The 288,358-nt window shown below is 46.6% G+C and overlaps 2 protein-coding genes across 2 annotated transcripts; one reads left to right on the top strand and one right to left on the bottom strand.

The window, feature by feature from the left end:
• The first annotated feature begins 76,651 nt into the window (after positions 1–76,651).
• GLS2 (glutaminase 2) lies at positions 76,652–233,249 on the top strand. The gene is made up of 18 exons (XM_075337011.1): positions 76,652–77,216; positions 136,925–137,021; positions 148,086–148,207; positions 152,273–152,402; positions 157,346–157,425; positions 163,874–164,037; positions 172,652–172,710; positions 186,754–186,786; positions 189,984–190,042; positions 193,499–193,565; positions 195,596–195,646; positions 197,541–197,717; positions 215,249–215,380; positions 215,814–215,906; positions 218,559–218,620; positions 221,222–221,298; positions 221,385–221,448; positions 225,905–233,249. The coding sequence occupies exons 1-18, from the start codon at positions 77,065–77,067 to the stop codon at positions 226,059–226,061; spliced, it is 1,776 nt and encodes a 591-aa protein (XP_075193126.1). The 5' UTR covers positions 76,652–77,064; the 3' UTR covers positions 226,062–233,249.
• Positions 233,250–248,911: 15,662 nt separating this feature from the next.
• SPRYD4 (SPRY domain containing 4) lies at positions 248,912–254,399 on the bottom strand. The gene is made up of 2 exons (XM_075334440.1): positions 254,250–254,399; positions 248,912–250,540 (listed from the first exon to the last, which is right to left on the bottom strand). Exons 1-2 carry the CDS (start codon positions 254,350–254,352, stop codon positions 250,002–250,004), a joined length of 642 nt encoding a protein of 213 aa, XP_075190555.1. The 5' UTR covers positions 254,353–254,399; the 3' UTR covers positions 248,912–250,001.
• Between the last annotated feature and the right edge of the window lie 33,959 nt (positions 254,400–288,358).

Raw genomic sequence — 288,358 nt, 5'->3', positions numbered from 1 at the left:
AGCTGCATCCCCGCCGTGCCTCAGCCGAGGCCCGGGGTCAGGGAGCGGTTGATGGGACTTGCGGTGGTGGCCTCTGGTTGAGGATCGCCTCCGCTTCAGCTGGATGGACTGCTGGGGCCGTCGTCATCTCCGTCGCAGTTGGGATGGAAGCCGGGACGGGTGCCAGGGCGGTGACAAAGGTAAGGCCCAGGGGTCGCAGGTCTGGGCCCTCTCCCTCAGACGCTGCGGGCTCCGCTACCAGTGACAGGGGTAATGGGTCGGTCGGGGCGTTGGCTGCGGGCATGGGCAGTGAGATAGGTAGCGTGGTGGACGGCAGCAGGCCGGGCCCCTCAGCCGTATCGACTGATCCCTCAGGGACATAGGGGCGTGGGTCACTTACCCACTCCTCTGAGACCACCTCCACTTCGGGTGCCCAAACGGTTGCGGCCAGGCTCTTCAGCTCCGACGTCCACTTTGCCAGCATGAAGTGGACTTAGGCCTGGAGCTCCAGGCACATCTTGCGGCTGGATCCAGGAACGTGTTTCAGCAGAGTCCTGGCGTCCCTGCACGCTGCAGCGCTAGTTACATGCCGCCGCGGCTGCGACCACAGCTCCTCCAACAGCTCCGTCGGGCGCAGACATCTTTTTCCCGTCCCCCCTTGGTTCCCTTCAGCACTTCCTTCTGTTGGGGGCGAGGCTTCGCTTTCGCGCCTTCCCTGCTCGGAGAAGATGCTCGAGCGGGAGATTTTCGCGCCAAGATGGCGGCGCTTCAAATTTTTCGGCCGGACACCGCCGGCGGAGATTACAAGGCGCACTTCTACTGGTAAGTAGAGGGGTTCAATCCTGTTCGTGACGCCAAGTTGTCGCGGGCGGGGAGGACGCCGCCGCTGCTGCGTGCTCATTAACGTTCGGGTCCGGCGCTGCTGCTCGATGGCTCGAGCGGTGGGCCGGATCTGGGGACTCGAGCGGCGCTCCTCGCCCGTGAGTGAAAAGGGTGGTTGGTTTGGGGGATTTAGTCCGTGACGCCACCCACGGGTCGTGGTGAAGATGGGCACCACCGCTGCTGGTGACGGGGATCCCGGGAGCGATGGTAGGGAGCAGCTGGGATGTTGTTTTCCCCCTCCGTGGGTAGGGGGTCGGTGGTCCCGGGGCCCGGTGATGTGACGAGGAGGCTGGGTTGGTGAGGTGCAGGGTTGCAGGGACAGTGCAGCACGGGTGTACTCACTCAGTAAGAGATGCACAAAGTCCTCGGTAAACCAAACGGCTGGATGGACGGGTCCCGCAGCCGGCTGCAGTGTCTCTCCCCAGACAGGTGATGGCAGTTGTCTTTCCCTGCACCTTGATGTACTTAGTTGACTACTATGGATCCCCAACGGTAGTCCGCTCCCCGGTGTATGGATGCCGGAGGAGCCTGTTTGCGCGCAGGCGCTGGCCCTTGGGTCTCTAGCCGTAGGCGGTAGCTGTATACCCTCACGGTGTGGGCGGTTGCCTTCTATCGGGTCTTTGGTTGTTAGGAAACCCCTGGGGTTCCGGTCACACTCGGATTTGACTATTGTCGGCGGCTCCAAGCCTGGTCGGGGTCCAATGGCCCTGCCTGTGTGTGCTGGCTTCACTTCGCTCCCCGGTCGGTACCAGCGAGCCAACGCCCGACCTCGGTCCTACGGTTCCGCGTTGCTTCACCACTCCTGCAGACGGCCACCACCGTCTGCCAATCTTGCTGTCAGTGTCTGGGCCACAAACCCAGACACCCAAGTGTTCACTCCTCACTCCTCAAACTCCAAAACTACTCTCTCCCACTTTTCCCGCCTCCAGGCCTGTGAACTCCTCAGTGGGTGGGGCCAACCGCTTGGCTCCGCCCCATCTGGTGTGGACATCAGACTCTGGAGGGAGGCAACAAGGGTTTTTGTTTGGCTGGTGTCCCTGTCTAATGGGGGTGGGGGTGTTTGAGTGTTATCTGTGACGACCTGGCTAGTCTAGGGCGCCACACACTCTGCTTGCCGGTCATGGCATACAAATCAAGGATAGTGCAAATTTACTTTCTGAACATCTGCAGGGCATCGGGCTTCCTGTCATACTGGGGTAGCCAGGCAGCACCGGGCACATATGGCAAGGAGATCAGCATTACCTGAGTGACCGCTGGGACCACGGCTCCCCCCGCTCCTGCGACTGGAGCGAGAGCCGCCACATTTCCATCATCTGCCCCATCCGCGGGCGCCGCCACTCCAGCGGCTGGCGCCACACCGCCATCGGGGTTAGGCGCAGACATCTTCCCGCTTCTCCCCCTTGGTATTTTTCTGGCACTCCACTTTCAGGCCTGTAAGTTTCGTTTTTTGACTTCCGGCCTCGCTTTCTGGCTGCGTTCCCAGGGGGCGGGGCTTCAGTTTTCACGCCATTTTCGCGGGGAAGAAGACGCTGAGCTGTAGTTTTTCCGCACCAAAATGGCGACAAAAATGGCGACTTCTGAAATTTCGGCAACGTATCTCCGCTGACTGTCCAATACAAGGCGCACTTCCACAAGGTAAGTGGATGGGTAAGTATCCTGTTCGTGACGCCGCTGCTGCTCGAATCCGGACCTTCAGGGGTGGTGGCTAAGGGTCTCCGGACCCGGGGGTCTAGCGGACACGCCAAATAAAATGGGAGACGAAGATGTACGGGCTAGGCCATAATAGGTTTGTGACGCCACCCACGGTGTGTGGTGAGGTGGGACACCACCGCTGATGCTAAGGGGCACACGGGGGAGATGTTGTGCAGCAAGATGTTAACCCCTCCGTGGGCAGGGATGGTGGTCCTGGGACCCGATGGCTCTGGTGCAGGGGGAATGACGACCGCAGGGTGTATTGGTGTAATCACAGTTAGGAAAACACGCAAGTCTCTGGTAAACCAAGGTGGTGGTGGCCGATGCTGCGGCCGGTTACGTTCAGGATCCCCCACCCGGCTGGTGGTCTCTATCCTTTTCCTGCACTGTTTTAGTAGAGAAGACTTCCTTGTATGAAACGTTGGAGTCCACTCCCGGCTGGATGTGGCCTAAGGAGCCGTGCCCGTAGACGCTGGCCCGTGGGATCTATGGGCCTTGACGGTGACCTCTTATCCCTAATCGGTGGGCTGTTGTCTTCTATGAGGGACTTTGGGTGGGACAGAACCTCTAGTCCAAGCCTCAATCGAAAATCAATCAAACCTTAATTAACCAGTTCCAGTAGGTTCTAGTTCCTGGCTTCAGGGTCCGAGTACCCCCCTTTGTGCTACGGTTTCCGGGTCGGTTTCCCAGGTCGGTACCGGCGGGCTACAACCCTGGCCCGTTCCATCTCGGTTCCACCGAGCCGTCTTCCCGTCTCCTGTCGATGGAGACCACCGTCTGCCTCCTAGCCAGTGGCACCAGGGCTCCTACCCTTTTACCTGTCAGTTTATTTCAGGCCTGACACACAGGCCTGACCTACAGTACTCAACTCTCAGACCAACTAACTACTTTTCCCGCCCCGGGCAGTCTAAACCCCTGGGTGGGCGTGCACCAACCGCCTGGCCATGCCCACTGGTGTGTCTAACTGTCCCTAAGGGGGGTGACTAGGGTTTAATGGTTGGCTGTGTGTTTCCTAATGAGGGAAAGGTGTAATGCTGGGGCCTAACTGTGACTACCTGGTTTTGCCAGGGCGTCACACTCTCATCCAAAAGCTCCATCTGCGCACGCGCGGTCTCCCGGCGCCATCATTTGAAACTGGGACCACTGCCGCACAGCCACCCCTCCCGCACAGAGAGGCAGCCGGCACCAACAGGCACCCAGCTGCTGCCCACACGTAGCCACAGGCACCCAGCTGCCGCCCCCATGCAGGTACAGGCACCCGGCTGCCACCCGCACACAGGTACCCGGCTGCCACCCGTACACAGGCACACGGCTGCCATCTGCACGCAGCCACAGGCACTCGGCCGCCCGAACGCACCAGATCGCCGCACAGACAGGCTCCCCAGGTAAAGCTATATTCGGATTTTAAGACGCACCCCTCATTTTCCTCCCAAATTTTTTGGGGGAAAAGTGCGTCTTATAATCCAAAAAATACGGTAACAGTGGACGAGTTGCTGGAAAATCCTTTGCTTGTGTTCTGAACTATTACCAAGTCTTCACTCAAGCCACAGGTGGTGAGATAGGCTAAACGCTGGTTGGTAACAAACAAGGGCAGCCCCAGGGGATCACGGTATCTCGGTAGCTGGTGCTAAAAGTATGGGCACAAACAGCCTCATATAGTTGCAGCAGTGGCAGCCGGTATCGTAGGTTCGACCTGAAGGAGCATATGTGACGCCCTGGCCTATCAGGTCGTCACAGGGTATTGTGCAATCTGCCGTTCTGTGCAATATCCACCTCCTACTTGGTTATGGGTCCCTAACCAATGGTGTTGCCAAAACCAGCTAATCAAAATCCTAGGAACACTCTGCACCACACCCACCAGACACACCAGTGGACGGCCTGAGTGGAATAGGGTCGCCCTCTTGGGGGGTTGGTTAAGGGGAGGTCAGGAGTGTCAAGAGTAGGCCAGTGTAGTGTTGGAAGTGAAGGAGAGAGGAGGTCAGGAGCCAGGCTCCTTGGAAGAACTAGGTAGCAGATGGTGGTCTGGGCTTAGTAGGATTTGGACCCCCGGTCGCAAGGGATCGTGACAAGGGGCACGGTATTGTCAAGGAGGACAGCCGGTGGCCTTGTACCATCACCGGGCTGGGACCAGGGCACGATAGGGTACGTGGACCCTAGGTCAGGGAGTAGCTTCAGGCAACCTGACAAGTCACCTGACGAGAACGGAGCCTTTAAGATCTGCTCTCCACCCGCTCCAAAATCGGGGTACTAGCACAACGAGGGGTATAGGACTTTCCACTAAAGCGGTCCAGCAAATCCCAAGCATGAACCCTGAGAGCAAGCTCCCTCAGTTAGCCACACTGGGGAGAGGGACCCGACTAGTTTCAAGCTATAGGGGCCAACTAAGAAGAGAACAAGGTGCCAAGAGAAAGGTCACAGATCATCAGGAAACACCAGAAACAGGACCCAAACGTGCTCCCCCTCAGCGGCAGCGGTGTCCAGAATTTTGGTTTACTAAGTTGTTGGTGTCAGCATTATTGGACTGAGTGAATACGCAAGTGACCCTTACCTCCCCAAGGGCACATCCCTGTCACTATCACTGAGTCCTGGGGCATTCCCTCCTACCCGTGGAGGGGTTAACCCTAGAACGCATACCTGGGGCCTCGTAGGCCTGCTAGGTTACTTGTTTTCTATGGTAGATTTCTATGGTTGCGCGTTCTAGGGTTAAACACCTGGCTGTCCACTCCATCGCCACCGGGTACTCCCCAGCTGCAGCGGCGGTACTCCACCTTACCACAGACCACAGGTCGCATCACGAACTGTAAATACACCATCCCCTGTAAATACCCCCCTTAATTCGAGTGGCCGCATGACCCCCGGGTCCGGACGCCCCTCGAGCCACCGCGGAGGTGGGGGCGGCACATATACCTGAACTGTTACCAAGTCTTCACTCAAGTCACAGGTGTTGAGATACGCTAAACGCTGGTTGGTAACAGACAAGGGCAGCCCCAGGGGAAAACGGTATCTCGGTAGCTGGTACCAAAAGTATGGGCAGAAACTGTCTCAAATAGTAGGAGCAGCAGCAGGCGGTATCGTAGGTTCGATCGGGATGAATGGATGCAGCAACAGCTGCTGATCCGGATAGTTGCAGCAGTAGTTGGTATCATAGGAGCGGCCGGTGTGAGTAGTTGCTGCAGGCGGTGTAGTCACGCACTGGAACACAAATAAGAATCAGCAATACAGGAATCTCTTATGGAGAAGAGAGGCATCAATGTTCGCCCTGGGTTCCCAAAACCTCTCCTCAGGGCCAAACCCTTTTCAGTTCATCAAGAAGAGGGTTTTACTTCGTACCATTTTCACAGTTAAGATAGTTTTTACCTCAAAGATGTCTTCATCACTGATCGAAGAAGGCGAGGTACCTGGATCCCTGTAGTAACAGCTCAGGATGATGGGTTTGAGGAGGGACATATGGAAAGAGTTTGGAATTCATAAGGATGCCAGTAGTTTTAACATGCAGTATACCTCATTAATCTAGTGGAGCACCTCGAATGTACCAGTAAAGTGGGGACCCAACTTGCAGGATGGCAACTTGAGACAGACATATCTGGAAGAGAGCTGGAGAGAAGGAGGGTCAAGGCGTCTCCTGTCCACATGCCTCTTCATACGGATGGAGGACTGCTCCTTGGAGGACCTTGTCTCCGCCCAAATATCGTAGAGATTCCTAATGAGGGTATCGGCAGCAGGATATGTGAAATGGAGACTTAAGCCTGATTTACACGCTGCAATTAATCGTGCGATCGCATTTTCGATCGCACCCGCCCCCATCGTTTGTGCGGCACGGGCAATTTGTTGCCTGTGTCGCACAATGTTGTAACCCCCCGTCACACGTACTTACGTTCCAAACTACCTCGCTGTGAGCGGCGAACATCCACTTCCTGAAAGGAAGGGACGTTTGGCGTCACAGCGACGTCACACAGAGGCCGGCCAATAGAAGCGGAGGGGCGGAGATGAGAGGGACGTAAACATCCCGCCCACCTCCTTCCTTCCATATTGCCGGCGGGACGCAGGTAAGCTGCAGTTCATCGTTCCCGGGGTGTCACACGGAGCTGCCTTAGGAACGATGAATAACCGGAGCACAGAAGGACGTTCGATATTTTGAAAATGAGCGACGTGTCAACGAGCAACGATAAGGTGAGTATTTTTGCTCATTCACACTCCCTCGTAGCTGTCACACGCTACGATATGTCAAATGATGCCGGATGTGCGTCACTTACGACGTGACCCCGACGATATATCATATGACATATCGTAGCGTGTAAAGTCCGCTTTAACGGAGGATTCGTTCACATGATTATTATATGAGAACTTCGCCTGTGGAAGGGACTTGACACAGTTTCTATGGTGCTTGTTGATGACGTGCCGCTGGAAGTTCATCACGATCTGATTCACCTGTTCCACTTGACTACAAAAAGAGGGGGAGCCAGCACTGATGAGAGTGGAATGCAAACAATTAAAAGTGAAAATTCACATATTATTCCAACTGTACTATAATGCAAAATGAGATTTTTAGGAAATAATTGATCAATTTTTTGAGCCGCCCCTGCCACGTCACGGCAAATCTCAATGGGGGGGGTCCTACTCTATATTTAATTGATTTAAATGATTGACGTGGCAGGGGCGGCTCAAAAAATTGATCAATTATTTGCTAAAAATCTCATTTTGCATTATAGTACAGTTGGAATATTATGTGAATTTTCACTTTTAATTGTTTGCATGCCATTCTCAAGCAGTGATAGCTCCCCTCTTTTCTGTTGTTCCACTTGGCTGTTGGACTGCATGTGGTAGACCATAGAGAAGTCAAAGGTGACATCCAGCAGTTTACAGGTGGCCCTCCAGAAGGTATTGTGGCGCCCTGGACAAGCCAGGTCGTCACAGGTACTACACCAACACACCCTACACCCCAGCTAGGCACACCTAAGTCAAACACAAATCCTTGTTGCCTTCCTCCAGGGGCTGATGTCCACACCAGGGGGTGGGCCAGGCGGTTGGTCCCGCCCACCGAGGAGTTCACAGTCCTGGAGGCGGGAAAAGGAGTCAGTTTAGTGCAGATCAGTTTTAGAGAGTGAAGTGGTAGCAGAGGAGACTGACCGTGTCCGGGTGTGTGGCCCGGGCACTCAGCAAGGTTAGCAGACGGTGGTGACCGTCTGCAGGAGAGGCTGATTGGAGTGAACCGTACGGACCGGGGATGGGCGGTGGCCCGCCGGTACCAGATTGGGGAGTGAAGAGAAGCCAGCACCATCCGGCAGGGCCTACGGACCCCGACCAGGCTAGGAGTCGCCGTAAAACTGGTCAAATCCTTTAGCGAAGGGAACCTCCGGGGTTTCCCAGCAGCCAAGACCCGATTGAAGGCAACAGCTCACACCATAGAGGGAAACACAGTCACCGCCAAGGCTACAGTTCCCAGGGCCAGAGCCTGCGGGCAAAAAGGGGCTCCTTCAGCATCCATCCAAGCTGGGGAGCGGGTTACCGGTGGGAAGCCATTGGAACCGTAAACACAACACAAGTGCAGGGAAAGGCAGTCACCATCAACCTACCGGGAGGAGAACAACCGCAGCCGCCTGTGGGACCGGTCCATCCAGCCGTTTGTTTGACCAGAGACTCTGTGTGAATTACTGGCTGAGTGAGTACCACCGTGTCGTGCAGCACAGCGCTGCCCCCGCGACCCTGCACCTCACCAGGCCCCGTAACCCAGCTGCCATCCCTAAACCCTCACCAGGGCCCCGGGACAACCAACCCCCAACCCACGGAAGGGAGAACCAACATCTAAGCTGCTCCCTGTCATCGCTCCCGGGATCCCCGTCCAGAGTAGCGGTGGTGTCACTGTCGCGGGCGGAGGAGGGGACGCCGCGCTCTCCCACTGCTGCTCGGGTCCGGCTGCCGCGGCTGCTGCGGCCTGCTGCTGCTCGGTGGCTCGAGCGATGGGCCGGATCCCGGGGACTCTAGCGGCGCTCCTCGCCCGTGAGTGAAAGGGGATTTTGGGTGTGGGGATTGGTTATTGTCCGTGACGCCACCCACGGTTGTGGTGATTTGTTGACACCACCGCTGCTCTGTGTGGGGATCCCGGGAAGGATGGTATGGAGCAGCCAGTTGTTGTGTTGCCCCTCCGTGGGTAGGGGTTGGTGATCCCGGGGCCCAGTGATGAGGTGGGGGATGCAGGGCTTGGTGGGTGCAGGGACGCGGGGGCAGCGCTGTGCCTTGCGGCACTGTGGTACTCACTCAGCCTGAGACGTTGACACAGTTTTCGGTAAAACACATGGCTGGAAAGACGGTTCCCACGGACGGCTGCACTTGCTTTCCCCAGTAGGTGACGGTCCCTCTGTCCTGCACCTAAATTGATGATGGTTGCGATGGGTTCCCACCGGTAACCCGCTCCCCGGCTTGGATATGGGCCGGAGGAGCCCTACTTTGCCCGCAGGCGCTGGCCCTGAGAAACTGGTGCCCTGGCGGTGGCGGTGTCTCTCCGTTACGGTTGGACTGTTGCCTTCAATCGGGACTTGGTTGTTTGGAGACAGACGTCCCCTTCACTGACAGATTTGGCAAATTATGGCGACTCCTAGCTTTGCCGGGATCCGAGAGGCCCCTGCCCTGGTGCTGACTGTTCTTCGTATACTGCTCCAGACCGCCGGGCCACTACCCGTCCGCGGTCCTTCCAGCAACCTCCGAGCAGTCCCCCTCCAGACTATCACCGCCGTCTGCTGACCTTGCTGTCACTGTCCTGGCACACAGCCGGACCAACTTCAGGCTTTACTACTGTCACTTCAGCTTCTCTCTTCAGCTCCACTACTACTTCACGTCTACTTTCAACTCTAACTTGAACTTCACTGTTTACTCCTTCCACTTCCTCCTCCAAACTCTATCTTTGCTCCACACTCAAGCTCTCCCTGAGCTAACTCTGTTTACTCTTCACTCTCCTAAACTCAACTCTGTTCTGCCTGGTTCCTCCCGCCTCCAGGGCTGTGTACTCCTCGGTGGGCGGAGCCAACCGCCTGGCCCACCCCCTGGTGTGAACATCAGCCCCTGGAGGAAGGCAACAAGGATTTTGGTAGCCTTGGTGTTCCTAACTGGGGTGTAGGGTGTGGTGGTGTGATGACCTGTGACCCCTGGCTTGCCCAGGGCATCACATCACAACTTCACCACAACCGTGGGTGGCGTCACGGACAATATCCCCAAACCACACACCAACCCCCCTTTCACTCACGGGCGAGGAACGCCGCTCGAGATCCGGGATCTGGCCCACCGCTCGAGCCACCACCGAGCAGCAGCAACAGCAGCAGCAGTAGCCGGACCCGAGCAGTGGGTGAGCGCAGCGTCCCCTCCTCCGCCCGCGACAACTTGGCGTCACAAACAGGATCTCACCGCTCTGCCGTCTGGTAGAGGTGCGCCTTGTGACTGCCGGAGGTGTCCGGCCGAAAATCTTGAGAAGCCGCCATTTTGGGCGCGAAAAGTCCCCGCTCGAGCGTCTTCCCGAGCAGTGGAGGCACGAAAGCCAAAACCCCGCCCCTATAGAGGAGGAGCTGGAAAAAGACTAAGGGGGACGCGGATGGAGAGATGGTGGCGTCCTCGAATTGGAGCACCCGCCACCGGGGCGTCCAAGCTCTGGGGGAACCGAGGAGGAGTAGCCTTTGAAGACTGTGGCCAGGGTGAGCTCCCCGCCGGGACCGCTGCGTGGCTGGAGCGGGAGCTAGAACCGGCCGTTGCCGGCAACTGTTGTCCCCGTAGGGACTGTCTGCAAACCGTTGCGTAAGAAACTGCTTACGGACAAGCCCGAGAACTTGCAGGGCAACCACAAACTTAGTGGCATGTAAATAAAAGTGTTGTTGGCTTGAAACCATTACCGCCTCCGGAGAGGCTGATTTGGGAGGATGGGCCTGGAGGAAAGAGATGGCCCAGGCCCGCCACTACCGTAACCGGTGGAAGTCCTCCGGGGGTTCAGGGGTCCCCTTGGACGCGGGTCCCCTGAAAGAGACAGAACCCGCTCGGGCAACTTGGTGCTGGACTGGGGTCAAGGAGTGCTGCCCGCTTCTTAGGGGCAGCATCAGGGCCAGGTTGTTTGGGTGGGAGAAGAGCGGAAGCCGCACCGTTGTAAAATGTTTTATAAAGCTTTTACATGTTTTACCGTTTTACTCTTTTTCAGTTGTGAAAATAAAACCGGTGATGGATGGGCAGCCCGCGGACGGTCTGCATTTTACTAAGGGGGAATGTGGCGCCCTGGACAAGCCAGGTCATCACAGGTACTACACCAACACACCCTACACCCCGGCTAGGCACACCTAAGTCAAACACAAATCCTTGTTGCCTTCCTCCAGGGGCTGATGTCCACACCAGGGGGTGGGCCAGGCGGTTGGTCCCGCCCACCGAGGAGTTCACAGTCCTGGAGGCGGGAAAAGGAGTCAGTTTAGTGCAGATCAGTTTTAGAGAGTGAAGTGGTAGCAGAGGAGACTGACCGTGTCCGGGTGTGTGGCCCGGGCACTCAGCAAGGTTGGCAGACGGTGGTGACCGTCTGCAGGAGAGGCTGATTGGAGTGAACCGTATGGACCGGGGACGGGCGGTGGCCCGCCAGAACCGGATCGGGGAGTGAAGAGAAGCCAGCAGCATCCGACAGGGCCTACGGACCCCGACCAGGCTAGGAGTCGCCGTAAAACCGGTCAAATCCGTTAGCGAAGGGAACCTCCGGGGTTTCCCAGCAGCCAAGACCTGATTGAAGGCAACAGCTCACACCATAGAGGGAAACACAGTCACCGCCAAGGCTACAGTTCCCAGGGCCAGAGCCTGCGGGCAAAAAGGGGCTCAGCATCCATCCAAGCTGGGGAGCGGGTTACCGGTGGGAAGCCATTGGAACCGTAAACACAACACAGGTGCAGGGAAAGGCAGTCACCATCAACCTACCGGGAGGAGAACAACCGCAGCCGCCTGTGGGACCCGTCCATCCAGCCGTTTGTTTGACCAGAGACTCTGTGTGAATTACTGGCTGAGTGAGTACCACCGTGCCGTGCGGCACAGCGCTGCCCCCGCGACCCTGCACCTCACCAGGCCCCGTAACCCGCCTGCCATCCCTAAACCCTCACCGGGGCCCCGGGACAACCAACCCTCTACCCACGGAGGGGAGAACCAACATCTAAGCTGCTCCCTGTCATCGCTCCCGGGATCCCCGTCCAGAGCAGCGGTGGTGTCACAACTTCACCACAACCGTGGGTGGCGTCACGGACAATATCCCCAAACCACACACCAACCCCCCTTTCACTCATGGGCGAGGAACGCCGCTCGAGACCCCGGGATCCGGCCCACTGCTCGAGCCACCACCGAGCAGCAATAACAGCAGCAGCAGTAGCCAGACCCGAGCAGTGGGTGAGCGCAGCGTCCCCTCCTCCGCCCGCGACAGTATCACCACTCCTCCAGAGTCATCTTGACTGCCAACAGTTCTTGGTCGCCAATCGAGTGGTTGCGCTCACCAGGATAGAAAGCCCTAGAAAAGAATCCGCAAGTTTCATCTTACCACAGCCGACTACCAGGATAATTTGTTTACTAGTCTCTGGTCTATACAGCGCCAGAGCGAAGAGAAGGCCTGCTTGAGGGCAATAAATGTGTCTTTTGCTTCTGGGGTCCACACCCTTGGATTAATCCCCTTGCGGGTCAAGGCTAGATGGGGAGAATCCGGGACGAAGATTGCGGAATGAGCTGTTGATAATAATTGGTGAAACCGAGGAACCGCTGGATAGCTTTCAAAGCCAAGGCCACTTTAGCACTGCCGATATCTTCTCCAGGTCCATAATCAAGCCGATGTTTGAGATTATGTAGCCAAGGAAAGGCAGGAAGGACCGTTCCAAAGAGGCACTTCTCAAATTTGGCATTGCAACAATTCTCCCTTAAGGGGGCTTTACACGCAGTGATATTGCTAGCGAGCGTACCCGCCCCCCGTCGTTTGTGCATCACGGGCAAATCGCTGCTTGTGGCACACAATATCGTTATGAGCCGTCACACGGACTTACCTGCCTAGCTACGTCGCTGTGGCCAGCGAACCGCCTCCTTTCTTAGGGGGCGGTTCATGCGGCGTCACAGCGGCGTCACTAAGCGGCCGCCCAATAGAAGCGGAGGGGCGGAGATGAGTGGCCGTAACATCCCGCCCACCTCCTTCCTTCCTCATTGCCGGCGGCCACAGGTAAGCTGTAGTTCGTCGTTCCCGAGGTGTCACACATAGCGATGTGTGCTGCCTCGGGAACGACGAACAACCTGCGTCCTCAACAAGCAACGATTTTTTGAAAATGAACGACGTGTCAACGATGGAGGTTTTGGTGAGTATTTTCCATCGTTAACAGCCGCTCATTGGGGTCACAAGCAATGACATCGCTAACGATGCCGGATGTGCGTCACGGAATCTATGAACACGGCGATATATCGTTAGATATGTCGTTGCGTGTAACGGGGCCTTTAGTCGCTGCAACACATGGCAGATATTCCTCCTGTGTGTAGGCAGTTCAGGAGAAAACACCAGAATGTCATCCAAGTAGACCATGAGTAGAGCATATCTCGGAATATATAGTTGATGAATTTCTGGAAGACCAATAGAACATTGCTGAGCCTGAATGGCATTACTCGATACTCATAGTGGCTGTCATGGGCATTGAAGGTTGTCTTCCATTCATCACGCGCCCAAATCTGGACAAGGTTGTATGCACCACGGAGGTTAAGCTTTGAGAATATCTTAGAAGCTCAGAGCCGGTCGAATAATTCTGGAATGAGCTGCAGCGGGTATTTGTTATAAACCGTGATTAGATTGAGACCTCGATAGTTGATATATGGCTGAAGTGACCTGTTCTTTTTCTTCACAAAGAAGAATTGTTGAGGAGAACGTTTGAATGAATCCTCTTACCAGATTCTACTTAATGTACTCAGACATGGCTTGAGTCTCGGCCTTAAGCGGACTTTACACGCTGCAATATCGTTAATGAATTATCGTCGGGGTCACGTTGTTTGTGACGCATATCCGGCGTCATTAACGATATCGTAGCGTGTAACAGTTCTGTGCGACCTAAAACAATCGCAAAAGCGGCAAAAATCGTTTGCCGCGGAGAGGTCATCCTAAAACAAAAAATCGTTTACCTCTCATTAGCGATGTTGTTCCTCGTTCCTGCGGCAGCACACATTGCTATGTGTGACATCGCAGGAGCGATGAACATCTCCTTACCTGTCTCCACCGGCTATGCGGAAGGAAGGAGGTGGGCGGGATGTTTACGTCCTGCTCATCTCCGCCCCTCCGCTTCTATTGGACAGCTGCCGTGTGACGTCGCTGTGACGCTGCACGACCCGCCCCCTTAGAAAGGAGGCGGATCGCCGGCCAGAGCGACGTCGCAGGACAGGTAAGTTGACGGGTGTAAGCGAGGTTGTGCGCGACGGACAGCGATTTGCCCATGTTTCACAACCGACGGGGGCAGGTACAATCGCTTGTGATCTCGCTAGCGAGATTGCAGCGTGTAAAGCCTGCTCTAGACAGAGAGTAAATTAGACCACGGGGAGGAGTGTAACAGGGAAGAAGGTCGATAGAGCAGTCATACTGCCTATGAGGCAATAGGGTCTCAGCCTCCTTCTTGTCGAAGACGTCCGTCTTGACCTAGTAGTCAGACGACAGCCACGGAAAATTAGAGGGTCTCAAAGACAGCCGATACGGTTGCACTGAAACGAGACACTTTCATGGCAAGAGTGTCCCCACCTAAGCACTTCTCCAGATCTCCAATCCAAAACCGGTTCATGCTTCTGAAGCCATAACAGGCCCAGTAACAGTGGATGCGACATTCCCAGTAACACATGAAAGGCGATTCTTTCCGTATGCAGCATTTCCACCAAGAGGTCAACTTTCTCGATGATGAACTGGATAGCCTTTGACAGGGGCTTTCCGTCTATGAATAACACAACAATGGGAGTTTGCAGCTGAAGGACAGGAATCCGATACCGATCCCCTATGGCCAACTGTATGAAATTCCCAGCGGTACCAAAATCGGAGAATCAGGTGTCTCCACTTGTTACAGACAAGGTCATTTGAATGGGCAAAGAGGACTTGGTCTCACCTAGGGTAGCCTCTTGTACCGACCCTAGGCTGGGCAGTTTCCCTGCTTCGTAGGACTAAAGTGAATCAGGTGCGTAGGACTTTTGCAATAGAAGCACCCTTCTTCGGTGCAACAGACCTCACGGATACATTTGATCCACCTCCATAAGCGCCATGGTCATGCCCTGGAACACAAATAAGAATCAGCAATGCAGCACACAGCACAGTATCAGCAGAAGCACAAAGGTATCTGAGAACTAGCAACGTAAGACAACGTTGCCCAGGCACCTTTCTTAAGGGGAGGGTGCCTTAAATATCTCATGCCTCTCAGCAATAATCTGAGAGGTACTTCTGGGTTAGGGCGTACTGACCCTTTCAAAAAGGGGCGGGTTTACATGAGCGTGTGTCCGAAGGACACTTCCAGGAGGTCTGTGTGACATGCGCAGGACCCGAGAGACAGCAGCTTGACCGCGGACAGAGCAACACAACTGGAAAGGTGAGAGTGTCAGCGTCCCCACCAGGATAGAGTAATGCGGGCTTTACACAAGACGATATATTGTGCGATATGTCGTTGAGGTCACGGTTTTCGTGACGCACATCCGGCATAGCGCACGACGTCGTCTCGTGTGACACCTCTGAGCGACGCAGTATCGCTCACAAATCGTGAGTCGTGTACTCGTCGTTAACTTTCATAATATCGTTTATTTTCATGGGTGCAGGTTGTTCATCGTTTCCGTGGCATCATACGTTGCTCCGTGTGACACCACGGGAACGATGAACACAGCGTACCTGCGTCCCACGGCACCCGCCGGCTTAATGGAAGGAAGGAGGTGGGCGGGATGTTTACATCCCGCTCATCTCCGCCCCTCCGCTTCTATTGGCCGGCTGCCGTGTGACGTCGCTGTGACGCCGAACGTCCCTCCCACTTCAGGAAGTGGACGTTCGTCGCCCACAGCGAGGTTGTCAGGAAGGTAAGTGCGTGTGATGGGTGTTAAACGAGTTTGTGCGCCACGGGCAGCGATTTGCCTGTGACGCAAAAACGACGGGGGCGGGTACGATCGCTCGTGCTATCGCACGATAGATCGACTCGTGTAAAGCAGGCTTTACAAGACAGTGCGGGGATGCCAGTAAGGGTGTTGCAGACTGCACTTTTCTGCAAGGTTTCTAAGAAGGTTTACGCTGCCAAAAATGAGGTCAGACAGAGCACAAAGTGACTCCATCAAAAAGTCAATAAAGACCGAAGCCCTGATGGAGCCACAAATGTAAAGTTCCCCAATGTGGCACTCCCATGGAAGGTCCAGGAAAAGGATGCAATGGTTGTAGAAGATCAAGTACAGTTTATTGATTAAAAATATGTATCCAATGGCCCTTGGTTGGACCCGATGGCCTTTGAGGGCCCTTCCAACTCTACCATTCTATGATTCTATATGGACCTTCCGTGGGAGTGCCACATTGGGGTATTTTACGTTTGTTTCTTTACTATTTTTTTCCTATGATATGAGCTAAATAAAATACTTAAACAATTGCTGGAAGTAGTTTTTTACATTGGTGGTGATGTTTAATTGGTAAGTGTCTCCTCCTAGTGTAGACTGAAGGTAGTGAACTTAGAATATCAGTTAACATCACTATATTTAAGGCTAGTTTCAAGCCAATACTTCCCATACCTATATTGTAAAAGAAATTAGTTAAACAGATACGTTTGTATTTACTATAATGGGTAAAACAGATGTCAAATGGGTACCTGTGTGACATACATTTGTGCACATAGCTCAGGCTGCTAACCATTTTCATCCTGTAAACGAAAGAAGAAGCAGATGGAAACATAACAATGCTGTCCTATTTGTATCCATATTTTTATCTGTTTCTTACATATTTTGTTTGTACAGAAAACAACTCATATGGTCTAATAATCACCTTCTTTAAAGCACCCATCCAACGTTTTTCTTTATTTCACCACCTTAGCGGTATCAGCTGCACCTATGTATATGGATAGGATTTCTTTCAAATGCATCCATTTGCATCAGTTTTGTGATGGAATCTAAAAATGTGTAGATGCTGAAAATTACAAAAAAGTGGTGCGAACAGACCTCAGACATACTCTATATGTGCAAGGGGAATACAGAAGACAGAAGACATCAAAAGTCAAAGTCCAGTGCACAGTATATAAACAGCACAGACCGAAAGTTAGTTTAATTCCAGGAACAGAGTCTAAAGTTTAACGCTCCTTACACATACAGCTTGGTATAGTTTTTCAGTGGAAGAGAAGGTCCATGAGGATTCGATTCCCTTACCAATGAAAAAAATGTTAAAACATAATTTGTACTGTGCAATTAAAAGCATGATGAAAAAAAAAACCAGGAGAATAAAAAAAAATTAAGGACTCATAAGCTTACGCGTTTCAGGTTAAGAATCTTTATCATGTAGCTGTTGAGTTGTTATCCCGAAACACGTAAGCTTATGGATCCTTATGCTTTTTTATCCTTCTGGGATTTTTTTACCTGTTATGAACATAAATCACTCACATGCATGCATACACATGAGTAAAGGAAAAGGGTAAGATGAGGCTGTACCCAACTGGTCCCAGACTAAAAGACCCTAGATGCACAACTAACAACACCACCTCGGACCTGGCACCCTAAAAGGCCATTTATAGGCTTCTCATGCCTCCTGAAGTACACTTCCTAAAAGGAGAGAGAAAAAGGTGTGCAGCAACAAAAAGGTACCCATTGTGAGAAAACTGAAACAAGTTCAAATAAGATTAAAGGATTAGAGGCTGGGAAGGAAAACACACCGACTCACAGCAGACACTAAACTGGTGTAAACTCCTAATATTAAGGGCTCATTCAGACGACTGTTCCGTCTGTCCTGTTCAGTTCCTCTTTTTATGTGGACCTACTGACAGGACCATCTTTTCAATGTCTTTTGTGTAGGATCGGATGGCACATGGAAGCACTTCCGTGTACATCAGTTCCTACAAAAAAACACATTGGATGCCGTATGTCCATTCCGTTATTATGGAACATGTTCTTTTCTGTTCCGTAATAACGGACCGTGACTCAATACAAGTCAATGGGTCCGCAAAATCCCCGGTATCCGCCCGGAAGCACTTCCGTGTGACTTCCGTTGGGTGCCCCTGCAGTCTCTGTCTGGCTCTCGCACCAGCTTCACAGCTGCTTGCACTGCAGCGTGTCAGCATCTGATCGCACATCAGTTTCAGCAGCTTCGGGGATGGCGAGCGCCTACATTAGGAGGTTAGCAAAGTTCATTACCTGCGGTGATGAAGTCCTGCACTCCTGCTGTCAGCGCTCATCACTGACTTCCATGCCCGCCCCGTTTTCATATCAAGTCTCACGGGTGGCCAGAGACTGTGACTAGCGGTGATGTCACAGGCTGCTCGCGATACTTTGCTTGTGAACGTGTTGGACAATGGAAGTCAGTGACTAGAACTGACGTCAGGTAATGCACCTACCTAATCTCATGAAGTCAGCGCTCGTCATCCCCTGCCGTGACCTGGGCTGACCTATTGATGTTAGCTCAGGTCACTGTACTGCTCTCCCAGCCAATGGGGAACATTACGCCGGACCCAGATTTGTTTTTTCTTTCCAATAAATTGGTGAAAGAGGGAATGTGTTGGGGAGTGTTTTTTCAAATAAAAATTTGTTTGACGTTTATTTTTTATCATTACTAACTGGGTTAGTGATGTCGGGTATCTGATAGACGCCGTGACATCAATAACCCCAGGGTTTGATGCCAGGTGACATTACACAGCTGGTGTCAACTCCATATATTACCCCGTTTGCCATCGCACCAGGGCATTCAGGATGAGCTGGGTAAAGTCCCGGAACTGTCGCATCTAATGGTTGCAGCAATTCCTGCCAGCTGCTAGCTGATATTTTTAGGCTCGGGGGCTCCCAATAACGTGGCTCTCCCCAGCCTGACAATACCAGCCAACAGCTGTGAGGCTTTATCTTTGCTGGTATCAAAATTGAGTGGTAACACACGCCAGTTTTTAAAATTATTTATTTATTGTACTATACGATATAGATCTGGCGACTGTGATTGGTTGCAGTCAGACAGCTGTCACTCAGCGTGGTGGCATGTCTGACTGACTGCAACCAATCACAGATGCCAGTGAGCAGGGAAGCAGTGAATATGAAATGAGCCTAATCAGCGACCGGCTTGGGAAGAACAAAGAGCTGCCGCGGGAACAGTGTGGCAGCCGTGTCGGTGATCGTTGAGTATGTAGCGCTTGCTCCTACTCCTTTGAGCCAGATTCTGTTCCCCATAGACCTTATATGGGGACCAGGAACTGGCCAGATACCCTGGATTGTACGTAACTCTCCTTCCATTTTTTTGCAGTCCGCAAAAAAATTGAAGTCACACAGATGACACGCGGACCGTATACGGAACGGAACGGGATGGATGCGGTTGTCACACGGATGCCACACGGATTCATCCGTGAAAAAACAGGGCCGCTTTTTACGGACTGCAAAAATGGAATGGTCGTGGGAATGTAGCCTAAGGGCTTGAACGCCCAGGAACAAGTCAGGAAGGAAATGCAATGAGGGGTGAATATATATATATCACCCAATCCAGGATGTCATAGGGCAAACAATTTGAGAAGGGAAAATGAGAAACACCTGGAAAGGAGTAAATCAGAAAGGAAAACAAAGACAAAAGGAACCATCAGCACTAGTACAGGGAAGAAAACGCAATAGCCTAGCAGACAGAGAAACTGACCACAAAACCACAGGTCATCAGATCCAATCCCCAAGACATGACATCACCCTGTTTTTATTGTACAGTAAAAATTATGTTTTAACACTATTTAATTGGTGCTGGAGTCCAGTTCTCTTGGACTTTCTCTTCCATTTTTGATCTGGATACCCAGCTGCTGTGTTTCTACATACCTTGACCAAACAAGGTCTACCAGAGTTCCTATGTGAATTCAAGTGGTTTTCATACAGAATTGTCCTTACTACAAGGTATCTGATTAACATTTTTTTTCTGTTTCCTATAGTTTTTTAATGCCCATTTTTATATCCTGTAAGATGGCAACCGGCCTCATTGTAAATAGGCGGTATGTATCACAAAAATGGCGTGATCCTGGAAGTCCGTGCTGGTAGTGCCACACTTTTTATTATAGTATTCACAGGGTCCAGGATCACGGGTGGCTGGAGACATAAGTGGGTCTGGCCACCTACATACCCCGCCCATAGGTGTATGACATGTCACTGACAGGTCACATGATGTAAAATGGAGATTGTCTGTTTGGCACATGGTCAGAGGAGTCTGAGGAGGCTGTGTGTGAGGAGCCTCTGTGAGAAGTACTGGACTCAGGATAGAAGTGAGGAAGCCTCTTCAAAGGGAACCCCTGAGAGAGGGTTTGCTTCAGCTGACCGGGATCAGTGGGATACTCCTGAGGAAAGTGGTATCCAAACCTGTGGGGATGTACCGAGTGTGATACAGACTGTCATGCGTGTGTGAGATGGACTAAAAATGCAGTTTACGCTGTGTCTTTTAATAAACTGCTAAACTTTCACAAGAACTGTGTTCCTGTGTGCTACCTCTGAAACGCAGCCGAGTGAGTGACCACCGTCAGGTGAGCAGGCAAAGTCTCATAATCAATTATATTATAATAAGATACATGGAACACATCTTCTTTTAGAGTAAACAAGAAGCTAAAACTCCAAGCTACTGCCAACGTGCAAACAAAAGGTTTCCCAAATAACCTTATTAGGTTTTATCGATAATTTGTCTTCCATGTGCAATGACAAGAAATATTGCAATTAAATTACTATTGGACATGCCCGTGATCTATATAGATGGAAAGTGCACGATCAGAATTATTTCCCTTGGTGGTCTGTTCTATTAATCTTAGAAAATAGTACACAGGATGAGAGATCTAGGCTGATGGGCATGTTACAGTGGCTCGGTGGTTAGTACCATTACTTTGCAGCGCTGGGCTCATGCATTTGAAGTTCACCAAGGACATCTGCAAGGAGTTGTATGTTCTCCCTGTGTTTGCGTGGGTTTCCTCCACATTCTCCAGTTTCCTCCCACCCTCCAAAGACATACTGATAGGGAATTTAGATTTTGAGCCCCATATGGACAGTGATAATAATGTCTCTAAAGCGCAGTGGAATATGATGTTGCAATATAAATATAGGCTGATTTTTTTTACATTATTCTCCACCAAAGATATAGTGTACATCATTAATATATTAAGGAAAGGAGGACATGCGAGTTTTTAACGTGCAAAAATACATGATTTATTAGAAAATATAGTGACACAAAACTTGTAAAAGTTGGTGTGAATAATTAAAAAGGACACCAGACCAATCAGGATGTTACATATGCATAGAACATTAGTTCCAAGTTGCAAAAGAGGCACTCATTTCAATGTGTACTCAATCAATGGGTCTCTACTATGAAGCATCTCCATTATGTATTCAAGAGCAATAATAGCATCTATACACAGTAAGGCATATGTAAATTCAATGCAACAAAGAAGGCAGTGATTGATATAAACATGTAACAGATATGTGGGCCTGTCGGCTCTAATACAGGGTATATACCCAAATAATGGTATGTAAAGCTATGAAGCCACAAGTCGTGGCAAATCCAAGGTTTTTTAGGGCCATAGAATATAGAGTCCCTTCAAGGCACAAATCATACCCTTAGATGCCTGCACAAGATTCAATTGGCATGTGCCAGAATACGAGATTGGTCCGGAGAGAAGACCCCAAGGCTGCCCGACGTACGTTTCGATGAAGGGGTTAAATCTTCTTCAGGGGTTGGGATGCTATGAGGTACGTACCACAAAAGCCGGTGTTTAAATAATGGCGTTAATCTCCAAACCCAGAAGTCACGTAGTGGCGCATGCGCAGGTCCATCCGGAAAGTCTCACACAAAGTCCCGCCGTCACGCTATCCCGCGCATGCGCGGGAGCGGGGGACGCGTCACCATAGCTCCCGCGCATGCGCGAAGCACCAGACAGCGAAAACCAATGCGGAGAGAAAGCAGAGGACCCGGCCATGCGCACATGAAGACCGGGGACGGTTACACTATTACAGATACAGGTATATTGCAATGATATAAACGCCACACATAAGATTTTTTTCTCAAAAAGGTCCAGGTAACATGAAATAGTAAATGTGCCTATAAGAGAAAAACAAATAAGACCAGCATTAAGAACGGGACCAGGGAAATATTTAAAGGATTAAAAATCACAAGACAAAAACAAGGATTACAGTGAGGCGGGTGGTGGTCACCCGAAGGAGGTCAAGGTTAAAGAAGGTTAAAAATGAATGAAATTGCCAAATCACAAGAATGGGGCATAAATAATAGACTCATTAAGTCCCATGGGGACCATGGTATTCAATGTAAGAATCCATTTTGTTTCACATTGTGCCAAGTGCTTTTTAAGGTCACCACCTCTGATTCCCCCTTCTATCATATCAATACCTCTGATTTTAAGTTTTGAGGGGTCACAGGAGTGGTGAATCTTAAAATGCCTTGGCAAGGTCTTCAAAAGTGTGGTATCCGTTATTGCTTTGGCTGCAGCAATGTCCCTCACATGTTCCCTGACTTTTATGCGGAGCTCACGTGAGGTGAGCCCCACATATGTCAGGGGGCAGGTGCAAGTAGCAAAATACACCACGTGTGTGCTACCACAAGTGATGTATTGCTTAATGTTGTAGTTTTTCTTACCATCAGAGGAACAGAATTGCGTACTGCGAAGGACATTGCTGCAAGCCAAGCAATGTCCACAGGGGAAGCATCCCTGTAAAGGACCACACGAGCCAAAAAAGTTAATCTTAGGAGAAACAAAATGGCTTCTTACTAAAAGATCTTTCAAGTTTTTGGCTCGCCTCGATGTCATTGATGGACGATGTGTAAGGTTCTTAGCCAGCACTGGATCGGTCAATAAGACCGACCAGTGTTTCATCATGATGTTCCGCATAGCGTCCCATTTCTCGTTATAGGTCCCAATGAATCTTACCACTGAGTCAAAAGTTTCCCGTTGTTTGGGAGCATAGGCCAACAGTTGTGCTCTTGGGGTTTTCCTAGCCCTATTATACCCGTGTTTGATGTTCCTGTTGCTGTAACCCCTGTTTAAAAATCGGGCCCTGAGATCGGATGATTGGGTTTCAAATTTACTGTCAGAAGAGCATATCCGCTTCATTCCTAGGAATTGGCCGGTGGGGATGGCGTGGATGGTGGAAGGGTGATGGGCAGAGGAGGCATGCAGTAACGCGTTGACGGACGTATTCTTGTGAAAAACGTCCGTCTGGATTGACCCCCTGTCACCAACTGTAATGTTGATGTCCAGGAAGTCAATCATGCGATTACTGCTTTTGTATGTAAGTTTGATGTTAAATTTGTTCCTATTCAACTGCCCCATAAATCGATCTAGCTACTCCGCCAGGCCCTGCCACACAAAAATAATATCATCAATATAACGATACCAACACTGCACATGGGCCGATGCCCCCACGCCCCCGTCACCGAAAACCAGCCTCTCCCAAAATCCAAGGAAGAGGCCGGCATACGAAGGCGCGCAGGCCGCGCCCATGGCAGTGCCGCGTCTCGGTAAATAAAAAAAGTCATTAAAGACAAAAAAGTTGTGTGTCAGGACGAAGCAGAGCAGCTCTAAGATCAATTCGCCCATTGCGTCACCCCGACCGGACGCTTCCAAGGAGAAGCGGACAGCTCTTAGCCCGTGCTCATGTTCTATACAGGTATACAGACCTTCTACATCAGCAGTGACAATGATCATGTCGTCATCAAGAAAAATGCCGTCAATGCGCCTAAGGACGTCCGTCGTGTCACGAACATATGAGGGTAGTGTTTCCACCATTGGTTACTTATTAACATATTAATATAGTTTACAACTTTTCGTAGATGCTTTCAGAAATTTTGAGAAAGGCATAAAAGTGTCTAAGATCCATAATAATCATGTATGTTCTTATCCTGGCCAGAACTGGACCTAGAAGATAACAATCATCACCAATTTACACAAAGCAATTCTATTTATTCCAAGTATTGTCCAGTGTAAATGCACAACTCCATTAACAGAGAAAGCATTGTTTATTATTGCGATCGTCCAAAGATATGTTATAGTTTATTGAACATGGAAATATGTGGTCGTAATGGTGTGAACATCCATTTCAGGGTCTTAAATTCCTAGATATTGGTAATTGATGGTGAAAATTATTACGTGTAATAGTTATCTGTCACCACCTACTGGTCAAAAGTGGTATTACTGGCTCTCCGAATATTCTTTGCCCAGCAACTCCTCCTTGTGTAATAGGGGTTTACAATATTCCATGCTAAATGGACCCTGTTAGTTTTCAATCAAAGCCTTTTCAGTTACAACAAAGGGGATGTTACTAAGCATGACAATTCTGTCACAAATTTCCCTTAAAAAATAAAGTACATAGCATGTTATTTTATATAATCTTTAACCTTAACAGTTTTGAAAGGGATGTACAAAAAAGTGGCACAATAAACCCCTTCAATTTTACAATTCTGACTAGTGTCACTTTATAAGGTAACAATTCTGGACCGGATCCCAGTGAATCTAAGATTGTTTTTTTTGTGACACATTGTACTTTATGATAGTGGTAAATTTTTTGCGTTTATTAATGAATATATTGGAATTTTGGTGAAAATGTTCCAATTACACTGGAACCTTGGTTTACGAGAACAATTCATTCTGGTAGTGTGCTTGTAAACCAATTTACTCATCTAGGAAAGCAAAATTTCCCATAGGAAATAATGCAAGCCTCTAATTGGTCAGAGACTGCCTTTGAGAAGCGGCTGACCACGGAAGTTCCTCCATTGTCACGATGGTTACCCAATACACATCCTGTACCGGGGAGCTACAAGAACCGGGAGGCTGGCGATGGAACGGAAGGTAAGGTGAGCATAATATGTGTGCGTGCGTGCGTGCGTGTGTGTTTGTTTGTATGGACTGCAAGAGCGGGTTAGTGCGCGGTGAAAGTACGGAACCGGAAGTGTGTGCGGTGAGTATTTGCTCGTACAGCAAAGCTTGCTCGTAAACTGAGTTACAAATTTACAGCAAGCTCTGCTCGTATAGCGAAATACTCCCGGTCCCGGCTCCCTGGTTCTGGACACTCATGGGGCAGCCTCTTGCAAAATGTCCCGCTTTACCACAACAGCGACAGCTGGGCTGCCCATCAGCAGTATACCGACCAGGAACTTGAGACAACGGGTCATTACCGCGTCATCGCCATGGAAGTTAATCAGCACTGGACGCCAGTTCAATGGATACCGGTAGCTGTTTCACCTGCTTGGACTGCACTGCATGGGTTAAGGCAGACACACACTTGATCAGTTCCTGAATCTGGAGTCACCAATCATCGGGGGGATCTCTCTCCACGGCTTGCTCTTTGGCATCCACCTTTAACTTGGTAGTGGACACAGGATACAGCCAGGCCCCTTTTTGTTAGGCCTTGCTATCAGAGTTTCTGTCCCTATGTAGTGCGCAGTGGGGGTACGGCTTGGCAGCCCGCCTGATCTAATAGTATGGGCGTCACCTAATAGGCTGCGGGTTTGTGACTGTGCATCTGCTAGTGTGAACAGTGCTCTATGCAAGCCACTAGTGTGCAGTTTTACCATCCAGCAATCCCCTTCTCCATATTTGGAAGTGAGTGTGATTTGCTCCTCCTGCACCTGTGATGCCTTCACCTAGTGGGGGTTTAGCTGTATCCTGCTGGAGTAGTAGTAGTCATTTGGCCTGAGCAATATACAGCTGCAATTTCATCTTGCTGTAAGTTATAATACTGTTTGAGCTCTAGATTTTTTATTGTCACAAAGATAAATGGCTAAAAAAGGTGCATATTTTGTTATACAATATTGTTTTTGCATCGCTATATTCTAAGAGCTATGCCTTTTGTTCTTTTGCTGCTGATGGACCTATCTGATTGCTTGCTTTTTGCGGGGCAAGATAGCATTTCTAGCGATACCATTTTTATTTACATTTGCCTTTATGATCGTGATTTATTCCACTTTTGGTTTGGGTGTTTTATGAAAAAGCATAACTTCATGCCATTTTTTTATAGTGTTCACTGAAGGGGTTAAATAGTCTGATCTTTGTTTAAGTCTGATTTTTCTGGACATGGTGATACCAAATATGTTTGCTTTTTTTGTTTTTAATTTTTTTTCTTTAATTTGTGATTTATTTATTTTTTAAATACAGTTACAATTTTTTTTTACTTTTTTAAATTTTTTTTTACTTAGTCCCTCTATGGGACGTTAAGCTTCATTACTCTGATCATTGTTATAATGTAGATAGAAGAGGGAGGAGGTGGAGTTCTGCCTCTAGCTCCTCCCCTTGCCTCTAGCTCCTCCCTTTTCTATCTACATGGAATCTCATCAGCACCAGCTGCCATCTCCTATCTCAGTAATGGGAAAGTCTTCACTGAATACAGATTTTACCTCAGAATTGAGAATTTTGAGAATGACTGATCAAATCTGGAGGAGAAAGAAGAAAATTTGTCTGATAAGATATATTACAAAGTTGCTTATTTTCATGTGCACTATTGAGTTATGAAATCAAATTTGATGGTTACACTTTACGTTGTAAAGGGCACTAAACTCATTAAACAAATCAATGTATAATAACTCGCACACACTGTGCACTGTGAGGATTCTCCGGTGTCAGAAATGGGAACAGCGATCACATGGCTACATAGCGCGAACTCGCTCAATGCATTGAACAAGGCTATACCCAATGGCGTACCGTCAATAGAGGCAGACCACGCCACTGTTATGGGGCCCCTGACCTGAAGAGGGACCAGCCCCGGCTGCCCGCTGTGTGTGCGCTTTCACTTTCATAATTCCCAGCATGGGCGGGCTACCCACCGGGGAGGTCACCAAGCAGCTGATTAAGGCAGCTGGGGGCCCGCACTGTTCGTATAGCTGCACGCTGGCTGCAACACCGATATGCAGACACTGCACATGGCGCAGCCTCTGCTGAAGAGGAGGGAGTCCCCGAGCAGGAGAGCTGTGAGAGATGCCAGGAGGAGAATAGCCAATCAGGAGAGGGGGCGGAGATTGTTCAGCACAGTACGGGAAATAGAAAGATAAAAAATACAGTGCAGGAGAAGCAAAGAAGGAGCATAACGAGCAGAGACCAGAGAAAACATAGCAGAGCAATAAGGCAGAAGGAGTAGAATCAGCACAGCAAACAGAGCGGAGCACACAAAGAGAAGCGAAGAGCAGAAGGACCAGAAAGAAAAAGCAGAGGACAGGATCTGAACACAGCCAGAAGGACACACAGGAAATGCAGCAGAGAGGCCGCAGCCACTAACATCTCTCACAGCACAGGAGCAGGTGAGTATTATAATGTACAAATGTCTGCTTGTAACACCACAGAAAGAAAGTGCCCTGTACTGTGACATTCCTGTGTGTTACCCCTGTACTGTAACATCCCTGTGTATTAACCCTGTACTGTAACATCACTGTGTATTATCCCTGTACTGTAACATCCCTGTGTATTATCCAGGTACAGTGACATCACTGTGTATTATCCCTTTACTGTAACATAACTGTGTGTTTTACCTCTGTACTGTGACATCCCTGTGTGTTACTCCTGTACTGTGACATCACTGTGTACATTATCCCTGTACTGTAACATCCCTGTGTAATACCCCTGTACTGTGACATCACTGTGTGCATTATCTCAGTAATGTGACATCCCTATTTGTTACCCCTGTTCTGTGACATCTCTGTGTGTTACCCCTGTATTGTGACATCCCTGTGTGTTACTCCTGTACTGTGACATCACTGTGTGCATTATCCCTGTACTGTAACATCCCTGTGTATTACCCCTGCACTGTGACATCACTGTGTGTATTATTCCTGTACTGTAACATCCCTGTGTATTACCCCTGTACTGTGACATCACTGTGTGTATTATCCCTGTACTGTAACATCCCTGTGTAATACCCCTGTACTGTGACATCACTGTGTGCATTATCTCAGTAATGTGACATCCCTGTTTGTTACCCCTGTACTGTGACATCTCTGTGTGTTACCCCTGTACTGTAACATCCCTGTGTGTTACCCCTGCACTGTGACATCACTGTGTGTATTATCCCTGCACTGTGACATCACTGTGTGTATTATCCCTGTATTGTGACATCACTGTGTGTATTATCCCTGTACTGTTTCATCACCGTGTATTATTCCTGTACTGTGACATCACTGTGTGCATTATCTCAGTAATGTGACATCCCTGTTTGTTACCCCTGTACTGTGACATCTCTGTGTGTTACCCCTGTATTGTGACATCCCTGGGTGTTACCCCTGTACTGTGACATCACTGTGTGCATTATCTCTGTACTGTGACATACCTGTGTGTTACCCCTGTACTGTGACATCCCTGTGTATTACCCCTGTACTGTGACATCCCTGTGTGTTACCCCTCTACTGTGACATCACTGTGTATTACCCCTGTACTGTGACATCCCTGTGTGTTACCCCTGCACTGTGACATCACTGTGTGTATTATCCCTGCACTGTGACATCACTGTGTGTATTATCCCTGTATTGTGACATCACTGTGTGTATTATCCCTGTACTATGTCATCACCGTGTATTATTCCTGTACTGTGACATCACTGTGTGTTACCCCTGTACTGTGACATCACTGTGTATATTATCCCTGTATTGTGACATCACTGTGTGAGTTACCCCTGTACTGTGACATCACTGTGTGTTACCCCTGTACTGTGACATCACTGTGTGTATTATCTCTGTACTGTGACATCCCTGTGTGTATTCTCCCTGCACTGGGACATCCATGTGTGTTACCCCTGTACTGTGACATCACTGTGTGTATTACCCCTGTACTGTGCAGAGATTTACTAGAGATCCTAAGGCTATAAAGAGGGTCATAATCATTACCATTATATGGGGGAGACAGATGTGAACATTTATATTGTGTGTGGTGAGGGGCACGAAGGAGGACATGGCCAAGTTCACACCCTGCAGACTTGGTGGGGGGTGGATTTGAGGTGTGATCCCACTGGTCTTGGTGCAGTGGACTTTGCTCAGTAACAGGATGATGATTATATTCAGACTCTATGTGGTGATAATATTTGGTCAAGGGGTGGCGGCATTATTTTGCAATGTATAGTAGTATTATTGGTTTTGATATGGTGGGTGTTGTTCAGTAACACTATATAGTATCTGATATTTGGTAATTGTATGACTATTTTGTTGATGCGTTACTAAAAAGAAATGCAGATATTTATAGATTTGTATAATTGAATTATTTTTATGGCGGCAGTAAATGTATTTTTTATTACTGTTTACTGTGGAGTTCTTTGGTTTGTTGGCTACGGCTCATTCCACTGTTTGCAGACACTTGCTTGCCCAGCAAGCGTCAGGCACTGCGGTGCTCAGAGAGCGTCAGGCACTGCAGTGTCAGCAAGGGTCGGGCACTGCGGTGCTCAGCAGATGGCAGGCCCTGCAGTGTCAGCAAGGGTCGGGCACTGCGGTGCTCAGCAGATGGCAGGCCCTGCAGTGTCAGCAAGGGTCGGGCACTGCGGTGCTCAGCAGATGGCAGGCAGTGCGGTGCTCAGCAAGGGTCAGGCAGTGCGGTGCTCAGCAAGGGTCAAGCAGTGTAGTGCTGAGCGAGCATCGGGCACTGTTACTTTGGCTGCTGCTGGTTTGTACTTTTTTTAAGAGGTTCTTGAAGGTATTCCAGGGTTTTTCTATTCACATCAATGGTACAATGCGGTAATACTGCTATATATAGTCGGCCAATAGATGGATCTCTAGATGTGATAATGGCCTGTCCAAAGCATAAGACCTGAAACTGTAAAGGTTAGAACATGCACTTGATGTTGTGCAGTGGACTACTCTGAAATGAAATTTAATTTTACTCATAAATATCTGTCTATCTAAATTTGCAATTTAATATTTTTTCTAATATACAGTACTGTAATTAGAAATTCCCTATCCCTCCCTCACGTCTCTAACTGCTTTATTTTTTAGATTTCCTCTTTTATGTCGCTGCCTGAAATTAATTGTCATCAGTGACGTCCATTTCAGGGGGTGGGCTCATCCCTGCTCTATTGAGTATATGCCAGCTGTCAATTACCACAGATGCTCAGTAGAATCTTGGAACTGTGCAGAATTCTTCTCAGTGCACAATGGCAGTGCACTCCCTCGCCGGCTCTGATTACAAGTGACAAACTGGCAGAAGACCGCACTGTCAGTGCACATGGTAAGTAAAGAACGAGCAAGTAGAGACCAACACCATTCCCACAAGTGACGTCACTTCTGAACAGAGCTGGCGCAGGAGTGCACTTTCATTGTAAACTGAGAAGAATAGGGCACAGTGACAAGATTCTACTGAGCATCTGTTGGAATTGACAGCTGGTGCATGCTAAGCAGAACAGGGATTAGCCCGACCCCTGAAATGGAGGTCACTGATGATGCTTTGTTTCAGCAAGAGGGCAGAGGCTGCAGATTGACCAGAGTCTCTGCCCCTTAATGACGTTTGAGTATCCCAGGGTGAATTGGGGATTTTCAAACAAAGTGTCATCATAGAGGAAGTAGTAAAACAATAAAGCAGAGTAGTGAGGGAATTTTTCATTAAGGTATTTTAGAAAAAAGATTGGATTATAACAGAGATTTAGAAGTAAAGTAAAATTTAGTTTTGGACCACCTTTTTAATGAATCAGAGCCAATAAATATAGGCCGCTTATCAGGGGCCACTGCTTTGTGCTTGCCTCTAGGCAAAAATTCGCCATCCAACCCCTGATTCCCAGCCAGGCTGTGTCAGGCAATCAGCGTCTGCAGCTCAGCGCCGGCACGTCTGTGCTGCCCCTGCAGCGGTCGAACCACTCGGATCCGGGGGCTGATTACTCGTGGCTCAAGGGTCTCCGGACCCAGGGTTTAGGGGCCACCCTCAAATGAAGAAGGGGGCTATTTACAGGGGAGATATAGTTTGTGACGCCACCCGTGGTGTGCGGTAATAGGGAGTACCGCCGCTGCCGTTGGGAGTACCCGGGATGATGGAGTGGGGCAGCCAGATGACATTACCCTCCACGGGTAGGGGAAGGCCCCCGGACTGTGGATAGTGGTCTGGGGTTAGGGCGAGCGCAAGCTCGCTGGTTGCAGGGGTTAATCAGGTACTCACTCAGAAGAAAGCAGACACTGACAACGTAGTAAACCAAGTCTCTGAATGCCGCTGTCTTTCGAAGGGAGCTCATCCGGATCCCGTCCCCCGCAGCACTGCTGGATGGTCTGTGCTCTACCTCCTGGCACAGTACTTTAGAGTGTCCTTTGTGGCCCGTCAGCTTGGAGCTTTCCGGGCCACGCTCCCTGCTATGAGTAGCAAGAGAAGCTTGCTCTCAGAAGCTCATGCTTAGGATTTCAGTGGGCTGCTTTGCTTGGAAAGCCCTATCCCCCTCGTTGCGCTAGTGCCCCTGATCTCTGAGCTTCGTGGTAACAGTCCATATAGGCCCTGTCCTCCGCAGGTTAATTGCCGGGTTGCCGGAAGCTTCTCCCCGACCTAGGGTCCGTGTACCCCGTCGTGCCTTCGATCCCAGCCCAGCTATTGAACTGCGGCTGCTGGCTATCCTCCAAGACTATCCAAGCACCCAATCACTATCTCCTGCGACCGGGTCTCTGACTTCTCCGGGTCCAGACCACCGTCTGCGACCTAGGCTGCTTCTCCTCTGGGAGCTCCAACTCCCAGCTTCCTCGAGCTCCTCACAGCTCGAGGGCTACCACTGTACTGACTTGTCACCTCTCACCTCACTGCCTGACCCCTAGGTGGGCGGCCCTATTCCAGTTTAAGCAGCCCACTGGTGTGCCTGACAGGTGTGGTGTGAGGTGTAACTAGGATTTGTGAATGCTGGTGGAGGCAATACCGCAAGATGGGGACCCAGAACCATGGGGGGTTGAGCCTTGCACGGGGAGAGATAGATTGTGCAGAATCCTGTGACGACCTGACTAGTCCAGGGGCGTCACATGTCATGTACACTGCAGTGTCCTAGAAGCTGCTCCTGCTCTGTTGATCCTCTCTCTGGCTCAAATTCCATGTCCCCCTGGCTAATGTAGCTTTACAGCCAGAGAGAGGAGCTTTGGAGGCAGGCGGGCGGGCAGCAGCTATTGGTGGTTGTACTGCTCACGGGCAGCTCAGCACAGTATCTGCACCCGACAGAGACTCAAACGGATGCATTGAACACAATCACAAAACAGAAGCACAGCACTGCCTAGACTGGTGCTCTGCAGACAGAGCCGGGCCTGGTAATAGTCTACTTACTGGACTGGTAGATGTAGAGCCTGGCTAGGATAAAGATTAATTCATAATGTGTATATACGCCCATAGTAACTTGTATGCCGGCGCCCAGTAACTTATACATCCCCCCCAGTAACTTGTATGTTCCGCCCCCAGACGTGCGCTGTTTATTATGTTAATTTATTGTATTTTTTTATCGCATGGGGGGCCCCATTCAGACTTTTGCTATGGAGCCCCATGATTTCTATGTACGCCAATGGCTGTACCCATCAAGTCGGATTTTGGCTGTGAGTATACATATCACATACTCATGGTCACGTGATCACTGTTTCTGGTTCTGACTGTTCTGACTCAGGAAAATCCTCATAGCGTGCAGTGAGGTCTCATGCTGTTCACAAGTGGAGTTATTGTCTTGAGGCATGGCATCCCACTGTTCTTGAAGGGTGTCCCTCAGGTAATTGAGGTTCTGGGGTACTGAGTTACGAGCCTCTACACAGTGACTCCACTGATCCCATTGGTTTTATATGGGATTCAAGTCCGGAGAAAGTGCAACCACTCTATTTGAGGTACCCCAGTCTCCAGCAGCCGTTCCCTAATGATGCGACCTCGAGTAGCTGTAGCATTGTTGTCCATAAAGATGAAACTTGGCCTGGGTTGTTCATGCAGAGGCACAATGACAGGATTAATTATGCTATTCAAGTGGTACGGTCTTGTTACTTTAACCTTCACCTTCAAAGTGTAGGGCAGTTCTGTATTGAGTAGACACACTTCAGTACACTGTTACACTACCACTAAATGTTAGTCTGGTGACAACAGTGGCTAATACATAGCACTCTCCTTGAGTTGGCAGCCATTATTTCTGCTCAGCGTGAATCGATTTTCATCAGTGAACTGAACTGAGGCCCATTGATCTCTTGTCCAGGGTAAATGCTTCCTGGCTCATGCAAGACAATGACTCCTGTGTGCATGGTTGTGTGGTGGCCCTTGCAGGTCGTCCAACACGCAGACCTGCTGTAAATGGTTTTGAATGGTCTAAGGTGACACTTGGGTGTCTCTCAGCTCCCTTACATGTGACTGTAGTTGTGTGGCATTCATCATCTGATTCCAAATGGCATTGTTCACATTGAAGCAGTCGTCAATGTGGAATGTTGCCAAAGGACATCCACTTCTATGCCTTTCTGTGACTCTTCCACTCACTCTGTATCTCTGTTGCGAATGTGTCACCCAGCCGCAGCGGTCGCCTCAGGGACTTCACACCACCTTCGGGGACACCACAGGGGCTCCACTTAATTACCGCTGGCAACAGGTATGTCAGTTTTGTCCAAATAGGAGTCGTGACGCCACTCACGGTTTGCGGTCAGAGTATGGGTGACCGCCACTGCAAGTTTAGCGAGTGTCTGGGGCTGATGGAATCTGCAGCTGAATGGTGTGGCCTCCCGTGAGTGAGGCTGGCCCCAGGGGCTCGGGTGTGTAGAACAACAGGTCGCAGAATAACTCAGTCTCAGTCCAGAAAGTCTTTCAACTTGTTTACTCACTTTTAGTTGGTTTGTGAGGTGCTGTGATTAAACCAGGTGGAACCAAGAACTTCTTCAGGCCGAACTGAGGGTAGCCATTAACTCGCCTTCCTAGCACTTCTTTTGTTTCGGATAACCCCTGACTTGCAGTATCGTGGGATTCATCCAGGGAAGTCGCTGCTGCCTTTTCTCCCCTTTTTGGCCCGTTTGCCGGCAGCGTGGACCAGGTGAGATGGCTTCTGGCTCCATCTCCTTATGGGTCCCCATGTTGCTGCTGAGGCTCGAACTCTGTATATTTGGTGAGGAACCTCTAGTCCCCTCACCGGCAGGTTTAGCAAATCAGTAAATGGACCTCTGCTCTAGGGACCTGTTCCCTGTGCGTGCTTAGTCACCAGCAGTCCCCTTACTCGACTGCCTCTCTTCAGGTGTCTTTCAGACTGACTTTCTGGTCACTGTTCTCCCCGCTAGCAGCTACCACACGTGCAGGGTCTGACTAGCGTGGCTGTATGTCTGTCTCTCTCTGTAACTTCTTTACACTGCTCTCAGACTGGCTTGCTCCTCCTCTTTCCTTACAGCCTCTGCAACTTAGCTTCCTGGCCCTCCACTACACCCCTTGTTGAGAATTGAAAGCTAGCCTCTTTCAAAGGCTACCCAAGGGTCCCCTCTAATGGTGTGGGAGACCTGGTTGCTATGTGTCTGTGTGTACACACCTCATTCTGGCCTTTGGAATTACCTGGAAGCACTGTCCCAGCAGTGGTGCCTGACCAGGTCAGGGGCGCCACACAACCTGCTGATGACACTCTGTGATACTCTTAGCTTAGTGGCCACTTCTGTCTGAGAACATCCTGCTTTATGCCTCGCAATGGTGAAGTACTTTTGACCAACTGTTGTCAACAAGGACATCACCTTTGTCTCATGATGTCAAAATGTCAATAGCATGATGAGAAGAACTCCTTAAATACCAATTCTAATACAACCCTCACATTTATTAAGAAATTCATGGTTCAAACACCTGTTTTGAATTTTGACATTAAGCTCCTTGTAAAAGCAAGTTCTGAAAAAAGTACTGAAACATTGAATAGTTGGAGATGTGCATTCAAAAGTTTGGAGACGGTCAGATGGAGGTCACCTGAAATGGTTAGAGTACATTTTAGGATCATCCTAAAATTTCACCCTAAAGCCAAATATCCCTAACTTTTGGGGAGTAGTATATATGTATAAGCCAAGCCATGAGATAATAATAATAATATTTATTCTTTTATATAGCACTATTGATTCCACAGCGCTTTACATACATTGGACACACTGTCACCATTGGGGCTCACAATCTAAATTTCCTATCTATATGTTTTTGGAATGTGGGAGGAAACCAGAGACCCCAGAGGAAACCCACGCAAACACAGGGAGAACATACAAACTCCTTGCAGATGTTGTCCTTGGTGGGAATTGAACCCAGGACCCCAGCGCTGCAAGACTGCAGTGCTAACCACTGAGCCACCATGCCACCTGTGATGAGTAAAACTGGTCAACACAATGCCTGAAAATACGTTCAGCTGAATGTAGCTTTAGGCATAACTAACATAATGTTATATAAAACTATGTGCAGCTGGTGATATGTACTGGTAATCACAGTGATTTGTTGGTTAGAACTTGTCACCACTTTTTCGGCCTATAAGCTGCAGCCACCACCAATGGGCTCTTATATACAGCATTCTAACATGCTGTATATAAGAGCCCAGGCTGTGCTGTATAACATAAAAAAACAGTTTATAATACTCACCTAGAAGGTCGCTCCGCTGCACAACAGTCGGATGGGTGGCGCCGTTTTCCGGGACCGGTGCCTCCCCTTGCGGCTATCTTATCTTGGTTTTCCTTATTCTGAAGCCGCGGTGCATGACGCGTCTACGTCATACACACGCGCCGGCGTGGTCCTGAGCAGGCGTACTTTGATGGCCCTGGTGGTGGCCGCAGCTTATAGGGCAAAAAACTGGTCACAGGTTCCCTTTAAAGGGGTTTTCTCATTTTCAAAACCCCTGTCCTCCGTCTGCAGATTTTTTTTATTTTTTTTTTTTAAAACAAGTTGTGCCTTCCTCACCCTCCTTGGGTCCAGCGCTGAGTCTCCACTGTTCCACACCATAGCAGCTGTGCTTGGAATTACAGCTTTCTACCATTCCATTTGAGACAAAGCTGTAACACAAATGTTACAAAGTTGATACTGTGTGCAATAGGAACCAGTATGAAACCTGATGCAAACAATAAAGGAGCAGCAGTGCTTGTTCACATCCTGAGCCCACCTCAATCAGTGATGGTCCTGAGAGTCAGACCTGCCATTAATCTAATATTGATGGCCTGTCCAGAAAGCCAGGATACCCCTCTTAGAATCCCTGTCCTATAAAGTGACATTGGGTTGGAATGAGTAGAATCATGTGACTAGCTTGAGGTGTTATGGAGTAAAGGTCACCTGGTGTCACCAGCTTGATATACAGGTACACAGGCTTGCAATATGGTGCTGTAGTAAATAATTAACAGTTTTTCCACTTACTGTGACAAAAGCGCGAAAAGCAGAAAAGCAGCAGGATGCCAAGTAACGATCGCTAGAGAAACAAATGTCCCTGGAGTTATTTTAAACACTGTGTACACAAGTCTGATCCGAAGTGGTCACCGGCAAGTATGAGGGTGCGACATGTGGGCAGCTTGCTCCCTAACAGCTTCATAAGTTACCTCATTCATGACTCTTCAGTAAATCACTCTATTGCTCTGATGGATGGTGATTGACCAGTAATTGTAAGCCATAAAATTCAATATGACTGACTTTTAGGATTGCTACTTCCAATCGGTGGCACTAGAGTTCCTGTCCTCTTCCCCTCTGAGGAGTAGGGATGGGGCTCTTTTTGGTGATCAGGTTCCCATGGCTCCCCTCACCAAAAAGAGACGGCTCGTTATTAAATATGATCCCTATTAAATATGTGTTCACAGCAGGTAAACACATATTTAAGATTGTGTTAACGCAGCCGAAACCCTGCCCACCCGTGGCTAAACCCCGCCCACTCACAACGGGCCAATTAAATTGCTGAGTGGGTGGTGTTTTGTTTAGGTGGCAGAGGTTTCACCCACCGAACACCAAAATTTGACTCCCAGTAAGAGCCGTTAAGAGCATTAAGTGGCTCTCACTGGGGATCCGGATTGTGTCAGTCACAGCAGGGAGCCGGATCTTTGTGTTGGATCGTTTGCGACTGGCACATCACTACTGAGGAAGCTATTTGCATATTTAAGTTGCCAAAAGAACATTGCATGTCCTATAAGTCTCACTATGCTATTGTGACGCCCTGGACTAACCAGGTAGTCACAGACATAACACCACACACACCCCCCCTAGACAGTTACACCAGTAAAACAAAAACCCTTGTTGCCTCCCTCCAGGGTCTGATGTCCACACAGGTGGGGCGGAGCCAGGCAGTTAGCCCCACCCACCGAGGAGTTCACAGGCCTGGAGGCGGGAAAAGAGACAGATGAGTTTTGGAGGTGAAAGTCAGAGGACACAAACTGTCGGTGTCTGGGTAGGGGCCCAGACACGAACAACAAGGTTGGCAGACGGCGGTGGCCGTCTGCAGGAGTTAGTGGACCTCTGCAGAGCCGTAGGACCGGGGTCGGGCTGTGGCCCGCCGGTACCGAACCGGGGACCGGAGTGAAGCTAAGCACACAGGCAGGGCCATCGGACCCCGACCAGGCTTGGAGGCGCCGACAATAGTCAAATCCGAGTGTGACAGGAACCCCAGGGGTTTCCCAACAACCAAGACCCGACAGAAGGCAACAGTCCACACCGTGAGGATATACAGCCATCGCCACAGGCTAGAGATCCAAGGGCCAGAGCCTGCGGGCAAAACGGGCTCCTACGGCACCTATACGCCGGGGAGCGGACTACCGGTGGGCAACCACAGGAGTCAGAACATTCTAACAGGTGCAGGGAAAGACAGCCACCATCAGCCGTCCGGGGAGAGCACAACAACAGTGCAGCCAGCTGCGGGACCCGTCCATCCGGCCGTTTGGTTTACCAGAGACTCTGTCATTGATTGTCTGAGTGAGTACACCAGTGCCATCCGGCACCGCGCTGTCCCTGCAACCCTGCACCTCCAGCCATCCAGCCTCCCCGTTACACCACCGGGCCCCGGGATCACCAACCCCTACCCACGGAGGGGACAACATCCTAGCTGCTCCCTACCATCCTTCCCGGGATCCCCGTCACCAGCAGCGGTGGTGCTAATAATCACCACGACCCGTGGGTGGCGTCACGAACCATCTCCCCAAACAGACCATCCCTTTTCGCTCATGGGTGAGGAGCGCTGCTCGAGTCCCCGGGTCCGGCCCATCGTTCGAGCCACCGAGCAGCAGCAGCAGCAGAAGCCCCGGCCCCGAGCGTGGCGAGCGCGTCCCCTCCGCTCGCGACACTATCTTTTCTCTCTCCACAAGAAGAAATCTTACCTCTTACAACCCCTGTCAGAGGCCTCCCATGCAGCCAAATCAAACCTCCTGCTTTGCTCTGATGAGGGACAAACATCTCAAACAGCAGTTTGCAAATAAAGTTTCTGGTTTGGCTTCAAATCTTATCAAGGACATCTTCCATGAGTTTTTATGTTCTCCCTCTTTTTTTTGTGGGTTTCCTTCAGGTTCTCTGATTTCTTCCTACTCTCCAAAGAGACTGATAGGGAATTTATATTGTGAGCCCCAATGAGGACAGTAATTATGATGTCTGTAAAGCGTTGCGAAATATGATGGCACTATATAAGCAAGTAAAATAAATTATAAAATAAAATTGTCCTGTCCTCATGTGGCAAGGCCCTCTAAAAGGTAATATTTATTTTTTAGGATTGTGACCTACAATAGGTGGCACACAGATCCGGTCTAATTTCTGAAGAGGCGTTTTGGATATGAAATTCCTAAATGCAAACTAATACAGGGTAGAAAGTGCTCTTTTTTCTCATTTATGGCTACTGTTGGCCTCTTCACCTTTAGGGTATGTGCGCACGTTGCTTTTTACCTGCTTTTTACCTGCTTTTTTGCTGCTTTTTCTTCTGCGCTGTTTAATGCCAAAATGGATGTGTTCTTCTATTCAAGCAAAGTCTATGGGAATTTGGGTTTCTTGTTCACACTATGTTGTTCAAAATGCTGCCTTTTTGTGGCAGAACTTTGGTCAAAAACTCAGCTTTTCAAAGAAGCAACATGTCAATTGTTTTTGCCATTTGGGTTTTGCACTGCAAAGCAGAGTTTTTGACCAGAGTTCTGCCACAAAAAGGCAGCATTTTGAACAACATAGTGTGAACAAGAAACCCAAATTCCCATAGACTTTGCTTGAATAGAAGAACACATCCATTTTGGCATTAAACAGCGCAGAAGAAAAAGCAGCAAAAAAGCAGGTAAAAAGCAGGTAAAAAGCAACGTGCGCACATACCCTTATGCTACGTGCACATTGAGTATTCGGTGAGTTTTTTACCTCAGTGTTTGTAAGCCAAAACCAGGAGTGGGTAAATAATTCAGGAGTGGTGACGTGTTTCTATTCTACTTTCCTCTGATTGTTCCACTCCTGGTTTTGACTTACAAATACTGAGGTAAAAAACTGAGGTTGCACATAAAGTGTTTCCACTCCAGTCTCTGCTAGCTGTCAATTAGGCCACGTTCACATCCAGCATATTTTGCTGCTTTTTTTTTTTGTATCAGGAATCTCATGCACACATTTTGTTTTCTTATCTGACTAAATTTAAAAATTGCAGCTTGTTGGAAATCTGCAGCATGTGAATTCTTTTAGATTTTTTGCAGCATTTTTTCACCCATAGAAAGCAGTTAAAAAATGTAAAAAAATGCTGCAAAAAAACCCGTCCCGACTTATGACGTACCGACTCCCTAATTTCGATGTAAGCCGAGCCCGTATTTTAGCCAGCAGCATCACTGTGATATCAGCCATCTGCAAGGAGTATCTATGTTCTTAGTGTGCCACCCCCGTGCCAGCAGCGGGGCTGCTCGGATCCGGATCCGCGGTGGCTCGAGGGGTCTACGGACCCGGGGGTCATGTGGCCACTCAAATGAAGGGGATATTTACAGGGGATTGTGTCAGTGTTCGCGACGCCACCCGTGGTATGTGGTAATTTGGAGTACCACCGCTGCAGTTGGAAGTACCCGGGGGTGATGGAATGGGGCAGCCAGGTGTTAGAACCCTCCACGGGTAGGGGGAATGCCCCGGGACTCGGTGATGGTGAGGGGGTAGTGCCGTTGGGTGCGAAGGGGGGTCACTTGCGTACTCACTCAATCCATTAAGCTGACACCGACAACTGGATAAACCAAAGTTCTGGATACCGCTGCCACTGAGGGGAGCTAGTATGGGTCCCATCCCCAATGGTGCTGCCTGGTGATCAATGACCTACCTCCTGGCACTAAGTTTACTTCTCTGTTGGTCCCGGTAGTATGGAACTTGCCGGGTCCTGCTCCCCACTATGGCTAAGTGTGGGAGCTTGCTCTCAGGGTTCACGCTTGGGATTTTCTGGACTGTTTGAGTGGAAAGTCCTATCCCCCTCTTTGCGCTAGTACCCCGATTTTGGAGCGGGTGGAGAGCGGATCTTGAAGGCTCCGTTCTCATCGGATAAATTGTCAGGCTGCCTGAAGCTACTCCCTGACCTAGGGTCCACATACCCCGTCGTGCCCTAGTCCCAGCCCGGTGATGGTGCAAAGCCGTCGGCTGTCCTCCTCGACAGATCCGTGCCCCTTGCGGTGATCCCCTGCGACCGGGGGTCCAGCTCCTCTAGGCCCAGACCACCGTCTGCCACCTAGATAGCTTCCTAGGGGCCCTGCTCCTGACCTCCTCTCTCCTTGACTTCCAACGCAACGCTCTCTACTCCTGACCTCCCCTAACCAACACCCCAAGTGGGCGACCCTATTTCACTCAGGCCGTCCACTAGTGTGTCTGGTGGGTGTGGTGCAGAGTGTACCTAGGATGTTGATTAACTGATGTAGGCAACACCATGTAGTTGGGGACCCATAACCAAGAAGGAGGTGGATATTGCACGGGAGAGCAGATTGTGCAATACCCTGTGACAACCTGATAGTCCAGGGGCATCACATTAGCAGTTTTTGAGAGTTTCCTCTAGGTACCCTGATTTCTCCCGACAATCCAAATATATGGTATATTAGGTATAGATGGTTTGCAGATGTAACAGTAGCAGTGTTAGTAGTGTTAGTTAGTGACATAGTTGGTAAGGTATTGCTATGTAGGGTTCTTGCACAGGTTGCCCTGACTGTAAAAGTAGTTCAGGGGCATTAATACCTGATAATAGAATTAGCTTCTATAGTAGGGACTAGTGAGAGGCTAGAGAAAGCTTTCTGATAGGTTAGATAGGGAAGGATAGGTAGTTCTGCTGGGGAGGTTATGTCCTCATGCAGAACGAGCTGTTGCCCTGGTAACAGCTTGAGCAGAGGGAGGCTTGTGGAGAGTGGCAGTTGACAGTTGGGAGGCCGGCCTTTGAGAGAGAGAGAGGATAGACATGTAGTTGCGGCAGGGATAGCAAGAATATCCCAGAGGATTTCACGGTCCTAGGACTGAAGGATCTGGCTACTGTAGTGTTCAGTGGGTGCAGCAGTCCAGGAGGATGTGAAGGATTACCCTGAAGTGTAACATACCATGTAAATACCTGCTAACAAGGTGATGTCAAGTAAAGAAGTGCTGTTATCTACTACAATCGAGTGCCGCCTAATTTGTATGCGACAGACCCGCAACCTTAATTTATGTAAGAGTGCCCCTCTGCGCTATAGAGGACCACACTCGGCATTGACTACCGCACCCTCAGGCACCACTTACATTTTGGGGTTGACCCCAGCATGCTGAAATCAGTTAAGAGGCGGGGGAGATCTTAAAAAGATAGAAGATAAAGGCTAATGTGACAGCAGAAACCCTTACTCAGTTAAAATTGGTGGGCTGTTGCGCAGTGTGCAGGAAGAAAATGGAATATCATGTGAGACATTACCAGAGAGAGGTGTAAGGTCTTGGTCTACATCAAGCCCGGGAACGAAGAGATGCCCTCTGGTGAAAAATAGTTACCTCCCACAGGTGCGACAAAGGACAAGGTCCTGCCTGCCACAACAATCTGAACTAGAATGGGTGGCAGCGATGAAGAAAAGGGCAGAGTCCCTGTCCTTGGAGGTATGTGGAGTGAAGAAGCTGATCCCACAGTAGAGCAGGCCACCGCCATTTTTGGTGCAGCAAGAGAGTGAAATGGAGTGACGGAGTAAAGTTTGAAGGGAAAAGAGCATTAGCTTCGGTCCCCAATCCGCGGAGGTCCTGGACGTGTGTCCTGGAAACTTCAGGCACCCCTTACATATGTGACGCTCCTGAGTCTATCAGGGTGTCACAGGGAACTGCACCCCTGTCTCTCATGGTGCAGAACTCACCCTCCATGGTTCTGGGTTCCTACAGACTGGTATTGCTTCCATCAGCACTCAAATCCTAACCACACCTCACACGACCCCCGTCAGGCACACCAGTGGGTGGTCTAGCTGGAATAGGGCCACTCATCTAGGGGTCAGGCAGACTAGTGGGAGGGAGGAAGTCAGATGAGTAGTAGCCATCAGAGAGTGAGGAGCTGAGGGAGTAGTAGCTCCCTGTGTGACCTTGGTTGGGTCGCAGACGGTGGTCTGGGACCAGAGGAGTCGGAGACCCGGTCACAGGGTATTGGAAAAGGGTGTACTGACTTAGTTTTAGAGAACGGTCGGCACCGGAAAGTCCTGTAACCGGACCGGTACCGAGCACGGCGGGGTACAGGACCCTAGATCAGGGAGTAGCATCACGCAACCTGATAATTCACTTGTGGAGGATAGTCTCTTTATGAACTTTCCCCAGGAGCTCAGAGATCGAAGGCACCAACACACGAGGGGGGTAGGGATTTCCAGCTTATCCGGCCCACTGAAATCCCAAGTGTCAGCCATCGAGAGCACAGCTCCACTATTTCAACATAGGGAGCGGGACCCTGACAGCTTCAGGCCGAAGGGTCACTCAGGAACATCTACACAATTGTGCATGGAGGCAGGCTCCGGACCACTAAGCAGTACCAGTGGGGATGGATACCCGGACGAGCTCCCCAGGGTGGCAGCGGCATCCAGAGACTTGGTTTACTTCTGTGTCAGAGTCTGCTTAATGATTGCACCAACATCCACACAGCCTGAGTGAGTACACTGCACACCCTGCGTCCTGCCTGCCCACATAGCCTGCACATCGCTATCCGCCACCTATCTCCAGAGTCTTGGGGTCTCCCCTACCCATGGAGGGATCAACCACCTAATTGCCCCACTCCATCTCCCCCGGGTACTCCCACCGGCAGCGGCGGTAATCCCCTTACTGCGAACCACGGGTGGCGTCACGAACTATCCCTTGTAAATAATTCCCCCCTTTTACATTTGAAGTGACCGCAAGCCCCGAGTCCGGAGACCCTCGAGCCACGGCATCCCCGGATCAGAGCAGTTCGTCTGCTCCAGGGGTGGCACACCTCCTGATAGGGAACTTAGATTGTACAAGCCCCAATGATTAACACTAATGATAATGTCTGTAAAGTGCTGAGAAAAATGATGGTGGTATAAAAACAAGTAAAATAAATTAGCGTCAGGGACTACCATTGTATCGTGTCCCAGATGTACCCTGTGTGTTGTGGCGCTCGGCAGAAACCCGATAGCCACTGTGTGACTGATATCATATGTCACCAAATGTGATGTCTAATGGACCCAGCACTATCCTTTCTATACGCAGCGGGGGTGGGAAATGGGTAAATACATTAATTTATCATGATCAGCTCATTACAGAGCATTGGTGGGGTTTTTTTAGCTGCTGGAAACCCCCTATAATGTGACTTCACCTCTCTCATCGTAACATAACTTTTGGTTTGAATATTACCCACAATGACTAAAAATGTGTGAGCTCACATATAACGGGGCATACAATGCCGAGCATTCAGTGTCGGAGGGAAAACCAGGCGCTGACCCTGAAGATATGAGAAATTCAGAGTATAAATGAAAGCTTTATGTGCTTCCTTTACTTCTTTTTTTATAATAATAAAATGCAGGCAATGCTATGACAGCACAGCACTGTAACTTCTTTCACTTTCTCATTTTAACTCCTACTTTGTTTATTAGAAAAGTTTTGAAATGCGCCATGTGAGAGGGAGAGAAACGTTAAAAGGAGACCGGATGACAATCTGGTTAGCTAATTTATGCCATTTCTATGGGTTTTCCATTTCTGCCTAGAAACTGAAGAAACAGTTGAAAAACATGCTTGTCTGGATGAGCTCTAATAATCACACAACAGTGACGACATACGGATAATCTGACGTCTTCCAATACTTCTAGCCTAAACCTGTCACACAAGTCTCTATTACTGTCCCATCTATTTTTTCAGTCTGTGATAAAGGGCTAATATTACTAATCTATGAGTCATTTAGCACTGGCCATATATACAGTGCTGGCCAAAAGTATTGGCACCCCTGCAATTCTGTCAGAGAATACTCAGTTTCTTCCTGAAAATGATTGCAATCACAAATTCTTTGGTATTATTATCTTCATTTAATTTGTCTTCAATAGAGAAAAAAAATTGTCATAAAGCCAAATTGGATATTATTCCACACCAAACATAAAAAAGGGGGTGAACAAAAGTATTGGCACTGTTTGAAAAATCATGTGATGCTTCTCTAATTTGTGTAATTAACAGCACCTGTAACTTACCTGTGGCACCTAACAGGTGTTGGCAAAAACTAAATCACACTTGCAGCCAGTTGACATGGATTAAAGTTGACTCAACCTCTGTCCTGTGTCCTTGTGTGTACCACATTGAGCATGGAGAAAAGAAAGAAGACCAAAGAACTGTCTGAGGACTTGAGAATCCAAATTGTGAGGAAGCATAAGCAATCTCAAGGCTACAAGTCCATCTCCATCTCCTGTGTCTACGGTGCGCAGTGTCATCAAGAAGTTTAAAGCCCATGGCACTGTGGCTAACCTCCCTAGATGTGTAAGGAAAAGAAAACTTGACGAGAGATTTCAACGCAAGATTGTGCCGATGGTGGATAAAGAACCTCGACTAACATCCAAACAAGTTCATGCTGCCCTGCAGTCCGAGGGTACAACAGTGTCAACCCGTACTATCCGTCGGCATCTGAATGAAAAGGGACTGTATGGTAGGATACCCAGGAAGACCCCACTTCTTACCCCGAGACATAAAAAAGCCAGGCTGGAGTTTGCCAAAACTTACCTGAGAAAGCCTAAAACGTTTTGGAAGAATGTTCTCTGGTCAGATGAGACAAAAGTAGAGCTTTTTGGGAAAAGCCATCAACATAGAGTTTACAGGAAAAAAAAAAGAGGCATTCAAAGAAAAGAACATGGTCCCTACAGTCAAACATGGCGGAGGTTCCCTGATGTTTTGGGGTTGCTTTGCTGCCTCTGCCACTGGACTGCTTGACTGTGTGCATGGCATTATGAAGTCTGAAGACTACCAACAAATTTTAATAATCAAAATTTCCGTATAAATATCACCATTAAATTTCAATAAATATCAAAAATACCTTCAGATAAAAAATTCGTTAGAATTAAATAAATAAAGGGGATGATGGTGCAAATATCATTAAAATTATTATTTTTATTCAACAATTAAAATAAATATTTTACAAATCCATATAAATATTAGGCAGGAAAAAATGTCCCATAAATTATAGCAGCGGTTTTACTAGGAAAATAAAGTGCATAATGCCAAGATCACTTAAAAAGTCAATCCCTAATATATGACAAAGTGCACAGTGCAAAATTGTATCTAAATCCTATGTCATATATAAATAAGGTTGTGGTATAATGATCCTATGTAAAAAGATTATAACAATTATTTAAATTGCAAGGAAAATGATACCTTAAGTGATCTGTAAAAGCTCCAAAGTGTACCGCAAAGCCCCGACACGTGTTTCAGCGATCCTTTCCTCAGGGGGTGCTATGCATAGCACCCCCTGAGGAAAGGATCGCTGAAACACGTGTCGGGGCTTTGCGGTACACTTTGGAGCTTTTACAGATCACTTAAGGTATCATTTTCCTTGCAATTTAAATAATTGTTATAATCTTTTTACATAGGATCATTATACCACAACCTTATTTATATATGACATAGGATTTAGATACAATTTTGCACTGTGCACTTTGTCATATATTAGGGATTGACTTTTTAAGTGATCTTGGCATTATGCACTTTATTTTCCTAGTAAAACCGCTGCTATAATTTATGGGACATTTTTTCCTGCCTAATATTTATATGGATTTGTAAAATATTTATTTTAATTGTTGAATAAAAATAATAATTTTAATGATATTTGCACCATCTGTCAGGGCCAGGTGGACGGGCAGACCCAGGAGGTGGATCCACTGGGCCGAACTCCTAGATGGGGGTAAGGGGTCCGGTAGCTGGAGCACTATAGGCAGCAGAACAGTCCGTGCACAGGAGTATAACGGAGAAGTCCCTGGGACTACGGAGTCACTGGTGGTAGTCCGGGTGACGCAGCTCAGGTTCGGAAGCCGAGAAGATGTCAGGCGGGGTCCGGAACCTTTGGAGCGAGATGACAGGTCACCGCAGGGATCCGAGATGGTACGGACTGTCAGGATGGCAGATGGACTGCGTTCGGGGTTCGGGATTTGGTCTGGACCGGATGGCGAGGCAGGCACGGCTCTACAAGAGAGATAGGTGAGTATATACACATATACACCAGGAGACCTGACTCCTAGCTTAAGAAACACGAAGATCAGGCCCCGCCCCCTTGGACATAAACCCCCTTTATACCCTGTACCTGTTTTGCATCATTTCCTGTTAATGGACGCTGGCCCTTTAAGAAAGGGTCAATGACCGCGCGCGCGCCCTAATGCGCATGCGCGCTGCCCGAGTGCCAGAAGCCAGAGCAGGAAGCTGCGAGGAGGAAGCAGCAGGGCCAGGATGGGGCTGTGAAGCCGACGGACGCCGGGTGCGGGGACCAGGACGCTGGGGACGCGCTGGCAAGGGGTGCTGGAGAGCGGGGAGCGTGACAGGTGAGCCGGGGAGCAGCACAGGGGACACGGGGAGCGTGACAGTACCCCCCCCCCACGCCCCCCTCCCCGCAACCGGGACAGGAAGGCACGGATCAGCGGAGTACCCACATTCTCCCGGGGCTCCCAGGACCTATCCTCAGGACCATACCCTGCCCAGTCCACCAGGAAGAACTGTCGACCCCGTACGGTCTTCATGGCCACGATATCCCTTACCGCATAGGTCGTCATCGGCAATAGGTGGAGGAGCCGAACTGGCAGCAGCGGAGAAGGGACCCAGGACAACCGGCTTGAGCAGGGAGACGTGGAATGAGTTGGGTATCCTCATCGTGGCCGGGAGCTGTAGCTTGTAGGAGACCTCATTGATCTTGTTGAGGACTTTAAACGGCCCGATGTAGCGAGGACCCAGCTTGTAGGATGGTATCTTCAATCGGACGTACTTGGATGCAAGCCAGACTAGATCACCAGGAGAGAAACACGGAGGGTCCAGACGTCTCTTGTCTGCGTGTCTTTTCATCCGCAGGGAAGCACGCCCAAGGGACGCCTTGACAGAGTCCCAAATGGTTGCAAAGTCACGGGCTACAGTATCAGCAGCAGGGACATCCGAAGAAGGGGATACAGGCAATGGGACGGAGGGCTGAAGTCCGTAAACGACATGGAAGGGAGAGCTGGAGGACGACTCACTGACGTGGTGGTTATGGGAGAATTCAGCCCAAGGAAGAAGCGTGGACCAGTCGTCGTGATGGGCGTTGACATAGTGACGTAAGAAAGAGGTCAATATTTGGTTGACCCTCTCCACTTGGCCATTAGACTGAGGATGGTATGCAGATGAAAAGTCCAGAGTCACTCCCAGATGGTTGCAGAGAGCCCTCCAGAAGCGGGAGGTGAACTGAGTTCCTCTATCGGATACGATGTGAGATGGAAAGCCATGCAAGCGGAAGATGTGATGTATGTAGGCGTCCGCGAGTTCCTGAGCAGAGGGCAATCCAGCCATAGGGACGAAATGGGCCATTTTAGAGAATCGATCCACCACGACCCATATGACTGTGTGTCCGGAGGACAATGGCAAGTCTGTAATAAAGTCCATCGCTATGTGTTGCCACGGAACTGAAGGTATCGGCAGAGGCAGAAGACGGCCATATGGCAGGTGTTTGGGCGTCTTGTTCCTGGCACAAGAGGAGCAGGCAGAGACAAAAGCAGCGACATCCGTGCGAAGGGATGGCCACCAGTAATGGCGTACAATCGCACCCCATGTTCTCTTCTGACCAGCATGACCGGCTGTTTTCGAGGCATGACCCCAGTGTAACACTTTTTGCCTGTCTGTCTCAGAGACATAGGTCTTCCCGGGCGGTATCTGGGCCAGGGTGACAGGGGCCACCGGAATGATTTTGCTAGGACAGATGATGGGTTGGGTAGTCTCCTCCTCCTGCTCTATGGGCATGAAAGACCTGGACAAGGCATCAGCGCGTACATTCTTGTCCGCGGGTCGGAAATGGAGCTGGAAATCAAACCTGGCAAAGAATAAGGACCACCTGGCTTGCCGTGGGTTCAGTCGCTGAGCAGACCGCAGGTATTCCAGGTTCTTGTGGTCCGTGTAGATGATAATGGGGTACACTGCTCCTTCCAGAAGGTAGCGCCATTCCTCCAGAGCCAGTTTGACTGCCAAGAGCTCTCGGTCACCGATGGTGTAGTTGCGTTCAGGCGCTGAGAAGCTCTTGGAGAAGAATCCGCAAGTCACCATCTTCCCGGAGGAGGATTTCTGCATGAGCACTGCTCCGGCTCCTGAGGAGGAGGCATCCACCTCCAAGGTGAACTGGCGGTTTAACTCCGGACGGTGAAGTACAGGAGAGGAGGCAAATGCCCGCTTCAGCGAGCCAAACGCGGCGTCGGCCGCAGGTGACCAGTCCTTTGGATTAGCCTCTTTCTTGGTCAAAGCGGAGAGAGGAGCAGTCAGAGCCGAGAAGTGAGGGATGAACTGGCAGTAGTAGTTGGCGAATCCCAGGAAACGTTGGATTGCCTTCAGTCCAGAAGGAGGAGGCCAGTTGAGAATGGAGGATCCATCTGCAGTCCGGTATCAGAGATGATGTACCCCAGGAAGGGGAGAGAAGACTGCTCAAAGACACACTTCTCATACTTCGCGTACAGACGATTCTCTCTCAGTCTTTGTAGAACCAGCTGCACGTTCTCTCTGTGGGTCTGGAGGTCCGGAGAGAAGACAAGGATGTCATCCAGATATACTACCACACAGACGTAAAGAAGGTCCCGGAAGACGTCGTTCACCAGTTCTTGAAAGACGGCTGGGGCGTTACACAGGCCGAAGGGCATCACGCAGTATTCATAGTGCCCATCGCGAGTGTTGAACGCGGTCTTCCATTCGTCCCCAGAGCGGATGCGGACCAGATTGTAAGCACCCCGAAGATCCAGCTTGGTGAACACACGAGCTCCTCTAAGGCGGTCAAACAATTCAGGGATGAGCGGCAGAGGGTACTTGTTTTTTACGGTGATTTGATTCAAACCCCGGTAGTCTATGCATGGGCGTAAGTCGCCCTCTTTCTTCTTGACAAAGAAGAAACCTGCTCCAGCAGGAGAGGAGGATCTCCGGATGAATCCCCTTGCCAGGCTCTCTGTGATGTAAGTAGACATGGCCCTTGTTTCGGCTGGAGACAATGGATATATCCGTCCTCGAGGTGGTGTAGTTCCAGGGAGCAGGTCGATGGCACAATCGTAGGGACGATGTGGCGGAAGTACCTCGGATTCCTTTTTATCAAAGACGCCTGCAAAGGACCAATAGGCCGAGGGCAGCCCCGGTAGGTTCTCTGGAACCGGAGGTCGTCGGATGGGTTGTATGGTCTTCTGGCACTTCTCATGGCACGAAGAGCCCCATCGGGTGATTTCGCCAGTGCCCCAGCTGACTGATGGTTCGTGTGTCCGCAACCAGGGAAGTCCCAGCAGGATTTGATGGGACATGTGTGGGAGGACGTAGAAAGCGATGTTCTTGGTGTGCAGGGCACCGATACGCAGTTCCACCGGCTTGGTGATCCAGGAGATGGTGTCAGAGAGGGGTCTCCCATCCACAGAGGCAATCACGAGGGGCTTGTCAAGTGGAGTAACAGGCACCTGGTACTTGTCCACCGTGGCCTGCTGGATGAAATTGCCTGCTGCCCCGGAATCGAGGTATGCCTCAGCCGTGAACCGCGTCTCTCCCGTTGTCACTTGCACAGTCCATGTAACCGGGTCTGAGAGAGTCCCAGCACCTAGGGTGGCCTCTCCTACCAACCCTAGGCTTTGGAGTTTCCCGGCCTCTCAGGACAGGAGCGTAGCAGGTGTGTGTCCTCTCCGCAGTAAAAGCAGAGGCCCTTGGGGAGCCGCTCAGCTCTACGTTGTTCAGACTGCCGCACTCTGTCAATCTGCATGGGCTCGTGGACGGGGACCCCAGCTGTTGATGACTGAAGTACGGAGGGCTTCTGCGGAGGAGAGGAATGCCGTACCGGACGTCTCTCACGGGACACTTCCTTGGATCGCTCCTGAAAGCGGATGTCCACTCGAGTCGCTAGGGTAATCAGGGCATCCAGGGTGGTCGGTACATCACGACCCGCCAGCTCATCTTTAATTCGCCCCGAGAGTCCTTCCCAGAAGGCGGCGGTTAAGGCCTCGTTGTTCCACCCGAGTTCCGAAGCCAAGGTGCGAAACCGGATTGCGTATTGGCCCACCGTCAGAGACCCCTGACGCAACCGGAGAAGAGACGAAGCAGACGCGGAGGCGCGTCCGGGCTCATCAAAGGTGCCACGGAATGCCTGCAGGAAGTCCTGGATGTTCGTGGTCACAGGATCCCCCTTCTCCCACAAGGGGTTCATCCACGCCAGTGCCTCACCCTCTAGATGGGACATGATGAAGGCGACCTTGGCTTGATCAGAGGCAAACAAATGCGGCAGCTGCGTGAAATGGAGGGAGCATTGGTTTAAGAATCCCCTGCAGGTCTTGGGGTCTCCGGCGTACCGGGGTGGTGAGGCCAAACGAAGTCCGGAAGTATCTGACGAAGTCGCCACGGGAGCTGGAGCCATGGCTTGACTAGTGGAGGCCCGGGATGCTGAAGTCGTGACTGCCGCTTGTAGCGTGTTCAGGCGGGCGTCCACAGAAGACATAAATTGCAGCATGCGGGTCTGAGTCTCTCGCTGGCGTTGGAGTTCCTCCTGTACGGCTGCTAGTGCTGCAGCGGGATCCATGGCCTGATCTTACTGTCAGGGCCAGGTGGACGGGCAGACCCAGGAGGTGGATCCACTGGGCCGAACTCCTAGATGGGGGTAAGGGGTCCGGTAGCTGGAGCACTATAGGCAGCAGAACAGTCCGTGCACAGGAGTATAACGGAGAAGTCCCTGGGACTACGGAGTCACTGGTGGTAGTCCGGGTGACGCAGCTCAGGTTCGGAAGCCGAGAAGATGTCAGGCGGGGTCCGGAACCTTTGGAGCGAGATGACAGGTCACCGCAGGGATCCGAGATGGTACGGACTGTCAGGATGGCAGATGGACTGCGTTCGGGGTTCGGGATTCGGTCTGGACCGGATGGCGAGGCAGGCACGGCTCTACAAGAGAGATAGGTGAGTATATACACATATACACCAGGAGACCTGACTCCTAGCTTAAGAAACACGAAGATCAGGCCCCGCCCCCTTGGACATAAACCCCCTTTATACCCTGTACCTGTTTTGCATCATTTCCTGTTAATGGACGCTGGCCCTTTAAGAAAGGGTCAATGACCGCGCGCGCGCCCTAATGCGCATGCGCGCTGCCCGAGTGCCAGAAGCCAGAGCAGGAAGCTGCGAGGAGGAAGCAGCAGGGCCAGGATGGGGCTGTGAAGCCGACGGACGCCGGGTGCGGGGACCAGGACGCTGGGGACGCGCTGGCAAGGGGTGCTGGAGAGCGGGGAGCGTGACAGGTGAGCCGGGGGGCAGCACAGGGGACCCGGGGAGCGTGACACCATCATTCCCTTTATTTATTTAATTCTAACGAATTTTTTATCTGAAGGTATTTTTGATATTTATTACCAACAAATTTTGCAGCATAATGTAGGGCCCAGTGTGAGAAAGCTGGGTCTCCCTCAGAGGTCATGGGTCTTCCAGCAGGACAATGACCCAAAACACACTTCAAAAACCACTAGAAAATGGTTTGATAGAAAGCACTGGAGACTACCTAAAGTTGCCAGCAATGAGTCCAGACCTGAATCCCATAGAACACCTGTGGAGAGATCTCAAAATGGCAGTTTGGAAAAGGCACCCTTCAAATCTCAGGGACCTGGAGCAGTTTGCCAAAGAAGAATGGTCTAAAATTCCAGCAGAGCATTGTAAGAAACTCATTGATGGTTACCGGAAGCGGTTGTTCACAGTTATTTTGGATAAAGGTTGTGCAACCAAGTATTAGGCTAAGGGTGCCAATACTTTTGTCCGGGCCATTTTTGGAGTTTTGTGTGAAATGATCAATGATTTGATTTTTGTTTCATTTTCTTTTGTGTTTTTTCATTGCAAGCAAAATAAATGAAGATAATAATACCAAAGAATTTGTGATTGCAATCATTTTCAGGAAGAAACCGAGTATTCTCTGACAGAATTGCAGGGGTGCCAATACTTTTGGCCAGCACTGCAGGTTGTATGTTAAAGCGGATCAGTCACCAGTTTTCACAATAGAAACTACATTGGTTTTGAGCGAGTAGTTGACTGTTCGTACTCGCTATGCTGTTAGCGAGTACTGTCCGCTATTCGCATATTCGTTACGAGTAGCGGACAATACAATGTAAGTTAATGGTAAATATTCGCAAATTAGCAAGTAACCCGAAAGCCGTACTTTTCATGCGAGTAGCAAATAGTACGGCTTTCGGGTTACTCACTACTTAGCGAGTATTTACCATTGACATACATTGCGCCTGCTACTCGTAACGAATATACGAGTAGCGGACAGTACTCGCTAACAGCATAGCGAGTACGAATAGTTAACTACTCGCTCAACAGTAAACTGCATACGTTAATAAATACATTTCTGATGCCTAATGAAGCTGGTGTACTCACTTTGTTAATTTATGTAAAAATGGCTGTATAAGTGTAGCGCCCCTGAAACCATCAGGGAGCTACAAGGTTCTGCATCCTCACCAGTATGCAGGGCCTACCCCCTAGGGACTTAGAAGCCCAGTGCCGGTAACACACAAACACTTCACAAAATCCCAGTTTTCCTCAACAATTCCCCATAGAATTGTACAAGGCTAGGGTCGGACCAATGGATGGCCGCCTAGAGGTGGAGCCAGTCCAGTCCACTAGTTGACCAGGTGGAGGGGCAGATGGTGGACAGTCAGTTTGAGGAGTCAGATTGAGTCGAGCAGTGAAGGTGGACAGGACGAGACACACTGACAAGGAGTTGCAAGCAACCATGTGCCCAGGAGGCTAGTTGCTGGTGGAGTACGTTGGAGTACTCCCAGAACTACGCACCAACGGGGTACAGGACCCTAGGACAGGCGGAAGCTCCAGGCAGGCCGGTTAACATCTGCACAGCGAGGGGACCATCAAGGAACTCGCTGACCCTAAAAAAATCCGAGACTCAGTAGGAAAGAAAGAATCGGAGACAGGACCAGAGACTCCAACCCCACAGGGTTCACGCTCTTGTCAGGTGGACAGCAGGGGAAAAACCACCGGACGGGGACCCCCAGTTGCTCTACGCCATGGGGACCCACCAACCGGAGACAGGTGCAGGGGAAGAAGGTACCAGATTACTAAACTAGCACTGGGACTAAGGGAACCTGAAGGTGAAACCAGTCGGCCTCAGGTAACCAGTTAACACCAGCAAAAGTGAGTAAAAAACCCCAGTTGCACTGCACTCTTGTGTGGACTACCTTCTTCCGACACCCGTCACATCACCTACTCTCTGTGGCCCGGCCCTGCTTGCGGTGGGCCTACCATCCAGGCTGCCATTAACACCAGCCCCAGTAGTGGACATTGTGCAGCGGCAGCTCCATCCACATAGCCGCAACCCGCAAATGGTGTCATGTGTGAACTTTATTCTAATCGCCTGTAAATATTTCCCCTTTACAAAAAGGGCCCAGGGCACGGAACTGGGCAACGGCCACCAAAGTGACGTTCCCCAGATATACAGCGCCCGGGAGCGAGTACCCCATAGCCCTGGGTGACACATAAGAGTATGTCAACATGTTGACTATTTGGTTGCAGAAATGTCTGCAGTAATTTCTGCGTCTCTTGGCAGGAAAACGGCAGCTCAAAAAAATGCACTTTTTTGCATGTGTTTTTCAATTGAATTCAATAAGTTAAAAACAGTCAAAGAGTTGACATGCTGCAGATTATTTTCTGAACCAAATCTGCAAGGAAAAAATCCTAAATGTGTGCACAGCACTTCAAGATTCTCATTGACTTTGGTGTTATCAGGAATTGTTTGCAACTTTGTGACAAATTTGCACTCAAAACTGCATAAGGCCTAAAACACACTTCCGCAAAAAAAACGTACGTGTCTTACGGTCCGTTTTTCGGGTCCGTGTTCCGTTTTTTAGGGGCGTTTCTCCGGTACGTATGGCATCCGTGTGATGGCGTATGCGAGCCGTGTGTGCGTGTGGAATGTCCGTATTGACATAAAATACGTACGTGTGCAGTCCGTGTGCCGTCCGTTTTTACAGATAAGTATTTTCACACAAATAACCTTGTTAGCCCATCATAATGTGCTCCTGGTGTGTTTAATTGGTCAATTAACTACCCAATTTGGTTAGCTTGCTTAAAAAACCTTTAAAAACATGGCTTCTGAGCTCATTCTCACATTATACACACTCCAAAATGTCTCTCTCCAATGAAGCAACCATGTATTTGCTCTGGTTGATATCTAGGAGATTTGGGGTTAGGCGACTTATGATTGAAGAAGAGCCACCACTGGAGAGAAGGATGTGGATTCACCCCCTTGTGAAGCTCAGGAAAACACATGGGCATTTTAATATTCTCTATGGCGAAATGCGGAAATTTCCACCAAAATTCCAAGCCTACTGCCATCTCACCATGAATTCATTTGACAACATCCTTGGCCTTGTGTACCATCGCTTGAAGCATCAGGACACCTGTATGCGCCAGCATCTCCCCTGAGGAACGACTGTTGGTGACTTTACGGTAGGTGTTGTCATGTATACTAATGCTTTATCTGGTATTTTGAAATACATGTTAAATCTCAAAGGCATCATTTTGTAGAAATTATGTAATTTTAAATTTAGGTATTTGTTGAAAATTTATATAGATCAAATAACCTCATTGTAATCTTAAAATATGATCTGAGTGCTCACATCTACCATTCTAACTCTACCAAAATTAAAGAAACAAGAGTCATAAATCAAACAATCTTGTTTATTAAACAGAAAAGTAATTATTTTTCCAATATGGAAAGTAAATATCAACACATATGTTATTCCAACAAAAGCAATAAAACAATAGTCATACACAGCATCTCGCCAGTCATTGGATGACACAAATATTTGTTTTCAAAAACAACTTTCAAGAATAGTCAAAGTAATGTCATGTTTTTTCTCTATTACAGTTACCTTGCAACTGGGCAATCCATCAGCAGTCTACATTTTGAATTCTTATTGGGAAGGTCTACAATTGGCAAGATTATCCTGCATACCTGCACTGTGCTATGGGAGACCCTTAGGGCGGCTTTGCACACTACGACATCGCAGGTGCAATGTCGGTGGGGTCAAATTGAAAGTGACGCACATCCGGCATCGCATGCGATATCGTAGTGTGTAAAGCCTTGATGATACGATTAACAAGCGCAAAATCGTCTTAATCGTATCATCGTTGCAGCATCGACGTAATCCATAATTACGCTGACGCGACGGTCCGATGTTGTTCCTCGTTCCTGCGGCAGCACACATCGCTGTGTGTGAAGCCGCAGGAGCGAGGAACATCTCCTACCGGCGTCACTGCGGCTTCTGTAGGATATGCGGAAGGAAGGAGCTGGGCAGGATGTTTACATCCTGCTCATCTACGCCCCTCCAGCGCTATTGGCCGCCTGCCGTGTGACGTCGCTATGACGCCGCACGACCCGCCCCCTTAGGAAGGAGGCGGGTCACCGGCCAGAGCGACGGTCGCAGGGTGGGTGAGTACGTGTGAAGCTGGCGTAGCGATAATTTTTTCTACGCCAGCTATCACACGATATCGTACCTGCGACGGGGGCGGGCACTATCGCGTGCGACATCGCAGCATCGGTCTGCTATGTCGCAACGTGCAAAGCCCGCCTTAGGCATCATGTCATGCAGCTGCCTTCAACACAGGAATGGATGCACATTTCAGATGAATTTTTGGAGAAAACAGCTTTCCCTAATTGTATTGGCGCCATTGATGGAAAGCACATTAGAGTGAAGAAACCACTGAACTCTGCATCAAGATATTTTAATTATCATAAGTTTTTTTCTGTAGTTATTTTGGCCATGGTAGATACAAACTACTGCTTTTTATTTGCTGATATTGGGGCCTATGGCAGTGCCTCAGATGCACGCATTTTCAGAAGCTCACGTTTAGCAAGACGATTAATGTCTGATAGTTTAAGTTTGCCTGCACCAAGACCATTGCCTGGTAATAGGGGCCCTATTGTTCCTTTTGTCATGGTTGCAGATCAGGGGTTTGCATTGTCTAGGCATTTGATGCGTCCATATCCCAGAAGGGGGGCTGGACAGATCAAAAGCTCTATTTAATAGCAAATTGGCCAGAGCATGTTGCTATGTTGAATGTGCCTTTGGCATTTTGGCCTCAAGATGGCGCATTTATCAAACCACCATCCAACTCCAACCAACCACCGTCAAGGCTGTCATTAAGGGTATGTGCACACGTTGCTTTTTTTTCCGCGCGGAAAAAAACGCACCCTCTGGCAGAGGGGAGAATTGTAAACAATGCTTTTTGAGAAACAACGCATCGAAAACGCATGCGTTTTTCATGCGTTTTTCATGCGTTTTTCATGCGTTTTTTTAGGTGCGTTTTTTAAGACTTGTCAGTGATAATAAAGTTGGTTGAACACAGACCTTTGGAAAAAAAAACCTGTGATGTCATTTCCTTCTCCACATTCTGTTTGGATAAATGGGAGGGCTTGGAATGGAAGGAGCACCATTTGAATTTTGGAAAAGTTGAAATAAACTTCGCGCACCAAGCCCCTTAGGTACCTATACGTCAGAAAACCCCCACAAGTGACCCCATTTTGGAATCTGCACCCATCAAGGATTTTATTCAGGAGTATATTAAGCATTTTGAATCCACAGCTACTTCACCCAAAATGTTGCTGTAGCAACAATATTCTCACTTTTAGGCCCGCTTCACATGTCAGTGAAAAACACTGACGTTTTTCACTGGCGTGTAAAACACGCACATGTCCCTCCGTGTGCCGTGAATCACGGCACACGTGGGTTGTCTAAGTGCAATCCGGGCTCCGTTCTCCGTGGCCCGTGATTGCACTTAGAGATTAACTCACCTGCACCCGCTCCCGCTCTCCATGGTGCTGATCGCTCCCGCGGTGCAGCATCCGGCCGGCGCTGACCCCCGCAGCAGCTGCTTCCGGGTCGGCTGTGTCGTGCATCATGAATATGCGCGACAATAATGAGCCGGCACAGAAGGAACAGGGAGGACGGGCTGCAGAGGACATCGCTGGAGCCGGGTGAGTTAAAATGTTTTTTATTTTAAAAGCACGTTTTTTTCTGGCACGTGTTTCACGGATCACACCACTGCGTGGTCCGTGGGACATCAGTGATGCCAGAAAAAAATGGACATGTCTCCGTGCGGCAATCACGCACACGCGGGTACGCCGCATGGAGACACGTGCAGTGAAAAATCACTGACGTGTGAGCAGACCCATTCATTATAATGGGTCTGCGTATGTCAGTGATCCTGGTACGTTTAAAACAAAGCACAAACGTCCCAGAATCACTGACGTGTGAAAGGGGCCTAAGGCTATGTGGCCATGATCCAGCGACACGGCGTCTAGTACACAGTGCCAGCCTTCCTGCAGCTGCCCATGCCCACGATTTGGGTTCAGGCTGCTGTGGAGCTCTATGCTACCTGCAGAGAACACTCTCGTCTCCGCAGCATAAATTGACATGCTGAGGCTCGGGAAGCCACGCTACCGGTCAGTTTATGCTGCGGAGAAAAGAAGCACAGTGGGCATGGGATCTCCAAAAATCCTTCTACTGTGCTTCTACTGCACAACGCAGCGTTATGGACGCAGGGAAAACACTCAGCGCCCATAACGCTGCAAACCCTGATTGTGGACACACAGCCTAAAAAGCGTCAATGGATGAAGGGATGTCAAATATATAGAACGTCCTACCCCCGCCTGCATATTCTAAGCTGGCACCTTTAGTACCTTTCATGTGGCACTAAAGGGTGCCTAGCTTAGTATTTATCCAATAAAAAAAAAAAAAATGAAAAAAATGGCGTGGGGTCCCCCCTATTTTTGATAGCCAGTCAGGGTAAAGCAGACAGCTGTAGCCTGCAAACCACAGCTGGCAGCTTCATCTTGGCTGGTGATCAATTTGGAGGGCTCCCCATGTTTTTTTTTTTATTTATAAATAAAGAATAAAAAAAAAAAATAACGTGGGGTCCCCCCAAATTAGATCACCAGCCAAGGTGAAGCTGACAGCTGGGGTCTGGTATTCTCAGGGTGGGAAGAGCCATGGTTATTGGACTCTTCCCAGCCTAAAAATAGCAGGCCGCAGCCGCCCCAGAAGTGGCGCATCCATTAGATGCGCCTTTCCTGGCGCTTCGCCCCAACTCATCCCGCGCCCTGGTGCGTTGGCTAACGGGGTAATAAATGGGGTTGATACCAGATGTGTAATGTCACCTGGCATCAAGCCCAGCAATTAGTGATGTCACGGCGTCTATCAGACACCCGACATAACTAATTGACAGTAAACAAAAGCAAAAAAAGACAACAAAAAATGTTTTATTAGAAAAAACACTCCCCAAATCATTCCCTTGTTCTCCAATTTAATAAAAAAAAATGGGTCCGCAGAAATCCATATGGATGTCCCACGTCGCCTCTGGACCTTCTAGAATATGGGGGCACGTTCAGGAAACGTATCCCCCATTTTCTAGGAGGGCAGACCCTCCATTTGAGGAGAGTGGGTGCAAAAATCTGCACCCACTCTCCCCGGGTCACAGCTGCAGACTGCCGAGCAGCCAGCACAGCTCACACTGAACACTGTGCTGGCTGTCAGCTGCTCTGCACATGTGACCGGCCGGCGTCTGCTGTGAAGGAGGAGGGAGCCGCGGGGGATCAGCGCTGCGACCGGACAGGTATGTATGACACCGGGGGGAATTGGGGGTGAACGGGCAGGGCCTGGGGAACAGTTTTCTGTCGCATGTGTTATTGCACATGCGACAGAAATCATAGGAGCAGGGCGGCCGGTGCGCTACTGTGCGCGCGGCCATGTTGGATTTTCGGGAGGGGGGGGGTCGGGGGTCGGGGCGGGCACTTTGGCGACACCGGGGGCTTTGCCAGGAAGTGAGGTCAACAGGAAGCCTCTTGACCTCTCTTCCAGGTAAATGCCTGCGTTCTGGCGTGCCGACAAAGGCCGCGGACCGCAACAAAAAAGCAGGTCCATGCGTTGTGGCTGCGTTCTGACCCCACATCATTGATTTCAATGGGGGAGAGAACGCAGCCACAACGCACAAAAGAAGTGACATGCTGCTTTTCTTTCCGCACCGATTTTTGGCATCCAAAACGCTGCGGAAAGAAACGCAGCATGTGCACTGATTTTTCAGCTTTCCCATACACTTTGCTGGGAAAGCTGAACGCATGCAATTTGCCACTGAAACGCTGCGGTTCAAAACGCAGCGTTTCCGCGGTAAAAAACGCATCGTGTGCACACAGCCTAAAGCTACAGTAGTGTTACATAATTACTGTAGGTTACATGAAAGTAATGACGAAGACATTGAGGAGTTGCCAGCTTTAAATGCACCATTTGTAGAGAATGGTAGTGTTAGAACCAATGTGTCCACTTCTGGTCTACAAGTGAGGAATCAGTTTAAAGATTATTTTAGTTTAAATCGCCATAGTCATGTATAAATTTGACATTGTTATAGTTTTTTATCACTTGGTTACATAATCTCAAACACATATGTAATACAAAAGAGAAAATGACCATACATAGGTATAATTTGTGGGTTTTTTTGTTGGTTGGTTGTGTTTGTGGTCCCAATAAGCTATTGTGATTTAACTTTAATGATATAAAATCAGGAATTTTTGTTTTGCAAGTAACAGTACTACTGAATGTACATCAATAGTTAGAAGATGAAATCCATACCACACAAAACCATCAATAAATATTAGATATTAGATATAAAAAATCAATAAATATTTTCTCAAAGTGTGGGGATAAGGGATCAATAGGACCATTCGGAATTTAAAGTACTATACCAAAAAAGAAGAAAACCGAACAAAGTAGTCACTGAATATTAAATCTTTATTAATACATAATTAAAATGCACACATAATAAAACACAGCTATTGACTGGAAAAGAGGCGTCAAAAACCTTGCATAGTATGTATATATTAGGTACAAAAAATATATATATATATGAGGCAAAGGGGTTAGTGTAAAAGGATTCAAAAGGATGAATAAATAAGTAAACACTATACACAACTAAAGTGTCAAGTGCTGAAAAGTTGTGGCCAGAGGTCATGCCATTACAAATAGAGTGAGATCAGCTGATGATTATTCGGCTGATAGTAGCCAACAAGGTAACCATCACACAGATTCCACAGGACACAAAACCAAAAAAGCCTCAAATGCAGGTAGAATTCAGAGTAGACGGCTCAAGACAGTGTCAAGGAGAAAAACATATGTAGTTAAAAAGGTGTCAGAATCGGCACACAGTAACACTAAATAGTAGTATGATAAATTCACCTAATAGATAAGAGAGCACGGCCTCCTCAAGGTAACACGACGCCTTCCCCGACGCGAGCACGTTTCGTTGCGTCTTCTTCAGGGGGTGGAGTCATTAGGGATTGCCTGGAATTAAGTATACACTAGCAACCAATCAGCATAGAATCTGTGCGCATGCGTTGCTAGTTATGCACGTAATAGATCACGTGGGGAAAATGTGTCAGAAAGCGTCATAAACAAACCACTGAAACACTGGACAGAAGCAGTGGAGTAGGCGTGGAAATGTCACATGGAAAGAAAAATTACACCAGCTAAATGTGTTTCATATATTGCAGCGAATTTGTATGTATAGGGTTTAAACATATATGGGAATCAAGCGCGCATTTAAATATAAATATAAAAGTGTTACTTCAGAAGAAGTCATGTGACAAATGCTACGTGTCATAGAGGGGGCGGATAACCCAGTGGGTTACCCAGTGGGTACGTGACACATGATTTCCACGCCTACTCCACTGCTTCTGTCCAGTGTTTCAGTGGTTTGTTTATGACGCTTTCTGACACATTTTCCCCACGTGATCTATTACGTGCATAACTAGCAACGCATGCGCACAGATTCTATGCTGATTGGTTGCTAGTGTATACTTAATTCCAGGCAATCCCTAATGACTCCACCCCCTGAAGAAGACGCAACGAAACGTGCTGGCGTCGGGGAAGGCATCGTGTTACCTTGAGGAGGCCGTGCTCTCTTATCTATTAGGTGAATTTATCATACTACTATTTAGTGTTACTGTGTGCCGATTCTGACACCTTTTTAACTACGTATGTTTTTCTCCTTGACACTGTCTTGAGCCATCTCCTCTGAATTCTACCTGCATTTGAGGCTTTTTTGGTTTTGTGTCCTGTGGATTCTGTGTGATGGTTACCTTGTTGGCTACTATCAGCCGAATAATCATCAGCTGATCTCACTCTATTTGTAATGGCATGACCTTTGGCCACAACTTTTCAGCACTTGACACTTTAGTTGTGTATAGTGTTTACTTATTTATTCATCCTTTTGAATCCTTTTACACTTACCCCTTTGCCTCATATATATATATATTTTTTGTACCTAATATATACATACTATGCAAGGTTTTTGACGCCTCTTTTCCAGTCAATTTTTTTTTTTTTTTATGTGTGCATTTTAATTATGTATTAATAAAGATTTAATATTCAGTGACTACTTTGTTCGGTTTTCTTCTTTTTTGGTATAGTACTGAATGTACATGACTAATAAAAATATGGCAAATTGTATTTCAAAAAATTAGTCCAGAATTTTTATTGAACCTATGTATGTCTGTTATCTTTTGCAAAACACCCTGTATTCTAATAAATTTTTTACATAATTTTGTCAGGGACATTAGCCCATACAAAACACCATACTTTATTATGCAATAATGTCACGCAAACATAATTTGTTTGACACTATTGAAATACAAGTATGGGACCAGACCATATGCAGATACTGCATAGTGGCTGGATTTTTAATAATAAAGGTGTCTGAATGTTAGTGTAGTAGTTTATGTGCAGGCATTTTTTCCCTAAACCCAGATTTTTCTAATGGATGGTCCAAACATGTCCAGAGCTAGGCAACATTCTAACAGGCAGGTAATGTTTTTGAAGTGATAGAGTAATTTCTATTGAATCTTTGGAAAGGAAAACACAAATATGACCCCATGCATATAGAATAAGTAATGTGTTACATTTTGAAATGTTTTCCGACCAGCAATACCCTAGAAAACATACCAAAATGTAAAATAATACATACAATATCACATTATGATTCAACTAAATCCTCTAGGCTAGTGATGTTTTCCTGTGTAGTCTCCATTGCATTGACACCTACAGAATATGTTTGCTGCACAACACTAGATGTTGTAGTGAGTGACTGATCAGTGTTTCCACTAGTAACAGTTGTTGTACTTGGAACAAATAATGATGCAGTTGTTTGAGCAGATGGAAGACCAAGTGTAGGTGGTACATAGTGATGTGTTGGAAGAGGCTGAGTATGTGTGTATGTGAAGTTAGTTGGGTAAGTCTGATGTTGAAAGTACTGTTGTGGTGGATTATTAGGAACATGGTAGGATGTTGGTTGTTGAAACATTTGAGGTAGTCTATGAACATTACTAACAATACTAGGATAGTTCAAAGAGGTTTGCATTGGTGTCTGTTGGAGTATTTGTGGGACAAATGATGGCTGTTGAGATGGCCTTTGTGTCATTATTGTACCTGTTTGGTGTGGGACAATTGTTGGCCTAATTTGTACATCACTTCCCATAGAAGAAGATGGACACTGTATATGTGTTTGTTGCACTACATGATTTAGTTGAAAATTAGAGTAATGTTCATCAGTTTGGGTTTCCACAGTTTGTTGGGTTGTGTTTGTGTGTGGACCACGTGGATTAGCTCTCCATTGCTATATCACTTCAAAACAATATATGGGTTCTGGCTCACGTTGGGTAGCAGATATTAGTGTTATTAAGGACGCCCTCAATTTGTCCTGCCTATCAGCATGAACCAATGCAAGAGAGGGAGAAAGGGAGCGGCAAAATCTCTCTCCATCACTCTCTGGTATCAGTGAATTCATCATGTGTATTATTCTGGTATCAATGATATCTGGCAGGGAACGTAAATCTTCATAATGCCTATGTCTGCGACCACGGATAGATTGGGCTACTGTGCGCATGGTATTAGTTGTTATTCTTGGCTGTGTGCCTGCATGTTGCTGTGGACTACTCTCCGCAAGAACTGGTGAAGGACCACTTTGGTGCCCTGTAGACTGGCCTGCAATTACATTAGTGGATTGACTTGTTCCCAAACCCAAATCAGAGGACATTTCTTCTGCGTCTGGCTGGCTGGTGTTGGGGATTGTTGGTGGTTGATATGAGGTAGGCTCCATCTCGGAAGCAGAGGTCGCTGTTAATACTGCTGACTGGGCTTCCTCACTATCTTCTAGATTATCCTCTGTACTTTGAAGAAAGTAAAAAAAAAACAATTAATGTGTGCATTTCAAAAAAACCCGCCATGTGATGTAATGGTTTAAACTTACTTTGGTACTTCCATAATGGGCATGAGGAAGCTGAGTCTTTCATAATGGACATATTTTCTCTTTTTGGCTGCGGCAGCTGTGGTGGCCACAGGGTTATACTCTCTGCGGAACTGGTCACGGGCTGAGCGCCATCGCCGTTTAACAAGATCCACTGTTTAAAAAGAAAAAATTGTATAATAAGGTCACAAATTATAACAATTGAACAATAAAATTGGAACACACATCCGTGTGTATGAAAACAACAACCCATAACACTCATATAGTGACATAATAACACAATAAGCATGACAAAGTAAACAAGATCTCCAGTAAAAAGATTAAACCACTGTATAATCATTTATCTCCTTTTTTACTTACAAAAAAAACCAAAAAAAAAAACCTTCAGTAAGCCATGAGAAACAAAATGTCTATAAACCCATGAAGTGCCATATGTTCCTCAAAGATTTTCCATTATACACTACACATTACTGTTACCATTCCAGACATGGTGACACCAAGGGACATGCATAATAAACCAAACATAGAAATACAACTCAAAATGTATAGACAATTCACAGCACTTTTACAATAGAAATAGCACAAAATTGAACACAAAAATATAAATCAAACATGTTTAATTATTGCTTGACCACCCTGAAATGCCTTTTGTACATGCATAAAATGCTTTGCAGCCCATATATACACATGCTCACATTACTATAAAACTGCAATGAATAGTTCAAAAGGCCAAAAAACTACACTCTCCTGTTTGTGAGTCTCCAGTGTATCTCATAATGAGTCAGGCCCATTAATACATGCAAAACAAACTATACAAATATGGATATACTCTGCCTACAGAATGTGCACATGTAGGTAAAGACAGAGGCAATGCAAATATCTGTACTCACCATATCTATTTTTCCTTCCAGGGGTACATTGAGACCATCCATTCCTAGGGTAGACTAGCTCTGCCACAGACATCCATGCTCGTTCCACCATTAGCCTGTCATTGATAGCCATCAACACGTGTGTCCCACAGCTCTGGATGCCTCTCCACTTCTCCAATCAGCCTCTCTGTATCGATTCTGGGCGCCATGCTCAGTACCTGTGTTGTTCTCTGTGCTCAAAGTTCCCCTGCAGTGAGAGGACAGGTGCCCAGCTGCTGTCTGGCGTGCAAATGAGACAGGAAATGTATGTTTGGCGCCAGAATTAATGGCCATCAATTGACCTGATAGATTGGTAACAAGTGTTTCAGATTTTGTGATGAAAAACGGACACGGACGATACGTGCTGAACACAGACATACTCCGTGTGCGGTCCGTGCAGGCACGGACCCATAGACTAAAGCGGGTCCGTGCCTGCGTGCTGCCGGCCAAAAACGGACATGTCGTCCGTGTAGAAAAGCGCTCACACGTACTTACGACCCGGACACGCGTTCCGTGTGATTTTACGTGTGTGTGCCATCTACCATTGAATAACATGGGTCTCCGTGTCTCCGTGTCTCCGGTACGTGCAAATACGTACCGCACACGTACAAAATAAACGGATGTGTGTTGCGGGTCTCAAAAAATGCGATGTGTGAACACAGACTAATAGTCTAACTGGACTTATAAAATAATCATATTATTTTGAGTATTATACAGATATTTTTCATGTGGATTTTCAAAGTAAGTACAACAGCACCATCTGGTCTAAGAGATATATCTGATAATATATACAGTTTGTATATTAGGAAATTTGGTAACAGATCTGCTTTAAAAATGCAGCATGCACTCTGTATATCTGCCTTGGGATGGAAATGGCCCTGTATCTAGCATCCATTGTATAGCCGGGTTCACACAACCGTATTTTCAGCCCTAGTTCTATCTGTTAAACACACGGACAGCATTCAGACCAATATTATTCGATCAGGCCATGCTGATGACCAATTTTTATCACTGACAAAATCTGTGTGAAAAAAAATCTCATCGTGCTACTGCCACTTTAGGGCTCATGCACACGTTGCGTACTGACATGCATTTACGCTGCATATTGCACTGCAGCGTAAATGCATGCGTCCTGCGTCCCCTGCAAAATCTATGAAGATTGTGCATGATACGTGCGCACGTTGCTTTGTAGAATGCAGCGATTTGGGTGCTAAAATTTTGCCCCAAATCCATGCGTTCATAAAAGCAGCATGTCAATTAATTTGTGCGTTCTGGATGCAGCTCCCACCCTGTCTATGGTGGGGGCAGCATCCCAAGCACATTAAATCGGCTTTTTTTTAACAAAAATACTGCATTCATTAAGCAGTGTTTCTGCAGCGATACGAAGTGCACATGTGCTGTTAAATCGCTCCAGAATATTATGCAGTTACTTGCGCATGAGCCCTTACTCTAAAATCAGATGAGACTCACCCATTCAAGTCTATGGGTGCGAGAAAAAAAATGGATGTAACAGTAGAAACATCGGATTTTTATAGATACATTGCAATTCTGTAATATGGGAAACTGTAAATGGTGGCGGAAATTATTAATAACTGCTGCTTTAAAAAAACGGATTACATATGGATGACAAGTGAGGAAAAAATGGTCCCACTTTTTCCAGATGAAAATGGGACCAATCTTGTTATGTTGTCGTGTGACCCCAGGCTGTTAGTAAGTCATCAGTATTTCATCTTTACAATGCGGTTGTTTTATGTAATTTAGTCTCCTACCAGCAAGGAGGGTTCACACAGTCGGATTGTGGATGTATTTTCATAGAAGCATTTGCCAGCCTGTGAATCTCTTGGCCTGAACTAATATCATTATTGATGCCTATGATCTGCTATGCGTGGTCACAAGACCACCAGAAGTGTGGCCGGGAACTGCAGGCAATTTATTCTGGAAGGCCTCGGTTCCACCTGCACCCAGCTTCCCATACGAGAGCATCAGGTACGATATGCTAATGACTCTCTGCTGCGAGTGCAACCCAAGGGCAGGCCCGGACTGATCATAGGTCAATTCTGGCAAATGCCAGATGGGCCGGTCCTTGTAGTGGGCCGCTGTATCTGCAGCCATTACCGCGCTCCTCAGCAGTGTGTTCATGCCGGGCACACTAGCTGCAGCAGGAGGCAGCGCTGCGCTGTGCCGGCTCTGCTGTGTGACAGTGTGCCCGGCATGCACACACTGCTGAGGAGCGCGGCGGTGGCAGTGCCTGTGACCGCAGCTTCCTCCTTCCTATGCAAATGTATTTGCATCTTTCAGACGTAAATACATTTGAACAGCGCACCGGGACTGGGCCCCGCCTGCGACGTGCAGCAACGTGATGAGATCAGCACCTTGCTGACGTCATCACACTGCTGTGGGCGCCCCACAGGAGACATCAGGAAGCGGTAAGCGCTCCATGGAGGAGCCGAAGATGGCAGGTGTAATTAATGGGGATGAGTGGGGAGGGGCTGAGGACACAAAACGGGGAACATTTGTGAAGGAACACAGCTTTGTGGAAGACAGGGGTGGTTATTGTATTCCGAGGGAGGGAATCAGGAGTGTGTAGTGATGGGGTAGTATAATTTGTGTGTGTAGGGGGTGATGGGGGGTGCATTGTATTATCTGTGTGTGTGTGTGTGTAGAGGGTGATGTGGGGGGCATATTGTATTGTGTGTGAGTGAGGGTAATGGGGGTGCATTGTAGTGTGTGTGTGTGTGTGTGTGTGTGTGTGTGTGTGTGTGTGTGTGTAATGGGGTGCATTGTATTGTGTGTGAGGGTAATGGGGGTGCATTGTATTGTGTGTGGGGGGGGGGTAATGGGGGTGCATTGTATTGTGTGTGTGGGGGGAGGGGCACGCAGTCATTAATCGAGGACTAATTAAAGTGATATCAGTGATATTAGTTTTGGACCTGTCCACACAGGTACAATCCCCTGTAGTGACTGCAGCACTTGTAGAGTGATTAGGACACAGGTATGTGGCGGAACAATCCACAAATCAGGGAAGCAAAGAGCAGAAAATACATCAAGGTCTGCTACACACTGCAAAAATGTGTCACATAGTGCTATACAGTACTCGCATAATGCCATACAGTCAGGGCCAGATTAAGGTTGGTGGGGGCCCCTGGGCAGAAAATCTGGTGGGGGCCCCATAACGTTAACATTTTTAGCCATAACAGTAGAGCGCGAATTGTAGCATTTAGATATAAATCCAATGAACATTTATCTTATCCTGTTCTGCCACATTCAGATTTACAGTACTACAATACAGATACAGTCCAGGATCACTCACAGCAGTCACATATACACAGAAAGTAGAGTAAGGCTGCTTTACACGTTTCAATTACATATGCGATCTCGTATGCGATCGCACACGCTCCCATCGTATTTGCAGAACGGGCAATTTGTTGCCCGTGTCGCACAAACGATTAACCCCCGTCACACTTACTTACCTTCCAAACGACCTCGCTGTGGGCGGCGAACAGACACTTCCTGAAGGGGGAGGGACGTTCGGCGTCACAGCGACGTCACACAGCGGCCGGCCAATAGAAGCGGAGGGACGGAGATGAGCGGGACGTAAACATCCCGCCCACCTCCTTCCTTCTGCATTGCTGGCGGGACGCAGGTAAGCTGTGTTCATCGTTCCCGGGGTGTCACACGGAGTGATGTGTGCTGCTTCATGAACATTGAACAACCGGACGTTCAATTTTTAGAAATTGAACGACATGTATGCGATCAACGTTTTAACGCACAATCAGGGTCGCACGTAGCTGTCACACACTACAATATCACTAACGATGCCGGATGTGCGTCACTTACGACATGACCCCGCTGACACATCGTTAAGATATATTGTAGCGTGTAAAGCCCGCTTTACTCACATATTTTTTATTGATCCCAATGTTAAGGCAGCCAGAGCCGGCTCCAGGTTTTTGTGGCCTCCGGGTGAAAGAGTCTCAGTGGACCCCATCCACACACAGACACGCACACACACATACAGGCATACGTACATGTACAGTCATATGAAAAAGTTTGGGCACCCCTATTAATGTTAACCTTTTTTCTTTAGAACAAATTGGGGTTTTGCAACACCTATTTCAGTTTCATATATCTAATAACTGATGGACTGAGTAATATTTCTGGATTGAAATGAGGTTTATTGTACTAACAGAAAATGTGCAATCCGCATTTAAACAAAATTTGACCAGTGCAAAAGTATGGGCACCTCAACATAAAAGTGGCATTAATATTTTGTAGATCCTCCTTTTGCAAAAATAACAGCCTCTAGTCGCTTTCTGTAGCTTTTATTGAGTTCCTGGATCCTGGATGAAGGTATATTTGACCATTCCTGTTTACAAAATAATTCCAGTTCAGTTAAGTTTGATGGTCGCCGGGCATGGACAGCACGCTTCAAATCATCCCACAGATTTTCAATGATATTCAGGTCTGGGGACTGGGATGGCCATTCCAGAACATTGTAATTGTTCCTCTGCATGAATGCCTGAGTAGATTTGGAGCGGTGTTTTGGATCATTGTCTTGCTGAAATATCCATCCCCTGCGTAACTTCAACTTCGTCACTGATTCTTGCACATTATTGTCAAGAATCTGCTGATACTGAGTTGAATGCATGCGACCCTCAACTTAAGGCTGGACTCACACGAGCGTATGGCATCCGATGCGAGAGCATCGGATGCGATATGCTAATGTCCCCCGGCTCAGGCTCTGCTGCGAGCATGAGCCGGGTGTCATGCGACTGTAACCCGATCTTGCGATCGGGTCACAGCTGTGAAGCTGAGTGCAGGCGCTGCGGAGGAGAGGGAAGGGTTAATCCTCCCATCTCCTCCACTGTCAGCCTGTGCGTATATCGCACTGCACTGGGATAACATCCGAGTGCAGTCCGATGTATCTCTTGCATCCATTCACTTGAATGGGTGCGAGCATCCATTCACTTGAATGGGTGCGAGAGATACGGCGGTAGCAGCAAAACGCAGCATGCTGCCGCTTTTCTCGCATCCAGAATCTGGATGCGAGAAAAGCTGACCAACAGCTCAACCTCATTGCCTAACATTGGTCAGAGTGCAATGCGAGAATTTCTCGCATTGCACTCGTCCGATTTTCACGCTCGTGTGACCGTACCCTTAACAAGATTCCCGGTGCTGACATTGGCCACACAGCCCCAAAGCATGATGGAACCTCCACCAAATTTTACTGTGGGTAGCAAGTGCTTTTCTTTTCGTGTTTTTTTGCCTCCATGCATAATGCCTTTTTGTATGACCAAACAACTCAATCTTTGTTTCATCAGTCCACAGGACCTTGTTCCAAAATGTAACTGGCTTGTCCAAATGTGCTTTTGCATACCTCAGGCGACTCTGTTTGTGGCGTGCTTGCAGAAACGGCTTCTTTCGCATCACTCTCCCATACAACTTCTCCTTGTGCAACGTGCGCTGTATTGTTGACCGATGCACATTGACACCATCTGCAGCAAGATAATGCTGCAGGTCTTTGGAGGTGGTCTGTGGATTGTCCTTGACTGTTCTCACCATTCTTCTGCTCTACCTTTCTGATATTTTTCTTGGCCTGCCACTTCTGGGCTTAACAAGAACTGTACCTGTGTTCTTCCATTTCCTTACTATGTTCCTCACAGTGGAAACTGACAGTTTAAATCTCTGAGACAACTTTTTGTATCCTTCTCCTGAACAACTATGTTGAATAATCTTTGTTTTCAGATCATTTGAGAGTTGTTTTGAGGAGCCCATGATGCCACTCTTCATAGGAGATTGAAATAGGAGAACAACTTGCAAGTGGCCACCTTAAATACCTTTTCTCATGATTGGATACACCTGCCTATGAAGTTCAAAGCTCAATGAGGTTACAAAACCAATTTAGTGCTTTAGTAAGTCAGTAAAAAGTAGTTACGAGTGTTCAAATCAAGAAATTGATAAGGGTGCCCATACTTTTGCACCAGTCAAATTTTGTTTAAGTGCGGATTGCACATTTTCTGTTAGTACAATAAACCTCATTTCAATCCAGAAATATTACTCAGTCCATCAGTTATTAGATATATGAAACTGAAATAGCTGTTGCAAAAACCCAAATTGTTATAAAGAAAAAAGGTTAACATTAATAGGGGTGCCCAAACTTTTTCATATGACTGTACATATTTGAAGACAAATTAAGAAAAATACATATAAACAGACAAATATATGCACAGTCATATACACTGACATACATGCAGACACAGACGCATTAGGGCTCGTGCGCACGTTGCGTAATTCCATGCATTTACGCTGCAGTGTAAATGCATGCGTCCTGTGTCCCCTGCACAATCTATGTAGTTTGTGCATGATACGTGCGCACGTTGCTTTTATGAACGCAGCAATTTGGGTGCTAAAATGTTGACCCAAATCTGTGCGTTCATAAATTGAGCATGTCAATTATTCCGTGCGCTATGGATGCAGCTCCCACTCTGTCTATGGTGGGGGCAGCAGCCATAGCACATGAAATCGGCTTTTATTTGTACAGAAAAACTGAATCCATTATGCAGTGTTTCTGCAGCGATTTGACGCGCACATGTGCTGTCAAATCGCTACAGAATATTCAGCAGTTACGTGCGCATGAGCCCTTACAGGTATTAATATGGGGAAGTCGCCAGCAGCCTCACTCACCTCTCCCGCTTGTTTCCGTCCAGCTCCTTCAGGACATGTGGCTGTGTTTCACGATGGCTGTCACTAACAGACATGACTGCACACTGACAGCACTGCTGTATATACATCACAGGAGGGGCTGGGGGCTACAATATATACATTACAGGAGGGGCAGGGGGCATAGACGTTACTGGAGTGGCAAACAGCTCTGGTGGTGTACTCATTACTGGGATGGGTGACATAGCTCTCTGGGGGACCCATATAGTTCTGGGGGGGCCGCACAGACTGCTCTAATTCATATATATACACACACACACACACACACACACACACAGTACTGCTTCTTACACACACAGCTCTGACACACACACACAGATCTCTGACACACACACAAATACAATGCACCCCCATCACCCCCTACACACACACACACAATGCGCCGACCCATCACCCCCCACACACACACACACAATGCACCCCCCATTACCCCTCCCCCCACACACACACAATGCACCCCCCCAACAACACCACACAATGCACCCCCATTACCCCTCCCCACACACAATACAATGCACCCCCCATTTCCCCTCCCCCCACACAATACAATGCACCCCATTACCCCTTCCCCCCACACACAATACAATGCACCCCCCATTACCCCTCCCCCCCCACACACACAATACAATGCTCCCCCCATTACCCCTCCCCCCACACACAATACAATGCACCCCCCATTACCCCTCCCCCCACACACAATACAATGCACCCCCCATTACCCCTCCCCCCCACACACACACAATACAATGCTCCCCCCATTACCCCTCCCCCCCACACACACACACAATACAATGCATCCTCCATTACCCCTCCCCCCACACACAATACAATGCACCCCCCCATTACCCCTCTCCACCCACACACAATACAATGCACCCCCCATTACCCCTCCCCCCACACACACAATACAATGCACCCCCCCATTACCCCTCCCCCCCACACACACACAATGCACCCCCCCATTACCCCTTCCCCACACACAACACAATGCACCCCCATTACCCCTCCCCCCACACAACACAATGCACCCTCATTACCCCTCCCCCCCACACACAATACAATGCATCCCCCATTACCCCTCCCCCCACACACAATACAATGCTCCCCCCATTACCCCTCCCCCCCACACACACAATACAATGCATCCCCCATTACCCCTCCCCCCACACACAATACAATGCACCCCCCCCATTACCCCTCTCCACCCACACACAATACAATGCACCCCCCACTACCCTTCCCCCCACACACAATACAATGCACCCCCCATTACCCCTCCCCCCACACACAATACAATGCACCCCCATTACCCCTCCCCCCACACACAATACAATGCACCCCCCATTATCCCTCTCCCCACACACACACAATACAATGCACCCCCCATTACCCCTCCCCCCCACACACAATACAATGCACCCTCCATTACCCCTCCCCCCACACACAATACAATGCACCCCCCATTACCCCTCCCCCCACACACAATACAATGCACCCCCCATTACCCCTCCCCCACACACAATACAATGCACCCCCCATTACCCCTCCCCCCACACACAATACAATGCACCCCCCATTACCCCTCCCCCACACACACACACAATATAATGCTCCCCCCATTACCCCTCCCCCCCACACACACACAATACAATGCATCTCCCATTACCCCTCCCCCCACACACAATACAATGCACCCCCCCATTACCCCTCTCCACCCACACACAATACAATGCACCCCCCATTACCCCTCCCCCCCACACACACAATACCCCCCCATTACCCCTTCCCCACACACAACACAATGCACCCCCATTACCCCTCCCCCCACACAACACAATGCACCCTCATTACCCCTCCCCCCACACACAATACAATGCATCCCCCATTACCCCTCCACCCACACACAATACAATGCTCCCCCCATTACCCCTCCCCCCCACACACAATACAATGCATCCCCCATTACCCCCTCCCCCCACACACAATACAATGCACCCCCCATTACCCCTCTCCACCCACACACAATACAATGCACCCCCACTACCATTCCCCCCACACACACACAATACAATGCACCCCCCATTACCCCTCCCCCCACATACAATACAATGCACCCCCATTACCCCTCCCCCCACACACAATACAATGCACCCCCCATTATCCCTCCCCCCACACACACACACACAATACAATGCACCCCCCATTACTCCTCCCCCCCACACATACACACACAATACAATGCACCCTCCATTACCCCTCCCCCCACACACAATACAATGCACCCCCCATTACCCCTCCCCCCACACACAATACAATGCACCCCCCCATTAACCCCTCCCCCCAGACACAACACAATGCACCCCCCATTACCCCTCCCCCCACACACAACACAATGCACCCCCCATTACCCCTCCCCCCACACAACACAATGCACCCTCATTACCCCTCCCCCCCACACACAATACAATGCACCCCCATTACCCCTCCCCCCACACACAATACAATGCACCCCCATTACCCCTCCCCCCACACACAATACAATGCACCCCCATTTCCCCTCCCCCACACACAATACAATGCACCCCCCATTACCCCTCCCCCACACACAATACAATGCACTCCCCATTACCCCTCCCCCCACACAACACAATGCACCCCCATTACCCCCCCACACAATACAATGCATCCCCCATTACCCCTCCCCCCCACACAATACAATGCACCGCACATTACCCCTCCCCCCCCACACACAATACAATGCACCCCCATTACCTCTCCCCCCCACACAATACAATGCACTCTCCATTACCACTCCCCCCACACACAATACAATGCACCCCCCATTACCCCTCCCCCCACACACAATATAATGCACCCCCCCCATGACCCCTCCCCACACACACACAATACAACCCTCATCACCCCCTACACACACAAATTACACTGCCCCATTCCTACACACTCCTCCCCCCCTCCCTCGGAATACAGTACTCCTCCATTGCCTGTCACAAAGCTGTGTTCCTTCACAAATGTTCCCCATTATGTGTCCTCAGCCCCTCCCCACTCATCCCCATTAATTTAAACCTGTCTCTTCAGCTCCTTCATGGAGCGCTCGCTTCCTGATGTCTCCTGTGTGGCGCCCGCAGCACTATGATGACGTCAGCAAGGTGCTGATCTCATCACGTTGTTGCACGTCGGGGGCGGGGCCCAGTCCCAGCGCGCTGTTCAAATGTATTTACGTCTGAAAGACGCAAATACATTTGAATAGGAAGGACGAACCTGCGGTCACCGGCGCCGGCGCGCTCCTCTGCACTGTGTACATGCCTGGCACACAGCACCCAGCAGAGCCGGCACAGCACAGCGCGCTGCCTCCTGCTGCAGCTAGTGTGCCTGGTATGCACACACTGATGAGGAGCGCGGCGGGGACAGCAGATGCAGCGGCCCACTACACCGTGCCCCCCCCGCCCCTCGCTGGGTACGGCTGCAGCACATAGCAGGGAGCTCATTGGCAGTGTACACCTCTGACCCCGGAAGTGCAAGCTGACAGGTGCCTAGTGGCAAGTATGGCCCTGGTGGTGGGGGCCCCCTTGGAAGCTCTTTTGGTGGGGGCCCCGGGGCTGAAGCCCCGCCTATAATCTGGCCCTGCATACAGTACTCACATAATGCCATACAGTGTCACATAATGCCATACAGTGCTCACTTAGTGCCATACATTACTCACATAGTGCCATACAGTACTCACATAGTGCCATACAGTGTCACATAATGCCATACAGTGCTCACTTAGTGCCATACAGTACTCACATAGTGCCATACAGTACTCACATAATGCCATACAGTACTCACATAATGCCATAGTGTCACATAATGCCATACAGTGCTCACATGCCATACAGTACTCACATAGTGGCATACAGTGTCACATAATGCCATACAGTGTCACATAGTGCCATACAGTGCTCACAGAATGCCATATAGTACTCACATATACAAGTGCAGAAAATATATTACACATTCACCATGCGAAAAGAGGGCCTGTGTACCCCCAAATGCCAGGGCTGAATTTTAGTCCCAGTCCGGCCCTGCCCGTGGGTCATGTCACTGTAATCCAATCTTGCCATCGGATCACAGCCGCGTAAAACAGGGATGGAGCACTTTCTCACTTTCCGCAGCGGCCTGCCTCTGCGTACATCGCACTGCGGTCGGATGTCATGCGAGTGCAATGCGATGTTTCACACGCACCCATAGATTTGGCATGAGAAATCATTCGCAGATGGACACTGCCCCATAGTTTTACACTGGTGCGAGTGCAATCTGATGTTTTATCGGATTGCACTCGCCCCTGCAAAACGCAAGTGGAACCGAGGCCGAAGAGAAACTACGTCCACAATGCAGGGGCAGACATATCAGGGGCCCAGGAGGTAAGAAGACCACCTCCAAAGCAGGAGGATTTGTGCATTTTGATGAGTTATGTGACTGAAAAGGCCCCCATACTGATCTTGCACAGGGGCCCTTTTTGTCGCTGTCCACCAGTGCTCCACTGTGGATGTAGTATTAGGGTACGCTCACACGAGCGACAAAAACGGACGAGAGCAATGCGAGGAATTCTCGCATTGCACTCGGACCAATACTAGTCAATGAGGGAGAGCTGTTGGTCAGCTTTTCTTGCATCCAGATTCTGGATGCGAGAAAAGCGGCAGCATGCTGCGATTTGATCCAGAATACGTCCGAGGCTCGCCAATACAAGTCAATGGGTGCGAGGAAAAATCGGATGTCACACGGACGGCACACGGACCATCCTAGTGACATCCGTTTTTCTAAATACAATCCTATCATGTAGTACAGAACACTGTAAATTCTCCTGTACATGACTGTAAATGAGTAACAGCTGCTGTGCAAAAAAAACGGATTGCATACTGACAGCACACTGAGTGCACACTGATGACAAGTGAGAAAAATTCGTCCGACTCTCGCAAACGAGAATGGGACCGTTTTTTAATACGTTCGTGTGAGTCCAGCCTTAATGTTTGTATTGTGGATCCGGATTGCGGACAATTACCACCTGATATAATAGAGTGTGACATTCACTTAACTCCTTGTGCCAATGTGAGAGCTGAATTTCCTATTATAAGACACGTGTACAGTCATATCCTTCCTATGAGTCATTCCAGGAATATTAGTGGAATGATTCATCGCTGTGGGGTCCGCTTGCTGTTATAGGGGCGATACTTGGCACTTTAGAGAATCGTCGCCCAGACTGATCTATGTGGTGGGCTGATAGAGCAGAAGCTGTGGGCTGTCTGGGCTTATATAGAGGCAGATGATGGTGGAAGCAAACGATAAAAACACATCCAGTGCGTGTGTGAGCTTCAGAAATAAGATAACAGTTTCCCTTTCCGCCCTTTGGCTGTGGAGGAGGTTTTGTGGCTGAGTCCCACCTCTGGGCCTGTATGATTGGGTGCAGGGGCCGCCTTTATAGGAGGCTTGACATTTATCTTGAAATAGCTACTATGTAGCAACCGGAGGTTCCTTAAAGGGACTGTGACTTGTGCGCTGTTACAGCTCCTCTGCAGGAGAGGACACATGGCAAAAGGGCAGAGCTACTGGAAAGGATCTGTGTGGTGAGGCATGGCTGCTGAGAACATGTCTAATGAAGCTTCTCAGACGTCTCCGCCAGTAGCTCCAGTCATTAGCTCAGCATTACTCAGACTGTGCTTCCCTGGGATGAATCTGTGAGAGACTGTGGAGAGTTTTGCACAAATACTTCTCTGACCAACTAGATCAGTTTTGTGGACATTTGACACTGGGACGTCTTTTGTGGACATTTGACACTGGGAACGTCGGTTCATTTAGTCGATTTGTACCCGATATTTTGTCTAAATTTAATTGACCAATTTCTCATCCGTCACCTGTAAACCTGAAGCCGGATCTGTACGCGTCAGAGAGCAATGTTCGTTCTCAGATGGAGACTGCGGAGCGACCCCAGAGTTTTGTCATGGATGTTCACCTTCCCTGCTGTAAAAAAGCATCTCCCATGCCGTCACTTTGGGGAATACAAGCCGGGCACATCTGACGGGGCCCTCCAACTCAACAAGGAGACGTAAGTGGCAATACATGGGGGAGGGGGGTATCATTCATTATTTTCACTTTTGTTGGTACTTTTTGTGTGAACCTCAATCGATACTAGGACATCATACACCTGGCAAATGTTCACATAGGCCACATTCAGTTTTTAGGGTTCAGTCTACTAATACCAAGAATGTCTATTTAATTTGATGGGGTTTTTTTCACTTATAAGAAAAACCGACTGCTTTTTAGGGCTCTTTTCCACTTGCCATTTTCATGTGCGAATGCGATCCGATAAAACATTGGGTCGCACTAGTGTTAATCAATGAGGCAGTGTCCTCTTGCCCTTTATTTCTCAACACGAATGGTGCTTTTGTTGAAATAGCAGCATGCTATTGCTACAGCTATGCTATGGCTGTGTAAGTCGCACCGGGCTTGCTAATGAAAGTCTATGGGTGCGAGAAAAATATTGCACTACATACGCGTGGCATACAGAAGGCATACTAATGCATGTCACACAGATGCTAGGTGAGAAAAACATACACACTCGCATATCACTCGCACAGCACAGCACTTGCATGGCACTCACATGGCACTCACATGGCATACGGACGCTAAGTGAGAAAAAAAACACACACTTACAAGACAATTGTCCACATTTTCGGGACGAGTATCGCAGTGATTATTTTATCGCAAGTGGAAAAGAACCCTTATGGTCAGCATTTACTCCGAGTCATCAGTCTTTCTCGCACATGAAAAAAATAATTCTCCTTTTTTTTTTTCTGATCTAAAAGTCCATGAAAATCCACCACACGAAGATAGCACCAAAGTACTTATGATTTTCTTCATGGACCCATAGACTTGCATTGTTGAATTTTGTAAGTCAGATCTTTAGAACTTAAGCCCATCCATTCATATTATCGTTGTCCACAGTGTTTCTTCAAAATGTCTTGTCTTTTTTTTTATGTCTCAAGGAGTTCTCAATGACTTTCAATTTTAACATCCATCACATGATTTGTTAGTCGATCCCACTGTCACAGCTTAGATGGAAATACACTGTGTGCAGAATTATTAGGCAAATGAGTACAGTGGAACCTTAGTTAACGAGTAACCCAGTTAGCGAGTATTCCGCTTAACGAGCAAAGCTTGTTGTAAATTTGTAACTCACTTTACGAGCAAGCTTTGCCGTACGAGCAAAATACTCACCACACACACTTCTGATTCCGTACATCCACCTCCCTCTGACCCGTTCTTACAGTCTACACAAACACGCACGCGCGCACACACATATTATGCTCACCTTACCTTCCGTTCCATCACAGGCCTCACGGTTCTTGTAGTTCGCCGCTACAAGATGTAGCGACGACCATCACGACGAGGGAGGAACTTCCACTGTCAGCCGCTACTCAAAGGCAGCGCGCTGACCAATCAGAGGCAAGCAGTTCTTGCCTTTTGAAGGTCCTCCCTCATTGTGATGGTTACCCAATACACATCCTGTACCGGCCAACTGCAAGATCCAGGAGGTCGGCGATGGAACGGAAGGTAAGCTGAGCATAATATTTGCATGTTTGTGCGTGTTTGTACGTGTGTGAAATGGCACAATAAGGGACCAGGATGGGACATTTAACAAGTTGTGGAACGAATTGTCTGCATTGCAATGATTTCCTATGGGAAATCTTGCTTTGCTAGACAAGTAACTTGGTTAACAAGCACACTCCCAGAATGGATTGTTCTCGTTAACCAAGGTTCCACTGTATTTTGATCGCATGATAATTTTTATACATGTTGTCCTACTCCAAGCTGTATAGGCTTGAGAGCCAACTACCAATTAAGTAAATCACGTGATGTGCATCTCTGTAATGAGGAGGGGTGTGGTGTAATGACATCAACACCCTATATAAGGTTTGCTTAATTATTAGGCAGCTTCCTTTCCTTTGGCAAAATGGGTCAGAAGAGAGATTTGACGGGCTCTGAAAAGTCCAAAATTGTGAGATGTCTTGCAGAGGGATGCAGCAGTCTTGAAATTGCCAAACTTTTGAAGCGTGATCACCGAGCAATCAAGCGTTTCATGGCAAATAGCCAACAGGGTCGCAAGAAGCGTTTTGGGAAAAGAAGGCGCAAAATAACTGCCCATGAATTGAGGAAAAGAAAGTGTGAAGCTGCCAAGATGCCATTTGCCATCAGTTTGGCCATTTTTCAGAGTTGCAGCCTTACTGGAGTATTAAAAAGACAAGGTGTGCCATACTCAGGGACATGGCCAAGGTAAGGAAGGCTGAAAAAACGACCACCTTTGAACAAGAAACATAAGATAAAATGTAAAAACTGGGCTAAGAAATATCTTAGGACTGATTTTTCAAAGGCTTTATGGACTGATGAAATGAGAGTGACTCTTGATGGGCAAGAGGCTGGATAAGTAAAGGGCAGAGAGCTCCACTCCGACTCAGACGCCAGCAAGGTGGAGGTGGAGTACTGGTATGGGCTACTATCATCAAAGATGAACTTGTGGGACCTTTTCGGGTTGAGGATGGAGTGAAGCTCAACTCCCAGACCTACTGCCAGTTTCTGGAAAAAAACTTCAAGCAGTGGTACAGGAAGAAGTCAGTATCGTTCAAGAAAAACATGATTTTCATGCAGGACAATGCTCCATCACATGCATCCACCTACTCCACAGCGTGGCTGGCCAGTAAAGGTCTAAAACAGGGGTGGGGAACCTTTTTACTGCCGGGGGCCATTTGGAATTTCCTACTAACCTTTGGGGGCCGCACAACATTATCAACCTGAAAAATAACCCTGCTATATTTGGTCAAACGATTAACTCACCCCTATTGTGGTGGCCGGAGCTGCTTCTCTTTGGTGCGATTGTAATGTTCGGTGATATTGATCATCTTGTTTCTCACAGCTGCTTTTCCAGGTTTGTCTCTGTCTGGAGATGCTGGGGGCATACACATCACAGGAGGGGCCAGGGCGCATAAATTACAGGAGACACTGGGAGTACACGTCACAGGAGGGGCTGGGGCATATACATCACAGGAGGGGCTGGGGCATATACATCACAGGAGGGGCTGGGGCATATACATCACAGGAGGGGCTGGGGCATATACATCACAGGAGGGGCTGAGGCATATACATCACAGAAGGGGCTGGGGCATATACATCACAGGAGGGGCTGGGGCATATACATCACAGGAGGGGCTGGGGCATATACATCACAGGAGGAGCTGGGGCATATACATCACAGGAGGGGCTGGGGCATATACATCAGTAGGGGGCATGGACAGCCCTGGCGGTGGCACAGACATGACTGGGGACACGCACAGCACTGGGTGGCAGCACGCACAGCACTGGGTGGCAGCACGCACTGCACTGGGTGGCAGCACGCACTGCACTGGGTGGCAGCACGCACTGCACTGGGTGGCAGCACGGACTGCACTGGGTGGCAGCATTAGGGAGACAGACAGGTCTGGGGGAACATAGACATCAATAGGAGAGCACGGACTGGGGAGCATAGAAAGCAGTGGGAGGGTACAGACAGCAGTAGCGAGTTAAGAGCACTGAGGGGTGGCACACAGCACTGGGGAGCATGGACAGCATAAGGGGGACACAGGCAGCACTCACCGTGGCATGGACAGCACTGGTGGCAGCATGGACAGCATTAGGTGGTGCGGACAGCACTGGTGGGGGGGCATAGACATCACCCAGGGGGTACAGACAGCACTAGGGGGGGCACGGACAGCAGTGAGGGGTTACACCGCGCTGAGGGGGTACACAGCACTGGGGTGTACACAGCATTAGGGGGTACACACAGCACTAGGGGGTACACACAGCACCTGGGGGTACACAGCACTGGGGGGTACACACTGTACTAGGAGGTACACAGCACGAGGGGGTACACACAGCACGAGGGGGTACACAGCACGAGGGGGTACACAGCACGAGGGGGTACACACAGCATTAAGGGGTACACAGCATTAGGGGGTACACACAGCATTAAGGGGTACACACAGCATTAGGGGGTACTCACTGTACTAGGGGGTACTCGCTGCACTAGGTGGTACACACTGCACTAGGGGGCACATAGCACGAGGGGGTACACACAGCACTGGGGTGTACACAGCACTAGGGGGTACACACAGCACTAGGGGGTACACACAGCACCTGGGGGTACACAGCACTGGGGGGTACACACTGTACTAGGAGGTACACAGCATGAGGGGGTACACACAGCACGAGGGGGTACACACAGCACGAGGGGGTACACACAGCACGAGGGGGTACACAGCACGAGGGGGTACACAGCATGAGGGGGTACACAGCATGAGGGGGTACACAGCATGAGGGGGTACACAGCATTAAGGGGTACACACAGCATTAAGGGGTACACACAGCATTAGGGGGTACACACAGCATTAGGGGGTACACACAGCATTAGGGGGTACACACTGTACTAGGGGGTACACACTGTACTAGGGGGTACACACTGCACTAGGGGGTACATACAGCACAAGGGGGTACACACAGCATTGGGGGGTACATACAGCACGAGGGGGTACACAGCACGAGGGGGTACACACAGCATTGGGGGGTACATACAGCATTGGGGGGTACACACAGTACGAGGGTGTACACAGCACTGAGCGGGGGGGGGGGGCAGCGATGGGTTGAGTACTCGCAGTGAGGGGGAGGGAGAGTCACACACACACACAGCACAGTTTCGGGAGGCTGGTAAACCTGCTGCAGCTCTTCTGTGTGACTTTATCGCAGCTTGCTGCTTACCCGCCCACCAGAGCACACAGGCCGGGGATAAGCCTAGAATGTATGGGCTGCAGTCAGGTCCTGGAAGTCAGGATCTGGAGAGAGCCCGTACATTCTAGCATCTACCCACAGGGCATCAGGCAGTGGGATTTAAAGGGCCGGCAGCCGGGAAAAGCGCGGCTGCCACCAAAGCACAATGGTCCCCGGGAATGTGCCCGGGGGCCGCATAAAAAGTCGTCACGGGCCGTATACGGCCCGCGGGCCGGAGGTTCCCCACCCCTGGTCTAAAAGATGAAAAAATAATGACATGGCCCCCTTGTTCACCTGATCTGAACCCCATGGTCCCTCATAAAATGTGAGATCTACAGGGAGGGAAAACAGTACACCTCTCGGAACAGTGTCTGGGAGGCTGTGGTGGCTGCTGCACGCAATGTTGATCGTAAACAGATCAAGCAACTGACAGAATCTATGGATGGTAGGCTGTTGAATGTCATCATAAAGAAAGGTGGCTATATTGGTCACTAATATTTTTGGGTTTTGTTTTTGTATGTCAGAAATGTTTATTGCTAAATTTTGTGCAGTTATATTGGTTTACCTGGTGAAAATAAACAAGTGAGATGGGAATATATTGGTTTTTTATTATGTTGCCTAATAATTCTGCACAGTAATAGAACATAGTTGTTGATCAAAAATAAAAAAAAAATCCTCTAAAATACAACTTACCTAATAATTCTTCACACAGTGTATTATTTATAGAAAATAATGGCATATCGCTAGAGGTTTGTGTTCCGACACCCACAAATGGAGTGATGTGTTCTGCACCGCGGCAAAACACCCATCGTGATCCAATGTACCCCTATGTAACTGGTTAGGGCTATAACAGTCGTTCCCTGTAGTGATGAGTGAGCCCTGCCATGCTCGGGTGCTTGGTACTCGTAATGAACGAGCACTAGCATGCTCTGGTGCTCGGTGCTCGTAATGAGCAGTTGGACACTCAAATGGGCTTGAGTACCTAAGTATAATGGGGGATTTCTTAAAAAAATGCTTTAGCCCCATTGACATCCATTATACTTGGTACTCGAGTCGCACACATTCGAGCATCTACTGCTCGTTAGGAATACCAAGCACACGAGCATGGTAGTGCTCGCTCATCACTAGTTCCCTGTGCAAAATGACCATGTACAAAGAAACACTGTAAAATAGTTATTATAAGGATTGTAAGTGACGCACCCACGGGGTCTTGGGGATGACACATCACTGAGCCGGTGTATGGGGTTTGGGATGTCACAGCGGCCAGGCCCGGTTCCGTGACCCCGGCGGTGTCAATAAAGACAGAGGGGCTATTTACAAGGGAGGATATAGTTTGTATTCGTGACGCCACCTGTGGTTCGCGACTAACATAGGAGCCACCGCTGCGAGACATGTCCTCTGGGGCAGATGGTAGCGCAGCTGAGTTGGTGCAGCTCTCCACAGGCAGAGTTCAGGCCCCAGGGACGTTGTGAGTAGTAGTCTCCTGCTGCTGTGCAGCTAAGGCGCAGGAAGGATTGGACGATACAGGGGTTGCATTTAAAGTTCTTTACTCACTGAGATGTCACCGCCTTTGGACTGCCGGACTCCGCTGTCAGGGCTCCAACCGATCCCGGATAGTTCGGAGGTCAGAACCGGTGTTTCTTTATGTGAGTCTGTGTCGCCCTGGGCAAGCCAGGGGACACAGGTCACACACCACCACACCCTACATCCCAGGTAGGAACACCACAGCTAACCAAAAATCCTTGTTGCCTTCCTCCAGAGGCTGATGATTCACACCAGGGGGTGGGCCAGGCAGTTGGCTCCGCCCACCGAGGAGGATACAGCTCTGGAGGCGGGAAAACCAGGCAGATAGCTCAGGGAGGAGCAGGAGTGAGGAGCTAAGGGCTGCTTCTCACTTGCGAGTTTCTCGCAGTAGAGCAATGCGAGAAAAACTCGCATTGGAATCGGACACATGTTAGTGAATGATTCAGCTCTCATCTGCGATTTTTTTTCTCAGTCCAAATCGGACCGAGAAAAAAATCGCAGCATGCTGCTTTTTTGCGAGTTTCTACTGCGAGTTTCTCCAATGCAAGTCTATGGGAGCGTGTAAAAAATCGGATGTCACGGGACGGCATTCACACCATCTTAGTGACATCCGATTTTCTAAATACATTTCTCGCATGTTTCCTAAAACACTAGAAACGAGCGATGTCTCCCAATGTCTGTCAATCACTATTCCCTGTCAGTCGGTCTCTCCCTCTCGCTCTCTATTCTCTCTCTGTCGGTCCGTCACTATCTCTGTCCCTCTCTCACAGTCTGTCGGTCAGTTTCCACCCCTCTCTCATACTCACCGTTCCCCGATCCCCCGGTGCGGCGCTGCACGGCTTTCTCACTGCTCCGGCGGCTTTTACTATTTTGAAAAAGCCGGCCGCTCATTAAAGAATCTCGTATTCCCTGCTTTCCCCGCCCACAGGCGCCTATGATTGGTTGCAGTGAGACACGCCCCCACGCTGAGTGACAGGTGTCTCACTGCACCCAATCACAGCAGCCGGTGGGCGAGTCTATACTGTGCAGTGAAATAAATAAATAAATAACTAAAAAAAATGGCGTGCGGTCCCCCCCAATTTTAATACCAGCCAGATAAAGCCATACGGCTGAAGGCTGGTATTCTCAGGATGGGGAGCTCCACGTTATGGGGAGCCCCCCACCCTAACAATATCAGCCAACAGCCGCCCAGAATTGCCGCATACATTATATGCGACAGTTCTGGGACTGTACCCGGCTCTTCCCGATTTACCCTGGTGCGTTGGCAAATCGGGGTAATAAGGAGTTATTGGCAGCCCATAGCTGCCAATAAGTCCTAGATTAATCATGTCAGGCGTCTATGAGACACCCTCCATGATTAATCTGTAAGTTACAGTAAATAAACACACACACATGAAAAAATCCTTTATTGGAAATAAAAAACACAAACACATTCCCTCATTACCAATTTATTAACCCCGACAAACCCTCCATGTCCGGCGTAATCCACGGACTCCAGCGTCGCTTCCAGCATGCAGGTGACAGGAGCTGCAGAAGACACCGCCGCTCCGGTCACCTCCAAGCAGCAACTGAGGTGAGTAGCGCGATCTGCTGAGCTGTCACTGAGGTTACCCGCTGTCACTGGATCCAGCGGTGACAGCGGGTAACCTCAGTGACACCTCAGCAGATCGCGCTACTCACCTCAGTTGCTGCTTGGAGGTGACCGGAGCGGCGGTGTCTTCTGCAGCTCCTGTCACCTGCATGCTGGAAGCGACGCTGGAGTCCGTGGATTACGCCGGACATGGAGGGTTTGTCGGGGTTAATAAATTGGTAATGAGGGAATGTGTTTGTGTTTTTTATTTCCAATAAAGGATTTTTTCATGTGTGTGTGTTTTATTTACTGTAACTTACAGATTAATCATGGAGGGTGTCTCATAGACGCCTGACATGATTAATCTAGGACTTATTGGCAGCTATGGGCTGCCAATAACTCCTTATTACCCCGATTTGCCAACGCACCAGGGTAAATCGGGAAGAGCCGGGTACAGTCCCAGAACTGTCGCATATAATGTATGCGGCAATTCTGGGCGGCTGTTGGCTGATATTGTTAGGGTGGGGGGCTCCCCATAACGTGGAGCTCCCCATCCTGAGAATACCAGCCTTCAGCCGTATGGCTTTATCTGGCTGGTATTAAAATTGGGGGGGACCGCACGCCATTTTTTTTAATTATTTATTTATTTATTTCACTGCACAGTATAGACCCGCCCACCGGCTGCTGTGATTGGGTGCAGTGTGACACCTGTCACTCAGAGTGGGGGCGTGTCTCACTGTAACCAATCATAGGCGCTGGTGGGCGGGGAAAGCAGGGAATACGAAATTGTTTAATGGGCGGCCGCCTTTTTCAAAACAGTAAAAGCCGCCGGAGCAGTGTGAATGCCGTGCAGCGCCGGGGATCGGGGATTGGTGAGTATATGAGAGAGGGCTGCTAACTTCAGTTACTCAGGAGATTAGCGGTCACCGGTGAGTCTTCACTGGTGACCGCTAATCAGGGCGCGACACAGACAGAGCCGCAGCATGACAATGAAGTCGGGTGAAGTTCACCCGAGTTCATTCTGACAGTGCGGCTCTGTCTGTGTCTGCTGTCATCTGCCATTCAGCTCTGCTACATGGCTGTCTGTGTCTGCTGTCAGCGGCCATGTAGCAGCGCTGAATGGCAGATGACATAGTAAAAAATACGCATTACACACGCATTACACACGCATTACACACGCTAGTAAAATCTCAGAAATAGCATCGCACTTGCGTTGCACTCGCACCTAACGTGAACTAAAATCAGCCGAGTTTTTTTCAGCCCAGTCGGACCGATTTTACTCGCATAGATGTGTTTCCACCCTAAGAGAGAGATTAGCCCAAGCAGGGCTTGAGTAAACAGCTAAGTGAAAGTAGGAAAGTGGTAAAGGAGGAAAGCAAGTGAGGTGACAAGAAAGAAGGAAAGCCTGAAGGGTCCAGCTTTGTGTAGGACCAGGTCAGCAAGGTCAGCAACGGCGGTGACTGTCTGGAGGGGGACCGTTTGGAAGTTCCTGGAAGGACCCCGTAGGCTGTGTGCCCGGCGGTCTGGAGCAGTGTTCCGAAGGACAGTCAGCACCAGGGCAGGGGCCTCTCTGACCCCGGCAAGGCTAGGAGTCGCCATAATTTGCCGAATCCGTCAGTGAAGGGGACGTAGATCCCCCAACAACAAAGTCCCGATTGAAGGCAACCGCCCAGCCAGTATAGAAGAGACACCGCCGCCGCCAAGGCACCAGTTTCTTAGGGCCAGCGCCTGCGGGCAAAGAGTAGAGCTCCCCCGGTCCAGCTTGAAGCCGGGGAGCGGGTTACTGGTGGGGACCCATCGCAACCAACAAGTACACCAAGGTTCAAGGAAAAGGGACATCACCGTCACCTACTGGGAGAGCAAGTGCAGCCATCCGTGGGACCGTCTATCCAGCCGTTTGGTTTACCGTAAAAACTGTGTCACGTCTCAGGCTGAGTGAGTACCACAGTGCCGCAAGGCACAGCGCTGCCCTCGCGTCCCTGCGCCCACCAGGCCCTGCACCTCCATCACCGGGCCCCAGGATCACCAACCCCTACCCACGGAGGGGCAACACAACACCTGGCTGCTCCGCATCACCATCCCCGGGAGCCCCGTATAGAGCAGCGGTGGTGAAATCACCACAACCGTGGGTGGCGTCACGGACAATAATCATCCCCACACCCAACAAATCCCCTTTCACTCACGGGCGAGGAGTGCCGCTCGAGAAACCCCCGGGATCCGGCCCACTGCTCGAGCCACCACTGAGCAGCAGCCGCCGGACCCGAGCAGAAGGGGGTGAGCGTAGTGTGCTGACACCCTCCTCGCCGCCCGCGACAAGTCCTTCTTACTTGCGCCGTATTGTGTGGGTCCCTGCAACTTGAAGCTACGCTGGATGGGCTCCGTTCCTGTCCCGTATGGCAGGCACCGTGAGTCCGTTACCGCTCTTTTGTCACGACTTCTGGCTCTATGTGCTGCTGTGCCTTGGGTGCTTTGTGTGGGCCAGAAGAATTGAAATCTGCTGCCCGACGGAATCTGCTGGCGGGATGTGCTTTGCACCTTGTTTTGTGTGCTCAGTCCTGAGGGAGCTATGGCGCAGATCTCCCCTCAGCGACTGTGTTCTCCCCATGCCTCACTTGTTCCCTTGTTGCTGACTAACCGTCACTGACTGCCTGTCTGTATGCGTGTGTCGCCTTCCTCCCCGTTGTCTAGCTCAACCCTGCTGGAATCCAGAACTAGTGGGTGGGAGGTCCCATACCATGTGGTGACCATCTAAATGTCCCTACCCTAACCCAGTGCCGGTGAAAGAGAGGCTAGCTGTGTGTTTCGATGGATTGTGGTGGTTTACCGGCAATGACCTTTTCTGTACCCAGGATAAATACTACAACTCTGGTGAGGTGCAGTACCCTGTGGCGACTGAAGCTTCAGGGGCGCCACAGGAGGATGAGAACCCAATTGATCAGAAAGTCATGGCAGATCCTAACCTTGTACACCTATTATACTGTGAAAGCCTTTCTGAGCATGAAGTTTAGCACCGAGGAATATGGGGTACTCTGTTCCAGGCAGTACAGGTTTTGGGGAAGTGACGGTGGTAGCCGTTACCCGGTTCCGTGCCCCAAACCCTATTTGTAATGGGGATATTTACAATTGATATTAAGATAATGTTCACATGTGACGCCACTTACGGTGTTGCGGCTAACTGTAGGGAGCCGCCGCTGCAGAATGTGTCTACTGGGGCTGGTGGTATTGGCAGCTAGAATAGTAGTCCCTCCACAAGTAGGGTTTTTCCCTAGAGGGTGTATGGTGTATGGTGCAGTGGGCGTCAGAAGAAGGTAGTCCCCACAGGTGATCAGTGCAACTGATTTACTCACTTCTGGTAGATGTTGACTGGTTGCCCGAGGCCAGCTGGTTTCACTTCCAGGTCCCCTTCGTCCCAGTGCCAGTTTGGTTCTCTGGTACCTTCTTCCCCTGCACCTGTCTCTGGTAAGTGGGTCCCTGTGCTATGGAACAACTGGGGGTCCCCGTTCTGTGGTTTGTCCACTTCTGTCCGCCTGACAGTAGCGTGAACCCTGTGGGGTTGAAGTCTCTGGTCCTGTCCCCGGTTGTCCTGTTGCTACTGAGTCTACGGATACTTTAGGGTCAGCAAGGTCCTTGAAGATTCCCTTGCTGTGCAGGTGTTAACAGGTTGGCCTAGAGCTCTTTCCTGTCCTAGGGTCCTGTAACCCGTCGGTGCGTAGTTCCAGGAGTACTCCACCAGCAACCACTTCTCCTGGGTACGAGGTCACCGTTAACCCGCGACAGACCGTCTTCTCTGTCAACTCTCTCACTGTCTTTGTCTGCTCCCTTTCACTGGAGACTCCCTTCTCACTACTGTCTCTCTCCACAGTCCGCTCCTCCCACCTGGTCAACTAGTGGACTGGATTGGCTCCACCTCTAGGCGGCCATCCATTGGTCCCACTCTAGCTGGGTACCATTGTATGGGGGATTGTTGGGGAAAACTGGGATTACCTGGGTTTTTGTTCGTATCGGCACTGGGATTCTGGGTCCCTGCAGAACCTTGTAGCACCCTAATGGTTTCAGGGGCGCTACAAAAGCACAATATATTACAAAATATACCATCTAAGGTCTAATACATACAGTATGTCCGAGTATTGTCTACATGTTCTCTCCATTTAATTTTTTTGAGGATAGAACACATCTATGACAGCCTATTGCCCCTTTTGTAGATGATCCTCAAGACAAGGACACCTGTATGAGTTTGGTGAGATCTACTGAACAAACACATACATGTCAATGATGGTAATGATGTAACAGACCCTGCATGGGTGCCATCTGTGTTACTTCTGTGTGCTGTTCATTAAAAACACAGACGTCTATATTAAGCACTAATTGGATATTAGAATTTTAACCTGTGGTTGCCTGGATTGTGGGTTACAAGCAATTTCTGGACTTGTGCGTTTATATCTTTACAATGATGGTGCTTCAGTGTAAAGCTAAATATTTCTGTTAGCCAAAATAATACCAGGCATCTAGGTTTCACAAATTGTTCATTAATTGTATATATTGGGACAGTGCAGGACTGGGGTGCCCAGGCCCCACCAGTGACATTGATGCTGGGGACCCTCTGTTCTGCTACTTTCATATTATCTGACCTTCGTTCACAAAGTCGCCTGTGCTTCTATATAACAAAACGAGTAGTTTTTAAATGAATGGTGAGATGATGCCCCTGTCTGTACATGTTGCATTAAGTGTACCGGCGCTTATATATTAGGGTGGGGGTCCACTCCTACACAGCGGCCCATCCGGGGATCCACCTGCTCCTGTGGGCCAGTCTGAGCCTGCTCTGGGAAGTTGATGGAAACACCCGAGATACTGTAAATATCTAGAAAGCAAAACAGACTCGTAATTTGATGTGCACCCGAATTCTTGGATTTTGCTGGCACTGACATGTAATAGCAAGTCCTTCTACAATAGATCATTTGTGGGATGGCACGTGAGCAGTTCTTGTCATCTTCCATCCGTGTTTGGGATAAAAAGGCTGAGAACTAATAGTGTGGATACTCCTGTTTGTGTTTTCCCAAAATGGCCCCTTTTTCCTGCACTTTTTTTTTGCTTTATAGCCCCCCTTTTCCATGCTCCTCATGGCCCAATTCCTGTCATGTGGGCCTCTGCTAACCTGTCAGGCTTCGGCCCCCTATCATTAATTCCACTTTTTAACACCATATCATACTTTAAATCAGGTAACATTATTTATATTTTGATCTAACAATTTTTAATTGGGCTATAATTTTGTACGATTTCCATCGAAGGAAGCGATGAGTTGAAAACAGCAATTTTATGAATTTGTTTTTTACTTTTTTTTTTTTTTTTTTTTTTTATTGGATTCATTGTGTGATAAATACTGTAATAGTTTTATTTTTTGGTTCTCTTTGAATGAAGCTACATTATTCCCTCAAATGCAATGTAAAACCATCAGTGTTCTTCAAAGCGCATAGTGCGTGCTGATTTGTGTGGCACAGGAAGGCCCGTTCTTCTGTAGAGCCACCTAGATGTCACAGTCCATGGTGACCATAGCCAGGGTGGGAGTATTTCTAATTCTGGTCATTATAGTAGGTCAGCAATAATATACCACACTCTACATGTACGACAACTTGAATTAATGCCTTGGTAGTATCACTATATGTATATTTTGCCAATTGGTTACCACAGAGGTTGCCGTATATCTACACACAGGTTTAAGGGGAAGATGACATTCTGGGCATATGTCTATAAAATGTGGCACAAATTCATCAAAACTGGTGATCTTCATGCTGACCTTGATAAAGGGACATGGAGTCAAAACGTTATAATTTATTATGAGTAGCATCCCTGCGTCATGCCACAAATCGTATGACTGGAGTAAGATATCTGGCATAATGAATGACAGCTTCTCGTAAATTAGACGAGCTGAGGCATCACACCCCTGTCACGCTCATTGTGGCAAAGCTCGGCAAAACTGGTGTGAAAAGCCAAAACGCAACAATTTTATGACCTTTCAAAGCTTTTTAACTGGCATAAAACATTTGACAAATTAGACTTGTGTCCCTTAGGGCTACATACAATGCGTAAGCAAGATCAGGAAAATTGTGGCGGGGAACCTAACTTTTTTGGGATCTCATAAGAAGACATCCTCTATAGCGAAATTTCCCACCTTATTGCATAGTCAGGTAACCTCCCTGTCCTTTATTGTTAAACTAAACCTGCATTATTCCCCCTCTTCCTCTGGAGAACTGCTCCTGGCATTAGTACAGCATGGACCTCCAAACTATGGCCCAGGAGCCACATGTGGTTTGCGGGATCATGATGTGTGGCTCATGGCTGTCTGCTAACTTGCTGGATTAGTACCAGGTCTATCAAACCGCTATGAAGAGTAGGTCTCCAGATGATGACTTTTATGAGCAGTGCCGATCTGGATGCAGATTTACTGGTCCTGCAATTGGAGACATAAGTTAAGTAAGTGTTAAACTGGATATAGGATGATACTGCCAAATAGAGAGGCTGCTTGAAGCTGGATCCCATAACCCCGGTGGGGATCCTTGATACAACAAAACCGATTGAGGGTAGGAGTGAACCCGTGGATGCGAGTATACTGGTTCTGGTGTGACTTCTGTGGGAATCGTTCTGTCATTAAACCGATAATAGGGGGCTTTGAGTGTCACTACTGTAGGGGAGGCAGGAGCTGAAAGTCACTACAAAACATCTTGCTTTATTTAGTATCAAGTATAAACCCCAAGTACAGAAATGCATGCACTTGCATGCCTTGTATCATTGAAGTTATTAATGGTTGTCTAAGCAATGTTCTGCCACACTGAATGCAGTTGGGCACGCAAATCATCAAAATCTGCTGCTGGCAGCTGCCTTTGCAATAGTAGACCAATGACGTCTTATGCGGGCTTTACATGAGACGACTGATCGTGCGATGCATTGTCGGGGTCACGGTTTTCGTGACGCACATCCGGCATCGTACCCAATGTCGTCTCGTGTGACACTTCCTAGCGACGCAGTATCGCTCACAAATCATGAGTCGTGTACTCGTCGCTAGGTTTCATGAAATTGTTTAATTAAAATGGCGCCGGTTGTTTATCGGTTCCGTGGCATCACACATTGCTCTGTGACACCACGGGAATGATGAACACAGCTTACCTGCGTCCCGCGGCACCCGCCGGCTATGTGGAAGGAAGGAGGTGGGCGGGATGTTTACATCCCGCTCATCTCCGCCCCTCCGCTTCTATTGGCCGGCAGCTGTGTGACGTCGCTGTGACGCCGAACGTCCCTCCCACTTCAGGAAGTGGACGTTCGTCGCCCACAGCGAGGTTGTCCGGAAGGTAAGTGCATGTGACGGGGGTTAAACGAGTTTGTGCGCCACGGGCAGCGATTTGCCCGTGACGCAAAAATGACAGGGGCGGGTATGATCGCTGGTGCTATCGCACGATAGATCGACTTGTGTAAAGCAGGCTTTAGATGCGCTCAATGGGAAACAAGTCCGGAGACACTGCAGTATGTTGTATGTGTATGTTGTATGTGTAGGATATGTCCAAAGTGTGTGGTGTGTGAGTGGCCAATGTCTGAGTTTCAATTCCCTAAAATTGGTGTCATATCTGCTTGCTGTCACTAAATATTCTTGAGCTGAAAATCCAGCCTGACATAATACAATTAGCATGTGTTCAATTTACAAGCAACTTGTGAGTGGCATATGACCAATGAGTGAGTGGTATGTGTCCTTCAAGACAGAAGGGTGAGATCTAGAGTTTTTGATTTAAAATGTATTTTCATATTTACATTATGTAATAATTAAAATGTGTCTAAATTTATAGCAGCAATATAAGCCATACATATTTAGGCCAATTATTAAATGACCTAGGTAAGGATTTCTGTGCACTGAAAAATCGCCTGAGGGTCACGCAGCTATTTCTATAATGGGAGCTGAAATTCCAGCCAGGCTGTGTGAAAATTCCTTGAGCCATGTGTTTTTCGTTTTGATTTACAAGTCAGTTAATGTAGCTTACAAGCGCTGTAATCCTACGGACTATACTAATCATGCAGAAAATGATGATGAGAATCAAGTTCTCCCCTCCCACCTCTTAAAAAAATATATAAATGGCTGAGTGCTTAGGGTCATGGCACGTAAGTACAGTCACAGAAGGGTCACTCTCCCAACTTGTAAAGACAGGGAGAGGGACATGTATTTCAGCATATACAGCAATAGTTCCCCTACTGAAGCCCCTTACCTTCATGATACCAAAAATGCTCCCAAAACAGTATGATTGTCACAATGTGACTGCAGGATAGCAAGGGAGAAGGGGCTCCTATTCTGTCCCTTATTCTAGGGTACCCTAGGCTATCCCTAAGCTCCAGATTACCCCTGAAGGTGGAGACACCGGAGTCCTGTGCCTAAAGCGGGCTTTACACACTATGATATATCTAACGAGATGTCGGCGGGGTCACGTCGTAAGTGACGCACATCCGGCATCGTTAGTGATATCATAGCGTGTGACAGCTATGAACAAGCAGAAATACTCACCTTCTCGTTCATCGTTGACATTTTCTAAAAATCGAATGTCCTGTTGTTCATTGTTCCCGAGGCAGCACACATCGCTCCGTGTGACACCCCGGGAACGATGAACTGCAGCTTAACTGCGTCCCGCCGGCAATGCGGAAGGAAGGAGGTGGACGGGATATTTACGTCCCGCTCATCTCCGCCACTCCGCTTCTATTGGCCAGCCGCTGTGTGACGTTGCGGTGACGCCGAACGTCCCTCCCCCTTCAGGAAGTGGATGTTCGCCGCCCACAGCGAGGTCGTTTGGAAGGTAAGTACGTGTGACGGGGGGGTTACAACATTGTGCGCACAAACGATGGGGGCGGGTGCGATCACAAATGCGATCGCACGATAAATTGTAACGTGTAAAGCAGGCTTTACTGTTCTCCTGACCAGACCTGTTACACCCCCCCCCCCCTCCATCTGGGAAGATAAGGGCAGAAATTATGGAAACACAGATTAAGATGGACAGGGGAAAACCAAAGCTCAGACACACTGCAAAATCGCAGGCACAAACAATAAGAAACTAAGGAGAAAAGCAAGAGGAGAAAGGCAGCAACAAAAAAAAGACAACAAGAGTTGACACAACAGCTCACAGCAATAAAGCACAACAACCATCAGTAAGTCTGGATCACAAACCTCACCAGACATGTATAGGTAAGCTATAGCTGACACTAAAGGAATAGCCCAACTATTAGCAAGCAGACCAGCAGAGATTAAAGTGAACCTACACGAGCAGTTCTGGGTGCATATTTCTAATGACTGCCTAACAGCCCCTGTATCTAGTAACATACATGAAGAGATCTTTGGAAAAAGTATTTCTAAAAATTCTTTATGAAATGTTAATGAGGCCAGCGACTAGTCACAAGGGTGTTAGCTCCTGTGCTCATTCTGCCCTCTTAAGAGGGCTTTACATGCTGCGATATCGTTAATGAATTATCGTCGGGGTCACGTTGTTTGTGACGCACATCCTGCGTCATTAACGAGATCGCAGCGTGTAACACTTAAGAGCGATCTTAAACGATTGTAAAAGAGGGCAAAATCGTTTGCCGTGGAGAGGTCGTCCTGAAACAAAAAAACGTTTTCAGGATGTTAGCGATGTTGTTCCTCGTTCCTGTGGCAGCACACATCGCTATGTGTGACATCACAGGAGCAACGAACATCTCCTTACCTGCCTCCACCAGCAATGAGGAAGGAAGGAGGTGGGTGGGATGTTTACGTCCCGCTCATCTCCGCCCCTCCGCTTCTATTGGCCGACTGCTGTGTGACATCGCTGTGACGCCGCACGACCCGCCCCCTTAGGAAGGAGGCGGGTCGCCAGCCAGAGCGACGTCGCAGGGCAGGTAAGTGCGTGTGATGGGGGTAAGCGAGGTTGTGCGCGACGGGCAGCGATATGCCCCTGTTGCAGAACCGACGGGGGCGGGTACTATCACTTGCGATCTCGCAAGCGAGATCGCAGCGTGTAAAGCCCGCTTTAGCATGTTAGTTCTCCTTATAGCAGGAACTGTGGATGTGCTATCAATATTATAGGCCCGGAAAGACCCCTTTAAAGGGTTTATCCACTACTCTGACAACCCCTTCTCAATTCATATGTTTCCCCTTTTTAAAATAACAACACTTATACTCATCTCCAGTGCTGTCACCGTTACAGCGCTGTTGGCACTTGCTCTCTCTCAAATCCTGTGGCTAATCAATGGCCCATTCACTCTCCTTGCCTTTGGACAAATCACTTACATCCAGAGATGTATGTCATACGTACAATATGTAATACGTTTTTATGACTGAAAATAATATCATGTCATCACGTGAATATTATTTTTTATATTATAGTTATAAAAAGATCACTAACCCTGTCGAATGTCAGCAGGGACCTTGTTTTAGAATAATCCTTAACACATCAAGGTTATATTTGAAAAGTAGGAATGCATTTCCACTTAAAAGACAAGAAAAACCAGACCCAATGAAGCTGTTTACTTTACACATTCTTTGAAGTACGTGAACGTATTCGTCAGACTTGATCCAAAGCATATAATTTTTAAGAGTTGTAGAAAGAAAAATGTTCCTGTTGTGTAAGGAGGAGAACTTGTTGCGTTCCTTCCCTGAAGACTCCATTCGCGTTATGTAATGTGAATTATGTCTTGTCATGAACTGTTATATGCAGTAATGTGTTGAAATGTTTTCATGCATAATGTTGTAAACTGTCCTGTAAGTGAGTTGAGTTTTACCCAGTAACCGACAGTGAACAGGGTCAGAGACAGTTAAAAGTTGGGACTAGTGGCAGAGGTTAGCATGTAGGGAAAGAGACAGGTAGGACCCAGCGTATGACTAGAACAGACCTATGGTCCTAAAGGTTGTCAAGGCTGCATGCAGTGGGTGACCTGTGGCAAACAGGAGAAAGGAGACCAAGACAAGATACTGTAGCAGATCTGAAAAGATTGACCGAGACACAAAGTAAGGGACTGCGACAGGTCCAGGCACCGACCTTCAAATCGGTTTTCCCTAGTCAGAAGGGTGCGGCTAGAAGGATGACAAGCAGGCAGGCCCCAAATGACCTACAGCTCTTAAAAGTAATGGACCAAAGATGGAATAGTACTAGGTACTGCCTAGCCATCTGAAAGCTTGAAGCTTGACTCCTGCCATAGTGCCGAATCCGCTGCTCTAGGAAAAGAATCAGACGTGGAACCTCAGGAAAGATAGAATGTCTTTCGTATGCTATACATTGAAGGTTGTGTTGTGCTGAAACTAGCTAGACCTATGAGAACATGAACATCCCAGATGTATTTGAAGAATGTGTGCTTGAAGATACTCTGTTACTGAACGTACAATAAGTTGTGTACTGGCTATCTGATGTATGTATTTGTCATTAAAGGACAGTAAAATCTGCTGTTTAAAAGGAAAGGGTTGTCTCCTTGCCGAAATGGGTTAATGTAGCGCCCCACGGGGCAGGTGTTTTAACCTATTCTTTGCTGGGCTGGGGGTGCAGATCCTCTGCGTCGTAACTGGGTGGACTGGCCCCGAGGCGTACAGAATGGAGGGTTGGAGGGTGGTAGGGAGGCAGGACGGAGGATGGGGGTGGTAGTGATGGTTAGGAAAGTCTATTAAATGATCGTGACTCCACCTGTGGTACGTGGCCAGGGATGGGGGCAGTCGCTGCAGGGTCTCTCTCTCCAGGGCAGATGTTGGGTGCAGCCGGGATGGTGTCCAGGGCCGGCTCCAAGTTTTTGTGGGCCGTAGGCGAAAGAGTCTCAGTGGGCCCCATCCACACATAGACATGCACAGATACATACACATACAGGCATACATACAAAACATATTTAAACAGAAAAGCACAAAAAAACACACATTATATATATATATATATATATATATATATATATATATATATTTTTATTATGTAAACATAAATCTAGACACAGTCATATACACTGACATACATAGATACTCATCATACATGCGCACACACAGACACATTAGAGATATTTCTAATATTGGGAAGCCGGCAACAGCCTCACTCACCTCCCCACTTGTGTCCATCCAACTCCTCCTGGGCATATGTCGGTGCTACGCTGATTGGTGGCAGTCACTAACAGACATGGCTGCACATATAAAACACTAACACTGTTGTATATATGTCGCGGGCGGGGAGGGGACGCTGCGCTCACCACGCTCGGGTCCGGCGCTGCTGCTGCTCGGTGGCTCGAGCGGTGGGCCGGATCCGGGGACTCGAGCGGCGCTCCTCGCCCGTGAGCGAAAGGGGATGATTTCTGGGTTTGGTAAGTCAGTCCGTGACGCCACCCACGGTTTGTGGTGATAATGGGACACCACCGCTGCTCTGGACGGGGATCCCGGGAGCGATGACAGGGAGCAGCTGAGGTGTTTCTCTCCCCTCTGTGGGTAGGGGGGTTTGGTGGTCCCGGTGATAGCGACTGGAGGGTGGATGGCAGGAGTTGGGGAGGTGCAGGGTCGCGGAGGCAGCACAGTGCCAGACGGCACGGTGGTACTCACTCAGCCAGTAACGTACACGGAGTCTCTGGTAAAACAAACGGCTGGATGGACGGGTCCCACAGACGGCTGCGGTGGTCACTCCCGGTAGGTTGGCGGTGACTGTCTCTCCCTGCACCTTTGATGTGTTTTCGGCCCCGATGGCTTCCCACCGGTGACCCGCTCCCCAGCGGTTTAGTTGCCAGAGGAGCCCCCTTTGCCTGCAGGCTCTGGCCCCGGGAACCCCAGCCGTGGCGGTAGCTGTATTTCCCTTCACGGTTGAGCGGTTGCCTTCAGTCGGGTCTTTGCTGCTGGGAAACCCCAGAGGTTTCCGTCGCTGACGGATTTGACCGGTTTAACGGCGACTCCAAGCCTGATCGGGGTCCGTAGGCCCTGCCGAATGGTGCTGGCTTCTCTTCGCTCCCTGGTCCGCTACCGGTCCTTACGGTTGTGCGTCAATCGGCCTCGCTGTTTGTGCCCGGGCCACATACTCGGACACGGCCAGTCTGCTCCACTACCACTTCCCTCGACTCTCAAACTCAACTCTCCCCTGTTCTCCTTTTCTTTTCCCACCTCCAGGACTGTGAACTCCTCGGTGGGTGGGGCCAACCGCCTGGCTCCACCCCACCTGGTGTGGACATCAGCCCCTGGAGGGAGGCAACAAGGATTTGTGTGTGTGGCTGATGTGCCTAACCGGGGTGTGGGGTGTGTTGTTGTAGTACCTGTGACGTCCTGGCTTGTCCAGGGCGCCACATATACATCACAAGAGAGGTTTGGGACATACACATTACTGGGGGGCATACATATTACTGAGGAAAGGGGTATACAGCAATGGGGGGTATACAGCTTTAGAGGGGGGCAGTGGCTCTGGGGTGGGGGTACATAAATCTCTGAGGTGGGGGGTTACATGCAGCTCTGGGGTCGGGGGGACATACAGCTCTGGGGGGTATACAGAACCAGGGTGGGGGGACATACAGCTCTGAGGGGGTATACAGCACCAGGGTGGAGGGGACATACAACGCTTAAGTTATAGTAGTATGTAGCCCCCATATAGTGTTATGAAGCCCCCATAGTCATCCATATAGTATTATGTAGCCCCATGTAGCATTATCCAGCCTCCATATGGCACTATGCAGCTCCCATATGGCACTATGCAGCTCCCATATGGCACTATACAACCCCCATATAACATTAAGTAGTCCCCATATAGCACAATGCAGACCCATATAGCATTAGGCACCCTCATGTAGTGTACAGCCCCCATATAGCACAATGCAGACCCATATAGCATTAGGCACCCTCATGTAGTGTACAGCCCCCATATAGCACAATGCAGACCCATCTAGCATTAGGCACACTCATGTAGTGCACAGCCCCTATATAGCACAATGCAGACCCAAATAGCATTAGGCACCTTCATGTAGTATACAGCCCCATATAGCATTAGGCACCTTCATGTAGTATACAGCCATATCTAGCACAGTACGGACCCATATAGCATTAGGAACCTTCATGTAGTGCACAGCCTGTATATAGCACAGTGCAGATCCAGATAGCATTAGGCACCCTCATGTAGTATACAGCCCCGTATAGCACAGTACAGACCCAGATAGCATTAGGCACCTTCATGTAGTATATAGCCCCATATAGCACAGTACACACCCAGATAGTATTAGGCTCCTTCATGTAGTATATAGCCCCCATGGTCGTCTGGCCACAGTGACTAGTACATACTCACTTTTCCTCATTCCCCCGCTGCTCCAGGTCTCCTCGGCGTGTCGACTGCTGTCACTCTGACCTCACTGCAGGCGCGCGATGGTGATGTCACCACGCTCCGCTGCAGAACTGTCAGAGGCTCAGAGCGCCGACAGTCACAGCAGGGAGAATGATAAGAGAGGGAGCATGCCGCTCCTTCTCTCATCATTGCTGTCAAGCTTTCAATTGTATCGGCACCCACGATGCCGATGCAATTGAAAGCGCAATCCTCGGCGGGGGAGGGCTGGTGACAGCGCGGGCACCGGCCACCCTAAGTAGCGGTACGCCACTCCTGCCACCGCGAGTGGGCCCCCTGGCAGTACAGGACCCCCGCATTTGACCGGGTTTGCCGCATACTGACGCCGGCCCTGATGGTGTCGCTCCCCACAGGCGGAGCGGGATTACCCCGGGAGGATGGCGAGGATGGTAGTAGTCCCCGTTGGCGCCACAGCGGTGGGCGATGGCGCCGGTAAAGGAGAGGCAGGGGCTGCGGTTCCAAGTCTTTTTACTCACAGGTAGTTCAGGAGCTGCCCCAGAGTACTGATCCCTGCCACGATTGGCTCCAGCTGATCCCAGATAGTCGGTGGTTACAGCCGGTGCCCGTGAAAGTCTTTTAGTGAAGTGTCCCTCGATTGCTATCCGAAACCCGGGCTGAGCCTCCTGCTCCAAGGCACAGGCCCACGAAGAGAGAGAAACACTAACTCCAGTTGTCAGTGCTAGATGTTATCCCAAGCTGTGCCGAGGAAGGTTATGTCTAAAGTTTGATGGTTGCGCCTACTTCTACCCCATGTGGTGCCCGCCCCCAGTGGTTGTCCTAGCGACTGGGGAAGTCCCATGCTTCGTGATGGCTGGTTTCCCCTGTCTGCCCTAGTCCAACCCCCTGTGAGTCAGCACCTGCGGTACAGTACCGAGCAGTGTAGCTTTGAATCCAGCTCTGGTGTGAAATACACTTACCAGTAAGCAGTGCCAGGAGTATTTGTGCAATTCTTTTTTACTTTCCTCACTCTGTTACTCCCTCCTCCACTCAGTTCAATAAGCGGTTCTATTCGTATCCCTCAGGGAGATTGCAGTTTTTCCTACATAGTTACATACTGTAGGTTTAAAAAAGACATGGGTCAATCAACTTTAACCTTTCTCCACCAGTTATCCATTTTCTAGATTATTTATAACCGAAAATTTGTTGTGAGAAAAGCATTCAGCCCCTTTTTTTAAAAAAAAAAACTGATATAGCATCGGCCATTGCAGCATATTGTGGTCGGGCATTCCACAGTCTGACTGCTCTAACTGTAAAGAAACCTTTCCTATTTAAATGCCGGATTTGCCTTTCGTCAACATGTAATGAATGCCCCCTGGTTCTTTGTAAGGTCCTTGGAAGGAATAAATGTGCCAGTCCTTAGTATTGACTATATTTATACATGTAAATTAAATCTTTGAGGTATCATTAGTCTAAAGAAGCCATACTTTTCTGACCTCTAATTATATTCCAGATGTGGCCTTTCAAGTAATTTATAGACCTGTAAAAATACATTGGGATCACAGTTTTTTATCTTTCTTCTTATACACCCTAAAATCTCTTTTGCTTTTGCAGCTGCTGCTTAATATTGAGTACTGCTGCTTTAGTTTACTTGTACCCAGAATACCCAAGTCCTTCTCCTGTTCTGCAGTCCTAGTATATTTCCATTTAATGTATATGCAGCAATAGGATTACGCCAGCCCAGGTGCATTACTGGCTCTTGTGGTTTCCCACTGCTGACTTTAGCCTATTTTGCTGGCACAGGTAGTCCATTGGTGAACACAGATGAAAAGTACATGTCTAATATCTCAGCCTTTTCTTTGTCCTGTATTAAAAAATAAAAAAAATCTTTATTTTTGTATAGCGCTAACATATTCCGCAGTGCTTTACATACATCAGGAACACTGTCCCCATTGGGGCTCACAATCTAAATTCCCTATCTGTATGTTTTTGGAGTGTGGGAGGAAACTGGAGAACCGGAGGAAACCCACGCAAACACGAGGAGAACATACAAACTCCTTGCAGATGTTGTCCTTGGTGGGATTTGAACCCAGGATTCCAGCTCTGCAAGACTGCAGTGCTAACCACTGAGCCACCGTGACACCCTGTATTATGAGTTTACTATAGTCCTCTTTTAAAGGGGCCAATGCCTTTTGGATTTTTGGGATTTATTTTAATGTCGTTGGTGATTTTGTATTTATTTAGCTAGCTTCACTAACTTAGATTCTTTTTCAGATTTCCTATTGAGATCTTTATGTTCCTGAAATGCTATTTATGACTTCTTATACTTCATTAAAAAAATTGTTTAAATGAACTGAAGTCCTTAGTGTTTGATACCTTTTTAATGGCTAACTGAAAAGATGGTAATAATAGCAAGCTTTCGAGACTACTCAGGTCTCTTCATCAGGCTCAGTATAATACAAAATCTAAAGAGTCACATATTTATACACAACAGGACATAGAATGGGGCAGTAAATAAAACAAGTTATGTGAAGCAGAACTATCAGTATGGCAAGCGGACAAACTGTTGTAGCCATAAATATTGCAGCAGTTCATAGATTATCAGTGTGAACGTTTTATTGTCCTCTGATTGGGGTCTGGTCTGGGCTGTAATGCCCCCAGATGGTCTGAGGAGCACATTTCTTAATTGATGTAAAAAGACATAAATCCATGTGACACATTCATTCCTGCTCTGACTGGGTCAAAGGTCATCATAAGTTTGTATTCCCAAAGTCTCCTGTCTCGCTGGGACATCGCTAGCGATTTCGCAGCATGTAAAGCACCCTTTACCATCCCAATGTCTATCATCTACCTATACTGAATCCATAATGGCAGCGGTGGTGGTGGCAGCATAACTATTATTGCATAGAATTATTGGAGTGCTATCATTAAGGGTACCGAGGATATATATATTCCATTAGCGGAAATCGTGATATATACATTTACCCTTGCTGTGAGACCTCCAATATTTGGCATTATTAGCTCAGCAGCCTCATCTTATGCATTGTCCTGCAGTTCCAAAAGTGGCCTGCAGACAAGGGAGGCGCTAGCGAGTAGTCATGTTTGTGACAAATCAGTGAACAGCTGCGGATTTCTGAGTGACTTCCCCGGCTGTTCATGACAAATTGTCCTTATCTATTGTACCATCACCCATTCCCTATAGACTGTGAGCCCTCACGGGCAGGGTCCTCTCTCCTCCTATACCAGTCTGTTTTGTACTGTTAATGATTGTTGTATGTATACCCTCCCTCACTGTAAAGCGCCATGGAATAAATGGCGCTATAAAAATAAATAATAATAATAATAATGTTGCAGCGCCCCTCAATGTCATCACTGAGCACAGGTTTTTAAGGGAACCTGTCACCAGATTTGGCAACTATTAGCTACGGACACCACCCACTGGTGGCCGTAGAATACTGCATATAAGAGCCCAGGCAACGCTGTTGAACGTATAAATCACATTTATAATACTCACGTTGGGGGCAGTCCTGTCCGATGTGTATCGCTGATCTCTGGTTCAGTGCCTCCTCTCTGTGGCAATCGCCGTCCTTCTTCTACCCAGCCGAGAATGGATGACATGTCCTACGTCATCCACATAGGCCGGCATTGCGGTCCAGCAGGGCAGATCAAAGTATTGTAGTGTGCATGCGAGGACGGTCTGTAACCTTTCCTTGCGCCTACGCATTACAGTACTTTGATCTGCCCTGAGCAGGGAAGATCAAACTGCACCTATGCAGGACCGGAATGCCGGCTAGTGTGGATGACGTAGAACACATCATCCACTTGGCTGGGTAGAAGGAGGATGGCGATCACCACAGAGAGGTGGTGCCGGACCGGAGAGCAGTGATACCCGTCGTACTGGGCAGCCCCCTAGGTGAGTATAATAAGTGATTTTTATTTTTTTATTTTTTTTTTACGTTCTACACAGCGGCCTGGGCTCTTATACAGTATTCTGGAATGCTGTATATAAGGGCTCACTGGTGGTGGCCGCAGCTTATAGTTGCCAAATCTGGTAACAGGTTCACTTTAAAGTGAATCTATCATCTGATACATGTGTGACGCCCCTGGACTATCAGGTCGTCACAGGGTATTGCACAATCTGCCCTCCCGTGCAATATCCAACTCCTTCTTGGTTATGGGCCCCCAACTATATGGTGTTGCCTACATCAGCTAATCAAAATCCTGGGTACACTCTGCACCACACCCACCAGACACACCAGTGGACGACCTGAGTGGAATAGGGTCGCCCACTTGGGGGGTCGGTAAGGGGGGGTTAGGAGTGTCAGGAGAGTCAGTCAAGAGAGTTGTCTTGGAAGTGGAGAGAGGAGGTCAGGAGCAAGGCTCCTAAGTAGTTACCTAGGTGGCAGACGGTGGTCTGGGCCTAGAGGAGCTGGACCCCCGGTCACAGGGGATCGTGGCAAGGGGCACGGAACTGTCGAGGAGGACAGCCAGCGGCCTTGCACCATCACTGGGCTGGGACCAAGGCATGACGGGGTACGTGGACCCTAAGTCAGGGAGTAGCTTCAGACAACCTGACAATTTACCCGACGAGAACGGAGCCTTCAAGATCCGCTCTCCACCCGCTCCATAATCTGGGTACTAGCACAACGAGGGGGATAGGACTTTCCACTCAAACGGTCCAGAAAATCCCAAGCGTGAACCCTGAGAGCAAGCTCCCACACAAGTTCCCGGCAAGTTCTATACTACCGGGACCAACAGAGAAGTAAAGTTAGTGCCAGAAGGAAGGTCACGGATCACCAGGAAGTACCATTGGGGATGGGCCCCGAACTAGCTCCCCTCAGCGGCAGTGGTATCCAGAACTTTGGTTTATCCAGTTGTCGGTGTCCGCTTAATGGACCGAGTGAGTACAAAAGTGACCCCTTCGCACCCAACGGCACTCCCCAAACACCATCACCGAGTCCTGGGGCATTCCCCCTACCCGTGGAGGGTCCTAACACCTGGATGCTCCACTCCATCGCCCCCGGGTACTCCCAACTGCAGCGGTGGTACTCCACCTTACCACACACCACGGGTGGCGTCACGAACTCTAAACACAATCCCCTGTAAATACCCCCTTCATTTGAGGGCCGCACGACCCCGGGATCCGGACACCCCTCGAGCCACCACGGATCCAGATCCGAGCAGCCAGGCTGCTGGCACGGGGGCGGCACACATGCTGCCTAATCCATAAGCAGAGTATATCATGCACTGGCTGTATGATTTCAGCCAGGTATGTTTGACTCTGAAATGCTGCAACGTTTCAGAGAAAGACATGCTTTAAGAGCTTCTGGAGGTCGAGACCGCGCTGTAGACTAGTCAGACGGAGAAATAGGCAGAGATCTGTCAATTCAGAGCCGCAGGTGGGGAAAAGCCACTGGGGACCCCCTGTCCGACTAGTCTAAAGCACAGTCTCTGTCCCTGGCATCTCTAATATATGTTTTTCTCTCAAACACCGCAGCGTTTTAGTGTTGTGCCGCCCAGTGCCCCGTTACCTTCAGGTCGTCTCAGGGTCTTCAGGGACGGCGCGTCCTGGGTCCTTCTGGTCACAGGTAGGTTGACTTCTATAGGATTCGTGACGCCACTCTCGGTATTGCGGTCAGGGTGAACGCCACTGCAGTTTAGGGGACACCTGGGGCTGATGGTGGGTGCAGTTAGATGTGCTGGCCTCCCGAGAGTGAGGCTGGCCCCAGGGCCCGGTGAAGGTGTGTAGTACCACAGGTCGCAGAAGAACTCTCACGCACAGCAGGGATGTCTTTCAGGGTTTTTACTCACTTCAGGTGGCAGGGGTGAGTAACCCGGGCAATGCTGTGATGTTCCAAGAGGGGAACCAGGCTCCTTCAGGCTGACTTAGGGGGTGGCTGCTGACTCGCCTTCCTAGCCCTCGTGTTTTTGTGGTGACCCAGACTTGTCCTACGGGGTCACCCAGGGAAGTTGCTTCTGCCTGTTCTCCCCTTTTTTGGCCCATTTGCTTATAGCCTGGACCAGGTCACTCCGGCTGCTTGCCTCTTCTGATCTATGGGCCCTCTCGCTGCTACATGGCTGCGGACTATGTGGTGTTTTGGTGGAGGGTATGAAGTACCCCCACATGCAGGTTGAGCAGGCCAACTGAATGGGCCCCTGCTCTGGGGACCTGTAACCCCGTGCGGGCCTGGTCCTCCCTGGCTCTCCCTGGCTGTCCCCGTACTCAGCCACCCCTTTGCACTCCAGCCTTGGGTGGATTTCGGGCGGCACTACCAGGTGACCGTTCTCCCCCGTCAGCAACCACTGCACCTGCGGTGTCTGACTAGTGACGGTACTGGGTGCGGTACTCAGTGGTGCCTGACCAGGTCAGGGGCGCCACATTGTCAAACATACATGTCTGAGATCATACATCCAGTGCCTGATATGTGCTTGTATCAGCTGTCAGGTTCACGTTTCCTATCCTTTTTGAATGTAACATAACCCTCTACGTTTGTCATTCAGTCTTGGCTCTTGTCCAGCCATGTTTCTGTAATGCCCACTACATCGTAATCTGTGGCTGACATTAGTGTCTCTCTTTATGAACAATGCAGTTTTTAGCTGTATTTCCGAGATGGATTTAGGGGGACTGGGGAAAGGAGAAGTGGCTCATAAATGGAGTAACACACATTTCTCTGATAAACATACATGACAAAAGTTCTTACATTTGCTTGTTGTATGAAAATGTGCAATATTTGTTGTAAGACAGTGACCCTTTAAAGGGAATATCTATTTTCAAATTGTTATTGTCCACAGACTTGCAAAGGTATACATTTGTTTATAGATTGAAGCTGTGATGTCACAACTATACCACTGCAGCCAATCACACTGGGCCCAATGAAACATGATGTCTACATAGGGAGACCCATTGACCCCAGAGATTATCTGTATCTACTGTAAACAGACACTGGAGCACTGGCGGAGAGGCATCACTGGACCCAAGTAGAGGCATTGCCGACCCAAAAATGTGAAAACTGATACTCTTTTAAGATACCTATTTCTACAGAAAGATATTGTATCAAGCCCCCTTCTTTAATATCGATATAGTAATGTCTACACAGCCTGGGAATAAATGAAGCCAATAAACAACAAGTAGTACTTCTTTATCTAGATTCAAAATATGTATTTACACACAGTGAGGGATATCCTAAATGGAGATACCGTAGTGTACACCATATTCAACAACTCAGCCCAATGTGTTTAATGAATATGTCCCGGACGCGTCCCGCCCCAGCAGCGGTCGAACCGCTCGAATCCGGACGTCGCTACTCGTGGCTCGAGGGTCTCTGGACCCGGGGGCTCGGGGTTCGTGCCGAAACATGATGGGGGGGGGTTATTTACAGGGGAGTTAGGTAGTTTGTAACGCTACCCATGGTGTGCGGTAATAGGGAGTACCGCCACTGCCGTTGGGAGTACTCGGGGTGATGGAGTCTGGCAGCCAGATGACATTATCCTCCATGGGTAGGGGAAGGCCCCGGGATTCTGGATGGTTGAATGAGGTGTAGGGGGAGCACAGGCTTGCTGGTTGCAGGGGTTAATCAGGTACTCACTCAGCAAGAAAGCAGATGCTGACAACGTGGTAAACCAAGTCTCTGGATGCTGCTGTCCTCTCGGGGGAGCTCGTCCAGGTCCCGTCCCCTGCAGCACTGTTTGGTGGACTGTGGCCTGCCTCCTGGCACAGTATTTTTAGAGTGTCTAAGAGGCCCGTCAGCTTGGAGCTTTCCGGGTCCCGTTCCCTACTAGGAGTAGTAGAGGAGCTTGCTCTCAGGAGCTCACGCTTGGGATTTCAGTGGGCTGCTTTGCTTGGAAAGCCCTATCCCCCTCGTTGCGCTAGTGCTCCCGATCTCTGAGCTTCGTGGGAACAGTCCATATAGGCCCTGTCCTCCGCAGGTTAATTGCCGGTTGCTTGAAGCTTCTCCCCGACCTAGGGTCCATGTACCCCGACGTGCCTTCGGTCCCAGCCCGGCTATTGGCCTAGGGGGGGGGGGGGGAGGATGCACCACAAAAGCCGATTATATTAATCAAAAAGGGGTGCTGAATGCAATGGAAATACATGAATTTTAAAGGAGAAAAGACATTGCATATATCGCACAACCCATAATATCATGTGAAAAAAGAACCTTTATTAACAGTGCACAATATAGATTAAAACCAATTAAAACATATGATATAGACCGGATCATGTACCCACAGGTGAGCAATAGTAAGAAATAGTACAATATAACAATAATACAATCACATAGCCCCGCCACAGAGGGAGAGTCTAATACAGCCTAGTACACCCTAACCAAGGCACAATTGCAGATGTCATATATAGAGAGTATATAGCCAATAACAATGATGGAGGCTAAAGGGTAGTAACCAGGCACGACACCATGAAGGAGGCTCTATAGGAGGACCAACAAGCACATGGTAATCACCCCAACCGCATGATGTAAATAGTCAAATGCCCCTAAAACCATCATCACCTTGCTGGACAACAAGGAGTGGAACCTCCATTAAATGCCTGGCAATCCAGGGATGTAATAAATTCGGAGTAAGAGGCAGCACACCAAGAATAGGGTGCAGCAAAAGCGGTTGTAAGGAAGCAGTGTAAGTCCCATAGGGCGATATAAATATATCAGAAGGACAACGCTGCAAGATCCAAAACAGAGCCAATACCAGGAGAAAAGACATTGCATATATCGCACAACCCATAATATCATGTGAAAAAAGAACCTTTATTAACAGTGCACAATATAGATTAAAACCAATTAAAACATATGATATAGACCGGATCATGTACCCACAGGTGAGCAATAGTAAGAAATAGTACAATATAACAATAATACAATCACATAGCCCCGCCACAGAGGGAGAGTCTAATACAGCCTAGTACACCCTAACCAAGGCACAATTGCAGATGTCATATATAGAGAGTATATAGCCAATAACAATGATGGAGGCTAAAGGGTAGTAACCAGGCACGACACCATGAAGGAGGCTCTATAGGAGGACCAACAAGCACATGGTAATCACCCCAACCGCATGATGTAAATAGTCAAATGCCCCTAAAACCATCATCACCTTGCTGGACAACAAGGAGTGGAACCTCCATTAAATGCCTGGCAATCCAGGGATGTAATAAATTCGGAGTAAGAGGCAGCACACCAAGAATAGGGTGCAGCAAAAGCGGTTGTAAGGAAGCAGTGTAAGTCCCATAGGGCAGCCCGGCTATTGAACTGCAGCTGCTGGCTATCCTCCAAGACTAGCCAAGCACCCAGTCCCAATCTCCCGCGACCGGGTCTCCGACTCCTCCGGGTCCACACCACCGTCTGCGACCTAGGCTGCTTCTCTCCTGGGAGCTCCAACTCCCACCTTCCTCTCACTTTGCTCCCCTGGAGCCGACTCCTCGTCACCTCCCACCTCCCTGCCTGACCCCTAGGTGGGCGGCCCTATTCCAGCTTAGCAGCTCACCGGTGTGCCTGACAGAATGTGGTGCAAGGTGCCACTAGGATTTTTAGATGCTGGTGGAGGCAGTACTGCAGCTGGGAACCCAAAACCAAGAGGGGTTGAGTCCTGCACTAAGAGTAAAGAGCGTGCAGTACCCTGTGACGACCTGACTAGTCCAGGGGCGCCACAAATACAGCGCAGCTATTGAGCAACACCAGATTGTACCAAGCAGAAAAAGATGGCTAAAGTTGGTAAACCAGTCGCAGGGAACATGCAAGCCATGTTCCCTTTTTCCCGATATTTCATAAGTGCAAGAAAAATAGGTAGAGCTCTTAATAATAAAAAAAAAATGATAAAAATGACTCAAAGGGAATCTGTCACCTTTTTTGCATTTTTTTTTTTTTAGTTATTAATATGGGCATACAGGTGAAATTAGCCATACCTGTATATCTCCTGGATGAGGGGTCATTTGGCAAAAATGCGCTTTTATTTCTTCTATCTTCCAGGCTATGAGGTGTGTACTGCCCAGAAGATAAGCCTGCCTCCGGTCTTTATTATACAGGATTCCTCCTCCCCTTCTCTTCAGTGTCCATGTGACGTCAGGTGCACGACCGGAAATCCCACGTCTGCGCATTATGCCTGACGTCCCTCCCTTGCACTATGAAGCAGCAGGCACCAATGTGGAGCCCTGGACAAGCCAGGTCGTCACAGAACTACACCAACACACCCCACACCCCGGTTAGGCACACCGAAGCCAAACACAAAAATCCTTGTTGCCTTCCTCCAGGGGCTGATGTCCACACCAGGGGGTGGGCCAGGCGGTTGGTCCCTCCCACCGAGGAGTTCACAGTCCTGGAGGCGGGAAAAGGAGTCAGTTAGATCAGAGTTGAGTTCTGAAGTGTGAGGAGTAAAGTGGTAGGGGAGCAGCCTGACGGCGTCCGGGTGTGTGGCCCGGACGGTAGAGCAAGGTTGGCAGACGGTGGTGACTGTAGGAGAGGCTAATTGGAGCAAACCGTATGGACCGTGGACGGGCGGTGGCCCGGCGGTACCGGATCGGAGAGTAAAGAGAAGCCAGCACCATCCGGCAGGGCTTACGGACCCCGACCAGGCTAGGAGTCGCCGTAAAACTGGTCAAATCCGTTAGCGAAGGGAACCTCCGGGGTTTCCCAGCAGTTAAGACCCGATTCAACCTACAATAATTGTACAGGAATCCATAATTTTTTAATCAAAAGTGAAATTGATTTTTATTTTTACTCATAATGCATATCATCATATAATTCAAAATTAGACATAGGACAACAGTTTCGTGAACGACAGGGAAGGATAGTATAGCCGCACATATATTAATAAGGTGACGATTTCCAAGCAGATGGTGACCAACACTCATGTATCATATATCAGACTCCAGTATTTATAGATATTAATGCAGGAGTTGGTATATATCTAATTCTGTTATCATACCAGTATATCTTCACATGAAAAATCCAATGTGATCCTTTTTATCTAGAAAAACACATGATGATTTTGTAAATATGATAACTATAGATCACACTGGGACCACAGATGGATACCATATACTATATGGACCTGCAAAGTCAAAGTAACTGACCCAAATTCACTTCAATTAATAGTGCCAAGCAATGCATAGGTCCTAGTGCATTAACATGTATACATGTATGCATCCATATATGGACCACCAGTAATATTCATGTATCTCGAATGGGACCCATGGTGATAAGATGGTATATTTAATCCAAGATAATGCACATACCCTCAATGGATATCAAACAGTCCACACTCTGGCATATACCCCTCTACCTTCATATACAAGTACTGCCTGTCTCTAGTCCATACCTGAAGTCATTTCAGTAGTCATATGATGGTCACCACGTGGCCGGAAGCCGTCACCTATACCTCTACGCGCGTTTCACCGCTCTGGTTTCGTCAGGAGGCTTGTGTGAAGTATTGTAAACGCACCTTTTATAGAGCCCATGATAAGGCACAGCTGCGCGCTCCCTGGTAGATGTTGTGGGCGCGCCCCGCCCCATGATGCACCTCACGCGAGCCCGTCGCCTGTCGAGCGCGTCATCCGCCACCTGACCGCACATGTGCGGTCAGCGGTCACATGACACGGAGCCAGCAGGGAGACCGGATGTATTATCCGGTCGCCATGCCAACCCTCTCTGTCGGCGACTTGCTCGCTGTGATGCGCAGCGCATGCAGGCGGGCGCGTCCCTTTCTTGGCGTGCGCACGCCGGGCCAAATCACTATGGGCAACATAAACGCTCCATCACTAATTATATGAATGAGCCCCTATGATGGGAGGTAACCTATACCTGCTTTTGATATTCATCACAGCCATAACAATGCACATGAACACCCGTTATATACCAATATATATATATCAATATTCGCTGTAGTCTCACACGTGAATTACATTTACATACAATATATGAAACAGCTGATCTGTATATATTATAAACTTAATCACAACATGATCATTCTCATATATAGCGATATCATGTACTTCAACTGTTGATTTTTTTCTATATTCTTTATTAGGGCTGTGGGCCGGGTAACGTTCTTCAATATTTATCATCCCCAGGGGTCATCATTCAGTTCATGGTGAGTATAACAAAGGGCCATAACAATCATGGGAAACTAAAAAGGAGACAAAATATCTACAATTAAAAAAACATAAGTGAAAACATAAACAAAGTTAAAATTCGCGCTACCCTGACAGAAAGGACTTGAAGCTTGGGGACTCATTGAGTCCCTTAGGTGTCATTGTATCTAAGACTACAATCCATTTCGTTTCTTTTTTCAACAATTCATTTTTATAGTCTCCACCTCTAGCACCCAGGCTGACATGGTCGATGCCTTTTATCTTGAACCCATTGGGGTTGCAATTATGGTGAAGAAAAAAATGTCGTGGGATAGATTTTAACCCCACTACCTCCTTGCAACCTTTGGCATTAATTATGTCCCTCACATGCTCGAGTGTTCTCACTCTCAGTTGTCTTGTGGTCATGCCTATGTAGATTTTGTTACACGGGCACCATGCATAATATATAACCATGTCAGTCCTACAGGTGATATTATGAGTGATGGAATAATTTTTAGAGGCTGAACTGTTTTCAAACGACATACTTCTCTGTATGTATTTACAGGCGGTACAATTTCCGCACTGGAAACACCCCCATTTTGGGCCTTTTTGACCTAACAAATTTCGCTGTGGTGGAATATAATGACTCCGCGTGAGCAGATCCCTTAGGTTTTTTGACCTACGCCAGGTCATTGCAGGATATGATGTTAGATGTTTGGCGAGATCTTTATCAGCCAATAGGATCTGCCAATATTTTTTAAAAATCCCCCCAATTTCATTCCACTTATCGTTAAAGTTGGTAATAAATCTTACAGGTTGGAGATTCTGATTTTTTTTTTTTTTTTATTACTTGTCACTAACAGATGCTCTCGCTCACTTCTTGCCGCTCTAATAAACCCGTCTGATGTTCCTTGGTTTATATCCTCGTTCTTCCAAATTTGCTCTTAGTCGTTGGGCCTGAGTGCCAAAATCTTTGTCACTCGTACATATTCTTCTCATACGCAAAAAAAAAATATCAAAAGCGGGTATAAGTTACCTCCCATCATAGGGGCTCATTCATATAATTAGTGATGGAGCGTTTATGTTGCCCATAGTGATTTGGCCCGGCGTGCGCACGCCAAGAAAGGGACGCGCCCGCCCGCATGCGCTGCGCATCACGGCGAGCAAGTCGCCGACAGAGAGGGTTGGCATGGCGACCGGATAATACATCCGGTCTCCCTGCTGGCTCCGTGTCATGTGACCGCTGACCGCACATGTGCGGTCAGGTGGCGGATGACGCGCTCGACAGGCGACGGGCTCGCGTGAGGTGCATCATGGGGCGGGGCGCGCCCACAACATCTACCGGGGAGCGCGCAGCTGTGCCTTATCATGGGCTCTATAAAAGGTGCGTTTACAATACTTCACACAAGCCTCCTGACGAAACCAGAGCGGTGAAACGCGCGTAGAGGTATAGGTGACGGCTTCCGGCCACGTGGTGACCATCATATGACTACTGAAATGACTTCAGGTATGGACTAGAGACAGGCAGTACTTGTATATGAAGGTAGAGGGGTATATGCCAGAGTGTGGACTGTTTGATATCCATTGAGGGTATGTGCATTATCTTGGATTAAATATACCATCTTATCACCATGGGTCCCATTCGAGATACATGAATATTACTGGTGGTCCATATATGGATGCATACATGTATACATGTTAATGCACTAGGACCTATGCATTGCTTGGCACTATTAATTGAAGTGAATTTGGGTCAGTTACTTTGACTTTGCAGGTCCATATAGTATATGGTATCCATCTGTGGTCCCAGTGTGATCTATAGTTATCATATTTACAAAATCATCATGTGTTTTTCTAGATAAAAAGGATCACATTGGATTTTTCATGTGAAGATATACTGGTATGATAACAGAATTAGATATATACCAACTCCTGCATTAATATCTATAAATACTGGAGTCTGATATATGATACATGAGTGTTGGTCACCATCTGCTTGGAAATCGTCACCTTATTAATATATGTGCGACTATACTATCCTTCCCTGTCGTTCACGAAATTGTTGTCCTATGTCTAATTTTGAATTATATGATTATATGCATTATGAGTAAAAATAAAAATCAATTTCACTTTTGATTAAGAAATTATGGATTCCTGTACAATTATTGTAGGTTGAATTAGGTTCTATATGGAATCGTCTTTTTGAATTAAGGGGCTCTTTATTGGTGGGTTAAGACCCGATTGAAGGCAACAGCTCACACCGTAGAGGGAAACACAGTCACCGCCAAGGCTACAGTTCCCAGGGCCAGAGCCTGTGGGCAAAAGGGGCTGCTTCAGCACCCATCCAAGCTGGGGAGCGGGTTACCGGTGGGAAGCCATTGGAACCGTAACGCAACACAGGTGCAGGGAAAGCAAGTCACCATCAACCTGCCGGGAGGAGAAACACCGCAGCCATCTGTGGGACCCGTTCATCCAGCCGTTTGTTTTACCGGGGACTTTGCATTCGTCATTGGCTGAGTGAGTACCACCGTGCCGTGCGGCACAGCGCTGCCCCCGCGACCCTGCACCTCACCAGGCCCCGTAACCCGCCTGTCATACATCCCTACCTCCTTCACCGGGCCCCGGGACAACCAACCCCCTACCCACGGAGGGAAGAACCAACATCCAAGCTGCTCCTTGTCATTGCTCCCGGGATCCCCGTCCAGAGCAGCGGTGGTGTCACCAATCTCACCACAAACCGTGGGTGGCGTCACGGACAATATCCCTAAACCCAAACCACCCCCTTTCACTCACGGTGAGGAACGCCGCTCGAGTCCCCGGGATCCAGCCCACCGCTCGAGCCACCACCGAGCAGCAGCAGCCGGACCCGAGCAGTGGGTGAGTACAGCGTCCCCTCCTCCGCCCGCGACACCTGCACACAGCAAAATTGAAGCCTGTGCCCACAGAATGGTGGGACAGTGCAGGAGCATGATGGCAGGCAGAACATGCAGGCACGAGATTTCCGGCCACGGACCCGACGTCATAGCGACACCAGGAAAGAGAAATGGAGGAATCCTGTATAATTAAAACCAGAGGCAGGCTGACAGTGGACGCCCCATAGCCCGGATGACAGAAGATATAAAAGAGGATTTTTGACAAACGACCCCTCATCCAGGAGGCATACAGGTATGGCTAATTTCACCTCTATGCGACATGTATGTCCATATTAATAACTAAAAAGCAACGCAAAAGGGTGACAGATTCCCTTTAAAGCTCTAAGAGCTGCCTGTGGCTACACAGTTATCTGCCAGAACTCCCTTTCAGCTGCGCACCACGTCCTCATGTACCAAGTACTTATTTTCCAATTCCTTAGACTTCTATTAAAGAATATACTGATTTTAGCTGTGCCCTAATGGAGCCAAGCTAAAGAGTTCCTGTGGATACTTGATAAATTGCTAAGGTAGGAAAATCCCTTTAAGGCCTGCGACAAACATCCGTGCCGCCGGTACGTGTTTACCATTTTTTGCACGTACCGGCGGCACGGAGACACGTTCAGCAATGCTACCCTATTGTAGCAGGCACACACACGTAAAACCACACGGAACGTGTGTCCGTGTGCGTTTGTACGTGTGCGTTTTTTCTAAACGCTGACATGTCAGTGTTTTCTCCGGCAGCACGGGTGTCACACGGCCCGCACCCGTACCACACGGGTGTAGTGTGGATGCGGTCCCGTGTGACACGCGCCGGAAAAAACACACGTGTCAGTGAAAAAAAAACGTTTACTTACCTTCTCCAGCCCTCCTGTCTCTGCCGCTGCTGTCACTTTCTGCCGACCGCTGCTCATTATTCTCATTTAATATTCACTTCACTGCCTGGCAGCAGCGGGGAGGCAGCAGGGCTGGAGACCAAAGATCAGCACCACGGACAGCAGCGCGGACAGCAGGAAGGACCACGTGAGTATGTAAATTACCGGTTCTACGTGTGCTATCGCGGATAGCACACGTAGAACACACGTGGCCCGCACGTACCAGAGACATGTACTTACCTGCATGCAACACGCAGGCGAAATACGTGTCTCTCGGCACGTGCGTGATTTTTACGTGAGTGTGGCAGAGGCCTAAGGCTGAGTTCACATGTCCTGTAATCATCCGATAGAATGGATCCTGCAGCAATCCGTTAGGAAAAAGTGGTGCAAACACAATTTTTTTTGTCCATTGTTAAATAACTGATGTTTGCCGGATCAGTTTTTTAAATTGGAGTCTATGGAGAGTGGATCCGTTAACGGATTGCTATTTATTCACCCGTTTTTTTTACATTTTCTTACAGCATCTTTTTCAAATGGAAGATAACTATCAATCTGTTTACTAATGTGTTCTCTGTGGACTACGAAGTTAAAAAAACTGATTCGGGAGAAATTATTTTGCCAACAGATCTCTACAGGATCCGTTCTAACGGATGATTACCGGACATGTGAACTTCGCCTAAGGGGTACTTTGCACGCTGCGACATCGCAAGCCGATGCTGCGATGTCGAGCGCGATAGTCCCCGCCCCTGTCGCAGCAGCGATATCTTGTGATTGCTGGCATAGCGAACATTATCGCTACGCCAGCTTCACATGCACTGACCTGGCCGGCGATCCGCCTCCTTCCTAAGGGGGCGGGTCGTGCGGCGTCACAGCGATGTCACACGGCAGGCGGCCAATAGCAGCGGAGGGGTGGAGATGTGTGGGACGTAAACATCCCGCCCACCTCCGTCCTTCCGCATTGCAGCCGGGACGCAGGTAGGAGATGTTCCTCGCTCCTGCGGCTTCATACACAGCGATGTGTGCTGCCGCAGGAACGAGGAACTACATCGTACTGTCGCTGCACCGGCATTATGGAAATGTCGGACCCTACACCGATGATACGATAACGACGCTTTTGCGCTCGTTAATCATATCAAAAAGGATTTGCACACTACGATATCGACTGCGACGCCGGATGTGCGTAACTTTCGATTTGACCCCACCGACATCGCATCTCCGATGTCTTAGTGTGCAAAGCCCACCTAAGACTGGAGTTGAGCATCTATTTTAACTTTATGGTGTTTAATATGTAGTATTCATATTAATATTACGAATTTAATATTCTCTTGGCAGGGACCTCAAGGGCCATGGATTCCAACCCCCTGCTAGTGCAGGTTTTCTTTAATCATCCCAGCTATACAGTGCTGTCCAAAAGTATTGGCACCCCTCCAATTCTGTCAAAGAATGCTCAGTTTATTCCTGAAAATGATTGCAATCACAAATTCTTTGGTATTATCTATATTTAATTTGCTTGCAATGAAAAAACACAAAAGAGAATGGAACAAATCAAATCATTGATCATTTCACACAAAACTCAAAAAATGGGCCAGACAAAAGTATTGGCACCCTTAGCCTAAGGCGAGCTTTGCACGTTGCGATATCGGTAACAATGTGTTACCGACGCTGCAGCGATAGTCTCCGTCCCCGTCGCAGGTACGATATCTTGTGATTGCTGCCGTAGCGAACATTATCGCTACGCCAGCTTCACATGCACTTACCTGCCCTGCGACATCGCTCTGGCCGGCGAACCGCCTCCTTACTAAGGGGGCGGGTCGTGCGGCGTCATAGTGACGTCACATGGCAGGCAGCCAATAAAAGCGGAGGGGCGGAGATGAGCGTGACGTAAACATCCCGCCCACCTCCTTCATCCGCATAGCCGGCCGGGACACAGGTAGGAGATGTTCCTCTCTCCAGCGGCTTCACACACAGCGATGTGTGCTGCCTGCTGGAACGAGGAACAACATCGTACCATCGCAGAAGCGGCATTATGGAAATGTCGGACCCTACACCGATCATACGATAACGACGCTTTTGCGCTCGTTAATCGTATTTAAAAGGCTTTACACACTATGTTGTCGACAGCGACGCCGGATGTGCGTCACTTTCGATTTGACCCCACCGACATTGCACCTGCGATATCGTAGTGGGCAAAGCCCGCCTAATACTTGGTTGCACAACCTTTAGCCAAAATAAATGCGAACAACCGCTTCCGGTAACCATCAATGAGTTTCTTACAATGCTCTGCTGGAATTTTAGACCATTCTTCTTTGGCAAACTGCTCCAGGTCCCTGAGATTTGAAGGGTGCCTTCTCCAAACTGCCATTTTGAGATCTCTCCACAGGTGTTCTATGGGATTCAGGTCTGGACTCATTGCTGGCCACTTTAGTAGTCTCCAGTGCTTTCTCTCAAACCATTTTGTAGTGCTTTTTGAAGCGTGTTTTGGGTCATTGTCCTGCTGGAAGACCCATGACCTCTGAGGGAGACCCAGCTTTCTCACACTGGGCCCTACATTATGCTGCAAAATTTGTTGGTAGTCTTCAGACTTCATAATGCCATGCACACAGTCAAGCAGTCCAGTGGCAGAGGCAGCAAAGCAACCCCAAAACATCAGGGAACCTCCGCCATGTTTGACTGTAGGGACCATATTCTTTTCTTTAAATACCTCCTTTTTTTTTTTTTTTTTTCCTGTTAACTCTATGTTGATGGCTTTTCCCAAAAAGCTCTACTTTTGTCTCATCTGACCAGAGAACATTCTTCCAAAACGTTTTAGGCTTTCTCAGGTAAGTTTTGGCGAACTCCAGCCTGGCTTTTTTATGTCTCGGGGTAAGAAGTGGGGTCTTCCAAGGTATCCTACCATACAGTCCCTTTTCATTCAGACGCCGACGGATAGTACGGGTTGACACTGTTGTACCCTCGGACTGCAGGGCACCTTGAACTTGTTTGGATGTTAGTCGAGGTTCTTTATCCACCATCCGTACAATCTTGCGTTGAAATCTCTCGTCAAATTTTCTTTTCCTTCCACATCTAGAGAGGTTAGCCACAGTGCCATGGGCTTTAACCCCTTCAGCCCCAAGCCTATTTTGACCCTAAAGACCAGGCCATTTTTTGCAATTCTGACCAGTGTCACTTTATGAGGTTATAACTCTGGAACGCTTCAGCGGATCCCGGTGATTCTGAGATTGTTTTTTCGTGACATATTGGGCTTCATGTTAGTGGTAAATTTAGGCCGATATTTTTTGCATTTCTTTGTGAAAAAAAAACGGAAATTTCGCGAAAATTTTGACAATTTTGTAATTTTCAAACTTTGAATTTTTATGCTCTAAAACCAACGAGACATATGACACAAAATAATTAATAAATAACATTTCCCACATGTCTACTTTACATCAGAACAATTTTGGGAAAAAAAAAAAAATTTAAGGAAGTTATAGGGGTTCAAAGTTTATGAGCAATTTCTCATTTTTACAACAAAATTTACAAAGCCACTTTTTTTAGGGACCACATCACATTTGAAGCGATTTTGAAAGGTCTACATGACACAGAACACCCAAAAGTGACACCATTCCAAAAACGGCACCCCTCAGGCTACTCAAAACCACATTCAAGAAGGTTATTAACCCTTCAGGTGCTTCACAGTAACTAAAGCAATGTGGAAGGAAAAAATGAACATTTTACTTTTTGCAACAAAAATGTTAATTTAGCCTCAAATATTGCATATTCACAAGGGTAGCAGGATTAAATGAACCCCCAAAATTTGTTGGGCAATTTCTACTGAACACGCAGATACCTCATATATGGCGAAAAACCACTGTTTGGACGCACGGCAGGACTCGGAAGGGAAGGAGCGCCATTTGACTTTTTTGAACAGAAAATTAGCTGGAATCGTTAGCCGCACCATGTTGCGTTTGGAGACCCCCTGAGGTGCCGAAACAGTGGAGCTCCCCCACATGTGACCCCATTTTGGAAACTAGACCCCTCATGGAATTTATCTAGATGTTTATTGAGCACTTTGAGCCTCTGGGGGCTTCACAAAAGTTAATAGAGTTGAGCTGTGAAAATAAAAAAATTTTTTTTTACCACAAAATTGTTACTTCAACCAGGTAGCTTTTTTTTTCACAAGGGTATCAGGAAAAATTGCACCATAAAATGTATTGTGAAATTTCTCCTGAGTACACAGACACCTCATATGTGGTGGAAATAAAATGTTTGGGCGCACAGCAGGGCTCGGAAGGCAAGGAGCGTCATTTGACGTTTCAAACGCAAAATTGTCTGGGATAATTAGCGTATTCCATGTTGCGTTTGGAGACCCCCTGAGGTGCAGAAACAGTGGAGCTCCCCCACATGTGACCCCATTTTGGAAACTAGACCCCCATGGCATAGAAAAAAAAAACAGCGGCAGATGGGGGGGGGGGGGCGGCAGATGGAGCGGCAGCAGATGGGGGGGCAGCGGCATATAAAGGGAGCATCTGTGATTGTGAGACGGCGGCTGGGATAGGGTGGGGGCGGATGGGAGAGGGTGCAGTGGATGCAGGAGCGGCAGAGGATGGGGGGAGGGAGGGATGGGGGGGATGGGTGGGAAGGGGAGTGGGAGGTGAGATTGGGGATAGTTACCCTACAGGATGGATCTAGGCAGCTGGATCACAGGAGATGAAGGAGGCAGCAGATCGGGGAGGGTGAGAGGTGGGGGAGGGAGCGCAGCGCAGATCACGGAGGAGACAGGTGAGCAGAGCACAGATCACGGGGGTGAGAGGTGAGGGAGAGCAGACAGCAGATCACGGGGGTGACAGGTGAGGGAGCACAGATCACGGGGGTGACAGGTGAGGGAGCACAGATCACGGGGTGACAGGTGAGGGAGCACAGATCACGGGGTGACAGGTGAGGGAGCACAGATCACGGGGTGACAGGTGAGGGAGCACAGATCACGGGGTGACAGGGGAGGGAGTGCACATCACGGCGGTGACAGGGGAGGGAGCGCACATCACGGCGGTGACAGGGGAGGGAGCGCACATCACGGCGGTGACAGGGGAGGGAGCGCACATCACGGCGGTGACAGGGGAGGGAGCGCACATCACATCGGTGACAGGGGAGGGAGCGCACATCACGGCGGTGACAGGGGAGGGAGCGCACATCACGGCGGTGACAGGGGAGGGAGCGCACATCACGGCGGTGAGGGAACGAGCAGCCGATCACGAGGGAAAGGGGCCGGGCAGCAGATCGGGGGGCCCGGTGGCACTGTGGCAGATGGAGGGCGGCAGCGGATCGGGAGGTGTGGGGGTGAGTATGCGGGCAGCAGATACGAGGGGTGGGGGCGCGGGTGGCAGATCGCAGCGGAGGGCAGCGGCGGCGGATCGGGAGGTGTGGGGGTGAGGGTGCGGGCAGCAGATACGAGGGGTGGGGGTGCGGGTGGCAGATCGCGGCGGCGGATCGGGAGGCCGGTTTCATACAGTGCAATGGCAGCGCGGCAACTTCCGGGTCCCATGCTCCGGTCTCATAACAGCATGGGACCGGAGCTTGTCGCCCTGCCATTGCACTGTGTACACTCACTGTGCTGGCGTGCTGCAGGGACGATGACGGGGGCGGTCACCGGCAACAGGTCCACTGTGATTAGAGAGATCGGTCACAAGGCCGATCTCTCCAATCAGAGCTACTAAAGCTGGGGGAGGGTGATCCAGTGAGGTCACCCAGCTCCAGCCAATGGCCAGTGCTATAGCTGCACTGGCCAGGGCTGGATTTCAATGTTTCAGTCACTTTAAGTGGCTGGAACATTACAGTGGCTGTGATTGGTTGAGCGACGTTCGTCAGCCAATCACAGCCTCCGTAGGTCCGGGGAGGAGGCACCACCCCTCCTGAGGTCAGGTACAGGTCCCCTCCTCCCCGAATCTGCGGTTTATTCTAACTTTTCGCAGTCACCGGAGGCTCCGGTGCCGCGATTACGCCATGACGGAAAGATCCGTCCTTGGTCGTTAAGGCCCAGGGCACCATGACGGATCTTTCCGTCCATGGTCGTGAAGGGGTTAAAGTTCTTGATGACACTGCGCACCGTGGACACAGGAACTTTCAGGTCTTTGGAGATGGACTTGTGGCCTTGAGATTGCTCATGCTTCCTCACAATTTGGATTCTCAAGTCCTCAGACAGTTCTTTGGTCTTCTTTCTTTTCTCCATGCTCAATGTGGTACACACAAGGACACAGGACAGAGGTTGAGTCAACTTTAATCCATGTCAACTGGCTGCAAGTGGGATTTAGTTATTGCCAACGCCTGTTAGGTGCCACAGGTAAGCTACAGGTGCTGTTAATTACACAAATTAGAGAAGCATCACATGATTTTTCAAACAGTGCCAATACTTATGGCCACTCCCTTTTTTTATGTTTGGTGTGGAATTAAATTCAATTTGGCTTTATGACAATATTTTTGTTTTTTTCATTGAAGACAAATTAAATGAAGATAATAATACCAAAAAAATTGTGATTGCAATCATTTTCAAGAAGAAACTGAGTATTATCTGACAGAATTGCAGGGGTGCCAATACTTTTGGCCAGCACTGTATGTTACTGGATAAACATATAGCTGGGATGATTTAGGAAAACCTGCACTCGTAGGGTTTTGGACTCGATGGCTCTTGAGATTCCTTCTAAGGCTAGGTTCACATTTCCGTCAATTTGTATCAGTCACAATCCGCGGCTCTGGTAAACAACGGAATCCGTTTGGCGGATTCCGTTGTTCCCATGGACTTGTATGAGTGGCGGATTGTGACTGATGACGCTGCGTTGCATCTTCCGCCCGACTGATCAGTCGTGGAACGACTGACCGTTGGGCGGCAGGAACGCAGCATGTAGCATTTTTTGAGCAGCGGAATCCTTTTGATTCCGCTGCACATGCTCTCTCTCGGAGGCCGAACGATTAGCTGATCGCCCCGCAGCCGCCTTCTGTGAGCGATCAGCTGATCACCCGGCGGCCGGCTAATGAGAGCGATCAGCTGATCGTTCTCTCTCACGTTTTACAACGGAGTCCGACAATGAATTCTGTTCTGTCATCCGTTGTACAACGCATCAGTCACAAGCGTCAAGCAACGCATGTGACCGTTGGAAAACAACGGAAATGTGAACCTAGCCTAACTCTACCATTCTATGATTCTTTTCTGCAGATGTATAAATATAGCAGACGGGTTACATTTTAGGTTTGGAGCATTAGGCAGCAGCCAGTTTTTTAGCCACATCAGCTGCACAGCTCTTGGAATTTGTTCATCCATAGTCTAATTGTAATGAATGTCTAGATTCCTAAAACCGACCATCTGGTCTAGTCTTTAACACACAAACCAGGAATAAGGAACATTTGCTGTAAATAAAGGAATACATCAACTAATCTTAATTGATTTAATTATTAACTTTTAGAACCATATGGGGAGATGAATGGATTATTGTGTAATATTCGCCAGGTACAGATATAACCCAGCCAAGAGCACTAAAAACAGGATGTGTGATATCTGCTCTAGGGAACAGGTGAACCTGTGCCAGACCCAAAGCCAACCAAAAGACTATAGCTGTTCTGTGAGGACAACGAGGACAACTCCTTATGTGCTTTGTCTCATGATACCCAGTTTTGTTTTTATAATGGTACATTTAGGTCTCCATGTTTTGCATTTATTTTTCAAAATATCAGAAATTTTACAAAAATGTCTAAAAATTATCCATTGTCAAACTTTGAACAATTATCCCTTAATCTAGAGAGTTACACAACACAAAATAGGTAAACCTTTACATGTCTGCTTTACATCAGCACCATCTGTAAAATCTTCTTTTATTTTGTTAGGACGTTAGAAGCTTTAACATTAGCAGTAATTTTTCAAGGAAATTTACAAAACTTTTTTGAGGGACATTTTCAATTATATATTGGAAAACTCCAAAAAGTGATAACACTTTAAAAACAGCAACCCTCGGGTAGTTTATTAATAGTGATGGGCGAGCGCTAAAAGGTTGAAATGATCGTTACTCGATTCGAGCAAGTCAGACGCTTGGACGAGCGTGACGCGAGCATTATGGAAAGTCAATGATTGGCCTGTTCGGATGTCAGCCCACATACAGCTAGCCAAAAACAGAGCTTCTCCAATGGGAAAGAGGGTTTTTTATTTTATTTTTTTTTTTTAAGTCACACTACATCCAAGAGCATTGTTTTATCCCCATGGAAAGCCATTCAGAGATTTGCGAATGGCTCTCCCTGGGGGTCTGGATACATCATGCAGTGAGCAAGACTGTGCGTTGTGGTCATTGTTTCATGGACTGTGATACTCGGCCGAGCTCCGTGAGTACCCGAGCACCCCGATGCTTGATCAAGTAACGATCAGTGCCGAGCACGCTTACTCATCACTATTTATTAACCCTCTGGATGCTTTTTGGGAATTAATGCAAGTGGCTTGACTGGAAAGAAATATGCTATTTTAACCACCTAAATTTTGCCTACTTCTGAACAGGTCCCTATAGGTAGCCATAAATTGCCATGGCAACCATCAGGACCCCACAATCATGATCTCAGGATGCTGATGGGGTAAAACAGGAGACTCCACACTCTGTTAACCATCTAGATGACAGCAGCATCTAAGGGGTTAAATGGCCATGGTCATTGTGTCAACAACAGATGCATCAGGGTGTCAGCTATAGTGTACAGCTGATAGCTGCTGCATTTTCACCTATGGGGGGATGCTATTCACTGATATCTCGGATTGTTTTTAAGTCGTTTTGGTGGTCACTAAATGGTTAAAAGTGTTACCATTATTATCAGATGGCAGGGTTAATGACTGGATCACAGATCCATTAGGCTAGGATCATATTTTCACTTCTGCAGATTTTTAATGTTTGCGTTAGATGTACACGTTTAAAAATGGCTGAAAATGTGTGACATGTGTTGACCCATAGCTGCTTAAATTTAATCATTAGAGGAAAGAAAACACATCAAAGGCAGGGAATAGATGAAATATAAATATTTATTGAAATATAAATATATCAATTAAATCAGTAAATATATATGTGCTTCTCCACCGGACTGTGTGTTCTATGAGACCTTTGGCAATTAGCATCAAACCAATAGAAAAAGCAACCAAAAAAAGGTGCACACTGCAAATGTGACCTGGAAAATCTAAACGTACTGTATTTGTCATCATTTAGGATTATAGAACAAGATAAAACAGGCAGACATCCTGGTTAATGTGTATCGACAGAAGCTGCTGAATGCATATGACAGACATGTATATGTGTAAATATAAATGTTTTCTATGCTGGGTAACATTGCTTGTGAAAAGTAAATTGTAGCAATACAATGCTTAATATGGCCATATTAGGTAAACATATGTACATGACATAGATATATAAAGTGCAAATGTAAGGAGTATTATATATAAATACCTAATAGGAAAGAGTGACAGTGAACCTGGAGATACGCCTATCCTGACGCGCGTTTCAGGGTGACCCGAACTAAACAAAATCAGCAATACAGAGGTCTATGTGTCTGTGAAAAAAATCAGATTGCAGTTGAATACCATCCATGAGGTGTCCATTTTTCATAGACTGTTAGGAGAAGCTGGAGGAACTTTTTCTCTGCCGGGAAAAAAAACCAAAACTGATAAAACTCTTAAACTGTGATGAAACTCAGATGACACTGATGATGAGGCTTGGTGAGCTTTTCTTGCACATGAAAAAAAACCTGAATTCTGAATGAGGCTTTAAGGTGGGACTCGAAAGTTAAAACACATTCTTGATGAATAGTCATTTTTTTAGATAGGGGTTAACTTTTAAGACAAGCCCTTAACCCCTTATTGCAAAATCAGAAAATGGGAGATACAGTGTGTAGAGAGAACTCAGTCCACATGCAGTTAATGCCTTTGAGTAACCAACCTGAGCTGAGCTCTGATCTTTGCTGTTAACCATTTAGACACCACTGTCAATCTTTGACAGAGGCGTTTAAATGGAATGTGCCTGTGCTCACCGGCTCCCATCAATGCCGAGCCGGTGCACTACGATCACGTCAATTTCATTGCAGCTGAGGCCTGCTCAAGGTGCCTTACTGCTGTCATCTTGGCTCTTCTGTGAAGTTCAGCTACATATCCTTAGGCTGTGTTACCACAAGGTGCTTTTAGTGAGTTGTTGATACTGCATATTTTCTCTACTTCAAAAACGGATTTATAGAAACCTCCAGCCCACTGTACTTCTTTTTTACTCAGAGTAATCTGACCTCCGGTGTGGGTTTCAAATCCACAGCAAGTCAATTTCTCCTGCGGGTGGGCTGAGTTTTATGTGCAGATTTTCCCCATAGACTTGCATTAGATGATATAACTCTACAAGTAAAACATGCACATGCATTTTTAATGCGATTCTACAGTGAAATCTCATCAAAAACGCATGTAATCCGCACTTAATATCAATAAAGTTTTTATCCAAGCATAATACCAAGAAGTATCAAAAGCAAAGCCTCTTTTTTTTAAAATTACATACTAAAAAAAGACAAAAGTGTCCAAAACGTGATAAAAACGCATGTTAAAAAAATACAAACAAAAAATGCAATGAAAAAACGCAAATAACCTCAGAGATGCAGAACTGAAGCAGAAATTGTGCAATACCAAAAACTCATCAAAACCTCATTGTGAAAACGTAGCCTAATAGTTTGAATCACATAACTAGAGATGAGCGAACCCAAGGTTCTGTGTTCAGACCAAACACAACAGAGTTCAGGTTCGGAGTTCGGGTACTTTACATATGAACACCTCTCTGTCTAGCATCGCTGTGCTCGGGTACACTTGGCGCTCAGCCCAGGGCGAGCCGCTTGCAGTGGTTGAACGGCTCGCACTGGGGGTAACGAGCATTATCTTGTTACCGGAAATGATCTGTTTATGGTTGGCTATATGTGGGTGCAGACCTGAACTGCCCAATTAGTAACAGCCAATGGGGTTCAGGTCAGGTCCCAAACTTTATCTAACGTCCAGATGAACCCGCCGAAGTAACCATCCACGGGTCCGCTCATCTCTACACATAACACTTCCTTAAAACCTGGGGGGAGAGTTCATTTTTTTGATTTTCTGCTTTCATGTTTTAATATACTCTCATATAATATCACTTGTTTTTACCGAGGGATTTTTCTATGAGTGCTGGAGCAAACAACTGCATCATCACACTACTACCACAAGATAGAAGCAGCAGATCATTACAATTCATCTCACTACTGCCATCACGAAGAAGCACGTAATTTTTTAGAAATGTTAATGAAGTGCAAATGATGAAAAGTGTGAAACTAAATCTTCAAAATATCTTGATTTATCCTATATAAAGTATGAACACCATGATATGCTATCAATGAGGTTATTAATGCTTGTCTGCGTAATATTTTGCCATGCTAAATGCATTTGAGCTGTAAATCATCAAGATCCACTACTGGCAGCTCCATTTGCGATTGATGACTAATGTCATCCCAGAAGGATGTCCAATGGTAAACTAGCACAGCGATGCTTCAGAAAATGGTAGAACATTTAGGCTACAAAGGCTGCTCACAGTGGCACGAGCAACATGCGGCCTGCTGTTACTGTGTTCAAAAACAACTTTTGGTACACTGGAAAAATTGCCGCACCACTGGTTCCATGACCAAATCAATATAACGTCAAGCTATTCCAGTATACTTGGAATGAAGACTAGAGGGGTTCAGCTATTGTACTTTAGGCTACATCACACCATAATATTGGGAATAGGACTGGAGTGACTTTTTCCCTTGTGAAGGCCTTTGCATGGCATTGCCCACGTGGTCTGCAGACCAATATCCAGCCAACATAGCATCTAAGACAAAAGTGGAACTCATTGCTGAAGAGGACAGACCTCCATTACAGCCTCCATTGCCATGTACCTCTGCACCATGATAGCCTTTAAGAAACGTGGTGTGAGGTCAATGGAACCCATTGTAGCTGGATGTCTGAACAGTATTTCAGTGTTGTTTAAATGTCTTCTGATGGTTTGTGTAGACTCTGATGCTTAAAGGGGTATTGTTATCTCCAAGGTCCAATCCCAATATGTAGTAGGCATAATAATAATAGTAGCAAATGCCTCCAATTAGAAATGTAGTATAGTTCTCCTGATATAGCCATGTCTTTTACTTCATGTGCAGGGCATTGCAGCTTAGGTATCGATGGTTACAACCACGAGCAACTAACTACTACAGTTAGGTCCAGAAATATTTGGACAGTGACACAATTTTCGCGAGTTGGGCTCTGCATGCCACCACATTGGATTTGAAATGAAACCTCTACAACAGAATTCAAGTGCAGATTGTAACGTTTAATTTGAAGGTTTGAACAAAAATATCTGATAGAAATTGTAGGAATTGTACACATTTCTTTACAAACACTCCACATTTTAGGAGGTCAAAAGTAATTGGACAAATAAACCAAACCCAAACAAAATATTTTTATTTTCAATATTTTGTTGCGAATCCTTTGGAGGCAATCACTGCCTTAAGTCTGGAACCCATGGACATCACCAAACGCTGGGTTTCCTCCTTCTTAATGCTTTGCCAGGCCTTTACAGCCGCAGCCTTCAGGTCTTGCTTGTTTGTGGGTCTTTCCGTCTTAAGTCTGGATTTGAGCAAGTGAAATGCATGCTCAATTGGGTTAAGATCTGGTGATTGACTTGGCCATTGCAGAATGTTCCACTTTTTTGCACTCATGAACTCCTGGGTAGCTTTGGCTGTATGCTTGGGGTCATTGTCCATCTGTACTATGAAGCGCCGTCCGATCAACTTTGCGGCATTTGGCTGAATCTGGGCTGAAAGTATATCCCGGTACACTTCAGAATTCATCCGGCTACTCTTGTCTGCTGTTATGTCATCAATAAACACAAGTGACCCAGTGCCATTGAAAGCCATGCATGCCCATGCCATCACGTTGCCTCCACCATGTTTTACAGAGGATGTGGTGTGCCTTGGATCATGTGCCATTACCTTTCTTCTCCAAACTTTTTTCTTCCCATCATTCTGGTACAGGTTGATCTTTGTCTCATCTGTCCATAGAATACTTTTCCAGAACTGAGCTGGCTTCATGAGGTGTTTTTCAGCAAATTTAACTCTGGCCTATCTATTTTTGGAATTGATGAATGGTTTGCATCTAGATGTGAACCCTTTGTATTTACTTTCATGGAGTCTTCTCTTTACTGTTGACAGATACACCTACTTCACTAAGAGTGTTCTGGACTTCAGTTGATGTTGTGAACGGGTTCTTCTTCACCAAAGAAAGTATGCGGCGATCATCCACCACTGTTGTCATCCGTGGACGCCCAGGCCTTTTTGAGTTCCCAAGCTCACCAGTCAATTCCTTTTTTCTCAGAATGTACCCGACTGTTGATTTTGCTACTCCAAGCATGTCTGCTATCTCTCTGATGGATTTTTTCTTTTTTTTCAGCCTCAGGATGTTCTGCTTCACCTCAATTGAGAGTTCTTTAGACCGCATGTTGTCTGGTCACAGCAACAGCTTCCAAATGCAAAACCACACACCTGTAATCAACCCCAGACCTTTTAACTACTTCATTGATTACAGGTTAACGAGGGAGACGCCTTCAGAGTTAATTGCAGCCCTTAGAGTCCCTTGTCCAATTACTTTTGGTCCCTTGAAAAAGAGGAGGCTATGCATTACAGAGCTATGATTCCTAAACCCTTTCTCCGATTTGGATGTGAAAACTCTCATATTGCAGCTGGGAGTGTGCACTTTCAACCCATATTATATATATAATTGTATTTCTGAACATGTTTTTGTAAACAGCTAAAATAACAAAACTTGTGTCACTGTCCAAATATTTCTGGACCTAACTGTATATGTAACTAACTAAAGGGTGCTTTACACGCTGCGACATCGCTAGCGATAGCGTGCGCGATAGCACCCTCCCCCGTCGTTCGAGCGACATTTGGTGCTCGCTGCCATTGCGAACATTATCCCTACGGCAGCGTCACACGCACATACCTTGTTAGCGACGTTGCTGTGACCGCCGAACAATCCCTCCCTCAAGGGGGAGCTGCGTTCGGCGTCACTGCGGCGTCACTAAGCGGCCGGCCAATAGAAGCGGAGGGGCGGAGATGAGCGGGACGTAACATCCCGCCCACCTCCTTCCTTCCGCATCGCCGGTGGACGCAGGTAAGGAGATGTTCGTCGTTCCTGCGGTGTCACACATAGCGATGTGTGATGCCACAGGAACGACGAACAACATCGTACCTGTGGCAGCAGCGATATTAAGGAAAAGAGCGACGTGTCAACGATCACCGTTTTTGAACGATTTTGCGATCATTGATCGTCGCTCCTTGGTGTCACACGCTGCGATGTCGCTACCGGCGCCGGATGTGCGTCACTAACGACGTGACTCCAACTATATATCGGTAGCGATGTCGCAGCGTGTAAAGCACCCTTAACTCTCACTACCTGAGTGGACATAACTATGGATACCTAACTGCAAATGAGGTAAGAGACATGGCTATATTAGTAGAACTATACTACATTTCTAATTGGAGGTATTTGCTAATATTATTATTATTATTATTATTATTATTATTATTATTATTATTATTATTATTATTAATAATATTATTACTATTACACCTATTACATATTGAGAGAGGATCTTGGAGATGAGAATAACCCTTTAAAGCTTGGTATGTAATGTCCAATTTCATTTTCAGTACAGAATGGTATTGTCTTGGAACCAGTGGTACGGCCATTTTTCCAGTGTCCCAGAAAACATTTTTCAACACGGCGACACCAGGCTGGATATTACTTGTGCTACTTGAGCAACTTGCATGCCCTAAACGTGGCCATGTCCTGTAGCGTCTCCCATCCAGCACATCTGGGAGTCAATGGTTGACTATTGCAAAGAAAGCTGCCAGCAGTGGATCTTGATGATTTGCGTTCTCAAGTGCATTCAGTGTGGCAGCACATTCCTCAAACAACTATATATACCCAAGCCATGGTAGTACAGGTATTTATGGGCGTAGCGCTCATATATGACACTGAAGAAATCGAGGGCCCCAATTCGTTAAAACAATTTGCCAGTATTCAGGAGTTAATTGCTTTGAAACTTTGCTCAGTTTTGCAGAAATCACAGTTGCATAAAACGTTTGCGACTTTTGTCATTTTCACACCAGTTTATCCCAGCTACACCAAAATAGGCGGATTTGTGAAGCGATATGACATTCCCTGCACCAGAAATCTTACTCCAATTGCTGACTTCTTGGTACGGGTCAAGGACTGAAGTAAGATCTCTGGCAGAATACACTGAAGTGCATCCCCTCATCAGAAGCCCCCTCATAAAAAAAAAATTACTGACTCTTGAGTCGGGGCCGAGATGTGTTGAAAACTTTGATTCCATGTTTTATTATTACCATATCATTAACATGTCTGTCGATTTTGTGATTTTATTAATTCCACATCATCAAACTATCACTGCAATGTAGAAGCAGCAGAGCTCCTCCACATCATCATAATACTGCGACCATGTGGAAACAAAAGAGCTCCTCCACATCATCATGACCTGGCCACCATGCAGAAGAAGCTGAGCAATTCAATTCATTATACTACCGCCACCACATAGAAATTGCAGAGCACGCTACATTATAACAATATGGCCATCAAATAGAAGCAGCACACCACGCCATTACCATATCATAACAAAACCTCACAAAGTAGAAGCAGCAGAGCTCCTCCACATCATCACAATTGTCACCACATAGAAACAGTAGAGTTCCTCCACATCATCACACAATTGCCACCATGTAGAAGCAGCAGAGCTCCTAGAAATTATCACACTACTGCCACCATATACAAACCGCAGAGCTCCTCCACATCATCACACTACCGCCACCATGTAGAAGCAGCAGAGCTCCTCCACATGATCATACAACAGCCACCATATACAAACAGCAGAGCTCCTACACATCATCATACAACAGCCACCACATAGAAGCAGCAGAGCACCTGTCGCGGGCGGAGGAGGGGACGCTGCGCTCTCCACACTCAGGTCCGGCGCTGCTGTTGCTTCGCTTGCTGCTTGGTGGCTCGAGCGGTGGGCCGGATCCGGGGACTCAAGCGGCGCTCCTCGCCCGTGAGTGAAAAGGGGAATGGGTTTGGGGATTTATGGTCCGTGACGCCACCCACGGTTGTGGTGAGGTTGTGACACCACCGCTGCTCTGGACGGGGATCCCGGGTGCGATGACGGAGCAGCTTGGATGTTGTTTTTCCCCTCGGTGGGTAGGGGGGTTGGTTGTCCCGGGGCCTGATGAGGGAGGAATGGCAGGCGGGTTACGGGGCCTGGTGAGGTGCAGGGTCGCGGGGGCAGCGCGGTGCCGCACGGCACGGTGGTACTCACTCAGCCAATGATGAATGCAAAGTCCCCGGTAAAACAAACTGCTTGATGGACGGGTCCCACAGACGGCTGCGGTGGTTCTTCTTCCGGTAGGTTGGCGGTGACTGCCTTTCCCTGCACCTGTGTTATGTTCTCGGTTCTGGTGGCTTCCCACCGGTAACCCGCTCCCCAGCTTGGATGGATGCTGAGGGAGCCCCTTTTGCCCGCAGGCTCTGGCCCTGGGAACTGTAGCCTTGGCGGTGACTGTATTTCCCTTCACGGTTTGAGCGGTTGCCTTCAATCGGGTCTTGACTGCTGGGAAACCCCGGAGGTTCCCTTCGCTAACGGATTTGACCGGTTTTACGGCGACTCCAAGCCTGGTCGGGGTCCGTAGGCCCTGCCGAATGGTGCTGGCTTCTCTTCGCTCCCCGATTCCGGTACCGGCGGGCCACCGCCCGTCCCCGGTCCTTACGGTTCACGTCAATCAGCCCCTCCTGCAGACGGTCACCACCGTCTGCCAACCTTGCTGTATGTGCCCGGGCCACGCACCCGAACACGGTCAGTCTGCTCCGCTACCACTTCACTCCTCAACTTCAAACTGAACTCTCCTCTCTCCCTTCCTTTTCCCACCTCCAGGACTGTGAACTCCTCGGTGGGTGGGGCCAACCACCTGGCTCCACCCCCTGGTGTGGACATCAGCCCCTGGAGGGAGGCAACAAGGATTTTTGTCTGACCTTGATGTGCCTTATCCGGGGTGTGGGGTGTGTTGTTGCAGTATCTGTGACGTCCTGGCTTGTCCAGGGTGCCACACACCTCTACGTCATAACACTACCACCACCATGTAGAAGCAGCAGAGCTCCTCCACATCATCACAATATTGTCACCACATAGAAACAGTAGAGTTCCTCCACATCATCACACAATTGCTACCAAACATAAGCAGCAGAGCTCCTCCATATGATCATACAATTGCCACCATGTTGAAGCAGCAGCGGACCTCTAAATCATCACACTTCCCCCAACATGTAGAAGCAGCAGACACCACATCACACATCTGCCAGCACCTAGAAGCAGCAGAGCGCCTCTTCATTCTACATCCAAAACATGAAGATTTGATTTTGTTACTGTAAAATCAGGTTTATACCAGACATGAGAGAACAATATGAAGACATGAGCACTGACCTTCCCTGAGGCATAAGAGGCCTGCATTTTTTAAGGTATTTTGTGACTTTTTGACTGCGTTATTGATGCAAGCTTGAAGTCATAAGATGACTGAATATTTTTCCTGATTGCCACACATTAATTATTAATATTCTTTTGTGCAAGTGAGCATTAACCGATTAATAACTGATAGGCCATCAGCGGAAATGTTTATCTACTGTGTTTATAGTATGATCCCCCAACAATCGCATGTTATAATGCACATCCTTTGTTTGTGACATTGAGTTTATTTCGATGCGCACGTTGCTAAAATTACCATCATAAAAACCAGTTCCATTTATCTGAATGTACCGTAGTAGTTCCTGCAAGCTTCATTTACATGAATAGGACAAAAAATGCAAAAAATGTAAAATATTTTAATAATTTTCACACTTGCTTTGGACCCACACATTGCAGCCTTGGGAAGCCTGGCAGCCTTGGGAAGGAATACTAGGAAGGAGTGGTAAGGAAAAAAATGGGATTTTAATTAAAGGGGTTGTCTGGCCACAAGATATTGCGAGCTTTACACGCTGTGACATTGCTAGTGTACCGCCCTGAGAGGGGCTCGGCTGCTCCGCTGCTCGGGCCGAGCCGCTTGAAGTCCGGGCTCGGGTTGTCGGTGGCTCGAGCGCCTCCGGACCGGGGGCCACGTCGCTCTGTTGGAGGGAGGCGGTGGGGCTGGCGGTGTCGAATGGGGTTTGCAGCCGGGAAGCCGCGTGGTTGCTGGGTGAGTCGTGACGCCACCCACGGGTCGTGGTGATATGGAACACTACCGCTGCAGATTATTTACAGGGCTCCCGTGGGACGGTGTTGTAGCGCAGCCTTGGTGTTAGCCCCTCCGTGGGCAGGGGCGGTGTGTCCCGGGGCCCGGTGGTTGGGACAGGTGGTGTTGGGGGTCGCGGTGCAAGGGGCCGTGCTGCGGTGCCGTGCCGTGCCCAGGTGGCACTGTTGTACTCACGATTAATTTGCACTCAGAGTCACTGGTAAACCAAAGTTCAGGGATGGTCGGGTCCCGCAGCCGGCTGCCTGTGTCCCTTGTGAGGTTGATGGTGGTCCCTTTCCCTTGCACCTTTTGTTCTGTTTGGCTCCCCTGCCTGAACAGTGGTAGCCCGCTCCCCAGCGTTGAGCTGCCGGAGGAGCCCTCGGTTGCCCGCAGGCGCTGGCTCGTTGGGTGTATGGCCCTTGGCGGTGGCACTCACTCGGTATCGGTGGGCTCTTGCCTTTTTTCGGGACTTTGGGTGTGGGTGAACCCGTGAGGTCCAGCCAGCAATCAGTCAATTTGCCTAAACTCAGTGGCTTCTAAGCTAGGACAGGGTCTGAGTACCCAGTTGCTGGTGGTCCGGTAAACGGTTGACTCCCCGGTTCAGGTCCAGCGGGCTCCAACCCTGACCCGGTCCCTATGGTACCGCCGGTCGTGTACCGGTACTCCTGCAGGTGGCCACCACCGTCTGCCTGCCTGACATTTCGGGGATCCCAGGCTCCAACCCGGGTCCCTGACAGCTCTGCTCCTCTACACCTCCTGTCACTTTCACTAGCTGAAACTGTTCTCCTTTGAACTTTCTGCCTCAGGACAGTAGTCTCCTCGGTGGGCGTGCCTTTCTGCCTGGCTCCGCCCACCTGGTGTGCCCTACTTGCCCTGAGGAAGGCATCAGGTCTCCCTTTCGGGTGACGGGTATGTCCTCACAAGGGGTGGGGGAGTGTGTGTGTGGTGTTACCTGTGACCCCTGGGGGCCAGGGTATCACACTAGCATTTGCTGGCGATGTCGAGCGCCATAGCACCCGCCCCCGTTGTACGACCGATATGTGGTGATCGCTGCCGTAGCGAACATTATCGCTACGGCAGCGTCACATGCACATACCTGCTCTGCGACGTCGCTCTGGCCGGCGAACCGCCTCCTTTCTAAGGGGGGGGCGGTTTGTGCGGCGTCACAACGACGTCACACGGCAGGTGTCCAATAGAAGCGGAGGGGCGGAGATGAGCGGGACGTAACATCCCGCCCACCTCCTTCCTTACGCATTGCCGGTGGAGGCGGGTAAGGAGATGTTCGTCGCTCCTGCAGTGTCACACACAGCGATGTGTGGTGCCGCATGAACCCCGACGATAATTCGTTAACGATATAGTAGCGTGTAAAGCTCGCTTTAGAATAGGAGCTGTTAAGCAATGACCGACAGCGACTGGGACACATTGAATGGAGCTGCGCATTGCATCTTTGTTGAATGCGTTTACATCTGCCAGCGCCTGGAGCTTATAACAACTGATCGGTGGAACCCCCACTGATTTAATATACAGCGGCATGCAAAGGTTTGGGCATCCCTGGTCAAAATTACGGTTATTGAGAACAGTTAAGCAAGTGGAAGATGAACTGATCTCTAAAAGACATAAAATTAAAGATGACACATTTCCTTTGTATTTTAGGCAAAAACAATTACAATTACAAAAAAGAAACTGGGTCTATGCAAAAGTTTGGACACCCTTGAATATTTCCATGCTCAGCTAACTTTGACTAAGGTTTCGTACCTTAATTAGCTTGTTAGGGTTATAGATTGTTCACTGTCATTATTAAGAAAGGCCACGGGATGCAAATTTCCCAGCTTTATAAAAATCCAGCCTCCTCTAACCTTGTGCCAAAAAACAGCCATGGGTTCTTCTAAGCAGCTGCCTAGCACTCTGAAAGTAAAAATTGTGGAGGCTCATAAAGCAGGAGAAGGCTATAAGAAGATGGCAAAGTGTTTTCAAGGTGCCCTTTCCTCAGTCCGAAATGTAATTAAGAAATGGCAGTTAATGGGAACAGTGGAGGTCAAGATAAGGTCTGGAAGACCAAACAAAATTTCTGTGAGAGCTGCTCATAGGATTGATAGAGAGGCAAAACAGAACCCCCGCTTGTCTGCAAAAGACCTTCAGGAAGATTATGAACCCGAAAAGTGAAAAGCAGTGTACAAGGAGAGAAGAGGTTAATTCCGTGTTGCCAGGGGAAGACACCAGGAGAGATGAATCAGTAGTTTATTACTCTATACATTTCAAAGCAAAGGCTTCTTCTTCAGGACATAAAGACCATTGTTCTGTCCTTCTGTCACATGCTCACACAAGATGCCAAGTCAAGAAATATATTATTTTTACTTGGCATCTTGTGTGAGCATGTGACAGAAGGACAGAACAATTATTTTTATGTCCTGAAGATGAAGCCTTTGCTTTGAAATGAGTAGACTTATGCATCTATCCTGGTCTCCTCCACTGGCAGAGCGGAATTAACCTCTTATCTCTCCTGATACACTGCTCCATATTATTACTATATAGCCTTTTAGGTTTTTGTGGCTGCCGGCTCATGGTGTGCACAGAGCAGTAATAACAGCCGTGTACATATGACGTTAGGTATGACTAATATGTGTTCTCTGAACTTATAATAACTGGTTGTCCTATCTTACATCACTTGACTTGACCCCTCGCCTTACTGCAGTCTCTACCCTGCCAACTAGAAAAATGTTTTTACAATGAGAACATCAATCCTCCAAGGTGAGGTTTCTGTTGTGTCGCAAGTTATTGCAAAATGATATGATAAAATAAATTTGACGCTGTAATATAAATACTAGGGGCAAAAATCAAACAGTAGGCAATAGATGACAATGATCCATAACTTTGGTCGCTCCTTCACCTAATGCAAAAGGTGAATGAAACCCACACTGAGGACTATTGTGTAAGGACACAATGTTTCATGTAAACATTCTATTAAAAGATTTTGCTGTAAATTAGAGAAATAACGGAAACAACAACATTTTTGCCAATTTCCAGTTAGATAACAGTTTGCAAAAGCTGGCATTTTTTGCTTTTACGAGAATACGGTGCTCCAATCATAAAGAGGTTATAAAAGCTTGTTTTACTCCACTACTGCTGGTGTTTGTAGCCTTTGTATTGTATTTTAGAGATGTCACATTGTGTCCCCGTGTTTATATTTTTATAGGTGTGTTTGTTTGTAACAGAACTGTGTAGCGTGCCAAGATCCTTAGTGTAAAATGGACATTGTCCTCCAATTTCATCCAACGCTTATTGTCTTCAGAGTAGGTAGAACACAGACACTATTTTATTACATGTTATGTCCTTGATGCTGTGGAGCTGTGTATATTAGAATCGTTAAATAAGTTGTTTTTTTTTTCTCTTTTCATTTCAGAATTACAAGCAACTCTGTGATCCATCGCTTGACTAACCTTCTCTTCTACACAATTTCTGAAGGCCACGAACAACTTCCGGTCAACAAGTTTATTAATGTAAGACAAGATTCTCATACAACTCCTAGACTAAAGCCCGCTTTACACGCTGCAATGTATCTTACAATGGTCGGCGGGGTCACGTCGTAAGTGACGCACATCCGGCATCGTAAGGTACATTGCAGTGTGTGACAGGTACGTGCGATTGCGATTGAACGTTAAAACGTTCATCGCATACACATTATTCATTTCTCTAGAATTGCACGTCAGATTGTTAATCGTACCCGGGGTAGCACACATTGCAGTGTGTGATACCCCGGGAATGATGAACAGATCTTACCTGCGTCCTGCGGCTCCCGGCCAGCAATGCAGAAGGAAGAAGGTGGGCGAGATGTTTGCGTCCCGCTCAGCTCCGCCCCTCCGCTTCTATTGGCCGGCTGCCGCATGACGTCGATGTGACGCCAAACGTCCCTCCCACTCCAGGAAGTGGACATTCGCCGCCCACATCGAGGTCGTATGGACGGGTAAGTACATGTGACGGGGGTTAATCGTTTGTGGGGCACGTTCAACAAATTGAACATGCCGCACATACGATGGGGGCGGTTACGATCGCATACGATATCGTATGCTGGATCGTAAGGTGTAAAGCAGGCTTAACAAGTCTGAAAAAAATGGAACCTATTAAAAATCTACAAACCTCTGAACAAGTCTATGGGGTGGAGCTCATAAATTTGTTCTGGGAAGGTTTGACCAATTTTTCTCACAATTGGTCTCGTAATAGACAAATCATCTGTCAAAATTTAGAAGAAATGGCTAAATTTAAAAGTTATTTTTTCGTAGTATAAATATTTGATATATTGGAAATTTACCATCGGCACACCAACAATCACTATATGAGGGGTCCAGTATCTTTGGTTATACACATTATTGTTAAGAGGAGAGTTAAAGGAGTTGTCTCATAAAAAATATATGTTACATATCTACAGGATGGATGATAAATAACTAATGGGTGGTCCAACCAATGGGACCCCCACAGTCACAGGACGTCAGTTCCAAAGTCCCCTTTTTGGAATAAAGTGTTAGCGAGCATGTGTGACCACTGCTGCATAAATTGTTTATAGAAGTTATACAGTAAATACTTAATAGAGTAGAGGTTGTACGTGCTCTTTACAGCTTCGTTCAACCAACCCCCTATTTGGAATTAGTGGGGATCTCAGTAGACAAATCCTAGCAATCATTCATTTGTCATCTATCCCATGGATAGGTTATAAATGTTGTGTAAGGAACAACTCCTTCAGGGAAAGTGCTAGAATTAGCACTATAAACTATGTACTAAGGAAGATATGGAAAAGGTCAGCTAATTTCTATAACTCTGACATGGGTGGAAAAATATGGAGGTCCTCTCCTATGTAGATAAGGGGGACTTAAGAGACTTCAACTATTGATTGTTGGAGTCCCACTATATAAACTGTGGTTGAGCAATCAATTATTGCATATCCACAAAAAAAGAAGCCAGGCACCGCTACTCCCAATTCATATCGCTGCTTAGCAATCTCCCAATAGGTATATACCGGGTGCACGAATCTACATAGTAAAACAGTTCATGAACAGCGTCCAAGAATAAGAGCAGAAGAGCCAGCACTCACCGGTATTTCAATGCGATTTTTTTTTTTTTTTTATTCTTTCATGTGTGGCTCAGGTACAAAATTTGTCTTTAGTTTTAAATATAGTCCTCTATATGATACAATAAAATCTAGTATCCGAGAAAATTGGCATTTAATAGAAAGTGACAATGACCTTATGGAAAAAACTGAGTGGCCCCCTGATTTTATACACCATATTTTTCGGACTATAAGGCGCACTCTTTCCCCCCCCCCCAAATGTTGGGGTAAAGTGGGGGGTGCGTCTTATAGTCTGAATGTAGGGCATGGCTGCAGGGAATGAGGGTGCTGCGGTGGAGTGGGTCATCGGCGGCATGCACAGGCTGTAGCAGCGCCTGCCGTGACCATGTGCGCCCGCTCATTTCATATGCATCCTCCCGCTCATCATCTTTCAACGCTGAAGCCAGCGCTGACAGGTGGGCGGGATGATGGGCGGGGGATGCGCCCATAGTAAAGAGCCAGTCGCGTGATCACCCCTGGCAACTACAGCCTGGAGTGATCATGTGCGGCTGTATTCACTGCTCCCCGCGTATCATCATCAGCACGGGCGGCAGTGAATAAGTATACTCACCCGTCACCGTTGAATGCAGCATCGCGATGTTCTCCTGTCTGCCGGCTGCTGCTATGTGTGAAGCGTAGCGGTGCGCACAGCGATGACGAAGATGGCAGTATATAGCAGGATGAGGGCATATACCAGGAAAGCAGTATGTAGCAGGATAGGGGTATATACCAGGATGGCAGTATATAGCAGGATGGGGGTATATAGCAGGATGAGCACACATACCAGGATGATGCTATGTAGCAGGATGGGGGCTATACCAGGATGAGGGATGTATGTATATGTATATGTGTATATATATATATATATATATATATATATATATATATATATATATATATATATATATATATATATATATATATATATATATATATATATATATATATATATATATATATATATATATATATATATATATATATATATATATATATATATATATATATATATATATATATATATATATATATATACACATACATACATACATACATACATACATACATACATACATACATACATACATACATACATACAGTACAGCCCAAAAGTTTGGACACACCTTCTCATCTCTAGAACAATTATTAAGAGGAGACTTTGTGCAGCAGGCCTTCATGGTAAAATAGCTGCTAGGAAACTACTTCTAAGGACAGGCAACAAGCAGAAGTGGCTTGTTTGGGCTAAAGAACACAAGGAATGGACATTAAACCAGTGGAAATCTGTGCTTTGGTCTGATGAGTCCAAATTTGAGATCTTTGGATCCAACCACTGTGTCTTTGTAGAAAAGGTGAACGGATGGACTCTACATGCCTGGTTCCCACAGTGAAGCATGGAGGAGTAGGTGTGATGGTGTGGGGGTGCTTTGCTGGTGACACTGTTGGGGATTTATTCAAAATTGAAGGCATACTAAACCAGCATGGCTACCACAGCATCTTGCAGCGGCATGTTATTCCATCCGGTTTGCGTTTAGTTGGACCATCATTTATTTTTCAACAGGACAATGACCCCAAGCACACCTCCAGGCTGTGTAAGGGCTATTTGACTAAGAAGGAGAGTGATGGGATGCTACGCCAGATGACCTGGCCTCCACAGTCACCAGACCTGAACCCAATCAAGGTGGTTTGGGGTGAGCTGGACCGCAGAGTGAAGGAAAAAGGTTCAACAAGTGCTAAGCATCTCTGGGAACTCCTTCAAGACTGTTGGAAAACCATTTCCGGTGACTACCTCTTGAAGCTCATCAAGAGAATGCCAAGAGTGTGCAAAGTAGTAATCAAAGCAAAAGGTGGCTACTTTGAAGAACCTAGAATATAAGACATATTTTCAGTTGTTTCACACTTTTTTTAAGTATTTCACTCCACATGTTTTCATTCATAGTTTTGATCTCTTCAATGTGAATCTACATTTTTAGAGTCATGAAAATAAAGAAAACTCTTTGAATGAGAAGGTGTGTCCAAACGTTTGGTCTGTACATTATATATATATATATATATATATATATATATATATATATATATAATATAAGGTTGGAGATTATATATAAGGCAGGAGGATCATTACCAGGGTACCTTAGTAGAGAATTTGGGGACACAACAGATATCGAGCAGAAAAACAAAAAACCTGGCTAGATCACAATAGAGTCACAGGTAATTATAAATGTGGCAATTGCCCCTTTTGTGCATATCATCTTACAGGTGGATCTTTAAAAATTGGAGACAAATATTTTGTGGTGAGAGATTTTATCTCCTGCAAAACCAAATTTCTTGATATGTTATTTTCTGCCCATCCACCGCATGGATCAGGACTCATCCCAGTGAACACCGGCACTCCTTCCTGTGAGCAGAACACTACTCAGACAACACAGGGTGAGGGAACAACACATTGGTAAGACTTTATTGGTTCACCAACAGGCAAAAACATATCTTGCATTGCCATCAAGAACACAACACGGTACAAGTGGCAGAGTCTCACCGCTCCACTGGCTCACCAGGGATTAGAATCTTCATGACTTCGGAGCTTCCACGGCCAACTACTCAGTCAACAGCACCCTGTTTTTGGTGGGGACCCACTGAGAGGAGGTAGCAGCAGCTTAGGAAGCTGACTGAGTACAGCAAGATATGTAGCCAGGTGACTGAATTGTTCCAGCCTGGGTTCTCTAAGCAAATTTGTGGACTCGGCATTGAGCAGTGAAGAAATTCTGTAATCTTCCAGCTGCAACTGTGGATCGTAGGCTGAAGTCCTGTAGAATGAATGTGGTGACAGGAGCAGGACCCTTTTCATACCCCTCATTTTTCATTTCAGGGCATTGTGTCTTACAGGATTGGTGGTAGATTGGTGTTCTCTGATTGGTCACTAGTTCAATTTGACTGCATAACTTTACTCTGATTTGATGTAGTCAAATGGGTTGAGGCAATCCAACTTAACAGACAATAGGGCTCCAGTCAGTCTGACATGAAACTATTTCTAACTTCTCTTGATTTACCAAACAAAGGAACAATATGTCTGGCCTAATTAAGAACAGTTCACCTCTCACAAGTGGCCAGATGCTGAGTCGTCATAATATAGATAAGCCATTTTGTTTATGGTTGAGTGTCCCTTTCACAAAATGAAATGCTGATAATTTATGAAAAAAGTAAATGGAGTTATTTGCAGCTTAGGTCAAGTAGTTCTTTACACTTCTTTTTCTAGGACTAGTGCTGGATTTTAACCAGAAGAAAGAGATAAATTAATGTGATACATCATTCATTTAATATACCTTTTTAGCATCTTACTCTTTCTTACTATAATTTTAGAATCAGTATTACTAAGTATGGTCAGGTTTATTGCTTTATTGTTGGCCCTTGTCCATTGCATTGAATATAAAGTAATGAAAGTGATTTATGTTGTCATTTCTTCTTCTATGCCCACTTTGATAGATGGTATCAGGAGAAGCAGAATTCCACTCTGAGATCACTGCTGGAGCGGAACTCATGGGAATGGATCAGATGGGGGTGACTGAGCAGCTTGTCTCTATTGCAACATTCACTGTGTAACAATGTATTTTGACATTTTTCCAGAGACATCCGTAAACTCTATGCAGCTTCTTGACTGCAGCTGTATAAAGTGAAAGGCTTTGGCACCTTTGAATTCTGTTGTTAGCCCTGTTTGGCATTCAGTAGCAACTGGAATCATATTCAATGCTATAAGACATAAGACAACAATATAGAGCAGTGCAGAAGTCTATATAACTGTAACTAAAGCCTGCTTTACACGCTGCAATTTCGCATATGATATCGTATGCGATTTGCAACGCACCCATCGTATGTGCAGCACGTTCAATTTGTTGAACGTGCTGCACAAACTATTAACCCCCGTCACACGTACTTACCTTCCATATGACCTCGATGTGGGCGGTGAACGTCCACTTTCTGGAGTGGGAGGGACGTTCGGCATCACATCGACGTCACGCGGTAGCCGGCCAATAGAAGCGGAGGGGCGGAGCTGAGCGGGACGCAAATATCCCGCCCACCTCCTTCCTTCTGCATTGTGGGCCGGGAGCCGAAGGACGTAGGTAAGATCTGTTCATCGTTCCCGGGGCGTCACACACTGCGATGTGTGCTACCCGGGTACAATGAACAATCTGACGTGCAATTCTAGAGAAAAGTACAATGTGTATGCTTTATGTTTTTATGTTTTAACGTTCAATCGCAATCGCACGTACCTGTCACACACTGCAATGTACCTTACAATGCCGGATGTGCGTCACTTACGGCGTGACCCCGCCGACATATTGTAAGATACATTGCAGCGTGTAAAGCAGGCTTTAGGCTGTGTGCACACGTTCCGTTTTATAGCATTTTTTTTTTATGCACTTGAGCGCAGATTTGTCACAAAACGTCAACCGAATCCTGATGCCAGCAAATTCATTGAGAATCCTGAAGTCTAATGCACATGTTGAGCATTTTCCCCTTGCAGAATTGGAGCAGAAATAAATCTGCCATATGTCAATTCTTTCAGCAGTTTTTGCTGCAGATTGCACCCATTCTAACGAATGGGAAAAATCTGCACCAAAAATGTGTCACGCATGGACTTGGGGAAGGTCCAGTGCACGACGAGACACACAATAAATGGGTTTCTCCACAACAAATAAGGGGTACACCAGAGACACTTTAACAATGTTGGGCTCTGGTGCTAGGGAAGGGGATGATGGGACACCTCCTGCAGTCACCTGCAGCTGCACTGCTAGCAAGCCCTGTACAGGGTCTGCATCGGTCACAGAACAGAATACCTGAAGCCCTGAGAGACCCTGTAATAAACCTGGCTAGTGAGCTGGAAGGTGAGTATCGCTAGCTCCATTGCTGCACTAATACAACAAGAAGGGAAAGTACAGTAGACAGGGGAAACCACAAAGGATAAAGCCCAACTTCACTGCTGCAGTCAGACACCAGGACTGCAGCCTACTCTGCTTCACACAACAAGGGCTCCAGCAGCTCCTTTCACGTCGATGCCTAGCTTTAGAATAACTCAGAATACTGGGAGATGGGGCCATATATAGGGAAGGGAATGGTCACCAATCAGAAGCACCTGAGGCCAGGAATCAAAAGCTGCTGGAAAGATGCTGGCAACAAAACTGATATTAACCCTTAGAGCACCAAAGGAAAAGAAATTACGTTTAATGTGAGGAGTCTCAGATGACAAAGAGAAACTCTGGGCCAGGTCCTGTCAGAAGCCTCTAAAAACGCAGAGAGACGGCCGTGACAAAATGAGTGTCAAAAATGCACCAAACAACTCAAGAAAAAAAAAAAAGCGCATTGTTCCCTCTGTGTTTTTTCTGCCAAGAGATGCCGAAATGGTGCAGAAATTTCTGCACAAAATCCCAAACGTGTGCACATACCCTTACAGAGATATCCAAGGGTTTGCATTTGCAGACCAAAGTGCAATTATTTCCTAAAAAAATTATATAATCTACAAACTTGGAAGCATAGAACAAGCTATAGATTTTAAGATGTTGTATAGTAATTTTTCAAAGGTGAACATAAACTGTTGCTAACCGCACTTTTGTGCATGTCTAAAAAGACGCATAAAAATATGGACCCCGCCGGACAACCGAAGTGACTCCCTCTGCCTCATTACAGTGAATCTTCTGTTGGGAATTGTTTCTGAATCACGTTTTTTCAAAAATGTACTCATAATCCCGTTGCAAGCGCCAGATCAATATGAGCCGCGCCGTACTGCGAGCTTTTAGAGGTAGAATGAACATTCAAGAGTTGAACAGTTGAAGTATTGGCTTTATTTATCTATTTTTTACTCCATTCACCTTGTGGTATAAATGATTAGGTGGCTTTACCGCATTGTATATTTTTTTTTATTTTTCTTTTGACAGTCATGTAAGGGCTTGTTTTTTGCTGGATGAGTTGAAGTTTTTATTCGCACCATTTTGGGGCACATAATATTTTTTGATCACTGTATATTCCACTTTTTGTGAGGCAGATTCACGAAGAAACAAATTCAGGAATTGTTTTTTGTGGTTTTTTTTTTTGGTTTTTGTTTTTTTTTTACACCATTCACTGTGCAGTAAAAGTGATAACACATTTTTATTCTTCAGGTCAGCGATACTACATTTATATTTTTTCTATGTTTTGCCGCTTTTACACCCAAAAAACTATTTTATAGAAAAAAAATAGTTTTTGCATAGCTGTATGCTGAGAGCTATAGTTTTTTATATTTTTTTCACTGACGTAGCTCTATTATGGCTTGTTTTTTGCGGGACAAGATGATTTTTTCAGCGGTACTATTTCTATTTATATGACTTTTTGATTTGTGTTTTATTCCACTGAAGGGGTTAACTAGTGTGACAGTTTTATAGCTTGGGTTGTTATGGATACAGCAATACCAAATATGTTTAGATTTTTGTTTGTTTGGGTTTTTTTTACATATATATACATATTTATTGGAATATTTTTTTATTCTTTGTTTATTTTTCCCATATATTTTTTAATACTTTTGAACATTTATTTTTTTTTTAACTTTATTCTTACTTTTTTACTTAGACCCTTTATGGGACACTAACTTTCAGTGATCTGATCACTAATATAATCCACTGCGGAGCTTGATCACCGCAGTGGATTATAAGTGACATGGCTGCAGGGATCCAATCGCCAGGGAGAGGTAAGTGATTCCTCTCCCTGCCTCCTGAATGCTGCGATCGTATTGATCACAGCATTCAGGGGGTTAAATTGCTGGCTGTGGCGCTGGCACCATTCCTGGCAGTGAGAGCTCGGTCCCGGCTACAAGATATGCCGGTGACCCGGCGGTGATCGTGGTAGTACAGTGCAGGAACCCCCATAATCGCCAGGACGTACCCAGTATGTCCAATATCGGTAAGAGGTTAATATGGTATTATATGTTATAGGTCTGCAGGTCTTCAGTGCTGGAGAGGAGAAGCAGGGTTAATGCCGCACTGTCGCCAAATAGGAGTAAAAATGTTGATTTATTAAATAAGTGTTAATAAATTTTTATTTAATAAATCAACATTTTTACTCCGATTTGGTGAAAGCACGGCATTGACCCTGCTTCTCCTCTCCAGCACTGAAGATCTCTCCACGTGGGTTTGTGGCAGCCGCCATTATCTTAATGCCTGCATAGGGTTTGTGACTTTCACAACCTTATAAGGTGAGTGTAATCTCCTGCACACTGCGCTTTTCATATCTGGTAAGACCCTATTTTGCGCTCTTTCTCCTCAGCTTTTACATTTGATCGGTCTGCAGGTGAAAGGTTAAATCTGCCCGGCAACAGACAGTTGGGATTAGACTCTAGGGGAGGAGCTACTGCTGAGGGAAAGAAACAGTTTCTGGGGAAACATCAGTTAGGGCCCAGCCTGTGACAGAGACAGACCTCAGGTCTGAGGAGCAGCAGAGTCGCATGATGTGGGTGCCCTGAAGAGAGGGGGCAACGTTTATGTTCAGGAGAACTGTTTTTTGTGAACTTGTGGTCTCCCTCAATGAGCTGTGTGCCATCTGGTACCTCCAAAGTGCAACACCACACACTCAGCCAGGACTTCTATTTTCATGTAGCGTGCCGGGATGTGGCAGATGAGCGTTATATGACAGGGGGTGCTAACATGCTATTCAATGCAGCGTCACCAACGGTGACATGCATACCTTTGTTCGCTGTCAACGCTCTTCTGAATGCTGTAAATGACCGGAAGTGCATTCAGAAGCGCGGTGACAGCAAACACAGGTATGCGCATCACCGCTGCTGATGCTGAATTAAATAGCATGTTAGTATGCCCCTGTGGGTGTGCTAACATGCTAAGAGGGCGGTTAGTCGGGGGATATAACGCCCTTGGGAGTAACATTTATGTTCAGTAAAACTATGGGGTTTTTTTATGAACTTGTGGACTTCCTCAATGAACTGTGAGCCATCTGCTCCTGGCCGGCCAAAACCTATCGGCAACATGCGGCCTGCAAAGACTTATCGCCTCCGGAGTGCAACACCACACGCCCAACCAAGACCTCCATTTTCATGTAGTGTGCGGTAGATGATTATCTCAGCCATGACTACCACCCCATGCTATGTTACACAGGGATGCAGGAATGAAGAACAACTGACGGTCAGCCGATCAGCACATGATCAAACTAATAATTGATCTAATATATATTGATTGAACTTTTTAATCTTAACACTGAGGATTTCCAGTATAAATGGCGCAGGAGGGTGGGGGAGGGGTGACACATGTGAAAGAATAAGAGATAAGAGGACAGTACCAGGCAATAGCCCTGTAAGACAATTTTGGTTGTTGCTCATTACTCATCTTTATTAAAAACAATGGAGCAGATTGGTCAAAGCTGTCTAACAGTTAAGCGGGCTTTAAACGCTGCGACATCGCTAGCATCGGCTAGCGATGTCGAGCGCGATAGCACCCGGCCCCGTCGTACGTGCGAAATTATGTGATCGCTGCCGTAGCGAACATTATCGCTACGGCAGCGTCACACACACATACCTGGTCAGCGACGTCGCTCTGGCCGCCGATCCGCCTCCTTTCTAAGGGGGCGGGTCCTGCGGCATCACAGTGACGTCACACGGCAGCCGTCCAATAGCAGAGGAGGGGTGGAGATGAGCGGCCGTAACATGCCGCCCACCTCCTTCCTTCCTCATTACCGGTGGACGGAGGTAAGGAGATGTTTGTCGCTCCTGAGGTGTCACACATAGCGATGTGTGATGCCGCAGGAACGAGGAACAACATAGCTAATAAACAGGCAACGATATTTGGTTTTAGGACGACCTCTCCAAAACCAACGATTTTTGCCTGTTTTGAGATCGTTTAAGATCGCTTGTACGTGTCACACGATGCGATGTCGCTAAGGATGCCGGATGTGCGTCACTAACGACGTGACCCCGACGATAAATCATTAGCGATATCGCAGCGTGTAAAGCCCCCTTTAGACTATCCTTGTTGCCCTTAGCAACCAATTACACTGCAGCTTTCATTTCTAAAACTGCTTTGGAAAAATGAGTTTTGTAGGAATTTGTTGCTATTGGCAAATTGGCAACAAAGATAGTCTAAAGGCCCTGTCACACACAGAGATAAATCTGTGGCAGATCTGTGGTTGCAGTGAAATTGTGGACAATCAGTGCCAGGTTTGTGGCTGTGTACAAATGGAACAATATGTCCATGATTTCACTGCAACCACAGATCTGCCAAAGATTTATCTGTGTGTGACGGGGCCTTTACTGTTAGCTTTGATCATTCTCCCCTGATTATATCCATTGTTACAGAAATTATTCCTTTGCATAGGTCAACTTTTGTTTTAATGTCTAAATTTAATTCAATCATTGTTCCAATTACCCCCAAAATGTAAAACGTATAAGAACATGACTAATGCAGTGTTCATTACATTTTTTATTTGATTTTAACCATTATAGACACTGAAAGCCAATGGATTGCTGGCAACAGACCCCAGGCTGAAGGACTGTATGGACAAGTTGAATCATACGGTGCAAGAGTCAATGTTAGGAGCATCGATGGACTTGGAAATCTTTCGAATGTAATTTTTTTTTTACTTTTTAATAATTACAACACATAAACTAACCAGATCATAGGTTTCATGTTTTGGCCTTGATATATAAAGAAATTCTAGAGGAAAAATGGACTGTGAGTTGTAGCGATGAGCCTGAAGCTGACCATGGACATATGATTTGTACCAAATGATGTAATGAATATTAATGATAGTTGTTATGTGTGTGTGTATGTATAATATATATATATATATATATATATATATATATATATCTCTATCTATATATATATATATATATCTTATATAAAAATATGATTTCTAATTCTTTTATTGACTAAAATCTGCCCAATAAATCAAATACATAAATACATCATGCTTCAAGTTTCCACTCGCTTAAAGGGACTCATGTGAAAACAAGCGGTTGAGAAGGTGCATTGAACTGTTTGGCCCCACCCGCCATGATACACCAAGCACCTGTTCTTGGTTTGAACAGTCATTTTGTGCTGACAGACTTCCTGTAAGATAGCCGACTTCCCCATACACATGAGTACTTGGGAAGAAAGCTGTTACCAGACACTGGAAAACAAAAGGATGGAGGGTGTTTAAATTTAAGAGAAATTGTTGTATTACTTTTTTTCATGAATTATAGAAATATAACTTTGTAATATATCTTATTAGAGACATCTGCTTCTTTCTCATCCCTAACTGATCATTCATTCTCAATTCACAGGAAAAATCTGTCACAGATTTTTCCATTACTGAAATAGCAGATGAAAGTTGGTGCTCATAAAGTTCTATAGAAAACTGTAAGGGTATGTTCATACATTGCATTTTTACCGAGTTTTCCTGTGTGTTTTGGTGCATTTTACTGTACTAGCAAAGTGAATGAAATGTCTGCATTCTCTTTGACACGCTGCCTATTTCTTCCTTGCAGATTTGAAGTATTTTCAGATCTGCATCATGTCTATTCTTTCAGCGTTTTCAAAGCTTTTTTGAACATATTCAAATGGGTCAGGAAACACATATGCATAAAAAATGCACGCAAACATGCAGATTTCACAGAGCATTTTCCTGCCAATGCTCCAGTATTTGCAGAATTTTCTGCTGAAAATACGGAGCGTGTTCACATAAGTCTACACTCACATCAGCCGGATCCGGTACAAATGCGTTTCAGCTCAATTCACATCCAATGGAGTCACGATGGGATGTGGTCACTTGCACACAACTGCATGTGACCACATGTTGCCGCGATTCCATAGGAAATGAATGGAGCTAAAACGCATTTGTGGCGGATTCAGTTTTGTGGCAAAATACCGCTGATGTGAGCGTTGCCTAACCTAAATGTCACTTCAGGAGAACTTGTCTGTATCTGCCTCTAGTTCATCCCCCCTCCCTTCCTTCATAGAATTTTAAAAGCACCAACTGCCATCTCCTATCTAAGTAATGGGAAAATCTGTCTTCACTGAATACAGATTTTACCCATGAAGTGAGAATGAAAGACTTGTCCAGAAGAAAAAAAAAAATGACTTATCTGATAAAATATATTACAAAGTCATTTATTTTCATATTTATTGTATAAAAATTAAAACAACATTACTCTTTAAAGTGGACCTATAACTTAGTTTGAAAAATTGAGTGAAATACCTTGTAAAAATCCCTGAAACGCATTATGTGAAATCTGTGCTGGACTTTCATCAGTGGCTTCTCTGGGGCATGTGCTTTTCTCTGCTCCTTCCCAAATGTTGCTGATCACAGCATGACAGCATCTGATACTGCCAACCGGCAGCTGATCTAGCAGTATCTGGGAGGTATGGGTGAAAACGCACGCCCCAGAGAAGCCTCTGAAGAAGGTCCAGCAGAAATTTCACGCTCCAGAATATCAGAAGTGATACAACACAAAACAAAAAGCCTTAACGGAACGTCTGGGGAACTGACACGATTGGTGTTGTTGGACAACGTAAATATATCCTGTATACACTTCATATCTACCGTATTTTTCGGACTATAAGACGCACCGGACTATAAGACACACCCTGGTTTTAGAGGAGGAAAATAGGAAAATAAAACTTTAAGCAAAAAAATGTGGTCATGACACACTGTTATGGGGCGAGGATCTGCTGCTGACACTGTTATGGGGGTAATGTCCCCAAATTCTCTACTAAGGTACCCCATCCTGGTAATGATCCTCCTGCCTTGTATATGATCCTGCTATAAACCCCCATACTGCTTATATACCAGCATCCTGCTCATATTCCCCCATCCTATTCATATACCCCATCCTGTTCATATACCTCCATCCTGTTCATATACCCCCATCCTGTTCATATAGCCCCCATCCATCCTGTTCATATAGCCCCCATCCATCCTGTTCATATAGCCCCCATCCTGTTCATATACCCCCATCCTGTTCATATACCCCCATCCTGTTCATATAGCCCCCATACATCCTGTTCATATAGCCCCCATCCATCCTGTTCATATAGCCCCCATCCATCCTGTTCATATAGCCCCCATCCATCCTGTTCATATAGCCCCCATCCTGTTCATATACCCCCCATCCTGTTCATATACCCCCCATCCTGTTCATATACCCCCCATCCTGTTCATATACCCCCCCATTCTGTTCATATACCCCCCATCCGTCCTGCTCATATACTCCCATCCTGTTCATATACCCCCATCCTGTTCATATACCCCCCATCCATCCTGCTCATATACTCCCATCCTGTTCATATACCCCCATCCTGTTCATATACCCCCATCCTGTTCATATACCCCCCATCCATCCTGTTCATATACTTCCATCCTGTTCATATACCCCCCATCCATCCTGTTCATATACCCCCCATCCCTCCTGCTCATATACTCCCATCCTGTTATATGCCCCCATCGTGCTCATATACCATCCTGGTATATGGCCTGTATCCTATAGCACAGAGAAAAAAAAACAAACGTTTATACTCACCTTTTCCTCACTCCCTCCAGCACCGATCATCTTCCTCTCTGCGCCGCTGACCTGCGTGTGTGGAGCCGTTCCCCTGCAGCACGCGATGTCTTCCTGTCTGTGCCGATCAGCTGATCAGCACAGATCAGCTGACCGGCACAGACAGGAAGACATCGCGTGCTGCGGGGGAACGGCTCCACACACGGGGACGGGTGAGTGTACTGATTCACTGCACCCCGCGCTGATAATGATGTGCGGGGGGCAGTGAATACAGCCGCACATGATCACTCCAGGCTGTAATTGCCAGGGGTGATCATGTGGACCGGCTCTTTACTATGCGCGCGTCCCCGCTCGTCCTCCCGCCCACCTGTCAGCGGCGGCTTCTGCGCTGAGAAATGGACACTTCCCAGCTTCATTAGGTGCTATGTGCATGACCAGAAAGTCAGACGACATGTACATGAGCAGTCTTCTGAACTTACGGTCATGTACAGTGCACCTAATTAAGCCATGAAGAGTCCACTATGCTTCTGAGGCACACTGATGCAGCTGAAATGAGCCATGAGCATGCGTGAGATTTCCATTAGGTCGCGGTGACGCTGGCTTGTGGAAATCATGTTATCACACCCACAGGTGCGTGATAACATGGACAGAGGGCCGACTAGTGTAGGGAACTAACGCCCCTGCGACTAGTGAAGGTCTTAATTAGCATAGGGAAAGTGAGGTTTACACAACGGTTTTTTTTTTAAACCTTCATATTAGTGAATAGTATTATATGAGGCTGGTTAGGCAGGGAATTTGGGCATACAGACAAGAATGCTGCTGGGTTGGAGGGCCTAGGGAACCTGACAGGTTCCTTTTAACCCAAGTGACAGGTCCAATTTACACATCCATATCATTCTCTTCTCCAACATCATTTACTAGGGGAGAGTCAGGAGCCCCTTATATATACATCAGATGGCCGTCTGGTCTTGCAAAATTCAGCCGATTTAATGACTTTAGTTTAATGTGTATGGGAGCCCTTAGGTTTTAGCAGTAGGAACAACTCAATCATCCAAACGGCTGCAATATAATGTTTAGTTGAGTGCACTGTATTAATGTGAAACTAGCCTTACAGGTACATGTTCATAATTCTAGAATGTTTCTTCCAGGTGTGTTCAGAGTACCATCGTTCTCCTGACTCAGATTGTGTGCAAGAAGTGTGTGATTCCAGATTTTGAGCAGTTCACATTAAATATAAACCGGCTGTATGAGAATTCCCGCAGTATAAAGGAAGGGGAGGTGAGCACATCTTATATTTTTAAAAGGTATGAAGTATGATGTTATACAATGGCAAATCTACAATATATTAGAATATATATATATATATATATATATATATATATATATATATATATATATATATATATATATATATATATATATATATATATATATATGTATATATAAACATTCTTTTAATGTTGTTACAGACTTTGAAAGACCTTAAAAATTAGACATAATGTTTAAACTATTGGCAGGCATATTATAATATTTCTAGATTTAAAGTAAAGATTATATAATTGAATGCTGCAGTGAAAATACAACTAATCTACATGATGTGATGTTAAATTATGTGTGTACATTAAACGATCTCTGTCAGTAAAACTCCTTTAATCCAGCATCCATAAACCAGAATCAGGGGACTGACAAGTGACAAGTAACCAAGCGCGTTTTACACTGGCTGACAGCCGGTTGGCTACGTGTGCCTTGTTTAGACAGGCCGATCACACTTCTATATGCACAGAACAATTTTTAATATGATCAGTCAGTGCACATAGTATATTATTGTTCTCGGCAGCATGTCCTGTTTAGAGAGGAGTGAACCTGTTCAGTTTGTTTTTGCCAATTTGACATTTGGTACGAGCCTTGGCCGGTTCGTTCAGCTCGGCTCGGCTTACCGAACACTTTGCTCAAAAGTTGGCAATGTTCGGTAAGTGTTCGTTTGCAGAAAACCCACTCCCGAATCCATCACAGCCATGTCAAGTATTGGCATGGCTGTGATTGGCCAAGGAAATCACTGTAAAAAAAAAAGGAAGCAAAAGGGTTAAAGCACAACATACTTACCGAGTCTCCCCGCAGCTGTAATTGCTCCCGCGGCTGTACTTTCCCCACCCACCGGTGTCTCTGGCTGACCCCACCCCAGCGTCTGTAATTGGTTGGAATCACAGACCATGTTTGCACGTCTATATCGTGGTATAAAATAAATAAAATTGGCGTAGGGTTCCACCATCTATTGATACCAGCACAGATAAAGCCAATGGCTACAGGCTGCAGCCTCCAGCTGTGCGCTTATCTTGGCTGTGTATTAAAATTGGAGGAACCACATGCGGTTTTTTTAAATTGTTTAAATAAATAATTTTTAAAAAATGGCTTGTGGTCCCCCCAATTTTGATACCCAGTTAAGATAAAACCCGAGAGCTGGTATTCGCAGGCTGGGGAGACTCAAGCTTATTGGGCCTTCCCAGCCTAAAAATAGCAGCTGGCAGCCTCCAAGGATTGTCACATCCATTAGATGTGACAATTTCAGTGCTTTAGCCGGCTCACAGTCAAGATAAGCGCACGGCTGGGGGCTGCAGTAGATGGGGGGACCCTACGCCAATTTTATTTATTTTATACCACGATAAACCCTCAGACAGGGTCTGTGATTAGAACAAGTCACAGACCCTGTCTGGTTGCAGTCAGACCCCACCCCCAATCAGAAACACCAGTGGGTGGGGAAAGCAGTGAATATGTATGAGGGATAATCAGCGGCCTTGGAAATACAGCTGCGGGACCAGTTACAGCCGCGCCAGAAACTTGGTATGTCCTGCTTTATTTTCTCTCTTTTACAGCCCCCCTACACCATTTTACAACACATAAGTTTGTCCTCCCATTGAGCTCAATGGGTTTGGTATATTCGCCTAACTGTTTGGCGAACACTAGGAATCTCGGTAAGGATTGGCGAATTGAACTTTGAAAGGATCGCTCATCTCTAGTCCTGTTTACCCAGGCTGAAGTGAATATGATCGGTCAGTGCACAAAGAATGTTATTGTTCTCGGCAGCACAAGTCCTGTTTACCCATGTTGAAAACGATTTTTAAGCAGGCTTAAAATTAATTTCACCTGACAATTGTTTTGTTTGTTTGTCAGGTGATCAACGTCCAGTTTAGATGAACCATTAATCGGGAAATGAGCATTCCCGATTATCGGCCAGAATAAATGCACCCTAACAATCTCTTGATAACCCCCCCCCCACACACACACATATTTTAATTATTGCTGCCATATTGGTAGTTTTCTCTACACGTACATGAGTAACTTTCCATGACGTTCCATTAATCCAGAATATTTTTTAATTTGGCATGCCTTATTGCTGGATTAGGGAATATTCACTGTATTTTTCCAGACTGATAAACTCAGAAATGTTCATGGTCACAAGTATTTAGGACTCTATTGCTATCTCCTACAATTAAAGAGAAAACATTTACTTATGGATTACATGGTGCCAAACAAGGTTATCAGCTGATAAGATTACATGCCTTCATTGATTAAAATATGAACAAAAATAATGTACATTTCTCATATCTTAAGAGGTTGTTTGTTTTTATGGATTTGGTCATTATCTAGCTAGCATAATGAGGAATACTCATTAAATGTCTGTATTAATCCCTGAAATGTAAGTGTTTACACATTGTACTATTGGCAGATCCCACTGTAAATACTGCTGTATAATATCCAACTAATGAACACATCTCATGTACAGTTACTATTATGGAAAGCAAGAAAAATGTACTATACATGTAATAGGGGTAATATAGTTTGATTGTGAGGCTCAACACCTCCCCTCCCCCTTATAAAGTACGTTGTAGGATAGTATACACTATTAAGTAGAATGGTATGTAATGGCCCTTGGCACCAGAGTGGTTCTCTACTTAGGAATGGCAGAAATCTGCATGCATATAGAAATGTCATTTGAAAAATATATTACTCACAAGGAGGCAGCAATCTTAAAAGGTATCCAGTCTTACATGAGGCAACTAGGTTTATGATTTCAACAGTCTCACATGAGGCAACGGGTTAATGTGATCAGAGGTAAACAGTTGGTATTTGCTATAATGGTTTACTGTCTGCTTGCACTTCTCTTCAGCAGCACTTCCTTCACTCGGCAACAATCTCTGTTTGACTAGCTCTGCACACACTCAGTCTTGGTCACAACATTTTGACATTTTCTATCATAACCCTCTCTTGTGCCTGTATGTGCCATTTGTGAGTCTGTCCCCCTACTGTATGGAGGACTATGCAGGGCCCATAATTCTATATGGAGGACTGTTTGGGCCCATAATTCTGTATGTAGGGCCCATAATTCTGTACGGAAGACTATGTGAGGCCCTTTATTCTGTATAGAGGACAATGTGGGGCACATTATTATAACACTAGGTACAGGGAAGTACCAAGCGAGCAGCAAAAAGTAAGGGAAGGGGACCCCTGTGTCCAGGGAAGGGGGATATGGTGACCCACAGACCAAACCTACTGCTGGTCCCTGGGGTCCCTCACCACTCTAGATAGGTTCTGCACTGAGCCGGATACCTGACCCTAGGTATCCCTAGAGCTGGACCCTAAATAGGGAAGGGGTGGGATAAGCTCTTCATCAACCCCACTAAATGCTAAAGGAAGACACAAGAAGGACATACGGGGGGGAAATGCATGAACTACTTATCTACAGATGACTCAAGCAGAAGTTCAGCAAAGCTTCAGCAACGATACTACAGATGAGAGTGTGACGCCCCTGAGGCTTCAGTCGCCACAAGGTAGTGCATCTCATTAAAGGTGCAGTACTTATCCCGGGTAATGAAGAGCTTAATCGCTGGTGTTTAGCACTTATAAAACATTCACACAAACACCCAGTTAGTGAGCCAGTCATTTACACAACTCAGGAAGTCAGCCAGCCTGGGAAATTCACGGTTACCGGGGCAACGGCCTGGGAGGTGGGGCAGCACTGGGGAAGTTACAGAACACACAGAAAAATTACTTCAGAATAGTCTGGGACACAGAACAACATGGTTGCTGGAGAGAGTGCTTAAGGGCTTCTCCAGCTAGGACCAGCGCAACTGGAAGAGGCAGGAGACGACCGGGGTGAGCTGGAGAGACAGAGGAGAAACACGGTTGCTGAGGGGAGAGCTTCATTGCTCCCTCGCTGAGCAGAATGCAGAGCCCTAGGGTGGAACATACTCCATGTTGGACTACCAGAATCTGCAGGACAGGGGGACTGTACGTGCCTCTTGCCACCACTAATTCCCGAAGCACAGTGGCACATAAGGTCCGGGGTCGGTATTACGGTCAGGCCCCACAACGGACCCACGTCCCCTGCATCCGAGATGGTAGCTGAGTTACAAGAATCGGGGTCCCCAAGTAGCTTCAGGCCATGGGGATCCAACACCAAGCACAAGTAGGAGGGTCTCTCAGTTCACAGCACTGGCGTTGACCTTGAACTTACCTGGGATCGACTGGAGCCCATCACGGCAGAGACCAGTAACCTGGGTGCAGCACCAGAACTGTGAGTAAATAGATCTTGACCCACACCTGCTGCCTCAGTCTATCATTACCGGCGCCCCGCGCTTCGGCGCCAGCCATCACTACAACCCTCATCATCCTCCCTGGAGCCAGCTCCACCTGTGGGGAGCAGGACCATCCTTGCTGCGACACCATCAGCCCCAAAAGACATCACCCGCAGCGGCGGCTAATCCCTGCCCGTGTACCACAAGTGGTGTCACGAGACAAATCATCCACCATCATCTTCCCTTTGTTTTATTGTATGCCTCGGGGCCACGAAGCTGGGCATGGCCACCCGTGACATCCCCGGATCCGCCATCAACAGGCCCGACGACGAGTAAACGGTTAACCCCTTGCCCCATGAATGCTACAAGAGCAAGCCACCTACTTGTAACCAGAGCTTGAATTAACTGGATAATATCACCAGCACAAGTCCAGGGAAAATGGGAGTATTTAAACACAAGGGGAATCAGCAGCTGGATGGAAGTTTAGCTCCCCTGGGCCCTAAAGAGGAATAGATGAAAACCCAGCAGGAAAGCTAGTACAATGAATACTAACAGCAGGAACAAAAAAAAGTTGTACATGTACAATGCAGTTATCACCACTACTAAGATATTGTTGAACCTTTTTTTTTATTTCAAAATTATTTTTAGGTGGCAAACTATATTCCACAACTTGCCAAAGTGAACCCTAACCTCTGGGGTGTATCCCTCTGCACAGTGGACGGCCAGAGGTAAGAGCCTAACAGCTGAACGGAGATTAATATTAGCAATGGATAGAGAATTTCTTTAAACACTGACATTTGACTATTCTGCTTGAAGACCTGCATTTTGGCTTGTGATTGCAGGTAGAACACGATAAAAGTACCGTAAGTATAGCACCTGTTCAAACCACTTGTCTTCATCTGCATTGTGAAGCTGGAGTAATTTAACCTGCGCACAGAAAGCCATGGAACCCATAGGGTGTAGGGGCGACATGACAGCCCGGAGGGTAGGGAGTTGATGGGGTTAAACAGTGTTGGTTCGTTTAGGAATGAGGAAAAGAAGGTGATTGGTTAGGGGGTGGAGTGTGGTGGAAGGAAAGGAGGGAGCTTCATGGTGTATATAATAGGAGGTGGGAGTCAATTACCTCCTTTTGCACTTCCTGGATGACAGCTTCCCACCCACCCTCCCTTCTATTGTGTATTGTTATTATTGGTGTGTTTATATGCATGGATAATTATTCAATTTTAAGAGCCATTACAACAAAAAAAAAAAAAAAAAAAAGAGAAAAGAAAGGATTGGAGAAAGTGTCGTTTATAAAGTAAAACAAAAAAAAAAAAAACAAAAACGAAAGAAAGGAGATTTCTTTGTGGATTGTGATGTATATTGTCATTTGGGATTCTTGTAAGTGGGGTAATGTGGGAATATATGTATATGTATATGATGTGTATGATGTATATGTGTATGATCAGCATAAATAATGGGGATTATGTCCTTTGTCACAGCAGCGGGGGTAGGTCTGGTCCAGAGGAGCTCTAATTAATTGTTACTGGTGTTTGGATGGAGAGCCACTGGGGAAGGTACAGTGGCTCCGGTTACTGGTGACCTGCAGGTACAAGGTTGTCTGCAGGGAGGAGGTATTGCTCCGTTGGTGATCAATGCCTTATATGCCTTATATATGGGTCAGGGTTGTTGCCAAGGATTATATATTAAGGAGTTGATGGTTGCCAGGGAGTCACAGGTGGCTATAGTGCCCCAGGTGATAGGTAATTAAAAGTACGGGAGTTTTTGGTTTGGGTAAGGATATTACTCCTTTGGTGACTTTTACCTCATTTAAATATGAGACCATTGTTATGGTCAGTGATCCATTTTGGTGAAATGGTAATCGCAGGAGGAGTCACTGGTTGGGGTCATGGTTCTGGATCCAAGTGCAGTGCAAGCACGTGGTTCTGCAAGGCATAGGGGTTTTGAACCGTAGGTGATTAATACCTCTTATCTCTGGGCTAGTTGCAGCCAGGGATGTTGTCGGATTAAAGTCGCTAACGGGCTTTAAGGTTTTTGAGGTCACAGTTACTGTCATGCACATGGGGGATTGATCCGTAGGTGATTGATGCCTCATATCTCTGGACTGGAGGTTGCAGCCGGGGATAATATTGAGTTGGAGGTAAAGAGGAATGTAAGGGTTTGAGACACGGTTGATACTTGATGCTTCTTGGGGGGGGGTTTAATCCGTAGGTGATTAATGCCCCCATCTCTGGGTCGGTGTGTTGCGGCCAGGGATCGTGTTTCTGACGGTTGTGTGATTTGAAGGGTCACTTGCGGAATACAGTGGCTTTGGTTACAGGGATCTTGCAGGCATGGGGTCCTGCAAGGTTGGGGTATTGATCCGTAGGTGATTAATGCCTCGTATCTCTGGGTCGGTGTGTTGCGGCCAGGGATTGTGTTCTGGTGGTGGAGTATGGCTTCTGGACCGGACTTATGGCGGGGGTAGGTCTGGTCCAGAGGCGGTTTAACGGATAATGTTGTTTGATTGGAGAGTCACTTGTAGGATATAGTGGCTCCGGTTACAAGGATCTTGCAGGCATGGGTCCTGCAAGGTGGGGGGTATTGATCCGTAGGTGATTCATACCTCATCTCCGGCCGGGTGTGTGTTACGGCCAGGGATCATGTTTTGGTGGTGGAAGGTGGTTTCTGGACCGGGCCTACCCAGGGTTACGTATTGTATTACGTACTGTATTATTATTATTATTATTATTATTATTATGGTATTACCTATTGCTAAATGTTGGGGACGCCCGTTGGACGGCGCCCCCTTGTGTTAGTGTGTAAACAATAGGCAATAAAGGGCTGCTGTGGCCATATTTTACCAAGTCGCAAGCAGTGTCCGTGTATTATTGATACCGGGTAAGGGTAATTGGGAATAATATAGGAATCAACGACCGGAAAATCCCTCCTGGAAATGTCAAGTCTTACCACATGGTTTTTGACTGTTCTGCACAGTAAGTGCCCAGTGAAAACACCCTGCTTCACACAAATTTAGCATCTTTAATTGCTTGTGAAAACACCTTTTTTGTAATATAGAGAGCCTTACAGAGAAAATGTCAGAAGAACTGCAGGCTGTGGTTTCAATAAAAAAAACACCTTTTGACTCAACAAAGTTTAGAAAAACACCACAAACAAAAAAAGCATTGTATATATTGTGGTTTAAATTGTAGACTTCAAACTAACGTTCGGCTGCACAAAATATTCACAAAACAGGAGTGCCTTAAATAGAGAATAAAAACGTTCATTTTTTCTAAAATGCTGTGTTGGTATCCAATTTCAGGCTTTGCATTTCTGGTGACTGTCATGTGTCATATTGTGACCACATTGATCATTAGATTTGGTTACAATGTGAAATTGAGATCCCAATGTTGCCTGATCAAAGTGTAGGCCTATGATAACTGAGCAGCACTAAATCTACCATATACCAGTGCTCTGCCCTTAAGGGCACTTTAAACGCTGCGATATCGATATCGCTATCGAGCGTACCAGCCCCCGTCAGTTGTGCGTCATGGGCAAATCGCTGCCCATGGCGCACAACATCGCTTACACCCGTCACACGGACTTGCCTTCCCTGCGACATCGCTGTGGCCGGCGAACTGCCTCCTTTCTAAGGAGGCGGTTCGTGCGGCGTCACAGTGACGTCCCTAAGCGGCCGTACAATAGAAGCGGAGGGGCGGAGATGAGCGGGACGAACATCCCGCCCACCTCCTTCCTTCCTCATTGCCGGTGGACACAGGTAAGGAGATGTTCGTCGTTCCTGCGGTGTCACACATACGTAGAGATGTGTGATGCCGCAGGAACGACGAACAACCAGCGGCATGCACCACCAACAATATTATGAAAAGGAGCGATGTGTCAACGATCAACAATTTTTGACGTTTTTGCGATCGTTGATCGTCGCTCCTAGCTGTCACACGCTGCGATGTCCCTAACGACGCCGGATGTGCATCACAAACACCGTGACCCTGACGATATATCGTTAGCGATGTGGCAGCATGTAAAGCACCCTTTAGGGTAAGAACACATGGAGTGGCCGGGTCACAGACTTGCTGCAGACATGATGAGGCCAAAAAGGTGTACTTAATTTTTGTTTAACAAGCAATCACTTGATTTTGCCAGGGAATAGTTGATTATGCTCCAAAACCACTTGGTTGATCCTAAGGGCTGCGTGGTTTTCAGGTAAAACTGTTATCCCCTGAAGTGAAGTGACTATTGTCCTTTCCCTTTGACCTTACACGTATGATGATGGGCTTAACAAGTATTTGTGTGTAAATGTATTTGGGTCTGTTCACATGAGCGTATATAAAAAATATGTTTCATCGAGAAAGATCAGATGATTTTTTTCTTATTTGTCACCGGTTTGTCCATCCGTTTTTATACACTAGCGGTTATAAAAACTTCACAAGCTTCCAATGTTAAAGAACTGCAATGTATCTGTAAATATTGGATGCTATATGGTGGCTACGTATGGTATCCCCTTTTTTTTTTCTTGCGGACCCATAGATTTGAATGGGCACGTATCATCTGACACGAAAGAAACTAGTGCATGTCGCTGTTTTTTTCCACACGCCGATTAAGTCTGCAATGATTTTGTCCAAATTGTTCTTTTAAGTGATGCTACATCAGCACCTTTAGTAGCGAGAAGACAATATCATGCATCTGATGTTTTCTAGGTGAAACAGCAGCTGTCCTGCAGGATCATTCACCCCTTAAAGGGAACCCGTTACCAGATTTGTCCCCTATAAGCTGCGGCCACCACCAGTAAGCCCTTATATATAGTATTTTAGAATGCTGTATATAAGAGCCCGGAACGCTCTGTATAACGTAAAAAAACAGCTTTTATTATTCTCACCTGCGGAGTGGTCCAAATGGCCATAGCTGATCTTGACTTGGCACCTTCTCTATTCTTGTGATCAACATCATCCACACAGAGTCCTCCATTGTGCTCCTGTGCACTTCTCTCTGCCCTGCTGAGGGCAGATCAATGTATTGTAGTGCGCATGTGTGGCGCCCCTGAGGCTTCAGGCGCCACAGGATACTGCACCTGACTTGCAGTATTCATCCCGGGTTCGGAGGAGGTCAGTGCTGGTTCCACACCACTCATCCACACATACACACCATTGCTCTTTTCCAACTGGGGACCAGGCTAAGGACGGGTCACATGGATGGCTGCCTAATGGTAAGGGCCTTCCCACCCACTAGTCTAGGGACCCAGGAGGGGGAGGGGTGATGTCCGGGGGAAGTCAGGAGAGAGAGGAGTTAGTTGAGAGCCGGCCTGTGACACAGACAGGCTGGGGGGAGTGCAGTTGCAGACAGAAGAACCGCAACACCGGTGGATCTGGTCTAACACAGGAGAACACGGTCGCTGAGGGGGGATACAGAGTCAGTTCCCCCAGGACCAGCGCAGACTGGGTGCAGAGACCTAGATTAAGGGGAACATCAAGTCCTTTAAATAATTCTGCCGGGTGAGGAGATTTCAAATTTCCTTCGCCCACCTCAAGTGCCCGGGGGACAGCAGCACATAGTGCTGGTGTTGAGACCATGGTCCAGCCCCACAAAAGGACTTGCACTGCCTGCTAGACGGGACGGTACATAAAAACCACAGAGAGGGAACCCTGTGTAGCTACAGGCCACGAGGACCCATTACAAACCGCGCAAGGAGGAATGGCCCACCATCCACAACACCAGTACTGGCTTCCGAATTATCCGGGATCGGCTGGAGCCCATTTTGGTGAAAACCGGCACTCCAAGGGTGATAATCTGACAGTGAGTAAAGAACTTGAACCGCAGACCCTGTGTCGTCCCTTCCATTGCCCCCACCGGCGCCCCTACGCTCCGGCGCTAGAAACTACCACCCTCCTCATCCTCCCTGGCGCGAACTCTACCTGTGGAGAGCTGAAACACCCGAGCTGCATCACACCATCAGCCCCAGAAGTGAGCAACCTTCCTGCAGCGGCGGCTCCCTTTATAGCCGCATACCACAAGTGGCGTCACGAAAGACAACTTCTCCCAACCTCCCCATCCCCATCTTTTATAGACACCTCGGTGCCACAAAGCCGAGAAATGCCGCTGTGACATCCCCAACCACCATCACCGGCCTTGTGACGAATACAACCCCTTGGCCCCATCGGTGCATCACATGCGCTGGCAGTCTTTAACCTTTACCCGTGCCTGTGCATTACAGTACTTTGATCTGTCTGCAGCAGGGCAGAGAGAAGTGCGCAGTAGCGCAATGGAGGACTCTGTGTATGACATAGGACGTATCATCAAGACGGAGCAGGTAAAGAGGATGGCGATCACAAGAAGACAGAAGGTGCCAGACCGAGACCAGCTATTTTTTGTTATACAGAGCGGTTTGGAATTCTAGAATGCTGTATATAAGGACATACAGGTGGTGGTCGCAGTTTATAAGGGACAAATCTGGTGACAGGTTCCGTTTAAACTTTCCATTTAAAAACCTCATTTGATGCACACTGTTGATTCATTTGGCCTCCAACAAATACTGTGTCCTTTGGATATTGCATAATAAGTTGAAATAAATAATTTGGAATTAGTGTTTGGAGCAACTTTGTGCTGTGATTCACTGTAGGGTCAGTATCTTTTTTTTTTTTTTTTCATTTAAACATTTGAATACTTTTTACTATTACTATGCTCATTCACATTATGTGTTTGTACCATAATTTGGTCCCGGTGAACAACTAGATACATCCTGGTGCCATGTGCACTGTCCGTGAGCTTCATGTACCCATAGACTTGTATGGGTAATTTGGATCCATGACTCGGATTTAAAATAGACATGTCGCCAGGATGCAGAATACTCAGTCTGCAAGAGAATATGGACAGGTGAACAGCCCCGTAGACTATAATGGGTACGTGTTCTATCCATGAAAAACACAGATCAGACTTGTACATGACTCTTGTGTTTTTCTTGCCCACAAACATTGCTGCCAGACGTCATATGAAAGCCTACAGGGAAATATGAAATGCACAAACAAAGTCTCAGGGTTTTGGCTGTTTATTTTGGTCTGTTCCAATGTGTCAAAATGTTGCATGCTCTATGTCTGGCTATGGTTTATTAATAGATATACAGTATATTCCATGCAGTTACATTATAACATTTTTTTTTATTTATGAAACTATGTTCTCTGCTTTAAGGTATTCAGTAGGAGATACTGAGATCCCATTATGTTTGCAGTCATGTGTGAAGCCATTAAAGTATGCCATCGCTGTGAATGACCTGGGAACAGGCTATGTGCATCAGCATGTTGGCAAAGAGCCCAGTGGTCTTCGATTTAACAAGCTTTCACTTAACCAACAAGGTAAGAGGTCTGCTTTGTATGGAATTCATGATGAGTCTAGGCAATATGTATTGTAATTTACAAATCTAAAACGCATCTTAATAAATAGATGTATATGTGACTGGTCTGAATTTAACTAGTTGTCCACAATTGTCCAGTCTGGCCAAGGTGCCTGACTAGTAGGAAAAAAAAGTAGATTTGAGTATGAACGGCGGCGCATGCGCTGATAACAAATTTACGCATGCGCTGTCGCCACTCAGTGTCTTCAATAAAATGCCACCGAAATCTCGGTGCACGCATGTGCTGATTCCTGTGCAAATTTATTGAAGAGTTAAAGAAAAACATGAAAATAATACTGCGCATGCGCCGGCTATAGTGTTAATCGCAATGGCAGAGGGGATAAATTTAAATACAGGGGACGCAGGCAGCCAGGGGAGGGACCATTACTGAAGACCCAGCCCACAAAGTCTCATCACCATGCACATGCCACTCATTTCAGTATGGCACTGCCCTTACTTTAGATGTGGAAATCCTGCTGGTTGGTTCCCTTTAAACTGTATTTGCCTGGTAGGATTTTTATAGGGATTACTTCCCCTATATTAATGTTTATTCAGTTCAGTTGGTATTTGGGGGTTTCAGGCTCCCTTTAAGGCTTTTATTTGCTCATTAATAAAGGTATTTAATGTTTTGGAATGTACTACAGCATTGTTAAAGAGTTAAAATGTAAAGTATTAACTTGTACTAAAACATGTTTTACAGCAGTGATTAATTGATGTGTCTGCTTGCACAAATAGTAGTTTAGAAGAAATATTACCCATCTGTAATTATGGGGTAATTATAAGGAGTATTCCGCAATGCCTGTATTAGACATAGTAGTATATTTGTTTTGATGTTGTGAACCCAGTGGCATCATCATCGTTATAGATGGTTGATTGCAAAACTCATGAGGCTCCATTTACAAGTCCACGTTTCATGTACATGTACAAACTATCAGTTTTGTTTAACAAATGGCAGATAGACAAACAGGAAATAACTGACGGTCCATAAGAGGAGCTGAGACATGTCCAATTTTGGTATGTTTTGAAAATAAAATTTGCCTCTTATTGAAATGAATGGGTCCTTGAAAAAAATGACAACACACAGATGCTGCACCCTAATGCTGTCCATTTTTCAATAACTGGCTGCTAGACTAAAGGGTGCGTTAAACGCTGCGACATCGCTACCGATGTATTGTCGGGGTCACGTTGTTAGTGACGCACATCCGGCGCCGGTAGCGACATCGCAGCGTGTAACAGTAATGAGCGACGATCGAGCACAAAATCGTTCAAAAACGGTGATCGTTGACTTGTCGTTCATTTCCTTAATATCGTTGCTGCTGCCACATGTACGATGTTGTTCGTCATTCCTGCGGCATCACACATCGCTATGTGTGACACCGCAGGAACGAGGAACCTCTCCTTACCTGCGTCCACCGGCAATGCGTAAGGAAGGAGGTGGGCGGGATGTTACGTCCCGCTCATCTCCGCCCCTCCGCTTATATTGGCTGACCAATTAGTGACGCCGCAGTGACATCGCTATGACGCCGAACACACCTCCCCCTTGAGGGAGGGATTGTTCGGCGGTCACAGAGACGTCGCTGACAAGGTATGTGCGTGTGACGCTGCCGTAGCGATAATGTTCGCTACGGCAGCAATCACCACATATCGCTGGAACGACGGGGCGGGTGCTATTGCTCGCAACATCGCTAGCAATCGCTAGCGATGTGGCAACCTGTAAAGCACCCTTTAGTTTGCGAAACCTTCATCTTTCCTTAGAAAAGAAAACCGCTAAACATATTGATAGAAATGAACACACAAACCAAAAATGGATAAAAATCTGTGGTTTTGTAAACAAAAAAATAATTGACGTGTAAATTCAGCATTATCTACAGTATATATAGTGGTAGGTACCACAGTCCTGCAGAATATACAAGTGACTATAGTACAGTTATAGATAATGACTTACAGCTGACGTTCTTTCTTATGGAGTCGTTCACTTTTCCCATCTTTTCCATTTGGCCCAGACCAACATGACAACTTCTTCCAGTCACGTCTCTGAGATTACAACAAAGACAGATTTCACTTCTCACATTCCCAGCACCGTCACCATGTATTCCAAACATGCACAAACTCCTAATCCTGCTGAAAGTCTAATGCTGAGCTGGTCCTATATGTGTTCCTATTATTGCACCTGCTGCTGGTACAATAACAGTGCCCCCTTACTGCCCCACATAATAATGCCACAACTGTGTCCCTTACATAATAATAATAATAATAATGCCTCCTTTCTGCCCTCTAGATAGTAAATTTGTCCCCTAGAAAACATTAATTCCCTGTGCAAGTGCCCTAGAAAACAGTGCCCTCATTTTGTACCTTTGGCTGTCACAATTCTTTGAGTGCTTCTAAAACAATAATGCTTCTTAAGTGCCTACTTACCATTTAAGAATGGGGGACTCAGACAATGTACAGATCCTCTATACACAGTATGGTGTGCCCACAACTCCCTTATACAGAGTATGATGTCCCCACAGCTCCCTTAGACACAGAATGATGGGCCCACAGCCCCCCTAGACACAGTATGATGAGCCTACCATTCTGATACACACAGTATAATGCCCCCATATCTCCCCTATACCCAGTATAATGACCTTCACAGTAAAACTAATACTGTATAATGGCCACCACTCTATATAATGGCCCCCATAGTTGTCTCCACATTTTAAGATGGCCCCCACATTAGCCCTCAAACTGTATGATGGCCCCACAGTAGACCCAAAACTTAATAATGATCTCTACATTATCTCCCACACTGTGTAATGGCTCCCACAGTTCATGAGGATCCCTGCAGATGTCCATAGATTGTATGATGGCCCCCACAGTAGGCCTTAAACTGTTTAATGACCGTACGATAGCTCCCTAACTGTATAATGTCCCTTACATTGGCCCCCAAACTGTATTATAGCTCCAGTGTTATCACTTAAACTTTATAATGGCCCCCACACTTTATGAGGGCGCCCACAAAAGTCCCTACAATGTATGAGAGCCCCCACACTATATGAAGGTCTCCCATTGTTTATGATGCCCCCACAGTCAAGGTGCTGTCATAGCACTAATGCAGGCACAGGACATCCGGGTCACAGCATGATGATGTCATCGCACTGCAACCCTGATGTCCTGTGTGTGCGCTGGCATCTTGGTCAGTGCATAACAATATAGTCTCCTCCCTTCGTAGCATGCAGTCCTCTGGGCATAACTTCACCCTTCACCATGCATGTAACATCAGTCCTGCAGCATGTAGCGCCAGCCAAGTAACATCAACCTACTTCCTATGGTGCTCTATGGGAGCAACATCGCCTGCTTTCCTGTACAGCTCCCCAGCATGCAGCCCCACACATTCAAAATCACCTCTTTCCCCAAGCAGCTCCACTAATGCAAAATCCCCCCCTTCCATGTTCAACCTTCCCAGTATGCAGCACCTTTCCTGTCTATTCATTCAACTTGAAGCCCCATTTGGGAACATCCATTTATCTGTGCCCTGAAAACACTGGCTCAGATCACTCACACTTAGCCCTATGTATTAAAAGAACATGGCTCCATTATACAGCAGTTCAGCCCTCTAGTTTAGGAGTTGGTCCTGTGAGTGGATGATGTCACAGGAAGGGGCAGAGCCTCCTCCCGCAAAGCTGATGGCAGTGCACAGCATTGTGCTGTGGCTGCTGGTGTGGTGAGGCTGTGGAGAGTTTAACCTCTCCACAGCCTCACCACACCAGCAGCCACAGCACAACGCTGCGCACTGCCATTAGCTTTGCGGGAGGAGGCTCCGCCCCTTCCTGTGACATCATCCACTCACAGGACCAACTCCTTTCTAGACGCAACCCTGCTGTTCTATAGACCACAGGTTCCAGGAGAGTGGAGTGCTCTACCACAGAGCTTAACTACAGTATATCAGTATTGGCAGCACCCCATTTATAGTTCAGAGTAGTGGTAGGCCCCCCACTTCCGGCTACGCTACTGGCTGAAACACATTGTATTGTTCTACTGCAGAGCCTTAGAAGGAGGTGAATGGCTTGGAAATACAAAAGCGGCCAGGAGAGTTTTCTTATATTATGCCCCACACCAAAAACGCAGTGTCTTCGAGTTCCAGCAAAGTGGATGGGATTTCTAGTCATCTCCTGCACACTGGGCTTCTTTTGTACTCAGCGTAAACTGAGCTGCGGGGCGGGTTTGAAATCCACAATATCTCCATTTCTTCTGCAGGTACACTGAGTTTTCTGTGCAGATTTTTCTCATAGATTCACATTAGATGCTGAAAATATAATGCACACTTGTTTTTAGTGCGTTCTGCTGCTGGAGAAGTTCAAAAACGCATGTAATCCGCACTAGGCTGTATCAGTAAAGTTTTGTCAAAGCCAAATACGAGAAAGTATCAAAAACAAAGCTCAACGAGAGAAAAACCGCAGCGTCAAATAAGCATGTTAAAAAAAACGGAAGCAACCTAATTTATGTACTGGGTGCAGACATTCTCACTATTAATCGTGAGAACGTAGTATCATAAATAGATACAAGCCTGTACATATGGGCGCTAATGGCAGACACCGCCCCAGCATGTTATACTACACATCAATTACAACATTTACTTAGCTCAAACTAGCTGCGGGGAGCTTAAACCAAATGTGGCTGCCGATCAAAACCGGCTCAGTGTGAGAAGCGCAGATATTTATGATATATGGCTCTTTCACGTGTTTTTAATGACAAGGTGTAACCTGGTAATCCAAGGTACTAACATTGTAGCATGGCTGTAATGAAAAATAATGTCTGCTGGTCTATAATAGATCTATGGAGCTATAGTTATTGTCACTGACTGAAACAAGCTTGTATGTAGTGTTATATACATTATATAGGTAAATATATGCACTCACAGCAAATATGTATAACAAAGGCTGGACACTGCACTCTCCGAGGCAGCTAAACTGGCTTATCTATCTATTATCTATCTATATACAGTTGAAACCAAAAGTTAGCATACACTATCTAAAAAGACACATATGAATGTTTTTTCTCTCTATCTGACATGGAATCAGAATAAACCTTTCCCGCTTTTGGTCATGTTTTAAGGCATTTTTATTACATTTCTGCAGATTAAAAAGTTTACATACACTAAGGGTACTATGCCTTTAACCCCTTCACGACCGGACGATTTTTCGCTTTCCGTTTTGTTTTTTTCGCCACTCTTCTTCCGAGAGACGTAACTTTTTTATTTTTCAGTCAATATGGTCATATGAGGGCTTGTTTTTTGCGGAACGAGCTGTACTTTTAAATGAAACCATAAGTTTTACCATATAGTGTACTGGAAAATGGTAAAAAAAATTCCAAATGCAGAAAAATTGCAAAAAAAGTGCGATAGCACTATCGTTTTTGAGATTTTATTCACTGTGTTTACTATATGGTAAAACCGATGTGTGGGTGTGATGCCTGAGGTCAGTGCGAGTTCGTAGACAACAAACATGATAGGTTTACTTTTATATAAAGGGTTAAAAAAAAATCGGACATTTGTCCAAAAAAAAGTGGCGCACGTTTTATGCCATATTCCGTGACCCGTAGCGTTCTCATTTTTCGGGATCTATGGCTCAGTGATGGCTTATTATTTTGTGTCTCGAGCTGACTTTGTAACGGTACCATTTTTGCGCAGATGCTACGTTTTGATACCCTGTTATTGCATTTTGTGCAAAAGTTGTGGCGACAAAAAAACTTAATTTTGGCGTTTGGAATTTTTTTGCTCCTACGCAGTTTACTGATTGGGTTAATTGATTTTATATTTTGATAGATCGGGCATTTCTGAATGCGGTGATACCAAATGTGTGTATATTTTTTCTTTTTTTTTTTAATCCTTTCATTTTCAATAGGGCGAAAGGGGGGTGATTTGAACTTTTAGGTTTTTTTTTTTTAAACTTTTTTTTTACTTTTTTTTTAAATTTTACTAGTCCCCTTAGGGGGCTATATGGGTCAACAATCCGATCGCTCTGCCCTATCTGATGATCACAGCTATACAACTGTAAGCCGCAGATACACTCACTTTCTGCTTCATTCGGCTCCGGGCCGAGTGAAACCGAAAGTAATTCATGTGTGGTACAGGAGTCATCACATGACCCTGTGCTACCATGACAACCACCGGAAGTCACGTGATCACATCACACCCAGTACTTTTTTGTCACCAATCCTTCCTCCCGCTATTCCTTTTCCCCGAATATTTGACTACCTTAGAGTGACCTTGAGAATGACAATCTTGTTGGTTAGAAGAAGCTGCTCCTGCTCTGTAGTGCCACTGTCGCGGGCGGAGGAGGGGACGCCGCGCTCTCCCACTGCTCGGGTCCGGCTGCCGCTGCTGCTGCGGCCGCTGCTGCTCGGTGGCTCGAGCGATGGGCCGGATCCCGGGGACTCGAGCGGCGCTCCTCACCCGTGAGTGAAAAGGGGGTTGGTTTTGGGGATTTATTGTTGTCCGTGACGCCACCCACGGTTGTGGTGATTGTGTGGACACCACCGCTGCTCTGTATAGGGATCCCGGTAGCGGTGACAGGGAGCAGCTTTGTTGTTATTCCTCCCCTCCGTGGGTAGGGGGGTTGGTTGTCCCGGGGCCCGGTGATGGGGTAGGGATGGATGGCAGGCCAGGTGTGGGGCCTGGTGAGGTGCAGGGTCGCGGGGGTAGCGCTGTGCCGCACGGCACGGTGGTACTCACTCAGCCTGAGACGTTGACACAGTTCTCGGTAAAACACACGGCTGGAAAGACAGTTCCCACGGACGGCTGCTGTTGCTTTTCCCCGGTAGATGGCGGTGACGGTCTCTGTCCCTGCACCTAGTGTAATGTTGGTAGCGATGGGTTCCCACCGGTAACCCGCTCCCCGACTTGGATATGGGCCGGAGGAGCCCCTCTGTGCCCGCAGGCGCTGGCCCTGAGAAACTTGTGCCTTGGCGGTGGCGGTGTCTCTCTCCTACGGTTGGACTGTTGCCTTCAATCGGGACTTAGTTGTTGGGAGACCCGGAGGTCCCCTTCACTGACGGATTTGGCAAATTCACGGCGACTCCTAGCCTTGCCGGGATCCGAAAGGCCCCTGCCAATAGTGCTGGCTTCTCCTTGTATACCGGTCCGGTACCGCCGGGCCACCACCCGTCCACGGTCCTTTCGGCAACCTCCGATCAGCCTCTCCTGCAGATGGTCACCACCGTCTGCTAACCTTGCTGTCTCAGTCCGGGGCACACACCCGGACCAACTTCAGGCTTTCCAAACTGTCACTTTCTCCTTCACTTCAACTCCTCTCACTTGCTCCTCTACCACTTCAAACTCTTTCTCCCTTCAACTCCTGGTTTTCCCGCCTCCAGGACTGTGAACTCCTCGGTGGGCGGAGCCAACCGCCTGGCCCACCCCCTGGTGTGGACATCAGCCCCTAGAGGAAGGCAACAAAAGGTTTCTGGTTTAGCTTTGGTGTACCTATCCGGGGTGTAGGGTGTGGTGGTGTCATTACCTGTGACCCCTGGCTTGCCCAGGGCGTCACACCACCCTGCTGGACTCAAACATGAATGTAATGAAATGTAAAAGATTATCCTTAAAGATGTCTTAAGCTGGGTTCACACATAGCAACAGCGAGAACGACATCGCTGTTACGTCACCATTTTCTGTGACGCAACAGCGACCTTGTATGTCGCTGTTATGATCGCTGCTTAGCTGTCAAACACAGCGACGCAGCAGCGATCATAACGTCACTACATGTGCAAAGAGCAGGGAGCCGCGCACACTGCTTAGCGCTGGCTCCCTGCTCTCCTCGCTACAGTACACATCGGGTTAATTAACCCGATGTGTACTGCAGCTACATGTGCAGAGAGCAGGGGCCGGCAGCACAGGCAGCGTGAGAGCGGCGGAGGCTGGTAACGAAGGTAAATATCGGGTAACCACCTTGGTTACCCGATGTTTACCCTGGTTACAGCTTACCGCAGCTGCCAGATGCCGGCTCCTGCTCTCTGCTCACTTAATTTCGTCGCTCTCTCGCTGTCACACACAGCGATGTGTGCTTATCAGCGGGAGAGCAACAATAAAAAAACGAACCAGGGCTGTGTGTAACGAGCAGCGATCTCACAGCAGGGGCCAGATCGCTGCTCAGTGACACACACAGCGAGATCGCTAATGAGGTCACTGCTGCGTCACAAAAAACGTGACTCAGCAGCGATCTCAGCAGCGATCTCGCTGTGTGTGAAGCACCCCTTAAGCCTTGTTTCCTTATCTGGCCATCAGGCTTTTTTCTTTACAGTGTGATACAGAAACACTTGAGAATGACTGACTGATGTGGGAACTGCTTTGGTACTTTTTTATGAGCTCATTCCCTTTCAGTTGACGCATCAGTTTTAGCGCTAGGTTGGTTTTCAGTCCGATACTTGATAAATGCAGCTCTCTAATCTGGCTATGGGCACCAGGCGGCTGCACAAAGAACACAACTTTGCATTAGTTGTGTTTATCTCAAGTTTAAAAATCAGACCGGACACGACTGAATAATGGAAACTTATTCTAACATTTACTCTAACCACAAATTTATATGTATTCTTTTTATTAGGAAAACCACACAACCCTATGGTGAATGCGGGAGCGATTGTTAATTGTTCCTTGATCAAAGTGAGTATAAAAGTTTTTCTTATGTAGATTATAGAATATGGGAATCTGTCAGCAGGTTTTTATTATGTCATTTGAGAGGAGCATGATGTAGGGTCAGAGACCCTGATTCTGGCATTGTATCACTTATTTTGTGTTTTGCTGTTTAAATAAAATCAGTGTTTTAACAGCAGGAGATTATCACTGGAGAACTAAAGCCTGCTTTTACATGGGACGACCGATTCCGCGATTTCACAATCGATCGTACCCGCCCCCGTCGTTTTTGCGTCACGGGCAAATCGCTGCCCATGGCGCACAAACTCGTTTAACCCCCGTCACACGTACTTACCTTCTGGACGACCTCGCTGTGGGCGGCGAACGTCCACTTCCTGAAGTGGGAGGGACGTTCGGCGTCACAGCGACGTCACACAGCCGCCGGCCAATAGAAGCGGAGGGGCGGAGATGAGCGAGACTTTAACATCCCACCCACCTCCTTCCTTCCGCTTAGCCGGTGGGTGCCGCGGGACAGAGGTTAGCTGCTGTTCATCGTTCCCGGGGTGTCACACGGAGCTGCGTGTGCTACCCCGGGAACGATGAGCAACCGGCGCCATTTTAATTAAACGAGATTATGAAATCAAGCGACGAGTACACGACTCACGATTTGTGAGCGATACTGCGTCGCTCGGAGGGGGTCACACAGCCCGATATCGGATGTGCGTCACAAAAACCGTGACCCCGACGATCTATCGCATGATAGATTGTCTCGTATAAAGCACCCTTAAGGCTAGGTTCACACACTGCGTTTTTTTGACGCTGCGTTTTTGTGCGTTTTTTGCGGCAAAAACCGCAAAAAAACGCACCCGCGGAAAAAAAACGCGGAAAAAAATGTGCGTTTTCTGCGTTTTGCTGCGTTTTTGCTCACTGCGTCTTTATGCGTTTTTTATCAGTGAACAAAAAAAAAAAAAAGGTCTGATGTCATTTCCTTCTTCAATATGTTCTTCATTCTCCACTAGTGTATGCAGGAGAGCAGACAGCTGCAGAACTACAAGGCTCAGCATACTCCATCCAATAGTGTATGCAGGAGAGCAGACAGCAGCTGCAGAACTAAAAGGCTCAGCATGCTCCATCCAGGACTGTATGCTGGAGGGAGAGTCAGGGGGAGCAGACCTACAAGGCTCAGCATCCTCCTTCCAGGACTGTATGCAGGATTTCTTTGCCCCCCCCAAACAAAAAAAAATGACGTGGGCTTCGCCATATTTTTGTATGCCAGCCGGGTACAGCAGGCAGGTACGGGCTGCCCCCAACCCCCAGCTGCCTATTTGTACCCGGCTGGGAACCAAAAATATAGAGAAGCCCTTTTTTTTTTTAATTATTTCATGAATTTCATGAAATAATAATAAAAAAAATGACGTGAGCTTCGCCTAATTTTTGTGTCCAGCCGGGTACAACTAGGCAGCTGGAGATTGGAATCCACAGTGCAGGGTGCCCATGCTTTCTGGGCACCCTCGCTGCGAATTGCAGTCCGCAGCCACCCCAGAAAATGGTGCTTTCATAGAAGCGCCATCTTCTGGCGCTGTATCCAACTCTTCCAGCTGCCCTGATGCCGGGTGGCTCACTGGGTAATAATGGGGTTAGGGCTAGCTGTATATTATCAGCTGGCCCTAAGCCCGAAATTCATGGTGTCACGCCAATATTAGGCATGGCCACCATGAATTTCTAGTAAAGATAAAAAAACCACAACACACAGAAAAATATTTTTATTAGAAATAAAACACAACACAATTAGTGACTCCATCTTTATTGAAATAAAGCACCCCCCTCTGCAGTAATCCTGGGTCAGGGTCCCGCGCCGTCCAATCCGGATCCAATATCATCTGATCGGTTTGCTGGAAGGCAAAGCGATCAGATGATGTGTCAGGATCAAGTGCCTGAATCACATCACACATCAGCTGATTGCATAAAAGCCATTTATACAATCAGCAGATGCATCGGTGCAAAAAAAAAAAAAAAATAAAATACTCACTTATGTGCTGATTTACCGGCAGCTCCTGGAGGAGTCTGATCCCGTCCGATCGCTGCAGGATCTGCCGGTAATCAGGGATGAAGTCTCCTGACGCATTCGCTGATAGGTTAAACCGGCCGGCCGCTGGCGTCAGCCCGAGACTTACGATCAGCTGACGCGTCAGGTGACTGCATCAGGTGATCCATCGCCAGGTCCTGCATCTTGCAGGCATATGTACCCAGGGAGACTGCACACACCCGGAGCAGCGGTACCGAGAGGAGGATCTGGGATCGGGCATGGCACCGGGAGTCTGCAGACAGGTGAGTATGACTTTTTTTTTTTCTACTGTTCACTTTTGATTTCGCAGCCGCTTCCACCTCCTGCCCGAACATGGCGCCGCATGGCAGCATACATGCACAGGATGGGAGGTGGAAGCGGCGGTGACGGTACCGGGAGGATTCACGCTTCTGTGTTTACTGACAGAAGGAATCCTCTTGCTGTACATGTCACCTTACTACCCACCTCCTGCGTTTTATAGCTGCGTTTTTGGTCTTAGAAACGCACCAAAACGCAGCTATTTGCGTTTCTCATTGCGTTTTTCAACATCCCATTGCACTCAATGGATGAAAAGCGCAGTGAAAAACGCGGGAATAATTGACATGCTGCGTTTTTGTGGCACCACAAAAACGCAGCTGAAAAAAAACGCTGTGTGCAGACAGCAAAAATGAAAACTCATAGACTTTGCTGGGGAAGCAAAGTCATGCAGTTTTCTGAGCAAAAACACACCCGAAAACTGCGCAAAAAAACGTCGTGAGAAACGCACTGTGTGAACTTACCCTAAGTGTGCCTCCCGATCCAACCACGTCCCTCCCACTGATTGGGTGGGGTTATACACAGTTCAGTACTGTGCTAGATCTGTACTAGAGAAAACTGTGATTCTATCACAGCTACAGCACCCAGTAAACTAAGTGATATATCGCTGGAATCAGGGTCTCTGTCTCAACATCAAGTTTTTGCTATGCAATCTGATAGCAGCATGATGACAGATTCCCTTTAAGCCACACACTATTTTTACAACATCTTTTGTTGATTTTTTTTCCCCCCAAATTTTCTAGAAAGACCATTAAAAAAGTGCCTAAAATACGATAAATCGGACTCCTCGAATGTACGGTATGTTAGTTATTTTGCCACACATTTTAGTAAAGATTTTAGATTTAGTACATCTTAGTAAAGCTCCCCCAAAACATTTTAAATTATAAGTGTGTATGTTTATATATAAATATATGCAGATGAACTGCTGTATATTATGAGATCACTGCATATAATCTATATAACATGAACTCCCTGTCAAGTATAAATTTCAAGCCATGTTACAAAGGGTACAGCGTACCAGTCACCAACTTTAGAGTAATTAATGTTAGTTAATGATACAAAAAATTACCCCAAAAATGACCCATAAAAGTTTTTTGGGATACTTAAAAACAAAGAAACGAAATAAATAAACATATTTGGTATCGCTACCACCGCAAAGTCCATTCTATTAAAATGTGTGTTTTTATTTTAATCCATACAGTAAGTGAAGCAAAATCCAAACAAAACTGCCATTTTTTCCTGTTGCCACTCCACCCCAAAAAATGTAATAGAAAGTGCTAAAAACATTTTTCTGAAAATAAAAATCGCCAATAAAAATGTCAGTTCGCCATGCAAAAAAAAAAGTAAGAAAACAGCCCTCACACAGCTCCATCGATGGAAAATAAAATAATTCTACTGATCTGGAAATTAATAATCCCATGTGACTTTAAGGCACCATGGATGTAGTAAAAAGGCTTCTTTTTTCCCACAATTTCACCACAATTGGAATTTTTTTCATTTTCCAGTGCATTGTATGGTAAAATGACATTCAAAACTATAACTCATCCTGCAAAAAGCAAACACACGTATCACTATGCCAATGAGAAAAATGTTATGGCCCTTGGAGAAAGGGGAGGAACAATTGGCCTCAGGATCAGGACTTACAGGGCTGGCAGTGATCTACAGCTGTAGGCTGTAATTAAGGACACCCATTAATTTTTGTTTGACATTTATTTTTTTGCCTTTCATGCCGAGCCTTGAGCTGGTGCCTAAACCTGCCCAGGGTTCTCCTAGAGGAATTCACTCCAGTTGAAACACAGCAAATCCTAATTTTAACAAAAAATGACAATGTAAATTGCAGTTACTGAAGCCCATTAATTTTTGTTCGTTTGTTTTGTGGGGGGGGGGGGGGGGGTTTGTGCCCAATTTTGTCCAATTCTTCACTGAGTTCCACCAAGGTATTCACACCGATCAAAGAAAAAAAATCTTAATTTTTATAAAATATTACAATGATGGTAACAAAAGTTTCAGTCGTGGAAGCTCATGAATTTTTGTTTGAAAAAATGTTTTTCCTTTTGTGCATAGGCCTGCTCAGGGGCCCAATCCTACACAGGGTCTTGCACCACTTGATGCATATAAAATACTAAAAAAATGAGGATGAAAATTGTAGTTATGGAAGTCTGTCAGTGAATTTTATTTTGAGAAAAACAAACAGCTTTTAAGAGCTGGGGAACTAAAACCAATGGATCCCAAGACACTTCTTGTATTCACTAAAAATGAGGATGATGGTAATGAAAATTGTCATTGAAGTCCATGATTTTTTTGTTTGAAAATATGGAGGGGCTATCGTACCAACAGAAATTGAGAACATTCGCAAAGGACCAAGCCTAGATACATGGCAGCTGAGATATTTCTGGCATTGTTACTTACTAAGTTGCCCAGCTGTAGTTGACAATGACCCATCCAGTGTGACATTTGATAATGTTCTTCTGCCCTTTTTGCTGTTGGGGACGTGGAGATGTCCATTGAGAAGGATGTTGGGGAGTTGCGTAATCATCGCCTAGTGCGGAGGAGTCACCAGTAAATACCTGGCCTGTTTATGGTAGTGCCTTGGCACCAATTAAAACATTGACACAATGGACCATAAAAGACATGTAAAGTCCCTGGCCATAATTGCTGCCTTCAATGGTGCCCAATGTCAATTTCAAGCAGAGGCCAATGGTTTATGTTATGTGAGAGTACAAAGCAGGGATATCTTTATTAAAGAAATAATGGTAGCTATGTATTTTTTAATCAAGCTGAGGGCACACCACCATTTTGCAAAAGGCCATAAAATCCTCGTGTTATGTCAGCTATTGTGATGGCCTTGGACATCTGGGAGTTGAATTTACAAAAACATACGACTGGACACATGCTTCCTGGGGCTCACGTATGGTTAACTATTGACGCAAGGAAGCAACGGGAGAAAGAAGATGGAAAGATGATGGTGATGGTGATGGTGATGTGATGTGATGATGATGAAGAAGAATCACTAGTTGGGGATACGGACTGACTACAAGAGAGTCACAATAAGGACTCGCTCACACCCCCGTATAACTTGGATGAGTGCTGTTCAATGTTTTATCTGATAGCACTTTCTCCAATATTATACTATGGAGCAGTGTTGATTAGTGACATTTCTTCTCATGCCAATTCGGCATGAGAAGAAAAATTGCTGCATGCTGCGATTGGCAGCGTATGGTGGATCACGCGCACCCATACAAGTCTATGGATGTGTATGAAACATCGTACTGCACTCGTATGTCATCTGATATACGCGGTGACAAACAATGGAGAAGATGGAGAAATTAAGTTCGCCATCTTCTCCTCAGCTGTGATTCGATTTTCAAATGTGAGAGAATTGCATCACATTAAAGTGACACCCAGCTCATGCTCGTAGTAGAGTTTTTGCAAAGTATAATTTAGCATATACAGTGGGGGAAATAATTATTTGATCCCTGAACGCTGATTTTGTAAGTGCCCACTGACAAAGACATGAACAGTCTATAATTTGAAGGGTGGGTTAATTTTAAAAGTGAGAGATAGAAAATCCAAAACAAAATCCAGGAAATCACATTGTATAAATTATTTAAATTTGCATTTTGCAGAGAGAAATGAGTATTTGATCCCCTACCAACCATTAAGAGTTCTGGCTCCTACAGACCAGTTAGAAGTTACTAATCAACCGATGTTCGGTGTTCGAGAGACTCGCCCAAACGTTTTGTAAAGTTCGGGTTCTGATATAACGCGAGCTTGCATTCGAACACCGAACTTGGACTTTACCGTTATGGGATGGGGCGGGGGGGCTGTAAAATAAAGAATACAGTTAATAATATACATTGTCATTATACTTACAGGTCCCGCGATGCGTCCTGCAGACTCTGTGTCCCACCGCTTCTCCTTCCGATCATCGCTCTGCCCTCCCGGTAACCAGCACTGATGATAGGACCTTCCGTGACGTCATAGCATGTGACCAGTCACAAGTGTATTATCTCATTGGCTACAGACTGGTCACATGGCTATGACGTCATGCCAGCTCCTTTCAGTGTATCTCTCCAGTACGCGGTGCTCGTCTGAGCATCTCCGTACTCAGTATACTCGGCGAGTGCCGTTTACCGGCGAGATGCTCTGGCACATGGTCGGCTTCCCGTCCCTGCATGTCGGCACTCTTTACAGAGTCAGCCCACATGCAGGGACCGGCTGCCACAGCTGGTGAATCGCGGCTCTGGGAATCAGGTGATCGGAGATCACCATTGCCATAGTAACCCGCCTGTCAGGTTACTATTGCAACAGTGGCAGCGGTGACATCACCACTTACCAAGCCGCAGCCTCTACTCACTCACTGAGTGATTAGACTGCACGGGAGCAGCAGCGTTCTTCCTCCCATGCAGTGCTGTCTGATGTAACAGAGCTGCAAGGGTTGAAGAAGAAAAAAGACAGAAGACCAGGATTGTGGAGGGGTAGAGGGAGTAGTAAACATGGAGTCTCTAAGTGTGTCTGTGTATTTATTTCTATTAAAGTATTTTTTCTCTGTGTGGTGTCTTTTTTTTAACCCTTTATTGAATTCTTAATGGCCGGGTCAAACTTGCCTGACATTAAGAATCTCTGGCTTAATACTAGCTAGTAAAACAAAGCTAGTATTAATCCCTTATTACTCAGCGTGCCACCCATCACCAAGGCCACTGGAAGAGTTGGATACATGATTGATTCTATGAAAGCGCCATTTTCTGGGGCGGTTGCGGACTACAATTATCAGCGGAGGGGCCCAGAAAGCTTGGCCCAACCTACGCTGCGGATTCCAATCTCCAGCTGCCTAGTTGTACCTGGCTGGACACAAAAATGGGGCGAAGTCCATGTCATTTTTTTGTTTTTTTTTAATTATTTCATGAAATTCATTAAGTTAAAAAAAGGGCTTCCCTATATTTTTAATTCCCAACCGGGTACAAATAAGCAGCTGGGGGTTGGGGGCAGCTCGTACCTGCTTGCTGTACCTGGCTAGCATGCAAAAATGTGGCAAAGCCCACATCATTTTTTTTTTTTAGTTTTTTGGCAAAAAACTTAAAAAAAAATTAAAAAAATGCTTCCCTGGATATCCCATTGCCAGTGAAGGTAACAGCAAGCAGTGGGGGTTAACAGCCAGTAGCTGCTTGGATTACCCTTAGCTAGCAATACTAAAAATGCAGCGGGAGCCCACATTTTTTTTTTATTATTATTTATTTAAATAACTAAAAAAAATGGGCTTCCCTGTATTTTGATTGCCTGACATCACAATACTGTAAAAATAAATAAATCATTAAAAAAATGACGTAGCGCTCAGCGGTATTTTTGATTTTCAGTGCAGATAAAGCAGACGGCTACGGGCTGCCACCCCCATGTGCCTGGTGTTTCCTTGGCTGGCGATCAAAATACAGGCAAGCCCATTCAATTTTTTTATTTAAAAAAATAATTAAAAAAAAAAAAATGCGTGGGCTCCCACTGTATTTTGATCGCCAATCAGGTAAACCCAGACAGCTGGGGGCTGGAATTCTCTGCAGCCCGCAGCCGCCCCTGGAAATGGCGCATTGTTTATTAGCACCATTTCCAGGCGCTTTACCCGGCTCGTCCAGCGGCCGTGATAGCGGTGGCTCGCTGGGTAATAAAGGGGTTAATACCATCTTTGTATTCTCCGATGGTACTAAGCCCGAAATTCATGGTGTCACGCCAAATTAGACATGGCCACCGTGAATTTCTAGGAAACAGTAAAAAAAATACAACACAGAGAATTTTTTTTTTATTAGAAATAAAACAAAAAACATTTAGAGACTCTACCTTTATTATAAAAAAAATCCTTAGTCCAACATAATCCACAGGGACAGCTATGTCAGCTTCATCACTGTGCACAAACAGTCTATACACAGTGAGAAGCAAAGAGCAAAGTCAACTCTGCTTCATCAATGTGCACAGACACAGTTTATACACAGTGAGAAGAACATTGAGCCATGTCAGCCTGCTACATCCTTCTGGTGAAAGCGATGCAGCAGGCTGACAGTGAGGGGATGACTTGTGCAGTCTCGCAGTGCATCACCCCACTCTCCCGACAGCAGCGCCTCAGCTGTGGAAATACATGCAGCTGACCCGCTGCTGTTGGGAGATTGTGCGCGGTGATGCGATGACACTCGCGTCACTGGGTGCCAGGACCTGTGATGACGTCATACTCACGTGACCAGTCTGTAGCCAATGAGGTAATACAACATTCACACGTGACTGGTCACATAGATATGACGTCACGGTCACGGCAGGTCCTTTTAGCAAGAGGTGCTTATCGGGGGGGAAAAGCAATAATCGGATGGACGCGTTAGCAGAAGCGCTGGGAGACAGAGTCTGCAGGACGTGGTGGGACCTGTAAGTATGATCAGAATGTTTTTTTTAATAACAGGCTTTTTTTTTTAACAGCTCCTGGACCCGAATGGTTACACGAACTGTAACACGAACGTCCCAGAAAGCTCGTGTTCGTGTGCACGAACACCATGTGTTTGGTACGGACACTGAACTTTACAGTTCGGGTTCGCCTATCAATAATTATAAATTGTCACCTGTATAAAAGACTCCTGTCCACAGACTCAATTAATCAGTCAGACTCTAACCTCTACAACATGTGTGACGCCCTGGCCTATCAGGTCGTCATAGGGGTACTGTGCAGTCTGCCCTTATGCATGGTTTCCCACTCCTCCTTGGTTACGGGTCCTGTCACCTTGGTGTTGCTAAGACCAGTTAAACACAAATCCTGAGGAACACTCTGCACCACACCCACCAAACACCCATTGGGCAGTTTGACAGTTTGAGGGGAATAGAGCCACCTAGATGGAGGGGAGGTAGAAGGAGGACCAGAAGTGTCAGTTGAGTAGGGAGAGTGCCAGTGAGCAGTGACAAGCAAGGTCACGTTGCGGAGCTGGGTTCCTGTACCTGTCCTGGTGCCAGACGTTGGCCTGGCCTGGAAGGAGCTGGAACCCCGGTCGCAGGGGATAGTGACAGGGGGCATGGTGCTGCCACAGAGGGCAGGCCGGCGGCCCTGTGCTATAACCGGGCAGGGGCCAGGGCACGACTGGGTATGCGGACCCTAGGCTGGTAAGGAGCTTTATGCAGCCCAGCAATTCACCTGACGAGGACAGAATCTTTATGAACCGCTCTCCACCCGCTCCAAAATCGGGGGTACTAGCGCAATGAGGGGGATAGGACTTCCCAACATTGGCCAGAAAATCCCAAGCGTGAACCCTGAGAGCAGGCTCACCTTGCTAGCCACGCAGGTGAGTGGGACCCTAGTAGTCACAGGCGAAAGGGATCCACCAAGTTACACACAGTGCCAAAGGGAAGGCTTCAGGTCAACAAGCAACACCACAGGGGCACGAACCCAGCGTGCTCAACTACTGGCCACGGGCCATTCAGGACTTTGGTTTACCCGGTGTCAGTGTCAGCTTTCCTGGATTGTGTGAGGACACTGTGACTCTTCACCTCCAACGAGTCCCCAGCCAGCCCAGAACTCAGCCCCGGGACACCTTCCCCTGCCCACGGAGGGGTTAACATCCTCAGCTGCCGCTTCATCGTCCCCGGGTGCTCCCCTAATGGCAGCGGTGGTCTCTCCCTTTTACCACAACCCGTGGGTGGTGTCACGAACACTATCTAAATCCACCCTTCAAATCCCCTTTTCACTTTCAAGTGGCCATACGATCCCACCTCGGATCCGGAGACCCCTCAAGCCACTGTGGCTCCAGATCCGAGCAGCCCCTCGGCTATTGCGGGGGCGGCACACATGGGCAAGTCCAAAGAGCTTTCTAAGGATGTCAGGGACAAGATCATAGACCTGCACAAGTCTGGAATGGGGTACGAAACCATAAGTAAGATTCTGGGTGAGGAGACAACTATTGGTGAAATAGTAAGAAAATGAAAGAAATACAAAATGAGTTTTAATCAATCTGGGGCTCCATGCAAAATCTCACCTCGTGAGGTATCCAGGATCATGTGGAAGGTGAGAGATAAGCCTAAAACTACACAGGGGGAACTTGATAATGATCTCTAGGCAGCTGGGACCACTGTCACCAAGAAATCCATTGGTAACACATTACGCCACAATGGATTAATATCCTGCAGTGCCCGCAAAGTCCCACTGCTCAAAAAGGCACATGTGCAGGCCCATCTGGAGTTTGCCATGAACACCTGGATGATTCTGAGAGTGATTGGGAGAAGGTGATGTGGTGAGATGAGACAAAAATTGAGCTCTTTGGCATTAACTCAACTCGCTGTGATTGGAGGAAGATAAATACTGCCTATGACTCAAAGAACACTATCCCCACTGTCAAGCATGGAGGTTGGAAACTTTTTTTTTGTGTGAGTGTTTCACTGCCAAGTGTACAGGAGTACTTAACCACATTCATGGGACAATGGATGGAGCCATGTACCATAAAATCCTGAGTGACAACCTCCTTCCCTCCACCAGGACATTAAAAATGTGTCATGGCTGGGTCTTCCAGCACAACAATGACCCAAAACATACAGTCAAGGCAACAAAGAGTGGCTCAAACAGACCTTAATCCCATAAAAAACATAGTGGGAGCTGAAGCTCCAAAATGCCAAGCGACAGCCTCAAAATCTTAATGATTTAAAGATGATCTGCAAAGAGGAGTGGACCAAAATTCCTCCTGACGTGCGGAAACTCATCATCAACTAGTAAAAACGTCTGACTGCTGTGCTTTCCAACAAGGGTTTTGCCACCAATTATTGTCTTGTTTGCCAGAGGGATCAAATACTTATTTCTCTCTGCAAAATGCAAATGAATGTATATAATTTATATACATATAAAACTATACAAAGATTCTCATAAGCCAGATCAGTTACCCACACTTTGCACTGACGTGGGGCAATCACCCCGAAACACCGTGTCTGCAAATTGGGATTCTGATCTGGCATATATCCTAGGTCATATGAAAAGGCTTGTTGAAAGGCCACTTGTGACTTTTAGGATTGCTACTTCCAATAGGTGGCGCTAGAGTTTGTCTCCTTTCCTGGAGAGACAATTTGAATAATTCCCAGGAGGGCATTGCAGCTATAAGTCTCCTCACCACTGACAGCCAGACTGGTTTGTCAGGTCTACGTAAGGAGAATAGTCTTACCCCGTGATCCCCACAAAGCTTCTTATAAGCCAGATCAGTTACCAACACTTTGCACTGATGAGGGGCAATCACCGCGAAACACCGTGTCTGCAAATTGGGATTCTGAATTGGCATATATCCTAGGTCATATGAAAATGCTTGTTGAAAGGCCACTTGTGACTTTTAGGATTGCTACTTCCAATAGGTTGCGCTAGAGTTTGTCTCCTTTCCTGGAGAGACAATTTGTATAATTTATACAATGTGATTTGCTGGATTTCATTTTGGATATTCTATCTCACTGTTCAAATTAACCTACCCTTAAAATTATAGACTGTTCATGTCCTTTACTGTTGCATTGGATGTGTGACCCCGGCCAAAGGAGGAGGACAGCTTGAGCCTTTCATTGCTGGCCAGTTCCCTTTTGATTGGTCCTTTGATAACATAGAAATTTTTTTCTATACCTAAGATGCCCAAGCGTAAAACCCGTTGCCACCTCTACTTTGACCAGAGCTTTCAGCCCCTGTCGAGCCTCCTCTACCCACACCAATTGCAGCTTCACCTGTTTCTGATCTAACCGCAGAAGAAACAATCCTACCCTTGGAAGAGTTTTATATGCACGTCAGCTACCTCATAATCACAAACCATAACTCCCTCTTCCTCTGATGATGTCACTTCCTCCATCTGATTCTTAGGTTTGTCCACCACACAGTAATCATCGTCAGCATCACTATAAGACCATGTGCTCACGGGAGAATGTGCCTGCCGAATTTTCTGCAGGTATTTCCGCAGGTTCACGCAGTAGCTCCCCGGAATCTGCAGCTATCTGTTATTATGGATTTCTGGCGGAATTGTTGTGGTAAACCTGTGGAAACAGTGCGGAATTCCTGCGGATTTCCCATCCTGTATCTCCATAGTGGAAAGGCAGGAATTCTGTAGATAACTCCGCATGAATAATTGACATGCAGTTACGTGCGGCTTCGGGAAATCCACAGCATTTTCTGCAGCCGAAAATACTGCAGTATTAATACAGCACTCCCCAAATCCCATAGGACACCTTGGGGAGTGTCTGTACTTGCGTAAAACTGCGGATATATCTGGAAAATCTAGAAAATCCGCAGTTTTCCGTGGCAAAACTCGCAGGTATTTTCTCCCGTGGGCACTTGGCCTTACTTAGGGTCAACAATTGTCTATTGTCTGGTCCCAGGGGCTGTTTCTGCCACACAACATATATCATCATCACTGATTTGGCTGAATGTTGTCTCAGTGCAGAAAATGCCCTAAAGGGCACTTTACACGCTCCGATATCGATATTGATATCGCTAGCGAGCGTACCCGCCCCAATCGGTTGTGCGTCACGGACAAATCACTGCTTGTGGCGCACAACATCGCTAACACCCGTCGCACATACTTACCTGCCTAGCGATGTCGCTGTGGCCGGCGAACTGCCTCCTTTCTAAGGGGGCGGTTCGTTTGGCGTCACAGCGACGTCACTAAGCGGCCGCCCAATAGAAGCGGAGGGGCGGAGATGAGCGGGACGAACATCCCGCCTACCTCCTTCCTTCATTATTGCGGGCGGCCGCAGGTACGAGGTTGTTCCTCGTTCCTGCGGTGTCACACGTAGCCATGTGTGCTGCCGCAGGAACGACGAACAACCTTCGTCCTGCAACAGCAACGATAACTGTGAATGGAACGACGCGTCAACGATCAACGATAAGTAATTTTGATAATTAACGGTCGTTCCTGCATTTCACACGCAACAACGTCGCTAACGAGGCCGGATGTGCGTCACAAATTCCGTTACCCCAACGACATCTCTTTAGCGATGTTGTTGCGTGTAAAGCGGCTTTTAGCCCCCCCATTCTTTAGATTTGCCCTTACTCGGAGTGCCACTACCACCTTGGCTGCCAGTGCCCTGATCACCACAGCTGACAAAGTCACCAACCCATCTAGGTATTTCATTCTTGTCCTCCCTCTTCTGAGATCAATGTGTTTTTAGCTCATACAAGCTTGGATAGTGTATACAGAATCACTCTACAATGGCTGCAGCATTCCTTGCCTTGGCTTTTATACAGGCTCTGATAGCCCCTCCTGATTAGCTGCATAATGACATGCGATGGCTCCAAGGTATTATGAGGAAGATTGTACTGTCTCGCCTTAGGTCATGGGACCCTTTTCTGGCTGATGTAATCTTTTACTTTACATACAATATCGGTGGGCATTTTTTTGGTCGATTTACACAAATCTAATCATATATTGTTCAAATTCATTAGCTCCAATAGCTCCAATGAATTTCCTAAAATGCAATACAAATACAATTTTTGATTCTATCAAATCAAATTGATTTGCTAATTGCTAATCTGTGGTAAAACTACATAGTTACATTTCATGTAGAACATATTTGTTATATGATTCTTTATATACAGTATATTATATAGTATTCGTTACATATTGCTCCAAAAACAAAGAAAAAATACACTTTTAACAAAGGTAGTGCTGACGTGACATTTTCTACTTTGATAATGTGTTTTTTTGTTGTTTTTTTTTTTTTTATAGCAAGGGTCTAACAAGGCTGAAAAGTTTGATTATGTAAGTATTTGCATTATTCATCAGTCAATATAATATCTGGTCACTTTCTCGTTGCTATAGACACAAATTTCAATTAACGTTTCTAACACATGAACAAGGCAAAGATATTGATTTCCACATGAGACGTATCCATTATTGACTAATATATGAGAATAAGCTCATGTCAGAGCAACGTGCTGCCGAGTTCAATGACAAATGCCATGATCAAAAGGGTTGTATGGGATTAAAAATAATGTGCTAATAGCAGAAAAGGGAATAAAATATAAAACAAGTTAATATTGACCTGTTTAACGTAAATCACAAAGGTCTCATGGCCACTCCCTGGTGGTCTCTGGCGTTTTCGAGGAGCAGTGTCTTTACATGTTGTCGTATTCTTCATGTTTCTTGCACTTTCTCGTAAGGAGTTTACAGTCTTGATTCAGAAACGTCTCCATACAAGGAGAAGATGAATGCTCCCATCCATTAGATTATACGAAAAGTAATCGTGTCCTTATAGCACCCAGCCCTCAGAATACCAGACAGCTTCCAGCTCGGCACCATTAGACACAAGGGTTGACAGTAGCCGGTTGCCTGCAGTATTTCTCAATTCTTGACACATACCAGAACATCACTATTTTTAAAGCGTGGTTTTTCTTTTTGTTGTTGTTTTTTTTTAAATTTCAAGCATGTGTTAACTTGAGTTATAACTTTTAGTGCTCAATGCAAAATCTGTAGCATAGCCCAAATGCCAAGTGCCATTTATTATTTAGACTGTAAGTTCATTGGGGACATACTGTATCAATACATTTGCTTTTTCCCACTTTTTGCCATCCTCGTTCCACTCCTTTAACATTGATGGCCTATCCTTAGAATAGGTCATTAATATCTCATCGGTCAGGGTCCGACACCCCCGTCCCCGCCAATCAGCTGTATTCGGTTATGGCGACAGCAGCAAGCAGCCAGAAATGCTCAGTTTTGGAGCTCCCTCGTCTTCTGATAGCGTCCGTGGCCGGGTATTACACTAACGTCCCCCATCCTGGGCACCTTCCAGGTATATACTGTACGTCCTCCATCCAGTCCATCCAGGTAAATATTTCCCCCATCCTGGTATATATGATCCGCCATACTGGTACATATGGGGGTAATAGCCCTCAATTCGGTACTAACGTCTCCCATCCTGGGCACCTTCCAGGTGTATATTGTATGTCCTCCATCCTAGTTTATATATCTCCCATCCTGGTATATATGATCCCCATCCTAATACATATATCCCCATCCTGGTATATATGACGTTATACTAGTACACATGTCCCCCATCCTGGTATATAGGGGGTAATATCCCTCAATTCAGTACTAACGTCCCCCCATCCTGGTCACCTTCCAGGTATATACTGTATGTCCTTCATCCTTGTATATATGATCCACCTCCTAGGACATCTGGCCCCCATCGTGGTACATTTGGCCCCTATCCTGGTACATGTGTCTCCCATCCTGGTATAAATGATCCCCATCCTGGTATATACGATCCCCATCCTGGTATATGTGTTCCCAATCATGGACCCACCCAGGTATGCCTCCCATTATGCCGCAAACATAAAAAAGTAAACAATTCTACTCACCTTCCATCCACTCCTCCAGTCCTCTTCTGATGTCTGCAACTGCCTCCTGTGACCTTGCTGCACTGCCGCCCCTCACCAACAAGCCAGAATGATCTGGACTATAAGACGCACCCCCTACCTTCTTCCCAAATGTTTTGGCAAAAAGTGTGTCTTAGGCTATGTGCGCATGCTGCAGAAAATTTTTTCACAAAAAAAGGCACCTTGTGCCAGAAAATGCATAAAAAAAGCATGCGTTTTTTGCACTTTTTCCCATTCAAATCAATGGCTGGAAAGGCTAAGGGCGGCTTTGCACGTTGCGACATTGCACGTGCGATGTCGATGGGGTCAAATCGAAAGTGACGCACATCCGGCGTCGCAGTCGATATCGCAACGTGTAAAACCTTTTTGATACGATGAACGAGCGCAAAAGCGTCGTTATCATAACATCGCTGCAGCCTCCGACATTTCCATAATGCCGGTGCAGCGACAGGTGCGATGTTGTTCCTCGCTCCTGCGGCAGCACACATCGCTGTGTGTGAAGCCGCAGGAGCGAGGAACTTCACCTTACCTGCCGCCGGCTGCAATGAGAAGGACGGAGGTGGGCGGGATGTTTACATCCTGCTCATCTCCGCCCCTCCACTTCAATTGGCCGCCTGCCGTGTGACGTCGCTGTGACGCCGCACGACCCGCCCCCTTAGGAAGGAGGCGGGTCGCCAGCCAGAGGGACGTCGCACGGCAGGTATGTGCGTGTGAAACTGCCGTAGCGATAATAATCGCTACGGCAGCTTTCACTAGATATTGCACGTGCGACGGGGGCGGGACTATCGCTGCAGCATCGGTAACACATTGTTACCGATGTCGCAGCATGCAAAGCCCGCCTAAGAAATGCAGAACAAAAACCCACAAAGAATTGACATCCTTCAGCTTTATTGTCAACCCAAAACTGCAGGCAAAAAAAAAAGCAAGGTGCGCACAGCATTTCTGAATTGTCATAGACCTTGATGGGAGAAGGAAAAACATGCAGTTTTGGGCAACAAACTGCACCAAAAAAGCAACAAAAAAGTGGCAAAAAACACAGCATGCGCACACAGCCTTATAGTCCGAAAATTACAGTATTTTAATATTTTTTTTTAGCCACTTAATGTCATCCACTCTTCTTAATAAGCATGATCTCTGCATGGATTGGAATTTTTTATTCAATCCACCTAAATAATCTGTAAGGTTTTGGTCATTTCGAGACAGGAATCACATGCCTGACTCCAGTGCTTCAGCTCTTCCCACCTATACTTTTCACAGCAATACTATATACCGTAATACAGTGGATTAAAACTGCTTGGGGAATTTTGAAAACAAAAAAAATATTGCTGCTTTCTGAGTGAGACTGTAAATGCAAATGTGAACACAGCCTTACATTAAAAAAAATGAATGCATAACTTATACACATGCCCAGTCCCCTCAGTTTGATATAACTTTCCCTAATGATTCTGCAGATGAAAATACAAATGAAATTAACTTTGAAAGTTTGCTCCTATTCTGTACAAGAATAGAATAAAGTGATGTTCCCTTTGTGTCAGGATACATATACAGATTCCATTTAAGCTCTTTCTTTCTATTCTCAAGGTCATGCAGTTTTTGAAAAGGATGGCAGGAAACGAGTTCATTGGCTTCAGCAATGCAACGTAAGGACAACTGATGTATCAGTCTGGGCGCCAAAGTCAAGTGTGGAGGGCTCGCATGTCCTACTGTAATTATCCTGTCTATACAAAAACACATTGCCACATTGCTGTTTTTCTTACCTAACTATGGTTATGTGCCTTTGTGTGTTTACTAGTATGTCTGGCTCTATAACTTCCAACTTTTAGACAGTAGGTTATCCCTACAATTTAAAGTTATAACCGATCCAAAGATGCATGTTATGTTATCTCGAGAACAGGACTCTGAAATGTTGCTGCTCCATTTATTCCCTTTGGGAGCCCCGGACGTAGTGGAGCACAGCGCTCCTCTGTCTCAGGAGGGTATGTGAGGCCTCACCTCTGCTCTGACATGGCATTTCAGAGCTCTGTTTTTGAAATCATTGAGACAACCAGCAAATGGATCCCCACAAATTTGCAAGTAATCACCTTTTCTCACTCTTAGCTTTAAAACAATACTTACTGTTCACTTAAAGGGAACCTGGGACTACGTTTTTCGCATATAAATTGCAGCCACCACCAGTAAGCCCTTATATACAGCATTCTAGAATACTGTATATAGGTCTCCAAGCCGATCTGTATACCATAAAAAAGACCTTTCTAGACTCTCCTAAGGGGCGGTCTGGTCCTCTGGGCGATGTTGGTCTTGACCCGGTGCCTCCTCTCTTCTTGCGATCACTGTCCTCTATCCCTGCTTCATGTGGATGACACATCCTATGCCATCCACACAGTGTCCTCCATTGCGCTCCTGTGCTCACTCACTTCTCTCTTTCCTTTAGAGGGAAGAGCAAAGTACTGTAATGTGCAAGTGTGGCGAAAGGTCACAAAGCACATTACAGTACTTTGCTCTGCCCTCAGCAGGGTAGAGAGAAATGCGCGTGCCTTGCAGTTTATATGGGAAAAACCTAGTGACAGGTTCCCTTTTAAAAAGCGGTGCAGCTCTACACTGAGGATTGCTTAGACAAAAAGTATGATTAGACATTGGTGAACCCATAGATTTTGTTGGGATTGGGGATTGGTGATTGGGTCTAGCTGGACTTAAAAAAAAAAAAAGTTGGTTCGGGATCGGATTTGAACTCGAACATGATTCCAGACGCCGAACCCAATATAAATCTACAGGACCCGAACGTAAATGTTATAAAATGGAGTTAGTAAGGGCTAGTGGGCTGCAAAAGGAAGCCGAATGGGGAATAAACTAGGACAATTCTACATACCAAGTCTCCCGAGTGGCTGTCACACTGCTTCCAGGTCCACTCATTAAACCTAATGCATATTCACTGCTTCCCCCACCCATGCTGTCTGACAGCGTTTGTGATTTGTTGCAGTCAGACTGCCAGGATCTCTTATTGATTGCTCTCACACTAGCTGTCTAAGTCCCTAAAGTGGAGATCAAAAATAAATGAGAAAATGGCATAGGTTCTGCCATATTTTTGATACCCAGCATAAATAAAGCAGACAACTGGAGGCTGCATCCCGGAGCTGTCTGTGTTATCTTGGCTGTGTATCAAAATACGAGGAATCCTATGGAGCTTTTTCAAATTATTTAAATAAATAATTTAAAAAAAAAAAAAAGCGGCGTGTGGTCACCCCAATTTTGATACCCCGCTAAGGTAAAGAAGACAGCTGGGGGCTGGCATTTATTTTGAGTTGCATGATTAGTAATGGGGGGTTCTCAGATAGACGGGTGTGCCCATCACTACTTATGATGCAACAACATGAGCCAAACTGAACCAAAGTTTAGGTGCAAAAAGTGGCAAAAGTGTACCAATAAAAAGAGTCTATACATGCATGAAATATATCACCTGTCTCAACATATTAATGTCTGGGAATCACTATGGAATGTGATGGTGCTGCATTAATAAGTATAATAAATAAACTGAATCCACTGTACTCCAATAATACATTTGTCTCTATACCTTACATACTTACATGTGAGCAGCCAATTGGCTATAACTTCATGTGCTGAGTTATAATAAGAGATCAGTATTATTGGTTTATCCTTAGATAGGTGTCAATTTAGGACGGTCCTGGAAACTGAATCTTGTGCATTTGTTTGCCGTATCACTTAGCCATGAGTTGCACAAAAGTGGCTTTTAGGGGAAACTATATGATTATAGATAAATATATAGTAAAATCTTAGCAGTTGTTTTTGCCATTTTGGCAGCGTTTTGCTAATATTAGAGTCAATGAGAAGTTGCAAAACGCATTCAACATCAAAATCCTAGCGTTTTACATGCTTTCTTGATGCAGAAAACATGCGTTTTTGACAAATTAAATGCATGCGTTTTTGTCATTATATTAAGGGCATGATATGTCCCTTTACACACACACATAGTCCGACAATTAAATTTATGAAAATCAAGAAATTAACGTTATTTTATGCATAAATATTAGCACACAGTTATCATTTTAATAAAATAAGCCATTGTGTGTATGATTTTAAGCATGATATTTGTTATAATTTTTTTCCCTTTTTTTCATAGTGTTTGACTGTTTAAACTTTACTTAGTACTGTATTTGTCTTCAAAACGCATCTGACCTTTAAGCAATGATAAAGCATGTAAAACGCAGCAAAAATGCAAGCGTATTTATAGCGTTTTTGTGGTCAAAACCAAATTTGGAAAAATCCATTTCTGCCAGAGGATGCGTTTACAACTGCAAGAAACTCAATGCAAAGTGCGCACATAGCCGAACCTTGTACATTGGTGAACCTTGTACCATATCATCAGACCTTGATGATATGGTACAGTGGTGGTCAGTACCTGGGTCATCAGAGATCAGCGGTTCCCAGTGGAGCACAGTTGGGCACAGGACTGGCAATGTATACGGCATAGTTGCTTTCTATTTCCAGATTCAACTGGATAAGTGAAATTCTACATTTTATCTCTCCATTTTCCAGTACTAAGGTAGGTGCTAATTTATTAAGCCAAAATCTAATTTTGGGGAGAATCCGAATTTCAAAACATCTGCTCACCTCTACTATACTTTTACATGGTGCAGGGCTACTCGAACTTTTACTTCTGAGTTAGATCATAGAGGTGCCTGCGTCCTACCAACTGCAATCAAAGTCTATGCCAAATTTAAAATTATTGCTGATTTTTTTTTTTTTTAATCACTTCTTTAACTTGTGCTTCTCTTTAGGGGAGGCTCACTAGTAACTAGTGTGCACTCCACTAGTGAGATCTAGCTCAAGGTTTCTGAAGCACTATCTTAAAAGCATGATGTAATAAACTTCAAGACAGGGCCAATTTTAGGAAGATTACACTAAAACCATACAGATGCGCCACAGCCAGAAACATTCAGTAAATACTACTTTAATCACCCAAACATACGAGGTGACATTTACCGTAGTCTCAAATGCTGAAACCTTTCTAAATGAATTATATGCAAATTGTAAATGGCTTCCAAAATTTTAGTAAATGCAATTTATTCCATATTCTGCAGCTTTCAATCAGAAAAGGAGACCGGAGATCGAAACTATGCTATTGGATATTACCTCAAAGAGAAAAAGGTAAAAATTGTCATTCAAGCCTTGGTATACTCTTAATATGAATTGTCATAGGGAAAAATTGTACAATCCATAAGACATCTCTAGATAGTGGACACATCTGCCCCCACATTGAACATATTGGATTCATTATAACTGGTGAAGTGATAAACTAATTAAAACCGAAGAAGAAAAAGGGCTAACACAATATCCAGGACGCCTGGTGTGTACAGGTAATTTCATTGGTTATTTGCTGTGAAGCAGACACAAGGTCTGGGGTCTGTGCATACAGAGCTGGAGAAACCTCAAGTGTATCACCTCAGGAGATAACCATTCAGAGCTTCAAAAGATTGTCTCAGACTTTTTGGGGCCAGTTGTCAGTCATGAATATTGATCCGATATTTATGGGAGATATATTTTCACCATCATGATCCCGAAAGGAAGAACAGGCGTATTTGTTCATAAGTGTGAGGCCTGCCTATTACCAAATTAATATCAGTTGGTTAGGTGTAGGATGCTATCCATGCCATGTTTCAAATCTATAGAAAAGTAAAATCATGATAAGAAACATGACCATGATATGTTCCACCTGGGACCTCCAGGGGCAAAAATATCCTTAAAGTTGGGGATCTCTTTCTAGAGACTGAAGCCACATTTCATGATCAGCCTTGTTATGAGTCACCAGAGGTGGAGGTATGTGAGTGTAACTTGTGTTAATAAAATCAAATGCCAAATTGTGATCATTGTTCACTGCTAGCAAGATACTGTTGTGTAGGATTGTTCCACTTTCAGTGGAGTCCTTTCCTCCATAGATCTGAGCCATTTCTGTGACAGTTTTAGTAATTTTTCTTTTGATATTGTTATAACTAAACCCTAATACTCTCACTCTACAAACTGCATCCCTGAAGCCATTTGCTACCTTTAATGGGTGTCCAATCAACCTGTAAACGAATGGTGGAAGCAGCTAGTAGTTTTCTTGGGTTACTGAGGAGTTTGGCAGTGACCATATCAAGGTGTGTGTGTGTGTGTGTATCTATATCATATATGATATAGATATATACACAAACACACACACACCTTGATATGGTCATATATACATATATATAATATATTCCATGCGTTGGAATCGGTTGTATATATACTATGCCCTCACTGTGAGCTACCCTAGTAGTGAAAGCACCAGTCACCTCATCCAATTGTTGGTCAATTGTATATTGTACTGATGATTGGAGGCAGCGGAGTGCTGTTTGTGACAATGACTGTGAGCCCTCGCGGGCAGGGTCCTCTCTCCTCCTATACCAGTCTGTTTTGTACTGTTAATGATTGTTGTACGTATACCCTCTTTCACTTGTAAAGCACCATGGAATAAATGGCGCTATAATAATAAATAATAATAATAATAATAATGACAGTGGTGGGCTATCTGTGTGATCACCCAGGTTGTCTCCGTGACATGAATCATCAAATAAAACCTATTTACTGCATAAGAAGATATACTAGTTTGTAACCGTGAATTTACTTTGATTTGTAAAACCTGTGTTTGCATTTTTCTAGAATTAGGGCATTAATCTAGATCCCAGGGATTGACCCTGATTGTGCAAAGGAAATTGCAATCATTGTTCAAGGGAAAACTATAAGGCTATGTGCGCACGTTGCGTACAGTCACTGCAGAAAATGTCCGTAGTGAAAAAAAAAAAAGCCGATTTTCATGCGCTCTGACTGCAGCCCCTCCCATAGACAGAGCAGGGGCTGCAGGCAGAGCGCACGGAAGAAGTGACATGTCACTTCTTAGAACGCGCGCTTCGGGCAGCAGCCGAAGCGCTGCGCTCTACGACGCCACGTGCGCACGGCTCCTGCATAATCTCCATAGATTATGCAGGGGACGCAGGACGCATGCAGTTACGCTGTGCTACAAAGCGCAGCGTAACTGCATGTAATTACACAACGTGCGCACATAGCATAAGTGTTCAAAAACTCTTAAAAACTCTACTACTTAATCTACATCCATGTACTTCCTTTCTAAGTTTTAAAACTATTGCATTTTGTCCTTCTAGTGTTTTCCAGAAGGAGCTGACATGGTCTCTGCTTTAGACCTTTACTTCCAGGTAAGAAATGATCAACCTCATCATAAATTTGGTGCTTGGCACCTTTCACAAATAGGTCTAAGTTATTTCAAATCTTTGATCATTACTTTAGCGAGGATCTTTTAACCCCTTCACAGTATATGATGGAATTATCTATCATGAGCACCTCCGTTAGTGCTTTATGATGAGTAAATCTGTCATTCTGATTGCATGATATCACCACTGCAGTTAAGAATTTATTTTTTGATGCATATGTGGCGCCCTGGACAAGCCAGGGGCCACAGGTAACAACACACACACACCCCCACCCCCAGCAGTTCACAGCAGACATCCCCAGGAGACCTGATTTCTTCCCTCGGGTTCAGACAGACACACCAGGTGGGCGGAGTCAGGCAGATAGGCACGCCCTCCGAGGAGTTTAGCTGGCCTGAGTCAAAAACCAGCTCAGACAAGTCCAGGCAGAGGAAGAGAGAGGAGGTCTGCAGAGAGGCAGACGCGGACTGGGGCCTAGGTTGGAGCATAGGTCCCTCGTGTAGCCAGTGAGGCAGACGGTAGTGGCCGTCTGCAGGAGCCGGGAAGACAGTCTTGGTGGAACCGTAGGTAGCCGGGACAGGGTAGTGGCCCGTCCGGTACCGAACCAGGGAGCCAGCTGGAAACCGGAGCACAGGAGGAGCGTACACGAAGGTGAAGGAAAGGACTTACACTACCAACCTGGGGTCAGGGGAAAAACACCGCAGCCGTCTGTGGGACCCATCCATCCAGCCGTTTGTTTTACCAGAGACTTTGTATTCATCATTGGCTGAGTGAGTACCACCGTGTCGTGCGGCACTGCGCTGCCCCGCGACCCTGCACCTCACCAGGCCCCGTAACCCGCCTGTCATCCTACCCCTCACCCCTCACTGGGCCCCGGGACAACCAACCCCCTTACCCACAGAGGGGAGAACCAACAGCCAAGCTGCTCCCTGCCATCGCTCCCGGGATCCCCGTCCAGAGCAGCGGTGGTGTCACAACCTCACCACAACCGTGGGTGGCGTCACAGACAACATCCCTAAACCAAACCACCCCCCCTTTCACCTTTCACTCACGGGCGAGGAACACCGCTCGAGTCCCCGGGATCCGGCCCACCGCTCGAGCCACCGAGCAGCAGCAGCAGAGCAGCCGGACCCGAGCAGTGGGTGAGCGCAGCGTCCCCTCCTCCGCCCGCGACACATATGTAGTTTTCAATAAGACAATAAAAAGGGCTTGTTAGCAAGCATACATGGTGGCAGTTTGGGGGCTTGGGAAAGATGTCCGGCTCAATTAAAAATTTAAAAAAACAGCTTGGCTTTTTTTTTTTTTTTATTTCCCTCCACAAAAGTTAAAGTTTGGTAAAGTTAAATTTACCCCAAAAGGGTGTCACTGACAAGTGCACCCCAAAATGCGAAAAAACAGCTGCGGGTATTATGGCTCCTGGAACACGATAATACAAAATCAAAAAATGTTTTGTCCTAAAGGCTCAACATGGGTGAGTCATTAAATGATTAAAGGGGTTGTCCTCTACTTTTATATTGATGACCTCTAATTAACATAAGTCATCAATATAAGATCAGTTCTGTTACAGAGAATTAGAGGTGATCTGCAGTACCCAGCAATGGCCACTAAACAGCGCACAGACCTGTGCTATTCCAATCCATGTGCTGTTTAAATCCAGCCCCACACAGCTGATTGGTTGGGGTCCAACACCTGACACCCTGCCCTACTGATTTTATACTGATGATGTATACTAAGGGTATAACATCTAAAAGTATTGGACAACCTCTTTATGTATTTTTAAAAGTCTGTTTAAGATTCTAATTCTTTGCATGTATTCTCTGACCGTTACAGTATGTTCCCCAAACATGGTATCTGATGAATAATATATTTCCTCTCTTTGTAGTTGTGCTCCATTGAGGTGAACTGTCATTCGGGAAGTGTGATTGCTGCCACCCTGGCTAATGGTGGCATCTGTCCCATCACAGGAGAGCGGGTCCTGAGCGCTGAGGCTGTAAGAAATACTCTGAGCCTAATGCATTCCTGTGGGATGTACGACTTCTCTGGACAATTTGCCTTTCATGTGAGTGCACTGATATAAGATTTAAGCACATTTTAAGAGGTTGTTGTTTTGTTTTTTGTAAATACATTTTTTTAAACAGTCCTTAATAGATAAATTATTCAAAGTTCGGTATAAGAGCTATTATAGCCACTTTTCTTTGAAAACTAAAAAAAAGCTTAAAGGGGTTATCCATTACATTACAACAACTTATTATTGGCCCCAAGGTGGAAAAAAAAAGGATACTCCTCTCCCATCCAAAAATCCGAATCCTTGTTGATGGCACCATTGACGTAGCCAGTTGTTCACCTGTAGAAACGTGTTCCACCACCTTGTTCCATGACCATCCATGTCATGTGACTGTTGCAGCGGATCAATGGCTGCTGACCAACCGCAGCCTGTATATTCCATACAAGAGGATGAGACACTGTGATTACAACCCTTTCTATTAAAAGGAGGTGTTACTCTGTAGCCAATTGACCCCCTCCAGTTGGTGGACAACTGCCTCTCTAGGGCCACCCATAGGTAGCTTACTTGCATGTCAATGTCCAACCCATTAAAGGAACCTGTCACCAGGTTATGTACCATCTAATATATGTGCAGCATAATGTAGAGATAGAGACCCTGATTCCAGTAATGTGTCACTTACTGGGTTGCTTATCACTAGAGGACTAGTAAACCTGCTGTCAGGTAGACTTCAATATTCATTTGCTGTGTATAACCCCATCCCCATCACTGATTGGCAACTTTCTGTCTATGCACAGTGTACGTAGTAAAGTGCCAATCATTGGTGTGGATGGGGTTATAGAGAGCTCAACATTTAGAGAACTTCTAGATCTGAAGCATACAGTGTGTCCACCCATATCCTGTCCACCGCCATTAACTTGAGAATGGCGGCAGCTATAGGCATAGAAGTGGTGTCTAGGTATAGTAAAGTATCCATGCACTACGCAATGAAACCACCTATAGCGCCACCTGGTGGAAAACAACGGAATTAGCATTTTTATCTCGAAAAACGAAACGAGATAGAGGTAAAAAAAGTGAATTACAAAGTTGTACAGCATCATCAATTCAATACAAATTGACACCTTGCATACAGAAATGCTATAATTAGAACGTGTAAAACTCACAAGGCTGCGGACGTAAAGCGATACCTCATGGAGACCTTCCTACAAGTCATTGGGTATGGTGGCTGCGTGGAGTGGCCTCCACGCTCACCTCACCTGACCCCATTGGACTTCTTTCTGTGAGGTCACATCAAACAGAAGTTGTATGCGACCCCTCCACCAACATTGCAGGACCTACGGCGACGTATTACAGATGCTTGTGCAAACGTGTCACCTACCAACATGCAGCAAGATACAGTATGCTGTCCAGAGTCCAGATGTGCATTGCAGCTGACGGTGGCCACTTTGAGCATCAAAGATAAATGAGCGCCATATGTGTGACCAGTATTCAATGTTTTGGGGGGGGTCATGGTTTTCATATCATAGCATTTCTGTATGCAAGGTGTCGAGTCATATTGAATTGATGATGCCCTACAATTTTTTTATTCACTTTTTTTCTCTATCTCGTTCCGTTTTCAAGATAAAAATGCTAACTCCGTTGTTTTCCACCAGGTGGCGCTATAGGTGGTTTCATTGCGTAGCGCATGGCTACTTTACTATACCTAGGCACCACTTCTATGCCTATAGCTGCCGTCATTCTCAAGTTAATGGCGGTGGCAGGGGCGTACATAGAAATCATGGGGCCCCATAGCAAAAGTCTGAATGGGCTCCCCCCACGATAAAAAAACGACAAACAAAATATTATCATAATAATCATTATACATGTTACTGTGGGCAGGTTATAGTCAAAAATAACACATACTACTACATAGTGTTACTGAACAACACCCACCGTATAAAGGCCAATAATACATTGCAAAATAATGCCACCATTCCATGACCAAATATCACCACATAGAGTCTGAATATAACCACTGTCCTGTTACTGAGCAAAGTTCATTGCACCAAGACCAGTGGGATCACACCGCAAATCCCTAAAAAATCTGCAATATGTGAACTTGGCCTAAAGTAGCAATGTCCTTCTTCGTGCCCCTCACCACACACAATATACATTTTCACATCTGTCTCCCCCATTTAATGGTAACGATTATGACCCTTTTTATAGCCTTAGGAACTATAGTAAAACTCTGCAAAGTGCAGGGATAATACACACACACACAAACACACAGAGTGATGGCACATCACAGGGGCAAGACACAAACACAGTGATGGGACATCACAGGGGCAAGACACACAGTGATGGCACAGCACAGGGGCAACACACATAGTGATGGCACAGCACAGGGGCAACACACACAGTGATGGCACAGCACAGGAGCAACACACACACACAGTGATGGCACAGCACAGGTGCAACACACACACACAGTGATGGCACAGCACAGGTGCAACAAATACACACACAGTGATGGCACAGCACAGGGGCAACACACACACAGTATTGGCAAAGGGACAACACAGAGTGATGGCACAGCACAGGGCAGTTTTTCTGTAGAGTTACAGGCAGACATTTGTACATTATAATATTCACCTGCTCCTGTGCTGTGAGAGATGATGATAGTGGCTCTGGCCTCTCTGCTGCACTTCTTGTGAGTCCTCCTGGCTGCTCCTCCTGTCCTGCTTTTTCTTTCTTTTCCTTCTGTTCTCTGCTTCTCACTGTTTTTCTGCTCTCTGTTTGCTTTTCTCTCTTTTCTGTGTTCTCTACTTCTTCACTCCTGCGCTGTTTTCCTTTTCATCATTTCATTCTCACGCAGCTGTACTGAATAAGCTCCGCCCCCTCTCCTGATTGGCTGTTCTCCTCCTGGCATCTCTCACTAGAAGAAGCTGCTGCCTGGCCACTCCCTCGTCTTCAGCACAGGCCGCGCACAGTGTGCAGTGTGGATGAGTCTGCATCTCTGCGTTGGCTAGTCTGCAGCTATAGAAACAGTGCCAGCTCCCAGCGGCGTTAATCAGCTGCTTGGTGACGGCATGAAAGTGAAAACGCACACACCGCAGGCAGCCACCCCGGTCCCCTCCAGCCAGGGCTGCCACCAGGAATTTCAGGGCATCATACTGCCAAAATTTTCAGGCCCCCTTTAGACTCCACCATAGCTCTGGCTCTACCCCTCAATCCTTCGGCAATAGAAAAAAGTTGTTTCCAGCATCACGTCCAAGAAATAAGGTTAAAAGACTATTTTATTCCATAAAATTAAAACCAAACACTAGGTTGGATGGACGTCCACGAAGTATAAAACAATGGCTTACGCGTTCCACACCTAAAACATGTTCTTAGTTTTAGACATATCCTGCTAGATCTGCACAGGTAAGTGTAGCACCCCTGAGGTACCAGGTGCCACAAAATATAAGTGGTAATCCAAACCCCGAAATATCCGTGCCAGAGTAAACGCACCAGCAACTTCAGGCCACACACACAACCCCAACACTAACCTGGGAGACTGCCTAGTAACAGGTAAAAAGGGAGGGCACTGATTGGATAGTAGCCACCCAACGCAGCGAGGGAGAGGGGCCAAAGTGACAGTTGGAAAAAGGCGGGAGGAAGTGGTGCGGAGGCAGTTAGGAGGTCGGTTAGGAGAGGTTGTGAGGGGAAGTCTGAGGAGAAAGTTGGCAGAATAGAGAAGGAGTGAAGTGAAAGTGGAAAGACAGAAAAGACCTGCAGTGAGAATCGAGTGCTGTAATAAGGAGAGGACCGTGAGGTGAGGGACCGGGAATTTCAGGACCTGTGGGCCCCTGTGGAAGTACGAGACTCCAGGAACCGCAGCGTGTCCGTGGAAGGACAGAACCAAGCTCACAGACCTAATCACAAGGCAGGGTGCAGATCCCTAGTACAGTGAGACCCTTTATGGACATTGTCAATTCCACCAGGTGAAGGAATCTCCAGGGTTCTTCACTACCAAAAGAGTCTGAAGCATAAGGAGCAAAGAGCGGACCGTGGACTGAACCCCTTAAATAGTCCAGGCTGCCTGCAATAGGACCAAGAGAAACAGAGAGGTTCCCAAGTAGTTCTAGGCCACGGGAGCCCATCAACAAGTGTGCACTGAGGTCAGCGATCCCAGGTCACAGCTGGCACGGAGAACAAGGGGAGCGGAGACACCTGGGACCGACACCCGCAGGTTCAGGTACCACCACAGCAAAGTAAACAAGGCAAGTTAAACTACAACACTGGTGTGGACTATTTCCTTGACAGCGTGCACTGAGACTGTGCCCCACTACAACCCCCATCATCCACTGCTGGGGCCTGTCCCTGCTTGCATAGGGCTCTAGCCATCCAGGCTGCATCACTCCATCAGCCCCAGCAGAAACCTGCAGCGGCGGCCCCAAATAACCTGGCCACACACCGCAAGTGGAATAGTCGACAAAAACTCTTATTTTTATTTTCTTTTATTTAAATGGAATAAAATTGGTTTTAACCTCATTTCTTGGACGTGATGCTGGAAACAACTTTCTTCTATTGCTGGACTTTGCCTCTTTGAACACGGAGCTGACCTCCCTGCACCGTCCCCCAGAGAAAGGACCCAGGGGATGCAGTTACCGGTGGAGCGGAGATCCTCCTGTGCATACTGACCTCCATCCTTCCACAATCGCACCATCACTGGAAAATCTCTAATTCTGCAAACAGTCCTCACCAATCACACATTAACCAAAAGTCATTTTGACAGCCCGAAAAAAGCTGCATGTGTGTCGCCCTGGGCAAGCCAGGGGCCACAGGTCACAACACCACCACACCCCACACTCCAGGTAGGCACATCACAGCTAACCAGAAATCCTTGTTGCCTTCCTCCAGAGGTTGATGATGCACACCAGGGGGTGGGCCAGGCGGTTGGCTCCGCCCACCGAGGAGCTCACAACACTGGAGGCAGGAAGAAACCAGGCAGATGAGTCCAGGAGGAGGAAGTGGAAGGAGTGGAGGAGTAGTCTAGACAGGGCAAAAGTAAACAGCAAAGTGAGAGTGAAAGCAAGTAAAGTGACAGAAGAGAAAGACAGCCTGAAGGGTCCAGCTTTGTGAGGGCCAGAACAGCAAGGTCAGCAACGGCGGTGACTGTCTGGAGGGGGACCGTTTGGAAGTTCCTGGAAGGACCCCGTTGGCTGTGTGCCCGGTGGTCTGGAGCAGTGTTCCGAAGGACAGTCAGCACCAGGGCAGGGGCCTCTCGGACCCCGGCAAGGCTAGGAGTCGCCAGATTTGCCAAATCCGTCAGTGACGGGGACGCAGATCCCCCAACAACCAAGTCCCGATTGAAGGCAACAGCCCAACCCGTATTGGAGAGACACCGCCACCGCCACGGCACCAGTTTCTCAGGGCCAGCGCCTGCGGGCAAAGTGTAGAGCTCCTCCGGCCCAGATTGCAGCCGGGGAGCGGGTAACCGGAGGGAATCCACCGCTACCATCAGTCAACACAGGTGCAAGGAAGAGAGACATCACCGTCACCTACCGGGAGTGCAGGTGCAGCCGTCTGTGGGACCGTCCTACCAGCCGTTGGTTTACCGTACAAACTGTGTCCGTGTGTCAGGCTGAGTGAGTACCACAGTGCCGCAAGGCACAGCCCTGCCCCCGCGTCCCTGCGCCCTCCAGGCCCTACACTTTACATCTCATCACCGGGCCCCGGGATCACCAACCCCTACCCACGGAGGGGCAACACAACACCTGGCTGCTCCGCATCACCATCCCCGGGACCCCTATACTGAGCAGCGGTGGTGCAATCACCATAACCGTGGGTGGCGTCACGAACTATAACAATCCCCACACCCAACAAACACCCCCTTTCACTCACGGGCGAGGAGTGTCGCTCGAGAAACCCCGGGATCCGGCCCACAGCTCGAGCCACCAGGAGCAGCTGCCGGACCCGAGCAGAAGGGGTGAGCGCGGTGTGCTGACACCCTCCTCCCCGCCCGCGACACATGCACCATTTTTTGGGTCATTAAAATGATGAGCCCCAGACAGAATCGTCAGCCTTAGGTGTATATCTAATATATAAAATATATAAAACGGTGTATGTGTGTGTATGTGTATGTGTAAGTGTGTGTGTATATATATTATATATATATATATATATATATATATATATATATATATATATATATATATATATATATATAAATATATATACACACACACTGTATGTGTGTCCACTATAGTAATCCGCACCGTCTCATTTATAGTCATGATATTTTGCACAGACACCTCATGTGACCCAGGGAACATCATAGACTATTTTCTGAGGGGAAAATGTAACCCCGCGCTTTAGTTATTCACCAAAAAAATTACTTACATTAAAGTCAATGGAGCTGTGAGGTGAGGTCATTAATAGGAGCTGTGATTGGTTGCTATAGGCAACAAAGGACATTCTTAGTGTTAGATGCTTATGTGTGAGGTAATATGATATCGGTGGAGAGACGGATACAGACAGACAGAAAAAGAGACTGACAGAGACAGATAGGGAAAGAGACAGACTGGCAGGGAAGGAGACAGACAGGGAATGAGAGACAGACAGGAAATGAGAGAGACAGACAGGAAATGAGAGAGACAGACAAGGAATGAGAGAGAGACAGACAAGGAATGAGAGAGAGACAGACAAGGAATGAGAGAGAGACAGACAGGGAATGAGAGCGAGAGACAGACAGGGAATGAGAGCGAGAGACAGACAGGGAATGAGAGCGAGAGACAGACAGGGAATGAGAGCGAGAGACAGACAGGGAATGAGACATTCTGGCAGGGAGAGAGACAGACAGAGACATCCAGACAGACAGACTACATGCCCAGTTACTCACACTATACATTACCTCATCTTGCAGTCCTGATCGGTGCAGAGCAGGAGAGAAACCACTGGGAGCTGCACGGAGGCTGCAGCAGCTGAACAACAGGACCTGCATGTTCACTGGTCATGTGAACAGGCACATGATTAGTTAGATAACAGGTCCTTCACCGCAGCCTCCATAGTACATTTCCTATTCTGCACCGATCACATAAATCAGTGCAGACTAGGAGAGAGGGCAGCTCTCTATGAGCGACTCGGGTCCCCTCATTGCCATGATGGCGGCCACGAACCCTGGGGCCTGGTGAGCTGAGGAATGAAAGGGGAGGGGCCTGGGCTGTCAGCTGCGGGCCCCCCCTCCTGCCTCAAGCTCACGAACCCCATAGCAGTGGCGTGGTCTGCCTCTATTGACGGTACGCCACTGGGCGGTGAACAGGATATGGGTGGATACACGGTCTGAGGCCTAAAACACACGTCCTTGATAACCACGCACGTGTAATACGGGCCGTTTTTCATGTCCGTAATCCGTTTTTTGGTCCGTAAATAACGCACGTGTGGTGGCTGTGTGTCCGGTGTATGGTAACCACGTGTGCTTGTGGAATGGCCGTGTGTGCGTGTGAAACTTAACTGACGTGTGTGTGTGTGTTGTCCGTGTGAAATGTCCGTGTGTGATGTTAAATGTCGTTGATACATGCCGGCTGACAGCAGACAGAGTCGCGCGCTGAGAATGAACTCGGGTGAACTTCACCCGACTTCATCCTCATACCGCGGCTCTGTCTGTGTCGCGAGCTGATTAGCGGTCACCCGTGAAGGACTCACCGGTGACCGCTAATCACCAGAGTGACTGAATGGAGTACCCCTCTCGCATACTCACCGTTCCCCGATCACCGGCGCGGCGCTGCACGGCTGTTCTCTAAACTCCGGCGGCTTTTCCTCTTTTGAAAAAGCCGGCCACTCATTAATCGATCTCATATTCCCTGCTTTCCCCGCCCACCGGCAAATATGATTGGTTGCAGTGAGACACGCCCACACGCTGAGTGACAGCTGTCACTGCACCCAATCACAGCAGCCGGTGGGCGTGTCTATACTGTGCAGTAAAATAAATAAATAATTTAAAAAAAACGGCGTGCGGTCCCCCCCTATTTTAATACCAGCCAGATAAAGCCATACGGCTGCAGGCTGGTATTCTCAGGATGGGGAGCCCCACGTTATGGGAAGCCCCCCAGCCTAACAATATCAGCCAGCAGACGCCAAGAATTGCCGCATACATTAGATGCGACAGTTCTGGAACTGTACCCGGCTCTTCCCGATTTGCCCTGGTGCGTTGGCAAATCGAGCAAGAAGGAGTTAATGGCAGCCCATAGCTGCCACTAAATCCTAGATTAATCATGTGAGGCGTCTCCCCGAGATACCTTCCATGATTAATCTGTAAGTTACGGTAAATAAACACACACCTGAAAAATCCTTTATTTGAAATAAAAAACACAAACACATTTCCTGGTTCACCAATTTAATCAGCCCAAAAAAGCCCTCCATGTCCGGCGTAATCCAGGATGGTCCAGCGTTGCTACCAGCTCTGCTGCATGAAGGTGACCGGAGCAGCAGAAGACACATCCGCTCCTGTCAGCTCCACGCAGCAACTGAGGTGAGTAGCGCGATCAGCTGTGCTGTCACTGAGGATACTCGCGGCCACCGCTGGATCCAGTGACAGCGGGTAACCTCAGTGACAGCTTAGCTGATCACGCGGCTCTCTTCATTTGCTGCGTGGAGGTGACAGGAGCGGCGGTGTCTTCTGCTGCTCCGGTCACCTTCATGCAGCAGAGCTGGAAGGGACGCTGGACCATCCTGGATTACACGGGACATGGAGGGCTTTGTCAGGCTGATTAAATTGGTGAACCAGGGAATGTGTTTGTGTTTTTTATTTCTAATAATGGATTTTTCAGGTGTGTGTGTTTATTTACTGTAATTTACAGATCAATCATGGAAGGTATCTCGGGGAGACGCCTGACATGATTAATCTAGGATTTAGTGGCAGCTATGGGCTGCCATTAACTCCTTATTACCCCGATTTGCCAACGCACCAGGGCAAATCGGTAAGAGCCGGGTACTGTCCCAGAACAGTCGCATCTAATGTATGCGGCCATTCTGGGCGGCTGCTGACTGATATTCTTAGGCTGGGGGCTCCCCATAACGTGGAGCTCCCCATCCTGAGAATACCAGCCTTCAGCCGTATGGCTTTATCTGGCTGGTATTAAAATTGGGGGGACCGCACGCCGTTTTTTTTAATTATTTATTTATTTCTATACTCCATAGTGACACGCCCACCGGCTGCTGTGATTGGGTGCAGTGAGACACCTGTCACTCAGCGTGGGGGCGTGTCTCACTGCAACCAATCATAGGCGCCGATGGGCGGGGAAAGCAGGGAATACGAGATTGTTTAATGAGCGGCCGGCTTTTTCAAATTAGAAAAAGCCGCCGGACCTGTGTGAACGCCGTGCAGCGCCGCGCCGGGGATCGGGGAACGGTGAGTATGAGAGAGGGGGGGAAACTTCAGTCACTCGGGGGTATTAGCGGTCACCGGTGAATCCTTCACAGTTGACCGCTAATCAGTACACGGCACACAGACAGAGCCGCCGCATGACAATGAAGTCGGGTGGAGTTTACTCGAGTTCATTCTCATCCCGCTACTCTGTCTTCCGACATGTAGTAATGACATTTTGCATCACACACGGACATTTCTCACGGACAACATAACCACACATCCGTGCAAGGAACGTTTTATTTGGACTCCCATAGGCTAACATTATGTCCGTGTGTGCGTGCTCCGTCCCAAAAACGAACATGCTTCCGTGCCAAACGGAGCAAAAAACGTGGGACGCACACGAACACACGGAAGATCAAATAACACGCACGTGTGCCTTTAAACATAAAAAAACATATGTGCACATTTGGTCATATCTCCGGTATGTACGGAAACGGACCACACACGCACGTTTTAAACGAATGTGTGTTGCAGGCCTAAAACAGTGATTTTATCAAAACTCTAGCAAGCAGCCCAGTAAGTGACACATCGATGAAATCGGGGTTTCTGTCACTACATTTTGCTGCACTCAGATGGGGGAGCAAGAGCCTGGTGACCCTTAATGAGCCTTGAAGCTTGACTAGAAACATCAGCCATACCAGAATTATCCCTCTGACAGAGCTGTGCCAGAGTTTTTGCTCCTCAGTCTCTGAAATAGTGATGCGATAAGATGTAACCACTTCCTGATGTGGTAGTACTTAATGCCATCAGGATGTAACTAAGATGGCACAGGCTTCCATGCCATATGAGGCGGCTGTAATATCTAGCTGAGCTCATGCTGCATGTGCTGAGACAGAACATAGCTCAGGTTCTAGCATTTTAACCCAGGATGCTGCTGTTAATAGTGACAAGGACAAGCTAAGATATTTGACAGAGGAAGACCTCTCCCTCTGTCAGTCCATCAATACCCCTGTAATGCAATCAAAAATTGCCTATCAGTTGCTATGTAAACCAGAGGCCTAATAAGGCTTCGATGTGTACCATATGCTACAACATATCAAATACTACCAAAGGCAAGACCTAGTAGGCTGCCGCTCATCCTAACACTGCCAGGCTGAATATTTCACTAAAATACTTATGTAGTGCACTGTATTATCTAGGTGATCAAAGGATCGAGTGTTCAAGTCTCCTTGTGAGACTAATTTATAGGGAGAAAAAAAGCTATGTTTTATAAGTGTAAAACTGTAATAACATTAGATTAATAAAATTAATAATATTCTCAATAGTAAAACTTTTATTTGTAAAAAAAAAAAAACGCAGAAGGGACACACATTTGGTATCAATGTAATAGTAATGATCCATACTATAAAACTATATTATTTATCCGGCACAATGAAGGCCCTTTAAAAAAAATATGAAAAGAAATCTTGGAATACAAAGAGCATCTCTCACTTCAGATGACCTTTCCTGTCCTGCGTTACATACATTACTCATTGATTGGACCAGATGCTGTATTTCCCCTGTGGTGGGCTGTAGGAAAAATAATGACTTATTGCAGGTTTCTCTACAGATTACAGCTGAGAAAGACATATTGTGCTTATTGTCCATGGAGCTTTCTAACAAGTAGGGATTATCCAGAGTGGAAAGCCATTAATGATGAAACAGAGGACTGTTCTGCAGATATAGAAAGAGAAGAATCAGTGTTTTTGCCTATTAATTGCATTTTTGTCATTGTTAATAGTACTTTTCAATAAATACTTAAAATATTAAACTATATATATAAAGGGATTTATAGGGCACAAGAGCCTGACTACAGGGATGTGTCAATTATTAGGCTGTATGTTCAATACAATCAATATTTTATCAGCAAGAGATTATCACTGTAGGACTACATCATAAGTGTCTGACAGTCAGGCTAAACTGTGTAACCCCGCCCCCACCACCTATTAGCAGCTTGTTGACAAATCACAGTGTACACAGGAAGCTGTCAGTCAGGGTTGTGGGCGGGATATACACAGGCCAGAAATCCTGGCTCTGCTACATCTACATCAGACAAACAAAGATTCTATTAAAACTAGACCAAGCAGCCCAGTAAGGGATAAATCACTGGAATCAGGCTTTCTTGCCCCACATTTTGATGCTCTCAGATTGCATTGCAAAAACCTGCTGACCGATTCCCTTTAATTGTGGTTAAAGCTAACTAAATTAAAAAAATGCACCAAAAACTAAAGACTTGAATACAGGATAACCTTCAGTATAAAACCGCTCTGCAATAAAAAGGAAAACCACTTCCTCAACAAGTTATAAAAGGAAATAAAACAATCTAAAAGAATTATGTTTCCATTTTAATAAGCAAATAACATCTTAAAAGCTTTCCAGCTCTTTTATAGTTCTAGTTCCATCTTGTGGACCGATGTTGTAATTACAATAAATATTCACAGGTACAAGAAAAAATAAATTGTACTACTACCATATATTTGCAAAAATGTCTATACTGGTCGTTGTATATATTTAGCGATTAAAAAAAAGTCTGATCTAAAAAGTGATGACTAGATTATACAATTACAGTAAGCCATAGGACATTCCAATTTAAAAGGGGCAGACGGTAATGTCCTCATGTTAGTGTATTACATGTTCATGTACAAATTAAAGGGCCGATTCATCATAAACTTTGTGCCTTTTTTTAATTTTCTGGGGTTCATTATCTGTTTTGACACTTTACTGTTATTCATCAATCTGGGCGTATTGGTAGACATGGTTAGCCATTTTAATTTTGTTTTTTGTATACCAAATTCATAATTTGTGACTACTTTAAAAAGTCACTTTTTGGGGGGGAGTTGATGACTAAAATGCAACATTTTACAGGTTTGTGTGATTTTGGCTTATACTGAGGTAAAGAACTCACCTAATACTAAACGTGTGCACGTGGCTTTTGGGGAGTTTTTGATGTTTTAGATTTTCTGCCCCTATTAAAGGGAACCTGTCACCAGATTTGGTGACTATAAGCTGCGGCCACCACCAGTGGGCTCTTATATACAGCATTCTAACATGCTGTATATAAGAGCTCAGGCCGGTCTGTAGAACATAAAAATCACTTTATAATATTCACTTAAACGGTCGGTTTGGTGCAGAATGGTCAGATGGGCGTCTCCGTTTTCTGGTGCCAAAGCCTCCCCTTTCGGCCATCTTTGTCCTCTTTCTGAAGCCTGGGTGCATGACACATACTACGTCATCCACAGTAGCCGGCATTTAGGTCCTGCGCAGGCGCACTTTAATTTGCCCTGAGCAGGGCAGATCAAAGTATTGTAGTGCACCTGTGCAGGACCTCAATGCCGGCGCGTGTGCATGATGTACGCGTCATGCACCCAGGCTTCAGAAGAAGGACAAGATGGCCGAAAGGAGAGGCTCCGGTACCGGAGAATGGAGACATCCATCTGACCATTCTACACTGAATCAAACATTTAGGTGAGTATTATAAAGTCATTTTTATGTTCTACACAGTGGCCTGGGCTCTTATATACAGGATGTTAGACTGCTGTATATAAGAGCCCACTGGTGGTGGCCGCAGCTTATAGTCACCAAATCTGGTGACAGGTTCCTTTTTAAAAACGCATAGTATATGGATGTCATATAGATTCTAGGCAAGAACAAAATCGCACTTGCATGACATTTGGAATAACATATGCAAGTCACTCGTACCACTAAGTAAATTAGATTACTAGCATGTTTTTGTGCGGTTTCTTACATGCGTCTTCATCACTTTTTTGATGCTGCAGGTTTTGTCTGTTTTTGGTATCATGTTTGATATTAATCTGCTTTTTTTTACATTCTACACTGGTATTTGGCTTTAGCAAAATGTTATTGATAGACTTGTACGTGGATTATGTTTTTTTATGGGTATCTGTCGTGGAAACATTAAAAACACATGCACGTTTTTACATGCTGATTTCTCCTGCAGCAGAGTGCACTAAAAATGAGTGTTCATTTTTTTTACTTGCAGAATTTCTGCATTTAATGCAAGTCTATGAGAAAAATTTGCACATACAACTCAGCATACACACAAGAGAAGTTGACAATGTTGGGATTTGAAACACGTTCCCAGGTCAGGTTATGCTGAGGTAACCAGAAGCCCGGTGGGCAGGAGATTTCTATAAATCCCATCCACTTTGCTTGAACTCTAAAGGCTGCTTTACACGAGCCAATCCATCGTGCGATTTCTTTGGCAAAGTCTTTTTTTTTTTTTTTTTGTATCGCTGATAGGTAGTTGTCCATGTGTCACACTTTGAGTGTTGTTAAACGACTCCAAAGCGCTCATCGATCTATTGATTGGCCATGGCGGACGTCCAAAAGGCTTCACACATGTTTTTCTTTGGTCAATCTGTCTTTTGTATGGGCGTAATTAGGCAAACTATACACCCCTCCGTGACGTTGTCTGGATTGTTGCACGCCCTGAATTCTTCTGACCTGCTCAATCCAGTTCTGCTAATGTGGTTGATTGGTTAGATCCCATATATATTGTTTCTCTTCTGCGTCCGTCTTTGTTGCCTTGTGTGTCCTTAGCATCAGTCTTGTTTTTTGTTTGTGGTCTGGTTTATGTCGATTTCAGAGTATCTATCTTCAAAAGGTGGGTTAGTTTTGTTTTTTAATGGTTTTTTTATTGTGTTATCTAGCCGTTCACAATGTGTCTCTTAAGGTTTTTTTTTTTGTATGTTTTATCGTGTATTATGTTTTTTGAAACATAATAAGGTTTTGGTTTTTTTGTTAATTTTTGTTTTTTTTCGTTTACAGGTTTAGATTACAGGTTTATTATAACAGTGTAAAATCAAATGTTCTCATATATTCCTTCACAGATGACGGCTCATCAAAACGAATTATTTTTGCGTGATTTCATTGAAAAATATCGCACATTAACCTGTCTTTGGAAAATTAAATCGCCTGTATATAGTAAGGCGGGCTTTGCACGTTGCGACATCGCAGGCCGATGCTGCGATGTCGCACGTGATAGTGCCCGCCCCTGTCGCAGGTACGATATCGTGTGATAGCTGGCGTAGCGAAAACTATCGCTACGCCAGCTTCACACGCACTCACCTGCCATGCGACCGTCGCTCTGGCCGGCGACCCGCCTCCTTCCTAAGGGGGCGGGTCGTGCGGCGTCACAGCGACGTCACACGGCAGGCGGCCAATAGGAGCGGAGGGGCGGAGATGAGCAGGATGTAAACATCCCGCCCAGCTCCTTCCTTCCGCATATCCTACGGAAGCTGCAGTGACGCCGGTAGGAGATGTTCCTCGCTCCTGCGACTTCACACACAGCGATGTGTGCTGCCGCAGGAACGAGGAACAACATCGGACCGTCGCGTCAGCGTAATTATGAATTACGCCGACGCTGCAACGATGATACGATTACGACGATTTTGCGTTCGTTAATCGTATCATCAAGGCTTTACACACTACGATATCGCATGCGATGCCGGATGTGCGTCACTTTCAATTTCACCCCACCGACATCGCACCTGCGATGTCGTAGTGTGCAAAGTCGCCCTAACAAACGCATCAAACAAGCAGCTTATGCGGATCTGATTAGTATCTATACAAAACAATTTCCTAATGAGCCTGTGGATGTAAATCTTATCAAGAAAAAAATACAAGGAATACGCACTGTATATAAAAAGGAACTCAATAAAGTCGAGGAGTCACGACGTTCAGGGGCTGCGACTGCCAATCTTTATGTCCCACGGCTGTGGTATTTTGATCTACTTGACTTCACAAGAGATCAAGAGATTCCAAGGTCATCAACAAGTATGCTTTCCATTCAGGAGTCACAAAATGGGGCGATTGGCAGCGAACAAACAAACGTAAGAAAAATTAGGACTAATGCACTAAAAAACACTGTGCATGACGCCAAGGCTGAATGTTGACACATCATGAGTCATGACTACAGCTCCGTATTTTATAACAGTAATAACCAATCAAAACGCATCTGCTACAACCAATCCGATTAGATTAGGCGTGATTATTTAAAACCACAAATACGCCCTGAACGTTTAATGACGTCACAAACAACTACGAGGATGGCCGATTACACGGTGTCACACTTTGCAATGTGTCGTTCATGAAGACTAAAATGAACGATTTTATGGAATTAAACGATGAGTACACGATGGCCGAATTTCAAACGATTAGGCATCGGTTGGACTCGCAAGGAGCTGTCACATGAGAAGATGTCGTTACGAATGACGGAAGTGCGTCACAAAATCCGTGACCCCAATGATGCATCGCACAATAGATCGACTCGTGTAAAGCAGCCTTAAGGCTATGTGCCCTCGGGAGTTTGTACCTGCGGTACTTCCGCAGGTATGTCCGCAGGTTTCCCGCAGCTGATGCCCCGGAATCCGCAGCTATTTTTAGCTGTGGGATTCCAGCGAAATAGCTGCGGTAAACCTGCAGGCACTCGTGCGGCTTACCTGCGGAAGTCCCGGCCTCTATCTCCATAGTGGAGGGCTGGGATTTCCGCAGGTAATGCCACAGAAATAATTGACATGCAATTACGTGCGGCTGCGAGACATCCGCAGCATATTCCACAGCCGCATGTATCAGCAGCATAGACACAGCACTCCCCATGTCCCATAGGATAACATGGGGAGTGTCTGTACATGCTGAAACCTGCGGATTTATCTGGAAAATCCTTAGGGTACCTTCACACTTTAGCGACGCAGCAGCGATCCCACCAGCGATCTGACCTGGTCAGGATCGCTGTTGCATCGCTACATGGTCGCTGGTGAGCTGTCAAACAGGCAGATCTCACCAGCGACCAGTGACCAGCCCCCAGCCAGCAGCGACGTGCAAGCGACGCTGCGCTTGCACGGAGCCGGCGTCTGGAAGCTGCGGACACTGGTAACTAAGGTAAACATAGGGTATGGTTACCCGATGTTTACCTTAGTTACCAGCGCACACCGCTTCGCTTAGCGTGTGCAGGGAGCAGGAGCCGGCACTGGCAGCGTGAGAGCTGCGGAGGCTGGTAACGAAGGTAAATATCGGGTAACCACCTTGGTTATCCGATGTTTACCTTGGTTACAGCTTACCGCAGGCTGTCAGACGCCGGCTCCTGCTCCCTGCACATTCAGGATTGTTGCTCTCTCGCTGTCACACACAGCGATGTGTGCTTATCAGCGGGAGAGCAACAATAAAAAAATGAACCAGTGCTGTGTGTAACGAGCAGCGATCTCACAGCAGGGCCCAGATCGCTGCTCAGTGTCACACACAGCGAGATCGCTAATGAGGTCACAAAAAACGTGACTCAGCAGCGATCTCAGTAGCGATCTCGCTGTGTGTAAAGTACCCCTTAGGCTATGTGGCTATCATGAGTTTTTAACATTGTGTATTTTTGTTCTGTCAAACACAGAATATTACAGTTCGAGCAAAGTTGATGGGATTTATAGAAATCTCCTGCCCACTGGGCTTCTTTATTACTCAGCGTAAACTGAGCTGCGGTGCGTGTTTCAAATCCGCAACATGTCAATTTCTCTTGTGGGTACGCTGAATTATATGTGCAGATTTTTTTCCCCATAGAATTGCATTAGACTAAGAAAACTCCACAGGTAAAAAATGGACATGCATTTTTAGTGCGAAATGCATCAGAAACACACATAATCCACACATGACTGTACCAATAAAGTTTTTTCAAACCCAAATACCAAGAAAGTATCAAACACAAATCAGTTTTATTAAAGCGTGAAAAACGAATATTGCAGCATCAAAAATATAATAAAGCGCATTAAAAAAAAACAAGCTAAAAAATGCAATTAAAAAATGAGAAGTGACTTAATTTACATACTAGGTGCATAAATTCTACAACATCAAATACTCGTATCAGGAAAAGGAAAGTCAGCTCACCCCTGAAGCGTAGTTACAATCCAGGATAGGAGCACAGGAACCAGTGTTCGAGAACTTTTTCGTTCGAAACGCGTATAGTTTTAGAAATTTTTCAAAATAAAGCTGGAAGAAAGATTTTTATTAACACCCTGGTGCGTGAGCTGGATCCATTTTTGTATCACTCAACATCAAAAACTCCCAAAAAGCTCATCGTGGGCACAGCCTAAAAAGGAAAAAAAAAACAGCAAAACCGCTCAAAACTCATTAAACATTGTGTGCTACTGTGATGAATTTGGTGCGAAATCTATTACGGTAAAATGAGATGTTCAAACAATGTGGTTGTATCTTACAGGTTGGACTCCCGGCAAAGTCTGGTGTGTCTGGAGCCATATTACTAGTTGTTCCTAATATTATGGGCGTTTGCTGTTGGTCCCCTCCTCTCGACAGAATCGGTAACAGCGTCCGAGGGATTCACTTTTGCTATGTGAGAAAAAAATTGTTGTTTTTTTTTTTGTATATGGTTTTGGTTTTTTTTTGCTACCTAGCAGTCAAGTTTTTCCTAAACTAAGAAAAGATATGAAAGACCGATTTAACCCTGGTATATTCCGTATTCATGTTCCGTCCAGTGAGCAAGCAAAGCACTTTTGAGAAATAAATTCCTCCTGAGCAAATACCATTTCTTGGCCTGGTCACTTTGTAATGTCATAAGTGCGAGACATGAATCTAAACCGGCCCTGAATCTAGCGCAGCAAAGTCCGGTTGTTACAGTTTGTTCCTGAGCCTTCTGTGATTTTATTAAATATGACGGCTGCTCCGAAGCCAAAGCCTACCATGTTCCTTATCCACTGCAGGCTATACGGAAATGTTTGGATACAGACATCCTGTTTAATTAAATGTATAAATTCCTTACTTTGCAGGAACTAGTGTCACTTTTCAATTTCCATCATTTTGACAACTTGCGTCATTGTGCAAAGAAGCTGGATCCCCGCAAAGAGACGAGAGAAATTCAGGTATTCTTTATTCTGGTAATATGTTCAGTATACACACAGTCATGGACATAAGTGTTGCACCCTTGATATTGTTCTAGAAAATGAAGTATTTCTCCCAGGAACTTATTGCAACTACACATGTTTTGTTATACGTGTTTATTTCCTTTGTGTGTATTGGAAGACCACACAAAAACAGAGAAAAAAAAGACAAATTGGACATCATTTCACATAAAACTCCAAAATTGTTGTTATCCTCAACTAAATATTTGGTTGCACAGCCTTTGAAAGAAATAGCTGCAATCAATTGCTTCCTATAACCATCAACAAGCTTCCTACACTTCTCACCTGGAATTTTTTACCACTCTTCTATTGCAAACTGCACAAGGTCTCTGATATTTGAAGATGCCAGCAATTTTAAGATATCTCCAAAGGTGTTCAATGGGATTTAGATCCGTACCCATTGCTGCAACTTCAGAAATTTCCAGCACTTTGTTTCCATCTATTTCTAGAGGATTCTTGAAGTACAGTATGTTTGGGGTCATTGTTGTCAAGATTCCTCTGCTCAGTGGGACTAGGGTGCAATGAGTGACTATCTGCTGTGACTATGGATTCAGGGCGTGCTGAGCTGTCAGTTTGGTGAGTGGCAGCTCAGTCTTCCAATCAGGTACTGGAGCATGCTGAGCTGTCAGTGACTTGAATCACAGCTCAGTCATCCAATCTGGTTGTAGGAGGTTGTGTGTTGTTCAGATGTTCCATGTTCCCACTGACTGCCAAGCTACTTAGCTGAGCAGTCTCTCCCAGAACGCTGCTAGTCATAGCATTCTGTTTGAGTTAGCCTGCATTCCTGTGATCTGCTTGTTTTGTTTATTGCGATCTGACACTGGATTGTGACCGGTCTATGCCTCAGTTTGTTCCCTGTAACCACGATGTGTCCTCCTACTATCTTGACCCTCGACTAAAGGCCACTTTACACACTGCGACATCGGTACAGATATCGCCAGTGTACGTACCCGCCCCCATTGGTTGTGCGACACGGGCAAATCGCTGCCCGTGTTGCACAACATTGCCCGGACCCGTCACACATACTTACCTTCCCTGCGACATCGCTGTGACCGGTGAACCGCCTCCTTTCTAAGGGGGCGGTTCGTTCAGCGTCACAGCGACGTCACAGCAGCGTCACTGAACCGCCGCCCAATAGAAAAGGAGGGGCGGAGATGAGCGGGACGTAACATCCCGCCCACCTCTTTCCTTCCGCATTGTGCCCGGGACGCAGGTAAGGTGAGGTTCCTCATTCCTGCGGTGTCACACGGAGCGATGTGTTCTGCCGCAGGAACGAGGAACAACTTCGTTACTGCTGCAGTGACGATATTTGAGAGTGGACCCCCATGTCACCGATGAGCGATTTTGCATGCTTTTGCGACGATGCAAAATCGCTCATAGGTGTCACACGCAATGGCATCGCTAAAGCGAGCGGATGTGCGTCACAAATTCCGTGACCCCAACGAGTTCACTTGAGCGATGTCATAGCGTGTAAAGCCCGCTTTAGTCTACACCTTGTATCCAGAATGACCTATCCTGGTATCTAACCCCGGATCATCTGACTACAAATTTCATAATCCCTGGCACACAGGCAAGGCACCCAGTGCCAGAGGCAGCAAAAAAAACAAAACCTGTTTGAACCTCCCCCATATTTGACTGTAGGTATTGTGTTCTTTTCTTTGTAGACCTCATTCTGTTTTTTGGTAAACAGAATGATGTGCTTTACCAAAAATCTCTATCTTGGTCTCATCTGTCTGTCTACAAGACGCTTTCCCAGAAGGATTTTGACTTACATGCAATTTTGCAAACTGCAGTCTAGCTATTTTATTATGTTTTTAGAACAATTTCAAGGGTGCCAACACTTTCGTCCATGAATGTATTTCAGGTGGCGAGCAGGTGGAATTGTGTATTATTTGGAGGCTATTGGTCAGCAAGGGACCTATATATTGTTCATGCATGGGGGACCCTGTTCTATCTGTCTCTGCTCCTGAGTTAATGCACATACATTCAAACACAAATCTGCTATGTGGGATTTATAGAGGTCACTTTCTACAAAATTTGAAGTAACTGCTTTCTGGAATAAAAGTTTTGTATCTTTCTATGATATGATTCTCATTTACCATACATTAGTGCCTGAAAAAACAAACTTTGTGTTCGACCACTAAAATCATATCCCCGGACTAAGCAGTAGACGAAACGTTCATTGGGATGGGTTAAGTGGGTAAACTTGGGGTTTTACCTTGTTCACGTCCATTATATGCCATCTATTCTTTCTGTTTTCATATTTCTTTTGTATGCGCTGTCAACTTTTTATTTACCATATACTGTGTGTGTATTTGGTAGCCACATATTGCATTGCACTGTACGCCAACCTCTTGTTAGGTTTTGCACTTTTTTATTATTATTTTTATGTATTTGATGAATAAGTAAAGATAAATTCATTTCACATCTATTTTTGTCATCTATTTTTATAAGCACAGTATGTTATAAACATTATATGGCCTTTTACTATGTCAGTAGGTATAAAAATTATTGTTTTTACCTTACATTATATATTGCATTATATTGTGCTATAAACACCTTTGTTGCCTGTCTGATGCGCTGATGATACTGTTCTTGTTTTCTTCTTTGCAGCAAAAGACCGTGGTGAACCTTCTGTTTGCAGCTTACAGTGGCGATGTCTCTGCGATGAGAAGGTAAGGTCTATTTCTCCTAATAATATTACATTTGTAAGTGCCAAACAAAAAAACGCCACCAAGCGCAGCATATACAACCAGGGGTGGGATTCAAATTTTTAACAGGTTCTCTGTAAACTCCGCCCATTTGAAAACCACACCCCTTCTGTAACCACACCCATTTTGTTAGCCACACCCATTTTCACGCACTTTCCTCAACTAAAAAATACAAGTAATTTAAAGTAAGCTCTCCTTGCCCTCCTCTACAGTCACTCTCCTGTCCAGCACCAGTTGTTCCAGTCACTGTCAGTCATATTGTATTCAATGGTTTTTCTACAGTTATTAAAAATTATTACTAAAGGAGCCCTGATAAAATTGGAATGGATGACCTTCCCCATACAGATCCCATCCCATCATGGCCTCTTTCCCCCTGCAGATCCCATCCCATTATGGCCTCTTTCCCCAGCAGATCCCATCCCATTATGGCCTCTTTTCCCCTGCAGATCCCATCCCATTATGGCCTCTTTCCCCCCTGCAGATCCCATCCCATCATGGCCTCTTTCCCCCTGCAGATCCCATCCCATCATGGCCTCTTTCCCCCTGCAGATCCCATCCCATCATGGCCTCTTTCCCCCTGCAGATCCCATCCCATTATGGCCTCTTTCCCCCTGCAGATCCCATCCCATTATGGCCTCTTTTCCCCTGCAGATCCCATCCCATTATGGCCTCTTTTCCCCTGCAGATCCCATCCCATTATGGCCTCTTTTCCCCTACAGATCCCATCCCATTATGGCCTCTTCTACCCTGCAGATCCCATCCCATATGCTCATTCTCCCCTGCAGATCCCATCCCATATGCTCATTCTCCCCTGCAGATCCCATCCCATATGCTCCTTCTCCCCTGCAGATCCCATCCCATATGCTCCTTCTCCCTTGCAGATCCTGTCCCATATGGCCCCTCTCCCCATATAGTTCCCATCTTAATGCGGCTCCTCTCCCTGCTCCCCTGTATCTTCGGCTCTGAGCGCTTACCTGCTCCAAGCACCAGCAGCTTCTTCTGTCTTCCATCCTCCGCGGCACTCTGCACAGTCACACTGACAGACGGCAGTGGGAGGAGCGACCTCCCCACGCTGCCGTGCCATCTCTGCAGCGTCAGCGTGTCTCTGCACGCCGGGTCAGGGAGCAAACAGGCTCCACTGAACCCGGAAGTGCGGCACGGAGGTGCGGGCATTCATTTGTGTTAGTGTCTTAAAGAGACACTAACACAAATGAATACAGGGAACCGGATCGCTGGAGCTGTTTCTTGCCGGTTCTGGGAACCGGCTGCTATTTTAACAACCGGTTCTCCAGAACCGGACAGAACCGGCTGAATCCCACCCTGTATACAACCACATAGTATTAAACATTATAAAAAGAGAAAAACATTAAAAGTACCTAAAAATGACTTGTAAAGAAGAATGGCACTAGTATGTGTTGCCAATCCCTGGAGTAAGACAAGTATTACACCCCCTAATTCAGTAATAATTCTCCCTGACTGCACGCTTTAGAAGTTTTATTGCTCCTTAAAAAGTAATGATGCCCCCCACCCTGAAAGTAATATCGTCATTTTTGTGCCCACCCTGAAAAAAATAAAGGCCATTAAGGTGTTTATGCCAGAATTCTGGTGTAAAACACCTTGATAAGTTGAAACATTTTTGTACAAATCAAACATTGTGCAAAAATATCTCGACTTTTGGTATTTAGACGCCAATCTTGATCTGTTATGCCAATATGAGTGTAGCATAGGTGGGCAGGGCGTGGCAAGTTTCTGTCATTGACAGCCACCAATTTACTAGACAAATTAGAGCAACATGCTACTAGTTTGCCCATCTTTTTATGCTGTGATGGATGTGAGCAAAACGTATAATTAATTATTATTATTTATTATTATTTATTATTATAGCGCCATTTATTCCATGGCGCTTCACATGTGAAAAAGGGGCATACATAGACAAGTACAATAATTGTGAACATTTCAAGGCAAAGACTGGTACAGCAGGAGAGAGGACCCTGCCCGAAGGGCTTACAGTCTATAGGGAAGGGGTTGAGAGCAGGTCGTGTGACGCTATGGTGGACTGCGCGTTACTGCAGGTTGTAGACTTGTCAGAAGAGGTAGGTCTTCAGATTCCTTTTGAAGGTTTCCACCGTAGGCATGAGTCTGATACGTTGGGGTAGAGAGTTCCAGAGTTTGGGGGAGGCGCGGGAGAAATTTTCTATGCGATTGTGGAAAGAAGGGAATGAGATGGAGATTTTTTGTGGATCAGAGATTGCATGCAGGTAAGTACCGGGAGACTAGGTCGCAAATGTATGAATGTGGCAGGTTGTGGATGGCTTTGTATGCCATGGTTAGTGTTTTGAAACAGACTTTGGGCAATGGGAAGCCAGTGAAGAGATTGGCAGAGTGGGGAGGCCAGGGAATAGCTGGGGGGCAGGTGGATGTACTTAATGTTATCTACATAATATTTTCAACCACTAATATCAGCCAAGATAAAACGTAGTTGTCCCACTGGCTTATTACACATCCAATTTTATGCATTGTTTATTAAAACAAGTTAACAGGCAATTTGTTTTCACTGTTTACCAGATTTGCACTTTCTGCTATGGATATGGAGCAGAAAGATTATGACTCCAGGACGGCTCTACATGTTGCCGCAGCAGAAGGTGCGTAATCAGATCATTACAAAATAAATTCAAATTACAAAAATTAAAATTCCTTCATTTTTAATATTTTATTTCAACTCTGGCAGGACATGTGGATGTGGTCAAGTTCCTCATAGAAGGTTGCAAAGTTAACCCATTTTCAGAGGACAGGTACGCTGTATGTGAAGTTTAGCAAATGTAATATACATATGTATCAACATTGTTAAAGAATTACTGCAGTTACATAGAGAAAATAAACATATATAGGACCCTTGTATGGTCAAAGCCTACATCATATTGATATACTCTATTAAAAAGAAAATACAATAACACTTTGAAAAAAGTTGGGATGCCTTGAAAAGATGTAAAGAATACAATGATTTGGAAATCCCGTAAAACCAAATTTTAATTCACAGCCGTAAATACAGTGCCTACAAGTAGTATTCAACCCCCTGCAGATTTAGCAGGTTTACACATTCGGAATTAACTTGGCATTGTGACATTTGGACTGTAGATCAGCCTGGAAGTGTGAAATGCACTGCAGCAAAAAAGAATGTTATTTCTTTTTTTATTTTTTTTTTTAAATTGTGAAAAGTTTATTCAGAGGGTCATTTATTATTCAACCCCTCAAACCACAAGAATTCTGTTTGGTTCCCCTAAAGTATTAAGAAGTATTTCAGGCACAAAGAACAATGAGCTTCACATGTTTGGATTAATTATCTCTTTTTCCAGCCTTTTCTGACTAATTAAGACCCTCCCTAAACTTGTGAACAGCACTCATACTTGGTCAACATGGGAAAGACAAAGGAGCATTCCAAGGCCATCAGAGACAAGATCGTGGAGGGTCACAAGGCTGGCAAGGGGTACAAAACCCTTTCCAAGGAGTTGGGCCTACCTGTCTCCACTGTTGGGAGCATCATCCGGAAGTGGAAGGCTTATGGAACTACTGTTAGCCTTCCACGGCCTGGACAGTCTTTGAAAGTTTCCACCCATGTCGAGGCCAGGCTTGTCCGAAGAGTCAAGGCTAACCCAAGGACAACAAGGAAGGAGCTCCGGGAAGATCTCATGGCAGTGGGGACATTGGTTTCAGTCAATACCATAAGTAACGTACTCCACCGCAATGGTCTCCGTTCCAGACGAGCCCGTAAGGTACCTTTACTTTCAAAGCGTCATGTCAAGGCTCGTCTACAGTTTGCTCATGATCACTTGGAGGACTCTGAGACAGACTGGTTCAAGGTTCTCTGATCGAGATCTTTGGTGCCAACCACACACGTGATGTTTGGAGACTGGATGGCACTGCATACGACCCCAAGAATACCATCCCTACAGTCAAGCATGGTGGTGGCAGCATCATGCTGTGGGGCTGTTTCTCAGCCAAGGGGCCTGGCCATCTGGTCCGCATCCATGGGAAGATGGATAGCACGGCCTACCTGGAGATTTTGGCCAAGAACCTCCGCTCCTCCATCAAGGATCTTAAGATGGGTCGTCATTTCATCTTCCAACAAGACAACGACCCAAAGCACACAGCCAAGAAAACCAAGGCCTGGTTCAAGAGGGAAAAAATCAAGGTGTTGCAGTGGCCTAGTCAGTCTCCTGACCTTAACCCAATTGAAAACTTGTGGAAGGAGCTCAAGATTAAAGTCCACATGAGACACCCAAAGAACCTAGATAACTTGGAGAAGATCTGCATGGAGGAGTGGGCCAAGATAACTCCAGAGACCTGTGCCGGCCTGATCAGGTCTTATAAAAGACGATTATTAGCTGTAATTGCAAACAAGGGTTTTCCACAAAATATTAAACCTAGGGGTTGAATAATAATTGACCCACACTTTTATGTTGAAAATTTATTAAAATTTAACTGAGCAACATAACTTGTTGGTTTGTAAGATTTATGCATCTGTTAATAAATCCTGCTCTTGTTTGAAGTTTGCAGGCTCTAACTTATTTGCATCTTATCAAACCTGCTAAATCTGCAGGGGGTTGAAGTCTACTTGTAGGCACTGTAGATATCAGAAGGTGACATTTTATTTTTGCATTTCACCTTGAAAAAAAAATCACTTTTAGAAATTCATGGTAAAAAAGTTTGGACAGGCTTAACAAAAGGTCTGGAAAGTAAGTGGTACTTGTGAAAACAGATACAGGGTCAATTTTCAACTAAGTCACATGACTGTGTATAAAAAGAGCATGTTAGAGAGGCAGAGACTCTCGGAATAAAATATGGTCAGACGTTCCTATGGCATGTGCAGCTTATGTGTGAAAGGCATCAATGCTGAGCACTATATAGAGATTATAGAACAACATATGCTTCCATCCAGACAATGTTTATTTTAGTGAAGGCCTTACATATTTCAGCAAGACAATGATAACCCACATACAATTGTGGCGCCCCTGACCTGGTCAGGCACCACTGAGTACTGCACCCATGCTGGGGACAGTACAATACAGGTAATCCAGAAGGCTGACCGAGGTGTGACTACACAGGCGCATAGTGATCAGGTCTCACACATGTACCCATGAGAGGACCCCTGGGGATCCCAGGAGGGGGAAAAGCCTTCACCTCCACTGGAATAGTGGAGGGGGCCAAAAGCCTCCATCTCCTCTCAAGGGGTGTGGTAAGAGAGCCTGGTTGCTAGGTGGCGTAGGCAGGCACAAGAGGGAAGAGAAGGAGGAGTAAACAGTCTGCAGCAGAGTGTGGAGGAGTGAGGAGCATGAAGTGGAGCTCAGACAGGAGGAGAAGTGCAGGTCCCTCAAGTGAGCCGGTTCAGTGCAGAGTCCAGGGAGCTCCGAGAGGAGCTGACCCCTTCCCCTGGGCTGCTGTAGTCTGACAGCGTCCGCGCAGTGGCTACCGACGGGGGAGAACGGTCACCTAGGAGGGCTACCCGAAACCCATCTCCAGCTAGAGAGAGAGCACAGAGTGGGAAGTAAGGAGACTGCTAGGGAGAACCAGGCCCAAACGGGCGGCAGATCCCGGAGCGGGGATAGATCCACCTTTCCCTGCTAAACCTGCCGGTGTGGGGCCCTCAAAGCCCACACCACAACACCTAAAAGCCGCAGCCACGTAGCCACAGTTAGGGCCCACAGTTCACAGGAGGCAAGCAGCTGGAGTGATCTGGCCCAGGCAACAAGCAAACGGCAAACGAAGGGGAGAGAGGCTTCAGCAACTTCCCTGGGTGACCCCCATAGGGACTAAAAGTCGGGGTTACCCCAAACCACCAAGGGCTAAGGAAGGCGAGTTGGTAGTCACCATCAGAAGTCAGCCTGAAGGATACCTGGTTCCTGCCTGGTTCATCCCAGCTACGCCCGGGTTACTCACCCTGCCATCTGAAGTGAGTAAAACCCCTGAAAGACATCCTGCGTGTGTGGAGTTATTCTGCGCCTTGTGGTACTACGCACCTACACAGGGCCCTGGGGCTTGCCTCACTCTCAGGAGGCTATTCCAACTAACTGCACTCACCATCAGCCCCAGGCGTCCCTCAACCTGCAGTGGCGGTCCCCACTGACCGCAATACTGAGAGTGGCGTCACGACAAATAGAAGATTCCCTACCTGTGACAAGATCCAGCAGAGTGGAGTCCCTGAAGGTAATGCACCGACACAGCGTACCCGGGGCCCGACACAATCGCAGGGTTTTAATGAAGTAGACTTCAGATGACAAACTGGTAGCCTGCAGTCCAGCCCTTTCACCAACAGAAAATATATGGTGTGATATGAAACGAAAACTCCAGTAAAGACCCATGGCTGTTGAGCAACTAGAATCCTACATCAGACAATAATGGGACAACATTCCTCCCCCAAACCTCTAGCAATTGGTCTCCTCACTTTCAGATGTTTACAAACTGTTGTAAAAAGAATACTACAAATTGGTAGACATGGCTGTGTCCCAATTTTTTTTAAATGTGTCGATGCCATCAATTTCTAAATTAGTTAATTTTTTCAATTGAAAAAGAAAAATGTCCACGATCAGCTTCTGATCTGTGTTCTATGTTCTGTTAAGAATACAATATGGCTGTAAGAGATTTCCAAATCATTGTATTCTTGTTTTCTTTACATTTTACTTAGTATCCCAACTTTTGTTTTAGAAATTGGGGTTGTAGAACAACAAACCGCTTATGATCTTCAAATTACCCAAACACATTGCAATGCAAGTGTGGATTTATGTAAAGTCACTACAAACCTATATAAATTATTCTCCCACACAGAGGGATTGCCATAGGGGATGCTGAAGTTGTAGTCAGGATCAGGCCCTTGAGCCTAAAAAAGCCTTTTAAGACTTCAAAAATAGCATCAGTGCCAAAAAGTGATGTATGATAGGGGAGTTTTACAGTTATGGCACAGGCACCCAACACCTTGAAGTTATGACTTTGCTCCTGAGCGAGTTCCATCACCTCTGCGTGGTAATCAGTATATTTATGCCCTGCATTGTTATGGCCAAATAACTTTCTAGACTTGCGACAACCCCACATGAGACCTGTAAAACCATCTATGGCGGTTATCAACTATTTATTCCAGAAACAAATATTAAGTAGAACTATGAAGTATATTACTCTTACAATTACCATTTATAGGACAATTCCCTTGAATAATAGTTACTTAATAGATGGCATTATATGATTCTCTATTCTCTATAGGTGGGGAAATATCCCTCTGCAAGATGCCATAAAGTTTGAGAGACATGATGTGGCAAAATTACTGACTGAATATCAAGAAACCTATGTGAAGAGACAGATGGGGGCAGAAAGTTCAGAGGAACATATAACTTTGGCGAACTTGGAGAGTATGGTGTAGCTGATCTTCATTACACACCTTCTGGACTTTACCTTTTTGTTACATAACTCAGTGAATTCAACCTTTTATACAGGGATCAGCAAAGTCCTATAGCACAAAGTCATAATCCATGAACAACCATACGCTACGGTCCATATGACAGATCCCTATGATAGGTAAAAAAGGGCTTACCTACACCAATACATTGTAGTAAATACTCAGGACATTGTAGGAGAGAGATTTGTATTTGTGTTAAGTTCAAGAAGTGATCATGAAAATATATTGTCACATTCATTTTTAGTATATAGAGATTAAAGACATGGTGACAGACCTTAGAAGACAAGTAAGATATAGTAATAGAGTTGGCGTTATATGCATAATTCAAGACCCTTTTGGCTAAGATGCCTAGAAGGACCACAATTTCCATTACTCTCTTCCAACTAAAGGCCCCAATACACATTGGATAAAAGTCAACCGAACCTGACGATTTCAGTGGGATGAGCCGACCATCTAATGTGTATAAGTGGCTCTCAACTACCCCCCCAAAATATTATGTCGGTGGACATACGTATCTGATGGTTGGAGTTCAGTTGTTTGATACTTTTATTTGGTGGGGAGATACGCCGCTACCAGATAGATGATTCTGACAGCAGTTTTCTCATAGGAAACTCAAGAACACTCAGGCAGGCTGCGCAGTCTTGTGAATGTGGGTTAAAGGAGACAATGGTCAGATAGTTTGGCCGACAGCTATGTAATGTGTATGGTCAGCTTGCTTGACTGTGGTGTTATACCAGTGGTTCCAATGAAAAGCAAGAACCATTTACATATATTTGTTTTGTGGATCTTAGATAGTAGCGTTACCTAACTTATTTAAATTAAGGTATCTAGTTCTAAAAGAATTGTCTGTTATTATGACAGAGTGCCTTAAAGGTGTTGTCCATATGTTATATTTAGTTTATTAAAAAATAAAAGGATTGCTTAATCTGGAATATTTATAAATAAATGTCCCACTACAACAAAATTGTGTACTAGATGCGTGTGCTCTGTCATGCACCATTTTCATATACACCTGCTGGAGGCAACACTCAGACATAGTAGACTGCGTCTGGATGTCCGCCTTTAGTAGGCATATACGCCTGGTCCATGGTCCATGACAGAGCACACGGTGCCTCTATCTGCACCATTATAGTCAATGGCCCCATCAGCGCATACGTCCAAATACCCGTTTTGCGGGTGGGGGGTGTCCAGAAGTAATGCGAGTTCTATAGTTGTGATCACATGTCTACTAGTCTGATCCAACAGAAACAGGTGACTCAATCCATGATTGTAGCCAGGTATGTTCTATGAAATACTCCATAGTTAGGTCTCCTCCATTTGTATACATAAGCTGGAGTGTCTCAGAGAATTCATACATGGCTACAATAATGCAGCCGGGCTCTGATTTGTGCTGTCTGTGGTTTGGGCTGTATGAATCACCTGACAGGTTCCCTGTTACTATGTTCACACTACCGGTGCAGCTTCAGCTTAGAAGACATCATGTTCTGTCATATCCATCTGCTGAAAATTATACCACTGCAGTCTATTGAACCTTCGAGGAGTTTTATTACAATGAAATCACACACAAAAAGAAAAAAAATCATTTTTCATTTGAATCTGTCAGATCACCTTGCTCTCCCCACCAACCACAAATGTGGCATACATGTCTTTGAAAGCTAAACACATCCCAAGTCAACCTTTATATATTTTTAATCTGTTGCTGCGTTCCTGAGACATGAGCATTCTAATTAATGCGCAAATGAAGAGTTAAGTTTCTGGGCATGACAGAGCACGCCCTGAGCACCTGCCTCCTAAAATTATTTCTCCACCTTGCTTAACCTCTAGCTTGGTTGATAGTTCAAGCCTGTGTGATGTCAGGTTCCAGGCAAGGAAATCAGATAGTGAGCAATCAAGCTTGGCAGGAAAACAACCATGGGAGGTAGAAGCTTGGGAAGTGCTCTTTTCAACCTAGATCACTTAAATCCTAATTTGCATATGAATTAATACATTGCTTTCTCAGAAATGCAGCAGCAGATAGAAGAAATAAAGATGTCATGGATTTAGCTTTCAAACACATGCTTGGGGAGATTCATCTTATAGAGAGGTCTCCTTTATAATGTTTCTGTCTAGATATTACTTTTATGATGTCCTTTAATATTAGTTTGATTCCCTCTCCATCTAATATGTCCAGTGCCCGTAGATATGCTGCCCAGTAGTTTTGACTTACCACCCCAGTGGAGTGATTTTTTTGCTGAGGTGCAGAACAATCTTTAAGGATTAGCAGCTTTTCTTCACCTGTATTGAACACATTAGTAAATGGAATGAAAAGAACACCAGGTGGCACCCCAATGAGTACATAAAAGCGATATCTGACACAGGAGCCAAGAAGAGAAAAATATAATATTTCATTTTAGAGCAAAGCCTTTAATTGTATATAAAGCTTTATTTGGACTGACGGTAAAGTCAGATGTATTATTTTAGAGCTACAGAAGTGATTGTATATGCAAATTGTACATTCTAATATGAGAAGGGAGTCGCAAACACACTGCTGCATAGTACTAGATTAAGGATGTATTACTTTTCACATACCAATGACCTGTATGACATCATTATTTTTCATCTTTGTATTAAAGTAAATCTGTCAGCAGGATTTCACCCACCAAACTATGTCGACATAGTTCTTTCAAAGAAAAGTCCAGCAAGCCCTCTACATGGCCAGTCCATTTCTCTGTTACTGAGAAATCAGTATTTTATTTGATATATGTGAGGCTGAAGATCTATAGTAGATCTGAAGCCTCTGTCACTACAGCGCCATTCCCCGCTCAGAGCTGCCTCCTCTTGCTTGACTAATGGATCATTTACCTGAAGTCACACAGCATAGAGCTATCTGTCATGCAGGAGGAAGTGGTGCTGGGCAGGGAATAGAGCTGGTGTGACAGAAGCTTCAGATCTACAGTAGCACTTCAGCCTCATTTACATATCAATGATTTTTCAGTAAGAGATGGAGGAATGGACTGGTGATGTGAAGGTATTGCTGGACTTGTCCTTGAAATACCATGTGCACATATAAACAGTTTAGGTGGAACGGGTGGTGATAGCCTTCTGACAGATTCCCTTTAAGCCAAAGCTTTCCATTGCATACTTTGTGATCATGCTGCAATTCTGGAATGTAAATGAGGCCTTAAGATCTGTTGACATCACACTGATGGCTTCTGCTGAGCTCCCAATGTGAGTACACATGAAGTCACTGCACACTCTTATTTCAATTATGTAAAATAATGTTCTTTATTAGACAATACAGGCGAGTAGAAAAATTTGGCGACTTTGAAATTAATGTTTCGACCTTATTGGTGTTGATCACAAGTCGCTGAAAATAAACATAAACAATATATAAATGAACGCCTCTTAATGAATTTTAAGCATCTTATTCCAGGACACCGTTTTTGAAAGCCAGTCTTGCGGCTATGTTCGCACACTGCGTTTTTTACCTGCATTTTTGGTCCGTTTTTGCTGCAGAAATTTCTTGAGAAATTCTTGTAACCTTTCTGCAGACATTCCCCAGCAAAACCTATGGAAAAAATTAGCTGTGCGCACACTGCCTTTTTTTCTTAAGAAAATTCTTTCAGTAGATTTTCTTAAGAAAAAGAATGAGCATGTCACTTCTTTTCTGCAGCTAACTGCGTTATTTGCCATAGATAATTGGCACAATAACGCAGGGAACAACCAGCGGTAAAAACGCACCGAAAACGCACCGAAAACGCGGCAAAAACGCAGGTGCACTAATCCTTCACTCTTAAGAAATTTCTTAAGAAATTTTCTTAAGAAAAATCATTTTTCTAGTGTGAACATAGCCTAAATGTGTCTAGAGGGTTCTATTAACCTAATGGAGAACAAGAATATATTTTTGTTTTTTATTTGTGCGAAAAAGCTAAATCATAGCGCTGCAGGCTGCACTGTGCTATACATCATATCAAGTAAAATACACGACATAGTGAATGCTGTTTTACAATGGAGCCTTGTGGACTATGGAATAGAATATGGAATATTTCAGAGCAGGGACGGACACACATAGGTCCCCTGTGCAAATCTTATACGGGTATCTTTTATCCCATAGATTATCAGAAAGCACATAATTATTTCTCCTTATTGATATTAGGAAACTGCTTTTAAGATGACAGCAGACCCTGTGTCCTATTTGGCTCTGCGCAGGATGCACTAATGAATGCCGGTCCCTGCATCAGTGGGCTCGGTCAGAATCTTTCCCAGTGTGTATATAGTCTTATAGTGTAAAAATCTTAGTTTTGAGACTGACACAAATTTTCCTTTTTACAGACTATGAAGATGTGAGGTTGTGGGTAGTTGTACTCACCTTGGCAGGTTAACTATTCTTGTGTCCTCAGTCTTACAAAATCTCCGGGTAGTAAGCGAAAACAAGATGTCCCCAGTCCATGAGATCCCAAATCGAGACATGTAGTTCCACTGCCCCTGTATCAGTTGATACCCACTGTCTCCCAACTTTTGGTTGGCTCACAATGTTTGTATCTCCCACTGATATAGTCTGCAGTCACAGTCTATGCTCCTCAGGATGACTGATACCACGACCATAGCAAGTGTATCTAGTTCCAGCCGGCAACAACCTTCCATCCCCTCATCAAGGTCCTAAGTACCTCAAGCCGAGCCCAGCCCCCAGGAAACATTCTCCCTATCCCCCCAAAAATGCTAACACTGCATTGGTGGAAGTATTTTCCTGAGGCTGAAACCCTCAGTTGAGATTGCATGTGAGACCCCCTGTGGTGATGGCTCCACTGGGTCTACTATCACCATCTATATAATGGATTGAAGCTTTGTGACACTAACGGGAGTAATGGTATGTTTGCTTTACTGTAATTACCAATCTCATGCCTGGCCTTCTGTGTACTTTAAACTGATGAGCAAGAAAATATTTAATAAAATACAACAGTGAGAACCGTGGACTCCGCTCTATGTCCATTGGTCCAATAGTCTTTAGTTCCCAGCCAGCTCCTCACAGAGTTTTCTGCTTTAGTATTTTTTTTAGATCTGTTTCTATGGTTAACCCCTTAACGACCCATGACGTACTGGGTACGTCATGGATCGTGTGCCGGTAAGCCCCGCCCCCTGCCGCCGGCAGGCAGCGGCGATCCGCGCACATATCAGTTGTTATCAACAGCTGACATGTGTGCCTGCTAGCCACGGGTGGAATCGCTTCCACCCGCGGCCATTAACCCCTTACATTTCGCTGTCAAAATCTGGCAGCGATATGTATATGGGCACCGCCATGACAGTCACTTACCCCGCCCCCACCGGAAGTCACGTGACATGATCACGTGACTTTCGGCAGTTGCCACGGTAGCACAGGGTCATGTGATGACGCCTGTAGCTAACATGACTCACTTTCTCTCAATGCCGGAATACAGCCGGCATTGAAAGTGAAGCAGCAAATCTGCAGTGCTCAGCTCTGTAGCTGAGATCTGCAGATAGTGCAAAGCGATCGGATTGCTGATCGCTATAGCCCCCTAGGGGGACTAGTAAAATTTAAAAAAAAAAAGGTAAAAAAAAAAGTTTTAAAAATTAAAAAAAAAAATAAAAAAACCTAAAAGTTCAAATCACCCCCCTTTCACCCCATTGAAAATTAAAGGGTTAAAAAAAATTAAAAATACACACATATTTGGTATCGCCACGTTCAGAAATGCCCGATCTATCAAAATATAAAATCAATGAATCTGATCAGTATACGGCGTAGCGGCAAAAAAATTACAAACACCAAAATTACGTTTTTTGGTCGCCGCAAATTTTGCGCAAAATGCAATAACAGGCGATAAAAACGTAGCATCTGCGCAAAAATGGTACCGTTAAAAACGTCAGCTCGAGACGCAAAAAATAAGCCATCACTGAGCCTCAGATCCTGAAAAATGAGAACACTACAGGTTTTGGAAAATGGCGCAAAACGTGCGCCACATTTTTTGGACAAGCTTGTGAATTTTTTTTAACCCCTTAGATACAAGTAAACCTATACATGTTTGGTGTCTACAAACTCGCACCGACCTGAGACATCACATAGATACCTCAGTTTTACCATATAGTGAACACAGTGAATAAAATATCCCAAAAACTATTGTACGATCACACTTTTTTTGCAATTTCTCCGCACTTGGAATTTTTTTGCCGTTTTCCAGTACACTATATGGTAAAACTTATGATTTCATTTAAAAGTACAACTCGTCCCGCAAAAAACAAGCTCTCATATGGCAAGATTGATGGAAAAATAAAAAAGTTACGCCTCTCGGAAGAAGGGGAGCAAAAACAAAAACGCAAAAACGGAAAGTGCCCGGGGGCTGAAGGGGTTAAATAGCTAAACATCCTTCAAGAGCAAATTCTCCCAATAATCCAGGAATAGTTTGATGATGAACAATGCAAAAGGGATAACAAAGTGACTTGATTAACAAAACATTGATAGTATGAGTTCATGGCCAGAAAACTCCCCAGATTGCAAGAACCTGTGGTCAATCCTCACAAAGCAGGTGGACAAAAATACACAAAAATTGTGATAAACTCCAAGCACTGATAAGGTAAGATTGGGTTTCCATCAGTTGGGATTTGGCCCAGAAGCAGAGACCCAGCTGCCAGGGAGAATTGCACAAGTCTTGTGAAAAAAGGGGACAACATGGTGAATACTGAGTCTTTACATAAATTTGATACATTTTTCAATAAAAGTATTAAAACTTAGGGAATGCTCTTAATTGTACTTCAGTAAGCATAGAAATATCTGAATAACTGTAAAGGCCAAAATTTTTGTCAGTCTCAAAAGTTTTGACAAGTGTACATCAAACAGAAGCCATAAATGTGATGTGAACAGTGTCCCACAAGTATAGAGTACAAGGGCATTTTACATGTTATCTTCTATTGAGAAGGACAAATAGGTCATGGTGACTCATGTTCTCTTTTTTATCATGTTGTTTTTAGCTTTAATTCCAATGCTTCACCAGCAAGGTGACCACTGGAAACAGAATGAATGTACTTGATAATTGAGAGGTACATCTTCTCTGCAAAGCTGCTTTGTAATGTTGGCCAAAAATGTCGAGATAATTTGTGTTGTGTGGTTTTATAAGATGTTATATGAGATGTGCTTATTTTGTATGCTTATTAAACTGTTAATATATGCAAATGTTTTCAGAAATTTTCTCATTTATTCACATTTTTAGCAATATTGAAGTGCTATAAAATTCATCTTAGGCTACTTTCACACTTGCATTGGACGGCTTCCGTTGCTATCCGCAGCCTTGAGGAATTACGGTAACCGTTGCAAGAAACCGTTATACTCCTCATAGACTTCTATTAGCTACGGATAGCAATGGATGGTTTGCGTTGCATCCGCTGCACGACGCAGCGTCGTTATTTTGACGCTGCGTGGGCGGAAGGAACGCTGCATGTAGCGTTTTTTGTGTTGGTAAAATAGCGCACCTTGATGGATTTCGTTGGAATCCGCCACGGTGTCTAATGATTGTCTATGGTGGCGGTTTCCGCCACTATGTGCTAAGCGTCGGAATCTGCCAACGGATTTCGTCATGTTCTACTGCGCATGCTTAGCATGTCCAGCAGAATGATCGGAATCGTTTAAAATCACTCCTGGTCTCTCTCCCCCCTCTCCACCCCTCTCTCATACTCACCGATCACCGGCAAGTCACTGCAGAGTTGTCACAAAGCTCCGGCAGCTTTTCCTCTTTTGAAAAAGCCGGCCGCTCATTATTCCATCTAGTATTCACTGCTTCCCCCGCCCACCGGCGCCTATGATTGGTTGGTCAGATCCGCCCCCACGCTGAGTGACAGCTGTCTCACTGTAACCAGTCACAGCCGCCGGTGGGCGGGTCTATATCGTGCAGTAAAATAAATAAATAATTTAAAAAAAAACGGCGTGCGGTTCCCCCCAATTTTGATACCAGCCAAGATAAAGCCACACGGCTGAAGGCTGGTATTCTCAGGATGGGGGGCCCCATGTTATGGGAAGCCCCCCAGCCTAAACATATCAGCAAGCAGCCGCCCGGAATTGCCGCATCCATTAGATGCGACAGTCCCAGGACTCTACCCGGCTCATCCCAAATTGCCCTGATGCGGTGGCAATCGGGGTAATAAGGAGTTAATGGAAGCAGCCCATAGCTGCCACTAAGTCCTAGGTTAATTATGGCAGGCGTCTATGAGACACATTCCATGATTAACCTGTAAGTGAAAGTGATTAAATACATACACCCGAAAAAATACTTTATTTGGAATAAAAGACAAAAAAAACACCCTCTTTCACCACTTTATTAAAATCCCCAAATACCCCTCCACGGTCCGTCCCGCGACGCATCCAGCTCTGCTACATGAAGCTGACAGGAGCGACAGTAGAACACTGTCGCTCCTGTCAGCTCCACGCAGAAACTGAAGGGAGTCGCGCTGTCAGCGGGAACATCACTGAGGTAATGCCTGCGTGTGTGCGATGATGATGAGTGCGGTAGTGCCTGCGTATGCAGTGATGATGAGGGCTGTAGTGTCGGGATGTGTGTGGTGATGATGTGGGCGGTAATGTCGGGATGTGTGCAGTGATGTGGGCGGTAGTGTCAGGATGTGTGCGGTGATGATGTGTGCGGTAATGTCGAGATGTGTGCGGTGATGATGTGTGCGGTAATGTCGGTATGTGTGCGGTGATGATGTGTGCAGTAATGTCGGGATGCGTGCGGTGATGATGTGTGCGGTAATGTCGGGATGTGTGCGGTGATGATGTTTGCGGTAATGTCAGGATGTGTGCGATGATAATGTGTGCGGTAATGTCGGTGTGTGTGCGGTGATGATGTGTGCGGTAGTGTCGGGATGTGTGCGTTGATGATGTGTGCGGTAATGTCGGGGTGTGTGCGGTGATGTAGGCGGTAGTGTTGGGATGTGTGCGGTGATGATGTAGGCGGTAATATCGGGATGTCTGCGGTGATGATGTGTGCGGTAATGTCGGGGTGTGTGCGGTGATGATGTAGGCGGTAGTGTCGGGATGTGTGTGGTGATGTAGGCGGTAGTGTCGGGATGTGTGCAGTGATGTGTGCGGTAATGTCGGGGGGGGGGGTGCGGTGATGATGTAGGCGGTAGTGTCGGGATGTGTGCGGTGATGATGTGGGCGGTAATGTCGGGATGTGTGCGGTGAAGATGAGGGCTCTCTCTCTCTGCTAAAGAAAATTTAAAGCAACGCGTTATTTCACTGGAATCCGTGGCCTTTATTATCACACTTTTTGCCAGGCATCCGTCACATTCTTTACACAACGCATTGTGACGGATGCCGTTCAACGCAAGTGTGAAAGTAGCCTTAGTTAAAGGTAAGGTATAACAAAAAAAATTAATATGAATGCAAGGGCTGCTGAGCGGGAAAGGCTGCAATTTAAGTGCAGGCTGCAAGTAAGTGTATAGCATAGTTGAACACAATATGATAGTTGTGACAGAAGAGCATAGTTTGGTATTACCTTTCTAGTTTTCCATTGTTTACATCTGTACTGTTTATCCCCATTTAGTTTGTGCTCCATGGACAATGCTACCAAGTGTGTATCTTGTGAGATGTATGCATGCCTTGACCAGCCGTTTGAGGGTGAATATGTCTGTTCTCAATGTCAGAGAGTTATATATTTAGAAGCCCAGGTAACAGGTCTAAATATGCAGCTTGTAACACTCAGGAGCATAGCAAACTTGGAGAGGAGTTTTGAGCATGCTCTGGCTGGGGCCAGTGATATGGAGGACGGTGGAGGTGGGGACGTTCAAGACACAGAAGCAGGTAGCTGGGTAACAGAAGAAGGGGTAGGGAAGAAAGTGTCAAGGAGCTTAGTCCTGATCTGGCGCAACCTAGTAACTAAGCCTGTTTGGCTGATACTGTGGAGACAGGCCCAGGACTAGGATCACTACAGCAGGACGTTGCTCCTAATAAACAGGAAAATGACTGCTGTAGAAAGGAGAGAAATAGCAGAGGAGATAAGGCCAGACAGATTTCGGTAGGGGACTCTATAATTAGGCGGACAGATAGGGTCATCTGTTGCCGAGACCATGAATGCCGAACAGTGTGTTGTCTGCCGGGTGCTCGGCTTTGGCATATTGCTAATCGGATAGACAGATTGCCGGGTGGGGCTGAGGAAAACCCAGCTGTCATGGTGCACATTTGTACTAATGACAAAGTTAAAAGGAGGTGGAAGGTCCTTAAAAATGATTACAGGGAACTATGAGAGAAGCTGAAGTCCTGGATCTCCAAGATGGTATTTTCAGAAATGCTACCAGTGCCACGAGCGTCACTAGAAAGACAGCGGGAGCTTAGAGAGATAAATAAGTGGCTTAGAGCTTGGTGCAGGAAGGAAGCGTTTGGGTTCATGGAGAACTGGGCCGACTTCTCTGTTGGCTACAGCCTCTACAGTAGGGACGGGCTGCACCTCAATGGGGAGAGGGTAGCTCTGCTGGTGAAAAATGGTCAGATGGATTGCAGAGCTTTTAAACCAAGATCTGGGAGAAGAGAGAGTAGTTGTGCAAAAAGGGAATAAAGTTGATAGAGTGAGACAGTAGGGTCAAAGTGGGTTTAGGGGGGGCAGGGACATGTAAGGAATATGTCTTATAAACCAAATGAATGAGTTGGAGATTTACGTCAACCATGGATTATGATGTGGTGGTCATTAAAAAAACCTGGCTGGATGAGAGGCATGACTGGGTGACAAACGTAGAGGATTATACTATATTTAAAAAGGACAGGAAAGACAAAAGAGGTAAAAGGGTGTGTATAGTTATCACATTTAACTTAAGACCTGTGCTCAATGACGACATTGGAGGGAGCTGCAACAATGTAGAGTAAGTATGGGTACATGTACATGGGAAGGGCAATAATTTGAAAGCTGCTAATTGGAGTTTTCTATAAGCCTTCTAACATACCTAAACAGCTAGAGGATGAAATGCTGCAACAGTTGCAAATGCAGGAAATAATAATATCAGGTCCTTATGTATGATTTCAACTATTCGTACATTCAGTGGGACATACAATTTTCGAGTTGTGCTAAAAGCTGCAAGTTCTTATGTACAATTCAAAACAACTGTCTCTCAGTTGTTAGATGAACCAACAAGAGGAGATAATTTGTTGAATTTGGTCTAGTCAAGTAGACCACAGAAAATTTCACATCTACAGGTCCAGGAGCACTTGAGCAGCAGTGACCATAATATGGTAAGTTTCAATGTAATATTCAATAGAACATTGGAAAGGGGAAATGCTAAAACCTGGAATTTTAGGAAAGCTGATGTCAACAAATTAAGGGAAGAGCATTAATCGTGTAGATTGGGACAATGTCATAGTAATTGGGGATACTGAACATAAATTTAAGGCTTTGCTACTAGAGTCCTGTAAAGAAAAACTTATACCCGCTGGTAATTAAAAAGTCCAGGAATAAAAAGAAACCACTATGGAAAAATAAGACAGTACAAAGTATAATAAAACAAAATCAAAGGGCATTCAAAATCTTAAAGATTGAGAATACAGAAAAAGCATTTCAGGAGTCTAAATGTCTCAATTGAAGATGTAAAAAAAAGAAATCAAGCAAGCAAAATTAGTTACAGAAACAAAAATCAACAAAAATATTAAAATAAACCCCAAAATATTTTGGAAATACCATCCTTTTTTTTTTCCTTTTGACATTGATTTATCAGCAACATAAAAGATAACAGGACAATTATAGAGGACAAAGAAAAGGCTGAGATATTAAACAGGCAATTTGCTTCGGTATTCACAAGAGGACTGAATGGTCTAGGACTTATTCAACAAGGCAAAAATCAAAGTCCCCCCCCCCTCCTCGAAAATAACTAATTTAACAGAAGTATGCCTGCATATGAGTAAATTAAATACTGACAAATCCCCCGAGCCAGATGTCATTCATCCATGGATATTAAGGGAATTGAGCTCAGTAATTGACAGACCACTGTACTTTATCTATTTAGACTCTCTTGTTGCAGGGTTGGTACCTCAGGATTGGAGAATGGCTGACGTGGTACCAATATTTAAGAAAGGTAAGAGGGTGGATCGGGCCAAATACCATCCTGCAAGTCTGACATCAGTGGTATTCAAGGTTTTTGAGAACATTTTAAAAGATGATATGCAACAATATATTAGAGAGAATAATATAATAAAGGACAACCAGTATTGATTCATGAAAGATAAGTCGTGTCTAATCAACATGTTGTGTTTCTATAAGAAGAAAGCTCAAATCTGGATATTGGTAATGCAGCTGATGTTATATATTTGGACTTTGCAAAGGAATTTGATACTGTGCCACATAACAGTCTTGTAATGAAGCTCCAGAAGCAACGACTAGGGGGAACTAAGCATATGGGTAAGAAATTGGCTAAAAGATAGGAAACAAAGAGTCGTCATAAATGGTACATTCTATAATTTAGCTATAGTCAGCAGTGGGGTGCCGCAGGGATCTGTGCTAGGACTAATTCGTTTTAATCTCTTTATTAATGATCTTGTGGATGATATTGATAGTAAAGTGTCAGTATTTGCCGACGACACCAAACTATGTAGTATATTAAAAACTGACCTTGATGGTGCAAAACGATCTGGATAAGATGTCAGAATGGGCACTTGGACACTTGGCACATGAGTTTTAATGTTGATAAATGTAAAGTAATGCACCTAGGACGGAGTAATCCTATTGGTGCATATACATTAAATGGCAGTAAATTTGGGACTACAGAACAGAAGAAAGACTTGGGTATTTTGGTTACAGCTGAGCAGCAGCACTCAATGTCAAGCAGCAGCTGCAAAAGCAAATAATTGTTTTATGGTGTTTAAAAAGAGAGATTAGATCCCGTAATCTCAACGTATTGTTATCCCTCTATAAATCACTTGTAAGGCTACATCTGAAATATGGGATCCAGTTTTGGGCTCCACATTTTAAAAAGGATATTCAGTAGTTAAAATCAGTTGAAAGGCGGGCAACTAGATTTTTGCAAGGAATGGAAGGCCTCCCATATGATGACAGGTTGAAAAGGGCAGATTTATTTAGCTTAGAAAAAAAGACGTCTCAGAGGAGATCTCATTTATATGTATAAATACATGTGTGGTCAATATAAAGGACTGGCACATGACTTATTCCTTCCAAAGACCATAAAAAGGACCAGGGAGCACTCAATGCGAGTGTAAGAAAGGAATTTCCAGCAGCTAAATAGGAATGGGTTCTTTGCAATTTGAGCAGTCAGACTGTGGAATGCCCTACCACAAGAGGTAGTAATGGGAGATACTATAACAGCTTTTAAAAAAAAAAGGGCTGGATGATTTCCTCAGTACACAAAACATTGTTGGTTATAAATGATTTAGTAACAAAACATATTATTCATGGAGGAAGGTTGAACTAGATGGACCTAGGTCTTTTTCAACCTATATGTAACCATTTATGGTATAAAATATTTAACATTTCTTTAAAAAGTGTTGATAATTTCAGCTAGGGGGAGCAGCTGGTGTAATTCTATCGCTTTACGGCTGTAGTAAACAATTCCAGTTCAGTTAAGTTTGATGGTCGCCGAGCATGGACAGCACGCTTCAAATCATCCCCTAGATTTTCAATGATATTCAGGTCTGGGGACTGGGATGGCCATTCCAAAACATTGTAATTGTTCCTCTGCATGAATGCCTGAGTAGATTTGGAGCGGTGTTTTGGATCATTGTCTTGCTGCAATATCCATCCCCTGCGTAACTTCAACTTCGTCACTGATTCTTGCACATTATTGTCAAGAATCTGCTGTTACTGAGTTGAATCCATGTGACCCTCAACTTTAACTAGATTCCCGGTGCCAGCATTGGCCACACAGCCCCAAAGCATGATGGAACCTCCACCAAATATTACTGTGGGTAGCAAATGCTTTTCTTGGAATGCCGTGGTTTTTTGCCTCCATGCATAACGCCTTTTTGCATGACCAAACAGCTCCATCTTTGTTTCATCAGTCCACAGGACCTTCTTCTAAAATGTAACTGGCTTGTCCAAATGTGCTTTTGCATACCTCAGGCGACTGTTTGTGGCGTGCTTGCAGAAACGGCTTCTTTCACATCACTCTCCCATACAGCTTCTCCTTGTGCAATGTGCGCTGTATTGTTGACTGATGCACATTGACACCATCTGCAGCAAGATGATGCTGCAGGTCTTTGGAGGTGGTCTGTGGATTGTCCTTGACTGTTCTCACCATTCTTCTTCTCTGCCTTTCTGATATTTTTCTTGGCCTACCACTTCTGGGCTTAACAAGAACTGTACCTGTGTTCTTCCATTTCCTTACTATGTTCCTCACAGTGGAAACTGACAGTTTGAATCTCTGAGACAACTTTTTGTATCCTTCTCCTGAACAACTATGTTGAATAATCTTTGTTTTCAGATCATTTGAGAGTTGTTTTGAGGAGCCCATGATGCCACTCTTCATAGGAGATTCAAATAGGAGAACAACTTGCAAGTGGCCACCTTAAATACCTTTTCTCATGATTGGATACACCTGCCTATGAAGTTCAAAGCTCAATGAGGTTACAAAACCAATTTAGTGCTTTAGTAAGTCAGTAAAAAGTAGTTAGGAGTGTTCAAATCAAGAAATTGATAAGGGTGCCCATACTTTTGCAGCAGTCAAATTTTGTTTAAATGCGGATTGCACATTTTCTGTTAGTACAATAAACCTCATTTCAATCCAGAAATATTACTCAGTCCATCAGTTATTAGATATATGAAACTGAAATAGCTGTTGCAAAAACCTGAATTGTTATAAAGAAAAAAGGTTAACATTAATAGGGGTGCCCAAACTTTTTCATATGACTGTATATATTTTTTATGGTGAAAATGAGGGGTGGGGATGTGATTTCAATTTCATTTGTTGTTTTTTTTTCTAGCTGTGAGCAGTGAACGGGGCCATAGTTGGGGGGAACATATGGTGGCGCAAACTGCAGCACCCCATTAACACCTCCTCCTTTATTAGTAGGTTGTTTCTACAGATGTTAGTTGAATCCGTTTCGGGGAGACCAATGAGCAGTTCTCACTAGATGAAGTCAGCGCCACAGCCCTGGTGCCGGATCTGGTGTCACCGCTACCAGTAATCACAGTGATCAGAGCATTGCGGCCAACAATGCTGTCACTGCTCCACTGATAAAATAAAAGGGGGCTTTACACGCCGCGATATCGCTGGTGAAAGCACTCTCCCCCGTCAGTTGTGCGTCACGGGCAAATCGCTGCCCGTGGCGCACAATATCGTTTGGAGCCATCACATGGACTTACCTGCCTCGCGACCTCGCTGTGGCCGGCGAACCGCCTCCTTTCTAAGGGGGCGGTTCGTGCGGCGTCACAGCGGCGTCACTAAGCAGCCGCCCAATAGAAGCGGAGGGGCGGAGATGAGCAGCCGTAACATCCTGCCCACCTCCTTCCTTCTTCATTGCCGGCGGCCGCAGGTAAGCTGTAGTTAGTCGTTCCCGAGGTGTCACACATAGCGATGTGTGCTGCCTCGGGAATGACGAACAACCTGCGTCCTCAACAATCAACAATTTTTAGAAAATGAACGTGCCGATGGACGATTTGGTGAGTATTTTCCATCGTTAGCGGTCGCTCGTACGTGTCACACGTAAGGACGTCGCTAACGATGCCGGATGTGCGTCACGGAATCCGTGACCCTGGCGATATATCGTTAGATACGTTGCTGCGTGTAACGGGGCCTTAAGGCTTCTTCCCACAATCACGATCCATTGAGTTTTTGATGCTGCAGAATTTCTGCACCATTTCCACACCTTAGTTTATTTGCGATTCTTTACTGCACTTTTGTGTGCGTTTATATCATGTTTTTGATGCTGAGTTTTTTGTCTGTTTGCTGTCATCCTTTAAATAAAGCGGTTTTGCTTTTGAATCTTCCTGGTATTGACATCATTAGGTGCAGATTACATGCATTTTTTTTCCGCAGGTTGGTCCCTGCGTTTTTTTTACCATTATCTATGGCAAAAAAACGCAGTCACCTGCAGAAAAGAAGTGACATGCTCATTCTTTTTCTCAAGAAATTCTGCAGAAATAATGTTCTTGAGAAAAAGAAAACGCAGTGTGCGCACAGCTATTTTTTTTTCCATAGGTTTTGCTGGAGAATGTCTGCAGAAAGGTTCAAACCATTTTCTCACGAAATTTCTGCAGCAAAAACACAAAAAAAAGCGGGTAAAAACTCACTGTGCGCACAGGGCCTTATACTGTAAAACGCTGCGTTTGTGACACAGCAAAAATATGCAGTGTCAAAAATGTGAGCAAAACTCATCATGGGCACGTACCCTAAGTACTGGAGACCGAGAGAAATTGTAGGCAAGTTACAGCACCAAATTCCATTCACGTGCCAGGGGGTGCCCAGTTTACAGCTGAGGCAGCCAAAAGCATAGGAGATTGTAGTCGGCATCCGACCCCAGTCTCCTATGCCCTGAGGATGATGTATCTGCTGTAAGCTTCGTGCTCTGACACCTACACACAAACAAATATAATTGGCAGCCCCCAGCGGCTGTAGCAATAAATAGAAAACTTTTAAACCAGCATGGAGTAAAACCCATCAATTTTAAAGCACCACTACAGTGTTTTTGTTTTTATTCAACGCTGGAGTGGTGCTATTAAACTAAGTCCCTGTCCCCGGTCTTATACTCATACTCCAGCGTCTTCACTTTTTACCAACGTCGCTCTGGTCCCACAACACCATCTTGTGACAGCAACTTCTGATTGTCCGTAAGTCAGAAGTTGCGTCACTATCTCCCAATGCAAATCTATGAAAGCAAGAACGAGGCTCCCATGGACTTGTATTGAGTTGTGAGCTCTGGCGCGCTCCATAAAACACTAGAGCTCCTGGCATGTCACAAATCGCAGGAGACTAACTGGCGCAGTGAATGTAACAGATGAACACACCACAGGGTGAGTATCAGAAAAGGGCCAGGGGACCTAGATTTAAAGCACACTCCAGTGGGGAGATAAAAAAAACAAAAACACTGGCCTGGCACTTTAAAGAATGAGAAAGCCCCTTTAAAAGGGAAGTTGTCACCAAGTTTTTGCTACCCCCCATGAGAGCAGCATAATGTAGAGACAAAGACCCTGATTCTAGCGATCTGTCACTTATCGGGCTGCCTGCTGTGACTTTTTCATATCATCTCTGTTTTCTCTGCTGCAGATCAAGCAGTTATTTGAATGTAGAGCAGGGTTTTAACGAGTCCGTGCATCTGCTGGGCTACCTGGCAGCACGCCAAGTAGTCCTCTAATGGTAATCTGCTGCTAATTAAAGGGAATCTTTCAGCAGGTTTTTGCTACCTCATCTAAGAGCAGCATGATGTCGGCAAAGAGGCCCTGAGTTCAATGATGTATTACTTAAATTAGTGACTGCAGCCATTCTGACACCGTGAAGGATTTTAGATTATGCATGTAGCAGATCTCTGGTAGCTGCCCCTGCCCACACCAGGCTTTCAGTGTATATTTCCATAAACAGAATCTGCTAATCACAGAGGGAGTCTGACTACAACTCACATGCAGATGAGACCCACTAATGATAAAGAGAAGAGGCTTAAGCTAACATTGCAGGTAAACAAAAAAAAAAAACAAAAACAGATAACAGACACAGGGTTGAAGTCTTAGGGGTACTTTGCACGTTGCTACTGCGATACCGTCTGGGTCAAATCGAAAGTGACGCACATCCGGCGCCGGTAACGACGTCGCAACGTGTAAAGCCTAGATACGCCGATAATCGCAAAAGCGTCGTAAATCGGTGATCTGTGTAGTGTCGGACATTTTCAGAATGTCGCACCGATAGGAGATACGATGTTGTTCCTCGCTCCTGCGGCAGCACACATCGCTTTGTGTGAAGACACAGGAGCGAGGAACATCTCCTTACCTGCCTCCAACGGCTATGCGGAAGGAAGGAGGTGGCCGGGATGTTTACGTCCCACTCAATCTCCGCCCCTCCGCTTCTATTGGCCGCCTGCCGTGTGAAGTTGCTGTGACGCCGCACGACCTGCCCCCTTAGGAAGGAGGCGGGTCGCCAGCCAGAGCGACGTCGCAGAGCAGGTAAGTGCGTGTGAAGCTGCCGTAGCGATAATGTTCGCTACGGCAGCTATCACAAGATATTGCATGTGCGATGGGGGCAGGGACTATCGTGCTCTACCATCGGCAAGCGATGTCGCAGTGTGCAAAGTACCCCTAAGTTTTAACACTTGCAGTATGCGGTTTAAAGGTTACTATGCAGAACTCTGCTGACAGAGTGCCCTTAAACAGTGATTTTATAAACACAACATTAAGCAGCACAGGAATCAGGATTTTTGCCCTTACGTTATGCGGCTCTCAGATTAGGTGTAAAAAACCTGGTGACAGTCCCTTTACAAGTACTCAAACAGATCCTAAAGGTGTCTTGTAGGAAGATTAAATATTGTTTTACTGTTGGTGTACTCCCCATTGTCTAAAACAATACTTTTTAGTGTGTGGACTTTAAAGAGAGTCTATTAGGTTTACCAAGGCCTCAAACTGCCATCAGACGCAAGTGCCGTGGTGTGGTTGACATCTCCACATTCACTGATCATGGCACCAGTGTAGCTTTCACACAGTCACGCAAACTTTGACGGGTAATGGTGGAGATGAAGTCATACAGAGGAGGTACTCGAAGCTGGACTAGTCCTGGCTTTCATGAGTAGCGATGTGAAAGTCTTTTAGCAGCTCATATGAGCAGAGTTGTGGACCACCATACACTTCAATGAGTGAGTTTCCATATTGCAGTGGACGTACCTTTTCATATACACCCCATATGAATGGAATACGCTTATTTAAAGTCAGCTGCACAGAGTATGTAATAACTAAAGGAAGAAAGATTCCCAGAATAATCAACTGTATCCGTAACATGTGGTCAAAATATTTATTTTATACAATCCATATTATTGCAAATGTGTAAATGTAGCCAGTTTTCATAGAAAATCAATCATTAAACAGTCTGGGAAATATATATCCTTTACTTTTAGCTCAGAGTCCTCACCAATTAATTTAAAGGGGTATTCTCATGTTATGTTATGAAATTGGTATAGTTGGAAAAAGCAAGTGAATTCGAAACTTGCTTTTTTCATGCTATCTGCTCTTATTCTCCTGCTAGGAGAGCTTTTATCTGACATAGCGTACAGCTTGTTGGCAAAGAGATTGACCACAGGGGCTTTTCTAAAGGCCCTGTCACACACAGAGATAAATCTGCGGCAGAACTGTGGTTGCAGTGAAATTGTGGACAATCAGTGCCAGGTTTGTGGCTGTGTACAAATGGAACAATATGTCCATGATTTCACTGCAACCACAGATCTGCCAAAGATTTATCTCTGTGTGTGACGGGGCCTTTAGAATATGTTACTTTACAGGCTGATGGGTTAACTCCTAAGATCCCAGTCAGCTATCTCCAGCCCACTGATTTCCATATAGCCGCTATATGGTCACCTCCCTCCCCCTCAGCTCATGAACTACTTTTATCAGTCTTACCAAATCACCAGAACCCAGAAGTTTCTAGAACAGTCCAATCACTTCTCACTTGCTCAAGGACCCTGTTGTCTCTACACGCAAATTTTGTGGTAGCAGTGTAGACTTCAGATCAAGCAGTGATAGACCATTAATGAAGCAAAGGAACATAGGCTCTGCCGCAAGAAACTGAGCTAGAACGGTCACTCAAGGAGGACTGACTGCCATCAACAAGGAAGTGAAGCCTGGAGTTATGCTGCTGCAGACACAACTTGAGAATACACCTTTAAATTGCTAACAAGTCTGAAGATAATATTTATTTATAAAAGATAAGGTGTGCCCCTTTGTTCTACATTACCAGGGGAGTCATGACCAGGACATCAGCATAATAAACTTGTCATATCTCATGATTGGAAAACAGTGACCCAAACATATTTAAAGGGGGTTTCCACATTGTAGCTCTTACCAAACAAATTGTTTATCTACCCTTCATTAGTAAGCAGTGACAACTAATACTAATCTACCTCTACAACAAAACTGTGGGACTGGCCCCTGCCGGTTTCAAGACAAACATTTATAATATATTCTAGCAGTATGTTATGTTATTGAATTATCAATAATGGGAACATTTATTTAAAAAAACACTGTGCATTATGACATTTGCTCCTCATATAGACAGTGGGTGAAATAAATATTGACCGCGTGAATTTTCTAAGCAATTATATTTCAAAAGGTGTGAATGACATGAATTTTTCACCAGATGTCGGTAACAACTCATCCAATCCACACAGGCAAACAAATCAAACCATAGATGTCCATAAATTAAATTGTGTAATAGTGAGAAAAAATATTGAACACCTGTAGAAATAGAGGTGCAAAAAGCCTTAGAAAGTCATAACACCAGTTGAAATCTACCAATAATTTGAAGGCAATCCTACCACTTATAGAAAAATAATATCACCTGGATTAATTGATGGCCTAGAAAAAGTTGTCTCATTACCAATGTGCCACACAATAAACATCTCATGATAAGTAAAAATCAGTGAGCTGTCTCAAGAAATTCACAATCTTATTGTTGCAAAACATCCTGATGGCATTGATTACAGAATAATTTCTAAACTCCTGAAGGTACCAGTGAGCGCTGTTGGGGCCATAACCTGGAAGTGGAAAGAACATAATTTCACCATAAACCAGCCATGATCCGTTGCTCCCCACAAGATTTCAGACAGAGGAGTGAAAATAATTATCAGAAGAGTTGTCCAAGAGCCAAGAACCACTTGTAGAGAGCTACAGAAAGACCTGGAATCCGCAGGTACAATTGTTTCTAAGAAAATAAGTAATGCACTCAACTGCCATAGCCTGTATGCACGCTCGCCAAGCAAGACTCCAGTGCTGAACAAAAAGCATGTTCAAGCACATTTAAAGTTTGCTCAATAACATTTATATAAGCCTGTGAAATACTGGTCTGGTCAGATAAGGCCAAAATTTAACTCTTTGGATGCCATAATAACACACTATGGTTGTAGGCCAAAAGGCACTGTATATCACCCCAAAAAACCCATACCAACAGTGAAGTTTGGAGGTGGGAACATCATGGTGTGGGCCTGTTTTTCAGCATATGGCACTGGCAAACTTAACGTAGTTGAAGAAAGGATGAATGGACAAATGTACCGAGACATTTTGATAAAAATCTGCTGCCATCTACCAGGATAATGAAGATGTATTGAGAATGATCCCAAACACACAACCAAGGAAACTCTCAATTGGTTTCAAAGAAAGAAAATAAAGCTCCTAGAATGGTCCAGCCAATCACCTGACCTGAACCCAATAAAATATTTATGGAAGGAACTAAAGCTCAGAGTTCATAAAAGGAGCCCACAGAACCTTCAGGATTACAAGAGTGTTTGTGTGGAAGAATGGGCCAAAGTGACACCTGCGTAATGCACGCGACTATTTTCCCCATACAGAAGCTGACTTGAAATGGTTATCACCAACAAAGGCTATTGTGCAAAGTATTAAATCTATTTCAGTAAGCGTGTTCAATACTTGTACATGTTTTATTTCTCATTATTGCACATCACTAAATTTATGGACATCTGTGGATTGATTTCTTTAGATGTGTGGAATGGATGGATTGTTACTGACATCTGGTGAGAAATTCATGTCAATAGCACCTTTAGAAATATATTTACTTAGAAAATGGGCAACGTATTTTACCTGCTGTATTGACAGAGCTAAAGTCATAAGGCTCCAATACACATTACAATAATGTCGGCTGAACGTGCAGATATTGATGAATTCAGCTGATAATTTAATGCCTATGAGAGCCCTACACAGCTGATGTCGGGTGGAATAAGTATCTAAAATATCAGATTTTAGACTGCAGAGCCTTTTGTTCTCAGCAAGATAAGCTTCCACCAGAGGGGTTTTGCAGCAGCTCTCTCATAGGGATACACAGGAGTGTTTCCCTATGGAGGAACAGGTATCTAAAGTGGAGAGATATACAGTGTGTCCACCCATATCCTGTCCACCGCCATTAACTTGAGAACGGCGGCAGCTATAGGCATAGAAGTGATGTCTAGGGTTAGTAAAGTAGCCGTGCACTACACAATGAAACCACCTATAGCGTCACCTGGTGGAAAACAACGGAGTTAGCATTTTTATCTCAAAAACGGAACCAGAAAAAAGTGAATTACAAAGTTGCAGGGCATCATCAATTCAATACGAATCAACACCTTGCATACAGAAATGCTATGATATGAAACCCATGACCCCCCCAAAAGATTGAATGCTGGTCACGCATATGGCGCTCATTTAACTTTGATGCTCAAAGTGGCCACCGTCAGCTGCAATGCATATCTGGCCTCTGGACAGCATACTGTATCTTGCTGCACGTTGTGCAATATGGTAGGTGACACGTTTGCACAAGCATCTGTGATACGTCGTCGTAGGTCCTGCAATGTTAGTGGAGGGGTCGCATACACCTGCTGTTTGATGTGACCTCACAGAAAGAAGTCCAATGGGATCAGGTCAGATGAGCGTGGAGGCCAGTCCACGCAGCCACCATACCCAATGACTTGTAGGAAGGTCTCCATGAGGTATCGCTTCATGTCCGCAGCCTTGTGAGTTTTACACGTTCTGATTATAGCATTTCTGTATGCAAGGTGTCGATTCGTATTGAATTGATGATGCCCTACAACTTTGTACTTCACTTTTTTCTCTATCTCGTTCCATTTTCGAGATAAAAATGCTAACTCCGTTGTTTTCCACCAGGTGGCGCTATAGGTGGTTTCATTGCATAGCGCATGGATACTTTACTATACCTAGACACCACTTCTATGCCTATAGCTGTCGCAGATCTCAAGTTAATGGCGGTGGATAGGATATGGGTGGACACACTGTACACTATGGAATTTCTTATAGGCTGAATATAGATACCAGCATCACTATAAAGCCATCCATTCCCATTAGCTCGACAGGTATCTCACCTGATTCCCCTGTACACTGAGCTGTTGGCTCTGCATTAGGCTATGTTCAGTATTTTACATCAGCATTAGTAACCAACACCAGGAGTGGGTGAAAAAAGCAGAAGTGGTGCCCGTGTTTCCATTATACTTATCCGACGGTTCCACTCCTGGCTTTGGCTTACAAATACTGAATGTGTGGATCTGGCCTTAGATCATCTGGCTGCAGTTTATGTTCACACTGAAGAAAAGGTTGGAAATTTATTAGGGCAGATCCTTCTCTTTACCCCCTACAAATGAAGAAGGTGAAGGCGGGAGTCCCCCATCATCAACAGATCCTCGGATGATCCTGCTAAAAGCAATGGGTAGGGATGACTTCTGTCTAATATGGGAATTTTAGGAAGGGGAGGGAGGGGGAAAATTCACTATGCTCATGCTTCAAAATTGTGGCATATCTACTGCTCTGGACCAAATTCAGTATGACCTGGGTGAGCAGTCACCCGAAAGTCACAGGGGTTCACTATTAACTGACTTTTTGTTTTTCATCATACCCAACATAGCAAAATAAACCCCAAGCGATTTAGTAAGAATATTGGGGAAATGTAAAGCCTTTTACCACAATGACACAAATAAATAATTCTCCATCTCATTCTATACATTGAGGTCCTAGTCTTCAGTACAAACTCAATACAAGATGATTCCTGTGCTGAAGCCACAATCGGAAGCCATTGCTTGTGCCCCCTTAGATACCACACACGATCGTGTCTTTATTGTACTGAGCCATTTGGAGAATATATCAGTAATTTCCACATTTATGCCGTTTATAACTGAAATACTGGAAACAATATAAAACTTTTTCATACTGTATACAATGGAACACCAATAACAAAGGTTGAGCCGTTTAATGCCAGGCTATGCTTTTAGCGGAGGAGGCACTTTTATTGAAATTCTGTGGAGCTTTAGAGATTGCCTGGGACATCCAAGCCCGAGTGGGTGACAAGTTCTCCATCCCACAAAGCAAATGCTGGCACAACCGGGCCTCGGAAGTCTGCATTGAGAGTATGGACCAGAGATCCTTTCTCAGGGTCCACTAGGCTGAGTTTCGCACCGTCGTAGTCCACGAGGAGGCCCACTTTGCTTGGATGGCCAATGTTGGTAATGGGGATGATTTTCTTTACGACCATTCCGCACCATTTTTTATGGCTATATGCAAAGACCCATGAGCGGTTGCTTACACCAATGCATTCATCTCTGGACATGTCAGCATCTGCCACGCCGACACGGAACTCATTGGACTTCTTCACAGTCACCTCCCAGTAATGGCGGCCGCTCACGATTGGGGTGTCTCCAAGAACAACTGCCCATTCCCGGAAACGCTCCAGATTCTGAGGGACTTTGGAGGGCTCGAGGCCTAGAATACGATAGATCACCCCCGTGTCCTTCTTGAACAGGTCCAGGCTGCTGTGGGCGGTTTTCTCATCTAATTTAAATGAGATTTCTGCAGAAGAATAAACAAAACGGGAAAATCAGTTTTTAGTAATTATCGTACATCTTCTATTTCCACATAAAGCCGGCACCCAGCTAATCCGATAAACCTAAAGAGGTCGGCTCAGCTTGGTAAATGGGTAATAAAGGACCTTGGAAAACAAGCAACTAAGAACCTAGGAAAAGTCCTGAGAACACAGGGATGTTCATCTCCAGAATTTAAATTGCTTAGGTTTTAGTTTTTTGACAATTATAAAAGTTATTTCCATTTTTTATAGCATTTTGTGCCAGTTCTGTCATTTTTAGTTTGAGTTTGTGACACCGGGCCGGTCCCTACATTGTCATAGAATTAGCCACATTTTTAATATGTGAAAACTGTTGAAGGCTATGTGCGCACTAGAAAAGTGATTTTTCTCAAGAAAATTTATTGAGAAACTTCTGGGAGATGTAAATTACCGCACCTGCGGTAAAAAAACCACACCAAAACTGCGGGAAAAACGCATGCATTTTTCCCGCGATTTTGCCGCAGGTTGGTCCCTGCGGTTTTTTTATGCTGAACTGCAATAAATAATATAGATAATCGATAGATAGATAATGGATAGAAGGAAAGATGGATTGATGAATAGATAGATAATAGATAGATAGATGAGAAAGACCTATATAATGTCCCACCCCCCTGCATATTCTAAGCTGGCACCCTTTAGTGACTTTCATGTGGCACTAAAGGGTGCCTAGCCTTGTATTTAGCCATAAAATAAATAAATAATTTAAAAAAACCACGTGAGGTCCCCCCCATCTTTTGTAGCCAGCTAGGGTAAAGCAGACGGCTGCAGTTTGCAAACCACAGCTGGCAGCTTCACCTTGGCTGGCAATCCAAAACAGAGGGCACCCCACGCTGTTATTTTACATTAAATAAATAATTTAAAACAAAAAACGTGGGGTCCCCCCCAAATTGGATAACCAACCAAGGTAAAGCGGACAGCTGTGGTCTGGTATTCTCAGACTAGGGAGGTCCACTGTTATTGGACACTCCCCAGCCTAAAAATATAGGCCGCAGCCGCCCCAGAAGTGGCGCATCCATTAGACGTGCCAATCCTGGCGCTTCGCCCCAACTCATCCCGTTGCCCTGGTGCGTTGGCAAACGAGGTAATATATGGGGTTGATGCCAGATGTGTAATGTCACCTGGCATCAAGCCCAGGGGTTAGTGATGTCACGCATCTATCAGATACCCGACATCACCAACCCAGTCAGTAAGAAATAAAAAATAGACAAAAAAAATGTTTTATTTGAAAAAAACACTCCCCACATTCCCTCTTTCACCAATTTATTGAAAAGAACAATCAATTCCACGTCCGGCGTAATCCAATAAGGGGGGGGGGGGTCGCACGGTGATCCATACCAAAGTCACTGTCCCATTCAATGAAGAACAGAATGTTCCCCATTGGCTGGGAGAGCAATGCAGTGACCTGAGCTAACATCAATAGCCCAGGTCACTGCAGGGGATGACGAGCGCTGCCATCAGGAGGATAGATGAGATCATTACCTGCTGTGATCATCTCCTGTACTGCTGACGTCAGCGCTGTCACTGACTTTTATGCCCGCCGCGTTGTCAGCAGTATCGCGAGAGCCCGTGACGTCACCGCTAGTGACAGTCTCGGGACGCTCGCGACACGGGCATAGACAGCAGTGACCGTCGTGACGTCAGGAGATCGTCACAGCAGGTGATCTCTTCTCACCTCCTGACAGCAGCGCTCGGCATCCCCGCGGCTGCACGCACTGCTGTGTGTCAGTGTCTGCCTGCGCTGCAGCGTGACAAGCTGCTGACACTGCGGGCAGATACTGACACGCTGCAGTGCAGGCAGCGGCAGGGCTGGAGCGGGACACAGACTGCCCGGGCACCTGGAGGTCACACGGAAGTGCTTCTGTGCGGCATCCAGGGAGTGTGACGTGTGTATTTACTCTGCTCCGCTTCCTCTTCTGTCATAATGACATCACTTCCTGCAAAACCGCAGGCAGCGATGTACATTACCGCAGGTAAATCGTGGCCATACTGCGGCTATACCGCACATCATTTGCTACCTGCGGTATACCCCCGGTATTTCACAATTACATTACAGTGAATGGAGTGAAATACCGGGGGTATACCGCAGCTACCTGCGTAAAAGAAGTGACATGCACATTTTCTCAAGAAAATCTTCAGAAAGAATTTTCTTGAGAAAAAAAACGCAGTGTGCGCACAGCTATTTTTTTTTCACATAGGTTTTGCTGGGAAACGTCTGCAGAAAGATTTCAAACATTTCTCAAAAAATTTCCGCAGCAAAACCGCGGGTAAAAACGGCCTAGTGCACACATAGCCGAAGAGTCGCTCCAGAAAGGGGAGAAGGAATAAAACGTGGAGTCTCAGGTCAAAACAGAGGCCACACAACTGAAGACGCACCAGGAATACCAAGAAAGTTTGTTGTTTTTTTTTTTTTTAATTAGGTAGTTTGTGATTTTATTACTACATTTTTATATATATGTGGGCAAAAAAAAAAAATATGCAGGTGTGAACTCCAAGAAAAATTAAACAAAAAAAGCCAAAACAAAATCCTGTGTGTGACACTGTGAAAAAAACTCACCAAAAACTCGTCATGAGACCACAGGGTCAAAAGGGTCTAAAATCAGATTTTTCACCACAGGTAAAAATAAAATAAAAAAATATAATAATAATAATAATAATAATAATAATAATAAAAAAACAAAGCTGTACTCGCCCTCCTGTACCGCAGCTATACACCTCGTCCATAGCGCACATCACCGCTGCAGCCAATCACTGGTGTATAGCTGGGGCACAGGCGGGTGAGTACAGCTTTGTTTTGTTATTTTTAGGCTATGTTCACACTGGGCTTTTTTTAGCTGCAGATTTGCCTTGGTTTTATGCAAATCCATAATTAAAAGCTGCTTTTTACAGTCCCAGCAAAGTCTATGAGATTTCTGAAATCGCACGCACGCACGCACGCACAGCTGCAGATGTTTTCCTGACAGTTTTGTCAAATACCTGCGATTCTGCTGCAGATTTCAAAGAATGAGCATGTCAATTCTTTGCAGTGTTTTTGCAACATTTTTTGCATTGATAGAACCCAATTTGTAGAAAAACCGCACCAAAAACGCAGATGACTCAAAGGAGATTCCCTGCCACAAGATCAGGTTTTGGTCAGGAAAAAAATTACCAAAAAAACCCCTATGTGAACATAGCCTTATACTAGATGAACGTATGGGGTCAATAATATTACTGGAAAACCCCTGAGGACGACAGAATGGGGTGAGGGCTCCTCCCTGAATCCGCACGGAGGGCGCGGGCTACAGAGGGCTGGGGAGAAGCTCCTGCACAAACATCTGAAGGACGAAGCCACGGAACAAAAGCGGCTGGGGCCAGAACACAGGGGCAGAGAACACTGTATTTATGGCCTATACGAGGTCAGCGCTCTCTGAATGTCAGCGCTCCTGAGGGCGCGGGTCCCTGACCTCTGACCTGCAGGAATAGTGACGTCATCCTGTGTGCCGGACAAGGTCAGGAGAGGTCACTGACGTCCAATCTGCAGCCCCCGCTGACAGCCTATGGAGCGCGCTCTCACTGGCAGCTACTCTGTGTGGCATGCTGGGACTTGTAGTCCCATGTTGCCGTGTTTGGCGATGGTGATGTCACGCTCCTTCTGCTTCCACAGGCCTCGCTTCTCCTCACCTCTCCTGGAGCTGATGACGGCCTGATGGCCCTGGAGACCCGTCACACGGAGGCACCTCACGGCGCGGCTCCCTAAAATCATTACCCTCATGGGCGACGCCATCTTTGGATTAAGGCGGGCAGTGCTCCGTGTCACGTGATGGAGATTAATAAAGGAATGGTTCTCGTGGTTTGGAGGGGACCAGTCCACGTATCATGGGTGGTGGCTGTGGGCACCGATCTCCTCTGTATACACCACTGTGCACACTGTGGGCACCGATCTTCACTGTATACAGCTCTGTGCACACTGTGGGCACCGATCTCCTCTGTATACAGCTCTGTGCACACTGTGGGCACCGATCTCCTCTGTATACACCGCTGTGCACACTGTGGGCACCGATCTGCACTGTATACAGCTCTGTGGGCACCGATCTCCTCTGTATACACCACTGTGCACACTGTGGGCACCGATCTCCTCTGTATACAGCGCTGTGCACACTGTGGGCACCGATCTCCTCTGTATACACCGCTGTGCACACTGTGGGCACCGATCTGCACTGTATACAGCTCTGTGGGCACCGATCTCCTCTGTATACACCGCTGTTCACACTGTGGGCACCGATCTCCTCTGTATACAGCTCTGTGCACACTGTGGGCACCGATCTCCTCTGTATACAGCGCTGTGCACACTGTGAGCACCGATCTCCTCTGTATACAGCGCTGTGCACACTGTAGGCACCGATCTCCCCTATACAGCGTTGTGCACACTGTGAGCACCAATCTCCTCTGTATACAGCGCTGTGCACACTGTAGGCACCGATCTCTATACAGCTCTGTGCACACTGTGAGCATCGATCTCCACTGTATACAGCGCTGTGCACACTCTGGGCAGCGATCTCCACTATACAGCTCTGTGCACACTGTGAGCATCGATCTCCACTGTATACAGCGCTGTGCACACTGTGGGCAGCGATCTCCACTGTATACAGCGCTGTGCACACTGTGAGCACCGATCTCTGTATACAGCGCTGTGCACACTGTGGGCACCGATCTCCAGTGTATACAGCACTGTGCATACTGTGGGCACCGATCTCCACTATGCAGCGCTGTGCACACTGGGCACTAATTTCCTCTGTATACAGCGCTGTGCACACTGTGGGCGCCGATCTCTGTATACAGCTCTGTGCACACTGTGGGCACCGATCTCCTCTGTATACAGTGCTGTGCACACTGTGGGCACCGATCTCTGTATACAGCGCTGTGCACACTGTAGGCACCGATCTCCCCTATACAGTGTTGTGCACACTGTGAGCACCAATCTCCTGTATACAGCGCTGTGCACACTGTAGGCACCGATCTCCTCTATACAGCTCTGTGCACACTGTGAGCATCGATCTCCACTGTATACAGCGCTGTGCACACTGTGGGCAGCGATCTCCACTGTATACAGCGCTGTGCACACTGTGAGCACCGATCTCTGTATACAGCGCTGTGCACACTGTGGGCACCGATCTCCAGTGTATACAGCACTGTGCATACTGTGGGCACCGATCTCCACTATGCAGCGCTGTGCACACTGGGCACTAATTTCCTCTGTATACAGCTCTGTGCACACTGTGGGCGCCGATCTCTGTATACAGCTCTGTGCACACTGTGGGCACCGATCTCCTCTGTATACAGTGCTGTGCACACTGTGGGCACCGATCTCCTCTGTATACAGCGCTGTGCACACTGTAGGCACCGATCTCCCCTATACAGCGTTGTGCACACTGTGAGCACCAATCTCCTCTGTATACAGCGCTGTGCACACTGTGGGCACCGATCTCCTCTGTATACAGTGCTGTGCACACTGTGGGCACCGATCTCCTCTGTATACAGTGCTGTGCACACTGTGGGCACCGATCTCTGTATACAGCGCTATGCACACTGTGAGCACCGATCTCCTCTGTATACAGCGCTGTGCACACTGTGGGCACCGATCGCCACTGTATACAGCGCTGAGCACACTGTGAGCACCGATCTCTGTATACAGCGCTGTGCACACTGTGGGCACCGATCTCCACTGTATACAGCGCTGAGCACACTGTGAGCACCGATCTCTGTATACAGCACTGTGCACACTGTGGGCACCGATCTCCACTATGCAGCGCTGTGCACACTGGGCACTGATTTCCTCTGTAGACAGCGCTGTGCACACTGTGGGCACTGATTTCCTCTGTAGAGAATCGCGTACAAGATTTCTCCCATGCATCCCCCATACTCTGGAATGCTCTACCTCAGCACATCAGACTCTCCACTACCGTGGAAAGCTTCAAGAGGAACCTCAAGACCCATCTCTTCCAACAAGCCTACAACCTACAATAGCCCTCAGTCCAGTCACCACTGCGCAACCAGCTCTGTCCTCTCCTATTGTACCATCACCCATTCCCTGTAGACTGTGAGCCCTCGCGGGCAGGGTCCTCTCTCCTCCTATACCAGTCTGTTTTGTACTGTTAATGATTGTTGTATGTATACCCTCTCTCACTTGTAAAGTGCCATGGAATAAATGGAGCTATAATAATAATAATAATAGACAGCACTGTGCACACTGTGGGCCCTAATATCCTATTTATACAGCGCTGTGGGCACCTATCCCCTCAGTATACAGCGCAGATGGTCCTAATCTCCTCTGCATACAGCGCTGTGGGCACTGATCTCTTCTGTATACAGAGCAGAGGGTCCAGATCTCCTCTGTATACAGCGCAGAGGGCCCTGATCTCTGTATACAGTGCAGAGGGCCCTGATCTCCTCTGTATACAGCGCAGAGGGCCCTGATCTCCTCCCTATACAGCGCAGAGGGCCCTGATCTCCTCTGTATACAGCGCAGAGAGCCCTGATCTCCTCTGTATACAGCGCTGAGGGCACTGATCTCATCTGTATACAGCGCAGAGGGCCCTGATCTCAGTATACAGTGCAGAGGGCCCTGATCTCCTCTGTATACAGTGCAGAGGGCCCTGATCTCCTCTGTATACAGCGCTGTGGGCACCGATCCCCTCAGTATACAGCGCAGAGGGCCCTGATCTCTGTATACAGCGCTGTGGGCACCTATCCCCTCAGTATACAGCACAGATGGTCCTAATCTCCTCTGTATACAGTGCTGTGGGCACTGATCTCTTCTGTATACAGAGCAGAGGGTCCTGATCTCCTCTGTATACAGCGCAGAGGGCCCTGATCTCCTTTGTATACAGTGCAGAGGGCCCTGATCTCCTCTGTATACAGCGCAGAGGGCCCTGATCTCCTCCCTATACAGCGCAGAGGGCCCTGATCTCCTCTGTATACAGCGCTGAGGGCACTGATCTCATCTGTATACAGCGCAGAGGGCCCTGATCTCAGTATACAGTGCAGAGGGCCCTGATCTCCTCTGTATACAGCGCTGTGGGCACCTATCCCCTCAGTATACAGCGCAGAGGGCCCTGATCTCTGTATACAGCGCTGTGGGCACCTATCCCCTCAGTATACAGCGCAGAGGGCCCTGATCTCTGTATACAGCGCTGTGGGCACCTATCCCCTCAGTATACAGCGCAGAGGGCCCTGATCTCTGTATACAGCGCTGTGGGCACCTATCCCCTCAGTATACAGCGCAGAGGGCCCTGATCTCTGTATACAGTGCAGAGGGCAATGATCTCTGTATACAGCGCTGTGGGCACCGATCCCCTCAGTATACAGCACAGATGGCCCTAATCTCCTCTGTATACAGCGCAGAGGGCCCAGATCTCCTCCCTATACAGCGCAGAGGGCCCTGATCTCCTCTGTATACAGCGCAGAGAGCCCTGATCTCCTCTGTATACAGCGCTGAGGGCACCTATCCCCTCAGTATACAGCGCAGAGGGCCCTGATCTCCTCCCTATACAGCGCAGAGGGCCCTGATCTCCTCTGTATACAGCGCAGAGGGCCCTGATCTCCTCTGTATACAGCGCAGAGAGCCCTGATCTCAGTATACAGTGCAGAGGGCCCTGATCTCTGTATACAGCGCTGTGGGCACCGATCCCCTCAGTATACAGCACAGATGGCCCTGATCTCTGTATACAGTGTAGAGCAGGGGTGGGCAATTAATTTTCCCATGGGGCCGAGGGCCCTGATCTCCTCTGTATACAGCGCAGAGGGCCCTGATCTCCTCTGTATACAGCGCAGAGAGCCCTGATCTCAGTATACAGTGCAGAGGGCCCTGATCTCTGTATACAGCGCTGTGGGCACCGATCCCCTCAGTATACAGCACAGATGGCCCTGATCTCTGTATACAGTGTAGAGCAGGGGTGGGCAATTCATTTTCCCATGGGGCCGCATGAGAAATTGGGATGGTTTTAGAGGGCCGGACTAATATAATTAACTCAGTTTTACCCAATACTGTATATAGCATATATACTATCCCTTCATATACAAACAGTAAGTTACGGACTGTGTGACCCCTCGTGGCCCTGCACGCACACATGTCCGTTTTTTTCTCCGGCCACACGGGTGTCACACGGACCGCACACTGATGTGATCTGTGTGACATCAGTGTGACAAGTACCAGAGAAAACACGGGTCTTTTTAATAAAAAAGATTTTCTATATTTACCTCTCTCCAGCGCTGCTGTCTCTGGCTCTGCTGTCTCTGGCTCTGCTGCCTCCCGCTCCTTATCGCTGGTAATTATACTCACTGAATATTCACTGCAGTGAGCATCTGGAAGCAGGGACAGCGCTGGGGACCGCATCGCTGGGTGAGTATACAGGTGTGTGTGTGTTGAGAACCTGGAAGCCGGAGCATCTCGGGGACTCGTCACAGTTCCCAATGAACTCTGATGAACCCATGAAGCTGTAGCGTGGGTGTCGCAGGGGAGTCATCAGAGTTCTTTGCAAACTCTGATGACCTCCTGGATGTCACTGTGCTTGCAGAATACTCACCTGTCCCTGCGGTGATGTCCTCAACGGTGCTGTGCCCGGTGCTGTCATCGCGATGCTCCGGCTTCCAGGTCCTGAGTGCGGTGAATAATCAATGAATGAGCGGTGGTCAGGAGCGGGAGGCAGCAGAGCTGAAGAAAGCAGGTAAATATGGAAAATCTTTTTATTTCACAGACTCATGTTTTCTCCGGTACCTGTCACATGTATGCAAACAGGTACCGGAGAAACGCAATCAGGCCCTGTAATGGCGGTATGGCGCTGCAGGGGGCAGGGAGAGAGCGCGTGGTACCCGATGTAACTCCAGTACCACTCGCAGTTACGGGCTTTTCTCTCTCATATATATATATATATATATATATATATATATATATATACACACACACACATACATACACACACGCACACGCACACACTATATACATATATACACAAACAATCCCCATATACTACATCACTACACCCCCATATACACCTGTAATATACATCACTACACCCCCATATACACCTGTAATATACATCTCTACACCCCCATATACACCTGTAATATACATCACTACACCCCCATATATACCTGTAATATACATCACTACACCCCCATATACACCTGTAATATACATCACTGCACCCCCATATATACCTGTAATATACATCACTACACCCCTATATACACCTGTAATATACATCACTGCACCCCCATATACACCTGTAATATACATCACTGCACCCCCATATATACATGTAATATACATCACTACACCCCCATATACACATGTAATATACATCACTACACCCCTTTATACACCTGTAATATACATCACTACACCCCTTTATACACCTGTAATATACATCACTGCACCCCCATATACACCTGTAATATACATCACTGCACCCCCATATACACCTGTAATATACATCACTACACCCCCATATACACCTGTAATATACATCACTACACCCCTATATACACCTGTAATATACATCACTACACCCCTATATACACCTGTAATATACATCACTACACCCCTATATACACCTGTAATATACATCACTGCACCCCCATATATACCTGTAATATACATCACTACATCCACATATACATCACTAGACCCCTATACACTACACCTGTAAAACTACATTGCCATATACTACATCACTACACCCAAATATTACTCACCAGTTACCCCCCCTCCCCTACCCTCCCCCCATTGTCCCCTCAGGTTACTAGTCACCACTCACCTTTCCCTCCTCAGGCACCTCCGTACGGGCTCCCGCTGACATCTTTCTTCTCTTGTACGGCCCCCCCGCTGAGCTGCTTCCTCTCTCCGTATGGGCTCCAGCTGCTGCATCTTCTTCTCCTGCCGGGCGGGAACTTTTCAAATGACACACACGCGCGCAGTACTGACGACATCAGGGCGCGCGTGTGTGTCACAGAGAAAGTGCCGGCAGGAAACAGAGGACAGATTCCTGCGTTCCGCTGCTGCACTATGCGACGCTGCAGTATCTGTCCTCTGTTCCCTGCCGGCACGCAGCGTGTGATGAGGGCAATCTGACCACAGGCCGCCCGGAGCCTGGAGCTCCGGACAACAGGTCAGATTGCCCTCATCAGTGACCGGCCAGCAAGGACGCCCGGAGCCAGGCGGGCCGGTCACAGAGAGTAGGCGGGCCGGATGTGGCCCGCGGGCCGCCCCTTGCCCAGGTCTGGTGTAGAGGGCAATGATCTCCTCTGTATTATTATTATTATTATTTATTTATTATTACAGCGCCATCAATTCCATGGCGCTTTACATGTGAAAGGGGTATACATAATAGGGACAAGTACAATAATCATAAACAGTACAAGACACAGACAGGTACAGGAGGATAGAGGTCCCTGCTCGCGAGGGCTCACAGTCTACAAGGGATAGATGAGGATACAGTAGGTTAGGGTAGAGCTGATTGGGCGGCGCTGTATCAGAACTGAGGGTTACGGCAGGTTGTAGGCTTGTCGGAAGAGGTGGGTCTTCAGGTTCCTTTTGAAGCTTGGCAAGGTAGGCCAGAGTCTGATGTGTTGTGGCAGAGCATTCCAGAGTATGGGGGAGGCACAGGCGAAATCTTGGATACGATGGTGGGAAGAGGAGATGAGAGGGGAGTAGAGAAGGAGATCTTGTGAGGATCGGAGGTTACGTGTAGATAAGTACCGATACAGCGCTGTGGGCACCGATCCCCTCAGTATACAGCACAGATGGCCCTGATCTCTGTATACAGCGCAGAGGGGCCTGATCTCCTCTGTATACAGCGCTGTGGGCACTGATCTCTTCTGTATACAGAGCAGAGTGCCCTGATCTCCTCTGTATACAGTGCAGAGGGCCCTGATCTCCTCTGTATACAGTGCAGAGGGCCCTGATCTCCTCTGTATACAGTGCAGAGGGCCCTGATCTCCTCCGTATACAGCGCAGAGGGCCCTGATCTCCTCTGTATACAGCGCAGAGAGCCCTGATCTCCTCTGTATACAGCACAGAGGGCCCTGATCTCCTCTGTATACTGCGCTGTGGGCACCGATCCCCTCAGTATACAGCACAGATGGCCCTGATCTCTATATACAGTGCAGAGGGCAATGATCTCCTCTGTATACAGCGCTGTGGGCACCGATCCCATCAGTATACAGCACAGATGGCCCTGATCTCTGTATACAGTGCAGAGGGGGCCTGATCTCCTCTGTATACAGCGCTGTGGGCACTGATCTCTTCTGTATACAGAGCAGAGGGCCCTGATCTCCTCTGTATACAGTGCAGAGGGCCCTGATCTCCTCCCTATACAGCGCAGAGGGCCCTGATCTCCTCTGTATACAGCGCAGAGAGCCCTGATCTCCTATGTATACATCGCTGAGGGCACTGATCTCCTCTGTATACAGCGCAGAGGGCCCTGATCTCCTCAGTATATGTGAAGCCCCACAAGTGTTTGTCGGTGCATTACCTTCAGGGACTCCACGCAGCTGGATCTTGTCACAGGTAGGAAACCTTCTTCTAGGATTGTCGTGACGCCACTCTCAGAATTGCGGTCAGTGGGGACCGCCACTGCAGATTAAGGGATGCCTGGGGCTGATGGTGGGTGCAGTCAGTTGTAATAGCCTCCTGAGAGTGAGGCAAGCCCCAGGGCCCTGTGTAGGTGTGTAGAACCACAAGGCGCAGAATAACTCAACACAGGCAGAATGTCTTTCAGGGGTTTTACTCACTGAAGATGGCAGGGTGAGTAACCCGGGCGTAGCTGGGATGAACCAGGTTGGAACCAGGTGTCCTTCAGGCTGACTGATGAGGGTGGCTACCGACTCGCCTTCCTTAGCCCTTTACGTTTTGGGGTAACCCCGACTTTTAGTCCCTATGGGGGTCACCCAGGGAAGTTGCTGGTGCCTCTCTCCCCTTCGTTTTGGCCCGTTTGCTTGTAGCCTGGACCAGGACACTCCGGCAGCTTGCCTCCTGTGAACTATGGGCCCTAACTGTGGCTACGTGGCTGCGGACTCTGTAGTGTGGTCTTGGGGGTGTGAAGTGCCCCCTCAAGCAGGTTTGGCAAAGGAAAGGTGGATCTATCCCTGCACTGGGACCTGCTACCCGTTTGGGCCTGGTAACTCCCTGGCAGTCTCCTTACTTCCCACTCCGTTGCTCTCTCTTTAGCTGTGTGTGGATTTCGGGTAGCACTACTAGGTGACCGTTCTTCCCCGTCGGTAGTCACTGCGCGGACGCTGTTAGACTGCCACAGCTCCAGGGTCTGCTTCTGCTCTTCCTGAGCTGCACACTAAACCGGCTCACTCGTGGGACCTGCACTGCTGCTCCTGTCTGAGCTCCACTTCCATGCTCCTCACTCCTCCACACTCTGCTTCAGACTGCTCTCTCCTCCTCCTTCCTCTTTTCCCTTTGTGCCTGCCTACGCCACCTAGCAACCAGGCTCTCTACCACACCCCTTGAGTGGAGATGGAGGCTTCGCACCGGCTTCGCCCCCTCCTGGGATCCCCAGGGGTCCTCCCAAAGGTACATGTGTGAGACCTGATCACTATGCGCCTGTGTAGTCACACCTCGGTCAGCCTTCTGGATTACCTGTGTTGCACTGTCCCCAGCATGGGTGCAGTACTCAGTGGTGCCTGACCAGGTCAGGGGCGCCACATTCCCCCTTAGTTATCACCAGCACGTCCTCGGGCTGCAAGACAACATTTTAAAATGCATAAAACAGTAAAACATGGTAAAACATTTTAAAACCACCAGGTACCATACATCACCACCCTCCACCCACAAGTCCGTTAACCCACCCAAAATTCTCTCACGTTGGCCGCGCCTTCAGCCACTTCTGGCAGGATGTAGAGGCGGCTTTCATGGTCTGGTGGTTTCAGGGTATACCTGGCCTGGTGGATCCGCGCCTTCAGCCTCTTCTGGCAGGATGTAGAGGCGGCCTCCACAGTTGGTACTGACCAGGTACCCTCTTAGTGGTGGAGAGCCAGGCCCCATAAACAGGCGTGCTCCCTGGTTGCAGGTGAGCCAGGCCCCATAAACAGGCGTGCTCCCTGGTTGCAGGCGAGCCAAGCCCCTAAACAGGCTGGCTCTGGTGGTGGTACCTCTGGGGTAACTATTTACACTGCGAGAGTTTGTGGCTATAGCCAGTTCATAGCCTTAAGGTTCATGGGTTTCTCACACTAGTTCATGTGGGCACATTTCTTAAACAGTAACGTTGCAAACTTTTCAAAACTTTAACTTGCTGTACTTTACTTTTCTCTACACAGATTCCTCCTCACCAGGGCTTGGGCCTGTAGGGCTGCGGCACCTGTTGCTTTCTCCATCTCTGTCCTCGTCTGTAGTGGTCTCATCAATAGGTTCCTTATCTTTTCTTTCCTCTTCTTCTGTATCTGTTTCTTTTTCTTGTGGTATGGAGACAGCTGGGTTTCTATAGGAATCTCTGATACATGGCGTAACGTCGAGTGCATACCACCCTCTTTCTCCTTGATGCATTGTGAATTCCACTGTATCTCCCATCTGTAAGTTTCTTCCTGGATGTCCTCTAGGCAAATGGGCTCTAACGTCTCTTCTGTTAACAAAGATGCCTTCCTTCATACCAGGAGCTACTATGAAGCCATATCCTGATTTCAAGCTGAAGTCTTCTACTACACCACGACAAAGTGGACCTCTGACCTGGGATTTGGCCCTTCTCAAGAACCGTTTCTCCTCCAAGTCTCTGGCCGTCACTTCATCTTTCTTCTCTGGAGATTGCTGTGCAGGGGAAGGGGAAAACTTTGTTCTGCTGCGGCGCCGTGTCTTGCGGGCTGGATTCTGCTGGGTTGCTACTTCACTGCTTGCAGGCTCCCAGGTGAGGTTTCTGGACAAATCTTCCTCTTCATCCCAGCGGGAATATGGCAACATCTCTGGCTCTGGGTATGGATCCACTGCTGATGGCTCCGGGGTCAACTTCTCAGCTTCCTGGCCTCCTCTCCCCCTTAGTTCTTCTGAGCACTCCTGTTGTGGCAGCGCTGGGGATGGGTGTTCATCAGCCGGCCAGGGCAGTGGACTTTTTGGCGTGGATATTGCCGGAATCCTCCTGGGGGTGTGCGGAGGGAGCAGATACCGGTCCACCATCTCCTGTGGGAACTGGGCCTCTAGGTCAGCCTTCAGCTTCCAGTATTCGGGGTCCTCCCCCAGCAGGGACTTCCTAGCAGGGACTTCCTTGGACTGGGGAGCGGTGTCTGCTCTGGCCTTGCAGGCCGGGGTAAACAGTGGTACATTCTTGTCTTGGCGGGCCGCGCCCTGCATGGCGGCGGCCTGAATCAGCGTTGCAGTGTCAATCAGGGTCGCAGCTGGAGTCTTAGCGGGCATCGCTACTGTGGCCGGTTCTTGGCGGGCCGGGCAGGGCATCGCTGCGGCGGCCTGAATTGGCGTCGCAGCTGCGATGGGATCTGTGCAGGCTGGGCTGGGCGTCGCTGCAGCGATCTGGGCTTGGCGGGCCGCACCTGACGTGGCTGCGGCCTGGTTCAGCACCTCACTTGCGGCGCGGACGAGCGTCGCTGCTGCGGTGGGGTCTTGGCGGGCCGGGCCTAGCATGGCGGCGGCCTGGGTCAGCGTCACACCTGCGGCGTGGATGAGGGTCGCGGCGGCTGCCGGATCTTTGCGGGCCGGGCAGGGCATCTCTGCGGCGGCCTGGGCTTGGCGGGCCGCACCTGGTGTGGCTGCGGCCTGGTTCAGCGTCGCCGCGCCGGGCGCCTCTTCAGGGACCGCGGGCGTGGCAGCAGGGGTCGGGGCATTCGCGCTGGCAGGGGCAACACTGGACTCACCCATCGGTGGTATCATCGGGGTCTGAGTCGTCGCCGTCCGGTCTGGCACTCGTCACGTGGCTCTCCCCTCGTAGGCCTGAACCGCTGCAGCCATCTCCAGAAGCTCCGTGCGTCCCTCTCTGATCTGCCTTACAACCCTGGCCTCCAGTTGGTCGCATAGCTGGGCAAGCTCCCGACACCACCAGGCAGCGGAGCCTGGCTCTGGGTCTGGGTGTTCAGACGCCATTTCCTCTAACAGCAGACTTCTGGCTCCCTTTCTGTCCCGACGTCTCTGAACGCCTCTGCTCTCATCACTTGCGAGGTCAGGACTCTGCAGGGGATCTCTGGGTAGCCACACCTCTTCGTGGGCGGTAACTTCTCCCAGCGCGGGCTGCTGTTGTTTTTCAGCGCGCTTTTCATGGTGGCAATATGGCGGCGCTTCCAATTTTTCAAGCGGACCGCCCAGGCACATGGTCACCTGTCTGAACAGGTCTAGTCCTTATCCTGTTCGTGACGCCAGATGTGAAGCCCCACAAGTGTTGTGTCGGTGCATTACCTTCAGGGACTCCACGCAGCTGGATCTTGTCACAGGTAGGAAACCTTCTTCTAGGATTGTCGTGACGCCACTCTCAGAATTGCGGTCAGTGGGGACCGCCACTGCAGATTAAGGGATGCCTGGGGCTGATGGTGGGTGCAGTCAGTTGTAATAGCCTCCTGAGAGTTTTACTCACTGAAGATGGCAGGGTGAGTAACCCGGGCGTAGCTGGGATGAACCAGGTTGGAACCAGGTGTCCTTCAGGCTGACTGATGAGGGTGGCTACCGACTCGCCTTCCTTAGCCCTTTACGTTTTGGGGTAACCCCGACTTTTAGTCCCTATGGGGGTCACCCAGGGAAGTTGCTGGTGCCTCTCTCCCCTTCGTTTTGGCCCGTTTGCTTGTAGCCTGGACCAGGACACTCCGGCAGCTTGCCTCCTGTGAACTATGGGCCCTAACTGTGGCTACGTGGCTGCGGACTCTGTAGTGTGGTCTTGGGGGTGTGAAGTGCCCCCTCAAGCAGGTTTGGCAAAGGAAAGGTGGATCTATCCCTGCACTGGGACCTGCTACCCGTTTGGGCCTGGTAACTCCCTGGCAGTCTCCTTACTTCCCACTCCGTTGCTCTCTCTTTAGCTGTGTGTGGATTTCGGGTAGCACTACTAGGTGACCGTTCTTCCCCGTCGGTAGTCACTGCGCGGACGCTGTTAGACTGCCACAGCTCCAGGGTCTGCTTCTGCTCTTCCTGAGCTGCACACTAAACCGGCTCACTCGTGGGACCTGCACTGCTGCTCCTGTCTGAGCTCCACTTCCATGCTCCTCACTCCTCCACACTCTGCTTCAGACTGCTCTCTCTTCCTCCTTCCTCTTTTCCCTTTGTGCCTGCCTACGCCACCTAGCAACCAGGCTCTCTACCACACCCCTTGAGTGGAGATGGAGGCTTCGCACCGGCTTCGCCCCCTCCTGGGATCCCCAGGGGTCCTCCCAAAGGTACATGTGTGAGACCTGATCACTATGCGCCTGTGTAGTCACACCTCGGTCAGCCTTCTGGATTACCTGTGTTGCACTGTCCCCAGCATGGGTGCAGTACTCAGTGGTGCCTGACCAGGTCAGGGGCGCCACATTTACAGTGCAGAGGGCCCTGATCTCCTCTGTATACAGCACAGAGGGCCCTGATCTCCTCTGTATACAGCGCTGTGGGCACCGATCCCCTCAGTATACAGTGCAAAGGGCCCTGATCTCCTCTGTATACAGCGCTGTGGACACCGATCCCCTCAGTATACAGCACAGATGGACCTGATCTCCTCTGTATACAGAGCAGATGGCCCTGATCTCTGTATACAGCGCAGAGGGCCCTGATCTCCTCTGTATACAGCGCAGAGGGCCCTGATTTCCTCTGTACAGCACAGAGGGCCCTGATCTCTTCTGTATACAGCTCTGTGGGCCCTGATCTCAGTATACAGCGCAGATGGCCCTGATCTCCTCTGTATACAGAGTAGATGGCCCTGATCTCCTCAGTATACAGCGCAGAGGGCCCTGATCTCCTCAGTATACAGTGCTGTAGGCACCGATCTCCTCTGTACACATCGCTGTGCACATTGTGGCTACCATTATTTATAGTTGGCTTTTGTCCTTCTAGTAAGGGCTCACTCAGACAGTTTTTCACATTGGAGTTCTTCCTGTGTGTCACAGATCTCGCACCTATCGTCCTCGTGGGGCTGCTCACATGTCCAAGTCCACACAAAAATCAGAGCTCTTGTCTGCTTTTGATCAGAATCTCGGATCATTCTCACCAACATGATTCTATAGGTCTGTTGAGGTGAGACTACAATGGGTCTCTTAAGGTCTGACTGCCGTGTTCAGTGTTAAAATATTTTTATTAAAGGGTTTAACAATTAAAGGGGGAAAAGTAATATCATAGAAATTATTTAAATAATGCACATAAATTACAGATTAACAACAAACTTAACATAATCTATATCTAGATCATAAGGTATGGAGAAGAGTGAAAGGAAATAGGAAGTTGGAGATCAAATAGTTTTATTGGTTGGGTTAAGTGGAAGGGGGAAGGAGAGAAAAAGAAAAGAGGGACATAGGAGAACTATATTAAAAAAAAACCAAACAAACAAAAAAAACAACTAACAATACAATAGTGCACAAACTAACCTTTATATAACCTTAACTTAAGCTTAAGTATTCTGACTGCCGTATTCAGATTATGTCATGTGTGCACGCGAGAAAGAACAATAACTGACTCTGGATCGGATATGAGTTTTCTTCCATGACGAGCGCCAAAGAATTCTACTCCTTTATTTTTCTTACAAAGCGTTTATAGTTCTAGAGGAGTAAAGGGTGTAGACAAAATATAGTCCAATCAAATATCGCAGGTCGGGTTCAGGACATATATGAATTTGCATAGTCTCTGCTGGATTGGTCAGTCCATACGTTGAGAATTCTCCTTTGTGTTCATCATCTTGGGCGTTGGCCAGGATGTAGGAGCCATCTTTAAAGTTTGTTACATATACTAATAATATTGTATTTAAGGAAAATCACTGAATATATACAGTATATATATATATATATATATATATGTGTGTTAGTAAAAAAACAAACGCATTCATAAATATGTGTGTTAGGTTACATCAACTAAACTACATACCTGAGTCTATGAAATGGCTGAATTAAGTATTTTTGGTTACTTAATTCTTATCTTCAACAGGTCCATGAAAAAATGAGATGTGTCATGAAAAAAAGAAAAAATAGGACCTACAGACCATTAGTATTAAATTAATGTACAGGTGCACAAATCCACTATGTGACCAATATACAGACAAATACACACGCGGTGCGGCAGCACACTGCGATTACTGAATACATAAAATCCAGTACTGCTAGATACGTTAAGATACGTTAATAAGTTATTTAGTGTTTTTGTGATCAAAGCGCGCAAAAGCCATTCAGCCCCATCAAGCAGTACATAAATATGGAAGGTCCTTAATGTCCCACGTCTCCATGTGCCAAAACCAGCCCCATCTGAATGGGGAGTGAAAAAACTAGGCAGAGGTCACAAAAAAACCTTGAGTGGGAAAGATGGTCAGCGATCAAAACCCTACGTACCTTACCTTTTTAATGTTTACAGCAATATTCATATATTCATTAATCACTATGTGCTGCTGCACTGTGTATGTATACAACATTCATGTGTTATTCTTGTGCTGCCCGTAAGAAATTGCTATCGGTTTTTTTATATTTTTTTTTTTTTGCAGATTGGAAAACTGATTCTGACCAAAATCTGATCCAGGACACTGAACTGGGTAAAATACTTTCATAGCATTATTATTATTTATTTATAGAGCACCATTGATTCCATGGTGCTGTACATGAGAAGGGGGTTACATACAGAATACATATATAAGTTACAATAGACAGACTAGTACAGAGGGAAGAGGGCCCTACCCTTGCGGGCTTACATTCTATAGGATTTTGGGGAGGAGACAGTAGGTGGGGTGTAGGTTGGGCGGCAGCTCCGCACGGTGGTGGGGCGGCAGCTGTGGTGGTGGTGGTGAAGCAGTGAGGTCATTGAAGGTTATAGGCATTTCAGAACAGATGAGTTTTCAAGTTCTGTTTGACGTTTGCAAGTGTAGTAGATAGTCTGACGTGTTGAGGCAGCGAGTGCAGTATGATGAGTAACAGTGACCACCCATCAATTACGGTAGTATAATATTTTTTTTTTACTTGTATATTTTTATTAAAGTTTTTAAAGATTGTTTTTACAACACATATAACAAAATTAAACATAACACGACAGAATAGAAACGTGTCACCTTGTTAAATAAGTACATAAAGCAGAACTTTCTAAAAAAGTCAAGATTTAACAACAAAGATTGTATTAGTTAACACTTTACAATTGTGTTTGTCTTACTCAAAAGTAGCATAAATCTCAGCTAGCTCCTCTACTCATTCCCACTTTTTATGAAATTGATGTTTTTGTTAATAACCTCTATTCCACCATCTTAATCAGACTAATCCCAACCTACATCTCACCGGTTCACTTGGCGCAAGTCCTGGGTATTATGATCTGTTTACCGTGGACGATCACGAAAAATCCCATTAGTCGGGAAAAAACAAAACCACAGGAGTAGTTGAAAACTGAGCTGACTGCAATCCCCTATCTATCAGACAACACTAGAAGTAGCAGTGGGATGTTCCTAACTCACCTAGACACCTTGTCACTGCCTGAGAAACTTGCTACACATCAAAGATAGAAATGAGGATCCTAACTTGCTTCAAAGCAGTCCCCAAAAAATAGCAAGCCCCCAACATGCAACAACGGTGATGTAAGAAAACACAATACACAGATAGAAAATATAGTTCAGCAAAGGTGAGGCCTGACTTACTAGATAGGACAGGAGAGGACAGATAACTGATTGCGGCCAGCAAAAAACCCTGCAAAAAATACCAATCTCCTGATAATAAAAAATACTGAGACCACACGGACTTTCCCCCACTATATCAGGTACTCTTGTGCCAGACACATTAAACAGAACTGCAGATAGAATGGGAATAAACAAAATCACAGAACAAATAATCTTCTAAAGTGCAAATAATCCAAACATGAACATAGAGCAAGCTATCTTTCTTGCTGGAAGAACTGCCCTGCTCACAAAAGCAGAACGACAGATCCTCACATACAAGACACCAAACACAGAACCAAATGGAATATGCAGAAAAACTCTTAAGTGCAAATCCAGCAATTAAGCACTGTAACGTTGCGCCCTGCAACGTGGGGGTTTCACTCGCTTGCAGCGGTGTGAGGTAGCTTCAGCAACACACGTACACAGTCTCTTCATAGAAATTCTGGCAGTTTATTAAAAACACTCAGCATAAACTGCCCTCAAACATAAACAATAAGTCCATAATGGAAGTTTAGCAACTTCCCCACTCTCTGGCTCCTGCCAGCGTACAACTCTAGCCAAGGTTCCTTCCAGCACCCAGGGCCCTCTGCAGACCCCTGTCTGTCTCTCCTCCTGGAGAGATTCGGCCCTACAGCCCTGGCCTGGCTGCACTCACCTCAGACTCAATATCAGAGCCTTGTGATCAGCCTCCATGCAGGCTGATACACCCAGAGCTCTCGGCTCTGCTCTCACTTGTTTCCAGTCCACACACTGGACATCTAGAGCTAGTCTCTCTCTAGACTGCCCTACAAGTAAAATATATCTTTGTACCGTGTTAGCCAGTAGAGATAAAAAAATTGTTTAAAAGAACAGAGAGTCCTCAGTGGTTGATACCTTTTAATGGCTAACTGAAAAGATGGTAATAATTGCAAGTATCAACCACTGAGGACTCTCTGTTCTTTTAAACAATTTTTTTATCTCTACTGGCTAACACGGTACAAAGATATATTTTACTTGTATCAAAATGGAGGATACCAGAATGTACCGCATCTTTATGGAACTAAAGACACTTCTGAAGAAACGCGCACAACTGGACAGCGACATATTTTTCTTATCCAAACTGAGTAGTCTCGAAAGCTTGCAATTATTACCATCTTTTCAGTTAGCCATTAAAAGGTATCAACCACTGAGGACTCTCTGTTCTTTTAAACAATTTTTTTAGACTGCCCTAGACACACTTCTCCCAGGTTCAGAGACAGGATTGCTTTAACCCCTGGAGCCACACCCACAGGTGGTAAGGAGTGTGTAATCAGCATCACACACCCTTCCATGGCTCTGCATGTAATGCAATCCTGTGGAACCACAGGTCCTAGCCAGCTTCACATTGCAGAGCACCCACGGTTCTGCAAAACATACCGGCTCTTTGTAATACAGCCGGTTGATACCTCACATACCCTCCCCCTCTGTTCAAACCCGTAGGGGAGAACACTTGCCAATGACCTGGGGCCGCGAGACAGGGCATCCCCGCTGCCATGCCCCACCAGTTGAGAGGGCCGTCCAAGAGCAGTAGTCCCTGAGGCATCGCCCGACACTGTCACCAAACCCTGTCTGGTCAACCTAGGGTTAAAGGACGTCCCATTTCCAGACTGTTCTCTCCCTGACCCCCTCCCAGGGTCACCGTAGTAGAGAGACATGTCCCCAGTCAAACCTACAGTCTTGTCCGAACCTAGGCTTTCTCGAGTACCCCCAAGGCTACTGTCGGGAACTCTAAGCTCATAGCGGCCACTATCTACAGTACATCGTAGGTTACCTCTCTGTCGGCGATTCCTTTTATCGCGCGTCTGAACTACTGGACCGACACGCCATCTTCCACTTCTTTCCCCTGAACAACGGGTGGAAGACGGCTGCTGTCCCCCACACAGTTGGCGAAGCTGCTCCTTAATTTTCAGGTTTTCTTGCCACAACCGCTCCATGTCACGTACATGGTGTACCCGATATTCAATAAGGCTTCGAATGTTTCCAAGACTCTCTACAGTCCCGACACAGACAAACGGAACCATACCAGCTTCCCTGGGTATCTTGCTCTCATTAGCAGCAGGGATTCTTAATCTCACCAATCCTGATTTATTCACCATGTCTTGCATGACTCGTCCGGTTTTTCCAATGACTCTCCCCACCAGAGCCCGGGGTACTTGGACAATATCTTCCGCCAGACTCTGCGCTTTCCTTTTATACTCTAGCTGTCTAGTGGCTTCTTCCTTTTGCAGTTGGACCTGCCACTTCATACGAACACATCTGAAGTGCATGTCCTTTAGAATAGCCACCCGCTGCCCAGTAATTTCACTGGTGGACAATATCACTAACTGTTCAGCCCCTGGGGTACAGTAGACCTCACACGCTTCCACAGCTCTCTTAAATACGTCATGCATGCACTCGGTGGCACACGCTTCTCTTAAGTCCTTAGGTATATCCACCATGCACTTGACTACAGAAGTCTCATTCATCCCTGCCACATGCTTGTCAAGTTTAGCTTCCAGAGTCAGCTCTCTTTGGGCCTCCCCTGCTTCAACATGTTTGGTCAGGATTGACACTCGCTGCTCCATCTGCTCCAAGGCTCCCTGGGACTTGGACTGGTACTCTGCCAAGCGACTTCGGAGCTCAGCCACTTCTTTCTCCAGCTCCCTTACTCGACTCTCAGTAGCCTGCCTAAGAAGTATCTCTTGTTGCAGATGGTCTTTGCTCATCCTCTTGAATGAGTCTTCACTTGCGGACCTCTCTGGTCTACGACACACTATTTCTGAGGCTTCTTCCAACTCAGCTTCAGAACGTTTGGGTTTCAGGCTCTTAGCTGAGCCAATCTTCTTGTCTGCGATCTTGGTCTTACCCACTGAGTCAGTCAGGCTCTCAGCTTCTGATGAGACCTCATGTCCAGACTTCACCTCTTCCTCAGAGGCTCTTTCCGCTTTTACAGCACCTGCTGTGTCTTGGGACTTCACTGCATTCCCTCCAACTTCCACTTGGGTCTCTGCAGTGTCACCCTCTGCCTTCTCTTGGGCATTTACAGCATCGCCTTCTACCAGGGTGTTACGCCCTTCAGCACGGTACTCTGTTCTTCTTAGAACCTTGGCACCATTTTCAACATTCATCACTTCACCACTGGGTAGCTTACCAGTCTGCTCACCATGACCTTTGTGGATTTGTACTCCACCAACACTGCCCTGGATTCCTTCTCCTATATTGTTCTGTAGGATGTCATCTCGTACAGCGCTATCATCCAACAGATCTCCAGCTTCATGCATGGAAATTATAGGAGACACCACCATTACGTCTTTGGTCGGTTCCTCCCCTGCAATTTCACCCTGCTGGTTTCTGTCGTGACAATGTGTCAGTTCAGTCTTTGATTCCTCTTTCTTTTGCAGGATATCACTGTCTGACTCTTCCGTAGCAGGTGTTACTAGCACCATGTTTTCATTAACCAGGCATATCACTTTCTCTGCACCCTCAGACGGCCTACACTGTGCCCCCTCTCGGCGCTTATTACGTCTTCGGCGTCGGGAGGAAGTTTTGCCCTTCTCGCCCATCTGTACCACACTGTACTCGTTTGTCACCTTACTAGAGTCAGTGTCTTTACTGGAGTCATCATCACTCCCCCTGGTATCCTGGACTATCATGTCCCCACTTAACCAGATATCTGCCTCCCTTTCTGGAGCTACCCCGTTTTTAACGGTCACACTATCGGTTATTCCCTTAGTCCTTATGTCACTAAGTTGGGTCCGTCCATCATTTTCTTTGGTCACCCCTAACTTAGGACAGTCAATTTTAGGAGGTGCTATCTCCTCCTTACCACACATAACTGCACAACAAGGACCCCTTTTCACCTCCCAATGTGGTGGGGTTTCCTTTGGGCTGTTCCGGCTCTTACACAAGCAACCGTATACGTCCCCCTGCTTCCACAAGTGCACAAATAATTTAGAGTCCCAACCTATAATAATTGGGTGCAGTAAATCTGAGACTACACCAACATCATGAGAACCACTGTCCCAGGCTGTCTTAATGACCACTCTGGAGACCGGGTATTCTGTCTCATTACTGTGGGTGCAGCCGACGTGGATCTTCCTTCCAGGAATCAAGTGGACATCAGAGGTGGCCCTCACCAGAGTCACCAAGCTCCTTGAGTCTACGACTCCTGTTACAGATTCCCCATCCACTTCCACGGAACACAGACGTGGCTTCTCGTCGGATGGGTGGTCTATATTGCAAACAGGACACTTAAGGCATGAACACTGTTGTCCCTGGCTACAGTCCATCTGCACCACTTCACCCTTGGATTTGGGATGCTCCGCTCTCTTTTGGGCGACCACCCCTTTATGGGACTCCACCCCCTTATGGGCAACCACCCCTTTATGGGACTCCACCCCCTTATGGGCAACCACCCCTTTATGGGACTCCACCCCCTTATGGGCAACCACCCCTTTATGGGACTCCACCCCCTTATGGGCAACCACCCCTTTATGGGACTCCACCCCCTTATGGGCAACTATTCCCTTCTGGGACTCCGCCCCCTTTTGCGGTTTCCATGCAATGTCCTTAGCCCCCAATTCACACCGTTTGCCCTTGTCTCCCTGGGCACCCAGTGTCCATACTGGCCCCTGAAGGGAACGCTCAAACTGGTCCATGGCTGTGACATCGCTACACACCGACAGCTCCTGCTGTCCCTGGACCAGGAACTGGTACAGCTCCTCCACAATGTCCGCAGGGACCATTCCCTCTTTTTGGCTTTCAGCCCCCACTGCTGTCACTGGACCTCCAGGCACATGCTGTTGGTGCTGCTGGCTCTGCAGCAGCTGGTTCAGGAGCTCCTCCATGCTGTAACGAAAAAGAGGCACAGGAGGGGCGCTCCAATGGGTAATACCCGGTGGTCAAAGACAGGGGGGGGGGTTAGAGAACCACTAACCTTTCCGGGTTGTACCGCCCGTACAACCAGGATCTCCAGCCTGTGGTGTATCACTGCTCACCAAGCAAGGCCTTGCAATTCGGGCTGGCCTGGAACCTCCAGTCGCTGGACTCTCGCCACTGCAGCACGGGTCCCCAACGACCTGCTGATTCACCGCCAGGTGCTTGAGAGCGCTGTCCCTGTTCATGGACCCGCCGATCCACCGCCAGCTGCTTGAGTGCGCAGACAATTTTCGTGGACCCGCCGATCCACCGCAAGCAGTCCGTATCCACAGGAATATGTCCTAGGCCGTTGCCCCTAGCAACCAGGCTGCGTTGCCCCTAGCAACCAGACCGCATGCCCGCATTCGAGACACCATATGTAACGTTGCGCCCTGCAACGTGGGGGTTTCACTCGCTTGCAGCGGTGTGAGGTAGCTTCAGCAACACACGTACACAGTCTCTTCATAGAAATTCTGGCAGTTTATTAAAAACACTCAGCATAAACTGCCCTCAAACATAAACAATAAGTCCATAATGGAAGTTTAGCAACTTCCCCACTCTCTGGCTCCTGCCAGCGTACAACTCTAGCCAAGGTTCCTTCCAGCACCCAGGGCCCTCTGCAGACCCCTGTCTGTCTCTCCTCCTGGAGAGATTCGGCCCTACAGCCCTGGCCTGGCTGCACTCACCTCAGACTCAATATCAGAGCCTTGTGATCAGCCTCCATGCAGGCTGATACACCCAGAGCTCTCGGCTCTGCTCTCACTTGTTTCCAGTCCACACACTGGACATCTAGAGCTAGTCTCTCTCTAGACTGCCCTAGACACACTTCTCCCAGGTTCAGAGACAGGATTGCTTTAACCCCTGGAGCCACACCCACAGGTGGTAAGGAGTGTGTAATCAGCATCACACACCCTTCCATGGCTCTGCATGTAATGCAATCCTGTGGAACCACAGGTCCTAGCCAGCTTCACATTGCAGAGCACCCACGCTTCTGCAAAACATACCGGCTCTTTGTAATACAGCCGGTTGATACCTCACAGCACAGAAACTGTAAACATATCTTTAGTAGATTCAGGCACCAAATAAATAGGAAAAACAGAAGGAAAAACTCACAGCCATCTTAAGAATAAGGCAGGAACATTTATCACCGGCGACTGCCAGGTACAAAATGCTCTCTTAAATAAACTAGACTGATCTGCAATAGGATTTCCTGGATTCTCAGTTAATTCCATCACCTGTCTGAATCACAGATTCAAACAGCTTCATTACCTTTCCTGGCCACCAGAGGGAGCTCCACACCAGCACCCACTCGGATGACATTCACAACACCTGGGGTATTTACCATGGAGCTCATTTTTGTTTGAATTTATTTATAATACCCCTTTTCCTATAAAATTTTCAAAATTCATGATCCAGTCTTTTTTGTTTATACATTCCTTTTTATGAGTCTTATACCACCCATTCAATTAATTTTCGTGCCATATTTATCATATGAGCTATTGCCAATTTTCCAGGCTCAGTTATCCAGAGATCTTCCACATATCCCAAAACTAGTGGCGATGTCTCCAGATCTCTCCCCAACCCTCGACTAATCAAGTGGATTACTCTTCTCCAGTGAAGGCCGCTTTACATGCTACGATTTATCTGACGATCTCATGAGCGATGTGACAAGCCCAGATCGTAGTTACAATTTGCCGAGATCGCTCATAGGTCGTTTATTAGCAGTCACACGTAACGATCTCACAAACGACGCAAAATCGTTCAGTGAGATATTGTTTGACCAAGGCGGTCGTGTGGATGTTGTTTGTCGTTTGCAGGGTGTCAAACGTACCAATATGTCTGCTGCGTTCCAAACGATGAACAATATTTTGAAAGTGAACAACGTGTCAACGATCAACGATTTTCAACCTATTTGCGATCGTTCGGAGTCGCACGTAGGTGTCACATGCAACGACGTCGCTAACGATGCCAGATGTGCGTCACGGAAACCGTGACCCCGACAACATATCGTCAGATAAATCATTGCGTGTAAAGCGGCCTTTACTCCCCAACTCTGTACAAGACCACATCGTATGAAGTAGGATGGCATTATCAGATCCACATCTTGCACATCTAGCGTCTGCTTTAGCTCCTTCATTAAACAAGGTGTCGTATACACTTTGTGAGTTATTCATACCAATTTTAAGACAGATCTATACACCACTGAAATAACCCCTGAGGAATTATTTATTTTATTAACTCTACAGTAGTATTTTGTTTAAATACAACCATTCCTTCACCCATAAAATGAACATTAAACAGGTTGTCAGGGATTTTACATTGATGGCCTATCCTAAAGGCCGCTTTACACGCTGCGACATCGCTAGCATCGGCTAGCGATGTCGCGTGCGATAGCACCCGCCCCCGTCGGTGGCACGAACCGCCTCCTTTCTAAGGGGGCGGTTCGTTCAGCATCACAGCGACGTCACAGCAGCATCACTGAACCGCCGCCCAATAGAAAAGGAGGGGCGGAGATGAGCGGGACGAACATCCCGCCCACCTCCTTCCTTCTTCCTTTTCCGGTGGACGCAGGTAAGGAGATGTTTGTCGTTCCAGCGGTGTCACACATAGCGATGTGTGCTACCGCAGGAACGACAAACAATATCGTTACTGCAGTAGCAACGATAATTGGGAAGAGGGGGGCATGTCACCGATGAGCGATTTTGTGTTTAATCTTTCTTTATTAAAGTAAACAGGAGAATTTACAGGATGAAAAAAAAGAAGATTCAAATATGTGATTACTTCATGTCAACTTACAGAGAAGAGTATAAGCCACATCCTAACTAACACCCCCTCTCTTACTAACTATCATAAGGCACGCATATGACATGTAACCACCTTTTATAATACAGACAATCTCCTTCCAAAGGAGAACTACACCTCAAACAAAGCGAGGCTACTGCCGAAAACAAAAAAGAAAAGGAAAAAATGTGAACATTTAACGAGAACCAGAGAGAAAGGAAAGTAGCAAGGGTGAAAGATAAGGAAAAGAGAAGAAAAAGGGGGAGAGAAGAGCAACAGAAAGAGAGGGAGGGAAGGCATGGTAGGGATTACTTCCCCGATGAGCGATTTTGAATGTTTTTGCGACGATTCAAAATCGCTCATAGGTGTCACACGCAACAACATTGCTAAAGCGGCCGGATGTGCGTCACAAAATCCGTGAACCCAGTGAGCTCGCTTTAGTGATCTCGTAGCGTGTAAAGCCACCTTTAGGATAGCTCATCAATGTTTGATTGGTGGGAGACCCCTTGATGATTGCTACTGGTGCTGGGGTGCTATGCAGTCAACACTTTATTGCAGATTACAGATTTCCAGGCACTGCACAGATGCGAGCTCTCCATGCAACTACTCAAATGATCAGCCACCGGCCATTGAGAGACCAGCAGCAAATTATTGGGGTAGCTGTATAGAGAGTTCGTCCCTTCACAGCGTCCGGAAATCAGTCATCATATATAAAGCTCTGTCAGCCGCGGCCCCCTGCACCACCAGCGTTCATCAAGGGGGCTGCGGCCGAAAGAAGCAGGAAACAGGACACCGAGGGACCGGAGGACAGGTGAGAACAATTTGTCTTTGTTTTTTTTTGTCTGTGTGAAGAATGGCACAATAAGGGACAATTCTACAGGTTGGAGCATTGCTATAAGAAGAGGAACAAAAGGAAAGGGGGCATTATTACAGGATGAGCAGAAAGATGGGCACAATAATACAGGATGGGCACATTACAGGATGGGTACAAGGATGGGCACACTACTACATTATATGTGTCCATTTTGTCCTCTGTAGTAATGTGCTCATATTGTGCCCTGTAGTAATGTGCCCATTTTGTCCCCTGTAGTCCTTTAGTAATGTCCTCATTCAGGTCATCTTCTTGTCCTCTATTATTCTCACCAGACCTCCATTCCCACGGTGTCCTCTTACCTGCTTCTTGGGGACTGCAGGCACACAGACCCCTCGGTGATCACAGCCGGTACATGGGACCGACACTGTTGTCATCAGCGCTTTACTTTAGTTGAATGCTTTGCAGTGCTGCAAATGATTCAAGTGAAATAAAGCGCTGACAACAACAACATCGGCCCCTGCATCGGCCGTAATCACCAGGTGGTGTACGTGTCTGCGGTCCGCAAGAAGCAGGTAAGAGGACACCGTGGGAACTGAGGACAGGTGAGCAGAATTGTTTTTATGAGCCTCACTCGAGTATAAGCCGAGAGAGGAGATTTCAACATAAAAATAATGGGCTGGAAAAACTGCTTTTTGTGTGTGTATGTATATGTATATATACAGGGGTTGGACAAAATAATGGAAACACCTGGAAAAATCAACAACAGTTAGTTTAAAATGGTGTAGGTCCACCTTTTGCGGTGATTACAGCCTCAGTTCTCCGAGGTATGGATTCATACAAGGTCTGAATTGTTTCCAAAGGAATTTTAGCCCATTCTGCAGTTAAAACACCCTCCAGTTCTTTGAGCGACGATGGTGGCGGAAATCGACGTCTAACTTGAATCTCTAAAATACACCATAAATGCTCAATAATGTCGATATATCGTTATATATATATATACAGTTAGGTCCAGAAATATTTGGACAGTGACACAAGTTTTGTTATTTTAGCTGTTTAGAAAAACATGTTCAGAAATACAATTATATATATAATATGGGCTGAAAGTGCACACTCCCAGCTGCAATATGAGAGTTTTCACATCCAAATCGGAGAAAGGGTTTAGGAATCATAGCTCTGTAATGCATAGCCTCCTCTTTTTCAAGGGACCAAAAGTAATTGGACAAGGGACTCTAAGGGCTGCAATTAACTCTGAAGGCGTCTCCCTCGTTAACCTGTAATCAATGAAGTAGTTAAAAGGTCTGGGGTTGATTACAGGTGTGTGGTTTTGCATTTGGAAGCTGTTGCTGTGACCAGACAACATGTGGTCTAAGGAACTCTCAATTGAGGTGAAGCAGAACATCCTGAGGCTGAAAAAAAAGAAAAAAATCCATCAGAGAGATAGCAGACATGTTTGGAATAGCAAAATCAACAGTCGGGTACATTCTGAGAAAAAAGGAATTGACTGGTGAGCTTGGGAACTCAAAAAGGCCTGGGCGTCCCCGGATGACAACAGTGGTGGATGATCGCCGCATACTTTCTTTGGTGAAGAAGAACCCGTTCACAACATCAACTGAAGTCCAGAACACTCTCAGTGAAGTAGGTGTATCTGTCTCTAAGTCAACAGTAAAGAGAAGACTCCATGAAAGTAAATACAAAGGGTTCACATCTAGATGCAAACCATTCATCAATTCCAAAAATAGACAGGCCAGAGTTAAATTTGCTGAAAAACACCTCATGAAGCCAGCTCAGTTCTGGAAAAGTATTCTATGGACAGATGAGACCAAGATCAACCTGTACCAGAATGATGGGAAGAAAAAAGTTTGGAGAAGAAAGGGAACGGCACATGATCCAAGGCACACCACATCCTCTGTAAAACATGGTGGAGGCAACGTGATGGCATGGGCATGCATGGCTTTCAATGGCACTGGGTTACTTGTGTTTATTGATGACATAACAGCAGACAAGAGTAGCCGGATGAATTCTGAAGTGTACCGGGATATACTTTCAGCCCAGATTCAGCCAAATGCCGCGAAGTTGATCGGACGGCGCTTCATAGTACAGATGGACAATGACCCCAAGCATACAGCCAAAGCTACCCAGGAGTTCATGAGTGCAAAAAAGTGGAACATTCTGCAATGGCCAAGTCAATCACCAAATCTTAACCCAATTGAGCATGTATTTCACTTGCTCAAATCCAGACTTAAGACGGAAAGACCCACAAACAAGCAAGACCTGAAGGCTGCGGCTGTAAAGGCCTGGCAAAGCATTAAGAAGGAGGAAACCCAGCGTTTGGTGATGTCCATGGGTTCCAGACTTAAGGCAGTGATTGCCTCCAAAGGATTCGCAACAAAATAATGAAAATAAAAAATTTTTTTTTGGGTTTGGTTTATTTGTCCAATTACTTTTGACCTCCTAAAATGTGGAGTGTTTGTAAAGAAATGTGTACAATTCCTACAATTTCTATCAGATATTTTTGTTCAAACCTTCAAATTAAACGTTACAATCTGCACTTGAATTCTGTTGTAGAGGTTTCATTTCAAATCCAATGTGGTGGCATGCAGAGCCCAACTTGCGAAAATTGTGTCACTGTCCAAATATTTCTGGACCTAACTGTACGTCGCTGCATGTGACGGGGCCTTTAGAGTCTGACGGTCTCTCTCCGTCAACTTCGACTTTCGGCCGGACCTGTGCTTTGCTGCAAACTTTTTTCCTTCTCTTTCAAACACAATCAATACTTTGGAGACAGTACCTCTTGACACGCGAAGCATTCGGGCACTTTCTGTTACACTAGCGCCTGCCATACGAGCACCAACAATTTGACCTCTTTGAAAATCCGAGAGGTCTGCCATTGGTATCAGGTTCTCATCAATGTTCTTACAATTCTGCAAAATAAACAGTTAATTTAAATACACATATCACATAACACAAATAATCAACTACAAAACGTCACGGTTTTCATGTTTATAACATGTTCAAAGATTATGATGCCAAAACGTTAGGTGTTTCCATTCTTTTGTCCAACCCCTGTATATGTATATGTATATATATATATATACAGCTCTAGCAAAAATAAATTTTTCTCTTTATAGGTATATTTTTGAGTAAAATGTAAATTGATCTTTTATTCTATAAACTACTGACAACATGTCTCTGAATTTCCAAGCAATACATTTTGTATTTCTTTTCTGAAAATGAGAAATGGTCAAAATAACAAAAATATGCATTAGTTTCAGACCTCAAATAATGCAAAGAAAACAAGTCCATAATCATTTAGAAACAACAATACTAATGTTTTAACTCAGGAGAAGTTTAGAAATCAATATTTTGTGGAATAATCATGATTTTTAGTCACAGTTTTCATGCGTCTTGGCATGCTTTCCACCAGTCTTTCACACTGCTTCTGGGTGCCCTTATGCCACTCCTGGCGCAAAAATTTAAGCAGTTCTTCTTTGTTTGATGGCTTGTGACTATCCATCTTCCTCTTGATTACATTCCAGAGGTTTTCAATGGGGTTCAGGTCTGGAGATTGGGCTGGCCATGACAGGGTTTTGATGTGGTGGTCCTTCATACATACATTGATTGACCTACTTGTGTGGCATGGCGCATTGTCCTGCTGGAAAAAACAGTCCTCAGAGTTGGGGAACATTGCTTGAGCAGAAGGAAACAACTGTTTTTCCAGGATAACCTTGTATGCGGCTTGATTCATATGTCCTTCGCAAAGTTTAATGTGCCCAATTCCAGCCTTGCTGAAGTATCCCCAGATCATCACCGATCCTCCACCAAATTTCACAGTGGGTGCAAGACACTGTGGCTTGTACGCCTCTCCAGGTCTCCGTCTAACCATTAGACAACCAGGTGTTGGGCAAAGCTGAAAATTAGATTCAGAGACGATTACCTTATTCCAGTCCTCTATGGTCCAATCCTTATGGTATTTGCCAAACTTCAGCCTGGCTCTCCTTTGCTTCTCATTGATGAAAGGCTTTTTTTCTCGCTTTACATGACTTGAGCCCTTCCTCTAGGAGCGTGTTATGAACTGTTCTTGCCATGCACTTCACCCCAGCTGCCATTTGCCATTCCTTTTGTAGGTCATTTGATGTCATCCTGCGGTTTCTAAGTGACATTCAAATAAGATGACGGTCATCCCGGTCAGTGGAGAGTTGCTTTCGCCCTCTGCTGGTCTGTAGTTTTGTTGTCCCCAATGTCTGCTGCTTGACCTTGTTGTAATGGACAGCCATCTTAGAAATTTTGAGGATGGAGGCAACATGACGCTCACTGTATCCCTCTGCTAGTAAATCCAGAATTGAGCCCTTCTTTTCCTCACTCAAGACTTTTCTTTTCAACTCCTTTGGCATGGTTAAAAGTTATTTTTTCATTCCTATTAGTTTTGGGATATTACTAGCACTTGTTTTGCCATCCTGCTTGTCCTACTGCAAGAGGATTGTGAAGACCACAGCAGTGTTTTTATACTTTCCCTCGTTAAATAAAATTTGGTTGAGGTGATCACCTAATCAGAAGCACATTAAGTAAAATTAGGTGTACTCTGGTTGGAATTCAACTGACACTGGAATGGAAGTCAGACATGTAGAGAAGCGGATTTTATAAAACTGTGCAGTGGTCTATTAATTTTTGCCAGATATATTTAGTTTTACACACACACACACACGCACCATATTTGTAACGGATCTTCTAAAATACAGTAGATATGAGCAGATTTAAGGCCATTAACCAGCTTTACAAATTAACACTAGAACTACTGAGGTAGTCATTTTGACTACTTTACACCATGTATTTCTATATATATATGGCACAAGTCCAGTAGTTCTAGTGTTAAAGAATGTGATATTTACAGACCAACGTTATTAGGTTATGCATGCACAACATCTTTTTCATGTAGAACCCAACTGAAAAAGTTATTAGAAAACACTCCAAAGAATGAACATAAGCAATGTAAATGAAAACAACTTCCTATGCATGTTTAGGCTTTTGAACATGTTTTAAACATTTCAAGCAGTTAAAATAAATGACTTGTCCATTCTTTTGGTGTTTTCCGCTCAGAAGACACTTTACAATACAAGTCAATGGGAAAGCTCAAAAGACACTTGGAGGACGCCCTGATGTTTTTTTTTTTTTAGCGTTTTGCCATAGTTTTGGCTTAAAAAGCTACCAGACCAGCAGTTTCTTCAGTATTCAATGAAGCGAAAAAACATCAGGAAAACAAAATGAAAAAAAGATGTCACAAATTAAATGTAAGAAAAAACTGTGGGCGGTGAAACTGTAAGAAAAAACACTCAGGAAATGACCACAAAGATAACGCAAAGGAGACTTCAAGAAAAAAAAAACAAAACAAACACCAGCGTTTCTTGAAGCATCTTGTACTTTTAATCTTAGCAGTGTCGACTGAATTTAAAAGACGGAATGTGCAAACTACCTTGGGGCATGTGCAAATGGAGTCTCTCAGGGCAAAAGCTGAAAAGACTTTTCAAGTTTTTGAGGAGTTGTGAGTGTTTGAGGAGGATTTGGAGAGTTTCCGCTTAGTATCTACTCAAAATCCAGTAAGTTTTCCATCCCAGTCAGATACACACATGGTCAAAATTGTTGGTACCCCTTGTATAATGAAAGAAAAACCCACAATGGTCACAGAAATAACTGGAATCTGGCAAAAGTAATAATAGAAAAAAAATCTATGAAAATGAACAAATGAAAGTCAGACATTGCTTTTCAACCATGCTTCCACAGAACTTTTAAAAAAATAAAACTCATGAAATAAGCCTGGACATAAATTATGGTACCCTTAACTTAATATTTGTTTTGCACAACCTTTTGGAGGTAATTTCTGCAGCCAAACAATTCCTGTAATTGTCAATGAGACTTCTGCACCTCTCGACAGGTATTTTGGGCCACTCCTCAAGAGCAAACTGCTCCAGTTGCCTGTGTTTGAAGGTTGAGTTTTCCAGATGGCATGTTTCAGCTCTTTCCAAAGATGCTCAATAGGATTTAGGTCAAGGCTCATACAAGGCCACTTCAGAATAGTCCAAGGTTTTCCTCTTAGCCATTCTTGGGTGGTTTTAGCTGTGTGTTTTCGGTCATTATCCTGTAGCAAGACCCATGAGTACCAACAATTTTGACCACGTGTGTATATGCTGGTCAGCACTGCAGCTTTGCTACTCTGAGATCCTAGTTCAACTCTAAACAAGGCGAACATCTACAAGGAGTTTGTATGTTGTCCTCATGGTTACGTGGGTTTCCAGTGGGGACAGGGATGATGTCTGTAAAATGCTGTGAAATGAATGGCAAGTAACATAAATAAATAGGGACACATGGTATTTTGTATCTGCTGTGAGATGGGAAGTAAAGTGCACATAAAGATTATCAGTCCCTCCATCCATATTATCAGGCATTGCGAAACCAAGAATGATCAGTTATTGATTTATAATTACTCACAATTGTTATGTTTATCTGCAATTTGGTACATTAAAATGTTGTGAAACGGTCTTAGCTGCCAATGTTTGTTCTCAGTGAAGACCATGTTTCAGGTGCACATATATTGCATTTTAAGGGTGATTTAGATTTAAAGGGAAGCTATCACCAGTTTTTTCATATATGAGCTAATAACACCACCTTACTCTTCATCTGTGCTGCATTCTAATGGATTGTAAATTTTTTCCTGCCCCCCTCTGTCTATCCCCCCAAAACTCTTTGAATAGTGCCCGCGCTGTATGCAAATTCTACCGGTCTGGTCCTATGCGCATCATTGCAGCGGCTGCTGCACTCCTCTCCGCAGCTAATTGCCATCCTCCCGATATGATTGATGTGGTTGATGCGTCCTGCGTCATCCACATACGTGAACGAACTCTCGCGCCTGCGCAGGGACATCCCCGGTTTGCACAGGCGCACTTTGAAACCTAACTGCGCATGTGTTGGTATGCATATTTCTGGCTCCTGCTTACCGGAACCATTTGAAGTGAAGTGCGCAAACCGTCGATTTCCCTGTGCCAGCAAAAGATCCACTATGTGGATGACGCAGGACACCTCATCCGCGTCAGCCATATTAGGAGGATGGCAATTAGCTGTCGAGAAGAGGGACAGGGTCCACTGCAATGATGCCCACCAGAAAAGTTGGATTTCCATACAGTGCGGGAGCTATTCAAAAGTTTTTTTGGGGGATATACGGGGGGTCAGGACACAATATACAACATTTCCCTTCAAGTACATTTTTATATGCAAATAAAGCATGCAGTCAGCCCTAAAGGAACATGCTGAGACATTTTGAAAATGCATAAAGATTTTACTTTTACAGACAGACATTATTTGGATATTCTGTTTTAGCCATTAGGACGTGTCTCCTGCAGCCAGTCATTGGCAGCAGCGCTGATGTGTGGTTCATTGATTTCCATTCAAATTTTAAAAGGTATAAATAAGCATAGGAGTTACTCGAAAGTTTTCTAAATCTAAAATAAATTAAAGGGGTTGGAAGGGCAAACTAAAATTTTGCCCAGGGGACAGGATATGTAAAAAAAATGAACTTGGCCCTACTTCAGCGAATGACACCCACCTGAATCCAGTGCAGGCCGTACAGTCATACTCAGCTGCAACCTGCAGACACGCGGCATTGATTCAGGGTCTGGTAAAAGGGACATCACTGCTTCCCATCTCTGCACAGACCAAGGAGTGGCCTGTACTGGATACCCATGGATTGTCAGTAGGTGAGTATCACTGAGTTTATTTTTTTTTTTTTACACATCCCATCCCCTGGTTAAAGTTTTATTTTGCCTGCATAAACTTTTTAATGTAGTGTAACCCATGGATAACAGGACAGAACTTCAGCACACCAGTGTATTTGAATTGTACCACACTGATTGCGAAAAAATTCCTACACGCTAAATTGGTTGTCGTATTTTAGTTTATTCTCAGAAGTACAGTTTTTATGAAAGTGGTCTTCAACTACACAGGGTACAAACCTAGGATGGGTCATATGACTGAATTGTCATTGTCATGGGGAATATGGAGCATGCTGCTAACAGGTGTATCACTCAGCCATATGCCAATACTACTTAGCGTGGCCCAGTTCTCTTTGATGTTGGCTTGATAAGATGCTAGTCAATGGCGGACATATCATTGGTGCAACCTGTGTGCCTGCAGTGGCCCAAGAGGTTGGGGGACCCATTTCTACCTCCAAAGCAGGTGGAAATGTACATTTTGATTAGCTCTTGGGTCGCAAAAGGCCCATGTATTGTTTTTGTGTCCACCAGTGATAGAAAGGTGGTGAGCCAGCACTGCTTGAGAATGGCATGCAAACAATTAAAAGTGTAAATTCACAAATTATTCCAACTGTACTATAATGCAAAATGAGATTTTTAGCAAACAATTGATTAATGTTTTTGAGCCACCCCTGCCACGTCAAATCTCGATAGGGGGTTCTTCTCTATATTTAATATTTCAATTGTGCCATGCGGCCTCCTAAATTCATTAAAAGCAGAACCATATTGAAGCAACACATATACCTGTAACATTTCAGAAACCGCTTCCATGTTTGCAAGGAGAGGCAACTAGAAATGAAGGCAGTCCAGGTCCCAGCATGTTGTGCAGTGAACGCCACACACGCCGGGACAATGTCAGAACTGGCCCTCACAGTGCCAGACCAGGGTCAATGAATGAAGGCGGAACAAGTATAAGGTGCTTAATTAACAAAGCCTGTGGAAAAGGGTGAAGTGGTTGAGTGTGTCCGCCAGTGATCACTTATGTAGTATCATGGTCCATGAACCCCAGGAATAAGTACCCACTAATAAGTGGGTACAGTAAGTTGCCTCTGTTACCTTGGCACACCCATGCTCTGTTTCTATTATGTACTGATAAGGAATGCCTTTATATTGTGTCATTACATTCTTTATTAAAGAATTTCACAGGTAAATTTCGGTAACGGAGCAGAAAACAAGCCACAATGTGAACAGAGCCTGACACATCACTAAATAGGTAGAGTATTTGCAAACAAATGTGTTCACAGTTGTAGACTAATGGGATTTTTAGATAAGTTTAATGCTTATTGCAGTTCTCTGATTGTTCTGGCAGTTTTCTATTAAAGAACCCAATGCATCAGCATTATGAAGGAGAACACTGCTGGAATACAATTAGGGCCCCCTCCCCAGCCCTGGTCACACTCCCTCCCCTGCATTTACTCTCTATGCCAGCAATGAATAAAGGACCACATGACAATAGCTTTTCTCGCTGTATGGTTCATCCTAATGCTGGACCTGTGTTGTTTTGCTGATGTCTGTTGTTTAGCTTAAATCTGCATTCAATTTCTGTGCCCTGCTCTTCATGAAAAACAAAATGGGGAAAAAACACTAAGACTCATGTCATTAATTATGCTGCAAAAAGTTCAAGTGCTGTCGATGGAAATTAAATATAGAGAAGGGGGAGAAAATAATGTCATACACAAAATATATGCTACAATGAAA

This window comes from Anomaloglossus baeobatrachus, chromosome 2 (genome assembly GCF_048569485.1).
Source record: "Anomaloglossus baeobatrachus isolate aAnoBae1 chromosome 2, aAnoBae1.hap1, whole genome shotgun sequence".
NCBI classification, from domain to species: domain Eukaryota; kingdom Metazoa; phylum Chordata; class Amphibia; order Anura; family Aromobatidae; genus Anomaloglossus; species Anomaloglossus baeobatrachus.
This window is presented reverse-complemented; position numbering and strand designations above follow the sequence as displayed.

What these genes read in the sequence shown, in the direction of transcription:
- GLS2 (XM_075337011.1), top strand. Translation starts at nt 77,065, where the DNA reads ATGTTCGTTCTCAGATGGAGACTGCGGAGCGACCCCAGAGTTTTGTCA. An exon ending in TTAATTGTTCCTTGATCAAA is followed by an intron (nt 172,711 to 186,753) that starts GTGAGTATAAAA and finishes TTTTTTTTATAG; the next exon opens with CAAGGGTCTAACAAGGCTGA. An exon ending in ATTGGCTTCAGCAATGCAAC is followed by an intron (nt 190,043 to 193,498) that starts GTAAGGACAACT and finishes CATATTCTGCAG; the next exon opens with CTTTCAATCAGAAAAGGAGA.
- SPRYD4 (XM_075334440.1), bottom strand. Translation starts at nt 254,352, where the DNA reads ATGGCGTCGCCCATGAGGGTAATGATTTTAGGGAGCCGCGCCGTGAGG. An exon ending in CGTCATCAGCTCCAGGAGAG is followed by an intron (nt 250,541 to 254,249) that starts GTGAGGAGAAGC and finishes ATTCTTCTGCAG; the next exon opens with AAATCTCATTTAAATTAGAT.